This window comes from Python bivittatus, unplaced genomic scaffold, assembly GCF_059951505.1.
Source record: "Python bivittatus isolate LINGU-HERP-01145 unplaced genomic scaffold, Pbiv_v1 ctg000570_np1212, whole genome shotgun sequence".
NCBI lineage: Eukaryota > Metazoa > Chordata > Lepidosauria > Squamata > Pythonidae > Python > Python bivittatus.
In genome coordinates, this window is record NW_028277097.1 from 9,654,968 (window position 1) to 9,943,325 (window position 288,358).

The 288,358-nt window shown below is 39.6% G+C and overlaps 2 protein-coding genes and 2 long non-coding RNA genes across 12 annotated transcripts; 2 read left to right on the forward strand and 2 right to left on the reverse strand.

Moving 5' to 3' along the window:
• Nucleotides 1-2,785: 2,785 nt before the first annotated feature.
• Nucleotides 2,786-35,447, reverse strand: TARS1 (threonyl-tRNA synthetase 1). The gene is made up of 19 exons (XM_088152644.1): nucleotides 35,288-35,447; nucleotides 30,280-30,357; nucleotides 28,907-29,097; nucleotides 24,416-24,539; nucleotides 23,485-23,606; nucleotides 20,580-20,697; nucleotides 19,640-19,704; nucleotides 19,101-19,179; nucleotides 18,313-18,459; nucleotides 16,271-16,369; nucleotides 13,939-14,105; nucleotides 11,786-11,948; nucleotides 11,560-11,697; nucleotides 10,044-10,121; nucleotides 8,924-9,024; nucleotides 8,732-8,836; nucleotides 6,495-6,567; nucleotides 5,086-5,200; nucleotides 2,786-3,297 (listed from the first exon to the last, which is right to left on the reverse strand). Exons 1-19 carry the CDS (start codon nucleotides 35,306-35,308, stop codon nucleotides 3,149-3,151), a joined length of 2,133 nt encoding a protein of 710 aa, XP_088008770.1. The 5' UTR covers nucleotides 35,309-35,447; the 3' UTR covers nucleotides 2,786-3,148.
• A 46-nt stretch (nucleotides 35,448-35,493) lies between these two features.
• On the forward strand, nucleotides 35,494-61,296 carry LOC112540481 (uncharacterized). Of its 5 annotated transcripts, none has more exons than XR_003084566.2 (7): nucleotides 35,494-35,863; nucleotides 37,401-37,463; nucleotides 44,064-44,211; nucleotides 45,869-45,993; nucleotides 47,991-48,110; nucleotides 48,213-48,460; nucleotides 60,128-61,296. It is a non-coding gene; the product is annotated as an uncharacterized LOC112540481 (long non-coding RNA). The 5 variants fall into 5 exon arrangements; XR_003084565.2 differs by having other exon boundaries at nucleotides 60,206-61,296; XR_015798237.1 differs by lacking the exon at nucleotides 60,128-61,296 and adding an exon at nucleotides 55,669-58,376.
• Nucleotides 61,297-63,525: 2,229 nt separating this feature from the next.
• On the forward strand, nucleotides 63,526-190,686 carry NPR3 (natriuretic peptide receptor 3). 4 transcript variants are annotated; one of them, XM_088152645.1, is made up of 10 exons: nucleotides 63,526-64,750; nucleotides 78,618-78,740; nucleotides 84,814-84,980; nucleotides 113,602-113,737; nucleotides 116,788-116,882; nucleotides 121,213-121,345; nucleotides 122,397-122,484; nucleotides 154,700-154,794; nucleotides 178,110-178,226; nucleotides 190,643-190,686. In XM_088152645.1, the coding sequence occupies exons 1-10, from the start codon at nucleotides 64,009-64,011 to the stop codon at nucleotides 190,669-190,671; spliced, it is 1,725 nt and encodes a 574-aa protein (XP_088008771.1). In that variant the 5' UTR covers nucleotides 63,526-64,008; the 3' UTR covers nucleotides 190,672-190,686. The 4 variants fall into 4 exon arrangements, with proteins under 4 accessions (XP_088008771.1, XP_088008772.1, XP_088008774.1 ...); XM_088152646.1 differs by having other exon boundaries at nucleotides 122,400-122,484; XM_088152648.1 differs by lacking the exons at nucleotides 154,700-154,794; nucleotides 178,110-178,226; nucleotides 190,643-190,686 and adding an exon at nucleotides 126,001-134,160 and having other exon boundaries at nucleotides 63,532-64,750.
• A 3,493-nt stretch (nucleotides 190,687-194,179) lies between these two features.
• Nucleotides 194,180-234,118, reverse strand: LOC148214329 (uncharacterized). 2 transcript variants are annotated; one of them, XR_015798273.1, is made up of 3 exons: nucleotides 234,004-234,118; nucleotides 196,656-196,716; nucleotides 194,180-194,666 (listed from the first exon to the last, which is right to left on the reverse strand). It is a non-coding gene; the product is annotated as an uncharacterized LOC148214329 (long non-coding RNA). The 2 variants fall into 2 exon arrangements; XR_015798272.1 differs by lacking the exon at nucleotides 194,180-194,666 and adding an exon at nucleotides 195,598-196,070.
• Nucleotides 234,119-288,358: the final 54,240 nt, after the last annotated feature.

Sequence of the window (288,358 nt, forward strand, 5' to 3'; positions counted from 1 at the left end):
GATGCAGGTTCAAAGTATCTCCTTTTAGCATTCAGGGAGGCTAGTTGGGAAACCGATTGTGGTTCTTGCATCTTTTGTATTTCCTTGCAAGGGACTTACAGAGTCTTCTAGAGTTGTCCAACCATTGCTGTGTCAAAATAATAAGAGGACAAGCCTTATATCGCTTCAACCATAACTGGGTGTTGCTATCAGAATGCTTAAGTCACTAGTTTGGGGATAATTTTTTTGGTAGGTTCACCTTTTCTCCTTATTGCAGGAATTACCCTGCCATCTGTTGGCCAGAAAGGGCAGGGAAACTCCATTCTGGAAGAGACAATCTGAGCGTATTCTAAAGTGGTGTGAATGACCATGACGCCTTATTAGTAGCATCATGCATCACTTTCAAAAACCTTCCTTGGAATACGAGTGTAGCTCACTTCCTTCTGCTGAGCCTTAAAAAAAATGGCAGGTAAATTTCAAGTAAAGCAAATACAGAATTCCCAGCTGTTAAAGCAGTTGCGTTTGCTGATTTCAGAATGTAGCTAAATAAGCAGCATTTATTAACAGGCTGTATTTTCAGTAATATTGAATGTCAGTAGCAGGTAGTCCCCAGTTTAAGAACAACTTCCGTTCCCAAGGTCTGTCGTTAAGTCAAATTTGTATGTAAGCCAGAACAGTATTATTGTATAATATTGTGTAAGTAGTATTGTGTGATGAACTCGAACCATTGTGCATTTAACTCAAATCATTGTGTATTTCATCCGAATTTTGCTACAATAGACTCCGTTCTTAACTATGGGTCATCTGTAACCCGGGTGTTCTTAACCGGGGGACTACCTGTATCTAAAAGGCTTCCACGATAATCTATTGGATTATCTTTTAGATAAGTATATACTTAATTTTCTTGAACCGGGAAAGAATGTCAAGAGACCTGGCTTCCCCTCCTTTTTCTACCAATAAAATTGCAAAAACTTCCCATTTGAGATATTTCTTTCCAGCAAGGAAAACAGAGGACTTTCAATTATAAGAGAACTGCTATAAATGGGTCCTCAGAATTTCAGTGCAGCTTCTGCCAGGTAAACTGTTGTTTTGTTTTGTTTTTAAATTTGCAACTGAAAAATGGCTAAGACCTCAACCAGGAAATACTCACCATAACCAACAAGTTGTAATTTTCAGGATTTTGTCGAAAAGCCACGACAGTTCAATTTGCAGCCTAAAACGTAGAAGACGGGCTCATAAGTTGAATTGTGTTTACTGCTTTTCTTTGGGCTTGCATTAAATATATAACAAGGAAAAGCTGGTTTTTGCACACAATAACCTATAGCCCTATTCTAGCTTAAGAGGTGTTCAAACAAAGCTCTAATAGATGTAATTGCCAATGGCTACTTAGAATTCTGTTTCCCAGCACATAAAATACAATATTTTTCCTGCTTAATTAATGAAGTTCTTGCACTTACGAATGTTTACGTCAGGGCAGATACACTGCAGGTATTTTGCATGATCATGCAGCTCTGAAACAGTCATTCTGATGGGTGCATGTATTTCCTATCTATGTCTGAGGGAAATGTGGTTTCTGCTTTCTATCCTTCCCCTCCTTTTGTCTTCCAGCCTTTTTCTTCAAAACTCTACAGATGAAAGCAAACCAGACATGATTAGTATAATTCGTTTCCTAATGCAGATTATTTTTCCCTTTCTTGAATGCAGAAAAGCTTTTTTCTAAGCACTTGTTAGGAGAGTCAATGAAATTTCTGCCTTCTGACAGCGTGGAGCAAGCTGAGGGGAGAGTTATGAGTCAGTATAAAGTCCCCAAACAATATATCATGCCTGAATAAGCAGTGTTATCTGTGGGTGGTGATCTTGGCTCTCCTAAACACATGCTCCAAATTTCAGCTTTTACTTTGTACCAGAACTGGCACAGAAATGTGTAGTACTAGACTTTGGCAACTAAAGACTACATAATGTGTGTAGGATCCAGGAGTAAACCACATACGCACGCACACACATGCAAACTAACTGGATTCAAAAACTGAAGAATAAAATCTCTAATATCGAGTTTTTAAAAAGGGATTCCTTGAGAGACTCCCCTTGGCTCCACACAGTATCTGAAAAATTGATAATGGAGAAATGATGATGTATTTAAATGAGGAAGTGAGTTGTTACAGCAGTGGAACCAGGGTTATCTATGAGCACTGGGTGTTCATAGACAACCCTCGAATGTTAAGTTTGAACAACTTCTGGAAAAAATATGTGTTCATTGTAGAAGATGAAAAACTGAGCATCATATTCTCCTAGGTTGGATATCTGGAACTTGTTTACATCTCACTGGGTCCAACAGGACTGACTTCCTCCTGTGCTTTCAGAGTTCACATTTAAGGTGGAGCTTTGCATCCAAAGGAAGGACACTGATGGTCTTCACTCAACTGGTCAGTAGCAGAAAAGCTCAAGACATTTAGAATAGCATCTTAAGGGCCTTATCAGATTCAGCATCAGCTTTCTATCATTTTAAAAATAAGGACATTCGGTATTGCATAATATAATCTGTCATATACACAGGTGTAGGACAAATGGTAAATATGATTGATGTGTAAGAGGAGATATCATGTATTCAACTTTAAGCGGGATGTGACTCAATTTTAAATCTCAGAAGTATCTGTAATGAAACTTGAATGAAACTGGCTGGGGAATTCTGGCAGTTGAAGTCCACACATCTTAAAATTACCAGGTTTGAGAAACACTGTTGTAAATGAAACAGAAGAATTAACAGGAATTGCAAACTGTCAAAGAACACACTGACACAATCTCCTGCTGAAAATCAGAAGGCGTTTCTTAACCAAATTTATTCTGTGAAGAAAAACACTGAAGAGATTTGCTACTGTAGTATCTGAATCCCTGATTCATCTTTATATCGTCCCTTTGTTTTTGGGGTCTTATACATATCATTTCATAAGCTTTGATCCAGTTGCCAATCAAAATCATCTCCCTCATCATACAGAAACTTTCAACTTCATCTGTTTGAATTCTGAACATATAAACATGTTTGATTTATTTGACAAAAGTCCTATTTCAAATACAGGATAGTGCAAAATTGTTATCCCTCAAGACTAGGAGAAAAAACTTAGGAGAAAGAGAATGGTATCTCTAGCTGGAGGTGAAGAAGCAATGGATTTGGTTAAAACTCTTCTTCGGCATTTTTGCAGTGTGAGTGCTTCAGCTGCAGAAGTCTTTCGACTGTTTCAGCCACAGTACGTTCACCATGAATCTTGTTGTCTCTTGTGCGGATATTCACGGTCCCACAAGTCTTCTCTTTCTCACCAACAACTAAAAGGCAGAGAGAGAAAAGTGGAGAAAAACAAGTTAACATTATAAAAGTAGAACCAATATAGTATACTACAAAATACTCAAGAATTATGCTGCTACATGGGCAGAAAATCATCACTGTCGTGACCAGCATAATAATATGGAAAAACTATATGGTTTTCTACTACATATTTCTGAATATAGCATGTGGAAAAATGTGTTGCTTGGGCAACAAAAGCAGCTGTTTGGGGAGGATTCATGGGGAAAAGGGTAAGGAATCTAAGATGATGATTCATACAAAGGAGGACTAAGCAGTAAAATATTGACAATTGTCATTTTGAAAAAAAGCACTGAAAGTTAAAAGAACTGATTTATCTTAAATCAGTGTTTCTCAAACTTGGCAACGTTAAGACGTGTGGACTTCGACTCCCAGAATTCCCCAGCCAGAATTCTGGGAGTTGAAGTCCACACATCTGAATGTTGCCAAGTTTGAGAAACACTGTGTTAAATCATCTCATCAGCAGACTAGAAATACATTGTTTAAGGGGACAGTTAATACTTTCTGGGCATTTTTTCAGGAACAGCAAGGCAGGCTTATATCAGAAATATTTGGAATTGCTATTCCACTCTTTCTGTGCCCTCTGACTCTGTTCTTATCATGGCAACTGCAATTTAGGTATGTCACTCAAAAGAAATCAACAGAACAGCATGCACAGAAATCACTGGCTGCAATGCAGAGCTATTACAGAAATACAGCTGATTGGATTTTGTTCCCAATTTAGTAGCAGGAAATCAACAGCTGTTTATCGTGCATGTGAAGCAGGTTTTGCACGCTATTTGCATTTCAAGGTGTTTACACAAAAGTAATATAGGTGCAGATTCATGAAATAGGATTGGCCTATTTATACCCTCTCCCTCTCGCAAATAAAGGACAAGATATTGCACAGAAAGAATGTGATAAAATAGATTGGAAAAACCATATAGTGTGTAACAGTTGTGCAGTGTATGTATTTCAATATGAAAACAGCACAACATCTTTCGTAGTCATTTCATTAGAGAGAAGTGATTCTGATATAGCACAGCTCTCAGCATTTTATAGCATTCTGACAAGCCAGCAGAGAAGTTGACTGAGATTTGTGGCAAAGGTCTACAGGTAGTCCTCGCTTAATGACTGTTTAACAACGGTCTGAAGTTACAATGGCCTTGGAAAATGTGCTTTACGACGTGTACTCACACTTATAACTGTTGCAAACGTTGCACCCCTCTGTGCTCACACGATCGCGATTTGCGACCTTTCTTACGATGGTTGTTAAACGAATCACCATGGTTATTAAGCAAATCACGTGGTTGCTAAATGAATTCCAGCAAAAAGGTCCATTGGGGAAGCTGGATTTGCTTAATGACCAAGTGATTCACTTAACGACTGCAGTGATTCACTTAACAACCATCGTAAAAATAATTGTAAAATCAGGTCCGTCACAACCGCCCCACCTAACAACCAGTTTTCCAGTCCCTATTGTAGTTGTTAAGCAAGGACTACCTGTACTGCTACAAAGAAAGACCTGGGCCAGTTTAATAGTTATACAGGCCAGAAAGCTCAGATCTGTTCCAAAGCTGGCAGCAACCTAAAAGGAGAATTCATGCATCTAAATAAATGTGCTTCCCTTGCATGTCAGAATGCTGCTGGCAGAACAAGCAACTTTGTACATTAACAAGCAGGCAACTGCTAATTCGCTTCTGAATGTTGCTTTAAAATAGATATTGCTCAAATGGAGCTGAATACACCACACCGCACAGAGACACATTTACCTAAAATGAAGTTGTACTGGGCAAGCTGCGCGTTTCTTATCTTCTTATTCAGAGTGCAACCAGGGTCCACGTCAACATCTGTCATTAAGCCAGCATCGTGGAACTGCTGCTTCACCTTTGAGAGAACCAAAACTTAGATTATGCTTAAAGCAAGCACCTGGAGGGAAGAGCATCGGGTTTTGCCATCCCCCAAATCAAAATAAGTATTGCTCCATGCATGTGACATTTGAAAAGCCACAGAGTCTGTAATCAAATTAACATTTAGAAGTTAAGCCTTACGATAGTTATATAGTAAGTACAGTGGTACCTCGGGTCACGAACGCTTCTGTTCACGAACAATTCGGTTCACAAACAGCACCGTTCGCAAAATTTTGCTTCCGTTCGCGAACTCCGCATCGGGTGACGAACAGGATCCGCGACCATTTTCCCTCCTGTGACACATGGTCGTGGCTTCCTGTAGAGAGGGGGACTCTCCCTCCAAACAATAACCGCCTCCCCACCTGCCTTCCTGTCCTCCATGCCAGAAGTTGCCTCAAGCAAGGTTAGTGTTCTCTCTCTTCATACTGTACTGTACTGTACTTTGTTTCATATTTTTGTGGTTAAAAAAAAAATACATATGGTTCAGAACAGATTAACTGTATTTACATTGAACCTTATGGGAAAATTTGATTCAGTTGGCGACCAAAATCGGTTGGCAACCAAATTCGTAGGGGTCAGAACGGATTAACCGTATTTACACTGAACCTTATGGGAAAATTTGATTCAGGTCGTGACCAATTTGGGTCATGACCAGAGTCGCGGAACGAATTAAGTTCGTGACCCGAGGTACCACTGTATTTGGATAATGTGTTTTTCAAAGATATGCAGAGATGAAAGCAAATTATGACTATGGTCTAGAAATATTACTCAGGAACACAGCACCAAAGTTTTACCATTTGGGAACATTACACACACACAGAAACACACATATAACTGCACACTCCACTCCCATAAACCCCCAATCAGAACAGCCTTTAAATAAACAAATCTCCCCAAACATTCCTATCTATTGGACAACCAGTAATCCACATCTCAGTGCCCTTTTGACAGATGTTCACCTGCAAAACAGAATTGCAAATAAGGAGCTAAAACTCTGGCCGAAGTGTGAGATACCTACAACAAGTACCTTTGCAATGTGAGTGGTTGGCATCAGTACTTCCGTGGGTTTTGTTTACATGCCCTAAAAGGATTTCCACACCTTAGTCTCCGACACCATAGAATCCATCTATGCCACCCACGACAAGCGAGACTATACTGAAACCCAGAAGAATTCTCCAAGAAGCTTGCCATTCTCTTTTTGGATATGGATACACCTTTAGGTGCCCCTAAGGTGATTTTGCATACATGACAACATAAAATTAAACACCTACCTTTTGTGCATATTCATCACATGTTGGTCCAACTGGTATTACCAGTACTTGCTGAGGAGATAACCAGAGTGGCCTTGCCCAAAAAGAGAAGCAACAGAAGTCACTGCTATATGTTTGAAGACAACAGCAAATTTATGCTACCTTTAAGGGTGAAGCAACAGTGACCTCCTGCATTGCTATTACTTGTAAGAATTTCTTAGAAAATGTACACAGAATGGCTTCAAAACTGTGTATTTCCTACAGTATCCAAAAAATTGCTATACTTTGTAGCTCACAATAGGTCAGATCCTGATTTGATACCCTTGTTGGTAGACTAAGATTGAATTAATTTTCTGGTTCAAAGGTAACAGGTTTCTTGTATGGTTTTAATAAGATGATGTAAGTAGGAGATGAGCATTTCAGAGTAGGGAAGGGGAATTATGTAAAATCAAAGTCATTCTCAGCCTAATGCATTCTAGTTAATTAAGCCAAGATCATTTGGCTTTGAGTATTTCTCAAAGTTTGATATATTTACCGTGGCACAATAAACTAAGGTCTCTTTTGATGGGTAATGGTAGACCCACCAGATGTTTTGATAAACTTACATGATGACATTTTTATATAAACAATATCCGCATTTAGTCAAGCCTTCCAGGGATTCATTTCCTTTATTATTCGATTCTTCCTATTCCTACAAAAGCTACTACTCTATGGGAAACAAAGAACTCTATGGAAACATCATCAAATATATTTTAAATTGTGATATGAAAGAAAAAGGCACAATATGGACTAAAGCTGTTGATCTAAGCTTCATGATGAATGGAGAAGTGAAATTATCATAGTTATCATATATTCCCCCAAATAATGCTTGTGGTGAATTAGGTGTATCTTACATTCATTGACAACAATAAAAGAAGCTGCTGAAAACAAAGGAATTGTCAAGAGGTACAAATGATTGCAAGCCATCTTTGAGAAAATCCTGGACGCCTTTGAAGATTAACCTAAAGATTAGTCAAGAGTTGCATGCAGTAGCTGGGAATTTCATAGGAGTCTTGTCTGGTTTGTAATTTTTCTCCTTCCTACCCTTCCATACTTGGAGGGGGTCATCTTAAATTCAGAGTTGCCTCCCTTACAAGTAAATTTGGTACCACACATTTGCCGGGTAGGAGGCATTTTGACATATCAGCATAATCGTCATAACCCCAGGCTATGTACATAATAGGCCAGCTAGTGCTCAATTACTGCAACTGTAAGAAAATCTGAATAAAGAGAAAAGTTGCATTGAGCAGTTGAAAGACCACCTGTTCTCTAAATATTTATGGCTTCCAAAGAATAAAAATCCCCCACTGGGTGACAGAAAAGCTTACAGATTTACAGGCTGCTTTTAGACTCAAGCAAAACCAGATCTCACTCAATCCTCTTCTGCAGCCTGGCTGCATGACCATAAGCTTTTCCTTCTGTTTGAGAGCAGTTATAGTTAAGTCTGCAGTCTGGAAATGTGATTAATCTTAATCCTGGTAAACTGAAACAACTCATGGTTTGAAACTCACAAGCTTCCAATAAACCATAATTAAAATCAGTGTGTTGGTCAAGATGTGATCAATTAAAAGCCACAGCAAATGGCTGTGAATAGCTCTCCATGGCTGTACCAGAGAAATGGTAATGGAGGGATGGGACAAAGGGAATGGAGAATGTGCAAACCCAGGAGGAATGATAAATGTTAAATTTTGATTTATTGCAACGTCTAAATGCAGCCACCTCACTTAGGGTTGTTGTGGTGAAAATAGGAAGCAGGAGCATTATGTACATCACACTGAGTTGTACAAAGTAAAAATGGGATATAATAATAATAACAGTAATAATATGAAAAGAATAAAGTGTGGATAACTGATGTGACAATACCAGGGGATAATAGAATAGATGACAAAGAATTGGAGAAGACCACAAAGTATCAAGATCTGAAAATCTAAGCTGAAAGATTACACCATAAACTGGCTGTGGTGGTCCCAGTGGTTATCGGCACACTGGGTGCTATACCAAAAAACCTTGGACAGCACTTAGAAAATCTGCACATTGGTAAAATTTCCATCTGTCAATTACAAAAAAATCACACTGCTTGGATCCGCACATATACTACGCTGATACATTATGACATCCTAGGGTCTTGGGAAGAACTCAATGCAAATGAAGGCCAACACCAGCTAAAGAACTGGCAGCTGTGATTTCACATTGATGTGTATATAATAATAATACAATACCATTTGCCTCCATAGTTTTCAGTCAGGATAGCAATCATCCTCTCCACTGATCCCAAAATGGCACGATGTATAATAACTGGTCTTGTTTTGTCATTACCATCATGGCTAGAAGATAAAATTAGTGAAATTTTCAAAACTTAGTTAACTAGATGAGAATAATAAGATGCAAAATAAAGCACAGAATCTACTTACCTCATATATGTGAGATTAAATCTCAGAGGGAGCTGGAAATCCAACTGGATGGTAGCACACTGATGGTACCTCCCAATGGCGTCTTTGATCTGGATATCAATCTTTTAGGAGTGAGAAGGGAGAGGATGAGACAAATGTGAACAGAATTCTTTGAAACATTCTTTACAGCAAAGCCCTTTTAAAAATTATTTCTGAATTTGAGATGAGACAGCATCTCACCCTGATTGCTGTTGTATCCTACCAATGAACTGCTTTGAGGAAAAAGGATCTCTGGGTTATGTGGATCTCTGAGGACAAAGCAACTCTGGGTCTCGGCACACTTTCACATGCCCAGAGTTGCTTTGTGTGAGATGGGCGGCTATATATATGTGATATATAAATATAATAAATAAATAGCTGGCTTGTTTTATTGCATTTTATTTCACAGTTATTATAATGAGCAGCGTCTCCCCTAACAAAGCAAAAGATTTCCTAAGATATTTAATTATAGTATTTTTTTTACTACCTTGTTTTACAATCTAGTTCACCTCGGTTGAAACAGTGCAAAGAATTGGCTATCTCTTTAAATTACACAGAAATTGATGTGTTCCCTTCCTTTTCATCTTGTGAAGTGCATCATCGGTGCATCAACCATCTCTTTTGTTCCAAGCAGTATAATGATGCACAATTCTGTTTCGTTAATAGCCCAGCACTAGTTCATTCTTCAGACTATTCTCTTGATTTTGGATTCAGAGAACCAGCTTCAATGAGAATGAGAAAGAGAGAGAGAGATACAGATACTTGCAAGTTGGATAAGTAATGCTACACAAGCATTACTTATCCAACAGGCAAGGAGGAAGCATGAGAATAAGTAAGCTAGCTTTGTCACACACATACACCAACCTGTCCCCGTTTTTTTCCTCCTTACGTGCAGGAGTAAGTGGGGAGGTTTTCTCACCCACTTGCCTGAATATGCTGCTAAATAACCTGAGCCCTGAAGAGAATCACTGCATAATGGGAGTCAAGAACAACTAAACCGAGGGTATCAATACACAGCTTCTCTAACAAAACAAATTGCAAAACCAGCTTGTTGGAAAATAAAGCAGTGTTTTAAAATCGGCTCATGAGGCGATTTACTAACCTTCGGCCCATAGAAAGCTCCATCTCCAGGGTTCAGTTCCCATTTCTCGCCAAATTCATTCAGGCTATTTTCAAGTTGCTAAAGGAAGGTGATACACCAAGTGTTAACGGGTTTGCTTTCTAGGCGAAACAATTTGCTGTTTCTCTTCCTCACAACACATATGAAGATGTCTCTACCTCTTATCTGCATGAGTGTGTGTGTGTTTGCATCTTCAAGTCAGTGTTGACTCCTGGCCTTACTTCTGTTTTATTTTGTTAACTGCCTGAGACTCAAGAAGTAGGCAGTATAGAAAACTCTGTAAGAGCAAATCCAGTATTCACCTAGTTAGGCTGAAACATCGCAGTGCTATCCTATCACCTGGAACCTCTCTTCCTTCCAATCTCAGAACCCCTTAAGGTGGACTAACAATGTGCTGCACATCAGCTAGTTATATTCGTAATATGTGCCTTTAGACTAACTTCACTTATAAGTATGGTCCATTAAAATTATTTTGCCTGGCAATGGATTCTGCAGTGTGGATTTATCATGTAGGAGAGCCATTTAAGTCTATAGTAGCCCAAAGTCCATGGTAGCCTATGGTAGTCTATGACAGACAACGATCAGAAGGAGCCACCTCCATGCTACAGTTCACAAAATTGTATGCCTTTTAATAAAAGTTGTTAGTCCAAAAAGTTGTTGCCAGACTCCTCCAGTTCACAGAGGTCAGTCCCTTTAACTCTCTAAATATTGTCCCTCTAAATCCCATGCTAACAGCTCCCCCCTTTTCTGATGCCTCCGATCTATATGGAACGTGTGCATATACATACAGCATAGTATGTGTGAGAGAGATTAACAGTTTCTTTGTGTTTTGTTCACATATTGGTGAAATTATTTCAAACCCAGGAATCCACTGAGATGTGAATGAATGGAGATTACTAAAAGTGTTGGTGTGTTAAAATGCATTTGTTAAGTAATTAAATTGATTGACAGTTATATTATTGCAGAACTGCCTTCCCCCTCCACTTTATTATTTTTTATTTTAATGTGATCTTGCATCCTTTTGCAGCCAGGCCCCAAACATGCTGTTCAAAAGCTGGAGGGGCCCATGGCCAGCACAAGATGCCTCTCTCTCCCAGACAGAGAAGACAATTGCATGGAGTACAGTGATGGGATCTGGATCTACATGATAAATTGATTTTTACTGTGCTCTCATTGATGAAAATATGCAGAATTCAAAGCTTTACTTGTAACACAAATAACAGGCAACATCTGATGTCATGCAAAAGCATTTTCACATAAAGAACATGTCCTTTTTCATCCCCTCTGAGAAAGGTTACTTGAGGATATCAGGGGCTGCAGATTCAGTACAATTTAATCCCCAAACTACTAATTAGAAATTATATGTTAGGATACAGTGTCTTTAGACCAATTTATGTAGGTGCACATACTTCATTATTATAGGAAATAAATGAGTAAACCAGTCTATTTAGGACTCAAATTTATTCTAAGGTTTCCAGGCCAAGAGTGCCTCAGTTACCTTTTCAGCTTGATTCCACAATTCGATATCTCCAAGGAACTTTTCAGGACGGGTAGAGAGGTGGAGTTTGAAAGAAAAACCAAAGACACTATATACTGTGCGCAGGAACTCCAGGCAATTCTTGATCTCCCCTTCAATCTGTCCATGAAACAAAAAACCAACACAGTCAACACCCATTCGTTTTTATGAGATCATTTTCCTAAAATAACCGCAGATAGTCTCCCACCTGCTCCATAGCACAAAATATGTGAGCATCATCTTGCTGGAACCGCCTCACTCTGGTGAGACCAGTCAGCGCTCCAGACAGTTCATTACGGTGCAGAACTCCAAAGTCAGCCAGGCGCAGCGGCAGCTCCCTCCAAGATCTTGGCCGATGGTCAAACATAAGACTGAACAAAGTAAGAGAAATGGTTGACATCTGACTGGGACATTGCTATGAGAACAGCATTATGAAGGATCAAAAACAGTCTTGAAAAGCAGATGCTGACCATCCTACAAATCTAGCAGTTTTCCCCAACCTGAAGTTTTCCAGTCAGGTTAGGACTACAGCTTCAGGATTTCCAGCTCAGCAGAGAAGGACATTTCATTTCAGTATCCTTTCTAGCCACTATGTCTGGCCCAAAGACCACTTGCTTTTTGAGGTACACACTAGAGGACCACCCTCTAAAAACCTAGATAGGGTTGAGACAAAGCCTAAATCTGATGAACTTGAATTTCAATGTAATTCATTAAATACAATGAATACGGTTAGCTCCCATGGCTTTGATACTCTCCCTCTCCTATTATGTTAAAAATTTCAATTTTGTGGCAACTTCTTGAGAGGTTGTGAAGCTACACCAAAACTTTGTGGGAGGGGAAGGCTAGGAGACTTCAGGAGCAGGTTTTGCATCACTGCCTTAAGAGTCTCAAAGTTTCCTGAAATAGCAAATAAGCTGGCATTGTAACTGGAATTCAAATAAAGGATCACAACGTGATGAGAATCTTTGGAGAGCATCAGTATAATGTCATGACATGGTCTACAGGTATGCAGTGCTTTGGGGTGGGCTGAACACCCAGGCTGCGCTTGTCAGTGCCTCCTTAAAGAAATGGCATCACTTCCTAAGCTTGTACAGTAGCTGCATCATCCCAGGAAAATATAACTTGAATTAAGGACATGCCAGCAGGTGCTTAAATCAAGGTGCTTTGGAATGGGTGTGGACATGCTGTCAGCACCTCCTTAACTCAAGCACACATTTTCCTACTCTTCACACCCAGGAAATGTCTCAGATGTTTTAAAGAGATGTGAACAGGTGTGGCATACATGTCCATGACTGCTCTGAAGCACCTTTTCAGCTTTGGATTTGAATTGCGTATCCCTGTGGTGAATCTACAGTATACAAGTTATCACTGACAGATGTATTACTGTACATCACTCCTACCTCATGTAGAGATCAGACAAAGTAAGCAACTACAGGTAATCCTCGCTTAGCAACCACAAGTGGGACCAAAAATTCCATCACTAAGCCATAGGGTCGTTAAGTGAGACATCACATGACTGCGATGGACTTACAACCTCACTTCTGCCATTGTTAAGTGAGTCACCTGTGGTCATTAAGTGAGACAACATGTGACCGTGACTTGCAATTTTACTGCTGGGTTCTCCATTGACTCTGCTTGTCAGAAGCCAGCTGTGAACGTTGCAAATGGCAATCACATGACCGCAGGACACTGCAATGGTTGTAAACACCCGCTGGTTGCAAAGTGCCTGAATCTCGATCATGTGACCACAGGGACACTGCAATAGTCACAAGTGCAAGGACTGGTTGCAAAGTTACTTTTTCAGTGCCATCGTAATTCTGAACAGTCTCTAAGCAGAGCAGTCATTAAGTGAGGCCTACCTGTTGTTTATTTTAGTATCCAGAACAAAAACCTGACCTTTTTGAAAACATCCTCTCACTTCTTACCCACCCCAATTTTTTCCTCTTGAATCACTACTGTCCTCATGGATCTTACTAACAGATACTCAACATGTCAGCTTTGTCTTTCCCATCCAAAGTGTTTGTGGCAATCTATCTGAATATGAATCTTTAGATACAAAACTGGAATCTCCCCTTGTGCTGATGATTCTGTGTTTTCCAAAGGCAGCGGACGGAAGGGAAGTAGCTAGCCAAGCACAGCACCAGAGGCGGAGATACAGTAACCCACATGTCTACCTTATAGGGTTCTAAGGTTCATGTCAATTACTGAATTGATCACAGCTACAGTAATTAAGCATTGCCACATGAGCTTTAGTGGAAAACACCTGCAAGCATGTTTCAAGAATAGGTATTAAATTCTAGACAAAAATTGACTAGGAAGGAAAAAAGAATACTAATCTAAAAGTGGGCACAAATTCAATACCAATGTCCAGGACAGTTCATTGGCTTCAGGGCAAAGGTCTCTTTTTCCACCTCAAACGAAAACATGTTGTCACTATAATGCTGCCAGTGCCCAGAGGTTACCCAAAGCTTGCTATTGTAGATGTTTGGAGACACAACTTCCTGGAAGCCTCGTTTTCGATATTCACTCTGAAAAATCAAATCTAAGAGTCAGAGCCACATTTAAGCAGAGAGACTAAGAGAATCTGACCATATACTTAGTAAATTTTCTCCTAACCATTGCACACATACATTCTTTATTATGATCAATAATCCATAGTCATTAACATATAAAAGAATTGTGTATTCTTTTATTATGACTAATGATCCATATTCACTGACATATAAAATATAAAAACAAATATACAGGGAGTCCTCGCTTACCGACTGCCTCATTTAGCGACCATTTGAGTTATGACAAGTGTGAAAAAACCAGCTTTGCAGCCAATCCTCACATTTATGACCATTACAGCATCCCACCATCACGTAATTGCCATTTACGTGCTTCCCACTAGCTTACGACAAGCAGAGTTAATGGAGAACGCAGAACTATAATCATAAGTTGCGGTCATGTAATGTTTTGCTCAACAACCAAATGGGAAGTCACGTCATAATTCTGTTGCAGTCATGTGTTTTTCTGCTTAGTGACTGCAGTGCTTAGTGACAGAGTTGCTGGCCCCAATTGTGGTCGCTAAGTGAGGACTACCTGTATGGTAATCAGGGATGCATTATTTGATTACATGTCTTCACTGTTGCCACACAAAATTTGGCCACAGTATTAGTGATGTTGTTATTAGAATCAGAAAGTAGAAACTTTGTATACCAAAGATCTGTCTGTCTGGGATGTTGTTGCAAGATAAGTAGAATAAATGAGTTCCTTAGAACCCTATAAAAATTACAATACAACAGTAGATGAGTGATGGTTGCAACTTCTCCAGAACCACATGAACAGGCCTGTTCAAATAAGGAGTTCGTTGAATATCTACCCAACAAAAAAGTGGATGGCAGAGTTACTGACATTCAATTGGGCAGTTCAACAAACTGGCCCTGCTGCTTTTTCCCCACCAATATAATAGAGAAGAGAATCCATGGGCAGGCTAAAGAAAACGTGTATGGTTCAACCCAACAAAAGAAGTCTCAGTTACAGTATGATGTCACTTCATTCATGACCATCACCCACATTTAGGATGCCTCAGAACATGCACAAAATAGAAAAATGGTTTTGAACAGAGAACAAACTGTGGTGTTCTGAGAGTTCTGTCAAACGGTTTCAGATCAGCCATAGTCCAGCACAGGAACCCTGAAACATTTACGCTGCCCCAGATTTTGGATGAAACAAAATCCAGAGGGGGTGAGTAGGACAAGGCTGGTAGATGTTGCTGTTTCCTCCTCACAGTCACTGCTGATGTTCCAATGTAGCATATCCCACTAGCCCACCATCTATGTTCCCAACAGTGCCCCATCCTGTGTGGGGTGGGATGGGGTGGGAGGGGAGGGGAGGGGAGGGAAGACTGGGGGAAAGAGGACTGCTGTGCAGAGGAAGGATGCAACATGCACCAGTTCCCCTTTCTAGACTCTTTCTTACTTGCCACTGAGCTCCTTGGCTTATCCCCACCCTCACCCCAAACCACTTCTACCACACACATACTTTGGATCAGACATGGACCTCCTTGAAAACAGCTGTTCCACGCATGGAATAGTTCATGCATGGAATATTTTGCATATTCATAACAATCACATATTCTGACAGTTCAGCAAATATTACCAAGGACAATTAGAGATAATTACCAACTCTTTTCTATAGTCATTGGGGTAATAAAACCGTCTATGGATGGGCTAGACGTTTAATCAGCCCCTAAACAATAGAAATGCACTGAATAAATGAGTGAATTCTATTACTCACAGGCAGCCAACAGTCAAGAGCTGACTGTTGGAGCACCACGCCTGCTGTAGCATGTGGCTTTAGGACAAACTTGTACATTTTTGTGACCTATCAAGTCAAATGCCTTGTAGACTAGTTCAGGCTTATGAAATATCCCATGGAGAATTTTTTCTGCCTTTGGAAGGGAATAAATGAGGCACCTTATGTTATTCACCTGTTGAGTGAACTGTGGTATTAGTCACAAGCTGAACAGATCTATTCTATAAACGCATTGACCAGGCAGCACAATTAACAAAAGATCGCACATTGCACAGAAACTGTAATGCAGCCAGGGTTGTTTCTGCTGCAGCAAGAGGGCTTCCAAACTTCTATCTGAAGAAGAATTAAGCAGGAGGTGCTGCTGACACCATTAAAATGGATTGTTCTGACTTACCCTGATATATTCGATCAGTGAATTATAGATGTAAGCGCCCTTCGGTAGGAAGAAACAGCTACCAGGACTGAGTTCATGGAAGAAAAAGAGTTCTTGATCCTTTGGGATGGAAAAAAAAATCAGTCAGTTTTCCTATTTATTTCCTTCTCCATATCACAGTTGTATCACTCTTGGCAAACATTCAGATGAGCATTTACTTTCTAAGATCACATTTCTGATTGATAATCAAAGACTCTGGGTGTCTCACAAACCTTTAAAACCAAGTGCATCACAAATAACAAAATGTAATTAAAGAACACGTAAAACAACTACTCCCCCCCCGCTTAAACCAGAAATAAAGTTAGCAGCATCCCCAGTGCTAACACACTATGCCCTAAAAACAGTGGAAAATAACTCCCTTTACTGTCTTTCTAAAGGTTAAGAGAGAGAGAGATCATGTCCTCAAGGAGTGAGCTCTCTCACAAGGCTGTGCAGCCACCAAAAGGCCTGTTTCTGGACTCCCATCTCCCTAACATCCTGAAAGTGGAAATCCACAGCATATATTGTGTCAGGAGTCTTTTTGAGCATTATAAGAGCATTAGTAATTGTTGCCAAAGCCCCCAAAAGGCTGCAGATGGTACACCAACTGCAGCTGGGCAAAAGCTCTTCCAGCCACGACTTCTGTGTACAACTCAAACAAGACCTGTTAGTCCAGAAGAGCTGCTAAACTGCAAACCTGCTCCTTTGGGGGGAGTGTGGCCCCATCCAGACCCAATGTACCATACATGGAACCCAATGGTTTCTGGAGAAACAGCCATTCCATCTTGCTGGGATTCGACATGAGCCTAATTCATCCCATCTTGTCTTTCACAGCCCCCAAACACTGGGTAAGGACCTCTATTGCATCTCCTGTGTGGCCCAAGATGGAGATGTACAGCTGAGTATCATCCATGTACTGATAATTCCTTACCCCCAACCAACAGATAATTTCTCCCAGTTGTTAAATAGGATGGAGGAAAGAGCCAAGGCAAGGAGTGGCTAGGCTTTTGATCTATTATCCCTCACCATTACTAGCTGGAATCAGCTGTTCTGGAAGGAGTGGAAATTCTGCAGCACAGTATCCCCAATACCCAACTCCTAACCCGAACTCCCAGAAGGATACCATGGTTGAGAAATGCAATAGGACAAGAAAGGCTGCATTCCCCCCATCCAGGACCTGCCACAGCTCATCCACAAGAGTGGCCAGTGCAGTTTCCATCCTGTACTCTGGTCTGAAACCTAACTGAAAGGGATACAGATTAGCTGCTTCATGTATGATTTCCTGCAAGTCATAACCTCTCCCTATCTCCAAAAACTTCCCCAGAAAGGAGTGACTGGAGATCAGGTAGAAATTATCCAGCACAGCTAGACTGAGATGACTTCTTCAGATGGAAGTGCATCACGGTCTCCTTCAAAGCCGCAGGCACAACCTCCTCCCTTGAAAAAGCATTTCTCACTTCTCAACCCTCCTGGGCTACCTGAAGGGGCCAGTAGGAGCAAAGGTCCACCCCATGGGCTCATGTTGCTAAAAACCTTGTCCACTTCCTCAGAGTCTACAAGCTTAAAAGAATCTCAGATGGCTTTGCAAGAGGTCCCATTATGGGAGCCTGATGCCCAGATTTTCAAGTAAACGTGGCTTTCTGTCTGAGGACAGAAAATAAAAAGTAAGAACATCCAAGAAAAAAAAAGAAATAGAGCTCACCACAGTTATAAAGGATGGAACATACGTGCAAGAAAAAAAGCATTATATGCATCTTTTTTCCCTCTCTGCAATGATCATAATATGCACTCGAGCCACATAATGGTTTTATAGCATTTGCTTTCTTACGTTCTATTATTTTATGTAGCAAAGAATGAGAAATGGGTTTTTTAAAAAGTGTGTGCACTATCTGAGCAGAACACAGTTAAATACCACTGACTGAAAGCTCTTAACATATACAAAGACAGAGAGTCTCTTGCAAACTGATCCTATCCTTGGAGAAATTTCTCCTTGCATACCCAAATGAATGAGAAGCTGCTCTCACCCGTCCAATTTTCCTGTGATCACGGTTCTTTGCCTCTTCTTGGAACTTCTCCCATTCTTTCAGCATTTTTGCATCGGGGAAGGAGATGCCATAAACCCTCTGCAAGGTTTCCATATCAGACTTCCCTTCCCAATATGTAGAAGAATTCTGGAGTTATAGAAAAGATTCAATGACAATTGGTGTTATTATAGAACAACTTTGAGAAATCAGATTTCACAGGAAGCCAATGCTATATATTCAGTCTGCATTTAAACTTATGCATTTGTTACAATTCGGAAATAATTTAGGATATCTTATGACATACAAATCTAACTCTTAAACAGCCTTTTTATGGAAGGGAACATCAGGACATGTAAAGTAGTTGTAACAATAAACATAACTACCAATTCTGAAAGAACAGTGGGATGAGTTTGACAAATATTTTAAAATAGCCTAGTACTTTTTTTTACTAGAGCTGCAGAAGGCAAAGACGACAAAGGGGCTCAATTTATTTCCATGTAAGACCTGCTGATTTCAATGGAACCAAAGTATTCCAGGTGTTTTAACAGTTAAATTGCTCTTCTTCATTTGAATAAGGGAGCCGGAACTCTTAAAAACATTTTTGCACTGCAGCGGTTTCAAACTAAACACCAACGATTCTAGCAAGTCTAACCCAAGTCAATGCATCTTTCCATGGAAGTGGAGTTTTGACTGGATTTTAAAAGCCCAACTGAATAAATTCCCCAAAGCTCCTCTCATGAGAATCTAATCACATATGCTATAATTGTAGATGAAATTTAATTTCTTACCTTATGTATTTTTAAGGCTTTTATTTTCCCAGTATGTCTGACATGGGGCCCCCTACAAAGATCAATCAAAGGGCCACACCTAAAAGGTAAGGATAGGTTTCAGTTTCTTGAAATTGTGCCCTAAACACTGATAGGGCATCGATACTTCTTTTCTTGATTAAAAGGGAAGTGAACGTCTGCCTCCAGCATTATCAAGACAAAGACCCTACTGGCATTCTTATAAAATAAAACAGTAGCTTGCTGCAGATCAGGGCTTTCTTTGGAAATGGGCCCAGCTGCCCAGAAAACAGACAAAGGTAAGATGTAGTATCAGACAACATCTGGAGGGATTCGAGTGCGTGATGGAGAGAAATTGTTCCAATTGGCCCTGTTGTATATGATTGTATTGTGACTGGCCAGACACTCGGTGGTAGGTACTTTGTGAAAGGGCCTGTAACACACTCTCCAAATTCCAAGTGAGGCCATTTCCTCTAAGGCTGGGAACTCTACAGTAAGTAACAGTAAATTCAGGCTAGGTGGGTGTTTGCCTTTTGTTTTACCTGTAGACAGTAGTAGTTGGAGTGTTGACTTTTTCATTTAAGATCCGACACTTGAATTTATTGTACTGTTGAAAAAGACAATTTTAAAAAATCTAGAGTTAATGTTAAGTTAAAGATACAATTTCATGTGCCTGTAATTTGATGTTGAAACAAAATATTACTCCATGCATCCATAAGAAACATCTCTCTCTACTCTACAGCTTTGAAAGAGAGCCTAATGAAGCCTCACTCTTCACGCATCTGTGTTTTCCACAATGATACAAACCTTCCACTATAACTGTAATCTTCACGCTACTGATCCATTCCAAAAGCCTGGAATCCATTATGATTCTCACAACCAGAATCCTGCGAGACAACATTACACAGGACTCCTATCCAAGGAGTTGCAAGTATCAAATTAGGAAATTGTGAGCAAAAAATGGTTGTCCAAAGTTTTATACTGCAAGTCATTTCACAACTCTAGAAATGAAGTGGATGTGCACGAACACACTAGTGTATGACACAGAGGAGGTCCATTAAAGGGAAAGACTTAATTCTGACCGTATTTCCAGCTTAGATCTTTGCGGCTTTCTTGGAAAAAACAAGTCCTGTGTTTATGCTTAATTTCAAAGCATCAACCCATGCAAGTTCTGCAAGATGGGAATTCTATATTGGATGGGAAAGGCGGATCTACAGTCCAATCAAGGAAGGGCTATTTTGCAGACATGACATCCCACATTCAACATGAAGTATGTCTAGTTGAATAACTGAACTAAAATAGTTTCATAGTTTAAGCAGAGAAAAAGAATGGATTAAGCAATCAAGGTTACAAAAACTGAGGTGCTAAAGACATCAACCTAATCAGAAAAAGCAGTTGAAATATGTTGCATAATTAGAGAAGGAGTACCCAAATGCTCCTGTAGCAACTAAATTTGGCATGAAAGCATATTTTAGTGTCTACCTTAAACATTTCAAGTAAAGTTTCCTTCTTAACTTCCAGTCGCTCAAAAACTTGTTTCTCTTTCATGATTTTCTTGCACAAGGCCTCTACGGCAGGAAAGTCATTGCTAGAGACACCCCTGAAACAAATAAACAAAGATGTATCAATATCAGTTGTATTGATTGTTGTCTGAACTCTGCTTTTTTTCCTTCTTGTACGGTCATCACTAAAAGCAAACTGCCAGATCAAGAGGGTTGCCCTGCCCTGAACGAGGAAGTAGAAAGAAAATTCTACTAAAGAGCATTTGAGAACCTCCATCACCAAAACAACAGAGTAGAAGACAACCCATGAACCATTGGGTCATCGTTTCAGAGATATTTCCTTACCTAAACAGAGTTATCATGAAAATTAGGGGCCTTAATGCTTTTAATTACTCATTTATCATTATAAAGAATATGCTTAAATTATTAGCATTTTTTTTGTACCTTGCACTTTGGACGGATTTGACTTTTGTAAACTAAATGACAATTTGATTTTAAACTTCATACAGTATTTCAGCTTTGATTATAACTATCCCCTCTCCTGCTTTTTTGGATTATATCCAAAATATTTCTCATCCAGCTTTTGACTTGTCTTTTCTGCACATCTGATTTTCTCTTCTACTGTACATGCAGAGGTACAAAGTAGTAAGGGTGTATGATCTGAATTCATCGAGGCCTCACAATCCAGAATATTTGATCAGGCAAAACTTTATATATAATACTGAAGTGAAAGGAAGAGACTGAGACAGCAAGGGTGGACCCACACACAGACAGAAATATGTATGTTAAATTGTTTTTAAAATGTTACTTGTTTCATTCACTTGCATCAAAATTAAATGTATACATTAAAAAAAACCAGAAAGCTAAAGGTAGTAATTTATCTAATGTTTCTAATTAAATTCTATTGTAGAATTGAAACTTTTTTTAAAAAAAAATCCTGCTTTATTTCTCCAAAAGAGAGAGTTTTTGAGTGACTTATAAAATATTAGAAGCATATATAGTAACCAGTTCAATGAAGAAAAAATATATTAAATTTGCAGACTGGAATGTAGGATTTTGGGCACAGTATTAGTGACATATCTGAAAACTATGTTCATTATACTTAAAGTTTAAATCCTGAATAGCAGAAATAAACTGCTAGAATTCCTACAAACTGTTCCTACAAAGGCTGTCTGTATGATCGAATAAACCTGTAACCACTTTTCCATAAATTCCATCAAATTCAGTGAAATCCACTGCTGAATATTTATTTATCTTGCTTATTGAAAACATTTTTATCATACATGCTAATTTTTACAGAATTCCTGGAATGGCTTAATGCACACACCCCTTTTTAAAGAAAAATGCTTTGATTTCTGCCTTTTTCAGCTCCTCTGACTGAAAAAAAAACAGTTGCTCTTTACAGTAGAGCAATTGAAAAACATGAAGGCTAAAACATCAATTTTCCAGTTTTAATATTTCTGTTTTCTTAATTGTTGTTATAAATATGTAGTATATGCCCTTTCTCTCTGATGCACACACTCACTTGTGCTGTAAATTATATTTGTATTCTGCCCTTGAATTGGGCTTGGTGTGATGTGCCAATACTCTGCTGCGGGGGTGCCGTGGGGGAGGAAGTGGAGGGAGTCCCAGGTAAGGAGCGCAGGGGTGCGGGAGGCCCTGGCAGGCCGTGTGCAAGTTGGTGGAGGGGGTGCTGTGGTGCATGCAGGGAAGGAGGGCGCAGGGTCCATGCGAGCACAGGAAGGCCAGCAAGGAGGGTGCTGGGGGGTGCGTGTGAGTGTGTGAGCGCAGGGAGGCCTGGGAAGGAGGGCACTGGTGGGTGCATACGCATGTGTGGGAGTGCAGGAAAACTAGGGAAAGAGGGTACAGGGTGTGTGCGAGCACCTGGGAAGGAGGGTGTGAGGTGCATGCGTTTGTGCGAATGCATGGAGGCCCAGGAAGGAGGGTGCTGGTGGGTGCGTGTGTGTGTGGGAGCACAGGAAGGCCGGGGAAAGAGGATGCAGGGTGCGTGTGAGCACAAAGACCCAGAAAGGAGGGTACTAGTGGTTGTGTGCGTGTTTGTGAGCACAGGGAGGCCTGGGAAGGAGGGTGCAGGGTACGTGCATGTGTGTGTGTGTGTGTGGAAGGAGGCCCAGGAAAGGCACTGGAACCTTCCCTGCCAGCTTCCCCACTGACTTTCCTTGTGGGAAGCTGGCAGGGAGCATTGGAAATAACGGTCACATGACCGTGGCTGAGCACCATGGAGCGGCAGTGCAGCAGCGCTTAAGCAGCCACAACTTTGCCAAATTTCAATCCCACAGGAGTCATAGGTCCTGGATTTTGGACGCATTCTGTAAGTCAGCCCATTTGAGGTACCTTGGTTCAAAAACGGTTGCCCTATGAGGCACCCTTTCGCCCACCTGAAGACTACAAACAATCAGATATGAGAGTTTTAGTAGTATATAGATTTTAAATCTTCTGCAGGCAGCTTCCAAAGAAAAAACAGAAACAATCAACTTTACAGATAAAGTAAAGTTTATGTTTATTAATGAGCATTTGTAGGAACAGAAACCCCTCTCTAAACTTCCCACCCAGAAAAATACTAAAACTCATCAAACAGATGCAGAGATAAACTCACAACAGTACAAGAAAACCCCTTATAAGAAAGACACAGAAAACATATGAGTTGCTACATCTTTCTAAAGGTTTGCACCGGAGAATCCGAAGAATTCATGTTGGAAGCTGATTCCCGTACACGGGAGCAATACTACAAAATGCCTACAATTACATCCTGGCTTCATTCAGCCAGGAGGATGGGACTTACCTCTTCTTTTCCTCCTCCTACACACACACACACACACACACACACACACAAACACACACGCACACAAACACAAAAAGCTTACCCCTCTTCAAGGAACATATCGTAATAAAACCCATTCTCTATTGGTGGGCCATAACACAAGCAACCACCATATATTCTTTCCATGGCTTCGCCCATTATGTGAGCGCTAGAATGCCAGTACACCTAACAGGAGGGAAAAGAGAAAGAAATCAGGATCAGAACCGTATTCATACACTTTAATCAATGCTATGCTGCCAAATTTAAGTCTCACAGCATAATTTCCTACCATCCTGAGACATTCATAAAAACCAGAGTATAGTATAAACCAGTGTTCCTCAACCATGGCAATTTTAAGATGTGTGGACTTCACTTCCCAGAATTCCCCAGCCAGCATGACTTGGAGTTGAAGTCTATACATCTTAAAGTTCCCAAGGTTGAGAAACACTAGTATAAACCTTAACATGGGGTTAACCCACTTTATCCTCATTGACCAAAAAATGGCAGGAAAACATGAAAACCTCTGGCCAGCTGCAAGGCCTTGAGTGCTACTACCTGACAAGCACTTCCCTCTGAGAAATTCCCCTAATAAAACCAAAACGGGCAACATAAGCCACATTTTCACACAGAAGCAGGCAAAGATCAGTGGGATGCTCCTTATTTCTGATTTCAAGCTTTGTTTCCTCCAACAGTGAAGAATTACCGTGAAGAAAAACAGATGTGCTGTTTAAAATCTGGTTCCCTTAAAACGCTAGATCTCCTTTGAACTGAACTCAACTCCTGCTAATTTCATGGACAGTCCATAGAGGGGTCTTGGCAAGAGTAGAGAGGGGATTGCTACTGTTATCTTCCAAGATGTCCTTGACTTCCCAATGTAGCCTAAAGCACTAGTACATCCTGGAAGTTTCCCCACCCAAGCACTTACTAGGCCCAACTCTTCTTAGCTTCCCACCTGCTGAGGCTGTTCCTTCAATACAACTGAATTTATAACTTACCGCTTGAGCTTCATCATCATCAAACTTAAGTAATTCCAAGGTACAGTCTCTCTCCAGAGGACGATCAAGATCCCAAACCACTTTGTCCACTCGAGCTATTACAGTGTTGTCAGCCAAACCCTGACTAAAAGTACAAAACAATAGTCATGTAGGCTGTCAGTACCCATTTTGCACAATTATTGATTACTTAGCCTAACATTTGTTCCCAATGGACGCAGAAAAAATTCCCAAACTTATTATGGTTATTTAAATATTGTTTTACAGGGTATCACACCCTGATGTCAGGGAATTATTTGTGTGTGTGTATGTGTGCATGTCCCCTTCATGGATCACTGCCTTGTCGTGGCGAAGGGGCTTGCGTAACTCAGTGAAGCCATGAGCTATACCGTGCAGGGCCACCCAAGATGGACAGGTCATGACAGAGAGTTCTGACAAAATGTGGTCCACTGGAGAAGGAAATGGCAACCCACTCCAGTATCCTTGCCAAGAAAACCCCATGGACAATGTTAAAAGGCTAAAAGATATGATGCCGGAAGATGAGCCCCTCAGGTCGGAAGGTGTCCAATATGCTACTGGGGAAGAGCGGAGGGCAATTCCAAGTAGCTCCAGAAAGAGTGAAGCGGCTGGGCCAAAGCCGAAAGGACGTTCAGCTGTGGATGTATCTGGAAGCGAAAAGAAGGTCCGATGCTGCAAAGAACAATATTGTATAGGTACCTGGAATGTAAGATCTATGAACCAAGGCAAGCTGGATGTGGTCAAGCATGAGATGACAAGACTGAACATCGACATCTTGGGAATCAGCGAACTGAAATGGACGGGAATGGGTGAATTTAATTCGGGTGACCATTATATCTACTACTGTGGGCAAGAAACCCTTAGAAGAAATGGAGTTGCAATCATAGTCAATAAGAGAGTCGGAAAGGCAGTAATGGGGTACAACCTCAAAAACGACAGAATGATCTCAGTGCGTATCCAAGGCAAACCATTCAATATCACAGTCATCCAAGTCTATGCCCCAACCACTGATGCTGAAGAAGCTGAGGTTGACCGCTTCTATGAAGACCTACAACATCTTCTAGAACTAGCACCAAAAAGATGTCCTTTTCATCATAGGGGATTGGAATGCTAAAGTAGGAAGTCAAGGAGTAATCGGAATAACAGGCAAGTTTGGCCTTGGAGTACAAAATGAAGCAGGGCAAAGGCTAATAGAGTTCTGTCAAGAGAACAAGCTAGTCATAGCAAACACTCTTTTCCAACAACACAAGAGACGACTCTACACATGGACATCACCAGATGGTCAATACCGAAACCAGATTGATTACATACTTTGCAGCCAAAGATGGAGAAGCTCTATACAGACAGCAAAAACAAGACCAGGAGCTGACTGTGGCTCAGATCATGAGCTTCTTACTGCAAAATTTAGGCTTAAATTGAAGAATGTAGGGAAAACCACTAGACCACTCAGGTATGACTTAGATCATATTCCTTGTGAGTACACAGTGAAGGTGATGAATAGATTTAGAGGATTAGATTTGGTAGACAGAGTGCCTGAAGAACTATGGACGGAGGTCCGTAACATTGTACAGGAGGCAGCAACTAAAACCATCCCAAAGAAAAAGAAATGCAAGAAAGCAAAATGGCTGTCTGATGAGGCTTTACAAATAGCTGTGGAAAGAAGGAATGCGAAAAGCAAGGGTGAAAGGGAAAGACATAAGCAACTGAATGCAGATTTCCAGAGAATAGCAAGGAGAGATAAGAAAGCCTTCTTAAATGAACAATGCAAAGAAATTGAGGAAAACAATAGAATGGGGAAGACTAGAGATCTCTTCAAGAAAATTGGAGATATGAAAGGAACGTTTAGTGCAAAGATGGGCATGATAAAGGACAAAAAAGGCAGGGACCTAACAGAAGCAGAAGAGATTAAGAAGAGGTGGCAAGAATACACAGAAGAACTATACAAGAAAGATCTTAATGTCCCTGATGTCCACGCTGGTGTGATCGCTGACCTTGAGCCAGACATCCTAGAGAGTGAAGTCAAGTGGGCCTTAGGAAGCATTGCTAACAACAAAGCTAGTGGAGATGACAGTATTCCAGCTGAGTTATTTAAAATACTAAAAGACGATGGTGTTAAAGTGCTGCACTCAATATGCCAGCAAGTTTGGAAAACGCAACAGTGGCCACGGGATTGGAAAAGGTCAGTTTACGTTCCAATTCCAAAGAAGGGCAATGCCAAAGAATGCTCAAACTATCGCACAATTGCACTCATTTCACATGCTAGCAAGGTTATGCTCAAAATCCTACAAGCTAGGCTTCAGCAATACATGAACCGAGAACTACCGGATGTACAAGCTGGGTTTCGAAGAGGCAGAGGAACTAGAGATCAAATTGCCAACATTCGCTGGATCATGGAGAAAGCACGAGAGTTCCAGAAAAATATCTACTTCTGCTTCATTGACTATGCAAAAGCCTTTGATTGTGTGGATCACAACAAACTGTGGCAAATTCTTAAAGAGATGGGAGTACCAGACCACCTTACCTGTCTCCTGAGAAATCTGTATGCAGGCCAAGAAGCAACAGTTAGAACCAGTCACGGAACAACCGATTGGTTCAAAATAGGGAAAGGTGTACGACAAGGCTGTATACTGTCACCCTGCTTATTTAACCTATATGCAGAGTACATCATGAGAAATGCCAGGCTGGAAGAATCACAAGCCGGAATTAAGATTGCAGGGAGAATCATCAACAACCTCAGATATGCAGACGATACCACCCTAATGGCAGAAAGTGAAGAAGAACTAAAGAGCCTCTTGATGAGGGTGAAAGAGGAGAGTGCGAAAGCTGGTTTGAAACTCAACATTAAAAAAACTAAGATCATGGCATCTGGACCCATCAATTCCTGGCAAATAGAAGGGGTAGAAATGGAAGCAGTAACAGACTTCATTTATTTGGGCTCCAAGATCACCGCAGACGGAGACTGCAGCCATGAAATTAAAAGACGCTTGCTCCTTGGGAGGAAAGCTATGGCAAGCCTAGATAGCATATTAAAAAGCAGAGACGTCACCTTGCCGACAAAGATCCGCATAGTCAAAGCTATGGTTTTTCCAGTAGTAATGTATGGCTGTGAGAGCTGGACCATAAAGAAGGCGGAGCGCCGAAGAATTGATGCCTTTGAACTGTGGTGCTGGAGAAGACTCTTGAGAGTCCCCTGGACTGCTAGGAGGTCAAACCAGTCAATCTTAAAGGAAATCAACCCTGATTGCTCATTGGAAGGATCGATAATGAAGCTCAAGCTCAGATACTTTGGTCACCTAATGCGAAGAGAGGACTCTTTGGAAAAGACCCTGATGCTGGGAAAGATTGAAGGCAAAAGGAGAAGAGGACGGCAGAGGATGAGATGGTTAGATAGCATCACTGAAGCAATGAGCATGAAACTGAGCAAACTCAGGGAGGCAGTGAAGGACCGGAAGGCCTGGCGCAGTATGGTTCATGGGGTCACGGAGAGTCGGACACGACTTAACGACTAAACAACAACAAATGTGTGCATGTATCTTTTTCTAGTAAAAGGGCATTTTCAGAACATGCAATGAGACTAAGTTTGAATATTTATTCCAGAATATTATTATTCTAAATAATATTATTTAGAATTTATCAGAATAGGGTTACCCATCCCATCAGATGTCACAAACATGCGGAGTGATAGATGACCACAAGCCATCTATGAAAAACAGCTAATGCTGCCATGAAAAATACTGAGGGAATGCGTTGAATAAGAAAATTTTATAAAGCATTTCACAAAGTCCATGGAAATTTAGAGCATGTAGGAGTGTCCCTTTTGTGCTATTGCTCGGATTAACGATTTTAAGAGCTAAGCTGTTGACAGCTTTTTAAAAATCATAACATTTCCTAAAACACAAGTAACAACAAATAACCCTTAAAAAGTATAACTTAATAAGTAAATCCTACTGAGACTCCACACTAGCTATGTGTCTGATTTCAGATTAAATGTAGCAAGGGCAACAACTGATGCTGAAGCAGAAAATAAATTGTACGAAGACAGGGCAATGTCTGAACGATATATTCATTTTTTGGCAACATCTAATTCACAGACTGTTGTCACGCTTCCAACCTCTTCATAACTACAGTGTCAGAAATGTCCACATGGCCGCTATAATGTCAGAAAACAACACAGCTAGAATATATGTTTTTAAATTACAGAACTGTCTTATTTAAATCTTTCTTTTTTCCTCAAAATACTTTCCCTGAGCTGTACAAAGTAGCACAGAATACACAAATCTTGTATTATAATTGCATAGCTGAGTTACATTTAAATAAAAAAAAAATTAACACCTTACAGAAGTCCTTAAAATGTTCTCTAAACTATGGAAAAAAGGCTATAAAGAATGACTGAGGTTGGATAGCACATGATTAAAAATTAAATGCACACACCTACGAACTATAAGTGCAATATGAATTTTCTAAAAGTAAAGATACCTGATTCCACAGGCAATTTGGTATGGTGTAGTCTTCCAGGACTCAGCATCAATTTGCTTGCCATCAGGTAAGGTCACTTTAATGGGTCGGCTTTCTTTAGCAGCTCGTTCTGCCAGAAGAGCATCGTGTTCTGCTTTAAGTTTATGGTAGACTTCTAAACGTTGGTTAATATATTCAGGCCATGGACTAAGCTGCACGTGATCAAGAAAGGTAAAGAAAAATGAATCTCATGGAACCTACCTTTATTAAGTATCTTCAACTTCCCAATATCTTCTTTGCTCACGGCAGTCTAAACTTTTTGAGTGTAAAAAGTTTATATTCCCCTCCCCCACAAAAAAGAGAATTATCAGCAAGTCTGAAGGAAATCTTGAAGTTTATTATGCTGGTCTATGTCCGTAATAAAGATTTCTATTTCTATTCATCAAAGCAGCCATTCTTTCAGTGGAGAACACGTGCATCAGTTAGAAATCTTTGTTGTGCTAGGATCACACTTTGTGTTAGAATTAGCTGTCTTAACTAAATAGATCCTCCATACCTATAAGCACAAATTGCTAAGTAGCAAATACTGGGAGATGTCTTGAACCTGTGTGTACTACTTCTAAATTTCCCAAATGATGGAAACAAACGTTGGGATTCATTGTTCTGATCCAAGAAGGTTGTTTTCATGTTTTATCTAATAAATCCCCAAAGACTTATATCTAAAAGAAGAAAGGATCTGTGTATTTCCTTGCACTGTCTAGCACATTTCAACTAAACCCACCTTTCAAGGACACATTTATAGATATATACACATTTTTATGTAAATATTTAGATTACATGAATAAACCTGCAGACGTTGAGGCATTAAGAGCTAGTTATGTACAGGTAGTCCTCATTTACTGGCTGCCTCATTTAGGGATCATTCACAGTTACAATGGTGATGAAAAAGTAACTTTATGACCGATCCTCACAGTTACGACCTTCGCAGGTCTACAAAGTGAAGGAAAGCCGAAGTAAGAACATAAGCACAGTTGCAGTTTCACTTAGCAACCACTTCGCTTAACAACCAAGTTGCCAGTCCCAATTGTGGTTGCTAAACCAGGACTACTTGCACAGGTATCTTCCTGTAAGATTCTTAAGATAAGCAGAGGCATTTATCTTAGAAAATTGATTGGGGGAGGGAGGAAGAAAACTGAAGAAGAAATTAACTACTTGCTTGTTTTTTATTGTTTTGAATTTAGCTTAGGACAAAATCATGAGCAGAAAAGAGGATATCTGTAAGTATAATATTTAATGAATGCAGGACAATTGATTTCCTAATAAACATATTCAAGATCCAAATACAAATGACAGTAAAATATTTAATGCATGCATTAAATAAAGTTGAGACGAACCTCCGCGCGACTATCATCAGTTCCTTCCATGTTTTTCTTTTTTCCAGATATTTTCTTCTTCTCCTCCCCAACAAGAATCTAAAAGGATAAATGAAAGTGATCAAGCCATACAATTAAAAGTGTTTGCAAATAGTTACCTTGTTCGAAAACACTAAGAACTTCAGACAATTTTTTTTTACTAATGAAAGAATTATCAGTACAAATGCATGGTAACTAATGTTCCCATTAGCTAGGAACAGCTATCTTAATAAATCAAAAGAAAAGATAACCTTACATAAGGACATGCATTACAGATATGTATATATAGCTCCCACTTTTAAGAAGTCAAAATCCAGAAAGTGTCCAAGTTACTCTAATCATGGTATCAGCCAGAAACTCATGTAGAAAAATACTTTATACATTGGAGTAAATCTCAGTAATAAAACTGACATGCTTAGGGATTTGAGGGTTAAATGGTGTCCTGATTTTTTTTTATAACTTCATATAAAGATTATTAGGAAGGTACAGGTAGTCCGCAGTTTAAGAACGAGTTCCGTTCCCAAGGTCTGTCCTTAAGTTGAATTTGTATGTAAGCTGGAACAGTAATATTGTATAATACTGTATAAGTAGTATTGTGTAATGAACTCGAACTATTGTGTAATGAACCTGAACCATTGTGTATTTAACTCAAACCATTGTGTATTTAACTTGAATCACTGTGTATTTAACTCGAATTTTGCCACAATGTTCAAGTTGAATAAGAGTTAGTAGGTGCTCTAAAGTAAACCAGATTTAGTTTTAAGTTCTACAAAAGTGATAAGGTTCCACAAAATAAGTTTTTAAAACTTCTTCCTCAGAATTACATTGATCTAAAGTACATCCCAGCATAAGCCACCAAAACAAATTAACTGGCTATTTTTACACTTAGGCTCAGAGTTAAATTCATCTTAATCTCATTTATGTCACCTTAAATACTCAAAGGATTTCTAGGCCATCTCTGGATCTTCTTTCATGTATGTTAGAGCGAGGGGAAATTCAGATGCGGTAATTGAGACACTGATAGTCCCCAAGTTAAGAATACCCGGGTTACAGATGACCCATAGTTAAGAATGGGGCCTATTGCAGAAAAAACTGAGTTAAATACACAATGGTTCGAGTTCATTTCACAATACTACTTATATAGTATTATACAATAATACAGTGGTACCTCGGGATATGAACGCCTCTACTAACGAACTTTTCGGGTTACGACCCGCTCCGGCCGCAAAAATTTACCTCAATGTGCGAACTCCGCCTCGGGGTACGGTCATTTTTCCGCCCTGACACGTGGTCCGCGGCCATTTTTCCGCTGCGCCGCACGGCGCCTGGCCGTTTTTGCGCCGCGCTGCGCCCGGCTGTTGCTGCACCGCGCCCAGCCGTTTTCCCGCCCCTGACGTGTGGTCCGCGGACGCCAGAACGGATTAACGGTAATTACATTGAACCTTATGGGAAAATTTGCTTCGGGGTGCGACCAAATTCGGAGGGCGGAACGGATTAACCGGATTTACATTGAACCCTATGGGGAAATTTCCTTCGGGTTACGACCAACTCAGGATATGCCCAGAGTCACGGAACGGATTAAGTTCGTATCCCGAGGTACCACTGTACTGTTCTGCCTTAACATACACATTCGACTTAAGGACAGACCTTGGGAACGGAAGTCATTCTTAAACTGGGGACTACCTGTAATGTAAAATAATATATATATACATATACATATACACATACACATATACACATATATATATATGTGAAATAGCCCCAAACAGGAGAAAGGGGGAATAGACCAGTTATGATCTTGCAACTAGCTAGGCCTGGAGAGCAGGAGAACTGAAACTGACTAGCTGGAGGGCTATTCTTAATGTCTCTTACTTCACAGGGAGGGGAGAAGTTATTGAAACTGACAATAAAGGTTGGGTTGTAATTGTTTTGGAGATGAAATTCAGCTGATGAATTTTAGATAAAAATCAGCATAAATAGATGTTGCAACTGCTCAAAAGAACACAAGTGAGCAAGTCCAAAAACAACTATGGACACAATTAAAAATAAATTATATGACCCATTTGGCATGATGGCAGGAAACTGGCTCCATTTTTAACTGCATCTTTAGCATTTCTGGTATTAAAAGCTGCAAGGTACTTTTGGAAGATGTAGGGAACAAGGTGTAATTCTAATCCTAATTTACATGTCAAATGTATGCCCTGGAATAATCGCAGTTGAAAACTGACTGCAGTTAACTCCCACTTTTGGATGTCATTGGGACTTTAGATTATCCTATTGCCATTCATGTTTTTAAACCATCTGAGTTTAAAAACTCAGCAACATGAATCTGGATTGCCTAAAATTGCCATTAAAACATCTCTCAATTTCACAATTTGGTCCAGATGCTTTAGCAGCATCTAAAACTCCTGAATTAGTATAAAGAAAGTATTGGAATATGTTTCAGATTATACTAATCCAAACAAAGAAATAAAATATATATTGCATTAAGATATCATTCAGCCTAATTTTTAAACCCATCATTTGAGCTTGGACCACACAGAATAGTATTGTTCAGTGACAGAAAGCCAGCTCAAAAACCGAAACTGAACATATAGGGTTGACTCAAGATTGGAAATCTGCGGTCCCGCTTTTTTGAGACATTGAAGAATAATCTTCCTTGCCACCCGACATCCTTGATAAATCCATAATTCTTCACAGAGGAATATGTTCTAAGTTTTGATATCTGACTCAAAGCACAACCATATCTTTAGACATACAGACACTTATACTATTACATTAACAATGTTATGGATATTAAATGGAAACAAGGCAACAGACCAGTGAGCATCCCCTCACTCATTTTATGCTTTTAGCATAATGGATTTGATAAGCAGCATTTTCTGGGGTGTCCAATGAAATCTCTGGTTGAATCGGTTTCAACATAAGATCACAATAAACGTGCTTAATATTTCTTAAGACCCACAGCCCTGTAAATATGCAAAATTCCAATCCCTTATTCCAGAATTGTTGCAAATCCTGTAACTAATATCCACCTTAGCACTACTCTTTAATTGTTTGTAAGGACATACTGTGGAGCAGTATCTTATCACCTGGTGGATCCCAGGAAACGTGCCTTCTCCGCTACGGTACCTGCCCTACGGAAGAGGCTCTGCCCAAAGAAACCAACCGCCCAACCCTGCTGGCCTTCCAGAAGGCCATGGGGACCTGGCTTTCCCCCAGGGGCCGGGCTGGGATGTTCCTGAAGCCCTGGTGAGGGTGGGTGCAGCAGGCTGGGTGTAACTATCTGCCACCCGCTGATCCCAAATCCAGTAACTTTCCTTGCAACCAGTATTGATTCAAAAGAAAGTTCATTTATTGAGAACAAGTGTACAGTTCCAAAGCATTGCTAAGATTGAGCCTGAGCGCACCAAAAGTTGTTTTTCTTACTTTTCCCTCCTTCACCCCCCTTACCTCCTGGTCTCCTGATTCCCTTGTTGGTATGACCTTGAGCATGCCAGCGCCTGTGATAAGGAGCCATCTGCTTCTAACGGTTTCCCATTCCTTCTCCCCCCCCCCACCGCTTTACAATGGCAGAACTGTAGCATGTAAAAAGCAATAGCTAAATTAGCCAACATAACAATCTACTATTAAATCTTGCACGGATTCTGACACTGGGAATGAGATTTTGACTTGGTTCTTCTCTCTCAATTGATTTGGAGAATGCCTTACATCTTCATCTTTCTTTGCCATTTCACTGTTTAGAGGGGCAGCCTCGTAAAGCTGTTTAATAAATACACAAAATAAATAAAGTTATACAGTCATACCCTGCTGCTTCCTGGTAGTCAGTTATGCGTAAAGCCCCAGAATATCTCCTGAAAGCCTCCCTTCTCTGGGTTTGTGGACTCATGGAATCTCTTGTAGAAGGGCACAACAGAAGACCGCAAGAATAGTGCAATCCCAAAACATCTGGAGCACCACTTCAAGACCATCAGCATTGACAGAATCAGCACCCGTCAACAGCAAAAGGCAGTTGGAACAGCTCATATCCTGCGATGATACCTTTAACACCATCAAACAACATCTGCCTATCCCAGGTCCTTGGGAAGGACTCAATAGGTGAATAAAAATGCCAAATCCAGTCTAAACATCTGGCAGACTGTGCAACCAACCATAATAATAACAACAGAGAACCAGTTTAGTCTAGTGGTCAAGGCTCCAGGCTAGAAAGCAGGAGACGGTGAGTTCTAGTCCCGCCTTAGGCAGGAAAGCCGGCTGGGTGACTCTGGGCCAGTCCTTCCCTCTCTCCCTCAGCCCAACTCACCTCACAGGGTTGTTTTTGTGGGTAAAATAGGAGGAGGAAAGAGTATTAGGTATGTTCGCTACCTTGAACTATTTATAAATATAAGAAAGGCAGGATAAAATATATAGATACACACACACACACACACACAAGATTCTCTTCTATTGGTAACACACAAGATCCCGCTGAATCTCTCTGGTGTGACAGCTCAAACGAGGTTCAATCTCATGTATCACTCATAGATTGTTTGCCGATCACCATGGAGGTGTATACACAGTGTGTGGCCACATGCTCTTCCCGAAAAGCTCACCACCCATTGTCCAGGAAGAGAAAATGAAAGCAGGAATAAACTCAAAGGGAGAAAACCAATACAATAAAATAAAAATAACATTTCTTGCAATCGATCCCATTAAGGCGTTCATTTCAGCAGGCCAGTCTCTCCCCTCCGGGTCTCCCGACCTCCCCCATCTGCCTGCTCCCCGAGAAACCTTATGGGGGTCGTAGTCCAGCACGCTGCCAGGGCAGGAGCAAGGGGAGGCGGCACGAGGGGCGAGGGGGCAAAGCAATCCCGGAAAAGTCGCGCCGCCGGCCCGTTTCACCCCACCCGGCGGGGACGCCTTTTGGAGAGCCGGCGCGGCCCGGGAACCAAGCGAGGCCGCCCGCGGAGGAGCCGGGGAGGCCAAGGCGGGCGCGCGGAAGGAGGCTCACCTGCTGCTCGGGCGCCTCCATCCCTCCGCCGGCAGGCTGAGCCGCTTCCTCCGCGCCGCGGGACCACTCTCAGGCGTGCCGGGAAGCGGCGGCGGAAGCGCCGTGTGCGCGGCTGATGCAACGCGCCGTGCCGCGCCGCGCCACGACTGCGCACAGCCTCTCCGCCCCCGGCGCCCGAGAGGGGCGGCCCTGGGCGGGGCGTCGGGCTCTGCCGCGCCGGTGCCGGGCGGGTCCGGCTGGCAGCGCCTCGAGGCGCGCCTGGAGGGTCCCCGGGAGGCGCCGCGCCTTGCGCCAAGCGGCGCCCTCCGGAGGGTAGGACTGGCGCTCCCGGAGCCTCGGGCGCGCCGGCAGCGCTTTTCGGGGCTGCGCTTCTCGCTCCGCCGGCGGGCGCCGGGTTGGGACTTGTCCTTGCGGACGACTTGTCTTTGCTGAAGACTTCTGGCTGAGATCCGCCATCGTGCCAGCTGCGGGGAGCGAGTAGTGCTGCTCCCACCGAAGAAACTGCAGAGGCTGGAGCCCAGCCTGACTTGGCGCGTACAGCTTTACAGTACCTGGAGGTAAACTGTCCCGAATTCAGTGAGTAGACTTCCGCAGCGATTGCGCCCCTGACGTTTAACACCCCTCGGATTTATTTCTTGGATCGCCCCGCGTTGATTTCTAAACAGATGGGTAATGTTTTGCACAAAACGTTGGGGTGGATCGGGGAGGGCTGTTCGATCTCGCCTGCAAAAATCCAGGTAACAAGCTGCAGCAAGAGTTTGTTTCCTGTATCTTTGCTTCCAGCTTGTGGCTGTCTGGATTTTTGCAGTCCAAAGCTTATACTTACAGGATAAGCATTCCATAGATCAGTGTTTCTCAACCTTGGCCGCTTTAAGATGCGTGGACTTCAACTCCCAGAATTCCCCAGCCAGCCATGCTGGCTGGGGAATTCTGGGAGTTGAAGTCCACGCATCTTAAAGCGGCCAAGGTTGAGAAACATTGCCATAGACTATGGGTTTTAAATTATTCTATAGCTCCGTAAAGTAACAATGGATCTTTACCCACTGTTGGCTATCTGCTCAGAAAATAATGCTACCACTTCTTACCCTATCGCATTTCCTCTGATCGCTGCCAGATGCTGTTGCCGTGATTTGGAATGGGCCCTTCTCTATTTATTTATTTTTATTGACATATCAAATTTGCCACCGCCCATCTCGCTGAAACACCTTTCGTGACAAGGGGATTGGTTTCTCGGTGGGCTTTGCTGCTGTTCCTTTTCGGGCGTGGCCAGCGCACAGAAAATATCCACAAATGGAGCAATGGGTCAAGAATATGGTTGGATCCGGCTTTGGGACCTGCCTGGACTGTCTGGGCATCTCAAAGTCAAAAGAAATTAAGATCTAGAAGACGCCAGGCAGAAATTAGCCCCGGGGTGGGGGTCAGGGGGGGGGAAGACCCTGCCTTGATCTTGCAACTAGCTAGGCCCGTAGAGCGGGATCACTGAATCTGCAGGGCTAGTCTATAATGTCTCTGACTTTGGGGGTGAGGAGGAAGAAGCTATTGAAACTGACAAATAAAGGGAAACTGGCAAATAAGCTACAAAAGTCCAGTTTGTTATCCCTCATTATCTTCTGGACAAGAAAAAGTGGGGCTGCTTCATCTAAAAGTAAAGATTCCCACTGTTGCCGTTTAAAGCAGGCTACTGTCGTGGTGTTTAACCAGTATTCTATATAACCAGCCACCTCTGCAGGGGAGGTGTTTCAAAAGCTGCAAGATGGTGAGTACGTGCCACACCCCTTTTCACAAAGGAGGTGGGGCTTGGATCCCAATGCCGCCCCCACCCTTTTGCAGATTTTGAATCCTTACCCATCCCTGGATGCCCTTCTTCCTTTCCAAACAGAACAGAGGAATTCTGTGCTTTTTCCTCTACCTTGTGAGGAAGAGAAATTGCTTTCAAATATGGGTAGGGTTAGGGTGACAATCATGAAAAGGATTCAGAAAACCAAATACTAATGTTTGGGGGGCATGGCCAGAGGGGAGGGGGAGCTATGATGGAATAGTGTCAGCTTTCAGGGGAATGGGCTATTCCTATTTAGGTATACAGAGTGACCACTTAAGGTTGTTTCATTTACAGGCTGAAAAGCAGATGAAGACAATATTGTGCTGCTAAAGAGATGCCAGGGCATGCGGGTACTGTGTAAGTGGGAATAAGGCCTTTGCCTGTACAACTGGGCAGGGGGATGACGTGAGTGGGTACAGTAATTGGAATTACAATGCAAGTATGTGGGGAGAGGATTTGGCCTGATTTATTTTATTATGTGGCTTTCAGAAGATGTGCCTGAATTACAATTTCTGTAATATATGGACACAAATTATTATGTTGGGTGGAAGGACCAATGAGGATGCTCTGCCCCAGTTGCTAATGAATCAGGATGGATTCCAGAGGGCCTTTGGAGATTTCCCCAGCACTTGATAGGTGGTTTAGTTGTATGTCTGCTTGGTGTCTGGAACAGTTTGATGAGAACATGCCTGATCTGGTGCACTGATCCTGGGGGGCTCCTTGCTTTACTGAGGAGCTGAAGTGGCAGAAGAGATGCCTGGAGCCCCAGATGAGGGAGACCAGCAGTGAACTGGACCAGACATAAGTGAGAGATCATGTTCAAGCCTAAACTTTGGCCATAAAGACTCAGTTCTCCACTCTTATTACATCTGCAGTCTATGTCCCTGGAACCCTAGGTAGGGTAACACATTTCCTGGTGAAGGACAGGAGACAGGAAGAACTTTCTGAGGGCCTCCTTGAGATCTTTGGGTAACACTTCATGAATAAAATCACTCAGATTCATTCTGGCCTGGCCTCTGCATGCACAGGGTCAGATGAAGTGACAGTAATAGCAACTTGCAAGGTTATCTGGGACTTTTGTTGGCTTGTGCACTCTGAAAAGGGAGTCATCCTAGAGATCCCATAGGGAGATCTATGGGATGACCTTAGCTGCTTGTAGGCTGAGCACCTGCCCTTTCTGACTCCTTCAGATTCAGAAGCAATGTGAGCAGATGATCTAGGAGGCTGAAGGCACCTCTCTTAGGGAAGGGTTATGCCTATCACTTGGAAGAGGTGTTGCAGAATTCCTCTTTCCCTTATATGAAGCTACTGGGAAAGATCATCTGTTGGTTCAGTGTGTCATATCATTAGAATGCAGTAGATTACCACCATAGGACAGGCTGGGGTGATGGTAGAACTCCTAGCAACTTGGAGATTTGAGTGGGGAGAAACTGGAGGTGTTGTTTGTTCATACCTATAATGGTGTGTGACAAAGACCTTGAGAGATGGAGCGAAGAGATGCTGCTAGGGAATGGTCAATAAGAGAGGGCATATCCCACAGCTGCATAAGGGACAGAGTAGGAGGCTCAGAAGGGACCCTCCCTAGCTTCTTAGGCTATAAAGAAGACGGGAGATTTGTACTTTCAGATTTGCAAGATTCTGTTAATGTAGCCTTACAATAATGTAGAAGTAGCTCATCTGGCCGTGTTTCCTGTCGGGTCTACCTGGGAAGGCTGACGTCAATCTTGCAAGTCTCAAAATACATCTTGAGAAATTAGGGAGGGCCCCTTTTGAGCCTCTTGCTCCTCCCATTACATAGTTGCGGGCTGTGCTGTCTCTTATCTGACCATTCCCTAGGTAGCATCTCTTCACTCAGTCTCTTAAGGTCTTTCTCACGTACCATTAAGATACCCCATCTGGCACCTTGCTGCTAACTCCTGTGTGGAGGCACTGTTCCAGAAAGAGCAGGTCCGTTATGTGGAGATCTTCCTAGAGTCACGGCTACTACTATATAGGGAGATGGAGGTTGTGGGCAAATTGTTTGCTACAGGTCTGCAACGAGATAAGAGTGGAATTCAAGAATAAGCGTTTAGAAATTTTATAGCAGTTTGATATTACTGCAATATCCAAGTACTTGATGAGTGGACTTGTTATAGATCAGTTAGTGTTGTCAAACTCACAGGGTGAGTTACATGTGGCACAAGTTATGTACTAGTCATGTGCAGTAGGACCATATTACAACATGTGATATTTTAAGGTTAGTTTGTCAATTGTAACCCAAAAGCAAATAGCCATCAATCCAAAGTAGATTAGGTAAATTAACAAGCAGGAAGCAAGCTCATTTGTCACATTACAAACTTTAAATATTGAAATACAGAGTGTTCATTCGAAGTGTGCAAATAGGTACTTAATACTGGAAATTGCTATTTCATTCATAACATTGTTTAGTTATGATTGCGCAATGGCAAAAAATTATAAGCGTAGCAGTGATTCTCTAGATTAATCACCTATATACTATGCTCAATTTTAATGAACATGTGCATTTTTTGTAATTAATTTCTTTTTTCCTATGTTATGACTGTTCTAATTGTATTTATGAAAATGTAATTTTATATTTGTTGAATCTAATAATTAAAACATTGGGCTTGTATTTCCTTTGCCTTTGGTTTTTTTACTTTGTTTTTCTAATCATTCATTTTTATTTTATTTTGCAAAAATATTGGTCCGTGACAGATTAGAAATTAAAAAAAAAGAAAACTGGTCCTTCACCATAGATAGTTTGAGAAGCGCCACTATAGCTCACTGTTGCTGGATTTCTGAACATGTTAATGAGCAATAGCACCAAGCACGACAGTTTTTCATGAAGTTTTCTTCTTTTGAGAAAGCAACTTACAAATAATGAAACAAACACAAGAATAAATTAGTGAAATCCTCTCTTAAGTTAAAGTCTCTCTTTTCTGTCCAGATATGAGTCCTCATGCTCAGAGTCAAAAATATTTTTTCTTCCAGCACCTAGATAGGCTATAATTTCTTTCTGTGTTACAAGAAAAAAATGTTTTTTACTTGGACTAAGCATGGGATTCATATTTCTAAGATTTTTAATAAACATTAAATCAGTTCAGTGGATTTTGGAATGGGGTATAGTGTGAACAAATCTGACAGTGCCAGAATAGTGTTTAGCCAGGAGATGGCAGCAAACTTGTGTTTTAGAAGTACTGTAAGAGAGAGAGAGAGAGAGAGAGAGAGAGAGAGAGAGAGAGAGAGAGTGTGACCATGACTAATTGAGACCACCTTTTCTTTTTCCAGGGTGAGCTTGCTTGCTTCCCTCCCTCCCTCCCTTCCCTTCCCTTCCCTTCCCTTCCCTTCCCTTCCCTTCCCTTCCCTTCCCTTCCCTTCCCTTCCCTTCCCTTCCCTTCCCTTCTGCCTGCCTGCCTGCCTGCCTGCTTCCCACCTGCCTGCCTGCCTGCCTGCCTGCCTGCCTTCCTTTCCTGCCTCACCCCCCCCTCCTTCTCCTTCTTCCCCCTCCTCCTCCTCCTCCTCCAATTCAAAGTCCAGTGAGGCCTCCTTTGGTAACAAGGACAGCCAGTCAAAAACTTGAGTATCTCATAGGGCTACCAGATTTTTGTTGCATAAATCCAGGCAACCGCTAGATGGTAGTTGTTCAGAAAATGCAATTCCTTGCTGCCATCTAGCCATTGCTTTACACCAAGAACATTGTGCATGATTTAAATAGAAAGCAGGTACTGTTGCTTGGTTCTTCTCAGAAGTAGAAGGAAATTAAAGAGGCCCAGGACAGGCATTATTGGTGGTTCCTTCAGGGTACTATGAGCCCAGCAGCTATGGAACTAACACATATTGCAAAACTTCATCAAATCAAATTTATTAAACCTATAAGAAATCAATTCTAAGGTTATTTGTGTGATACTAAAGCAAAGAGCTGTGGGACACCATGTGAGACTGAGATCACAGGAGGCAAGGGCTGGAATTTCCTTTGATCCTGATAGAACCTCTCCGTCCCAAACCTACTTTTTCCATCTGGATCACAACCTAGTACAGGGACGGAGAATCTGGATCTCCAGATCATGATAAACTTCCATAATCCCTTATTATTTATCATGCCAGCTGAACTCTGAGAGTTGTAGCTTGGCCATATGTAAAGGGTTACTTCTGTCAGTCAATCCAATCTCACTCATGTTTTCTCAAAAACAAGTCTGAGTAATACAGGACTTTTCCTAGAATATTTAGGACTTTAGCCTATATTTCTATTCTAATTTATTTTCTTTGCTTTTTTATTGAACTGACAAAACATCAAGACCAAAACATTTAAAACGTAACTAGGTTAAAAAGAAATATATATTAGGGACTTAGCAGAAGCAGTTTAAAAAGAAAACGGAACTAGGGAGCTACCAAGATATGAACACATATGTAATTTTAAAGAGAAATACTGACATTTTAAATATTTGAATTGAATATCTCTTTCCTGAACAACATTTGTACAGATCAAAGTAAGCTATTAGGAGAGACATTCGCAATACAGCTAGTCCCCAGTTTAAGAACAAGGTCTGTTCCCAAGGTCTGTCCTTAAGTCGAATTTGTATGTAAGCCAGAACAGTATTACTGCATAATACTGTATAAGTAGTATTGCGTAATTAGCTCAAACCATTGTGTATTTCACTCAAATCATTGTGTATTTAACTCAAATTTTGCTACAATAGGCTCCGTTCTTAACTATGGGTCCTCCATAAACCGGGCGTTCTTAACCCAGGGACTACCTGTATCAGTGGTGACCAGATTTGAATAAATTTATCCTTCATTGGTAGTTTTTCTATGCTTTTTGTTGAGACACTTGTTTTTTTATTCAGAACAATTTTCCACATATTTAAATACCAATGATCTGATAACAAATGTATTTTAATTTTCCTTACAAAAATAAACCTGACAGATAGCATCAGGAACTGAATCACTTTCTGATACTCTATCAGTGTATATACCTTAGAAATTATGGGCAATCGACCATTATACTTTGACTATAAAGGATCACCTCAATGAGAAAAAACTATTATGTTGAGTGCATAGATGCTATTTATTTATATATGACAAAAATGATTTCTGTTTATTAATTTCTGAGACACACACAAGTATGCATTTGTGCCAGTTTCTATGCACAGCAGTGATATTTACACGATCCACCCAGTGTGTGGCACCAGGGAAGAAAAAAAATAGCCCAATTTGTCTAGGAGAAACCACAGCTTGCAAGCATAGAAGGAACAGCGTTTTGTATAGGTGAAACGTCTTGGGTCAAATCCTTGAGTACAGGCTGGCACAAGTACTGGACTGTATCTGTTTCTCCTACTTGGGGATCTGGTTTGTTTGGTCTCATGTTAAATTTACTTAAAAATTGTGGTTGGAAAGATTGACTGGAATTAGAATGTTATGGAGTTCAGATTCTTCTTAAAACCAGCTGAAAGAAAGCCAGCCATGAAAATACAATCCAAGGTAATTGCGGTGTGAAAAGCGGACATTACTGTGCCAGAGAAAGGCCAAGTGCTTGAAATGAGAGTAACAAGATGTGGAAAATGGAATAAAAGATCAGAAAATCAATATGGCATATAGAGTTTTGAAGACACCCCATCCCCCAAGGAATGGCAACTACTTTCAGTGTTAAATTTAATTTACACATCCTAGGAAAAAAAATCTTCCCTACCAAATGAAGCCCATTTTAATGTTTCCAATTGGTCTTTTCTTCTGCAGAATGTGGACATCATCAGGAAATTCAGAAATAGAACTCAATGCCAGATCGGCTTTTCAAACCCCAAAATTAGTTGGTACAACTGCAAGATGTTTAGCACAAGGAAATAAGTAACTTCCATATATGTAGTATTTCAACAATTTAATCTGAGATTTATAATTCCTTGGTTTGGAAGTATTAAAATTAAATGGGGCGGGGGGAAAAGGCTATAGAAAACCCATCAGAGAGTAGTCTGAAAAAATGGAGTGCATGTAGGCATTAGGAATCACTGTGGGTGTTTTGTTCTCAGGCTAAGCACAGCTTTCACTTACAGTCTTAGCTGCAGTGAAAAACAAAAAAAGTGGAATAAAGCTAAGAGCTTGTGGCATAGTGTGATATAGTGGTTAGAGTATCACACCAGAATGGAAGATATTTAGGTTTGAATCCCCCCACAGCCATGAAGTTCACTGGCTTATTTGGGGACAATCTGCATCTTCCCATCTAACCTACTGTATCTCAGAAGGCTGTTATGAGAATAAAATCTATTCAATAAATAACTAGGATGAAATGAACACTAGAAATTTTCCTCCTCCTCCTTACCTTCTATCACTTGTCCCCATCACCACCACCAAGAGACACCTATCAAGGAGATGTTCAAGAAGCAGAAGAATGAAGAGTTGAACGTACCACCTACGTCTCCAAACTATAAATATTTTCTGACTTCAAAGACCTAACATGGAGTTGCACTTTTCATCTTCAGTGCCACATTGGGCCTTTGAGTAGAATCAAAGGCAGGAAATCCAGAACAAAAATTAAACTTGATTTCATCTATATTTAATTAAAACTCAGATTAATTAATACATGTATTAATTAATACAATTAATATGATTACTCCTCTTGCATTTAATAATTTAGCACTTCTGGCATGTTAACAATTACAGATTGGTGTCATCTATTGTAGGACACTGGTGGCTGAAGCCAACTCTGTGTAAATGTATGATTGGAGTGCTTGCATGGTTCTCATAAATGTGCTTAACACTTTCACAGAAATTTTGCAAAATGAAAATACGAGCTTCTTTGGAAGCCAATGGGTGCACAGTTCTTAAAATTACCATTTGCTTACACAGTGATTTTGTGAAGTCTCCTTATGGCAGAAATTCCTATTTACCAAGATAGGCATTGATCTTACACCATATCTAGCTGGCGATATGTTTTGATTTGCGATAAATGCATTTTTTCTTGCTTTTTAGGTATGAGCACACATACTGTAGCGCCTCCCATCCCCGAATAAGCATTTCCTCTGAGATTCTTGAAATTGCAATTCCAATACATCTGGAGTTTGCCAAACTGAGGAAGGATGCTCTGCTTGAAGAGCTGTCTGTCCAAGTTGGGTTAAAGGTAAGAAGATAAGGCACGTACCATGAAGATGTCATCTATCAGCAACATATACAGGTCATTTAGTCATAAAAGAAAGACTCCCTCAAGCTAGGCTGAGCTCCTGGTAATTTTATGTCCGTGTCCATGTAAGTTTTCTGCAGCAGGAATTGCCTTCCCCTGGCATATTTTCTGTATTTCCAGTCTAGCTACAGCCCTGACGTTTCCTGGTAGTTTCCCATCCAAATGTTGAACAGCTTTTATGGAAACAGGTGTGTTCCCTCTATCTCCTTTTGGCTGATATGTCTCCGCTATTTTAGCTATGCGTAAGTATCCATCTCAATTGGCAATAGACCAAGGGCAAATACCTTTCTCTGTGCTTTTCAAAATGATTTTTTAAATTGGTAGCCTGAGGCCATGAGACCATGATCATGATGTGGTGATGTTGCTGAAAAGGGGTAGTAGATGTGCCTTCTTTATTATTGGAAGAGGCTTGGTATTAGCAATATATGTGTTGACCCTACTGAAGACAATGTACCTTTTTCCTTCCACTTCCTATTTCCATTTCCTAGCTGCTGAATATTAAACATACCATCTGGGATCTCGAGAGATTGCCCTCCATATTGCCCAAATTTACTAGAGAAATCTGGGATCTTTTGCACTGAAAGCAGGCTGGTCTTCCATCTTTGAACTGGGACAGAACCTGCTTGTTTCTGTATAACATTTTAAATAACCTTTTAAAACACTATTTATGAGAGTTATATCCCAACTTTTTTTCAGGAGCTCAAGGCAGTGTGTACATAGGATTCCTCCCTCCAATTTTCCCCCACAACAGCAACCCCAGAAGACAGGAAAAGTGACTGATCCAAGGTCAACCAGAGAGATGTTGTGTCCCTTCTTTGTGCCCCTTTTGGGATAGATTCAGACTTCTGCATATGCCATGCCTCATCTCTAGCTCTGCAAGGATCTGTAACCAGCTTCATAGCTTTGGACTCTTACCATCCTAGAAGCTGTGGCCCAACCCAGTTCCCAGATACCCCAAGTTCACAGGCCACATCATTTTGTTATGACTGTCCTCTGCATAAGTGCTATATATAGAAAAGAAGAAAAACTGGTTGCAGAGAAAGGCAGTATCCAACTTTCCCTGCTGTCATAGCTTAGAGATGAGAAGAGAGATGATTAAGGCCAAACTACATATTACACTACACAGCAATGCATGCCATGGGTTTATTTTCTAAATGAAAAGCAGCCTCAGAGGAATGCAATTTTAAGTACGTGTGTGTTTGGGGACAGATTTAATTCTTTCTGTCATGAACTGTTCTGCTGCTCAGAATGGTCCCTGAAATGTTTTCCCTTAGAGGATGTCAGGAGAGTGTTCACAAGCAAGATCCTGCATTTGGAACCCCCAAAGACAAAAATAGCTGGAAGGAAAATCACAGTGAAAAAATAGATGTGTAAATTCCACAGGCTGCTGGCCAGGTCTTTATTTATTTGTTTATTTAATTAAAAAAAAAACCCTGCTGAGGCTTCATTATACACATTTGTGCAACATGTAGTTTGGCTCTTTCTGTACATCCCTTGTTCTTCTCTAGCTGACCCCATTACTGGAGCTTCCAAGAATGGTTGAGGAATTCTGTCTTCTACCTCCCACGCTGATTGCAGCATGTCTTTTCCCTTTCAGCCTTCTTGTTTTCCTTCATTTTGGCTGAACCAGCTTCTGACAGGTCACTTCTAAACATCTTTCCCTCCTACAAGCGTTTCATCTCCCATCCCACCAGGACCAGAGACACTGAACTGCAATCTCAGGTAAGCTGCAGGGACCCAGAGCTCTGATAAGACTTTGTGCTGATACTTGCTTCAGGGCTCCTTTTACATCTCGGTGGGCCACCATTTCCTAATTTGTGTCTCTAATACAGGCTTGTATAGTGGCATTGTGGGAAATACCAGCTTCCCAGTTAAGGACTCAATGCTGCCGTTTTTCATAGGTAAACTCAGTGGAAATTTACCAATATGTCAATAGACCCAGGCTAATTTTGATGCCCCCCCCCAAAAAAAAAAACCTTCACTGCCCAACACCTCTACCAGCTGCACATACTGGAATCCACCTAAGAAATCCCCTCTGAGACTCTTCCCCATATATCTTTTGCAGCTGATAAGAACTTCTGGTGTTCTTGGGTTCCAAAACATAAATTGGTAATGGCAGTCATAACAGATGAGTTGGAATTAATCCCCTCTCAGGGTAACCAACTTCACAAGATGATTCTGAAGATCAAAGAGAAGAAGGTGGCTCTATGGCCATTTTAATCACTCTTGAAACAGAGCAGAATAAGGATCCTGTAGAATTCACAACTTGGTGAACTTCTGTCAACATGAGTTGTTCCAGTTAAAAGTCATAAATTTCCCCCCTGTGTAAGAACCCTCCGCAGTGTTTTTATAAGATGTACAACCTATATATTCTTCTCCTTCATCCTCTTCCATTTTAAAGTAGTACTTCATCTGTGCATTTTTGTTTTAATCTATTTATATTTCTGACTAAAAACCCTTAGGAACTCTTGTCTCTCCACCCTACCATCAAAAAAATACCAGCATTTTAAATTAACAAAGGAACAATAAAAGTAAAAGAAAGGGAAGAAAATATGTTTTTATTGGAAAACATCTGTTTGCCTTTAAAGTAATATAAAAATTTACAAGGCATCGCTAAGCAATACCTTCTGTATTTATAGTTCCACTTTATTTTCCATTCATATATATGACTTCAGGAATTCTATGACAAACACCACAACTGTGTTTGTAGATTAAGTTTTTTCACTCTGACCTAAATTTCAGCAAGAATTAGGAAACAAAGAAAACCATCTACAGAATGGCACATCTGTTGAGGCTGCCTGAGGACATTTGCATGATAAATGTCTACATTTTTTTGGACATGGGAACCCTGCAGCGAAGTGGGATGTCTACTATGACACTTTGCGTGCCAATGCCCAGCGTGTTTTCTTAACTCATAGCTGTTGGATTGTTGTCTCTAAATTCTGTGGATAAAGCAAAAAGTTCAGCCTTGTTTGTGCAGGGTGGCCACAGAATGTATCTCAACAGTTGAACCACTTTAAGAATTTCTTATGTGGTCACTCATATTGAGAATATTGCTGTGAGACAAGACATATGATTTCAAAATCTATTTTGCTGGGTTCTACCTAAAATTCAGATTTTGAGACATACAAAATGCCTAAAAGACAAGGAACAAGAAATCTGTTTGCAGGGTATATCTGTGTGTGTGTTCTTGCTTGAATTAGCAATATTTGATCCACCTTTGTTCCATTCTTATTTTCATTTACTTTTATCTTGGATGTGAATCTCTTTTTTATTTGCATGCTGCATATGTAATAGCCGCAGCAAATTAGAGGAAGATGCTACAGCTTTCTCTTTTCTTATTAAGGCCATAACCCAAGATATACTTGCTATGGAAAAGGTTCCAGTGAAACCAATGCTTGGGATTACACTGTGAACAAATAGGTGTTTGTGGTCTCATCTTGTGGTGCTGTCAGTAGAAAAGTTCAGATGAAATTCATATAATCCCTTTGAGTTCCACCAACTGGGACATTGTATGCATATTGCTATATTTCCAAGATGACATATTTATAGCTTTGGAGGAGTGGAGTTCTCCAATTAATGAAGGATCCCAGTTCTATTGCCAGGATAAATAGGAAACAGAGCTCACACTGTCCTATTGTAACACTGCATTATGTATCAGCAAGCTAAAAGCTTAAGACTGTTTGTTTGGTTTAACTCATTACTGTCTTCACATTCAGGTCCACCATCTTTGGTTACGAGCTTGATCCTGATCAGAAGTCACAGGTGGTTGGAGAGATCAAATGCTACATAGATACTTAATATAGATGTGCACAGCCTTCATGCTATTTCCTTTCAGGGTAATTATGTACAATGCATAAAGCCAAAGAAATTAAAGGCAAAAGTTAGGAAATCAACTGCATCCAGCCACAACTTTCTTCTTCTCTTTCCTCTTGATCCAGTCACCCAGTACATTCCTTGCAAGAGCTCTCTCCTTGCCACAAGAAAATTAGCCTCCATCGTACAGGCAGGCACCTGACCCAAGTCCTGTTGAACCCATCAGAGCCTAATCCCATCAAGACCTTGCCAAGGGCTGGTAGAAAAGCTTGCAGGGTTGAAGTCAAGACTATAAGACAAGACACCACAAAGATTTCATCAGACCAATCACCAAAGCCATGCTTCTTATAGTCAATGAAGAAAGATACGTTATGTAAGTAGGCCTTCTATTTGCTTACCTTAGCAAGTTGTGTACTGTTTACTATAGTGAGAATTGCAGTATAATGATATGCATGGTCAAATTTTCATGTTAGATGGTAGTAATATAAGTTATTCATGTTAAGTTGTAATCACCATGGCATACAATGTATATGAGATGGAATTCTTCAAATTCCAGATGGGGAGTGTTCTGCTCCAAGTCTCTTGTGCTATTCTGCACACCACTGCAGCTCTTTTAATCTATTTCCCAGGCCTAACATTGATTGCCCTATCCATTTTAATGGTTGTAACCATTCACTTAATAGCCACATAAATCCTAAAATCCTCTGGTGCTTAGCCAAGCCTGGGTGGAACCCAATCTAGAGAGATCCCAGAGTTTCCTACAAGGATGGGATGCCTGGGAATTTCATCATTAGAAGATGTGATCCCCAGGCATCAGCAGGCTGTTAAAGCAGTTAAAAATCACCATCCCTTTTATCTCAGCATTCCTTAGATTTCTTACTGCCTCACCAACACATCAATCTTTGAGATCAGCATCTGTATGAAACTGAAATATCTTTGTTTGCATTTCCAGTGTAGCTAGGGGCACTTGCAAGGGGGTAAATGATGGAAGAAGCATTGTAACGTTGTGGCACAAGCCTCCACCCCTTTTATATACACATTGTGTGATGTAACACATGGAGCAAAGTCTAAGGAGATAATGCTCCTTAGTGTTAACCATGATGGTTACTGACAGATAAACTAGATGGCCTGTAAAGGTTAAGATGGTGTGTGTGTGTTATGCGCCACTGAGTCCGTGTTGACTCCTGGCGACTGCCTGGACAAGTCCCTGCAGTTTTCTTGGCAGGATTTCGGAAGTGGTTTGCCATTGCCTGCTTCCTAGGGCCGAGAGAGAGTGACTGGCCAAGGTCACCCAGCTGGCTCCATGTCGAAGGCAGGACTAGAACTCACAGTCTCCTGGTTTGTCATAGTATTTTGTTTCTTTGATTAACTGATCGATTGATTTGGGTGCTCACTTCCAAATGACTCTGATATGATTTCAGAAGTATTAAAGTGATTCCCGTTTCAACACTGGGAGGAAACTTGGAATTTGCAGACCCCTCTAATTGTAGTGTGAGTCAATTCTTTTAGCTTGGCCTATAAACAAGGCCAATTTGACCATGCAGGTCATTCACTTATTTTGACAGAAGAGAATATATGTTGCTCAGGGCTGAACTATGAAGTCCTTGGTGCTCTCTGAGCTTGGCTGTTTGCTTGCAGACGTTTCATTACCCAGTGATGTTTATGATATTACTTAGTTGGGTAATGAAACGTCTGCAACCAAACAGCCAAGCACTAAGGACTCCACACTTATTTTGGGCTGTAAAAAATACCCGGAATAGTATGAGTTAAGCTGCCTGTTGAATGGATTTCAAGATGTATTTTCACCTCATGGAGCAGAACAGGACCAAATTCTAAGATCTGAAAAGACTAGTGCAACTCTGTTTTGCAGCATGGCAGCTAATATCCAGTAGGTTGATAATTGGCTTAGAGTTTACTTTTACAGACTTTTAAGACTTTTCAAAAGGCTTACCAGCTCAGTATTAATATATGGAGTCAGATTAAGCAGGAAAAAAAATCAAAGGCAAGCAAACTGTAATTAAGCAAGGTTGCAGGACCATATTCAGCTTCTCATCACAAACTCTTCATCGTGCAGAAATTAATCTTCTGTCTGGTTTTCAATATACATTTATAAATCTGGGGCCTGTTTTCTTGATTCAGAATAGATTATACACAAGAATAGATTCAGTTGTTGTGAATGTTTTTACTGAGGTGGGCCATAACAGAGAATCAATCACTGATCAGTAGTGTGAACAACAGAATAACAAAGAGGATGTTGGAACAGAGTAAAAATAATTATGTTACAAAGTGCCACAGATGTGTATGGAGTTACACTAATGGGTAGCATACCTGATGTTTTGGGAGAAATGTTAAAATATGACTTGCCATAAAGGAGGCGCCTCATTCCTCGTTGTCAAACATTCCTGGTTACTATGCTAAAATATTACACAATATGTAAAATATTGCTCCTTAGTGTAAACCATACTATAGTGCAGTGTTCCTCAGCCTTGGCAACTTTAAGATGTGTGTGGACTTCAACTCCCAGGATTCCCCAGCCAGCTTTGCTGGGTTAGGGTTAGGGTTAGGGTTAGGGTTTGCTGGCTGGGGAATCCTGGGAGTTGAAGTCCACACAACTTAAAGTTGCCAAGGTTGAGGAACACTGCTATAGTGGATACTAAGAAATGAACTAGATGGTTTGTATATGTTAAGAAGTCATGGTATGATTTCAGAGGTATTAATTATTGGTTCAAAAGAAGTAAAGTGTGGAGTGTGCTGAATTACACTTGCAAATCTTTGAGTGCAGGTTTTATATAACTGAGATTGGCTCCGTCCCTCTTAACATTCTGCAAGTCCTTCAAGACTTGGCTCTGTGATCAGGCCTGGGGGTCCCAGGGGACCGGGCAGATTTTGCGATGCCTCATTAATTTTATCCCCTCTTATTTTGTGTGCTTTAATAGTTTTTTATTTGTAATTGTTTTTATGTATTTATTCTTTTTAATGGTTGTACACCACCCAAGTCACTTTGTGTGAGATGGGTGGCTATATAAATACTATAAATAAACAAACAAACAAACAAACATATACATACATACAGTGGTACCTCGGGTTACGAACGCCTCTGTTAACGAACATTTCGGGTTACGACCAGCTCTGGCCGCAAAAATTTACCTCGGTTTGCGAACTCCGCCTCAGGTTACGAACTGGATCCACGGCCATTTTCCCTCCCGTGACACGGTCCACAGCCATTTTTCCGCCCCTGACACGTGGCCCGCGGCCATTTTCTGCCCCTGACACGTGGTCCGTGGCCATTTTCCGCCCCTGACACGTGGTCGTAGGGAGGGGGACTCTCCCTCCAAGCAATAGCCGCCTCCCTGTCCTCCACGCCAGAACAGATTAACGGTAATTACATTGAACCTTATAGGGAAATTTTCTTCGGGTTGCGACCAATTCGGGCTGCGACCAGAGTCACGGAACGAATTAAGTTCGTAACCCGAGGTACCACTGTACTTTGATTTTTTTTTATTTTCACATTTCATTTCCAGATGAACCTGTATTTTCTTCCAAAGCAAAATTCCCCTCCCCATTTTGATTATGGCATTCTGTTTTGGAATGTACATAGGCACACAGGCACAAACATATATGTGTTCGTGAACAGAGGGGAACTGTTCACACTTACGTATCTCTTCTGTTAAAAAAGAGATTAGAATTGCTTCTCCATGTGGCCTTCCTTTTCATCAGCCTGTAGGTGGAGCTGTTTTTCAGCAAACTCTTTTAAATGAGAAATTGAAAAGAAAAGAAATTTTCTTTTCAATGAAAAAAGAAATTTAACATCCCTTAGTGTGTAAGAATGCTACACATTCTAGGAATAAAATGACTGGACCTCATCACTTTAAAGCCAACATCTGTATTCCTTTCAGTTTTAAAACATCTGGACTATACTCACTAAGGACTAGAGTAAATATAGGCTATGTATAAAATCAGGGTGGGAGTTTGGTGTAGTGGTTCAGGCATCAGGCTTGAAAATGGGAGACCAGGAGTTCTAGTCCCGCCTTAGGCATAAAGCCAGCTGAATGACCTTGGGCCAGTCACTCTTGCTCAGCCCTCGGAAGGAGGCAATGGCAAACCACTTCTGAAAAACCTTGCCAAGAAAACTGCAGGGGCTTGGAGTCAAAAACAGACTCAAAGGCACAAAACTAATACTAAAATCAGGAGGAGTCTGGTAGCCCCTTTTCTGACTAACACATTTTGTTAAAAAGGAAGCTGCAGCTCCCTTCATCAGATGCATAAAATATGTATGTATCTGTGTTTCTCTCTCTCTGTCAATCACATACGAAGGCCTTAGCTATTCAGTTGTTCAATAAAGAACCAAACATTTAGATTACTGACTGAAACTGGTTGACATCCATTTACTACATATGGCATGCAATGTGCTTAACTGAGTCAGTTAAAGATCAAGCAGCTGCAGTCACAGAACATGCTAATCTTAGTGCTATTCTCAGTTACGTTTTTGGGGTTCATGGTGAAACATTTGGGTGCTGCTGTAGAGCATTTATGAAAAGCTTCATTCATGCTTTGAATGGATACTTATTCTTGAGAGGACTGGTGACAGCAGACAGCAGTATCTGCAAGAAATACCAGTTGCCTGCAAGCAAGACCTGGTGGGACCACAGAACAGACAAAGGAATAGAAAATGAAGAAGCTAAAGTGCTCTGGGACTTTAGAATTCAGACAGACAAGCACCTGCCACATAACATCCCAGACTTAACAATTGTTGATAGGAAAGACAAAAAAGTCTGGATAGTGGACATTGCAATACCTGGAAAAAGCAGAATAGAAGAGACAGAACTGGAGAAAATCACAAAATACAAACACTTGCAAATAGAAATAGAATGACTGTGGCAAAAGAAAGCAAAGATAGGACCAATAGTAATAGGCATCTCAGGTGCAATCCCAAAACATCTGGAGCACCAGTTGAACACCATCGGCATTGACAAAATCACCATCAGTCAATTGCAAAAGGCAGCTTTACTTGGAACAGCTTCCATCCTGCAACAATACCTTTAACAACATCAAACAACATCTCCCTATCCCAGGTCCATGGGATGGACTCAGTAAAAATGCCAAATTCAATCTAAACATCTGACTGACTGTACAATTAGTAGTAGTAGTAGTAGTAGTAGTAGTAATAATAATAATAATATTAATAATAATAATTTTTATTAGATTTTTATCCTGCCTTTTTAAAAAATATATATTTTAATCAACTCAAGGTGGTGAACATACCTAATACTCCTTCCTCCTCCTATTCTTCCCACAACAACAACCCTGTGAGGTGAGTTGGGCTGAGAGAGAGAGTGAATGGCCCAAAGTCACCCAGCCGGCTTTCCTGCCTAAGGGAGGCCTAGAACTCACAGTCTCCTGGTTTATAGGCCAGCACCTTCACCACTACACCATTTTCTGCCTTGGAATTCAAGATGGTACAGCTTAAGAACAATGTCATTGGGTCAATGTCATTTCTATTGGATTTTGCTTTCCACACCTGTTTCTCCTTCTGTGTTCATTTCTGTGTGCAGATTGATTGATTATGTGCCATCAAGTCATTTTTAACTCCTAGTGACCACATAGATCAGTGTTGTCCAAACTTGGCCACTTTAAGATGAGTGGACTTCAACTCCCAGAATGGCTGGGAATTCTGGGAGTTGAAGTCCACTCATCTTAAAGTGGCCAAGTTTGGACAACACTGACATAGATATTCTCCATGATGAATGTTCCTAACCTGGTCCTTCAAATTTTCCAACATTGCACCCATTTCCATTGTAATTGAGTCCACCCACTTTGCTGCTGGTCATCCTCTTCTCTTCCCTTCCACCTTTCCCAGCATTAGAGCCTTCTCCAGAGAGCTAAGTTTTCACATAATGTGTCCGAAGTAGGATAATTTGAGCCTAGTCATTTGTGCCTCAAGTGAGAACTCTGGATTGAATTTTTCAATGATCCATTTTCGTACAGGCTTTTCCCCATATATGGCATGTTGTTCACACTTTCCTGTAGTAACCACTTTTGTGTGATACATTTTAGTTGTAAACCACACTGCAGGATTCCAATGAGTGCGTATTTTGGCACGGGTGTACATTTTTGGTTAGGGTTAAGGTTGGATATTCAGGAAGTCTGACATCAGCAAATTTTTAGAAAAGTTCTGATTAGACAAATCCTTCTTCAGTTTCTCATTAGACGGGGTGCCCATGCTGTCTCATCCTGCAGCTGAATTTCTCATCCATTCCTAGTATAAATAACATTCCCTTATCATTTCTCATCCAGCCACTGAGCAGATTCCAAGATACTTAATGTTAGCAAGCTTGCCATACAGTATTACGTCCCTTCAAAGTTGCTGATGACCGAAGGGGCCCATTCAATCAAAGTAACACAAAAAAGGAAAATAGTAGGCAGAGATATTTATTTATTTATATTTATTTATTTATTTATTTCACATTTGTCACTGCCCATCTCACTACAGAGCGACTCTGGGTGGTTGATACCTCACTCCCAACTGATATAGCATTTAATACCCAATGCAGCAATTCCTAGAATGTTGATGTGGTAGACGGCGTACAAATGGAATAAAATAAGTCAAATAAATAAAATCACATACTCACAAGTGAAGACTCCATGCTTGAGGCTTAAGTCCTTTGAATCTTCCTCATTGTCATTAATGCAGAAAAGGGGAGAATGCAAATAAACATCTGGGGACAGTTTGCCTTATGAACAAAACCAAGGATGCATTCCAGATTTCTATGGACAAACTGGCCCCACCCCACCTTTGTTAATTAAGAGCGAGCTCATAGACTTATATTCCCCTTGACCTTGAAATCTCTCAGAGTTATGTTAAAAATGAAGAACAAAACAGCCACACACACAGATCCAAAAAAATTATTTTAGGTAACCAGAACAGGCAGCCTGGCCTAGGTTGAATCTAAATCTGCCTGAGGTTGCATAGGGATAGGAGATAATACCAGAATGGATAAGTAATATTTGCCCTTTGGCATATGTTCATGGGCGTGTGCCGAGAGGGGTCAAAACATCAAGATGGCAGCCACAACCAGGTGATTGAAGGCTCCCTCCCCCTTTTTATGTGTGGTGTTCCTCCCCACTAAAATATAAAGGCAATTACATTCTGATCTCTTTCCTACCATGAGTGGCATTCACAGGCCCTGGTAGGAAATTGTAAGGATATTACTAACTATGGATTCAGTGGCTTTTTTTTTTTAATGAATCAATACAACTACAAATGCCTTTTATTCTGATTAGTGAGGATTGGTCTAGTCCATTGGTTCTCAATGGGGGAGGTACCGCCCCCCAGGGGGCGGTGGGAGGATGCTGAGGGGCGGTGAACTTGTTTTGGGCGGTAGGGGTGCGGTGGGCATGTTTTGGGCGGTAGAAGGGCGATGAGCATGTTTTGGCATTCGAACTTAATTTTAAAACTCCCCCCAAAAATTATTAAATCGATTATCTGGTTTACACCATTTGTACCAGCAATAAAACGAACTTACGCGACGGCTGCCCTCACGCACTTCTAAGAATGGTGAGACGAATTTGTATTCTAGGTAGGCTGACCTTGAAGAACTCGACACTACGATTCTTCTCCGATCCCAACCAGCACAGCGCATGCGTCAGCTGTTTTCCCGCGCGATTAATCGCAGTGCGTGCGTTGAGCGTCCTTTCAATATGAATGTTTGATTTGACCCGTGTTTCTTGAGTTGCTTTTCGTTCGCTTCATTTCTGTTTTTTCCCCTCAGTTTCGATTTACTTTCATTGTTTATTTAGCCAGTCGGCTAGGTAAGTGTGCTTATTAGTTCTTTATCTTTATTTTTTTTGCATTAGTCATTTTAATTTTAATAAAAGGAATCCAATTACCTACCAGGGCAAAAGTATCGAGTTAAATCGAACAAATTTGGTGTGTAAGTCTACTGAAAAAAATTACTTAAAATTTTTGCCTTTTATAATTCAGTAACTCCCCCCCCCCCACCTCCCCATACCCTAAATTACAGGATTTTCACAAAGGATGGCGTTGAAAAATTTTCTGCTCCTTAGGGGGGTGGCAGCTTCAAAAAGGTTGAGAATCACTGGTCTAGTCATTCATGCTGCAGAAACAGTTGGCAACTTTGATGCATAAGGGATGGGAAAATGTGTCCATTCTGGTTTCCTTCCAGTTCTCATTTTGTTCATTTCATCCCATTTCCACATGAATTTGAATGTTTTTTTTTTAAGTTTCAGAAGAAAATGGTTTTATTCGTAATATGCCTGTTTTGGTACACACTCCTAACATGCACATTTTTGCAAACACTTTTCCATAGCATATATTGGAGAAACCAGTTCCCATACACTGCTTTTCCCAAAATGTGTATATTTGCACACCCATAAACATTCTGAGAACTGAACTCTGACACATCCAGCGTTTGAAATGCAACTGTATTTGAGTTCATATTAATTCAAATGTGTTAAATAGGTATGCTATAAAATATCTCTCACATGTGTGGTTATTGCTGTTGTCTCAATTTGCAGAATGTTTTTGATGACCTAATGCGTAGAATTCCAGGACCTTTAATTCTGCTCAGTCCATCTAGCCTATGATCAATAGGTGCCCTTTGAACACTTATGAAGAAATCTATTGCGTTTATTTTCTTTGGAAACATATTTAGAACTAAGAGGCTATAATTCTGCAGAATCAGGGTGGCTGAGCCTACAGTCCTAATGGATAGTGAATGAAACCAAATACACTTTGATCTCTTGATGTGTTTAACACTAAAGGATGAATTAATTGAACTTCAGTACTGCAGGGTTGAAGTAAGTCTTTGGGAAAACATAGCAAGTTTTTATCATTAGATAGCAGCTTTATTCCCATCCCAGTTAAACTGAAGTTCCTGATTTGCAATTTTTTCAGAGCACGTCCCACATGCTGCTTTAATCAAAGAGAGTAACAGAAAACATCTCACACTGAAAAGCTCCTTTGCTTGTTGCAAAGATTCAGAGTGATCATTGCTGGTCAGGTTACAGGCTAACATTTCACTGATTCATAAAATAAACCATTTGCTAATTCATTCAGGCCCTTAATTGCCCTGAAATAAACCCAGGTAATACCATTTTAATCTGATGTTTAGACTGTCAGATATGCATTCATATTAGGTAGTAAGTAGAAATGTTAGTTTTAACTTAGACTGGAACACTATCATTCTTTCAAGTGCCCTTTGAAGTGGGGGCTTATTTCCAAGTAATTAGATCAAAGTGCCCAGGAAATTGGTGTTTAGTTTTATAATTCTGTGTTTTACTTTATCACCCAAATGCATGAATTTAAAGTTACAGGATTTGTGATATTGTATAGAAAGCAGATTGGATTTTTCTTGCAAATTCCTTGTTTCTTTATAGAAGTATTTATGATCTGTTATTTCACTGAGACTTCATCATGTTTTACAAGGAAATAGTAGCATCTCCATTATTTAATTCAGAATGATTTTAAAAAAATCCTTTGGATCCAGCTCTGATTATTAGGCTAACCTACTTATTTTATAAGGAAGGAGGGCAGGCTACACATTACACTATAAGGTCAAAAGAGGAGAGAAGGAGGAAGGGAAGAAGGAGACCAAGTTAACTGAAGTTTACATTGAGGCAAAACTTTTATTAGGCCTGCTAAGTTTTAGAAAATGGTTGCAAGTGTTCCAATTTCTAAGAACTTTTCAAGCATGCAAGTGTGATAGTTAAAATGCGGGGGGGGGGGAGAAGCTATAAAGTTTTTAAGAGCAACTTATGTTCTTTGATGGAGGGATGCAGAGTCTTCAGACATACTAGTCCTGTTTTATTGGCTAAAGAAAGAAAGAACAGTTGCTGTTGTTTCTTGGAATTATATCCAGGTAATGTACTGTAATCAAATGGTTTGAAAACAAGAGAAATACCTTAAGGAGGTGGTGATTTATCTTATCTTTAAAAAGCTGTCATTATTTCTAACTTAAGCAATGACAGACTGGCTTTCCTGGTTGGGATGCTATGAAAAGGGATCAAAAAGATAGTTCTTGGCAGATATGGATCTTCTTAACCCATCTTTAGTTAATGTCCAGATTTAGGTCTGGAACTGCAATAGTTGTCCCAGTTAAGGTTCTATGAAGAGCTGAGCAATAGCATGATCCTGCACATCTGCAGAGACTTCTCAAAGATATTTGGTACAAAACATCAAATCTTTCTGGATCATCTGGGCTTGTAGAAAGTTGGGGACATTGTTTTACAAGAGTTATCCTTTGGGCCAGTTGTATGCCTATTACTTTATTCCTTGCTTTATTCCTATTGGGTGGGTGGGTGGGATTTCACAAAGTTCCCTCTTGTCCTTGTGCTTCTTAGTATCCATACAGCACTGCTTCAAGAGATCATTCTGCAGCATGGAATCATAATTACACCAATCAATATAAAGAACAAACAAAGCTCTCCATCAATCACCAGGAACAGTGGCCTAATAACAATGGGCTACTTCACAGTGGTGCAACCAATGGTCCACCATAGTCTTTCCCCACAAAATGCAAAACAATAACAGTTGATGTTATTTGCACTGGTAAGCCATAAAGTACATCCTAGTATCAGTTTAGCTAAATTCATGTTGAGTCTTCCAACATTTCTGCTCTAGTGACCTTCTACTTGTGTTTCATTGTGCTCAGCCCTTCAGAAAAGCAAATTGGTTGGAAAGAGGAAAGTATGATTAAGTACTAACAGCCTAAGTTGCTTCCTGTTCAAAGCACAAGCAGAGCTGCAGCAAAAGGTTCAGGGATTACAGTAGTAGAAAAACTATCCAGACCCCTTAGCAATCTATTTAGATCCATCAGCTTTGAGGGAATATAAGATGATTCCTAATATCTGGTTATGACAACAAAACGTATAATTGAATCCTAGCAGACTAATGAAGAGGATACTTGAAGTGGGGAAGCAGCAGTGATGAATGTATTTAACCCTTTCCCATTAATTGATTTCTCTATTTAAAACTAGCCCTCAAGCTGCTTTTTCTCATAAGATTCCCAACAGTATGACCTGCTGATCTGGTCACTCAGTAACTTGTAGCTGGGCATGAGATGACAGGAACCAGTTTGCTTCATACTTCTAAACCATCAGTTGATGTTTCAAACTCTGGTAAAATTCACACATCACATTCACTTATAACTTGGTTTGCTAGGTTGTGGCTCAGCATGTTGTGTGAACTCAGCTTGTGGTTTGTTCAATCAATGCCAGACCAACTGCAGTTTATGGAATAAACTACATCTGGTTTGGTTTATATAGCACACTAAACCCCAAAATATGATCACATTATTTATAATTAGATGTATATGTTGCCTTTTATTTTGTACAAATCAAGGTAGTATACATAATGCTTTTGCCTCTTATTTTCCCCATAACAACAATAACCCTGAGGTTGAATGATGAGTGAACCCAACCAAAATAAAATTAACATGATTGTGTGAACTTATTTAAAGCTGTACAGCCACTGTCTTCAAGCTGGTGTCCTCCAGATGTGCTGGGACTACAGCTCACTGCATTCCCAGCAGGCATGGCCCTTTGTTTCTCTTGATTTATAAGAGGAAATGGGGGAGGGAAACTGAATCACTAAAGCAGAAGGAGTTCATTATTCCATTTCTTGCACTTTGCCTTGTCAACACAAAGCGTTTTCAGAGTTAGTGCACTTCCAACTGACTTCAGTGTAACTGGGAAACAACTAAGCTGGTCTTGATGCTTCAGCCAACTTATAGGACACCAAATGATCCTATCATTGAAATGTTCACATTTTCACTTGCGAAGCATCACTTGTTACAGAACATTGTCAGGCACAAATGTTTGGGAATTCTGTGAGTGGCACACCTGATGCCTCTGGGCAAAGCTGCTCTACCAGTACAATCCTAGATTAGTTCATTCAGTTTCAGTGAACTCAGTCACAACTAAGTCTGTAGTCTGTTATGATCAAAAAGTGAAACAAATTATTCTGAAGTAAGGTTATGCAGATCTCGGAAGGATGCTTCACTTTGAGCACTTCCTTCTCTAGAAGCTGCTCCTCTGAGAAGCAACACACCCCTTCTAAGATTGAAGCAAAAGGTGAGCACTGCTTTGCTTTGCTTCTCAGCCCCTCTTCAACACAGTTTCTCCGGCAGCACTCAACAAACCTTGGTGAACAAGCATTGTGGGAGGCCACATCCACCCCTTCCAATCCTATAATTCTGTGATTTCTCTGGCATGCTGTCTCCAAGAAGCCTCTCCTGACCTTGGCAAGGGACCGAAAGGAGACAAGAAGCTCAGTGGCAACATGAACAACTTTGTCAGTGCAAATTGTGTTGTCTGTTTGCTTGACATCTCTTCAATGGGAATCCCTTCGTTAACACAAACTGAGACTGCCTTGTACAAACCTATTCTGGAGTCTCCGTCTTTTTCATCGATTCCTACTGAGGTTGGATACGGATGTAATACGCTAATATCCAACTGATGATGCAATTCCGAGTGTTTTCAATAGATTGGAATCTATTGAACAAGAGTATTCACAATGTTCCAGGTTTGGAATAGCCATTCTGATTCTTCGGAGCTTTATCCAAAACCCATAATACAATGGACATTCCATTTTATGTTGTTTTGAATGTTCTATGATTGGCTTGTTCCTTTTCTAAAAAAACCAACACCCAGCTATAGAAACTTAGAAAAGCACATTAGCCAATAAAACACTGGGCAAAAGGTTTATTCCTACTTCCATTAGCTGGAGCTACTCAAGGCATAAGGCAGTGAGGAAGAATAAAAGCACATGTTCAGAGACAGAGAATAAGTTATCTAAAATAAAGACTGTTTCCTGCTAGAGTACAAGTTTATTGCTGCATTAAAAATCTGTTAAGAGGAAGAATTCATGGGTTGGAATTGAATAGATTTATTCCATGGTTTGGGTGCATTACACTTCTGTCTGAATTACTCTCCATGTTTTTACCACATGGAACTTAATTACTTTGTAAGGCTCATAACTGCTCATAAATTTCTCTTAAACCCCACGTAGGTACTTCTATCGACGGAAATAAACCTTTCCTTTTCCTGAATTTTGTAGAATCTAGAATCATGCTCTTAGCCCTTAATGAGTATAATCTACAATATTTGTTACCCATCTGTGTTTACACAGATTTTATGTTGTGCATGATATGGTGTAATTTAGTTATTTAATTAAATAAAATATATGTGTGAAGGAGACCTTCACAGGATTCTAGCCTTCATCCACAGAGAAGATCAAAATGCACATTTCTCTACAGTGTCTATCAATCTTCAAAGCCACGCATTGCAATTCTTTATAATGATGACAATATTCCATTTTTCAAAGTATTTGTAGCCCTTAAGGCCAGATGGAAGGATCGTAGAATCAGTATTGAAAAGTACCTCAGAGGTACCAAATCCTGTCTGGTGCAGGAATTGGTAATATCTTTCAGACAGATGACTATCCAAGCCTCTGAAAACCTCCAGAGAAAGAAAACATATCACTTCTTGAGGCAACCTATTCCAGTTGTTGACAGCTCTCATTATATCCTTAGTATATGACTACAGACCTTGCTGCCTTTCCTAATTTGTAGCCTCACCTCTCTTACCCAAACAGGAAATATCCTGTTCTTTTAACTCTACTTCCTTTTTACAATTTTGCACTCAGTTTGATGCTAAGAGCTTATTCCACTGCTGGAATGCTAGATTTTATATTCCTTGTCTATTTATTAATCCCAGGCTGTTTATCATGTTTCTCCTTCAAATGTTTTAACCCTTTAATCTACCCAGAGAACTTTGATTGATGGGCAGATTAAAATGGTCATCATCATCATCAAAGAATTTAATCAGCCTGGACATTGTTTCCTATTGGAGAGGCACATGCATTCTTCTCCATGGCTCAGATCCATTCTCCCTTGTATGAATCAGAAGAAAACTGAACCAGAGTATGGGCCGACATATAAATAATGTGAAACAAATATAATTTGCTGTCCCAGTTGTTTCTATCCTCACTTTTCAGGCAAGAAAGGCTGCTGCACTGCCTCTCCCCACCCCACCCCCAGCTTCTCCATGTCCCCAGCTGGCAGTAAACCACCCAGTAACATCCCTGCTGTGACTGCCAATGACAGATGATTATATCACAGGTTTAGCCATCTGTCAGAACCCACCCTTCCAAGGGGAAGGAGGGGAGCCCATCAGATCACTAGGAATCGGTCTGAGTAGCCCAAACATCAGGTGACAGGGTGGGACATTGCAAGAGCACTCTCTCTCTCTTTGCTGCTGCACCATGCAATCCCCCCCCCCCAAACTAAAGCTGTTGTTTGGGCTACTTCTGAATGCAGGTTTAGTGCTTTTCTAGAAGAGTGCTAAAACCATGTACAAAAGCAGCCTGAACAACAGCAGGCAGATAGGGTTGGGGGGACTGTGCCTGCTCTCTCTCTCTCTCTCCACTGTCTAGCCCTCTCACCAGCACTATTGGTCAACTACTATTCACAATTGGACCCCCACTGCCCAAAGCAGAATGACCCTGGGTGCAGGGGGGAGGGGATGTGCCTGCACCAACCTAAAGGGGCCAGTAGGTGCCAGGCTGATCCACAGGGGTCACCTGGCACCATCCGTGAAAAGGCTGAAAGTGCATCAGACTGTACCCACAGTAAAACTGCTGTGGCTTGTTGGCTGCTTAAGGGGGAGACCTGGAAGAGCTAAGAGTGGCTTGAGCTGCCTGGGTGGAGGTAAAGGCCATGTCTTGGGGATATGGCAGATAAAAGTGATTTCTGGGCTCTGTTCTGTGGTGGTTATATGCAGGACCAAAGAGCACCCACGAGTTTGCATGGCCCAAAGTATTTATGCTTTTATCTTGTATTTTATTCTCTGTTAGTCGTATGTTTCAGATGGGCAGTCATATAAATCAATGGAGGAGCAAACTCTACTTTAAACCCTGAACTTTAATGGGAATTCTCTTCTTCCTCCTTCTGGTCCGTTCCACTATGTAGCCCTGGCTGCAAGAGGCAAAGCAGAATCTCTGCGAAAATTCGTCGTCGCTCGCACGGATCTCGGTCCCCGCACGGCTGGCGAACCTAAACCCGCCTCTACGCCGGGGCCAAGCCCCAGCATCTTGCCCCGCTTCCAAGGCACGACGCTCAGGATCTCAGCCTGGACCGGGACTCTCACGGGAGGACGAGGAGCGCCGCAACCCCCAAACAGGGGCGCGCGATTCCTGGGAAACAGCGCTCGGCGCCTGGCTTCCCCGTCCCCCTTCCCCCGCCTCCGCTCCAGCCTGCCAGAACAAAGTGGCGGAAAAACGAGAGGGCGAAAGGCGGCGTGTGAACGCGGGGCGGGGAGGAGCCGAAGCGGGAGGGCGGGGTCAGCCGGGCAGGGGACGCTAAGGAATGGCTCCTCCCCAGCCGCCTCCCCCGGAGCGCAAACCCGGCCTCGCCGCGCCGCGTGTGTGGCGACCGGGCGCGCGGGCTGCCGCCGCAGTATTTAAACAGGGGCTATGAGGCCAGGAGCAGCGAGGACGATCGACCAGGCTCGCTCGGGAGGCAGAGAGGCTGGGGACGCGGGCGGAGACGGCGGCGGAGGGGAGGAGGAGGAGGAGGAGGAGGCGGGCGAAGAAGATGAGGATGCTGGCGCCGCCGCCGCCGCCGCCGTCGCTCGTGCTGCTGCGGTTCCAAGCGGGACGAGGCGCGGGAAAGTTGTAGCGGGGGCGCAGAACATCCCTCCCCAGACCCGAGAGGCAAATCCATCCTCTCTCCCTGACTAGCATCCAGAGGCGAGAGGGAGCAGAGCCCCTTCCGATCGGATCCCTCCAAACTTTCCGGTGTTTGCCCGGGACTGCTCGCATTCTTGGGCGAGCGCCCGCGCTGCGGGCGCCCCCGTCCCGCTGCCCCTTCCAAAAAGCCATTAACGCCTGCCCGGCCTTCCAGCATGCCCTCCCTCCTCTGCCTGCGCTGCTGCTTCTGCAGTCTGACGGCTTGGCTGCTGCTGGCCACCCCCACCCCCGGCAGCAGCTCGCCGGGCGCGGGGAAGGAGGCGGCGGCGGCGGCGGCGCCCGCGGAGGAGAAGAACGCGCTGCGGGTGCTGGTGCTGCTGCCCAAGGACGACGCGTACCTGTTCTCGCTGGCGCGGGTCCGGCCGGCCATCGAGTACGCGGTGCGGAGCTTGGAGGCGAACGGCTCGCTCCTGCCAGCGGGGTACAAGTTCCGTCTCGTCTACAGCGACTCGGATTGCGGCAACAGGGCGCTGTTCAACCTGGTGGATATGATCGCCCTGCGGCGGGAGTGGCCCGACCTGCTGCTGGGGCCGGCGTGCGACTACGCCGCCGCGCCCGTGGCCCGGCTGGCCTCGCACTGGAACCTGCCCATGATCTCGGCCGGCGCGCTGGCCGTAGGCTTCAGCCCCAAGACGGGCGAGTACTCGCACCTGACCCGCGTCTCCCCGGGCTACGCCAAGATGGGCGAGATGTTCCTGGCGCTCTTCCGCCACCACAAGTGGAGCCGCGTCCTGCTGGTCTACCACGACGACAAGGAGCAGCGCAGCTGCTTCTTCGCCGCCGAGGGCGTCCACCTCGTCTTCCGCGAGGCGGGCTTGCACCTGGACGACTTCGCCTTCGAGGAGAGCGGCAAGTACGCGGACGACGTGGTGCGCGCCATCCAGGGCGGCGAGAGAGGTGAGGACGCGCGGGCCGGGCGGGCTCCCAGGGGGATCGCCCGCGGAGCCGGTGCCTCGAGGCAGGCTCCCTAGCGGGGCTTCTGGGCTGCAAAACTGAGTGCCGGTGAAGCAGCGCCCAAACCGGGACGGGACGGGTCCCGAAGCGCACCGCCACGCGCCGGAACCGTGGATAGGAAACGTGTGGACAGGACCTGAACCAAGGCGGGTACGGGATCGGCGCGCGGCGAAGCACATGGCTGTAATCCGAATGGGATCGGGAACCTCCTGCGCACCTGATGGTTTGGAGTAGAACTCCCGTTCCGATCACGAAGCATTCTCGGAGTTGTAGTCCAAAACATCTGGAGAGCATCGGGTTGCCTGCGGTTCATCTCCATTTTAAGCTTCGTGCTATATTCATCCTGGGAGGGTGCCATCTCTGGCCGTATTTGCAGAGCTCGTTGCAAATATTTACTCAGAAGTAACTCGGACTGAGTTCAGTAGGTCAGACTTATTCCCAGGTAAGCGGATACATGGCAGTCACAGCTTCTGTCCTTGCAAATTCTCCGTGGGGTAAGTCCTGCTCCTTTTGGTAGGAGGGAAAGGAAAGCTGGGGGAAAAAAGAAAGGAGTTACCCAGGGCTGAACTATGAACAGAGGTGCGTCTGGAACCCAGGCCCAAACATCTCGTTCAGATACATCTGAGAGCAACTCATGGGGTTCTCCTTCATCCTACATCTTTTGCTCTCTTTCTAGGGATACTATGCGTGATTTATTAGACTTCAACACAGGGTGGTGTAGTAACTGGCAAGTTCTGTTTCAAAAAGGGGGAAACATGGAATTTACGGAAGAGGAGGTCACTGCTTTATTCCATACTTAATGTAAAGGTGTCTTGGACCTTTACCAGGTAGGGAGCATCCAGTAGGACCATGGATGCAAAACAAAATCCATAAAACTTCTGCTAATGCAGTGTAGGTATTATGAGCATCACCATACGCGCTATCCAATAGGGGTGCTTGATGGCTTGGTGCCACAGGACATATAGCATGCCAGACTGTAGTAGAACTATATCCTATGACATCAAGCCATCAAGTCCTATGATGTCAAGCCATCAAGAACTCCTATTGGGTAGTGCATCTGACATCCCTAATGGGAATTCAGTGAATGTGAATTCAATGGGAAGTGCCTTGCTCAGGAGAAAGATGTAACTTTGCGCACTGTAGCAGCACTGTAACTATGATAAAGGATAGTTCCTATCCAGAGACTGCCACCATGATAAATATCGACTGATATTTGATTTACATTCCATTTGATATGTGAGAGGAAGTTAAGGACATGAAGAATGGCTTCAACAGGTAGAGATACATCATTTACATTAAGCTTTATTGTACCTATAATTTTCAGAATCCCAATCCAGCACATGTCTGCTTTGCTTACCTCCTCCATTTAATTTGTCTATGATAACGACTAGTTGCAATCTTTAATCAAATTCTCAAGGTGATCTACAAGAAAATGTGAAAACAAAAACATGCTGATTTTCACATGCTGTTGCTGTGCACCGTTTCTGTTTTCATGCTTACAAAATGAAGAGGGATCTCAAATAAGATTGGTTATTCGTTCACTCGCTTGAAATTAAGGGTGCAGGTAGATTTACTCATTTATTAATCATTTCAAAGTTTCATATGACTCTGGGCTACACAAAGCTGGAATTTGTTATCATCGTTCTATTTTATACTTTTTATAATGTGCCTTTATGTATAGAGCTGGTGCAATTTAGAGTCTGAACTACAAATCAGGAAGCTCAAAAACAGGTCACCCATGATCTCAGTAAGTAGTCTTAAGAAGCCCACGCTGGTTTAATTATATTTTTGTATGCAGGATGGAGATAATACTTTTGAGGTTTTGTAAGGAATTACAGTAAGATAATGTACATATGCAAGTCACTTGGCAGCTACTGTGTATTAATTCCTTTATATACTTTGTCCTTGATAGTGTATTTCCTCCTGTTTCTGTAGCTTGGGAAGTAATAGAATGGGAATTTTTGGAACTGATAATTTAGATAAGTGTTTTAAGGGGTTAAATTAGCTTCGTTTTAAACTACTGTTTATGAGCTGTGCATTTCCATGGCTGCTATGAGTTTGATTGCACATAAGCATTGTGCAAATGGGAAACTGGAAATCCTAATTTATGGAGTTCCATTCTGAATAAAATATGCTCAACATTCATTTGACTGCATTCTTACTATGACTAATGTTAGGAAAGCTTGCAGATAGTTATAATCCATTTCATAATTCTCCTGTTCATTTGTATCACTGCTCTTTTTTTTCATTTATTAGATACCAGCGTGCCTGTATGCTTACAAGTCTACTTAATAGCATCTAGATTGCGTGAGACAGGTGGTTAAACCCAAACAATTGCTAAGAATTGCTACTTACCACAGAGTTGGGGCAGGCTTTAAAACTCTCTGTGTGTGTGTGGTGTGTGTTTAACTTAAGATATACCCAGTGGCGTCAGATGCAAAATAGTTACATAGATCAGGCATAGATCTAGTACAATTAAGGAACAGAATGCATCTGAACAGGGATAGGCTAACTTGGTGTCATCTAGAAGTGTTGGACTTCTTTTTGTATCAGTTACAACCAGGCAACCAGAGATCAAGTTGCCCATCTCTGTCTCTAAGTTCAAACCAAATCCAGAGTTACTTCAGATAAAAAAACCAATTCTGCTTTCTTTCCAACTTTTGTTCATTTCAGCAGCTTACTTTAGAAGTGCATAGTTTTTTTCCCCCTCACTGCTTTCTTAAACAAGTGGAAACCAGAAATGCTTGCACATTTACTAGAAGTGCAATTGGATTATGACTGGTAAGACTCTTTGCTCCCAACTTTACAACACAATTGGTTGTTTGCAGATCCATATAACTACAATAGCAATTTCCTGGAGATGAAATTGGCCCTTATGAGACCACAAGATAATAAAGCAGTCCTATCTATCTCAGCATGACTCATCAAGAAGAAACCCCAAAGTCCTGAACAGAATCCAATTAGAAAAATGCTCTGGATGATCAGATAAGTCTGAGTGAACTTCAAAGTTACATTTCTTTCCTTCCTGTGTTACCACCTCAGAATTCCTGTTCCTCTCTTTGCTGTCCTCTCCTATTTCCATTTACTGTTTATTTATATTTGTCAATGAAGACATGAGCAGGATTTCCCTCCATTTTCTTCCTGTGCTTCCCTCAGCATCTGGGAGATACAGCAGACCGTCTTTCCCCAAAGCTTAGCTCACTGTGATGTTATTTACCTGCATACATGGATCAGTCTTGCCCAATCTGCTGGCCTTCAGATGTGTTGGAAGACATCTTTCGTGGAGCAGGGCCATGAAAGCCCGATCGACATGATGCGCAAGAAAGTTTTCTGAAAATTCTATTACTTGCCTCTGCTTCAAATATTTCTTTCACAATATCAGTAGAGCTTTTATCCACATCCCCCCCCCCCATGTTTCCTGTTTTTATTCAAAGTAGGAAGTTGTTCTCTGGCAGGTCAGACATGGATGACTTTTGGACTCCTTTAGTTCAGCAGGGGTAATAAGCAAGGAAATCAATGTTACAATAAATGGCTGATCCTGCTGGATTGTTTGTGGCGTGGACTTGTCAACCAATTGCCTGAAATAATAACTTTTTCCAGAACAGTAGCTCTGTTATTCTGCTGCAGCTGAAAACAAGAACAAATCTTGTGACACCTAAAGACTCAGACATGTATTAAGACATAAACAACTAATGAAGTAGATTGTAGTTCACAAAAGCGGTGCCGTGATAAATATGTTATTCTTTAAGCTGCCCTGGGACTCCTTGTGGTATTTATGGAATGGTGAGCATGTCGCAAGGGTTGAGTTCATAGCTGTCCTCGGATGTGTATGTATTAAACACACAGTGGCCCCTATGGAATTCTACTCCAAAAACCTGTAAGACCTGCATTGCAGAACAAGAGGAAGAGAAGAAGAAGGAGTAGTCCATAACTCTAAAAGGAATGCCCCAAACACAAGAATATAAGAAAGTTACAGCAGTATCTGTTATGTACCTTATGCTAACTGGATGTACCTCGGATAATCTATTTTCATAGCAGAAAATCTCAAGGAAGTCAGATCTTCCCACAAGTTTATTGTGGCATTCACATCCACTAAAATCTACGAAAGGTTTTGCAATATCTGGAACGGATTTAAATTAAGTACTTGGAATGGTAAACCAATCTGTTTTAGAATGGGCAGAAATGTTTTCTGTAATGTAATTAAATTACAAATGCACAATGAAGTGAAAATGTTGAGATAAAAAACATTTCTATACCACTTGCGCTTGTGTGGTGGGGGTAGGAAGATGTCATGAATAGACAAGAAAGTCCAAGAGAGGCTTTGTACCTTCATGCTTAAGTGTCTGGATGAAAGTTTTCCATTCCTGCACAGGTTTGAAGCTTTAATCATGGGGGAATTGGCTCATATTTGTCAACCCCCCTGCGAATGGGACAGGTCTTGGCAGAAACATGTGGATCCTCTACAGGAGGATCAAGGTGTTCGAATGACATCTTAATTTATCATAGAATTAAAACAGATCTCAGATATAATCTTGCCCGCCTTCTGTTTGGGGCTGGATCTGCTAAAGCATTTGGGCTACCCAGCCTCTTTGAACACCTCTGAGGAAGAGGAACACAACCACTTCATGAGGCAGCCAATTCCACTGGTTGACAAGTCTTACCATGAGAAAAGTCCCCCTGATGGCTATTTGGAATCCCTGTAGTTTCAACTCACTGTTTCTGCATGGCCTCTGGGGTCTCTTCATCCTCTGTATGACAACCTTTTAGATATCTGAATACTGCTATCCAATTGCCCCTCAGTCTACTCTTCTGCAGACTCAACATATCTAGTTCCTTTAACTGTTCCTTATAGCAGGGTTCCTCAACCTTGGCGACTTGAAGATGCGTGGACTTCAACTCCAAGAATTCCCCAGCCAGCCATGCTGGCTGGGGAATTCTTGGAGTTGAAGTCCACGCATCTTCAAGTCGCCAAGGTTGAGGAACCCTGCCTTATAGGACTTGGTTTCCAGACTCTTCATCATCTTGATAGCTCCCTCTGAATTTGCTGATTTGTTGATGTCCTTTTCAAACTGCAATGCCCAGAGGTAGGGACTGACCAAGGGAGTAGGACAATTACTTCCCATGTTGTGATTCTGGCTCCTGTTACTGCATCTCAAGATTGCATTTCCTTTTCAGCTATATCACACAGTTAGCTCATGTTCAACTTGTGATCTACAAAACACAACACCCAGATCTTTTTCACATGCATTATTGCTAAGCCAGGACTCCCCCTTCCTACGCTTGTGTATTTCATTTTTTTTTCTCCCCAGATGCAAGACTTCATGTTTCTCCCTGTTAAAGTTTAACTTGTTCATTTTGACCTAGTGTTCAAGTCTGTCTAGTGTTTTTTTTAATCTTTCTCTTCTAAAAAATTAGCCACTCTTCCTGTGTGATCTGCAAATCTAGTAAAAATCCCCTCAACTCCTCCATCCAGGTTCATAGCAACTTCATAGCACTTGGGACAGAACAGCATGACACTCCACTTGAGGCTATTCTGATCTTACATGGAGTACTCAGCGGGTGTGATCATTCAGTGAGTTAGGAATCCATCTAACAGTTGAATCATCTAGCCCAGGGTTCCTCAACCTTAGCAACTTTAAGATGGGTGGACTTCAACTCCCATGCTGGCTGGGGAATTCTGGCAGTTGAAGTCCACCCATCTTAAAGTTGCTAAGGTTGAGGAACCCTGATCTAGCCCATCTTTTGCCACTTTATTAATGGGAATATATATGATATTTTTTCAAATGCTTTGCTGAGATCCACTATATCCATAGCATTTCGTTAAGATAGTAACTCTTTCAAAAGAGAAGATAAGGTTAATCTGCCATGGCTTGTTGGTGACAAACCCATGCTGGCTTTTATAAATAGCCTTCCTACCCAAGCGTTCACAAATATGCTGTTTAATAATCTGCTTGAGGACCTTGCCCAGGACAGACATCAAACTGACAGGCCTGTAATTTCCTGAGCCCTCCTCCTTCCTTTTTCTGCAGACAGGGGCAGCATTTGTTCTCTTCCAGTCTTCTGGGATCTCACCAGTTCTCCAGAAGTTCTCAGAGATTAGTTAGTGGTTTTGCAATCATCTTGACTAGTTTCTTTGGTACCCTAGGATATAATTCATCTGGCCCTGGAGACTTGAATTAGTTTAAATTAGCTAAGTGTTCTTTTACGCTCTTTTGCCCACTACTTTTGTAAATAGCACAAAAATAAATACAGATAATACAGTGCCCTCCAATTAAAGCATATATTTTTATGTGAGCAGATAATTATACTTGATTTTTTAAAATGTCATTATTTACTGAATCAGACAGTGATTAAGGCTGATGCTGAGCAAACCTCATTCCCAGCTGAATCTGTACTTTAAAGTGTATTGTACATGTTTATGATTAGCTCATGGGAGTTCTGTCAGTTTGATAGGGGGATTTCTGGGTCAAATTCAAGGTGCTGATTATCACTTTTAAAGCCCTACATGGCACAGGACCAGGATATTTGTGGAACTGTATTTCCCTGAGGGTATCTGCCCATTCCACCAGATCAGATAGGGTAGGGATGCTCCAAGTTTCTTCTCTGAAATGTTGCCATCTTGTAGGATCTAGGAAGTGTATATTTTTTGTTGTAGCCCCTGCCTCATGAAGCACCCTTCCCCTTTTGATCTGGCAGGCCTCTACCCTTGTAACTTTCTGGAAAGCACTTAAGAGCTGGCTTTTCCCCCAAGCATTGGGATAGGGTGAGGTTGGAGATGGAGGCAAGTGTTGTAGGCTGCATTGGGGGCCCAGTTTTTCTGTTTTATTGTTTTCTGTTTTTATTGTTTATACATATTGTTTTATCCTTTAGTTGTGAGCCACCCGGACTTTGATTTTAAGATGGGCGGCCATATAAATGCTTTAACTAAATAAAATAAATAAATGGGCAAAATAGAAGTTGCAGAGATCCTTAACTTTCCCCTGCTCATAACCTGATTTTGTCGCCTCCCCTACCAGCGCTTAACATACATTTCCTTTGCATGAGGAGAAATATAGGCGTGGATGAGAGGATACAGAAGTAATTGTAATAAGCCATTACTGGCTTCTGAACCACTCTATATCTCTTCTTTGCACACAGATAACAAACAGATTTCCCACTGCATCTTTAGTTCCATCCTAAGACATTGCATTATATCGCGTGGAATAAGCTGGAGGAAGTAGATTTGTTCTTTTATCTTTTGTTCAAGCCAAGGATAGCTTCTTCTTGACTTAAACCCTTCCTATTGTTGATATACTTCCCCAGTGACATTCCTTAGGAATCAGCCTTCTTTTTAAAACCTTTAGTTCTAGGAATGTCAAAAATCCAGGCGCCTACCCAAAAGGAAATGTTGGATGGACAGCAAAAAATTTGATGCTTAACTTTTCATTCTTTTATAGTGGTGCTGCATGGGGTGAGTGTCTGATGGATGCTTCCTTTTGGCTCTTCTGAACAGAGAGTTCCTTCCCTCTCAGCCTGGAGGATCCTGCAACATTTTAATAAATAACAAAAGTATTTGGGGGGAAAGCAGCAACTGAATAGGGTGGGAGAACTCATTAATTCCTGACTCCTATTCAGTGGCATGGTGCACATTTAGAAAAACAAGCCAGCAAGAGAGAAAGAAGCAGCTTTTTACTACTTCAGATATAACAGAACAAAATATGTACACTGATATATTGAAGGTTAATTACAACATCTGCAGATCAAGCTACAGGTGTTGATAGCAGATCTATTACATTAAGCATGGGTCTGCCTCGGCCACTTGTATTTTTTTGTATATTTCTTTTACAGTATTTACAGTCTGCCCCAATCAAAATGGGACAGTGGATGGAGTACAACAATACAAAAACACGACATGACAACAAATTACAAACAAACCAATAAACAATCTAAAACAGGATCTCTGTTATTGACCAGGCTAGATGGGCAGAATTGGTTTTGGCAAGTCATCGCCCGATGTTTCCTGGTGCTGAACATCAAAGAGGCTCCAAGGTAATAACCATCACTTTCAGTTGGGCCTGGAAGCCTCTTAGCATCCAATGCAATGATTTCAAAATCAGGGCTGTTCTGGCTAGATGGCTTTGTCCCTGAAGAGTTTAGCCACTGCATTTTGTACCAGCTGTAGTTTCCAGGTTGCCTCCAAAGGCAGTCCCACATAGAGCACATCGCTGTAGTCCAACTAGGTGATAAAGAAGGCAAGAGCCACCATTATCAGGTAGGCTCCCCTGGCTGGGGCTTCTACTTGTTGGTTAAGCAGAAGCTGAGAGTCCAGGAGAAGCCCAAGTCACTAACCAGCTGTGAGTGGGGCCCTGTCCATAGTAACTATCAAAACCAATATTACTAGATCTCCCTGATGTCTGTTGACAACAAGCAACTTCGTTTTGGCTGCATTTAATCGGGTTGTTTTGCCTCATCCAGATTCTCATAGCCTTCAGACTCTGGTATTGCTCATCCTTCACCCTACTAGGCTGTGCAACCTAGAAGTTATCAAAGTCCTGATCTTTTCATCAAATAAATTATCATATAGTTAACTCTATGATAAGGGATAGCAACTGGGAGTCCTTGAGCTGACTTAAGCCCCCAAAAGTCGCTGCTCAGAAGAAAATGAGGCATAATGAGCTATTTGGAGACCTAACTCATCTTTCTCCATAACCTAGTTTTAACCATGGGTATAAAAACTGGACAAAATAGATTACAATAGTGTTAACATCTGTGTATCAAGGAGGTCATAGATTGCAATATATTAAAGATCTTAAAATAAAAGGATCTTCATAACTCATTTTTCTCTTTTCAACCTCCCTGAAAGAGAAATACAGTAGTGGGAAAATATTTCCTCTTCTGTTGCAAAAAAAAAAAAAAAAATGACCTTGAGTTTAAAAATTAGTCAGGAAGTCTCAGCAATATGCAGTAATGGTGATTGCATTTGTCCATAAATTGTCTCGATAAATACACATCTAGATATCAGAATAAAGAATTTTAGGGATGATTTGCCAATGAACTATTACACTTGATATACTACTGTGGGCTGTTATTTCATACATACCTTGGAGGTACATAGAAAAGCAACTGCTGACTATTAACTCATTATGATCCAGGAAGACTGGTGAATGAGTAAATGGAAACTTCATCTAAAGAAAATGAAAATATTCTTTGAGGCAAAACTGTAATTGCTAGTATGGAAAAAATGTGCTGAGCAAATTGTGAATGGCTTCACACTCTCCACTAAGAATTGCTCCCAAATACCTAGTTGGCAGCTATGGCCAAAAATGTTTTTGTCCACTTTAAGATAAGTAAATTTATGGGAAGAGTTTATGATAGTTTGGATCTGTTTTTCAAAAATGTCCATTTTTTTTTAAGTCTTTGCTTTTTCAGAGCTGGGAGGAACAACCTTTTTCTGTGTCTCTTAAAACTGGTGTAATCTGATACCAAAAGCATTTATACTCATTTTGTCTTCAGTCCATAATTTTTAACTCTGGAATGAGTTGGAAGTGCAGATTTCATGCTTTGAACACCTTACCTGAGTTTTTAACCTTCCTTCTTCTTTGTTTTTATTTCTGTCACATTTTGTCATGTTTTGGAGAACTTGAAACACATTATTTTGTGTTCCTTTGGTTTACCTGATACAGGTTTATATATTTGATGGATTTACAATATAGCCCACCTTTTGTTCAGGAACTTAAGCCAGCATATGTAATACTTGTTCTACTCATTTTTCCCCACAATCATCCTATGAGGTAAGTTAGGCTGAGAGAGAGGGCTGGCCCAAGTCATCCTGTAAGCTTCCATGGTTAAAGACAGACGACAACCTGGGTCATCCCAATGCCAATCCAAGAACTTCACCACCTCACTGGACTTGGTGAAAACATAGATCAGAGATCCCTAAGAAACTGTGTACCTGAAGACTAAATTGGAAATAAGAAATCCTGGAAGAAGGCTATAATTGTATGTGGGAATGACCTTGGGAGAATGGCCTAGCGAATGGCCAGATAAGAGAGGGCATAGTCCACAGCTGCATAATGGGTGGGACAAGAGGCTCAGAAGGGACCCTCCCTAGTTTCTCAGGCTATAAAAGAGACAGTGGGAGGATTGTAATTTCAGACTTGCAAGATTCTGTAAATGTAATCTTACAATAAAGTAAAATTAGCTGATCTAGTTGTGTTTTCTATCTGGTCTACCTGGTAAGGCTGCAAGGGCAGTGGAAGGGCATTTCTATACAGGTGTAAAAAAATCTACATACTTATGACAGGAGTCAAGCTGAATTTGACAGAGTCTTTATCTTGACTTTTCTAATAAGGTTATCATGCAGGAATAGATTTTAAATGCATTTTTATGTAAGGTAGTTGAACTTCTGACAGGATCTGAATATCCTAGAGGTTCTACGTTTGGATAAAAAAGTAGGATGCAGCATTGAATATAAACACGTGATAATAAAATAGCCATAATCTTATTGTGGAACACTGCCAGTGATAATTGGTTGCATGTAGGGCTGCGTGTTCAATTTGCACAACATGTTCGAAACAGGCTTCTCAAAGCATATTAACAGCCTCACCCTTTGGAAGGCTCATGCAGCTGCTTCAAAGGCTGTCCCCAGGTATCTGAGCATGCTATACATGTGTAGCCACTTGGCTTCACTGGCAGTCCTAGAGGAGGTCTGATCTCTGCATGGACACAGATGGTCCCACCAGATTTGGGATGCAAAACCTGAATGGCCACTAGAGGGCAGCAAAGAGACATGATAACTAACCCTTTGGTGCCATGTAGTGACCATCTAGAGTTTTGCAACCCAGATCTAATAGCGTACATGCAGACAACTGGGGGAAAGCTTTAAAGCAGCCCTATGAGTTTCCCAGAGGATGTGGCTGTTCTAATGCTTCAAGGAGATTTGCTCTGCTTGCACTAATGCATTTTGAGAAGCACCTCATTCAAATGATTTGCAGAGCTCTAGTTATAAATTAGGTGAGAAGATCTAAGTGCATTGATAATTGATAGTTAATATAGTTGTTGTTGTTATTATTATTATTATTATTATTATTATTTATTTGACTTGTCCCCGCCCATCTCCCCACAATGGGGGACTCTGGGCAGCTTACAACAAACTAAAATCGGCAATACATAATTAAAAGATTATAAAACCAAAGTACAAAGAGAAAGATAAAAAGGCTAAAAAATCCGATAGAGGCCACACCAGGCTGCTAAGGGGCCAGCCAACCCCATTTTTGATATCCTCCCTCCCCGCCCCAGGCCAGATGGCAGAGCCAGGTCTTTAAATCCCTCCAAAAGGCCTGGAGTGAGGGGGCCTGTCTCACCCCCGCGGGCAAGATGTTCCAAAGGGCGGGGGCTACAGCAGAGAAGGCCCGCCTTCTGGACCCTGCTAATCGAAGTTCTTTTACCGTGGGGATAGTTAACTCCTCTTTGGTTTTAGACATGCAAGTGAAGATACAGTCGTGTGAAAAAGTAAGTACACCCTCTGAGTTCTATGGTTTTACATATCAGGAGGTAAATACAACCTCAGATGAACAACAATACATGATATAATATACCATGGAATCATTTATTTTACAAAAAGAAAGCCAAAATGGAGCAGCCATGTGTGAAAAACTAAGGACACCCTTTCTGCTTCCATAGGTATGAAGAGGCTAAGTAGCAGCCAGGTGCTGCTAATCAAATCCCCTTGATCAATTAATCATCAGCAAGTGTGACTACCTCTATAAAAGCCGAAGTTTTAGGAGTTTGCTGGTCTTAAGCATTGAGGTGTGTGTTAACACAATGCCAAAGAGTAAAGACATCAGCAATGATGTTAGAGAAGCAATTGTTGCTGCCTTCTGGGAAGGGTTATAGGGTCATTTGCAAACAATTTAAAGTCCATCATTCTACAGTGAGGAAGATTATTCACAAGTGGAAAACATTCATGACAGTTGCCAATCTTCCCAGGAGTGGACGTCCCAGCAAATTCACCCCAAGGTCAGACTGTGCAATCCTCAGAGAAATTGCAAAAAATCCAAGAGTTACATCTCAGACTCTACAGGCCTGAGTTAGCATGTTAACATTAAAGTTCATGACAGTACCAGTAGAAAAAGACTGAAGAAGTATGCTTTGTTTGGAAGGGTTGCCAGGAGAAAGCCTCTTCTCTTTAAAAAGAACATGGCGGTACGGCTTAGGTTTGCAAAGTTGCATCTGAACAAATCACAAGACTTCTGGAACACTGTCCTTTGGACAGACAAGACCAAAGTGGAGATGTTTGGCCATAATGCACAGAGCCACATTTGGTGAAAACCAAACGCAGCATATCAGCACAAACATCTCATATCAACCGTCAAGCATGGTGGCGGAGGGGGTGATGATTTGGGCTTGTTTTGCAGCCACAGGACCTGGGCACCTTGCAGTCACTGAGTCGACCATGAACTCCTCTGTATACCAAAGTATTCTAGAGTCAAATGTGAGGCCATCTGTCCTACAGCTAAAGCTTGGCCTATGTTGCGTCATGCAAAAGGACAATGATCCCAAGCACACCAGCAAATCTACAACAGAATGGCTGAAAAAGAAAAGAATCAAGGTGTTGCAATGGCCCAGTCAAAGTCCAGACCTCAACCCAATTGAAATGCTGCAGCAGGACCTCAGGAGAGCTGTGCATAAATAAATGCCCACAAACCTCAATGAACTGAAGCAATATTGTAAAGAAGAGTGGGCCAAAATTCCTCCCCAATGATGTGAGAGACTGATAAAGTCATACCGAAAATGATTACTTCAAGTTATTGCTGCTAAAGGTGGTTCTACAAGCTGTTGAATCATAAGGTGTCCTTAGTTTTTCACACATGGCTTCTCCATTTTGGCGTTCTTTTTGTAAAATAAATGATGACATGGTGTAATATGTCATGTGTTGTTATTCATCTGAGGTTGTATTTACCTACTTTTGAGAACTACTAAGGACCAGATGATTTTTATTATGTCCTGATATGTAAAACCATAGAATTCAAAGAGGGTGTACTTACTTTTTCACATGACTGTAAGTTAAAAAAAAAAAAAGTAATGTCATAGCATGTATATGTGTGTGTGTGTGAGAGAGAGAGAGGGAGATGAAAACCAGTATGTGGTGGTTAAGGTGCTGAACTAGGACTTGTGTAATGGTATGTGGGTCTGTGTCCAGCTATGAGTCTTTGATCATTATAAGACTTCTGCTTTTCTGAGTATTGTTAAGCATTATCTAGCCTATGCTAAGCACTTTAAATGCTTTAAATAACTAGTCAGATCTGTGCTCAACTCCTCATAACTGTATGGACAAGTGACATCCATTTTGACCTGTCACTGATCAGCTCCTTCAAAGAGATTCCAGTGATATTCCTGGTTTTGTCCACCCACTTTATCCATTGCTTTTCCCTCTTCCTCTTACCCAACTTTGCCATATCATTTTTCTAGTCCATCATCTGCTCATATCACAGGTCCAAAGTATATGGATTTCTGGAACCGTTAGTCTTTATTAGTCTTTATTTTAGACGTCATGCTTACATTAAATCAAGTGCTTAACCTTGGTTGACTTAGGAATTGCCATCCTGTAAAAGTGTTGGTGAAACTTGTCCTTTCAGTGACTGTTTTTTCAGATATTCAGGACTGTTGAATATTCCCGTCTTGTTGATGTCCTTTGTATAGCCATGATTTAAAAACAAAATCACTAGAGGACCATCTATGTCATTGTCTCCAGCTGTTCAGAAACTTGACAGTCTGTTCCTGGTCTTTGAGGAATGGCTTCTTATCTGTGTTTTCCATTTATTTCCACCAGTTGTGATCATGTGTGCCAGCAGTGACGCAATACGGAACATCATGTTGGCTGCACATCGGCAAGGAATGACTAGTGGAGACCATGCTTTCTTCAATATTGAACTTTTCAACAGTTCATCATATGGTAATGTAATTTCTTTCTTCCAAAGGATTGCAAGATTTTTCTAAGCACACTAACATTTTAGTGATGGTGTCAACCTTTAAGCAGGCCATTGTAACTTCAAAAAAGCCGTCCCAGGATTTATTTGAATTATGACATTTGGGGGGGAAAAAAACAAGCAAGCAGACCCATGATTAATGCAGGTGAAGTTAATTTGGTTTGTTCATATTTGGTCCCCATGCTGTTTTCAGAAAATTGAGCAGTTCAATAAACAATTGTTTGTGAGCTCTGTAGCTGAGCCAGTGTGGTTTTGAATATGCATTGCTGTGATGCTAGTCACTGCATCATACTCTGACTCACTGAGGCATCATTTGGTCTTCTTGAACTATAAGATGTTATAAAAAGTAAAAGAGCCCATCAGATAAGCTTAAATCATAGTGATTACATGGGCACAATTTCCGCATTTGCTTGGTAGCAATATGCTAGTGATTTGTGATTGTCTTTCAACTTTTCAGTCTAGCCTATAGTCCTGGTATTTCATTATGGTCTCCTTCTACAGATGCTAACCAGGCCTGATCCTGCATAGATTCCAAGCCAAGAGAAAGCCAGGTGCTGTCACCTGCTGAGACCCAAATTAATACTGATTGGTTAATTAAGTGCTATCAAGTCAGTGTCGATTGTTAGCAACTGCATAGATTGAGTGTCTCCAGGATGATCTGCCCCATCCTAGCCCTTCAGGTCTTCCAATGGGCACCCATCACTGCTGTAATCAAGTTCATCCATTCTGCTGCTGGTTGTCCTCTTCATCTCTTTCCTTCCACTCTTCCCAGCATTATGGACTTCTCAAGGGAACTGGATCTTCTCATAGTGTGTCCAAACTACGTAGGTCTGAGCTTGGTCATTTGTGCCTCAAGGGGTAGTTCTGGATTAATTCCCCCCAATTTTCTCCTGCAATGGTTTGTGGGAATGACCTTGGGAGAAAGGAGGAAGAGATGATCAGATAAGAGGCAGCTGAGCCCACAGAAGGAATGGGGGAGTGGCAAACATCTCAGAAGGGACCCTCCCTAGTTTCTTGGACTGTAATGGTGAGAGGGTAAAGATGTACTTTCAGACTTTCAGTATTTTTTAATGTAACCTTGCAATAAAAGCTAGTACATCTGGGTAGGCTTCTTGTCTGGACTACCTTGCAAGGCTGGCATCTCAAGATGTGTTTCAATAAACTTCCCCTCATCTCAGCCAGCATGGCTAATGCCCAGAAATAATGGAAAACATAATCAAACACATCTGGAGGGCACTAAGTTGGGGAAGGCTGTATTTGTATGTAATGAAGCAACCTTTGAAAGTAACACTGGCTACTCATAAAAATCTTGACCAGAAAAGCACAATTTGTTCTCTCATATTTGCTGACTTCAGGCTGGGAATTTAACTGTTCTGCCATTCAGTTTCTTGTTTGGGTCATACTTCTTAACTTGTACCACAAGAAATTAGCTGAGTGTTCTGCGAAAAAATAGTTTAAAGGTTTTAGTTTTGTTTCATTTTTACTAGTTCCTTCTTTGGGTAGTAAGCTCCAGTGGTGTGACATCTGTGGTGCAGTTTGAGAAGAGACCTGGACACGTAACAAATAAAGCTTCAGTTGAAATAGTGGAGCTTCTTGCACAGGAATTCCCCAAGGTAGCATGTTTAGATGCAGGAAAAGCTTGCCATCTAAGCAAGTGTGTGTGCGGTTTGTGGCTCTTGCAAGTTTGTTTATTGGACAACGGCCAAGGTTTGGCTTTAGGGTTTGGCTTCATTGAAAGTTATTTCTAGGAAGCGAGTTTGCTTGCTTATTTATTTATTTATTTATTTATATCATATTTATAAACTACCCTTCATTGAAATACATCACAATAATGTGTGTGGGTGTGTGTGTATGCCCTTGCACATATATAAATAAATTGCCTAGCTACACCACACACAGAACTACATTGTAAAAATAATCATAAAATTAAGTGGCAATGAAAATACAGTTTGGTATCAACCTACCCTCTTAAAATGTCCAGGCAAATAATAACACATTGCTTAAAGCTGAAATGATTGCAAAGACTGCATGAGTCATGCTTCTGTAGGACAGGTGTTCTATAACACCGTCCCATAACCAAGAGCGCTCTCTTGCTAATGGTCACATAATATGTATAAGCTGAATCAGTTTGGTGTGGTGGTGAAGGCACCAGGCAAGGAACCAGGGAGACTGGGGGTTCTAGTCCTGCCTTAGGCACGAAGCCAGCCGGTGACCTTGGGCCAGTCCCTCTCTCTCAGCCCTAGGAAGGAGGCAAGGGCAAACCACTTCTGAAATCTTGCCAAGAAAACTGCAGGGACTAGTCCTGTCAGTCGCTAGGAGTCAAAAACTGACTCAAAGGCACCAAAAAGTAAAAAGTATAAACATCTTTAGCTTTCCCTACAGATTTTAAGAGATGGACAAAATAGTATATAAAACATGCCCTCTGTTCTTTGTCTCCTGATCCATATAGCGCTTTAGAGGTAAACATCCAGCACTTTGATTTGGGCTTTGGATCAGTGTAATATAATCCCATCCAGCTATACTTGTCAAAATTTCTGCAGCTGCACATTGACAGATAAGCTTTTTCAAGGCAGTTCTACGTGCCATATGTTACTGCAGTCCAGTCCAAAAGCTACGAGATCATTGGCCATACTGTTCCTATGGTCCTGGCCAAACAGCCGCGCTGGGGAAAAACCACTTAGTGCCACCAGGATAATCTGGCAATGCTGGATCCAGGAGTATTCCCAAATTATGCAGCTGATATTTTTCAACTTTTGCCTCTTTTGTCCCACCCAGCCAAGTGATTAAAATTGCTACTCTTTTTAAGCTTGTTTTTTTGACTGTACATAGACTGCATTTTTTAGTTTGCAGACATTTGTGGAAATAGTCTTGCAAGCTTTGGAGTCCGTGCTTTTTATTGAGTGACTGAATGGGCAGAACTTAATAGGAATAGTAGCAGAATGGCCGTTGCAATATGGTTAGCCATAAAAAGCTGAAGTGTCAGCATAGGTCTGTGATTCTGTAACTAGAAACAACCAATTTCATGAGTTTGGATGGCACACTGTTTCAGCAGTAGTGCATCTAACCATTCATTCATTCATTCATTCATTCATTCATTCATTCATTCATTCATTCAACATTTGTATATCTTCCTTCATAAGTAGTATCTCTTAGTCATTCACAATCATGGTCATTCACCAAAACAAACAAAAAATCCATGGAACACATCAAGACAAGAGTACATAATATGCTGGTAGTGAAATTATGCTTTCTGTATAGCTGTATATTTATTTCTCACATGGCTGGCAAGGTCTTCCATGTCTAGACTACAGCCGTGCATAATAAGCCAAGAAAAAGCATATACCTCTGCAGTACAAGGACCTATTGGTTGGTTGTGAGCTTTGCTGCCTGGTCCTCTGCCTTAATAGGAAATGGTCCAGATCAAAGAAACTATGCAATAACCGTACTGGCTCTGCCCATTTCTGGCAGTTGATGTAAGACAGAACCCTGTACCACATGACAGGTTTTGCTGGGGAGAATTACTTTAATTATGTATTTGATGGATTATAGGGCCACCCAACTCAAACAATGTGACACTGGGTGGTGTAGAGCAAAAAGCAAACAATAAACCAAAAAAATAACCACATAACTTTAAAAAACCTAGCTAAAATATAAAATGATGACCAAACATGATAATTAAGCAACCAAAAGGGGACTGCACTCAACCGGATCCAAACACCTGGAGAAAAAGCCAGGTCTTAACAGTTTTTCTAAAAGCAAACACAGTTGGGGCCTGTGATGTATCAGAGGCAAGATCATTCCAGAGCACAGGGACAGCCACTGAAAAGGCAAGGCACTAGGTGCCATGAGATGGCACAGTCTAAAAGAGGGATCCTGTAGCATGTCTTCTCTGTGGGAGCATGTGGGACAGGCAGATGTTCCTGGGAGAAGGAGATCCCACAAGTAACCTGGTCCTATGCCATGTAGTGTTTCTGGACCAGCTATAGCTTCTGGATGGTCTTCAGGGACAAAGAACCTGCCTCAGAGGAAGGAGGAGAACCACTGTAAAACAATGTCCTCCATTTCTAGTTCCCTCAGCCAGTCTAGAAAGATACCATGGTTGATGGTATCAAAGGCCACTGAGAGATCAAGGAGAGCCAGGATGGGCAGAGGCAGCGCTGCCTATAAAACATGGAGCACTGTACTTTGGAGGACCACTAAACTTTTTTGAACATGCCATTTCAAAGAATGTTGACATTCTGTCATGGCCAGTGGAAGTGGTGTGGTAAAATTTCAACATTCTTTGGTGGATGTATCAGAGACCCAACTTTCTTTTTCAGCTTGAGTGGGACAAAGAGAGGACAAAAAAGTTTAGTGGTCCTCAGAAGTACAGTGCACCTGTGAGGAAATATCTTAATTTTTTTCCCCAACTGTGTATTTGGAACTAGGAGGAAAGCAAAGGATTATCCCTGACTTCATAATAAAACAAATACTCCATCTCCCGGATACTTCTCTGTCTCCCTAGTCCTCACTTGACCTGGATGGGATAATACTTTGGCAACAGGAACAAATGAGTGTTTTTCATACCTGGCCTCCTGATTACAACCACAGTTGTTCATTCTGTTTTGACATTTGAATCTTTGTATTTTTAGGTGTGTCTGGAGGTTTATGTCCAAAAGTATTAAAGAGACAGTATGACCTTTACTCTTTGCTTTTTAATTTTTTTAAAAAAAGAACACTTCATCCCCATATTAAACTCAAAGTCTCTTTCCTGTTTGTTTTTGAATTCTTCTTTTTTTTTTTTTTTGGCAATGCATAGCCACCCACTGTCTTCAGATCAATCCTGTACTTTATTTTCCTTAATGTAGGACTTACACATGGATTTTCCACTAGATTGAAGATAGAAAGATGGATTCATTTCTTTCCTGTTTTCTTCTCTACTTTTTCTTGTGAATTAGAGCAATTTCAGAAGGTAAAAACCAGAGTTACAAGTCAGAAGCACAGAAGTTTTGTCCTGGAATTCTGACAGGGCCTATTATTACATGATACTATCATTTGTTGCTTTTGATAGAAGTACTTTTCTAGATCCAAAGGATATGTTCCTCTGCACTCTTTTTCTTTTCATCCTGAATTTCCTGCAAATAATTATCTTTCTCTTTTGTAATTTTGTAAATGTAATTCCTTTTTAGTATAACTCTTTATTTCAAGAACCCATATTAATTTATCATATGGGAGGCAACTACAGTTAAGGAACATGCAAAACCTTTGAATTGCATTGAGATGGACTGAAGATGCACCTACTCATGTTAATATAATTAAAATATGTTTAAATGTAGATAGATTGTGCTCCTAGAGCAAGAACAGGGAGTCTCTGGCCCACAGGCTGAAGTCCATACAACAGAGTTCCCCATCTAGGCACTTCTCTGTCCATCTTTGCTAAATCCTATCCCATTTACTAAAGCTAGAAAGGAAAAAAAAGTTCTTCTCTGTACAACTAACAGAACTGATAATATCCCCCCCCCCCCCCGGCTGGTCTGCAACACCTTTCCCACTGATGTCAGAAGAAAGGGTTTTAAAGACTAATTGTCAGGGGATGGGACATTTTCGAAGGCAAGAGAAGAGGTAATGGTTCAAACCCCTTGAAACATCACCCCTTCCTACATGCACACTGGAATCAGACTTTAAAATAGCCTCCATTGGTATCAGAAGGAGATTAAAAAAAAAAAAAAAAAGCTTAAATGCCACTGAGGAGGGGTATATTCTAGAATTTATTTGTGCAGAAGGGGTCTTTGTGAATGGATTCTCTGCGTGACTGCAGGGAAAGCTCTTTGGGGGCCCTGAAGTGGTCCCATCTACTTTGCAGCCTGCAAAGACTCACTTGGAGCAAAGTCAAGCCTTCATCTGAAATGAGTCTCCTAATGCTGTCCGAGATACATTGTGTTATCAAGTATTTTTTGTTTACCCAGCAACACATGGGAAAATACAGCAGTAGGAAAAGAGGAAAACAAGCTGTTTATAGTCCTTGGCTTGGAATTGTAAATATTTTTATTTCTTCCTTAGGAAATGGCTCATGGAGGAGAGGAGACAAATATGATCTTGAAGCGAAGCAAGCATACTCATCTCTCCAAACAGTCACACTACTGAGGACAGTGAAACCCGAGTTTGAAAAGTTTTCTATGGAAGTGAAAAGTTCTGTTCAGAAACAAGGAATCAACCATGACGATTATGTAAGTACCTGATTTTGAGCTTCAAGCTTTTAGCATCTCTAAAATACTCTTTAAATTAAATCAGAGGTGACAGTGTGGTCTTGTCTAAACTGAACCAACATGTCTTGAGCGTTCCCAGATGCTTCTACTAGTCTTCCCACATCCTTGCTACAGAAAATTGCTACTTGTTTGTTCACAGTCATTTTCAATAGAGTTGTCTTTGCTTTCATTTTCTTTCTAGACGTGGAACTTCTAGACGTGGAAGCCATGAAGGGATAGAGCCCATAACCCATAATGCTGTTCTAGTTCCATTTTGTTCTTTGTTTTCCTTTAACTCCAATGTTACCAAATTTACTTGGGACGTGTGTCTCCAAATGCATCTGCAAGCTCCTCAGTGGTCATGGAAAAACCTGTTCCAGAACATAAATGATAAGGGAGAAATTTACCTCAAATGTGCTAATGCTAAGGGAGATGTACTGTATGGGTGGTTTGCAGTGGTTGGCAGAGATTTATGACTTCCAGTGCTTTTTCAAAGAAGCAACAAAATGTCTCCTCGTCACTTATATTATCATCGTAATGTTTAAAAAAAAAAACTTGGGGTAACCAGGAATGGATTTTTGTGTAAATAGAACATGAGTTCCAATTAGTTTTGATCTCCAAAGCAAATTCCTGCACTCAGATTTAAAACAAAAACAAACAGAAACTTTGTGTGTGGCTTTAGCACCAGGCACCAATTGATGGATCTTAACATTGGGATAAAACAACAATAAAATAGATTCTATAAATGCACCTACCTAGTCGTAGGGTAGAACTGTTCTACTCTACAGGAAGACAATGGTGAATTCATGCATCATGCTAAGTTACAGTGTGATTTGCTTGTTTGTGTCTCAGTGTGTTCTATGAACCAAGACAGTTATGATGTATTCCCGTTGACCATGGTTAAACATGCCTTGACTTAATACAGTATGTGAGCCAGGTCAGTAGGAGTTGGCTATTGGGAACTCACATCAAAAGATTGGGAAGCCAAGTGCGTGGACTTAGAATCACTTAGTTAAGAATGCCATGCAGAGTATTCAGTGGAGCAATGGAAGGAAAGTTAGAGCTTTAAGAGAGTGATGACATATGAGGCAATTATAGACTTAAGTGGAAAAGAGATTCTTACAGAAGAGGAATGGGTCATTTCAGGTGAATAAGAATTAAGATATTAACAATAAGATATCTTATTGATATTCTTATTGACAATAAGAATAAGAATTAAGATATTAACAAATTAATATTAGAGTGTAATGTAATGTAATTTTGGTAGGTGGCATATAAAAATGCCATGTTCCTCATGGCACATTAGTGGACGAAGTGAAAAAGTGAAATCTCCTTCAAGCCAAGCTGAACTCCAGGTGATGTGATGGACACATCCATATAGTTTTCTTAGCAACAGTATAGAAGTTATTTGCCATTTCCTTCTTTGGGGATGTTTCTGCCAACTACTCAGCCTAGCTTACAACCCTAGGAGTACCTGGAGGTTTCCTATCCAAGTGCTAACCTTACCTGAGTATACTGGGGTTCTGAGCCCAAAGTCAACTAGATGCTCCCACCATTTAATAGTTTCTTCAGGTTCTATACATTGTTGAGGCTCCTCTTTTGTTCATGAAAATAGGACATTATATGTTGGGTAAATTACTGTTTGACTTGCTCTGTGAAGCCACATCTCTTCAGGTACATTTAGATTACAAAAAAACAACATTGTGTAAAGACATCTGTGAGAGGACTCAAAGAATATAAACGTAAGTGGAACTTTATTCTCTGGCAGCCTAGAGTTTTTACAAGTTAATTTTACAAGTCATTCAACAGGACTGAATCAAGTTATCAATTTGCTATTCATCCCAACTGCATTTTAAGTCAACAAGGTTGAATGATCCTACTTGGGCTGATGAATGATGTTGGGGAATATAAACTCCGTTGTGAATTCCTTCCACACCTGTTACCTGGAGCTGTGTTCAGTTCTCCATGTCCACCTTCAGCCATGGACCTCACTGGGTGACTTTGGATCTGACACTCTCTCACCAATATGAATGGGCAGGGCATTGGGTGTGCCAGTTCCTCCACCCAAATTTCTGTAGTACCACCACTCTGGCATTGCTCTCCCAGTAAATAAGACATCTTTTATAAAGCAACACGTGAATTCAGACACAGTCAGTTTTTCATGAGAAGAAAAATCCTGAACATAGCCAACTTGAGGGAGATCCTCTCTTAGGAGCATAGAGGTAACTGCAATAGCAGAGCTTTTTTGAGAGGGAGAAGAGACACCACTGTCCTTCGTCCTCTCAGATAATGAGCTTCTCTCTATTGGATTGTTCTCTTGCTCGTGTCCTTTGATAAAATGATTTCTTCCCAGAATCACGTTGTGCCTCAGGGTCACCATCATGCCAGTCCCAGAGATGCTAGGATGAACTCTTGCAGTTATTGAAATATATGTCTTTGGGGGGAAAGAAAGTGTCCCTCTATCTGTAGATATCCTTTCCTGGGAGATGAAATCCAGTTTTATACATAGGGGTATATTAGCTCTCATTCAGCTCAGCACTGAGGCAGTGATTTGTTCTTTGGCCTAAGCTCTGCTATCTAGTTCCTACTAAACTGTCTGTTTGCTGTCCAACCCTGCAAACCACTATAAAGCTGAGTGTGTAGGTACTTCACTGGCATAATCGTTAGCACGGGGCTTACTATTCCACAGGTTTCAGTGATGGATGGTACCTACTAGGCTCACAGAAGATGAATAGACCACACATCTGAGCATCAGACTGTGTGGATAATGCAGCAGAAAAAGATTACATCATAAATCCAGGATAGAGATTCAAAATGGCAAGCCCAGAACCAAGTAAATCATTAATATATTGTCACTTCCAATGGTATGGCTTTTTCTGCTAAAATCTTTAAAAACTTATTTGAAAATATGGAACTGAATTTTTTTTTTTAAATCATGTTATTCTCAAAGGAGAAATGAAATTTTGCTTATATATGAGAGAAACTGAATAGTGAATTAGATAGAGTTTCTTTCTAGTTACAGGTAGTCCTTGACTTACAACCATTCGTTTAACGACTGTTCAAAGTTATGACATTGTTGAAAAAGGTGACTTACGACCAGTCCTTGCACTTACAACCGTCGCAGTGTCCCCACAGTCACATGATTGGGTGCTTGGCAACCTGCATATATTTACAATGGTTGCAATGTCCTGGGATCACGCGATTGCCATTTGCAATCTTCCCGGGGGGCTTCCCACAAGCAAAGTCAATGGGGGAAGCTGGATTTGTTTAATGACTGCAGGATCCACTTAATGACTGCAGGATTCACGTAACGACCATGGCAAAATTCGTAAAATCGGGCACAACTCACTTAATGATCACTTTGCTTAGTGACAGAAGTTCCTGTCCCAATTGTGGTCATAAGTTGAGGACTACCTGTAATTTGAACTAATTTTATCTTGTAAAAATGTATACAAGCACTGTACAGAAAATTTAAAGACACTTATGCAGTTCTTTAACCATTGGTAGAAGCAGTTATATCATAGTAAAAAATTTGCAGCGAAACATTGCACTGAATAAGTTAGTAACCGTAGGACGGTTTCTTAGGTGCTTTATTTTAGCCTTTTCCAACATAATGCCTTCCAAATACATTGGACCAGCTCCCATAATTCTTAGCCCTTATGGTTTTCAGCTGTGCTGGCTGGGAATTATGCATCCTGATTAAAGACATCTTAAATTTAACAATACTAGAATGAGGATGGTAGGTTTATATGCATTTATTTATGGATTTAAATGTATTATTGTGATTACTGACTCAGTAATGAAGTGCCATAGAAATACAAGAAATGACATCCATGTATGATAAATATATTTTAGATAATCATTTAGTAAATACTAGATCAGTCACAGGGGCAATGGGTGCATCATCTGAAGATCTGAAGGACGAGGTTAGGGAGAGATTGTCCTGAAGAAACTCTATTAGTGTGGTTGCTAAGAGTCGACCCTGACTTGATGGCACATAATGAATGGTTTAAAGAACACTTCAATCAATAACAGATTTTGCAAGACAATTTTGTGTTGCAGTCAACATCGCTTTACCTTGGCTTTGTATTTTATCTCCCCAATGTGCTGTGGGACAGAGAAGGTAGTCAAGATTTTAAAACAACATTCGTATCAGAGTCTTTGCCTGTTCAAAGAGACTGAGACTAGTCTCTGTTATTTCACTTCCTTTCCCCCCATGAAAATAGTTTCATTGGAGTTTCTTCAGGCGTAAAGTTTTATGTCAGCCACGGGATGGCCTCCTTGAAAATTTACCCAGGCCTTGCATTTGCAGATAGTAGAAGAAATCACTTGGAAGTAAAAACCGTTTTATGTAGATCTACACAAAAGATGACTTGTACATCTAGCCATTTCTGATGCTCCTCAAATGCAAATCACTTTCAGTTGTAACCTTTGAAACCCCCTTTTTTTTTTTTTGCAACAGGACAATCTGGGTTTAAATTAGCATTGCATCAAAAGAGAATTTAAAGGCGACCTCAGGAACTGTGATTCTTTTTCCTGACTCTCTCTCAGCCCAAAAGAAAAACTGAGGTTTTTTTCCCTGCCTTTCAGCCAGAGACATAAATGTCTGTATAGAGACAGAACTGGCCACTTAGACGTGTTTCTTAAAAATAGTGCTTCCATTAGAACTTGTCTTCCTAGCTGCTATTCAGATCTAGTATATATAGCCAAACTGGTAGAAAAAAGGAACCTTGAAGGGAAGCTACCTATAATTTTTACAGAGAGAAAAAGATGGGACATTAGAATCCGGAAAGTAATAATTCAGATTAAAGCATTGCAGGCTATCTACAGTACAATGCTCTAGAATTATACGATAGCTCTGCTAGTATTAAAATTGTTTCTTTTGATTAGTATATTGCATTAGAAAGTGTCTTACAGTATTGGTTTTCATTGTGATGCTGGTTTATATTGTATATAATTTTGATTTCGGCTGTATTGGTGCTAACTTATAAATGCCCACCGAATAAAATAACTACTATTACTAAATTACTATTTACATCAGCGTTTCTCAATCTTGGCAAGTTTAAGATGGGTGGACTTCAACTCCCAGAATTCCCCAGCCAGCAAGTCCACCCATCTTAAACTTGCCAAGGTTGAGAAACACTGACCTACACGCATGTCAATAACTGTGCTAACACTTTAAATATCTGTACCGCAGCATTCCGCCACTTGAACTCTTCCAGGTGTGTGAGAATTGCAGTTTTACTTATTTATTTTATATTTCAAATTTGTCACCGTCCGTCTTACTACAGAGCAACTCTGGGCGGTTTACAGTAAAAACAGAATAAACCTTCATTAAAATAAAAATTAATTAATTAATTAATTAATTAAAATGCACTACCACAAACTTCTCAAAGAGGTTGATATTAATTAGGCATTAATAAACTCAGGGAGCGTCTTCAAAGCGCCAGCCATCTCCAGGGTTGGTTTATCTTTCCTTGCCCCATGCAAGTTGGCAGAGCCAGCTCTTCAATTCCTTCTGGAAAATTCGGAAGGTAGAGGCCCACCTCACTTCTGGGGGGAGAGTATTCCGTAGGGCGGGGCAACGGCAGAGAAGGCTCTTCTCCTAGGACCCGCCAGTCAACATTCTCTTGCTGACGGGGTCCGTAACATGCCTCCTCTGCTGGACCGGGTGGGACAGGTCGATGTAATGGGAACTTCCCAGAAATCCTAGCCAGGATGTGCTTTGGCTTTGCTGGGAGTTACAGTTCCAACACATCTGATGTAGCCCCAGGTTGAGGGATGCCAGAATGCAGTAGAAAGGCCCTGGGTTCTTGAGTTATAGCCTAAAGGCATATGAAACAAGAGATGAAAGTAATTAGGTCAAGGCAGGACACAGACAAATTACTATGGTAAGAACAAATAATGAACAAGCCTCACCTTGATTCTAAAAATGGTCTCCACAAACTGTGATTCAAATAAGTGTGATTAGAAGGCTTGGTGTCAGATTTAAACTGTTTGATTTGGAATACTCAGGTTAGTTTAACTGAGATGCCTAAGCGTGTATGCTTGCCAATTGCCACTGTGCTTTCTAAAGAAAAATCAAGGGTTTTTTTCCCCCCAAATATAGCCATTTGGCCAATACCTTATTATTACTCTTTCATCAGACCACAGATTGTGGGGTAGTCGAATCTTGACATTAGAATGTTTTTCTGACTGGCACAGCTTTCAGAACGCTCTTTGCTTGTATGCAGAATAGGAACACTGTTTTCCTGTGTTAAGCAAATGTAAAGATCATCTCAGCTGCAATTACAGTAGATACCTGTTTTTAGCTTCCTGTGAAGGCAGCTTCTTATATCGATCTCCTCATATTATCCCTGCTTTGTTAGTCAACTAACAAGGCAGTGGATGAATGTTGAACATTATTCATGTTATAAATATCAGCATACAAAATAAGATGGAGACCTTTATCTCAGTCCGGATCTCCAGAGTCTACTTCAGACAACCCCCCTCTCCCAAGGCCCATCCCATCTCCTCGTTCTACTCAAGGTTGTCAAAACTATTACCTTTATTTTGCTCTGTCTCCAACCTTTGTAGCAATGTGTATGAGTTTTCAGAACTTGAAGAAGGGGAATTCCTCAGCAACTATATTTAGTGGGGGATGGGGGGGGGATTGAACCAAGGTAAAAGTCAAATCTGGAAGTCCACTTATATTTGGCATTGGCCATAGACATTCTTGGCATTGGTCACAGCCACTCTTGGAATGCCTTGACACAGAGATAAGTAATTTGCACCTCTGGATGTTTTAGACTTCAACTCCCATGAGATACAGCCAGTAGCAAGGCATTATGGGAACTGTGGTCCAAAACACCTGAAGAGCACCTGTTTATCTACCTTTAAACTGGGATAATGGAGTGTTTTCCACTGAAAAGACTTCCCACCCCACTGTAACATTTTCGAAATATTTGTTGATATGTAATAGTAATATGTTCCAGATTGAATGATTGTTGGACTGGTAGTGATGAGGAAGATTTCATTTGTATTTCTAGGACAGATTAAAGCTGTTATTTGGCAAATATTGTGGCCCAGCTTTCAGTAGAAAAAAAGTGTATATTTGGAAAAGTTATGTTAACAGAGACATACATTAGGGAACTTTCCCCAACGTGGTGCCCTTGAGTTATATTAGACTTGTCCTTGCATCTCTCTTGCCAGTATACCTATAAATGTACATGCTGCAGAAAGTTGCAAACAAGAACGTGTCTTTTAGAAAAATTGCATACAGGTGTGCATCATAGAGTTGTGAAATTGACTGAATGTGTACAGAACTGAAATGGATCATACTAGACTAATTGTCGATGTCTATGAACTGATGACCCACTGGTTATCTAAGAATTGAAATCTAAACAGTCCTTATCTGAGCGTAGAGGGAGACAGGTGTCCTTCAGAAGTTTTAGATCCAAGCTCCCATACTTTCTTACCACTGGCCATGCTGTCTGAGTCTCATAGGCGTTTGAAGTCCAGAGCATCCGAAGATGCAAGGTTACGTATCTTTGCTTCGGTGTATTCCAAGAACAGTGTCAAAAATGAACAAGGTTTTTTGCTTTGGGATAGAATGTGATCGCAAGTGCCTCAGAATAAGTTACATTTCTGGGTATGATTTCCAAATCAGATAATTTCAAAACTGGAAAAATATTAAAGAGAAACACGGAGGTTGCTGCTGCATTTAGCAGTACTATATTTGTTGTTATCTCTTATGTCCTGAGAAAAGAGTCATGGGAAATTGATTTATGGCACTTCTTCATGTCTTGGTGCCTACATTTTTGGGCCCTTGACCCTAAAAAGTATAATCTTGGCCTTAAAAAGGAACTGTGCCCAGAAGGGTAGAGACATTTGACTTTAGCCCAAGGCATCTGCACAGTCTCTTTCAAATGTCATAATGAAAACAGCAGTTAATTCTCTGAGTTCACCGAGTAAAATATCTATCTAAGCTACTGCTATTTAATTGCAAAACTTGTGGCAGTAGAAATGACAGCATTAACAGCGCTTTTGACTTGGTTGATTCAACATGCCAAAACAGTAGGAAAATATCATAAATGAAATACAGACTTTCTGAATAAGACAGTACAGTATCCTTCCCCGATTTGGTGCCTTCGAAACTCTGATCACGGTTGCAGTCCAACAAACCCAAAGAGCACTAGGTTATTTCTTTGTGCAAGTACTGAACTAAATCATGTCTGTAATATGTAATTTTTCAGACATTCCAAAACTATAAGAAACAATATTACATAATATTTTTAAATTATCATTTTGAAGTTTTATGTCATGTTATTTGGATATGTACGATTCTTGCATTCAACCTGGACTTTCCAGATATGTGCGGCTAGAGCAGACAAGATACACAGCCCTGGTCAACAGCTGGGAAATAATTAGGGACACTTTTACTTTCAACTGAACACTGAGGAACGTCAGGTTCTTTTGGAACACACCAAGACACAATGAATTTAGTAGCAGCAAAACTTTACTGGTTACAATGTACATTTGCTCCTCTCTCTCTCTCTCTCACACACACACACACACACACACATCCCCACTTACTCACACCCTTCTCAACTAGGCTGCCAGGCACTAAGTAGAGCCCCCAAGTCTGGATCCAGGGCAACTCAAAGTGTGGGTAGGCTTCAGGACCCTTTTATCCCCAAAGGTCCTTGCTTGATTGATTCACAAGTCTGATAGCTACTCCTGCCTTGTTGACTCACAAGTCTGGTACCCAAGGACGGGGTTGGGGTATTTCCCATGTACTCAGGCCCAGCCTTCTTTGTCTGCCTTCAGACGACATTTCTCCTTTGACCCTAATCAACTTGTTTCCTTCTTATCTACTTCCCTGAAGGGATCTTTCTGAGAAGATTCCTGGCTTTTATCCTCTCTGCTTACATGCCTGCTTCACCTTTAAGTTTATGGCAGCTTCAGCCTAGTCTCACACATGCTTAAGATTTAGATAAAGATCTATAGGACATAAGCCAGGAATTATGGATGTCGAGATGTTGCTGATAAAGCTGATGCATCCCTGAGCATTGGCCATGCTAGAGAGTGCTGTTCACAAAACCATGGGGTGTGACACAGCCTTTGTTGTACTGGTGAATTGATGACCACATGACATGTGATAAGAAACTTAGGCTTTGTTTCATTCATGAGAAAGAATATGAAATTTCCTCATTCATTCCAGCTCAACCTTTCTGCAATGAAGTTAATTTTTGTATTTCTGTTGCTCAAGAACGACCACTAAGATTAGGGACAGTGTCCTAGAAAATTAGGTTCTAGGTATTGCCATTTCTAGAGCCAGATTTGTTCCAATGCTTTTACACTGTGATTGTGCACTGCGTTTACTTTAGAATGAAGTGTGTCACTGTCAGCAGATGATGGCATATATCATATTGGAAGCTGAACAGGTGTATGAATCCCTCATGTTCTGGATGATAATATTAGTTCCCATAACTGTGTTGTCAAGGTTTGCTTTCCTTTGCTTAATTTACTTTATCTTGGATTAAGAGCTTGTCTACTAGATGGTAGTAACTAGATCTACATTTTCATCAGTTAATAATGAACCATTGTTTTATCACTCTAATCTTCACTCCTAAAATTGCTGTCTATTGTAAAAAGTTAGCACCAAAAGTTATACATACTCGTAGCGCAAGGGTTAATTCCCAAGAAGGCAGTTTCATAATAGAGATTTCATTTATTTAAAGCTAATAGAATCTGGCCAGAGTTACATGACTTTTCTTCTGGATCGTTTTATTGTTTTGTTGAGGAATGGAACAATAACAAAAATAAATCTGGTTTCCTCCAGATTACTAGTACTGATTGTCCCATTACAGGATCTAAACATCTCTGAGAGGTTTTGAATCCTTGGATTCAAAGGGGTGTATGAATAGAAGATACAACAATGAGCAGATTTTGATTGAAATAGAAACACCCAACTATTTTTCTTCTTACATACAGGAGACGAAAGAGACATTGCAAATTTAGAAGGTCTAAGAGCAGCTGAACTTTTTGAATCAAGAGGCTTGCTTGCTTGCTTCTTGCTCTTTGCTTTGTTTTGGATGTTAGGAATGATGGATATATATATTCTGCTGGTAAAGTGCAGTTTCTTCTGCAAATAACATAAAGCATTAGGAAGATATTTGAATCTCCTCCAGATATTGGTTAGGTCCACACAGCATGATAACCTAGTGAGTTAAAGCTCGCTCAGTTGCATCTGCATAACGTGCTGGTGGAGTCTGGTAGAGTTTTAATATTATATGAACCCAGCCCATTTGGTAATCTGTGGCTCACTATGTTGCATGAACAAAGAAAATGGGTTAACTAGGTGAATTGAACATGTTGTATGAACCCAACCAATGAGTTACATTGTTGAGGAGAAAAGTTACCTCCCCAAAATTTGTTCTTCATGATGTAACACTATTGTTTAGGGGCTGGGGGCTATTAACAGATACGTATAAATACTGAAAAAGGGGTACCCTTTGAATTTAACACAATTCTTACACAACTAAGTTGTATATATTAACAAGGGTAGACAATCTTCTTTGGACTACGTGGAACTTTGAGAGGATGTTATGGGATCGGTCAGAAAATGGATACCTGGGGCAATAATTATTCACAAAATGATTGCCATAGTGGCCATGCCAAGTCTTATGACACCCATTATCCACAAAGTAAACTGGTGTGGCTACTTGCCACCTCCTCTTGCCCAGGAAGCTGCTTATCATTGGATTTACTAATAGTTTCTCTTCCTGGCAGAGAAAGTGCTGGCTGAAACCACTGGCCATTTATTGCTTTCTATGAGTGCCTGTGGGGCCAATACCGGATCCAGGAAAAGTATTGTAAATAAATTTGATGCAACCTGCCAGCTCTCCCTTTTGTAAAATTAGAAGTGTTTACTTTAGAATGAATGTACAAGAAGCCAGATAGGATCAGGAGCTTGATAAGTGCCAAGGGAACAGTCTATGGGGGACCTGTTGATTTTACAGTGAACAATGTATGTAAAAAGTAAGGTGGTCCCAGGGCAAAAAGAGATGCTGTCATATCTGATTGACCAAAATTGTTTTTCAGCTAAAGTTCAGGCACAGCCTGCTTTTTATTAAATAATTCTGAACTTTCGCAGAAATTGGCGTAGGCTTTGCTTTTCAAAGTTTTTAATGCTACCTCTGTTGGGTAGGGGTTGGACTTAATAAATGGTCCTTTTATTTCTGACTCAGTATTCTGAGCTGCGATGGTTTTATAACCTTGGCTATTTGGTCTTCTGAGGTTAGCAGGCAATCCATAGCTTGTTTTCCCTTCTCATTTAAAAGCTAATGGAATTAACTAATTTAACAATATTTTTTGGATGGAGGAATACGTCACTTCGTAAGATCAATTCTTATTCCTCAGTGCCAGAGATACTGAACAGCAGCCTTTTTATTATATTACTTTACTCTTCCAAATAGTGAGCCAAAATAATGACATTTTTACATTTGACGCTTACTTTTTGAAAATGAACCAAATATTCCTCCATGAGAGAGGAGAAAACTGGCACTTTTCTGAAGCAACACTTCAACCTTGGATTAACTGCCTAAAAAACCTGGATGAAAGGCCACCAACATAGCAAGTTTGTAGGCTGATCAGTGATTTTCAGGCCAACTCTCTGCTTCCTTTATCTTTTATTTTCCTCTCCATCTATCTCGCTCCTGTGTCCAGAAAGAAAGTTTCACATTATTTGTTAACTGGAGTTTGATTGGCCTAGAGATTGGAGCCGCAAAATAAGGGTGAAGTGTGTCTGTAAAATTGCTGAAAGAGGACTCTAAAACATAACGTGTTCAGTGGGGTGTGCTGTGCTAGCCTTTTCCCCAAACGTCTAAGTAGGATTCCTGACAGGCAGGCTTTTGTGTCCTCATTTGAATGCATCAGAAGTGAAAAGAAAGAAAATTTAAAAAGCACTGTTGCTAGGGAATAATTTGTCCAAGTGAATAGGTCCATTCAGTATCTGGAGTGTTTTTCTAATTGTCTTTGAGTGGGAGCAAGAGAAAGGGGAGGAAGCAAGTCACAGATGAGCGTTAAGCTCATGAAAAAAAGAAGATTTTTTCATGGTAGTTTATGTTTTGCTGAGTGAACCGATCTACTATTAATTATAAATTTGGGATTTGACCCTGCAGTCATTAAAATCAGGAGGTTTCTCATTGACATCTTTAGAACAATGAAGCCCGATATATCCCAAGTTTTTCAGCAGCGAAAATAATAATGTGGCTCTAGAATTTTTGTGTTCTGCTATAGAGCTCTTGGTGCTTCTTTGTCCTTTGATATTTTGGTTAGTTTAAAACAAAAAGCAGCTTATCCACACTAACCAGTTGCCCTCCCACCAGAACAGGCTGACAACTGTTTCTGGAGGACAGAAATAGGCAACGTCACTCTCTAGCAATTCCTCAGTCACTATCAAAGTGGCCTAGAAGTGTTTTTGTGCTCCATCTCCAAAATACACTTTCCCATGTTATGTTGCCTTGAGTGCGCCTGACTGCTTTGGAATGCATGTTCAGTTTGTTGCAGGCTAACCCCAGCAAGTCATTGGCTGCTCTGCAAGGGACAAAGACCCTTCAACTCAGTCAGTGCTGACCATAGCCTCTCATACTCTTCAGAGCGACCTTTACTATCTGTAAAGTGTAAAGTATAGTGGGTATAATACATGCCTTGCCTATAGAAGGTTGCTGGTTCAAACCTGGCAGGCATGTCTTTGCTTTTAATTACAAAGTTTCTTTCCTGTACTTAAAAAAGAAAAAAGGAGTGGTACCCCCTTTCATCATTTTTCCAGTGATTTGAGATAGAAAGGTATTATCCCTTCTCTGAAATTGTGAGTAAATTATTTTTAAAATTTAGTGGTAAAAAAAAAAAAAGTCACTGACATTTTAAAAATTAAACACGAGCATAATAAAGAGTACTCTCTGGTGTAAAAAGCGATGAGAAATGAAAAGCAGATGATTTAAAAAGTATCTTCCAAACCATGAGGATCAGCCTTCCTCAGCTTTGCATATTTCATATGTATTTGGTTTCTGTCGTCCATTAGATTGTATGGTTAATGACTTTGCTGTTTGATGGGTGATGGGAGTTGGTGCGACAAATCTGAGAGTAGCATATTCTGAAACTATATAGCCCCGTTGCAAGCCTCCTGTCGTATCCCCTAAATTACCTAGCAACTCCTTCATATCTGGAAGAAAATTATCAAATTCCCCACTGTCCTCTGGTCTCTATTGCAGCAATATTGCACCTAGAACATAATCCCTTGAAGCATTCTAAGAGTAAAGGACTTACTGCCTTCCCAGTTCTGACTCCAGCTACCTCAGGTTTCTCTCTGCAATGGCATTCTCCAATTCAGCAAGGGTCGTGTCTGTCACTGGTATAATCTCCAATTTGTCTTGTCCTGTCCTCACCAACTGCTTTTCAGACAGAAAAGTCAAGGAGTGTTTTGGGACAGAACTCCCATTGGGATCGATCCTCCCAGCTACTCTCTTAATCCTAGGCATAGTCAAAATGGAGACTCTTTAGCTGTTTTCAGATCGTCACAATTGTAGTTGATCACTTCATGCCCATGCTGCTTCTGATTAATTCATGCCATTGTGCTATTTTAGTCATATCATTGGTTTTCTTGATATCAATCCGCATGGTCCTGGAGTGGGTCAGACGTTTTGTAGAGCAGCATACAGATAGGGGCTGCCGTCCAACATCATAAAACAGGCCTCTGTTCCTAAAGAAATGCAACTTTTGGAAGGGCTATCCTTGTTACAGACCCATGTGCATATATCAGAGACCATGATAAAGAAGAATTGGCTACTAACCTGTAACTGCGGTTCTTTGAATGATCATCTATGAATTCACACAGCTTCTCCTCCTATTCATATGGCCTCAGTGATCTCATTGTTCCTTCAGATTTTAGAAACTGACAGGGCCTAATCATGCAAAAGGGGCAGGTACCTGCCAAGTAGTTTGTAAGCTCTACATGGCTCCAGATTGAGCTTTGCATAGACTCATAAACCATATTCATGAATTCAAAGATGACCACTCAGAGTTGTTCTGACAGCTTCAGTCAAATAGGAAGCTCTAGAATCTCTCAGAAGTTAGTCATAGAAGTGATAAAAAAGACCCGATTCCTGTTGCAATATTCTCCAATATCCTACAGCTTCCCTGTAAAATTGACTCAAGTTCTAACGCTTATCAAATGATTTTCAGTCAAGGTTGTATGGAACAAGAGGGATTTCATGGGAGGACACGTCCAAAACAGTTTTAGGACCGAGGAATAATGAAATCTGAAACATCTTTTTTTGAATAGGAGCCCTTTTATATAAAAGTTTGATGAAGATCCTAACCTGGAGGTTACAGAATCCATGTATTTACTGCCAACAATATCAATCTGTGGTTGTCCCCATCTAGTTAGTACTATAAAACGTGCCATTTCAGCATTGTGACCTTTCTCACACCTATTCTGCAGCATAATCTACCACTTATGGAAATGGAAAGATGTGCAATGTGATATAATGAAATTGTGCTTTTTGTAGTACTAGACATTATGTCTAATACTACAAAAAGGGGAGGGGAGAAGGAGGCGCAAGCTTGCTACTTTCCGTGGTAGTCATGCATATTGTTCCTGCAGTGTTTACTTCTGACCTAGTTGGACATTTGTAGTTAGCTCAGTGGTCCTGGATTTGCTTCTGTTCTTGGAAAAAAGCCCTGCAGTGAGATTTTCAGTATGAACTTTGCTCACAACCCACTGAAAAATGCTGTAATGAGTGAGAGGCAAAGGTTTGCCAGAATTGTTCCAACTGAAATTACGACAAGGCAAAAGGAAAAGATGGGTACAGTATGTTCATACACTCATACAATCTTAAAGTCCAGGGTTCTTATGATACATTTTCATATCTATGGGGTAGAAGGAGGATCTTTGTAATTCTTGAGAAACAGAATCAGAGATGATTTCACTAGTCTTAAAGCAAAGTTAAAAACAAATCAGGATGCACATAATAATTTGATAACGTTATTAGGACTGTACGGAGATCCAAATTTGATATACACGGGGGTGTGCGTGTAGCACCTGTACCTTCTTCTGGGCTTGCATGCCTCCTCTCTGGAGCTGGCATGTGATCCTCATAAAAGACATGGCATTTAAGGTGCATCTGGCAGGTAGGACAGGCTTGCCCACCCATGTGCTGAATCATCTTTTGTCCTTCAAACCCAGATCCCCGTCCCAGGAGTTACCCCTTCAATTCTCTGAACTTAAGGGAGAGATAGGGAACGGCTGTCACTGGAATAGAGAGGTGGAAAAAAACTTCCATACCTAGTCCTAAGACAAGCAATTTAAGATCCTTCAATATCTTGTCCTGGAATAAAATAGGGCTCTGGCATCAAATCGAATAGTTCTGTCAGGCTCCCTGGAGACTTGACTTTGCACAGCTTACCTTGGTGTGAACCTATCTGCAGGCTCTTTGACATACAACATGGCGCTGCTAGATAATAACCTTTATGGCATACAGGGATGAAACCAGGAGAACAAAGGTGCAAATTCCCTCTTATAACCCTGGCAGTTCAAACCCATTGCCATCTTCAGCAGATCCTTTCTGTGAACTCCCTGGCCTTGTAGCTGAGCAGCCATGGATTGTTTCTGTAACTGGATTCTCTGTCTTGGGAATAGCTGGCGTGGCTGCCACAGGTTCTGTAAATGTCCAAATCCAGGTATGCGCTCAACAGGATGCAGAGAATTCATTCGTGTATGGCCCTCTGTTTCTTTGAAAGTAGGCAGCCAATTAATGTGCTTAAAGGGACGAGAGACGCAAATATCAGTTCCCTTCACTAAATGGGTACAAGCAGGTCTAATCTAATTCATTTGGCAAACAGGGTTAGCTCCAAGCTCAGGAGGGTGCAGTGAATGGGAAAGAGCTGTCACCTCTTAAAAATCTATAGGTGTTGCAGTAGCATGAAAAAGGAAGTGAGGTGCATGGGGAGTAATGTCATTGGCCGTGGCAACAACTACATCCTTGGCTGTGCAGAGTGCCACTTTCACCACAGTTCTCTGGAAGAGTGGCTGGAATTACAGCTGGATCAGAACCTACATTTGTTGCTTTTGTGTTTGGAAAGCTAGGTCTGAAAAAGAACTATGATGTCCCCAATTCGCCCAGAGGTTTTGTACGTTTGTACGTTTCGTGGTCTTGTTGAATTGCTTATGTATGAAGTTAGTTGTTGTTGTTTTTACTAGAAATAGATGATCGTATGGCCAAATTATATTTTGCCTTCTGCCTTGCTCATTAAAATGTAGTACAAATGAAATAAAAATATTAAAAGCAGCAAGTGGAGTTCTGTTTGTATTATGATTTAGATGCAACTTGTCATGCTGAACAAATTGTACCTCCGATGAAGGAACCAATATTGGTATTTCATTCTGCAGCCATTCATTTTGTAATGAAATGTTGGGTTTTAAGCTAAACAAAGCTTTAGGCTGTAGCCTCATACCATTTTTTTTTAATCTAATAATTTGGTGCAGCCCCTATGTGGTCAAGAGGTGTTCTTGTAGATAAGATGATGCTAAAGATTTAGTTTAATTATTTTTAAACTAAATAATTTTAAAAGAAAGAAAGTTGGGGCAAAGAGTCTAGCAGACACCAAGAGACATCTAAACACCTCTATGGACACAGTCATTCCCCTGGGCACCACTGATGGATTATGAAACTATCATCCATTCAAAAATGTCTGGGATGTTACTGATAAGACTGCACTGAGATGCTGATTGTATATGGGGTTCAATGGCAGTAGACGAACAGGAATGGGGAAATGAATCCAACCTGGAGACCAGGTTCCTCCCCCTCCCCATAGACAAATATCTACAGGTAGGAAGAAGTAAGGAGGCCTGATGTGAAGGAAGAGAGTCATTGCTTCCATGTTCATCTTGTGTACAGAGAAGGGGCTGAATAGTATTGATAGAACTGGCACTGGGCTTTCCTTTGTCTCTTTATGATACCAGCTTTAGAGAGAAGCAGAATGTCTGATGGGGAGCCAAACAGTTTATTTCTCCTGGAGACCGAAAGATTCATCGTTGGTTTAAATGCGTGGAAAAACCTCTCGTTGACTTTGTAGCTGGTCCTAAATCTAATGAAGAGGCAATTCAGATTCCATCAGTAAGACAATACCAAGAATTTGGGGTGGAGGATTAAATTTATGGGTTGTTTGGTAAGTTGGCAGGGCAACTGTTGCCAGGATTTTACAGACATTTATGGTTGTCTAATCCCTTTGAGAAGAATGTGGCAATTTAAAAAAAAGGATACAATGGGAGGGGGCCCTAATAAGAACTTCTGTTTGTGCAGAAGGGAATTTGCATCCTTGTTTGTAAGCCATTTGTCTCTGTGATATATGCTCTACATTTATCCCACACAGTACTATTATTGATGAAAAGCAAGATAGATCTCTATTATCATGTGCCTGAGAAAGACAGCCAGGACTATACCAAAATTTGCCAGGTTCTGCCTACTGGAAATGCACAGAACCAGAGGCAATGACAAGCCAAGCGAGGCTTTGGGGAGGGGGGGTTTCCTGCCACCCCCTTTTCTGTCCCTCCCTTCTTCCTCTTCCCTGTCCGGAGTGAAGGGGGACAAAATAGATGCCTATACTGGACATTTGCAAAAAAAATTTGAAGTCAGAGTGGGGGTTGCATGAAACTGGGCATTTCTGCATGATGAATTTCAATCTGTGTTATTGAAGTTAAAACCTTCATGTCCCATCTTTCTATTTTAGATCAAATTGTTCCCAGCAGCTGACCATATTAAATTTTATTTATTTATTTATTAGTCGTGTGTGCTTTTTTATTTAGATCTACCATTTCTTCCCATTTGCAAATTCATCAAAAGGGATGCCAGTGCAGTTCATGAATTGCATCTGCTGAGATCAAGCAGCCGGTTTTAGACTTCCAGATCAGTCACTCAGGCAGCAAACCTATGCTCCTGGGGAAGACATTAAAAGAGCCACTCATTTGAATGGTCTTTGGAACTCCTTTTGGTATCTACAGCCCCAACACTCTCCTGGTCTCCATTGGCTCAACAAAGGGGGAAAGGCATATTAGCCAAGTGTTGCTATAAGTAATTTTCCCCTTGTTTGTTCCAGTGGGAGGGAAAGGTCAAAGAAAAGACATCCTGAACAGGGAACGAAAAAAGAAACTAGATACTGTCAGAATTTTCCATCTCACTGCAAGGCTGGTCTGTTAAAGTATCAACCAAGTAAGACTGTAGCCCAGTAGCAGAAGGACTCCTATTGGGTCCCTGGTGCCTCCATTAAAAAAAGTTAGGGAGCAGGTGATATGACCCTGAGTCATGACTGCTGTCCATCAGAACAGACACTTTGAGTTTGAAGGACAAATAATTTGATTTTGTATAAGGATTTTTTTTTAATGTGTAGTTGTTTGGTGAATGTACCTTAAGGACAAGTATTTACTTTCCTTGAACAGAATTTGGGAAGATTAGCTTATACCTATTAATGCTTATACCAGTCCTCCCTATCAGGTACCATCTGGTGAGCTGGGAGTGGTTGAATATTCTAGAAGTGGTCGTCCAATCTGATAGAGATCGTATGGGAAGCCTGGCTTTCACTTCTAATTAAATATTGTCAGAACTATTTGCCAATGCGTTTTCCTTCACAGTTGGTATTATGGATGACTGCCCCAGAAAAGAGCATCATTGGACAGAAATTGACTTTATCCATCTTCCCAAATGGGAGAAAGACTTTCTTTCAGTCTAAATTGTCTTTGAAATAGGGGACCATGTCTCAAATCTCTGGAATGTATTTATGTAAAAGATTGTTTATCCTGAAGTCTATTATTTGGAAACCACAGATTACGCAGCTTACATAAGGAACTCCATTTTATTCCTCAATAACTACCCAGTGTTACTGAGAGAAAATAACTGGTCCATAGTCAACCTGGTGAGCTTCTGTAGACTTCAACCTGGACTGTCCAGTTCTAGTCCAACACCTTAACCAGCATGTTATGTTGGCTTTCTTTTATCCTCTGTTGGTTAGATTTTGATATTTTATGCAGGGTGTTTTGATTATTTTGGTAAAAAAGCAGGGTTTGTTTAATAAGCTAAGCTACTCTTTCTATTTTTTAAAATGTTCATATCTATTCATTTGTTACATTATCTACTAAATAAAGTCCTTTTAAGGCTATATATTTATTTAATACTCATAAGGCAGCAGCAATGGGTTCTCCAGTCAGCTCCTATACAGGTGTTGACTGGGTCCAAACCTGCTTAGCTTCATCAGATGACTGCTTCCAGGACTTTAGGCATATGGAAAAAGTGCAGAGAGATGACTCGGAAATGATGTCATTACTAATTCATCAAGTGGAGAAAAAAACTTGCTACAGGTTATTGACAGTATGACCTGGCCCATAATGTGTTACTCCAAGGAAGAATGTTTATTATTGACAAATCAAGAAGTAAATAATGTCTGGCTTTGGAATGGGATGCCTCATGTCTCCCAAAAGCTACCATATGGCTCTCCATCCAAACTTTACATTTTACTGCACTCTCTCCATACACAATTGATAATCTATACTAAAATAGTTGATCTTGTGAATAGTTAATTGTTACTTGTTTAACTTCCCTCTATAACTAGCTGAACGTATTCAAAATTGGCATCATGAACATTTTCAGCTTTAACTGCCCTTAGTTGTTCTTGCTCTTTAAATATGTATTAGAGATTATAAATATTATAGAAATTATAAATATTGGGTGGGGTGAAATTAAAAACCCACCAACTACACATACAGTCGATATATGTGAAATTCTGGGTGCTTGCAACTGAATCTTCGTTGTTTTCCTATGAAAGGCATATCTCACATGCCTTTAAAATTAATACTGGAGTATTTGTACATACTACGGCCAGATTGTTGTACATACGATGGCCAGATAATATAAATATGCTGAGCTTAAAGGGATGTCAAGTTAGATATCACAGTGTTTCAATGATGTAGTTTACTTAAATTCATTAGTTGCTTTGGATTTTGTATAAATTATGGAGAATGCAAAAGACAAAAATGGGTTATACTGCGGTCATACTTGTACACTTGCTGAAATCGGATTGATTCTTTCAGCTTTTCATCCTAATCAGCAGTGTAAGAATGGGAACAGAGATAACCAAATGTTCTATCCAAAAAAATATCTTTCCTTTTGAGCAATTTTTGCTGAACATTTGCTGAATTATCATCCTCCCACTTTCTTGATTTCAATGTTACATTTGGACTTTATTCTTATGTTGTTTTATTTGTGTATAATGACTGCATCAATAACTGATGCAACTTTGGGTGGCAGAATTATCATATGCAGAAAAGAAATGGGCTCATCTAAGTCAGTAACTTGTCTTTTTAGGTTAGTGACACTTCTCTGACACGTCTTGGGCAATTTTATCTACCCATGCCAGTACATAAAAAACTGGGTACGGGGATTAGGTTTGCAAGCTTCCTCCTTGTTCCTGTAGATCAGTGTTTCTCAATCTTGGCAACTTTAAGATGTGTGGACTTCAACTCCCAGAACTGAAGAGGTCTGCACACTGGCCCATTGGTACTGCAAAAAGGTTAAAGCATACTTATTCCAGAAAAAAAGGAGCCACTTATTCGTACAAGGAGCCACTAAGCCAGTGTTTCTCAACCGTAGGAACTTGAAGATATGTGGACTTCAACTCCCAGAATTCCCCAGCCAGCCATGCAGGCTGGGGAATTCTGGGAGTTGAAGTCCACACATCTTCAAGTTGCCAGGGTTGAGAAACACTGCACTAAGCCATGCTTTGAAAAGGGGTCTGAAATCACACAGCTTCCCAAAAGCTTTTTTTCTCTCCCCACTTTCAAACTGTACATCTCGGGCAGCAGCTGGGTTTCAACCTGCTGAAGGCGTGAAGGACACATGCCTTGGCATTGATGTAAGAACATTCTTTAACTACTTAATAATCAGCAAATATTATTGCAGATCATCCCCCAACTCAGAACTTCAGAACTTCCCTTACAGTTAAGTCCCCAGTGTTAATTCCCTCTTTTGTACATACACATCCACAGCCAGCAAAGATAAGCGCAGACAACTTAATTTGAAATGGCCCACATTTCACATTAGACTTTGGCAGCTCCTTCAACTGAAAGTAATTATTCCAACTCACAGAGCCTTCATTAACAAGATTTATTGAGCTAGGAAGGAATAGGATTACAGGAATTTCATCAGCTAAAAGATTACTTACGCAGAATTTAATCTACCCCTGAAATATCTTATGGTGAAGACTTACTTGGGTTCTTCTTAACAACTTTCTTGTGAAATGATAAGGAAATAAATTTCTTTGTAAATAATGGAAAATCTTGCTGCTGTTTACTAAACTGCCTCTAGAACCTTTATCAACCTGTGAACTATCTTGTACAATTTACAGGTTTACTGTTTTACCCTCACCTTATAGTGAGAAGGTTTTTGCTGCCTCGCTACAAGTAATCTCTTGTTGGATGGGATAACACAACAGAATAAGGATCCTATGAAAAGGAAATGCAGATGTGTGTCCCTTTATCCCTTCTGTAATACCAGACTACTACAATTACACAACACCAGCAGCAGAATTCCATTTAACTTTACTTCTTATCTTCTTGTACCTGTTTTGTTACTATGTAGGAATTAAATAGGGAGGATTAGTAGCACATTATATATTGATTTATAATTCATATTTCTAAGGCCACCCAACTCCACGACAACTTCAACAGCCTTTATATCTGAATTGGTTTTGGTATAATAATTATATATGGCACATTCTATTTGGGTCTTGCCACTCTGCACTTGGAGATGATTCTGAATCACCATAGCTGATGATGATTGGCTGTATGCACACCTGTGCAAGAGGGATGCTAGTGTTACCTAGCACATGCTTTCAATATTTTTTCATAGGGCATCCTTTTGAAAAAGAAGAAATAAGCTGTGTTTTCCAAATGAGTAAACGTGGCACAGAAGTCAAGAGTACTGGACAGCTGTGAATCTTTTCTAAGTCTCATAGACCGACTATAATAATAGATTTATTTGGATAAAAATAAGATTAAGCGTTCTTTTTTTCTAAAGGGGGGGGAAGGAAGGAAGGAAGGAAGGAAGGAAGGAAGGAAGGAAGGAAGGAAGGAAAGGAAGGAAGGAAGGAAGGAAAAGGAAGAGAAAAGAAAAGAAAAGAAGAAAAGAAAAGAAGAAAAGAAAAGAAGAAAAGAAAAGAAAGTCTGCTGAAATCTTTCACTGCAGTTCTGTTTTTAATGTGAAATCATAAACAAATTACTTGTTTTACTCCTAGGGGAACAGTAATAGGGCCTGCACATTTTAGGTTCAAGCAATTTCCCCCCACATTCTCTTTCTCACATGCAATCTGCTCAGATCATTTTAGGTGAAGGAAAAAAAGTCAAAACATGTACACAAAGGATGAATCATGGAGTGCACATGATGTCTAGCTTGAATTAGTTACTAGAGTGGCTGACTTTGGAAGAAAATTGGAGGCAGTCGATACCAGCACAGGTCAAAAGTGTCTCAGAGTCCAGAGTATCACTCCATTGCGTTTGTTCTAGGAAACAGGACAAGGTCTCTTTCATAATCAGCACAATTCTCTGAGCTTTTCTTTTTCTTTTTTTTTACTTTTGCAACGAACGAATGCTTCAGATTCTTGACCATTGAGACATTTGATCAATCAAACACCAATCCTACTGAGGTTGCTAGAGGAATTCTGGATGGATAGCAGTGATGTCTTGGCAGATGATTTCTTTCCATCACTGTTGTTTTCCATGATCCTTGTTCAGATTTAGAATAGCTGGAAGGTTGACTCATTTATTTCTTTTATCCGAAAACGAAAAAAAAGACCACATCTTTACTTATTGAAATGCAGAGGTACTTGAAGAAAAGTTGTAACTGACTTGCATTTTTAGTAAAATGATGCAATAGCGTACAGCACAGAAGTACTGTATATCCTTGAATCTCAGGCAAAAGAACCCTTAATACTTGTATAGAAGAAAGAATTGCAGTGGACATAACTCTTATGCAAGCAACATTTGCTGAAATTCCATTTTTTCTAATACAGTTAAGAAAGGTGCAGGACCATGTCTCCTTTTTGCATTAGGTGTACCACTTTTTTCTACTGGAGCAGATAAAAAGTGCACTTATTTAAAGCTGAAAGTAGACATGACATTTGATGGGTATGTTTCTAAAAAGTAAACTGCATCAAGCAGATAATTAATCAGATTAAAATAATTTAATTCCTCTCATGCTGCATTCCTGAAGAAGTCCCTCTTCTGAATCTGATCCTTCCATTTGGCAGCCTCTTCTTGCTTGCTCCAGAGGACTTTAGCTGAAAATATTGTTTGCCAGTGATGAAAAGCTTGCTGTTCTTGTGGGGGGAAAAAATTGAACTCAAATTGCTCAGTCCTACTTACTCTGAAGGTCCTTGGAGGGTTCTACTGTCTCCTGTAGGGTGGATGAATGCTAGCCATTCTGCTTTTTATGTCTGCTCTGCCATCTGATTTGATTATGATAATATTTCCAAACCATATTTCATTATGATAATATTTCCAAATCATTTCCGCATTTTTCTTGGGATATTAAGTGGGCTATATTAATTAGAAATTTAAAACTATCTGCATTAAGAGACAAACCTTATTGGTGTGCAATGGGAATTTTCCTAGTAAATAGCCAGCTTCCTATTATGTGTTTTTTTGAGATTTGCAGCAGAAGAGGATAAATTCCCGGTACATTATTGCTTTGCTTGCTTGCTTGCTTTCTCTTCTCTTCTCTTCTCTTCTCTTCTCTTCTCTTCTCTTCTCTTCTCTTCTCTTCTCTTCTCTTCTCTTCTCTTCATTCCCCTTCTTCCAGCTTCTCCCCAGTTAATGGAATTTGCCTTTTTTAAAACATCACAATTTAATTTAGTCCTTAAAGATTAACCATGGAGCCCTTCTACATGAAGGCTGTATGCCAGATAGGAGCGGCATTAGAATTGAATATGTCCACAGTATCAACAGTGTTGTGAGAGTTCAAGCGATTTTTTTTTTTTTTTTTGGCTTAGCTGCAAAGCTGAAATCTCTGCAAGGCTACTTTTTCAAAATTAGTCTTTTTTTGTTGTTGTTGTTTTAGTCTATCACTCATTGGAAGGAACTTGCCAGACCCTCTTCTGCTTTTGAGCTTCAGGTACCATCAGGGAAATGCTGCTTTGATTGCAGGGACACCCTTCCACCCTGCAGTGGGAGCTTTGATCACCCTGTCACGGCCATCTCATCTTGTCTGACCTTACCTTGCAGACACCCTTGCTTGATTGCTTTGTATTCCCTGTTAGTTGTCCAGAGAAGAAAAGAGAAGTGTTAAACTGACCAGGATATTGTGAGTTTCCATCTTCTCTTCAGTACAAACATATTTCATGACACAGGGCCTGATTATTCGAGGTTCTGCCTAACTCTGAGGGTCTCTGCCCATCCCACCAGATCCAACAGGGAGGTTCCACTGCAGGCCTTTTCAGTTAATCCGTGTCATCTCTTGGGACCTGGGAAGTGGGCCTTCTCTGTCACAGTGCCTCCCCTCTGGAACAGCCTCTTAAGATACAGGTGGCTACCACCATGGAGGGTCTTCTGTAAATCCTTGAAAACTTGACTTTGCTTCAGGCCTAGGGGTAGAGTGAGTGCTGAGCCCCTGTCGGGTTTGGCGGGCATTGTGTAGTTCCAGACATTTGTCATCTTTTTCTTGTTTTACTGTTTGGGACTTTTAATACAGAAGCCACCCAGAGTTGTTTGAAATCAGGCAGGCTCTAGATAGAATTAGATGAATAAATGTCATTTTTCTGTCTTTCCCTTTTTGTGGCCACTGCTTGTTCTTAGCATTTCAAGATGGCAGAAGTTAAGGCCATCACCTTCCAACTGTTTCTGAAGATTTAGGTAATGGAAAAGGTAGCAGTATGGAAAAGCCCTAAAAATAGTCATTTATTGAAGATAAATGCATTGTTATACTTTCAGTGTACATTGTATACTTACATTCTAAGGCAGTGTTTCTCAACCTTGGTAACTTTAAGATTGAAGGCTAGCTGGGGAATTCTGGGAGTTGAAGTCCACACATCTTAAAGTTGCCATGGTTGAGAAACACTGCTCTATGCAGACTACAGAATCCTTTCAATTACCTCAGGATGGGTTAGTCAATTTCAGCGCTTCACATTCTGCAGGCCAGTGGGTAGACCAACCTGTTCCAGAAATTAAAAAGAGGAAATGGCTGAAAAATCTGGGGTTCCAGGGTCCCTTGCAGCTAAAACAGCTCTCCAGTACAGGCATTAAGCCCAGAAACCAGACAGAAGTCGGTAGTCCCACAGCAGATCTGCTGGGCCAATTGAATCTAATAGGATAGACCAGTGTTTCTCAGCCTTGGCAGCTTGAAGATGTGTGGACTTCAACTCCCAGAATTCCCCAGCCTGCATGGCTGGCTGGGGAATTCTGGGAGTTGAAGTCCACACATCTTCAAGTTGCCAAGGCTGAGAAACACTGGGATAGACACTTCTGATCAGTTGCCTCAAGCCTATTTCATGTGCCATGACTTGCTTAGATGGGAGGCCTTCTTCTGTTTTCCTGGGAAAATACTGCTTCCATGCCAGAACACCTTGGTCCATATTCTGTTGTAAGGAACCTCCACAAATGGTAAGCCTTTTTCACTGCAGTAAGCACACTGTGTAGATGAGGCCAAAATCTATTCCTGGTGTTTTAAAATCATGAACTGGTATTGCATTGGCTTAATAGAGTTTTGGACATTTCTACTGCTTAAGAAACCTTCCACCTTAATTTATAAATCACTTGTTAGATCATTGGTGCAACTTAGCTGCATCCATATTATACCAAACTCAGGAGAATAGCTTCTGGACTTAGTGTGGGTGAAATTATAAAGCTACTCTTAATGTGCTGCTTTGTTCACACAGCAATTCAGCTTTCTTTTGTGTTCCTCCTATTCAGATGTATGAACTACGCATGCATGCGTGCATTTATTTCTGTTGCTCAGGGAAATTAGTCTCATTAGCCTTTCGGCTTCTAATTGCCCAAAGAATACGGCAATTAGTTTTTTTAAAAATCCAACCTCCTTCTTCTGTTGGGGCTGCTCCAAAATGGACATGCATTTGAAAAGAGGGACAGGAAAGAATTCTGTTAAAAAGCAAGGTGAAGTGGAAAGGGTAACCATGAGTTTGGTATTGAAGACAGGCCTGTTAATCTAAACGGGCTGCTCCCATTCTCTCTGAATCTACAGATGGCCAGCGGACAGATCAAGCATTGCAACCCTGGGAGAGCAGCTACACAGCTGGATTCCTTGTAGCACAGCATTGCCAGTATTTCTTGAACGCACAAGCCTATTTATATGCTTTTCAGACTTGTATTGGAAAGGGACATTTCGTTTCGCTCGTGCCATTGACTGAAAGAGCCACAAAAGATGGAGACACATGCGCGCACACAGAGCAGTTCTGTAGAAAATAGGCTACAGGACAGAATTGTTCTGCTGTTCAAGGTCCTGCTGAGAGGGTGTCTGCTGAACGCCTTCTAGCATTTGTAGGAAGGTAGAGAACTGGGGGAGGCCAACAAAAACACTTCTCTTTTCTCTCCTTCCAGAAGCCTAAGAGTATTTTCATAAACCAGTTTAATAACTACTTGTTCTTTCTGAGTCATGAACAACGGCAGAGTGTTCCGCGAGCACCTTCTCAGATCCTAAAAGGAAAAAGGGAGTTAGCAAGTTAGTGGGTTATGTGTACACACTGAGTAATTATTGTACAACAAGAGAGAGGAAACACGTTAGGTTGTTCAGCATACCACCAAGAAGAAATGTCCTATCTGTTCTAGGGCAGATGAGAGATTCTGCCATTTTAAATTTTGTATGACCGTGCTGACAGAAGTATACGCTCCCGTTTAGTCTGAGTTGAGCTAAACTTTGGTTTATTGTTGCTGAGGACTGACAGAATAGTACTTTCCTTTACGGGCTGTGTTTGTCAGCCAGTATCTGCTGGTGGATTCAAACTGAAAGTGAAATTTTCCATCCCTGTCATATCACAAGAAACCACTGTATCATTCTAGAATCCAGATATATCTTATGGAATTCCAGAGACATGCAGTAAACCTCTATCCTATCAAAATATAAATCAGAGATTTGGATTTTTTCTCCGATACACATTTTTCAGGTATCTCCACAAAAGTTAGCACTTAACATTGCTGTAAGTGAAAATTATACTGAAATAACTATTTGAGGATTTCACCTGAACCCTATGTATCCTCAGTCCTTACATGTAAATGCAAAGCTTTAAAACTGCGTTATAAGAAATACGGGAATATTGTAATAAAAAGCACACTTTGTATATAAATCAAGCCATGCTATTAAGGGATTATGAAGTTCAACTCAAAACTAAGACATAGAAATTCAGTACTATAACAAAGACTCCTAAACACCAAGTAACATATGAGAAATGTTATTTACCTGAATTTATCTATCTTAATTCTATATGGTACTTAAACATATATTTTCCACTAAGAAAAGGACAATCCAGTTTTGTTTTACCACTTTCTGATATTTTTTTTCATCCACATGTTTTTCCCGGATGTGTTGATCTGTTGATTGTGACAGGAATTGACTGACCGGCTTGTTGCCCAAGCCTCACGTCATGGGCTGGGAGTGAGTGACTGGCCCAAGGTCACCCAGCCAGCTTTTGTGCCTAAGGCGGGACTAGAATTCCCAGTCTCCTGGTTTCTAACTTGGAGCCTTAACCACTAGACCAAACTGGCTGAAACTTTCTGAAACCATTTTCTGAAATGTACTTGTATCCAATCATATCTGCCTGCCCAGTACGTTCCAACAGAGCCAGCATGCTCCAGGCCCCCTCCATTAAATGTTGCCCTCTTGTGGGACCTAGGAAACGGGCCTCCTCTGTTGCGGCCCCTACCCTCTGGAACAGCTCCTAGAATTCCAGAAAACTTGAAAAACCTGGTTTTGGGGTTGATGTTCGTTATTTGTTTAATGGCCCCTGTTTTGTTTTGTGGATTTTGTTATTAGAGCATTTTAGTCCTGTTGATTTAATATTTTTAGCTGTTTTTGTGTCTTTTTTAGCTTTGCGTGCCACCCAGAGTCCGTTGGAGTCAGGCCGCCAAAACATTTAAATAAATAAATAAATAAATAAATAATGACATCATGCAAATGTTGTGACATCTGATACAAGTACATAGGTCACGCCATTTTCATGCTGATCTCATAATATGCATACAGGTAGTCCCCGGGTTAAGAATGCCCAGTTTACAGATGATCCATAGTTAAGAAGAGAGCCTATCATAGCAAAATTTGAGGTAAATATACAACGGTTCAAGTTAATTACAGAATATTATTTATACAGTATTCTACAATAATACTGTTCCAGCTTACATACAAATTCAACTTAAGGACAGACTTTGGAAACGGAACTTGTTCTTCAGCTGGGGACTACTGTATTATCATTTGCCCTACTTGCTTCCCCTAGGGACATCCATGAAGGTGCATAAAATTGTGACTTTGCTGATCATGTGGGTCAATACACCAATGAAATGTTGCTTTCCTTCTAGGTGAACATGTTTGTCGAAGGATTCCATGATGCTGTGGTTCTCTATGTTCTGGCTTTACGGGAAGTTCTGAAGAATGGCTTCTCTAAGAAAGATGGAGATAAGATTGTCCGTCAGACATGGAACAGGACATACGAAGGTAGGTCCAATCATATATTCCATGCAAATTTTTTATAGTTTTGTTTTGGCAAAAGCTTTCACTTTTTATCCTTGTTTTTTCATAGTAGAGATTATGATTCCTGGGTTTTGTTGGTCAACCTTTCTAGATAATTGAAATGAAAAGCCAATTGCTTCTGCCAATATGATAAAAGAAGATATTTGTGATTGATTGATTGATTTTGTTAGCCATTTATAAGACAGATATGTCATACAAAATCTTACCTTTGCAGCATAAAATACAGTATCAGCCCAGGAGTTAAAACAAACAGTTCAGGAGCTTCAAGTACCAACAAAGTCACAGGGATCAAAGAGAGAACAAAAGAGGTCAGATTGAAGTGGTTATCAGAGGAAAAATTCTAGATAACTTTAAGACAACAAAAGGTTTCCATGGAAGGAAGTTTCTGTGAGAAGAAAACACTTTGTAGGGTTTCACAGAGTGAAACCAACCCTTTGAATTGGGCCTGGAAACAGCTGAAACCCTGAGAGTTGAAATGGAGCATTTAGTTTTGTGATTCTTGAAACAAAAAAAGTGGTAACTTAAAAGAAGGAAGTATGAGGATCTCTGAGAAGTTTGTTTAAAACAGTGTTTTTCAAACTTGGCAACTTTAAGATGTGTGGACTTCAGCTTGCTGGCTGGGGAATTCTGGGCAACTCCAGAAGTCCACACATCTTAAAGTTGCCAAGTTTGAAAAACACTGATTTAAATCATCTTCACCCCTTAACCTTTTGCCTCTAGTATGCTACCTGAAAAGCTGTCTCCTGCATCTGACTGTGTAGTATACAAAAAAATAAGAGAGTGGGGCGTGTTGAGTGTAATCACAGTATGTCGACAACATCACACACAGTGCAGCTTCTAAACACAGTTTGCTTAGCTCTCTGTTGTACCCACGTTAACAGCACCAGTATCAAAAATCAGTCATTTTCAGCAAAAAGAAGTCCTTATAACAGTCATTTAGCAGTTCTTGGCGCCTTCTCTGTTTTCCAAGTCTGTGACTAACTTTTTTCATGTTCATTAATTAGCTTGCTTCATTACATTACTTCACTTATTTTTCACTTAGTTTTTTAAGCTTAAAAGCTAGGTTTGATAAAAATGCCCAGATGCCAATTCCCTATTACCTGTTTAATTTTCAGTGTTAGTGTTCAGTTTTTTTGTATACTATTTTAGGTTTCAAAAATTTCACTGTGCATTTGGAGAGCAAGGCTTCCATTTTTTTCTTTCAACTCTGGCGTTTGTGCCTGATTATTGAAACCTCTGCTCTCAGTCCTACAAGCCTTATAATGTATAAATTTATGCAAACCTGATATCCACATAGAACTAAACTCTAAAAAATAAGCAGGACATTCCTGGTAAGACCGGGAGCCCTTGTCAGATTCATTGGTCATTATGTACTGGGCAAAATTTCCAAGATTTTCAGTGGAAGTACTTAAAGAGACGGAAATGTTTCCTTTAGATAAGAACCCAACAATGAGTTCAGAAACTGGAATGGCTTTGAAAAACATAATCAGCCATTTTCTCAGCTGCGGTTACTTTTTTTTTTTTTTTAAGGAAGAAAGCATTAAAGGAAATGCTCTAGTAGAAGGGAAGTGTTAGATTAATGGTAGGGTTGCAGTGAAATATCATTTCATCTGGTATGCATTTTGAAATGAACTCCCTATTCCACATTTCCTCGATGAGCAATTATGTAGACTGCACTTCTCAAAATTGGATAATGGGCTTTTCAGGTCCCAAGATATGCAAAGAAGTATGTATTTTGGGAGAAATGGTATATGAAAAGGAATGTTTTTTTTTCTTTTTTTAACATGCAAAGAAGGGCAGAATGCATTTACAACTGAACACATAGCAGTTTGGCATAGCCTAATCTGTCTGTCTTTATCTGGAAGGGAAAAGAAAATACCCCCTCTAAATCTTTATTTTAGCCTTCTTCAATCTGGCATGTTCTGGATGCTGGAACCACAACTCTCATAATTCTCAGCAAGGAATTAAGAGACATTTTAGTATAATGATATCTGGAAAATATCAGGTTACATGTCAAGCCAAGAGCTTGTGTGTATTTTCTCCGTAAACATGCCCAAGTACTTCAGTGCCCCACATTTCAAAAATGATAGCACAGAGAAGGTCCATTGATTTCACTGAAAACAGCAACAGATGGACACTTCACTAGTATACACAACTTTAGGAGTTGGATATGCAGACAGCCAGTGGTGCAGTAGCTACTGTACAAGATTGGGATGTGGGAGGAACAGTTGGCTGTTTTGGCTGCTCTCTCTTTGTCTAGTTTTTTTGACAGAGTTTCTGCAAGGACAGAAGAGGGAAAGAACAATGCATTCACTATTTTAGTTCTACAGATTCTTTTTTTTTTATGGTGCCTTCAAGTCAGTGTTAATTCCTGGCAACTGGCTGAACTAGTCTCTGGTGTTTTCTTGGCAACGTTTTTCTAAAGTGGTTTGCCATTGCCTCCATCCTAGAGCTGAGAGAGAGTGACTGGCCCAAGGTCACCCAGCTGGCTTTGTGCCTATGGTGAAACTAGAATTCACAGGCTCCTGGTTTCCAGCCTGGTCATTAACCATTATGCCAAACTGGCTCTCTAATTCTACAGATAAGGATCCTTAAAATTCTTTTGACTTCAAATAAGCAACAGTGAGCATCCTCAGATTTTTCAGAGCAAGGTTTCTCCATGTAAATTAATTTCCAACATAATTTTTCTATTAGGAAGTGTCAAATTATTTTAATTAATAATAATTAATTATTATTAATTATTTTCCACATATCCCTGCTAATAAGCTGAGATAATTTATCTTTTTGAAGAGGAAATGTTACATATTTTAGGAATGTAGACACAATTACAGTCTCTTGGAATGCCAGCCAGAACCCTGGAAGACTGCTAGGATTCCTTACCATATCAGTCTGTAAAAATTCTGCCCTCTCTTTATTTTATTTTTCTTGGAAACGTTCAATATTTTCAACTGAAAGTACACACGTACATACACACACACACACAGATCTATATATATATATATATTGTTCTTCAGGCATTGCTGGGCCAGTATCTATAGATGCCTCTGGAGAAAGGTTTGGGGATTTTTCTGTGGTTGCCATGACTGATCCTGAATCTGGAACACAGCAGGTAAGTGTGCAAATGTTTCTAAATCAGCTTTGACCATCTTTATGCCCTTCAGATATGTTGAACAGGCTCCCACCATGGACAGCAAGATGGCCAGATCTGGGAGCTGAAGACCAACGCCTCTGGAGGACATCAACTTCAGAAACGCTGTTCTAAATTATACTTTAATGTATAAATTTACATAGATTTCATGGAAACAGGACAAGAATATACTTGTCCTGTTTCATTAAATCTTTGAATGGCCTCTAGATTCTAGAAACTCTAGGTATAACAACAACTACTCCTACTGAATAGGAATTTGAACTATTCCTTCCCTGGTCCCAAGTCCAGTACTCTAATCATGTCACAAAATTGCTTCAGTTTTATATTTGGCAACTCATAGAAATCTGGTGTGATTTAGAAAAAATTGAAAAGCAGCAAATAGGAAGCTGAAGAAGATTAAGGGAGTGAATTCATTTAGCTTTTATCCAGGACCCCCCCCATTATAATTAAATAAAGCATAATTCAAACTAAATAAATAAATACATAAATAATGATATATTAAACATATTCCACCCAACTCTCAACAACTCTGGGCAGCTCACAACAATCAAAGAAATTACAATTATAGCAATAAAACATAAAAAATTAAGGTAAGGCCAAGTGTGATAAAGCGAGGGGGCTCACTCTCCCTCATCAAAGGCCTGGGTCAAGAGCCAGGTCTTCATGGCTCTTCTAAATAACAGCAAAGTGAGAGCCATCTGGTTCTCAGGAGGAACCTCATTCTAGAGGGCAGGTGCTGCTGCAGAGAAGGCACACTTCCGGGGTCCTGAGAGATGACGTTATTTAATCGAAGGAACCCGGAGCACACCAAGCCTGCAGGATCAAATTGGCCAGGCAGATATTATGGGAGACGGGCGGTCCCTCAAATAACCAGGCCCTAGGGCTTTATAGGTAACAATCAGCACCTTGAATCACACCCAGAAACAAACTCGCAATCAGTGCAGCTTGTGAGGCAGAGGTGTTACATGGGCATATCAAGGCATACCCATCACTGCCCACACCACTGCATTCTGGACCAGTTGAAGCTTCCAAGTATTTCAAAGAAAATGGAATGGTTGTTGGAAATGGCCACAGATTTTTCTTTCTATTCATGAGCCTTTTACTCAGTAAGGAATCTGGCCAAATCACTTACATTTCTTATTTTATTGGCTTAGGTGAAATAATTGAATCCTGGACACAAAATATTCTTGACTTTAGAAGAGTCAGAATATAGTCTGTATCTTGCATTATCTATTTCTTTTAAACCAGTTAAATAAAGTGTTTAGATCGATCTAGTGTTATTTTAACTTATGCAAGTCTTATACATTTACAAAACAAATAAGGAACTTCTTAGCTCCCTAAAAAAACCTAATACATGTGGGTTGGAAGAAACTACTATTCACACATAGGCATACACAATGTACATTTCTGGATCTACAGAAACAAGTGACATAGTATGAAGAGTTCATATACTCTGACTCAACGCCATCTTGAAAAGGTTAGAAGAATAAGTTGGCATAGCCATGAGTGACACATTTTAAAACATAGGCACCAAACTAACCATAATGACTAGCTATTGTGGACATCAAAAACATGACCCCAACAAGAGTGTTTAAGTATTGGCATTTTAAAGCAATAGATCATAACAACTGCAAGGAGGAATACAGAATCCTTGTTTCGCAAATATTACATTCTATAAAAATAGACTGCTCTGCTTAGATAAGATTGCATGATAGAAAAGTGAAGTAAAATACATGCATGACATGTATTTCCCATAGAATTCCATGTTTTCCCTGTGCCATATAGCAAACTAAAAATTAATAATAATTGCGCATAGGAAGAAGATGAAGAATAGGGAAGACAATCTGCTAGCATCCTGATGCTTTGAATTATCCTCACAGTCTCTTGCAAGTGATGAGCAAACGAGCTATAATTTAAACTGGAACAAGGTGAGCAGACTTGCTCTCTTTTTCCCCCAAGGGGAAAGACTAGAACCAATTTACTAAGGTCAGCATTAGGAGAAGCTTCTGAATAGTAAGAGTGATTCAGCAGTGGGAACAGATTGCTTAGCAAGGGGGCAGGCACTCTTATGCTGGCAATCCTTCATCAGAAGCTGGAAGGCCACCTAAGAGGGGTGTTGTGCTTGCAAGATTCTTTTCAATACTATTACAATAAGTTTCTCCTGTCATACTCTGGCTTTAGAATTTGAGATTCTAAATTTGAGAAATGAAGATCTGCCTATAGATCAGTATCTGCCTATAGTCAAATATAGATTCCTGTTTCCTGTTAGTTTACTAACCAGGTTTTAAAACAAAGAATCTGCAGTTATAGAACCTGGCAAATTAGAACAAATCAGGTAACAGTTTCCTGTTTTCAACATAATGGGGAAATGTTATTTTCTTTAATCAGGACTGAAGCATTGAAGCCAGTGCTCTGAGAGAGGGGAAGTAAGTGCATTTCTGGGTTTATGACTCAGGCGTCATCGCATCCAAACTGTCAAGCTGTCTGACATTCTAGAAAAGATGCCATTCTGTTGAGCTTCTACTGGGGAAGTAGCTTCTATTAACAGAACGGAAGTAATTACTTTCAGATTATTATAATCTGCTGCTCAAGCTGTTAAAATTAGGGAAATGTAATGTCACCTTGTTGAACTGCAAGTTCAATGGGTTGGTTTGATTTGGCATGGATGAGGCTATTTGTGCTATTATCTTATTCATATAACCTTTTGACTGCGTTTATGATATTTTGATGTTTGATGCCATATACTGAAAATCTACCCTCTGACTTCCATAAAGTTTTCTTTTCTCTGCAGAAAAGATTTTGCTTTTGTATCTTGTTATCAGGGTGTTATAGAAGTATTTCTGATCTTACTTTATGGCTGCAAGGATTTTTTGTTAGGCATTTCTCTATCACCTTCCTGGCTACCCACATTTCCTAACTGGAAGAAATTCCAGATAAGAGTTCCTTCACTGATCTTTCCTCCAGGGCTTCATTGAAATGTGGGAAGTTAGAGAGTTTGCAAGCAGCTGGGGAAAGATGCTTGAACAGTAAAAGACAGAACATTCAGACCCTTCATTACTAACAAATATAAGAACCCTGCTCCAAATCCAAGAGAACTTCACCTCTGCTTTATAAAGAAAGTAGATCATTTCCATCAAGCTGAATGAGAAAGGTTAAAAAAGCAATTGAGTAATAAAATATTAAAATGGAAGATGTCAGAAGAGAACTACAAAGGCAATGAAAAGTCCAGAGGTCATCTGAGGAAAGACCAAAGGTTTCAGAAGCCAAAGCTTAGAAAAAGTGTTCATGAACAGAAAGGATCTTATTGACTCCATTCTCTGCAGATGCTCCTGTTCAGCTCTCATCTCAGGCAGGAACAACCATTGCAGGGTTAGCAACCATTTGTTAACTTTCCGTTTCCCTGTAGAAACATCTCTCTTTTCAAATTCTGATTACTTTCCCTTTTGAACAGGTTGACATCATTCATTTTGCTATGTTTGCCCCAGCTCTGATTTATAATATTCCCCTCTCTTTGATGATGCTGGTGACAGTGCTTGTTTACTTGGGAGATTTCTTCCCACCACTCATGAAAACTTTATTTCCTAAGTGGAACATAGCCAAAGTAACTTAGGTCTTTATCTGATCACTTGGTGTTTACAAGGAGGTTACTTTAGGCCCCAAAAAATGGCCAAGGCACATGATAGAAAACCCTGATAACTACAGATAAATAGCCAAAATGTCTCAGATTGTAATGACACCCTGATAGCTCCTCTGTTACAGCTACAGGAAGCAACTTTGTATGTGGATCCACAAACACAGATGGATTGCAAATGTTATTTACTCTCAAGGTCTGCATAATTTCAGTGACTTGGTTTTGCACCAAACAAATCTTAGTGTTTTGGACTAGGCTGGAATTGTTGTTGCTGTCATTACTATTACCATTATTAAGTTCTTCCACAAGCTGAATAAGATTTTTGATTTTCTGCTTTTTTTTGCCTGTCTTAAGATAGGGCAAAGAGAGTTACATGATTTACAAAGTCTGTCCCAAGTCAGTAAAACAGAATCATTAAGGTTCTTTGCTGGACTTCTGATGGAGATGTAAAAATAAAAAAGCAATGAGGATGGATGGATGGATGGATGGATGGATGGATGGATGGATGGATGGATGGATAATAAATGATAGATAGATAGATAGATAGATAGATAGATAGATAGATAGATAGATAGATAGATAGATAGATAGATGGTAGACCTTTCTACCTTTTCCTAGCAGTATGTTGTTACCATTTTGCTGTATATTTTTTATATTCAGGTGATTGGAAACTATTATGGAAAACAGGGGCGCCTTGAAATGTTTTCAAGTGTAAAGTACCCCTGGGAACACAGACTGAAAACAGATGATAGCCGAGGACTGGAGCATACGAGCAATGCAGCCTGCAAATCATGTAAGTTTAGTGAGGTTAATTTATGGGTTTCTATAATCCACCAGGCTGATAGTCTGTGCTTGTACTGTTGTATTTTACTAGCAGCATTATTCTGTCCAATGTTTGGGTCATGTCCTGTGTCCTGAAAAAGGACCTACATCCTTTCTTTCTCCTGCTAAGGCCAAGCAGCTGATACTGAGACATGGGTGATGAGCTGTGGTTTTTTAATGTATCCCCAAGAAACATTTTCCCCAGGCTGTGGTCCCCAGACATCCTAGTGTCACAGTTGCTACACCAGGAAACAAAATGTGCAGAAGGCAAATGACCACAAAGGAATATTAGTCCTTTTTTTTTTTTTTCCTGGTATTTCAGTAACTGGAAGTCAGACCGTCAAAAATAAAGCAAGTAGTGCGACAGAACAAGAAGGCAAGGCTATTCCTGTTCCGAGTCCAGGTCAAGTCCTGACTTTATCAGAGAGAACCGCATCTTGTCTGTTTCAGGTTGTGTTCACTAAGGGACAGCTAACAGGATGGACCTGGATGGACCTGCCATTTATCATTTAGGCAAGCAGGCCCTTCCTTTCAGACAGGCATAGCAGGAATAAGAGGAGATCTCCCTAAATTGCTGATCTTCTTTTCATAAATTTAGCTAGGTTATCTGTTTCGTTTAATAAGTGTATGGGTGAACTAGTGGAAACATGTACAAGAAGATATTCTGTGGGTACAAAAAATGATTGCAAGTCATCTTAAAATAATTCAGTGAGAATGATAAATCTACAGGTCTTTGAGACATACTACATATTTCAGAATAGGAAAAATGCTTACCTTCTGTTAAAACAAGGCATTTCTCTGTTAGAGTGGTCAGGGAGTTTCACTGATTTGGGAAGGAGATTGTGTGTCAACAACAATTCCAAAATAAACATAAATCATAAAAGAAAAGAGTAAAACTAAAGAAAAAAGAACATTTTAACCTCAACTAAAAACTAAGCTTCAAACAAATCTGTACATAATTCAGTAGTTCTGCAAGATTTTGTTGTTGTTATTGGATTCCTTTTGTTCACTTATTTTTCAAGCAGGTGGCCTAGGAGAATCAGCAGTTACCGGAATAGTCGTAGGTGCCTTGCTAGGGGCAGGATTGTTGATGGCCTTCTACATTTTCAGGTTGGTTTAATTTTAACAACCATTATCTTCAAATGTCTGTCATTTCTTCTCCCAAAGAATGCAATAGGAGAAAGTCTGCAGACAGGCACATTGGGTTCTATCCGATGGAGAGGGATTATGAATTGATCCAAGCGCCCTCTAAGGTTGCTGTAATTGAAAGGAAATTTCCTGAAAGTCAGCCTTGTTATAAGATCCCGCAACAGCTGGAAACCAGAAGTGAAATCAACAAGGCAGCCTTTATATTAATCGAGCTGAACATAATTTAAGGTACCATATTAGGTAAAAAGAGTACATAGCTGCCAGATCACAGAGAATTAAGAAAAATATTTTCAGGTATAGCACCATTTGTTTATTTTAGTAGATTATTATGAAAGAGAAGAAGAGGCCCTAGGGAGGGGGGAAATGGGAAAGGGGGTTTCCTCTTCCCTATGTTATTTTCCTTTCAAATTTTTCTTTCTCACTTTTTTTCATTCTTCTATACACCCCCCCCCCATTTTTCTCAGGTTCCTTTTTTGTTAATTAATATATATATTAATTAAGAATTTCAATTATAATAGTAAAATCTAATACTATATAAACTAAACTTAAAGAAAAGAGAACAGAAAGGTGTAAAAAGTAAAAGAAGAAAGAAAGAGAAGAAAGAGAAAAGAAGGAATATAATAAGGAAAGAGAAAAGAAATATATAAAGAAGTTACTTCCAACCTTTATCGCAACAAGTATAAACAAATTTTGTGACTCTTCACCCCCTCTAAGGTTACAAACATTTATCTCTTCATCCCATATCCCATCTTTTATCTATAAACAAATCCATAAAACATAATCTTTTCAATTCTGGTGTCAGCAGAAAGTCCATAAAGGGTTGTCAGAGGTAACAACATATCTTATTTTAACCTTGATCAAATAAGCCAACTTTATATACCTTCCTTTTACTTCTAACAGTCTCAGTCTTTAGTTCATTCAAATATTGTCTTAGGATTTGATTTCTCTTCATTTCTTCTTTGTCCCATCACAGAATTCTTCAAGACTTTAACAAGCCTTTTTGTAAATCCAGTAGGAGAAAATTATCCTCTTGGTTTGTCATTTGTATTCCCTTTTTAATTTTAAAGCCTCAGCCTCAATGAGACATCCTTTTCTAAGTCATTCTCTTGACCTGTAAGTTAGAAATCCACTTTTGATACCATCTCTGTCTTGTCAGCTAAAATTTGTTCTACATCTGTCATTTCTTCAATAGCATATTTTGGACATAGTCTATCCATAGAAGCAGACATAATTACTGATATTTTTGATATTATAGCTACTATTTTATGATTCCATTCTTCAAAAGTCTCCTTCAGTATTTTCATTGTTAGAACATTTTGCAACATATTGCAGGTTTGTAAATCTTTCTTCTACCTAAAAAATTTAGTCCCCTCTAGTGTCCAGTTTTTGAAATCGTTCCAAAATCTTATTGTAAAAGTTTAAATATTCCAATTTTATCTGAACCCTTAGTCCATTTATAACTTTCTAAGATCAAAATCTTATTTAGCTTTTTGCTATTTATTTCAGATTCTTTAAATGCTTAAGCTTATGATTAAAATTTTCCTTCTTTCACCTAGCATTTTCAGATTTGTTAATCTGAAGGTCTCTAATAGCTTAGAAGTAGTTAATGAGCAATTTCTGAAAGTGATTAGAAAGTCAGGTTTGCAAACTTAGTGTCCTTTAAAAGTCTCTTCTGCAGTTGAAAGCAAGATGGCTAATCCCTTCATCTCCTGGTGCTCAAACCCATGGAAAACTGCTGCCCTGCAGTCTTCTCATGAGGAACAGCTGTATGGAGCACATGTGGGTGATCTCCTGTTCTCTCCTTATCTGGAGAGGTTCCAAGGAACCAGTCTACTCCCCAGTTCCTTAGTCTTTCCCACGGTTGTCAGCTCCACTTTCGTGGAGGCATCTTCAGTTCGCCATACCTCCCCTAGAAGTCCCAAGTTCTTTTTTTCTTTACTCTTTGCTCTTTTACAAACCTTTACTCTTTGCCCTGTAGCACCTGCTCTTTTCATGGCTAATTGCTCCTTCCAAGCAGTTGCTGTAGATACCTGTCATCTAAGTTACATTTATGGGTTTATTTTACAGCATCCAAGAACTGATTTTTGTGAGGTGAACAATTCAGGCTCAATAAACATAAAAGAACTTTTCATTAGTTATTACTATTAAAATTAGACTCTGGGAAAATTGATTGCTGCATATGAATGACAAGTTTATAAGCTTAGAACAGAACAGTGTTTCTATAGACTGAGAGGAAATTTTAAAGGACATTTTATGTGGGAGGTTTTTATACTGAGCGTTGTTCACTGGCATATCCAGAGCTTTTACACCTGGTATTTGTACTAATCCAACATTGTTTCCTTTTTCTGAATGCAGAAGTCCCGTCGTATAAAACATTAACACAGTTGTTCCTACCTTTAATATCCAGGACCAATTTCTTCTTCTTTAATAATTGGGATAGGATGTTAATCTCTGTTAAAATTAACCAGAGTCCCATTTTGACCCAGGATAGATTTTTACCTTGCTTATAGGATTATACTATTTTTTTTAAAAAAAATTGAATGGCAGCACATTAAAATAAAGTGCTATATGGAACTCTGTAGAAGTAACAACGGTTGTCCAAGTGAAAACATCCACCCACCATCACCAGCTGGGCGCCCTCCAGATGTACCTAAGACAACAGCTCCCACCCACAGGAGATCTAGGAATTCTGCTCCCATTACATCTGGAGGCACTTGTTGCTGAAGAGCAGTGCAGTTCTTAGCAAAAATAGATTCTACATCAGCATGCAGCTCCTGCGTGCTGCAAAATAATATTTAAATCATCATTGGACAATCTTAAAACAAGTGAGATCTACTACAAATTTTTGCAATGTTCTTGTTTAGAATATCTACCAGCCATGCCTTCTTTCATTCCAGCTTCCCTAGTCCCCTACTTTCCATCCCATTCCAAATAATTAACGTTCTGTGGCAATTTAGCAAACAGTGTTCTCATTTTGCTTGCTTCATGACAGGCTCGCCATGTTAGGATTTCTTTTTTTAAAAAGGTTTTTTTCTGCTTCAGCATACTGCTGCCCCCCCCCCCCCTTCTTAGCAGGATCATTCTGGTGACTGAATTTGAGTTTCCTGTAAAAACATGTCAACAACAAGAAACAGGTTTGCACAATGCATCGATTTCATTAGCAAATGGACGAATATTTAGATTTAACTGGCTTGCAGATAGGTTTTTAATTCTACTGGACAGAGAGAATCCACTTGTCTTTGTGGTCACTTTGTTTCATATTTGTAAAAGAAGCTTATCTGAGATCTTTAAACGTGCCTTAGTTTTTAGATGAGACCAAAATGCTGCAAGGCATATCCCTTTAACCTTTTGGCAGTGATATTCATGTAACCGATTCTGCGAAACCCAGATGTTCTTTTGTAGTGGGAGTTTTATTACCTACCTCAAATTGCTGGAGAAATATTTCTTACTTTCTGCCACCCAATTCCTTCTATGCAGAAAAAAATACAAAATAACCATTGAAAGAAGAAATCAGTTGGAAGAATACAACATCGGCAAGCACCGACAGTTACGGGAAGACTCCATCAGGTCTCACTTTTCTGCTGCATGAAATAGAAACAAATTGCTTTTGTGGGGGAAATCTATAGACAAATGGACACTACCAAAGACTGCCACAGGAAAAGAAGTTCATTAAGGACTCCACCTTTTAAAAGTAGAGTCACTTGTCTTAATTTTTTTTCAGAAACTCAGGAATGATTTATTAGCCACACTATGCCACATGGCCTTTTTTATCTCATGGAAAGATAAATGACAAAAAAATACTGTTTTTCTCATAACAAGACATTATTAATACTTTGTGGATATCTCAAGGCAGGTTGCTCTGGTCAATGATTTGAGGTCTTGGTGATGTAAATGTTCCTTCATGATGCCTTGTTGTGAACATCAGATGGTTCTTCACTGAAACACACACCAGATCATAAATTGCTTTCATAGACACAGGGGCAGGTTCATACAAGGAACAAAAATATGTTCAGGGTTGAATTGTGGAGACAAGACGGGAAGGAAGAGCATGTAGCTAGTTCAGTGCAATATAGTTTTGGAAAAAGAACAATCATGCATTTCATTTATGGGACAGAAGAAACCTCAAGGCGGAAGAAAAGGAGGATTTGATTCTGAGTGCCAATTTACATCTCACATTTGTTCTGAAATGGTTCCATAGTGATTCCTAAGAAAATTCTCTCACAACTCTATTATTAATATAAGGAAGAGACCTATATCCATGGGAAAAGAAAATTCGTTTTCAGATCAATTCCATTTTACACTGAATTTTTATTGCAAGGAAGTTTCCCCCTCCATATTATCTTCACATCCAGGGGGAAATGCCTCCTGATTTTAGATCCATCTCCTCCAACTTGGTGCCCTCTAGATGTGCTGAGGCTATAACTCCCTAAATTTTCAGCACTGCTGTTAGGAATCTGAGAATTGTAATCATACTTTGAGAGTCAATGAAGAACCGGTTTAGACACGGACTAGGATCTTGAAGGCCCCAGTTCAGGTCCACACTTACCCCTGGAACCTCTTTGAATGACTTTGCACCACTTTGTCTCAATCCAACCTACCCCATGAAGATTTTGCCATGTGGATAAAATAGAGGAATCAATATTACGTGTCACTGAGATCTGACTAATAAATGCATGATCTGTCCGGACAGCACTACACAGGTGAAGGCTTTCTTAGAAATTTGGTATAAGGTTAATACAAAAGGGTTTTGGAGAAAAGAGATGCAGTTTTAGGCCAGGTGTGTACATAAAGTGGTAGGATCCTGAAGTGAGGGTTTTCTACTTCAGAGTGCAAGTATCCTTCTGAATATTTTCCTATATATGAAAAAAAGTTAAAGTTTTTTGAAGTGTTTCAGAGAAGATGGTTCTAGCTAATCCTCTCAGTGGTATGCTAGTTTCTATGAAGCATTTAAAGATTGCTAAAACTTTAGCAATTAAAGATTGCTAAAGAGTCTAGTCGGTTCTACCAACTGGATTTCTATCTTACACACTTGATATGTAAATCAGATTTTACAACTGCCAATGACATGAAACAAAATCTCTGCCTCTAATCAAAGCACATGCTGCTCTCTCTACAGGCATCCATGATATGCATGGATGCACAAACGCACACACACCCCATTGGAATTCAGGTGAAGTTCTCTGGATGGGGCCCTGCTAGACCTTAAGTCTGTAACTGCTATTGCTGAAATTTAAACTAATGAGATGTTTGGCCCCCACAGTTGTGTGCGCTGCAGCTGTGAGAGTCCTGGTGTCTCCCCCTCCCCCATAGGGTTTGAAACCTGGCTTTTTGAAAACCAGGCTGTTACTCAACAGTATGTTCCACTGAAACCTGTGGTACTTACTTATGAGTAAAGGAGTGTAGAATCAGGCTGCAATACAGCACCCCTGCTCTGCATTCTTCATAGGAAGCAAATACCCCACTGCCAACTTGGAGCCTTGGGTGTGGCCCAAACTTTGTAAATATCAAATGGCAGAATGGTTTTGTACAGCAATGGAAGTCACAAGTATTTTGTATTAAAAAAAGATATTCTGGTTTAACATTTTATTTTTAGGTATTCCTGTATTTTTCTATTAGAAAAATGGTTATCTATTTGGGATAACTGTTTCTCTTTGAAAAAGATATCTGTTTGGGATATCTGTTTTATGTTAGAAAATCAAATGAAGAGCATATTTGAAAAACGATTTTTTTTTCTTTTTAAGCCTGAATAATCATGAGCAGAGAACTTCTTAGATTCAATAAAAGTTGAATCTTTTATATCAGCATGGTCGTAGGCTGGCCGTTCTCCCTTTCCCTTCTTTCGATCAACAGTGGCAACATGTAAGAGTTGAAAGTTGATGCTCCTATTCCCAAGGTCATGATAGCACAAGAACAGCCAATCTTTTTGCAGCCAGCAGCTATCCCCTTTTTTCCAGGAGGTTTTGGACCCCCAAGGCCACACAGTGGTGATGCCATGAAGCCCAGGGATGGGGGTGGGCATTAATGACAAAATAAGCATGTTGGTGCATTTATTTTTGCCTTTATTTACAAAAAAACATACACATAGAAACAATAAACTCTCTGTTGTTTTTTGGACTAGGTGTTCTGTCTTCTGCCCCAACATTTCAATCTTTATAAACCAAGAAAGTTCTCATGAACTTCCAAACAAGTCTAGCTAGTAGCACCCAGAGAGGTAGTGTGCATGCTACACACCATTCACAGCAAACACCCACTAGCAATGTCAGCCACCAGTATTTTTCCATGTCTCATGCTGGCAAAGGAGTCAGATGTTCCTCTTGCCCATCTATCAGAAGTGGACTCATCTTTCTTCCATACTGGTTTCTGAACTGGGCATATTGCAGAAAATTTGGGGGCATACTCTAGGGCTGCTAGATGTAGGCTGCAAAAATCCAGGTATCCACTAGATGGCAACAACATCTCCTTTTCACGTCTAGAGGTCATCTGGATTTTCACAGCCCAGGTCGGGTAGCCCCAGCATCTACATTCAATTCATGCAGGTTACAGGCCATAGTTTCACTGCTACCTTATAGTGGGTGATAAAAGGGAGCCCCCAGGTTAAGAATGCCCTGGTTAGAGATGACCCATAATTAAGAACAGAGCCTATTGTAGCAAAGTTCAAGTTAAATAGACAATGGTTCCAGTTCATTACTACTTACACAGTTTTATACAATAATACTGTTCTGGCTTACATACAAATTTGACTTAAGGACAGACCTTGGGAACGGAACTCGTTCTTAAATTGGGGGACTACCTGTATTAGATCCACAACATCCTCAGCCTTATCCCGGTGCTGGCCATTACAGGGAACCAGCTTAGTTTCAGGGAACTCTATATTTGCTGGTTTTATTGATTTTCTAGCACAGATACTACTTTTAGCTTTCAAAGTGTTTGAGGCAATAATTAAAAAAAGAGAAAGTAGCACCAAAACCTCCATAACTAAAATAGATCATGAATAGAAAAGAAGGCCAGGCTTGTACAGGGTTCGTTGTGCTTCAGTTCAACTGAACACTGAGGGAAATTCTTTATCCAGCTGAAATTAAAGCAATCCTAAATATGCATTACACTGTAGTCTGAACATACATACAGTGCTCAGACAGGTATGCTGAAATTTAATTTAAGAACTGCACAAGAATCTAATACTTGCCTGATTCAGTTGAAAAATAGACAGTAAATCACATTTGGTGCACATTTTACTGAACCAGTAGCTTTTGGTGAAAAGGATCAAGTGTTCCAGTTTCATGCAAAGTTTCAGAATATTCAGTCACTTTTGCCAGCAGACACTGGACTAATCAAATGAATCAATTTCTTTATCTTATATCCTTTAATTTAAAGATACAAAACATGTTCACCATCCAAACTCAGAGTACAGCCCCCAGACCCTTTCTAAAATTTGCTACCAACATGTAATTTTTAATGTGACGTTAATTAAAAAGCATTAAATACACATGAATAATTAGGTTAATTGGATTTAATTATAATTACATTTAAATTGAATCAGATTTGGGGGGGTCCCTTCTGGGCCTACCCGTTTTTAAGAGTACTGTATGACCCACATTGGTATACCACTTAATACTAAGTGTAACCCTTGGACCAAAAAATTTTCCACCTTCAGAGCCTTACCATAATTTTGAAGGCTTGTAAAAAACCCTATAGAGAAATTTACCTTACTAATTTTGGCAATAAAATACATTTAAGTACATTCAGTCAGTTATTAAAAATATCTCCAGTTAGTGTTCTGAATTCAATCACTGGAAAAAAAAAAATTGAGCACTTCCATTTCATGTTCTAATCCTAGAAGAAAACTTGCAAGTCAGCCCATGAGCTTTACTTTTGTTTGTTTTTAAAATATTTGGTAAACTGAAGCTGGTATCCTAGTTGACGAAAGTTGACCATCTTTGGAGGGGGTCCATCTCAGGGTGGGAAAAATCTAACATCCATGACACGGCTGCAGTGGTACAAATACCTTTTGGTCTTGAGTTCTGTCTCCCAGTTTGCAGGCTGTTCTCACATGGGCTAGAATCGCCTTTGTAATTATGAATACAATTACCATATCCCTTGACTTTTTGGTTAATTACTAGAAGGGATCTTGGTGAGAGGATTTTAAAAACCGCTAGTGGTTTGGGGGTTCTGTTGTTATTGTTTGACTGTGACTCCATTTAGAGTTCATCATTCATTCATTTCCTTGCATCAATGACATAAAGAGATGGATTTTGGAGAACGACTCTAAAGTTAGGATCCTAAGAAATCTATAAACCAAATTTAATTAATTCCCCATCTTAATTTTATACCAAAAATTGGTAAACTTATCTAAGACCACACAAATTCTCAGTCCATCCAGGAGCTCAACTAAAATCAGCAAAATTACATATATGTGTCTGTATGAGAGATAAGTGCCGTGTTCTTAGTCATTTGGACTAGAGAAGAGGACTTCCAGCTATTCTTCATAGATTCTCAGTCATTGAGAATGTATGACTTGGGAACATTTGGGGTATATGATTGAATATAGTATACAAGGTGAACAATGATTTCACTATGTACCATATTTGGTATCACTGAGACACATTGTCCTTAATGGCTTTAGCCTTTAAAAAATGCCAACACTCAAGCAGGGAAACTTTCAACATTACACCCATAGAGCACTTAGACAGGAAACAAGTAGGAAACTTCATAGCTGTATAGGCAGAGACCTCTTTTAGAATGATTTCACAGACATAAGTGTGGACAGAGCTGCAATTTTAACTTCTGAAGAGAGCTATCATAAATCCCTAAAAGAACTCTTACCAAACTTAAGAAAATGTATTTCTGAGGAAACATGCATTGGACTGCACTGTTAAAGATATGTTATTTTCCCCTTTGATATTCCTTAGAACCAGCTCTGAGAAATGAAATTCAAAGGGTTTCTCCCCAAAGCAATGAGTTGGAGTGTTTCTGTTTTCAAATCAGGGCCTACATACTTTGCCAATAATGCTCAATCCAAGATTAAGTTTGCAAATGGTTTAATTATATCATGGCATGCAAAAAGAATTTTTTAGCGGTGTAGTTTTTGAGGATAATACCAAAAGTACTGTGGTAAATTTCACTACAGAAATAAAATTCTTCTGCTTTGAAAAAAATGTTTGCATTTAATAATGATAAAATTCAGGTATATATTCCTACTTGTTGAGTTGGATCCCAATATAGTCAGTGGGGCTTTAGTCATATCTAACTGAAGTCTCCCTGATTGCATGGGCCTGTTTTAAATATGACTTAATCGTGTCTTGAGATCCAGTCTTCAATAAACACCAACAAGAAGGCAAGATGATATGAAAGGCTGTGGGAGAAAGACATTTGAAAATATTAATATACCACAATTACTGTAATGTCTATAAATATTAACCCTTGTAAGCAATGTTCAACCTGGAATGAGGATGTAATAAGAAGACCTGTGGATTTAGCTCTAAAGAGCAAGAATGATAAACATACGTTTTCTGTTAAGGACTCACTGCAGCTTCTTTAGAAAATAGTCGACATGAGGCTTTCTAAAACCAGTAACTTAGTTTTCTAACAGAACATTCAATTAGTCCTATTTAATTGGTGCATGCATTTTAGAGCATTATGAATGATATTTAAAGCTGTTCCTTGCACATTTTACATTAACCACTAATGTTAATGCTCTTCGCCAAAGATAAAATTTCTAAACCAGCAAGAGACCTTGATACTTGGTTGTATAGTATGTTTACTAAACAAATACGTACACAAAACCTCCTCACGGTTTTGATACTGCTCAGAGTCACATATTAATCCACAGTACTTGTACCAGGAGATTCACTTAGTACCAGAATATGTTATATGAATAAAATGGTTGCTTGGTGTGTGTTTACTGTGCAGTTTTTCTTAACACATACTTAAGCATGTTTTTAAAAAATGAACCCAGTAAGATTCTTTTTTTTAGAAAAGCTGTTTTAATTTAAAAAAAAAAAACTAAACCAACATAGACATAGAATTATATTAAGGCATATGCAATGTCAACCCATGTATTTTTAACTAAAAGTTCTTACTATATGACTCTGACATGGAATTCAACTACAGTATTAAATGTTTATTGTAGTGTTTCTCAACCTTGGCTACTTTAAGATGTGTGGACTTCAACTCCCAGAATTCCCCAGCCAGCATGGCTGGCTGGGGAATTCTGGGAGTTGAAGTCCACACATCTTAAAGTTGCCAAGGTTGAGAAACACTGGTTTATTGTATCAAGAGGTAACTAGTATATGCCAGAACAGCTTTCTCCAAACTGATACCCTCCAGAGACATTGGATTAAAATGGGCATCTGTTCATACATCTGAAGGAAACCTGTTCAGGGAAGACTAAAGTAGTTAATTACACCATCTGAAGTGTTTTTACCAAATTACAAAGCTCTCAATTATTTATTCCTGAACAATTTGCATAGCTAGTAGGAGTTATTCCAGAATAAACTCTTTAAGGATTGCACAATATGACTGCAAACTCAAAAACAAATTTGAGGCCCCAGTAACTCCATCTCAAAAGGAGAACCAAGGCCTTACAAACTGGAGCTTCCATGGTCCAGCCTATGTTATATTAGAGGAAAACACTCCATTTTCACTTCTCCTTCAGTGGCAACAAATAGGGAAATCAGAGGAGAAAACATACTTGGAGTGAGGTGGCATCTTTCTTGATATGGTTAAGTATAGTTATTTTTCTAGGAAACATCTGAACATTTCTGAGTCAAACCGGAAAGCCTCATTCATTATCTAGTTGGGTGCAGCTTCTCACAGTGGCTTAATCATAAGCTGACAAGTGCAAAATCTGTTCTCAAGTTTCTGTTGCACTTGAAAGAGCATTTCTATAAAAATGCTGGGGCAGCCCTCAGAATGCAATCTATAAGCTACTTAAACTTTTGTTTATCATTACAATTGACATAGGAAGACAATGAAACATACAAGCCGAGTCTTAAATGTTTTATAATCCCACTATACATCAAGTAAGACCAACTACAACCTATGCAACATTTATCCTCACAACAGATCTCTCTTGGGTCTTACTGTGTGTTCTCCAAAAGGGAATATGAACTATGAACAGCTTTTGTTGTTTGTTAGATTAGAAAACACCTGAACGTTAGGCATAAAGTGGGTTTGGTTGATCCATAGTACAAATTATGCAATTTATCACAAATTAGGTTTTGTGATAAATTGCATAATTTGAAATATGCAATTCAAAATAGAGACTGTGGAGATTTCTCTTTGCCCATATTATGATTGTAAAAATATATATACTGGATAATCTAAAATTGTAATATTGGGGTGGTTAAAAAAAGAAAAAAAAGGAAAGCTGCATAGTATGTTGTACTGATGTAAGTAGAACTATTTGCATATGATGTGATTTTATTTATTGCATTTCTGTAGAAACAGAATTTACAACTGTGGATATAACCTCTTTGTTATGTGTTTTATTTGTTTTACAAATTGCTCATTTAAAATATTATTGATGTCCACTGACTATTAAATATGTTCATTTTCTTGTAAACATTTCAGGTAGGTCAGATTGTCGTATTCTCACATTATAACAAAAGACTTCCATTAAAGAAACAAATTATACATTCATCATTTGATATGTTCTCATGATGTTCACAGAATTCTTGCTGTGTGAAACAGATGTATGTGCTTTTAGTTGACATTTTACACTGAAATTTGAAGGGGCATGGAATTCTTACAGCTAAAAGAAGGAGACTTCACTCAAGAAATCTGCATCTTAGTCAGGAGATGACCCCAGGCCATGATTTCAAATATGCTGTTCAGTAGAGTAATGCTGTCCGTAACTGCTTAATGACATCAGCTATTCATGATTGTAAACATAACATGAAAGATGAGGTATAAATAGGTAAGTGTTATGTGGATAGAAATATTTCCCCAGAATATTCATATTTCCCTGGAATTCTGCAGTACAGGTAGCTCGTGATTGGTGCAGTTAATGAATCCCACAAAATGGTCATATTCAAATTTTCATTATTCAAAGTGATATTTCTATGATAAAATATGGTAGTTGGTTCCAGCTTGACAGAAATAGGCAATGAAATTTTTTAAACATAAATTTTTATATGTATATTAAAGAATTATTAACCATAAATGATAAAAAGAATATACTGTAAATTTATGGTTAACGAAGTCACAGAGTAGTTGTAGAAAGCAAAATAAAAACAAAAAAATTCTACCATAGATTCAGGCCTTCCAACATCTCATCCTATTTTGCCATTGTTATGACCACATTCATGTCGTTCAATTACACCACATTTTTGCTCTAATGTAATAATGAGCCTCTTCTTTTTTAAACTGTTTTTTCTTTCTGATGGAATCATCCTTTTCTCCATTTTGCACACACCAGGATGAGCAGTGCATAAAATCCCAAGTGGAACTCTGCATGGCTAGCCTCAACTGCACACATGCTAGCCTCACATTAATTGAATTTTGGGTTGCATTAAACACGACCTGGTGTCAATTTACAATTCACACTAAATCAAATATTGCATTATTCAAACTTGCACTAATCACAACCTACCTGTATGCTATAGACCACAATAGCATCTTGACATATCTAGCAAAACTCAATCTATAGTCTTACGTGATTTCCACATATATGCCTAGACCATCTTTTGTAGGATAATTATAGGACAATGTACTTCAGTGGCTCTGATTCAGGCCTTTCCTAGAGAGTCAGTTATAAAAGGCAGTAGGCCTCAAGAACCCAGAAATAAGTCGTGTGGAGTCTGGTTCAGATAGAAGAAAGATGACCAAATCATCCAGAGGCAGGAATTGTGGTCACCGCCAGAACTGAAAGTTTCAAATCAAGAAGACAAAAAAAAGGCTAGTTAAATAGGCTGGGGATCAAAAAGAGAGAGATTCAAGATGAAACATAAGGCAAGGAAATAATAGCAAGGAAAAGGTTAATGGTTAATATTTCTCTATTTGATTTTTTCATTGATACCCCAACTTTCTACTCAAGGTGGCTAATAACATTTTTTTAAATGTACAAAATGTTTGGAATATATAATAAAAACAGTATTAAAATTAGTAAATATAAGCCTGATGAAACTGATGTGCTTTTGTGGATTTTTTTAAAAGCTGAAAGAAGCAGGCTCCACTTTGGAGGAACTGCATCCCAAAGCTTAGGAGTAACACAGGAGAAAGTCCTCTCCTACATGCTGGAACACAAGCTTCTGACAGACGGGGCATCTTCAGAAGATTATTATTATTAGCATAATTATATATGCTAATTATATATAATTAGCTAATTATATATAATTAATGATGTATTAGATTTAGATACCACCCAGTACAGAATGGCTCTGAGTGGCTTACAGTATCAGATAGAAAACAAGAGTAAAAGCAGAATATAAATAAAGTGGTATCCAACCACTCAGTACAAACATATACAAAAACTCATCCAGCAAGTGGGCCATCCACCCTAATCTAGGGCTTGGGAGAACAGCCAGGTCTTCAAGGCTTTCCAGAATGCCATCAGGGTGGGAGCTGTATGGATCTCGGGGGATCTCAGAAGAGCTTCTACTGCAGGTCTTAATAGCCAGACAGTTCATAACAGGAGAGGCAAACCCACAGACATTCAGATCTAAGCCATTTAGGGCTTTAATTGCCTTAAAATTGTGCCTAGTAAGCAGCTGGCAGTCAGTATAGATCTTTCAGTGAAAGCAACTCTGGGTCTTGTATTGTCTAATTTTGCAGATGTGTTCCTTGCCATACTCTCCACTTGCAAATCTAGTGACAGTTAATCAAGGAGCACTCCCAGATTATGGATCTGCTCTTTTAGGAGTATCCATTCAAAACAGACTGAACATCTATCATGAATCCTATTTCCTACTGACCAGCAATACTACTTGTCTAGGATTAATTTCAACTAGTTCTCCCTCATAAATCTTATTCCTGAGTTTAGGCAATATTGAAGGATACTAATTGCTTCTTTAGATGGCAAGGAGCAATTGAGCTGAGTAGGATTCTGATGGGACTCTACCCGAAAACTCCAAATAACCTCCTCCAGCAGTTTCTTGTAGATGTTGAATGGCATAAGGGAACAGCATGCTTATATCGAATGTCCTGTGCAACACTATGATTCATTACAGGTCACCAAAGGCCTAAGAGATGCACAGCAGACATCCGTAATGCTCCAGCATCTACTGGACATGGCCAAATAGGAAGGGTCAAAGCCACTGTAAAATTATGCTTCCAATAAACCCATCAAACAATCAGAAGAATATCACAGCTGATACTACCAAAAGTTCCAAGAGATCTAAAAAAAAACTGGCAAAGCTAAAAGCCTTCCACAAAAGCTGTTTCAGTACCAAAAGCCCAACTGAAATAAGTCCAAATAATAAATGATGTTGAGATCCTGGTCCAAATTCAGAGCTGTATATGGCTTTTTTTTATTTCTGGTAAAGCAAGTTTGGAGTTAAGTTTCCTGAACTCCTCTAATGCTTCATACTGTATACACCTTCCAGACCTTGCTAAATTGTTGTCTGGGTCCCAAAGATTGAAGCATATTGTTTTTGATATTTAAAGTGCTAAATCAGAGGTGTGTAACCCAAAGCCTACCAGATGTTGAAAAACTACATCTTGAAGCATAAAGGGGGGTCCTGGGGTTAAGAACACCTGGTTTAAGGATGTTCCATAGTTAAGAGCAGAGCCTATTGTAGCAAAATTTGAGTTAAATACACAATGATTCATGTTAAATACACAATGGTTCGAGTTCATTACACAATACTACTTACACAGCATTATACAATAATACTGTTCCTGCTTACACACAGTCAACTTAAGGACAGACCTTGGGAACAGAACTTGTTCTTAAACTGGGGACTCCCTGTATCTTATTACTGGCCGTGCTCACTGAACTTGCTGATAATTGTAGTTAGCAATATCTGAAAGGCCATCTGTATTAAATGACTTGGGATCCAGTTAACTCAAGAAACTCCTTCTCCCACATGAAATTATCTGCCATTCAAGATCAGCTTCAAAGACATATTTTTTTATTCATGTCCTTGAATAGTCTTATACGTTGGACTTTTTTAAAACAACTGTACACTTTACAAATGCCCACTTTGCAAATGCAGAGATAAGTGGAATATTTGAAAACCTAGTCAACATTATAGTCAAAAGGCATTGAGAAAATGCCACACTTCTTATGAGGCAGAAATTTATCTTGATATAATTATCCTGGATCTCAGTAGGTGGTAGCACTGAACCAATCTTGTGTATGCTGAAAAGTTAAGCAAGATCAGGCTTCCTGAATTGGATGGGAGATCTCCAGGGAATCCTAAAGCTGTAGGTTAGATTGGGAAGCTGAAGATACATCCCAGAAGAATTCCATATTGCTGCCAAGAAAACTAATGGATGTGTTGATGAAGTCACATGGAGCTGAACTTTACTTGTAGGAACTTTTAATTACCCATACAAAAAGAAAAAAGAAAAGAAAAGAATTAGTAGCAGCTGAGATACATATCTACAAGCTCTAAATCTTGACTGCATAGGAATCTCCATTGATTCTCCTTGCAAATTAGGATTTTTTTTTTTCCAGGCAATAGATAGCAACTTCGTATTCTGACTTTCATCCCTGGCATCTCCAGCTGAATCAGAGAACAGAGAACAAGTGTTGGGAAAGAAAACACTTCTGCTTAAATGAGCCATACAGAGTCTAATGGAGATTGGGACATAAAAGATAACATTCTGCCAATGGCCAAGCAAAAGAGAAAAGGGAAAGTGGGTCAAGAGTTACAGACTGGTTGGAGATAATGAAAATTGTAGTGTTACCCATTTGGAGACTGATCTGAGTGGAACCCAAAGATAAGCTGTTTTGCAATCTGGACCAAAGGGATATATCTCACAAGATCAATGGAGCCTGTTAATGGTCTGACTAGGTGTCCTTATTTCAGGGGAAACAAAATATTTAAAGGTTGATCATTAGCACTCTGTTCCATAACTAAAGTGTAGCAAACCCCAAAACAAGAGGGTGAGTGGAGAATTCTCCTGACTTCCTTTGAGAAAATAACATTGCTGCAGTATTAAAGTAAATTAAAACAAAAGGTCGAAAACCAAAAGAAACAAACAAAGAAAATCCTGACTGCATAGGTACACATCATGCTTTTTTGGGATATTAATGGCAATAGTGACCGTCTATTAACTTGCAATTAAAATTCATCCAGCACTTTCTGAATGAGAAAGGATTTTAGCAAAATGAGAAGAGAAGAAGACGAGACAACAAAAAAAGCAGCTCTCCAATTTACTTGTGAAAATATTTGTATCGTGTTTTGAAACAAAAATGGAACACTTGGGCATACCTAATTAATCATACTGAGCTGGAATAGAAGTGATTCGGCTTTTCTGTTAAATATGCCGTGAATAAATATTTTGTTCTCACTATAAAATAGCAGGACTGTCAATTTAAGGCTTAATTATATACCAGTGCTAACATTCTTTCTAGTTCCCCATTCCATTCATTCTTGTTTAGCAGTGAAGTTCATCATTTCAAAGCTAGTGGGGTAGTTTATTCAAATTTCATACCCATTTTTTATGTAATATAAAGATCAGCTCTAGAAATAAATTGGGGTGGGTGAGCTTACAGTCCATCATTACTACCAGACCAAGAGAAAACAAACCAAATCTTGGCCATGGACCTTGAGCTTTATTTTCTCCTCTGATTAACAACGGTTTCTAGGACACTTTGATTTGAGCAGATCTCCTTCCCTATCATAACAGAATTCTGGAGGATATTACCACAGCCAGAGGTTTACAATGTCCAATGTTTAAATCACACACATTCATAACAATCTATAAACTCTAGGGTGGGGAGCTAAACTTCAAAGATTCTCCCTTGTGACATTAATTACATAATACAAATTAACTGTCTATATGCAAAGGCCTGTCAAACAATCTGCACCAGTAACTGAATTCCTTATTCAAGTTCTAATGCCTCTAATAGCAACCTTCTAAAATATTAGACGTGGGTCCTCTGCAGTCAAACTTGATGTAAGGCAAAGGCAGAAAAGGAAGGAGGCAGATGGAAAAAAAATCTCCCAACAGAAATCATTAATCAGGGAACTTGTGGGTGTGTGACTCTATATACATTTGTTCATAAAATTAGCCCCATCACTCAACTATGGGATTATTGCAACACTCTTCAACTGATGTTTCAACTGATGCAGAATGCTGGTGCTGTTTTTTTCAGCACATGTGACACCACTGCTCTGCAAACTGCATTGGCTTCCAGTGTGCTTCCAAGTGCAATTCAAGGTGCTGGTAATCCACCTTTAAACCCTTCATGGCTTGAGGCTGAGTTACTTATGGGACCATTTCTACCTGTCCTACCTGGTCCAACAGGAGAGGCATGCTCTAGGTGCTGTCAGCTAAGGAGTGTCAGCTGGTGAGGCCCAGGAGAAGGGCCTTTTCAGCCACAGTGCCCATCCTATGAAACATCATTCCATCTGAGATTAGGTTTGCCCCAACCTTGCTGGCCTTTCACAAAGCCCTAAAACCTTAGGAACCTGGAAGTGTGATAGAACCCATCTCTTGACATTTATTTTATGATGTTCAGCTGCCATGTGTCTTATTTTATAACATGTATTTTATTTGTTTTTTATCTATTTTATTGTAAGCTGCCCAGAATCAGAGATGGTCGGCTGTATAAAATAAATAAAATAAATAAATAAATGAATGAATGAATAGAAATACGCTACAACTCTATGGTGATCCTAATTACTGCTTTCTGCTATCAAAGAGTCAAGGAACATTTCCTTGAAATTGATTCACTTTCAGGTTACTATTGTAGAAGCTATAGAATAAACATATAAACACTGACTTTATATTAGAACTTATATTTACAGGCTTCCAGAATTTAGCATAAAATCTAGTGTTTACAGCCAGTTCTAGTATCCAACTGTATCTGTTCAGTCTCATCAGATACACAGCTAAAGAATTTAAATTGGACGTTTCTCAACTACAAAGGCCATCAATGAAGTAAAAGAACCCAGATCAATAGTGCTAGACTGGTACTATGAGTAATAAATGAGGAAAAATACTTGTTGTCACCTATAGTTCCAGCTAAAATTACTCACAGTATCATTTTCTCTCCTGTGGGTGCTGTGTGGTGGACACACGCTTACAGCCAGCCATTAAACAGCTCCCATTTAACAACAGAACACAACCATTCATTAGTTCCAACAAGATTATGAGCAACATGATCATAAAATTCAGTAGAGACACTTACAACATTAGGGATTTATGTATTGTAAATGCTATTATCTATCAGAAGTACCTCTCTGAAGCTGTTGTGAATCCCTCCACTTTTTCTGTTGGAAATATTGATCACAACAGGATAATCTGTCACTGACTTCAAGGAGGCTATCCTTGAGCAAATAAATTACTAAAGCCAGTCTCTAATGAGAAACAGCTAAAATAGAATTCATTGGGGAATATTCTCATTGATTAAACAGAGTTTAAGGTTTCAATCTTCTTATTATACTAATCTCATAAGTACAAGAATGTGTGTCTAAGGCAGTGTTTCTCATCCTTGGCAACTTTAAGATGTCTGGTCTTCAACTCCCAGAATTCCCCAACCAGAACTCCAGACATCTTAAAGTTGCCAAGGTTGAGAAACACTGGTCTAAGGTAACTCCCATTGTTTCTTACTTCTATTCTACCCTCTATTTGGAGAATCCCTTTTTGATTTTCCTTCTTTCCATCTCCCCCAACAGCTAATTTAATATACACAAATCACACTTATTTTAGAGCTATGCTCTACATCTAGGAGGCAGTGGAGCATAAAACCTTACACAACAATTGTGTTATTAAAAGGCCACAAATCTGTTTGTTAACTTTGCTATGACAGGCTACCTTCTTAGAAATCTCTAAATACATAAAAGATCATCCATGTTGCCCTGATGCTGTCTATCTATCTAGCACTGGATAAATTTCAGGGCTCACCCCAGCAATACAAAGACAGGTTTCAAGTGACCAATGTTTTCCTTCCCCTCTCCCTTCATTTCTGCAGACAGAAGAAACTCTAAGTATAAATCGAAGTCCCTATGACAGAAGAGGATTGTTTTAACTTTCATTAGAAAGCCCAATGTATAAAAATGGGAAAATCACCTTAGAAATGTACTCGAGATTCAAGCAATCATGTTGTGCACAATTGGCTAGCATTCTACTTCTTCATTTCAAAAATTGGCAGGGCCTCAAACTTATTTTATATACTATATGCAGTGGAAATATTAAAATCATCCTTAAATCTTCTTTATAACTGCATAATCAACTGGTAATTCCAGGAAGTGCCGTAGGAGGGGCAGCTAATTTGCAAAAAGTATGGTTACTATATCTGGGCTGCATAAATCTGGATGATCCCTAGAAGGAAAGAGGGAGGGAGGGAGGGGGAGAGGGAGAGGGAGGGGGAGAGAGAGAGAGAGAGAGAACTCTCTCTGGCCCCATTTAGAGTCTAGAGGGAGATAGGCAGCATAAAAATTTTGATCATCTAGTCATCATCTGGATTTTCCAGCCCAGATAGAGTTGCCCTACCAAAGAGGGCCAGCCTGATATAAGTGTGTGAGGAGAGCTTTGCTTCATATAATGAAGAAAGTGCAAGCCAATACAGTGTGGATGGCCCACAATAAAGCTAAATTAACCAGACCTTTGGTCACTGAGCTCATTTTCTGAATCTAAGTGGCATTTGGGATCTGTAGTTTCAGCTGCAAGAGTTTTGGGAAGCATGAGAAGAATACAGTTGACCTGTCCTCCGTGGCAATGAGATTAGGAATAATAAGAGAGAGAGAAATATTGTCACAAGTCTAGACTTAATCCAGTTTAGACCATGCTTGAGTGGTTATGGCCTTAGCAGCAGAACCTTATCACCCCAGAGGGAAGAAGGCAGCTGTAGACAAGCAAACATAGACTGCAGTCAGTGGAATTCTTACTATTTTTTGGCTAAAATTATGCTATCACACCCTAATTGTTGCATTATTAGTTGAAATGATCTTTAAAGCACATTGCAAGCTGTGTGTTGATGGAATGTACTGTTTACTTGCAGAATTTTTTTTTAGCTTCATAGATCACTTTTATTTATATTATAGGTTCTGTATGCATGAAAGTTTTACATATTTCTCCTACTTTTAAGCTTGTATTTTTATAAGAAACCCTAGATAATCATTTAAACTGCCCTGGTAATGTTTTATAAAAGAAGCACTTCATATAAATATTTAAAGTAAACATGTGAACAGGCCTGAACAACAACATAAAAATGCTCTTAACACTTGAGATTAAAAACCAGATGGGGATGCAGGAAAGATTGCTATCAGAAGGTTCTTTGTGGTGGAGAAATGTCACTTCAACTGCTGCTCATGTTCTGCAGATCTATGTATTTAGGAAAGTTTCATAGCTAAAAAGCCATCTAAACTGAGATTTAGAACAACTTGTATATCAGTGCAGTTTTTCTCAGCAAGCTTCCATGTCTTCACTTGCTTTTTGCTTTGGTTCATAGGAAAATTCATCTTCTGAGTACTTTAGATCTCATGTAACGTACGCTAGTGCAGACTTTAAATTAAACAAAGCAGCAGCCGGAGCAGTGGCACAAAATGTATGGAGATCTTCTCTTAGATCTCTAGACCTTAGACAGATAGATCTTAGATCTTAGATCTAGGATATATCTTAGATCAATCTTACACATCCTTTAATGAGAGGCACTTTTTAGAAGTGTTCTATTCATTTAATTCAACAGCAAGTTGTATGGAATGGAGTTTTCACAAAATCCACAGATTTTTGGATAAAATGCAAAGTTCATAGAAATGACCCCTTCATCAAGACATTTTATGAAATGGTTGCAAACTTTTGAATATACAAGAACAGTAACAGGACAGGTAGTTAGAAGCTAGAAAAAAATGTTTGTCTGTGAGAAAGAAAGAGAGAGAGAAAGCTTGAACCATGGCTGTAGTAGATTATGTTTTTTTTATAGAGTGAGGCCTTAGTGTAGAAAAATTCAGCAGTGGAAAAGAACATATAATTAGTACAATCTTGAGCAATAGTTCTCCTAATGCCGTGCAAACAACATGCTTCATCCAAACAAAATATTCAAATATACACAATCCTAGAATCAGTAAAAATAAAACAAAACTGATGTTTCTACGTATGTCTTTTAAAGATGTCACTGATCCCAGCAGAATGACTTGAAATATAGGTTGAGACAGTTGATATTCTCCTATCATTGACTGAGTTTGCTTCCAAGGATGTATGTTACAGAATAGAGAGGAAATGTTGAAAGGAATCACATTCATAAAATGAACACACTCAGAATTAAACTACCAAGGACAAACAAACCAGCCATGTCTTGTGCTGCTGCTGTTGCCGCTCAGGTCTTCGTCTTTGGATTTTCTGCAGCTGTTCTGGATGAAAAAACGCTTCTGTTGCCAGTGGGAATTCCTTGTTGAACGTTTCGACAAACAATGCTTATGAACAAGACTTTGCTTCATTTTTCTTTTGTTTTTCTCCCATGAGCTAATTAGTACAATGAGAACTTTGAGTATTTTAAAACAATAAGGCCACTTACTCTTTATTGACTGATATTTTCATTGGCAACAGATGGATAAATGTCCAGTTGTGGTGCCTTGATCTGACATGTGGATCCTTGTTTAAGAGTCATAGGAGAGATTTGATCAAGACACCACTGCTGTCCATTCAAGGTAAACTGGAGCTGATAGAAGAGGAAAAAAATAAGTACAGTCCCAATTAATTCTTTTTTGATAGTCTCCAGATCCACTTTGAAGCATTCTTAGTTGAGCATTTTTCCTTGTTGCAAATAGCCCCCAGCATCCTTTTTGCCCCCTGAGCCCACAAGAATAGGTGGGACTCTTTTTTGTATTTGTTTTCACATTTGGGGGACGTAAGAGAGCAAAGTGGGCACTGCAAGCCTTGCAGAAATTTGAAGTACCCATTCACCCCTTGAAACAATGACACAAAAATGACACAATGACACCCAATGACACAAAAGGATCATTGACTTTTAGACCCTCAACAAGTCACACCAAATTGTTGTAGTCCTCAGCCCAATAGGAGTCCTGTACACCTGTCCTGGATAATGAAATATCTTCAAGTGCATCAGTTTCATTATGCACATATCCAAAGCAACTGGGTAGGAAGTCCTTGGCAGGAGGGGAGGGGGGAGAGGAGAGGAGAGGAGAGGAGAGGAGAGGAGAGGAGAGGAGAGGAGAGGAGAGGAGAGGCCACAGTGTAGCACTTGGTAGAACAGCCATGAAGGCTTTGGAAAAAATATTCAGATGCTCTGATGGGTCTAAACCTACAAAGATCAGATTAATACAAGGCAAGGTATTCCCTGTGACACTCTATGGAATGAAAGTTGGACCCTAAAGAAGCAGGATAGAAAAAGTATTGATGCTGTTGAACTTTGGTGTTGGAGAAGACTCCTGAGAATATTATGGATGGATAAGAAAACAAAAAACTGGATTCTATAACAAATCAATCCAGAAATTTTTATTATTTATTATTATGTACACTGCCCAGTGTCACTACGTGAGATGGACAGCTATATAAATGTGACAGATAAATAAATAGCCATGACTAACTGCTCCGATTAGGACAAGCAGCCTTATATAGGCTTGGTTCTTACAAATATTTTGCAATCTGTAATTTCAGGAAATCGAAAGAGCATAAAGTATTAATTTTTGCATAATGGAGAAAAGAGGGAAAAAAATCAAAGTTTCATTTGCACTCAATTTTACTCATGTACATAGGAAGTTTACTTACACTGAGTCAGATTTTATGTTCATTTTACCCACACTTTGAGATGCTTTTAGAATTCAGGAAATCTGACCCCAGGAGTTCATTTTAAGATTGCAAAATAATCCCCTCTTAATTACCCAGTTTTCTTGATTTCAGCAATATAATAGGAGTGGGTGGAACATTTCATATACTGTGATTATTAAATGTATAGGAATCAGAAAACTTTGACAATCGACTACTAAGCATCCCCAAATCTAAGCCAGACATAGCATCTGCTCTTTTTGTTCTGAGTCTCTTTTGACTGGCCATGATTCTACAGCATCTCAAAGACCCCTCTTTCCCAACTGGTGTTCTCCAGATGTTGGAACTTCAATTCCCAGAATCATACTGGCCATGCTGGCTGGAGATTAGGGGAGCACTGGGCAGGGATCATCACACCTAGCTCAAAAAAAGATAGGTGAACAAATAGGGCTGGAAAAAAAGGAGTAAATGAGAGAGGGAGAGATGTTTACTTAGGTATGTGGCTAGGTTTTTCCTTGGCAATAATATGGGAAAAGTTGCCATTGCATTCTTCCAGGATGTTTTTTTAATTTCTCAGAGCTGGGATTCACTGATATATTGAAAGTAGTATTTTAGTTTATCCATGATTTTGTTGGAAGTAGATTTGCTATTTTCTTATTTTTTCATAGAATTAATTTTTAAAAAAGGAAAAGAAACAGGGAGAGAGAGAGAGAGAGAGAGAGAGAGAGAGAGAGAGAGAATTTTTAGTTAATTTTAATAATTAAAATAATTTTAATAGTTAATTTTTACTCCAGGAAAAACCACAGTCTGTATAGGGAAAGCAGATTGCAAACACTGTCAAAGCTAATCTGTTAGAAGTAAAATTGTATGTAACTATGGCATAATGCCATGTTTCTTTTGATGAGGAAGATTAAATCTGGGATACATTCTGAAAACAGGAAAGCATAGCAAAAATTTTCTTTCAATTAAATAGTTCCCATATAAACACAGGAATTCCACTGCCATCAACCTCAGGAATCTCAGACTGGCAAACGAGCTGGGTAATAAGATTTGTTTTGAACAAGCAAAACATAAACATGAACCCCACACACATCCTTACAACCTCCTTTTACATTGTTCAGATCTTCTGCTTTCTCTGCTCAGTAACAGATTAATACCTTTAATACTATAATGCGTATGGTGCTGGTTTCAACTTGACTGATGGTATCAAAACAACAGGATATTATAGGCACAATGATATGGGTTTCTTATTAAACTGGATGAATGAAATGTTGTTAATACAATTCAGAATATCATAAATGAGTTTTTGGAAGTGTATAGCCAATGAGCTGAGTTGGATTGGGACTCTGACCGGGGATGGGGCATTTGGACCCCATTGTGTCCCCCCACACATACACACACACTGCTGTCCTAATTTGGATCAGTTACCCTCAAATTCAAAAGCATGCACAGGGCGCTACATAAATGCAATAATACTATCTTTACTATAGCTTTAATTCTCAAGACACGTTAGTAATCAAAATTGCTTCCACTGAAAGGAGAGATCTTCTGGTTCCAGGAAGTTATTCACATCATTGAGACTGAGCAGATATGAAATCAATTCAGAACTTCTCCAAAGCATGCTGAATTTGAATCTGTAAACTTTGCTAGAGATTTGGGAGGACATAAAACACCAGGAGCTTTTTTCTCCCCGTTGTTCTTTTTTTACTCACAAAATTTCACAAAAAGCTTAAACAACAGTGTCTTCCACTTTTAAGCTTTCTGTATTTCCACTTCTACCATTGTTTCCAGGGGGAAAAAAAGGTCTATTAAGGAGGGAAGGATGGAATAGCTAGCCTCTGTCCATCAAAAAGTACTAGAGCCAGTATGCAAAAATTTATCAGTTTCTCCCCATGCTTCCTATATAAGGAAAATACTACATTGGGAAGAGGGAGGAAGGAGAGATAGACTATAGTTTTGTGCTTCACAGATTTAGCTTCTAATCACTGTAAATGGTTTCTACAGAGCTGTGGGAAGTCTGTAGAACTAATACAGCTCAGGACAATATTTGCATCTCTTCCTTGTTGCTAGTCTCTGCCAGGTGCAGGCCACATACACCTCTATTGATGGAGGTTGTAGAACAGTGATGGTGAACCTCTTGGGCTCAGCATGTCAAAAATTCGGAAAATGCCTAACTTGAGTCTGCTGGCATGTCACCCACCCCTGGATAAAAGAGAAACAATTCTTTACATATTCATTTATTTTTAAAAAATACAGTCCAATCATGTGTCACAAAATGAAATACGAGTAGAACAAACACAGTTTCTTTGGTAACTCAAACAGGGAGAATAGTTGTTATCGGGTGTTGGTGAACACTGGGGTGTCACCCAAACATGTGTGTCATAGGTTCTCCATCACTGTTGTAGAACTTCAGTGATTGTTGCACTGCAGGTAGGCTTGGAAGAAAACTCCATTTCCAGGTCTCTCAGCCATAGTATGTTCTTCCATATTTACTATATCCTTGAGCCCAGACCGAGAAAATAGCTTGAGAAAACTTCCCATACAAGCCCCTCCCTAGTTCACATGAAGATAAAAGAAGAGAGGGGGAAACACATTTAGATTCTGTTATTGTAGCTGTTACAATAAAAGTAGCCCTGACCTGTATGACATTGGTTTCTTAGTCTGGCTTACCTTGTGGGGCTCACATACATACACACAAGGCCTTTAAATTATTTTTCATTCCCCACAGCATCTCAGGTTCTGAATATATCCTTCTGAAAATGTTAAAGTTTCTTGCCCAAGTCTATGACACATTCCACTTTAACGCTAATTGCGGGTGGAGAGGATGTGATTGGGAAACAATTCACTCTGTTTCCAGATTTGAAGATTACCCTTCTACAAATATGCTTCTTTCTAAAATTTTGCAAATTTTGCGGGATTGTCAAATATATGGCATTACAACTGCCCATAAAGTTCTCTATTATTTTCTTAACAACTTTTCACAAAAAACCCCACAGGGAGATAAATGAATCCTTTTTTCATCCCTCAGAACCACCCATTAAGCATGGGTGGAGAACAAAAATAGGCCCAGATGAAGTAATTTGGAAAAGCATAATCCCTTTATAAGGGGCTACTAAGTAGATACATTTCATTCCAATCTATTCTGTTTAAGACCAAAAAAAAAATCCCATCTATTGGTTTCAGTGATAATCAGTCAAATGTATGAAGCCCTCTAGAGACACTCAGCCTCTGAATTTATTTAAGCCAAATTGGTTTCAAATGATTGAATTAGGAATTGAGCCAAATCTTTTGATCATTCACAACCTTTGTAATGAGTGTGTTCAGGTTCCAGACACTTCATCTGAGAGTTAAAAAGAAGAAGGAATTGCAGATAATGCTAAATTTGACAGTGATGCCAATCTACAGAAGAAGCCCTACCACAGCTAAGAAGAACCTTGTGGTTGCTCACAGTTGCTAACATTGTCCTGATTCTAAACATTTGCTTTTAGAAGCAGGAGCTGAAAGAACTGCAGATGGTCTTCAGAACTGGTTCATAGTAATATCAACCCATAGGAGCAGCTCTTCTGAAGTCTTCACTCTGCCCAGGGGGTGATTTACATTTTCAACAGGACTCAAGACAAAACAGAATAATGCAGCACCCATGTTCCATATTGACTGCATGTGGCTTGTTGAAGGGGAGGAAGGAACACAATCATCTGAATTAAATAGTGACAAATTAGATTTGCAATGTTAGGAATATCCCCCAAACAACAGTTAAGCAAAGGAACTGTCCATGTTCCTTTATAAACAGTGTTGGAAAGGGATTATGCATGATTGATTTTCTGAAATGACTTCCTCTGCCTCATCTCTGATGTCATGAAATGTTTAAGAACCAGCCTTTCCCTTTGCAGAATAAACAAACATAACATTCACATCAAGGTAATTTGCGTCAATGAATCCTTGTGGACTTATTAATTTTTTTGTAATGTGAAAATGTGATGCTAGCACTAAGGAGCTGACATATCTTCAACGTCACATTTTGCATGGAACATCACATTTTGGAAGAATATGTAAATAAAAACCATTTGTAAATAGATGGTATCACTAGACTGCCTGTCTAATGGAATAAAAAAATAACTTGTCCCAAAGACACACCTCTCTCTATATGGTATACAAGTTCACTGGATCCTTCTAAATATCTTGATTTAAACTTTCCATCTCTCTCAGCCAGCACAGCTAACAGTGATGGGGAGTGATGCCTATTGCTAATTAACCTCTGTAGGTGACTGAGTGATTCTTCCTGCTGAGCAAGCAGAGACTGCTTCAGACACTATAGGTGGAAAATGAGGCAGCCAATTTCCTGGAAGTGAGCTCAGTGAGGAGGCAAACAGGCAGAGTTAGCAAGAGTTTGTCAGTGAAATTCATCAGGAAGAAGAGAAAAGAAAAAGAGGAAAGAGTGATCAAAAAGGTCTGTTTGCTTTGAAAAAGTGAGTCCTCCACAAGAATTGTTGATTCCTGACAGTTGTAGGTGTACTGTGTCCAGTCTGGACAACACACTTTAAGAAGCATTCATACCATCTGGAACAGATTCAGAGAAGGGCAATAAGGATGATCAGGGAATTAGAAACAAAGGTCTTTGAAAAAAAATTGAAAGATCTGTTTAGTCTTGGAAACAGAAGACTGAGAGAAAATATAATAGCATTCTTCAAATATTTAAAAAGATGTCACACAGAAAACAGCCAAGATCTGTACTCCATCATCCTAGACACCAGGTTCCAGACTATTGGATTTAAATTAGAGGAAATCATATTTTGTTTGAAAGTGAGGATGGAAAATCCTAATAATAAGAGCATTTGACAGTGGAATCAATTTCCAAGGGAGGTGGTGTGCCCAATCATTGTTCAGTGACTGGATAGATATCTGTCAGGGATACTTTGATCTGGGTTCCAGCACAAAGTAGGGGATTGAACTTAATAGCCTACGTGACTTCTTCCAAAACTACAATTTTATTATTTAATGATTCTATGATGCCAGAGCAGCAGTTGGCAGCACTAGAAGGCACAAGATTGAGAAAGCTTGCCTTCGATGAATTGCAGTACAAGTATTTTATATATGCATGTGTGTTTCCAAATTTCCAAATGCTGGTATCATATTGATGCAATTGTATTTGTGCTACACTGCAAGAAAAAATGATAATGCTTCTGGAGGCTGTATTCAAACCATGAATATCAATATTGTTGGCATGTAGGTCCCTAAGCTAGCTTACACTGTATTTGATCAGGAATAGACATACTGATGTCTTCTAGCTATGTACACTGCACTATCATTTTCATAGGTCACAGCTTGTCAAGGCTTGTGAGGGTTGTAATCCAAAATATTTAAATCTAGCTCCCTGCTCAGTGCAGGAACTCAAGTTAAAACATGCCCAAGAGATGGATCTTCAGCTCTCCTTGAACATATGGACAGAAAGGAAGGCCATCATATCTCAGTAACTGGTATTGCTACCAAACTAAGCCATTCTTAAATTTGTAAAATGTTAAAAGCAGTTTGACAGTGATACCAGTTTTTTCAGTTTTTCTTTTCTCAGTGATGTTAGATATCTTTACAAATACAAAACAGAGGTTCCGTTTGTTGCCATTTTGTTCTGGTTCAACATTTATAAGTATAAAACAAATACCAGATACGTTGCATTCCCTATTTGTGATCACCTCTCTGTTGAGTCATCATTCACAATTGATGCCAGTGGCAGCACAGTTAGGTATTTCATTGAATCAACGCTTGAAGTCGACATAGGAAGCTATACATGTCATAGATTTTATATTTATTTCCTTTCTCAAAATCATAGTGTGCTATTTCTCTTAGCAAATTCATGCATTTTGTAGGTCAGGCAATTACCAAAGACCTCACACAGATTGGGAGTAGAAACATGCCACCCACGTGGTCCTGAGGTTATGACCAGGTCAATGGTAATAACCTTTGTTCATACATAAGGTCATGGGAAACGCCGGCAGATCAAGTTCCTAGACTTGCGGAAGCAATGACAGAAGACACGATCACTACTGTTTCTTTGTTAATCAATTACTCCCTTTCAATAGCACCAACTGGGATGCAGGAATTCCCAATTATCTTCATTATTTTTACTATTCTCTCTATGAGTTCCATCACCTCCTCTGGAGCTGGGCTTCTGTTCCTCACCATAATGTTCATTCCATCGAATTAATTGTTGTCCCCTTTGGTATTTCAACTGTTTATTAAGCTAGCCTGAAACCAGCAATGCAAAGTGGGTAGTAATATTCAGAACTTTAGGCACAGTGAGGGCTCATCAACATCAGTGGAATCACCTAAGATGAATCAAGACAGGAACTGATTTGAGAAATGTAAGTGGCAAATACCAACAACTCTGTGAGGTTCTAAGAACATCATACTTAATGAAAATAGTTTACCGTCTGAGCTACAGTATCTCTTGAGAAGAAGAGTCTGTATTCTGAAGCGAGCTTAACAGGCCAGATGGCTGAGTTATTCCTGCAATCGGAGAATTGTAGTTTGAGATCTGCTTGTCCAACAGCAGGAATGGATGATGGAATCCAAATACTTAGATCAACAGTAATTGGGAATATAATGTTTGAACTCTGGAGTCCCTGGGGTTCTCTGAGCTTGGTTGTTTTCTTGCAAATGTTTCATTACCCGGCTAGGTAACATCTTCAGAGCACTGAAGCTGTTACCTATCTGGGTAATGAAATGTTTGCAAGAAAACAACCAAGCTCAGAGAACCCCAGGGACTCCACAGTTTAACCCTGAGCTACCCATATTCTCTTCTAATGTTTGAACTAATATAGGTACTTGTGTATGCACGCATATTACATAAATACATACATAACACATAACCATCTCACTATTTCCTTTGGAGTTAAGCAATATTATGCAAAAGCAGAAAAGGAGTACAAAGTATTAAGCCAAAGAACATGTTAAAATGTACCATACACTTTCTCATTGTCATACATTTCAATGTCTTCCTCAAAAACAAAAATCTGGGCTGTACAACCCCAGACCTGTCTGGCATAAAACCTCACTGGACTTCCCAAATTTTGCTTATTGTCACTTCTTGTACTTTTCTAACCATAATTCTGCCAAACCCCTTCCCAGGCACCCAAAAAATTAATGTTCCCTATAGTTTATGGTTGCATTCCCTCTTGCTACTTTCCCTTTTATAGGGGAAAAATAACAGTATTCTTCCCATAATCAGGTGCAGATGGTGCCTTCACAGACTCATAAAACAAGTTATATGGCCAGTCCATAAGGAAACAACATCAATATTTGAATATTTCTCCAGTTACCCTTTCTACACCTGCATCATTACCATTTTTCAATGTTCTCACAGCATTTATGATTTACTTTGATTTACAGCATTTGCTTGAATTTCAGTCTTCAACATATCACTAGCATTCTCAATAAAAATCTCTAAAATACCTCTTCCAGCATTCCCTCACTTCAGTTTCCTCACAAATAATTTCCTCACTTTTCTTTTTAATTATATTTACTTTGCTGGAAGCTCCCTGTTTAGTCCTCTTCACCTACTTCCAAAATAATGTTTTCTTTCCATTTATATCATTCTGCATTTTCACTGCCTCTTTTAATCTTAACTGTTTCTTACTCCCCTTAACTACATTATTTGCAGCTATCTTTTTCTCACTATACATGTATACAATACCTTTCTCTCATCCTGGTTTTTAGCAGTCATTCTCTTTTTTTCCCCTCATCCACAGCCTCTTTCATTTCATTTTTCCATCAAACATCCTTTTTACTTGCCATTAGCATACTTCCACCCAATTATGTGGCATTTCATAACACAATGTCTTTCACTTGGTTCCAAACCATTTTGTCATCCTTTTTCCTTATATGCAATTTCTGTTCATTCTGTCAAGAAATCAGTCTAACTTCTAACACTTCTATATACAAGACTCATACCTTTTCTTCCTGAATTCTTCTTCCTTTTGCTCTATTTCATTTCATTTCATTCCTTTTCTTCTATGTCCATTTCCCCTCAAGATTCACTCTTGGCGCTATCAGATCAATCTGTCTCATATTCAGAATCTCTCAAGACCCTTGTACCTTTCATGAATTCTCTTGGGCATTCATTATAATCAGTCAAATAAAATGTACTTTTAAATATACATTCACTGTTTTGCCATGTGGATACATGAATAGACCTATGCTTAAACACCATATTCAAGCAGACTTTTTTCTAAGCAGATATTCATCAGGTTGCCATTTTCATGTATTCTTGGGATTCCAAATGGCCCACTCACTTTTTCTGTACTCTCTGTTCACATTGCCACCCATCCATTCATGTTGCCTAAAGGAATAGGTTTTCTCCTGGATCACATCATTTCAGAATGTTGCTTAATTTTTCCTGAAATTTAGATCTGGTTGTTCCATTAACATTATTCATTTATTTTACCAACCTCTGCATTTCTACCTTTATGCACACCCATAACAACCTAGATGACACCAATTCATACTTTCTGACATACATTTTAGCCCTTTCATTCTTAACAAAACCAGTACTTTCACTTCTCAGCATGGATTCCTCCACTCTACTGCATAAGATCAGATCATCTTAATTTAAATTTGTTATAACTTCCTCCTTCTCTTAGTTTCAGTCACACAACATACCTATTTTTCTTTCATTCATTTCATCCATTAATTCACATTGTTTATTATTTACAGTATTCCTTTTCCATTCAAAATCTCAATCTTCTACATGTCATGGTCACCATCAGAGGAGCCTATAGCTCCTTGACCACCACCGCCCATCAGGGCTAGGGTCAACTGAGGCTTTTGTATAATGCTTTTTGTAAGGTATAGATATAGGCTAAATTTCCTGCTAATGGTAGTGGTACTGCTGAGTTTGGGCATTTTTTGCCCAACTTGCCACAACTGCCACCAAAACCCAGTTTTACCTGCAGCACACTTCTGTGCAAGCTAGGAACTCTAATCAAACCAACATACTGTTGCAAACACACATCAGTTAAAAGATATATGTACTGACACATATTCAGGATGCATACAGTCATAAATGCATGCTGTTTATGAATGTCTGTGGCTGGCAACTACCTTACAATGGGGGGGGGGGGGAGCATAGAAATGGTTTACCTGAGGAGAGAGATTGAGTGGGAGAACACTATATTATGGTTACTTGTTGCTTAGGGAATGACAAATTCCACTTCAAGGTTTTTCATACAGATACCTTTCTTACAATGGGAATAATTCCAAAATATTCCAGCAGCTGCAGTGTCTGCAACACCTCACCCAAATGCTTCTTTAGCTCCTATTTAACTGATTATGACCTTTATGTCCCTAGCCACTGGCACCACCTACTGATTTGCACGGGCACCTGCAAGGAGAGCAAGAGGACAAGGGACATCCCAAGTCTCATGACATCATTGCACAAATTAGGTAACTTGCATCATCTGTGTGTTGCCATGACATGAGTGGCATGGATGTGGCTACTGGATGCCTGTGCTAATCTGCCTACCAGAGAAGCAGGCAACTTCTTTGAGGTTCAAAGTCAACCTTTTTTAAGATGATTTTTTAATCACCAGGAGTGACAGGATGCATAAGGATGTTGTAAGAGGTTGCAAAATGGCATTTTTGTCTTTGCTTTTATTAACATGTTTTTTGTCATTTTTAAAAATAATAATTATGTTGAGTCTCTTGGAAACTTAGTACACCTCTTACCGAACATTTCCTGTTAAAAACTGGGGAAAACATGAACCGTGCCCTTCATTTTGCTGCCAGAGTTGCAGGGTCCTCAGGACTCTGTGACTCCCTTCCTGATCTACAATCTTCTCTCAAGGAATTCTCAGCTTCATATAAACTGTCTGCAATAATAAATGAACAGCGTCAGCTGAATTGGTTTCACTGGCCTCAGACTGCATCAACACAGAAATACAAACACACCTATTTGAGTCACAAACGAAACATCAGGAGGGGATCACATCCTCCAGATCACAAATCCCGCTGAGTGATCAACAAGAATGTGCTCCACTATTTGGAAGCCAAAAGAAAGAGAAGCACCATATTAGAGCATTCATCCCTGTCATGCTACAGCATTTTGTTCAGTACAGTAATCCCATTTCTCATTTACTATGATATACAGTGAGATTTAATTGCTGGGCAGTACCTTCACAAAAGTAATTTGGAGCAAAAACAAAGAATGTGAACGCTATATGAGAACATAGAGTACTTAATCCTGGACAACAGATTTCTTTTAGCTCCAGATGTGTTTTTTATTTCAGTGAAAACTAAGCAAAGCAAAGACAAAAAAAACATTTTCCCCCTAATAGGCATCTCTCTAAATACCCCTTTTTTTCAACATTCAAAAATCTTACTCCAATTAATTCAAACATTTGCCTCCATTGCCATTATTCTAAACATTTCTCAGCTGTACTGATAGATAGCTGGATTGTGAGAGAGTGTAAAAAGGCTTCAGGAGTCAATTTAAGACAGTGAGGAGTTGACTCAACAGCTAAATTTAAGAGGACATGTGCCAGAATCATACAGACCAAATAATTTTCTGCACATAGAAGAAGAATGGGGTATGAGGGTCAGTGCAATCTCAGATAGAGTTGTTGTACTAAAAAATGAACAGATAACTTAATTCAGTCTTGTGCAGCTATAAAGGAGGACAGCCAAATAGAAACTGTTTTGTAAACAAATTTTGGGCTGATGATGGGTATCATCAATTCTAATAAGTTGGTCCTACCACACTCTGCAGTATGTCTGCTTGGCTATAACTGAAAATTACCTGCAAAGATCAGGATAGTGCAGACCATAATATTCCCTGTGACACTCTATGGAAGTGAAAGTTGGGCTTTGAAGAAGCAGGATAGAAAGAGTATTGATGCTTTTGAACTTTGGTTTTGGAGAAGACTCCTGAGAATACCGTGGACAGCCAAGAAAACAAGCAAATGGATCATCGAACAAATCAATCTAGGGTTCTCACTCAAGGCACAAATAACCAGGCTCAAATTATCAATTGTAGACACTATGTGAAGACCCAGCTCTCTGGAGAATGCTCTAATTCTGGGAAAGGTGGAAGGAAAGAGAAGAAAAGAATGACTAGCATCAAGGTGGATAGACTCAGTTATAGTGGTGATGGGTCAGATCATAATGGACAAAATCTATGTGGTCACTAAGAGTCAGTACATAATGGCACATAATTTGATGGAATATAATCCATCAGTCAATAATTGAAAGATATTCTGATGGACAATGTTCATAGATGTGACAGACTTCTCTCACACATACCTGTAGAGGGTCTCCCTGAGATTTTACAGTCCTGATTTTCCCAGATTCTAAATTCTTGTGAAAAATCTTCACGGATGGGAAGGGATTCCTTGTCCACAGTCACTTTTTACAAGTCAGTAGCCATGAGAATGACAAAGGAAAGATGGTGTTAAGATGCTCATCTCAACTTTCCCTTCTCACATATAAACCTTTCACTCAAGAAAAACAACTGAACAGGGCTATAATGAATGTACTAGTTTTCTTTAAAAGCTGCTCGCTTTTATTTTGTAAACTTTTTGAAGTGATAATTCTAAATCTGCAATAAGAAAGTACTGGATGTTTAACTGGAATTATTACATTTTCTACAGGAAATCTTTTCTCTTTAAGTAAACTCTGGGCCTAATAGTTTCTTTTCAGTGCAAAGTTTAGATTCAAGTGTTACAGGGACCTACAGTCTGATTCATTATTAAGACTATTATTCCAAGCAAACCAAACCCACCCTTCAAAATGTCTCTGTTTTGGAAGTCTTGTATCTTCAATAGAAAAATGTAGAAACAGGTCCAACTCTGACTTTTTTTGGATTGATTTATTCCACAAGATCCAGTTAAAAATTACACATGACATATTCCATATGTGGTGGTTCCAAAAAATTAGCAAATTCTTCCAAATATGGGGGCTTGGGGAGTGCCTGTGGTTTCCATCAGGAAATGGATACAAAAACTGTTTTGAATCATAAGAACATATCAGTGTTGGATTAGATCAAAGGCTATCTGGTCCAACATTCTGTTCCACAGTGGACATCCAAATGTCTTTGGGAAATCCACAAACAAGACATCAGTGCAACAGTGGCTTTCCACTTGTGCTATCAGTTACTGGTCCTAAAAGATATTCCACCTTTAACATGGAGATAATCTATAGTTATCACAATTAGTAGTAGCAATAGTGTAATTCTCCATGAATAAAACTAATTCCTTTGTAAAGCTGTACAGAACAGTCATCCCAACTTTGATTGTAAAATTATGTGCTAGCTGGAGAAGCATTATCTTTGGTATGTTCTGATTCTCCCACTATTCAGTTTCATCCTTCCATAGAGTCATCAGCTTTGTCCCACAATTATAAGTACCAGTTCTGCCCTACTGTAGTGGCTTCGCACTGTGGATCTACTCATCTGGTCTGATCATTGAGAGAAGGCATGTTAAGTGTCGCTCCCCACCACTAGCATGCAAGGTACATGGAACATGGTCTAGGTGACACAGCCAAAAAAAAGAGAAGAAGATGTTGCCCGGGCATGGTTATACAAAGGTTAGATGGAAGTTGGGACATGGCTTCACTCTGCTATTTAATTGTTGACAGCTGGTCACTGTCTGTGTATATATAATTGTTTGGCTTCTGGTTCAGCTTGTTTTAATCTTCCGATTGTTGTAACTGTTGTTTTCCTATTATTAGCTATTTGAGGATCTAATCATTTGAAAGGAAGACTAGAAGGTGGGATCCAGGAAGAGAGCCCTTTCTGTCATGACATCTACTCTTTGGAACATCACCCCCTGGAGATCAGATTAGCTATTAGCCTTTTGTAAGGCCTTGAAGATTTGGCTCTCACTGGGAATGATGGTTAGGATGTACAGCAGAGCCCATGGGATGGTTGTGGTGGTTTCTTATCACGGTCTCTGATTATACTTATTGTGACATTGTGATACTGTGTTTTTAACTGTTGCTAGCTGCCCAATGCCATAATATTGAGATGAGTGGCCATATAAATTGAAATGAATCAATAATAGATTATTTTATTTAAAAATGAGGCTGAAGTAGCAAAGAAAGGAGGCCATCTTTGGAGATATATTCAGGCCATTTCCAAAAAGGATTGACTGTTGCCTGAAGTGATGATCCAAAGTGAAGCAGGTTATTACTGACTCTTTGGAACTGTTTTAAAGTTTGGAGAATGGATAAATTAGTATTTATGTAATCCCAACATTGATATAATTTGAAACTCCCACAGGCCTTATTTTAACAAACGGAGAAAGTGTCTGATACCTCTAGATTCCAACCTGAGAAAGATTTTCCAGGGTCCCTCAATCACATTGATTTTAGGGAGTACACTGAAGCAACATGTCAGAAATTATTTTAAGTTTTCCATACCGTACTCTTTGCAAGTTGGCTTTGCACAACTGAACCTCACAACTTTTTCTGGATTTTCTAGAAGCACGTTTTCACTATATACCGTATTCATACAAATTTCCAACAAAGCCACAGACGAAGTAAAGCTTAAAAAAACACCTTGAAAAACTCATCTCTATTTGTCTGAAAGTTGCCATGCCTCATCCCTCAAAAGGGACTGTTATACCTGCAGGTTTCATATAATTATGTCAAAAAAAGAAGGAAAGTAAATTTTATAGCCATTTTTGATCTACTCTTTAAAATAAATGAAAATTGTACCCAAGGCTTTGGGAAATAAACCCAGGCAAGATTCTGCTCTCAGTCTGAACCAAAGCTGTTGTCACTGAACTGAAAGGAAAAGAGCAAACTTTTTAATGTGCATATATTTTAGAAACTCTCATAAAAATGAAGACAAGGTAACAAGAACTATACAGGTAGTCCTCATTTACCAACCACTCGTTCAGTGACTGTTCAAAGTTACCACAGCACTGAAAAAAAGACTTACAACCGGTCCTGGAAGTTGCAACCATCACAGCATCCCTGTGGTTACATGATCGCAATTTGAGCTCTTGGTAACCACTGCACATTATCAACAGTCATGGCGTCCCGCAGTCATGGGATCGCCATTTGCAACCTTCACAGCTGGCTTCTGAAGCAAAGTCAATGGGGAAGCCGGCAGGAAGTTGCAAGTCACAGTCACATGATGTTGTGCTTAACAACTGCAGGTGATCCACTTCAAGACTGCAGCCAAACTGACATCATAAGTCGGTGCAGTCACATGATCTTGTGCTTAATTACTGCATCGCTTAGCAACAGAGTTGACGGTCCCTATTGCAGTCAGTAAGTGAGGACTACTTGTACCCTGCTTTTCTGCCACTAAAGAGTGGTTGCAAAAAACTGGAAATACTGCCATAGTCATTTTTTAAAGACTAAATCTTTTTTTACAGTTTTCCCTGAAAAGAAATCAACTACAGTGTTCCCAGAAGGCCTAAAGAATGGGCTAAAAACAAGAATTTTGTTTTCCTCCTGTTCATATAAGACACACTGCTTGTTTGCTAAGTATCATATTAACTGAATAATATAGAGTCATTCTTAGCTAGAAAATAAATGGTAAAAATGTGTGCATCCTTTGAAAAGGAAGTATTTGAAAATTCAGAACAGATGGTTTGCAGAAGTTGCCTTGATGCTGCAGACAAGAGTTGGGACTTTTATTGAGATAACTAAAAGAAAGGCTAAACATTGTAATCCAGTGATATAGCTTGGGCCTGCAGATAATTAACTACAAGCCTGTGAAATTGGATTTTCTTGTTAGCATTCATAGATCAAAAAGTAATTCCAAAGACCTCGATTAACAGAAACAATACTAGGCGACATGTGCTACTCTGTAATTGTGTCCAATAATAAGCTGCTTTATTTATCTTTATATACTATTAGAGAGAAGAAATAGAATGGAATATGTGCAACAAGTTAGCTAACATTAAAAATAAAGAGTAAATGCCTTGCTTTTAGCCCGCATACATCTTCTCTTAAAACAGTCAGAAGGCAATATTTGAGCTGCAATCCCACTTCTATTGTGATGGAACGGGATTCTTCAGAGTTCACTCTCTGAGGTCAGGCACTGGCTCCAGCCACAAAGGAGAACATGTGATATCAGATTCCCTGTCCTGTTTTTTCTCACTTGCCTCCATGTCTATTTTTTCTTAATGTTTAGAACTCCAGTGTTGGGAAGGTTGAGAAGGCTGGTTATAGTGTGCTGACAGGAGTGAGTCAACACTGGGCTCAGCCACATGCCCAGGGACAATGAATGCTGCTTAAATATTTTCTTCCAACTGCTAACAATAAACAACAAACAAAACATGTTCAGGAAAGGGATGGAGAAAAATTGGAATGAGCAGATTCAAGAAGTAACTTTATTTTGGTTGATACTTCATAGCAATCTCTTTTTCTGTGAACTAAAAAGCTGAAAGTTTGGTTCAGAAAATGCAAGGGTCAACTGCTAAAATGTTCTTAACATGAACCTGTCCTTAAAAAACTGTTTGAAAGATGTACCTAGAGTAATATCACATCCTTCTTCCTAATAGTGGGTCAGCAACATTATATAAATCATATACCATGTTAGTTGCATTGGATTTCTATATATTGGAAGTTAACTCAAGGTGTTGCATGTTATGTCTACAACCAAGCATATGGACCCATTTTTGTTTCCCATTTAATTCTGCCTAGGAGGTAAAAGTACAGGGTACAAGATATACTATAACTAGAGTAGTCCCACTGTGCAACTACTTGAGCCTCCCATCTCTATTCTCAAAGCCTGAAAGGGAATCTCAGATAACCTCTCCCACCCAAGTCTAGACTACATGGGGAGGCAAGGTTAATGTAAGTCAGCTAGTTTAGTGTGAAGTTGGGGAACTTTTCTAGAACTCACCCCTGATTCTTCCATTACCACTCTTAATGGGAGTATAGCATGAAACCAGCTATGAGTTCCTACTTTCATATGTACCCACAGCAATCTAGATGATCCTTTGTGACATACGTTTAGCTCTTTCACTTATATAAAATTGACAGCTTCACTTCCCTGTATGTATTCATCACCTCCACCCCACAAGATCAACCAACCTTCATCAGATCTCTTACGAATTTCCTCTTTCTCTTAGTCTCACAGACATACAATGCATCTATTTTTTTCCTATCATTTCATTCATTCATTCATTCATTCATTCATTCATTCATTCATTCACTCATTCTCTTTACCATTCACTGTTTTTACATTCCAAATCAAAATATTCCATATCCCATATCTCATGATTGTCGCCAGATTGGGCCTATTGTTCAGATCAAATCAAGTCAAATGTATTATTACAAATCAAAGATCAGATGGGCCCATTGATATTGACTTCAGTTGTCCATCATGATTTTTGTACATCAAGGTAGTATAATGCTTTTGTAGTAATGTTTATCTTGGTTTTATTATTTCATAATTGCTTGCCCAACCCTCTGGTGATTATTTGCATGAGATGGTATAAATAAACAAGCAAACAAACAAACAGCAAGAAAGTTCACATCCAACACTACAAGGAACCAAAAGTAATTTCTTTCAAGTAATAATTTCCAGAAACACAGCTGTACTGATGAGTTACTGCAAGGATAGGGAACTAGGTCCCCTCCAGATGCTTTGGCTTTCAAATCCCAACATTTTCAACCACCATAGGCTATGGCAAAAAGTTCTTGACTTTTTGGACATTTGGAACTGACTTGCCTATCCTCATGATACAGCAAATACATCAAAGAGTTCACAACATCTAAAAAACAAAAGGTTTGACTAGAACAACCTTTCCCAAAGCTAGTATTTCTAGAATCTGTGGCCCCACAGCACCAGGTTGAGGAAGGCTGCTCAGTTGTATGAGTAAGACATAACAAATCTCTGGTGCCAGTGTGCTTTTTTCAAAGTTCAATAACAATTTTCCTGCGAGTAATGTAAATGAAATGCCATTATACTAAATCTACATCTCAGAAATCAGAAGGTTAATACTAACCAGACTGCAAAGATATGCAGGACTCTGCTTTTTATAAACAGGGACTTCCCCTCTCTCTTTTTTCATTAAAAATTGTGCTGGGTGCTTCTAATTGCAGTAATGTTTATGGACCAGTTGACCCTTATGTTTTCAGAGAGCTGCCATGAAATGAAAAATCCTCCTGAAAAATGTATAGGAAAAATAAAGGGGGCACAATTAAACAAGCTTAATGGAAGACAGGGCCAGTTCACAGATGGCCCAGGCATTTTGATTCTACATGCAACAAGCTGTGGAGGTGAACCTGAGGCCCATTCATTCATAGACCCCTTAATGACAGCCATATGCACAGAACTGCCTACTCAGCAGCTATGTGCTGCTTAAAAAGCCCAAGGATGTGACAGTAAATACATGCAAGCTACAAGCTAGAGAGAATCAGGCCTGTTCATATGAACAGAGCAGAGTGAGTACCTAGTTGCTAAAGGTCAATGTGTACCCACTTTCCATCTGTACCCTTGTAGCTCTTGGAGCAAGTGACTCCAAGCTGTCTGCCATTTTCAAGGTCCTACAGTGGCCTGAAATCATCTTTGTTCATTTGTCATTAAGTTATATAGATAGTTCATCTATGTTTATTGCATGAACTATGATTGATTGGGTTTGCCCAACATGCTAAGCAGGGGTGTGAGAGGTTTTGGGTGAAACTCTCAGAGCCCTTCCAAAACTTGCCACTGAACCATAATTCTTAATGTAAGCTAAGGTCAGATGATCAAATACATGAGGAATAATCCTGTTTACTAAGAACATTTAATGCAAACCAGTAAGGATGTTTGCTTGGCCTTCTTTAGTTCTTTATCCTTACCCTCCTTTTTCATGCATGGGTGCAAGTGCCATCATGTGTGTCATGGTGTGATTGTGTAAATGCCATGATGTACAATATGTAACTTGCATGAGTTGCATCACACATCATTTGCACGATAACATCGTAAGATACCTGGGTGAGCGTGCCATTCAACAATTAAGTCAGCTCCCCTGCACTAAACTGTAAACCATGGTTTATATATCATAGTAGGTGGGTTCATACAACATACTACGCCAAAACCAAGAGATACATAGTTTGTGACAATGTCTGAATTCAGCCAACCATGTCATTCCAGGATGCTCAAGGAAATGTTTAAAGGTAGGTTGTTTACAGTTGATTGCTACGGATCATAGTGATGCCATTATCACCCGGATGGTAATCTCACCAATGCTTAGGATCCTGTGTCAAAGACTATCTTGAAGGCACTGTCAACCCAGCAAGTGTCTTGAAGCAATCTGTCCTTTAACTGAAAGGGAAGCGGAAGTGGAGCTAATTTCATACCTTAATTTTAAAATAGAGAGAAAGGAGGGATATTTGGAAAGTTCCCCCACCCCCAATACTTAGGGGCAAGAGAACAGAGAAGGCAGGGAGCTTTGTGCCCAGAACACTGGAACCATGACTGGCAGCTAGCCAATGTGTGTGAAGAGCTGGATATTCAACTTGCAAGGAGCTAAGAATCTGTTTGGAGATCTGACCCAAAGATACTAGGATAGAGGGAGAAAAGCAAATGAGATTGAGGACCTGACCTGTAAAGGCAGCAGCCAGCCACAGCTGGGAGGACCTCAAACCATTGGGCCATGAGTAATCCCTGAGGCAGGCAAATGAGTTCCCTGAGAGGCCACCAAGGAGAAGGGGCCAGAAATGGCTACTGATCCTCATCTAGCTGTGTTTCTGTCCTTCCGCCATTTGCAGTAGAAGGAGGACAGTGTGAGAAAGGAAATTTAGGAGTTAAGCAAGCCATAAGAGTGGAGACTAGTCAGGTGGCCAAGGGAGGAGGCAAGCATGGAAGCCCAAGGGCTTTGTGAGTCTCCCCTACCAAAGCATTACCAGCCATGATTTATCATACTAAATGCATCTGCATCTTTGTGAATTGCCACTTGCTTTTGTTTCTCCAAAAATATAAATGTAGAACTAACTCCATAGTTCTGCAAACTAGCGTGCTCCAGATGTGAGTTGGGCTGGTGATCTCCAGATAGACCTCACTCCCTGGGGACTGAATCCTTTATGTTGTCATTTTATTTCGGCACTGTGGAAGTGACAGGGCACATTTCTCCTTCGGTAGCATGTTCCATTTCTCTGCAGGGCCTCAAGCAATGGAATATCAGAACTAAAAGGTCACTAATTGGTATATTTACATCTGTGCAACCCCACAGAGTGCGTAGGAGTAGAGCAATAACAAGGATATTTTCATCCTTTCTTCAAAGGTATGTGCAGTCTATCTAACATGGACCTTCCCTTTACACAAAACTCATGCTTTGGATTCTTTTCCCCCATTGTTTTCCATCACACAATCAACCCTAACCACAAATATTAATAATCTGGAGAAACCATCAGAAGCATTGTAGCATTCTTCTACTTTTTTAATGTAAGACAATTTACATTGTAGAAGTGGAATATTTGCTTTATTTAATCATTTTGCCTTGGGAAGAATAAATAAATTGCAGACATAAATTCATGAAATATAATCCAAAACTTCAAATGAGAATGTGAATTTCATGTACACTGTACAGCCTGTATAATGCATGCTCATTAATTCAAGACTCAAAAGGTCAGTCCCATGTATCATTTGCCCTATATTAAATCCAAAGTCTTCTGTTGGAGAACCATTCACTTTACTATTATCATTAATTTAATTTAATTTAATTTAATTTAATTTAATTTAATTAATTCAGACACTACCCAACTCCAAACAACTCAGGGCGGCTCACAATATAATAAAGATAATAAAATACAACACAATCCAGAAACATAACCAGCAAAAAACAAATAAGTTAAAACAGATAAAAATAACAGAGTGAATCTGGCCAACAACAGAACTTACAGGGGCTCCAGCAACTTAGCCCAAGGCCTGGGAGAAGAGCCAGGTGTTTAAGGCCTTCAGAGTGCTATCAGGGTGGGAACCACCCAAGTTCATTCCAGAGGGCAGGCATCACAATAGAAAAGGAGGAGGAGGAGGAGGAACCTGAAAGATTACACTGTTTGGTTGTAGAGACCTGAAGTGTGCCAACCCTATTGGTTCATATCAGCTGGGCAGACACCATGGGAAATAGATGGTCCTTCAAATAACCAGCACCTTGAATCGCACCTGAAAGCAGATGGGCAACCAAGGTGTGCCCATCACTGCCTGTGCCGCTGCATTCTGGACCACTTGAAGCTTCATGTAAAGTGCATTGGAATGCTTCAGCTTTGAGGTAACTAGAGAACGAGTGACTACCTGAAGGGCCTCCTGATCCAGGAAAGGTGCAACTGGCACACCAGATAAAGCTATGCAAAGGCTTTCTTGGCCACAGTTGCCACCGCGAGTCTGCACACCATCCCTGAGTGGGGAAATTCAACCATCCAAGGTCAAAGTTGGAATGTATGTCTAGGGGGTACTACCAACCATGTCCATTCAGACTTGGTAGGATTGAGCTGAAGATGGTTTCTCCCCATCCAGACCTGCACAGCCTCCAGGCACTGAGAAAGGACTTCAACAGCCTCACTTGGCTAGCCTGGGGTTGAAAGATATAATTGGATATCATCAGCATACTGATGATATTGCACCCCAAACTGGCAGATGACCTCATCTAGATGTTGAATAGGAGGGGAGAGAGCTCTGAGCCTTGAGGCACCCCACAAAGGAGAGTCTTAGGGAGTGTACTCCCTTCCTCTGCCTCCAACCAATACTGGCTGGAATCAGCCCCAAAGGAAGGAAGAGAACCACCACAAAAGAGTGCCTCCAGTGCCCAGCCCCCAGAGTTGATGTAGACAGATACCATAGTCAACAATATTGAAAGCCATTAAGGGATCAAGGAGCACAAGGATGGATGTACCACCTTTATCAAGCTTTGCCAAAAGTCATCAACAAGTGCAACCAAGGCTCTCTCCTTACTGAAACTTAATTGAAATGGGTCAAGATAATCAGCTTCCTCCAGAGTCCTCAGTAGCTGCAGTCCAACCACCTTCTCAATCACCTTCTCTAAAAAGGGAAGGAGACAGGATGATAATTACCCAGAACCATTGGGTCCAAGGATGACCTCCTGAGAAGGGGGTGTACCACTGCCTCTTTCAAGGATGGAGGCGCCATCCCCATCCTTCACGGGTGGCCGAGCTCACAGCTCAGAGAACCCGGTCCACTTTCTCAGGAATCCTCAGTTTGAACTCATCCCAGATCATACCACAAGACAGAATAAGACAAAGGCAATAAGACAAAAGATACAGTAAGAGGGGAAGATGGAGTAAAAACTCAGGTGTAGAATCAGATTCATAATTATCCAGGTTCAAAGTACAGAAATTAGGTAGTGTGAAAATTACCTGTCATAGACATCTGCAGAAAGGGCAAGGGGAGGGGGGTGGCAAATGATGACATGTGTCATGTCATCATCACACACATGACATGACTTATGTACATGTATCAAACATATCACGCATCATTGGGTATTTTGTGCAATTATGTCAAGCTACATATGTCATCATTTTGATGTCACCATGGCTTGTTGTGGATGCCAATGAACAGTGTAAATTAACCATAGCTAATTCTATTCAAGAAGTCAATAATGCAGATGTAGACAATGAAAGTAACTTTGCCTGGATTAATTGTAGCAAGTAGTGAGATGTTTAAATTGTACCTTGCTTGAGAATATATACTGGAACAAGTGACCTCCATAATCCAGAACTAAGACAATGTCCTCATTACAGGGAGTAATTCTGGAAGTAGAAACTCTAAAACATTGAAAATAATATCATCTGTAATCATAACTGCTGGAGTAAGTGATGCCCCCAAAATCCATTTGAATCTGGTAGCTTTGAAGCGGTGAACTATGTTTCATAGTAGGATGCCAGAAGCATTCAGTGTGATGAGGACTTACTGATTCCGCAGACTGATCCTGCCTGTCCCTGTCAGGAATATAACCCCACTATATCCTGTGATCTGAAGGAAGAAGATGTACATCACAGTCCTATTTCAAGAATCCTCCTCAGTCAAGGAAGAAGTCCAGAAGAATGAGGAAGAGGTTTCCCAAAAGCCATATGCAGTCTTTCCAGGATCCAGCAATTATACTAAGCCACAGACACCACTGTCTCTGTCCTGGATCCAGAAGACATTGACCTAGACCTGGAGCCTCCTCTATCCAGCTCTTGAGAACACCATTGCTTGAGGGTAGGTCCACAAAGGATGGAGAAATGTAAGGGTGTTTGGCTATACTAAGATACAACTAAATCAAACTGAACTACTTGGAGATAACTTAGTGAGGGAAACCAGACCTGATCAGGGACAGCTGTGCTCAGGCTTCTGGCACTTAGGGAGCACACTGGGTATGGCAAATTCCCTGGAATAAGTTTGATCCTTGAGGATCTGCCTTGACTTCCAGTTTGTCAACTTCTTTGTTATGAAAAAATTCCTCTGGCATTTGGCTTTAGTTCATCACCTGATTTTTCCATTTATTTACTCCATAGGACTCTGTTTCTCAGTAAGCTTGCTTCTAACATTCTGAGCTTACATTGAATTTATAACCACAAAATTACTTCAATGGATTCAGTTCAATAATAACTAGATAAATAATTGCCATTCATTTATAAAGACAATGTGGCTCTAGCAAAGAAGATCTCACTTGGGGCTACCATATTTGGTCTGCAAAAATCCAGATAACCACCAGATGGAAGCAAAGAGATACAAGTAACTAAACTAAACTAAACTAAAGTTCATGAGGTTGTCAGACACAAAGGTGGGCTATCTAGAATCTCAACTGACTTTAGAGGTTCCTGAATTGAAGAGCTCTAGACTGATAGCTGAATTGTCCAGTCAGATTTGGAGCCCCTAGTAACTACTGTAACTTACAAATAAAAATATTAGGCAAATTCTCCTACATATCATGAAGTTTGGCCCAGTCATTCTTCCATCAGTTAGATCCTTGGAGATTTCAATTTTCATTCTTTTTCTTTTCAGGTATATCCAGGACCTTCCTTTTTCAGATCATAGCTCTTTCTCTCAAGTGACTGCAACTCATTCTAACTTTAAACACATAGTAATATTTCATACCTAACATGAAGAAGGACAAGCAGAAATTTAATCTCTTATTATATCTTCTTAAATATGGAATTGTGCCCAGATGCAATTCATCTAAGTGTCTCTGTAGGGCTTCAGTGACCACTGATTTATTCCTTGAACTATAATGCATTATTTTTTTTTCCCACAGACTGAACAGTAATACGTCAAGGAAAAGTAAAACTGTTGTAGGGTTTTGGACACCAGAGAAAGTGCTACCAGTTTTCAAAGTAAGAGAATCCAAACAACAAAATAATAATGCCAAGAACATTCTACATTTGCTGGTAGCTAAGTTATTGGAGTTTCAAGCCTTTCCATTTAGAGCACTTTCAGATGTCAGTGCCAAAGTTTTAAAATTAATTATACCAGGTTTATGGTTAGGTTCATATCAATGCAAAGCAATTCATTACTAACTGCAAAAGGGAAAAATGAGTGTATTCTGGTATTCTGTCTAGAAAAAGAAAATCATTAAAAAGGGCCAAATATTTGCTGTAATTATCAAAGGCTCCATAGAGACCATGATGTTGGCTAAGTCCATATAAGCTAAGCCCAAACCAAGCAAACTACGACATGGTTTAATGTTTTTGGCAGACTAAGCCATGATAATTTACAAACCAACATTTATGGCTTAAAATGATATTTGAACCCAGCTGATTGTGATTTGTACAGTAAATTATACTGTCACACAGTATGGAGAATCATGCCCCCTCTAATCAACTTCCTAGGCCACATTATAATTCAAGAATATGAAATATGAAGATATTCCTGCTGTGCATGGTGTAAACATTTTAACTTTATGATTAGCCAGCCCAGAGTTATGTTTCTTTGATTAATCTATCTAGAATGCTTTTTGCCCTTGGCAAATGTCTGGGCACTTCTGCCCACGTCAAAGTGTGTCTAGCTGTGTCAGAATAGCCCACAGTGTAAGAATTAATACAAGATTCAATCTTAACATTTGGGGGCAAGAAAAATGCTTACATTTTTCAAAGCTCTTCAGTTGATATTTCTAATCAGGCTTCTTTTATTAATGATCCTATATTTTGCTCTAATATGGTTGCCTGATGAGTTCTAAATAAAGACTTTGCAGCCTGATCTCTGTGTTCAGTGTCAAAGAGATTATATTCTACATCAGTGGATTGTTAGAAAAGATAGCTCTCTGCCCATCTCAAATTCTCATAACATGATCTTTTCTTCTTTCCCCCAATCCATAGATTAAAAGGTAAGGAAATTAATCATAGTTGGATGAAGGGCAAGGAGTTAAATTGCCTGATAGCACATGGGTGAACCCTGGCATTAATTTAATTCCATATTTACTGGGGTAATTTCAGCTGCTGTGAGAAGTGGTCCTTATGAAAAATATGCCATGGAATAGGGGAAAATTCGCAAGGCATCCATTACAGATCTACTGGTCAGAGAGAAGGCATCGCTGTAGTCCACAAGGATGTTATCTCCATTGCTGAAATTTCTTCTCTGGGAGTTTGCTAATTTCAAGGCATGGAGTTTCTTTTGAACAGTCAGGTGAAGATCTGGATTTTGTTAGTGTACTGACTGCCCCACTGTCTTCTGAAATCCTTCCAACGCATATGACCTCAGCAATGATGTAGGAGAGCCTTTGATCTAGAAAGACTTCAAAATTAATACCAAAACTTTCATGGCCTCCTGGAGGATAGTGATCTGAATATGGAAGTAAAAAAGGGGTGTCTTTGTCTTGCACAGATCACTTCTTTTTAATACTGGAAGGCTTGGAACAGTCGTAATTCAGGACTGTTATATTTCATACCTAAATGTCACATCACCTTAGTTTGCATGTGACAGATACTTCAGTAAATATTTATAAAGTTGAAGAACAGTGATTAAAATTATGAACATTGCTCTCTGGGGAAAAATTCTCCTTGTTTGAACCTCAGGGCATTATGAATGAATCAACCAAAATAGAAACAGGGAAAAATTCCAACACCAAGTCTTTGACCTTCATGAATATTATCATCTGACAGCTCTGCAAAACTAGGAAAGAGACTTTCCAACTTCAAAACGAAAACAAAAACTGCCTAGTTTTTCCTGCCACTTGTAACTAAGTACAGCTGTAATTAAACCAGGATTGCTAAAAGTATGCATTCAAGTGGGCTATTTCTTTCTTCCAAAAATGGTTATTGTAATATATTTGGTAGCTCTTTTCAAACGACTATGCAGTCTTGTTGGGGGGGGGGGAGCAGCCGGGGTTGAAGAAGACATTGGTTGCAAAGAGAGGTCAGAGCCATACATACTCCTTTTGCACAGCATACACACCCAATACAACGCACACACATTTCACCTTCCATTCACCTTGGGACTATTCAAGGAGGAAGGTGTTTTAATTTCATTCGATCCTTCAGCTCTGATACCCAGCCTTCCATCTCAGCACCTGAGTCTCCCATGCTCAGGGTCATGGTTCTAGACCTCACTGGGAAGTTGAAAAATATCCCCAAAGGCATCACATGACAAGCCACTTCCATATTGGTGTCAGTAATGCTGCTACATGGGTGCCAGGCCCAGCCTAAGAACAACGATGAAACAGTCCAGTCTAATACAGTTCCTTTATTTGCTTACACCTGATAGACAGAATCTTGCCAAACTAAACCTATACTACAGCAACTAGTAGATATACCCCATGAGATTCTAGGGAGTGGCTATCCTGAATCTCTTCACTTCCCACACCCCCCTTGAGGACTGTGTTGTCTCTTGTCTCCTTTCCCCTGCTGGAATGCACCCCCTCCTTCCTGATAGCCTTGATCTCCCACATCACTCTCCTCCTCGTAGATACATTCCATCACAATGGGTGTATCCATGTAGTCACTAGCTGAGCACATTTCTACAATGACTTTAGGTATATTGATTTTTTAAAATCCTGTTCAATATTCAGACTAACTTTTGTTTCACCCTGATTTTTTTATTTTATTTTTTTTTTGGTAAACAGTGAAGCAGATGGCCATTTACTAACTCTTCACTTTTACTACCAGTTTGGTGCCATCCACAGTGTCAGTAAGATGTATGTCATGCAGGGACAAAAATAAGAGACCCTTCTAGTGTTCCCTCCACTTCTTAATGTCATAACTGCAGAGAACCATTCACACCTTTGCCCCAACTCTAACTAGCTGATACTATCTATTGCTCTTCACCACTGGCAAAGTTGGATGGCCAACGGTAGCAAGGTGGCTTTCCTGTCCCAGCTGCAGGGCAAGGGTGACTGCCAGAGTGTGGAACAGGAGGGGTGCAGGTGTTCTGTGCATGCTTGTTTGTGGGGTTTATGGAGGTGCTGGAAGCAAGCACACATCGGAAATATGCTTATATGGAGGATTGCCAGCAAGGAGATGAGGAGCTAGGCATGCGGAAGGCAAGCAGAGAGGCAGGGTGGAGACAGAACAGCAAGGTGAAAGAGAATGGAGTTGTGGGGAAGGATGGTGTGGGAATGGGAACAGAGTCAAGCACTCTCTGGTCCAATATTGGACCAACGTTTTTGAATTGCCAAGGAAAAAACCAGAGTCGTAGTCAGGACCAAGTCAGAGTCACCAACACTGCAGGAGTCACAAACACGAGGCACAAACCATGGAGCAAAGAAGTTGCTTCCAATAACTTGGGAGAGCCCGGGCATTGTTTCAATCCCCTCCTGGTGGGGCAGGCACAGCTGCAGCTCCTTTTGCACAGCTATCCAGGAGAGGCTTGCCACTTGCTCAATAGGTACTCTCTTTTGTGAGATCCAGGACCTTCATGCCAAGGTCTGCCCTGCTGCCTGGCACCCATGCTGATAAGGGCCTCTTGAGGGCTGGCAGAAAAGCAGCCTGCCTCTGCTGGGCCTCAAGCACACTGATCCACCCACATCTCACATTCTGCTTCTTGGTCCATTACAACGTCTGTCACAAACCCACAATGTTTTTGTTTGTTTGCTGCATCTTGGATAGATGGGCAGCCACATAGATGGGATAAATAAACAAACAAACAAATAAATAAATTTCAATATGTACAATAATACACTAGAACTTCTTTTCCCCCTGGCCCATTAAGTGATTCTAAATGTTAGTAATTGATAGAAATAGAAACCAGGTATCTTTCCATGATTGCTTGGCTGGGCAATTTACTAAATATATTCCAATAAAATTGTTATTCTTTGTTGTATATCATCTCTCCATCTCAGTTCTGCTCATCAGTTCTTTCTATGTCATACACATCCATAACAGTCTTAATTTTTTTCCTCTTTGCCCATTTTTTCACATTGCAAAGAAAATCTGGAATAGAGATAGTACAACTCAGAAAACTAATTCTCACTTATCTTGTTTCAGAATGTAAATGGGAGTATGTTTAATTCACAAGGTGCAGGCAGCGTATTTAATGAGGTTGTGCTTTGAAACATGCAGGACTGTGAATGTAGCACCTGTTTGCAACTCTTCAAAGCAGCTACATCTTTTCCTGGGATTGTATGGGTGCTCTCTACAAAAAAAAAAAATGCAGCTGTTTTTAAACAAATCTGCAGACAAGTGTTATTCCAAAACATCATTTTGGAATCAAATCTGAAGCATTGCTCAGCCCTACTATTTAAGTTAATCCAGAGAGGACCTAGATACAAACTTTGAGTCCTAATGACACAATGTGAGTAAGTTCATTAATTCCTTGGAAAGCTTGGAATAGGCTTTGCTGGGTTGACTCTCGGCCAACAAAGGGCACGTCCAATATGGAAACCAAAGTTGCAGCTAGTTACTCCTTTGCTGGCAGTGCTCCTACAAAAGTAGTATTCTGAGACCAGGAAAGGGGTGGGATGGAGGTAACCTTGGAGTTGCTGAATCCAGTGCCTCTCATTTGCTGGAGAAGCTCCAGGATTAATCTCTTTCCTGTGTCAGCCTGGACCTGGTGGAACTTATCATAACCATGGGAACTAATGAAAGGAGAAATTACAGAAAAGTGGGGGGAGGGGAGTGAAAAATTGCTCCCCACTCACACACAGAAATACATATCTTGGCTCAGCCTTGGTGAATAACAGAGTTTTGGAAATGGCAGACAATCCAGTGTTTCACACACTCCACCCTACTTAGGATTGCACTACTATTTATACATAAATAGAAACCAGCAAGCAGAGTTTGGCAAGCCCCATGATAAAGTAAAAAAAGCTGTAACTACTGAAAGAGAAGGAGGAGGAGGAGGAAGAGATGGAGGAGGAGGAGGAATGGATAGCTATGTTGTTGCTTATAATCCTATGGCTGCTGGAACAGTGGCCCAAAATTAGTCAGATAGGCTGGACCAGATTTTCTACTCTTAAAGTTTTTTCAGTTGCATTGCCTGAATTGATATGCAGAGTTGGGAGCTGACATTGCACCATCTAGTCTCTTGGCTTGTGACTGTGTTACAGGGCCTTATTGCCAGAAGATCATGATTTTAAATTAGAGGTTCTTTCGAAGGCATGAGTACCTCCATACCATTACTGTCCCCCCTTGACACTCTCTTATAAACAATATGAAGCCAACCTGCCATTGTCCTGATTCTGGTGAGCTCTAAACACCGAACACACGTATTATGAGGCAGTCAACGTTTCCTCCAGATGGCCAATAGGGAAACATAAGGAATAACATTCAGTCAATGCTCTTCCCCAACCTGTCACCCATCTTAAAGCAACAAAAATCCCCTCACCTAACTCCCCCTCCCACGTTCAATACCTGTTTGCTTGTTTGTTTCTTTGTTCAAATGTCTTCCCTTTCCTGGAGGTTGACAATCATTGAATTTCCACTGTGTTCTCTTTGATTCATGGTTGTCTATGGGATAGCAAGAGGTGGTAAAGTCCTTATCTCTTCCACATTCTATGGCACTGACCAAATCATGTTGGTTCATCTACCTTCAGGTGTGTTTTCTCTGGAGAGCCAAAGCAAAAATAAGACTTTCCAGATGAACAATTACAAAGCGAGAAGCAAATTGACTCAATTTCTCAAACCTCCTGACTTGTGAGATCAGACAGTCCAGAGATGATTCTGAACAGCTGCAAAGCCCTCCTGTAGAAGTTCCCTAAGATGCACCTTCCAAGTCCTGTGAGAAGAAAATATCATTGAGCACGATGTGTTGTTGGACTAGTTGCCCTTGGTGACAACTGGTGCTCTCTTTCTCTGATTGCACAATCCTAATTGCATTAATCGGTTTTATTTAAAATCCATGATCTAATCTTCTTTCCCTGCTCTTCCCAAAGATTAGGACATGATTTTATTTGTTTACTGAAGAATTAGTTTAAAAAAACATAATAAGGCCCAAGTTTTGCTATCTCCTTTGCTCCTCTCTGCAATGAAAACATAGATGTGAAAGATGAAAATAAACTGTTCTTTAACAAATTAAAGAGTTGAATATTTCAACTAATTATCATAGATTTCTGACTTTTAAAAAATTTAAATATATTGCTGAGATCCAGATTTTCTGTTCTTTGTACTTGTAAAGCTGTGTGGTCTTGTTTTATCTGCAGCTGGAGGAAATACAGATTATTCTGGGTATCCAAAGTTTCAGACATAGTAGATGCTTGTTCATTTGTCTTGCTTATTGAATAAAGAAAATATGTTTTCATTTTAGCAGAGTACATAACAGTGTTACCCCCCTCCTGCTCAATTCCATCTTTAAGAAGAAACTGCATCTCAAATAAATTCAATATGGATAGTATCTCATGGATCTATATACGGAAGATGCATGTTAATGGCTGCAAGACTTTATAAAAGGCCTTTGATATCTAAGTACACTTTCTAGCAAACCTGTCAATGGGCATATATGTCTATCTGAATAATGTATGAGACTGCATTGGAACAGCCTTGTCAATGCTGGGCTGTCAAAATACAAAAAGTACACCATTCAGTCAGTCAGTCAGTCAGTCAGTCAGTCAGTCAGTCAGTCAGTCAGTCAGTCAGTCAGTTAGTGAACAGACTAACCTAGCACAGAAAGTGATTTAACAAACAGCTCACTAAAACCTTCATGTTTTGCTAAAATGTATGTTATGCACCTATGAGGATAAGATCACTATATTATACATAAAGGAATTAGTAAATGAGGAAGAAAGAACGGAACAATTAGGAATTGTACTTTGTCTATAGCTACGTGTATGAGTTTCCTTTCAATCATGAAAGCATTGTCTGCTTGAGAGCCCTAAAATTTGGTCTCTTGTGCTATTATGACGAAGATGGTTATGTCTCTTAGCCTTTCTCTTAGTTTCAAATTCAAGGGCCTTTCCCCATTGCTAAAATGAAGTGTCAACCACTCATTCTTGAGTCAGCAGAACCAGGAGTGGATGTGACTACAAAGAAGGCAAATGTAATTCTAAGCTATATCAACAGAAGTATAATTGCCAAACCATTGGAAGTAGTAATTTTGCTCAAAACCCACCTTGGATACTGTGTCCACTTCTGGGCACCACACTTTAAGAAAGATTCAGGCAAATTGGAAAAGATTTAGAGAAAGGCAATAAGAATTATCAGGGGAGTAGAAATGAAGTCTTATGAAGATGAAGTACATTTAGTCTTAAGAAAAGCTGACTGAGAGAAGATAGGGTAGCCTTCTTCAAATACCTGAAAGGATGTTACTTAGAAAAGATGTCAACTTTATTCTTTCTCATTCTAGAATATGGGTTACAGAGTAATGGATTTAATTTAAAGAAAGGCAGATACCAATCGAATATTTTAAAAAAAACTTTTCATAACTCTAAGAGCATTTTGACAGAACAAATTACTCAGAGAAATTGTGTATTTTCCTTTATTGTTTAAGTGGTGCCTAGACAGCTATCTGTCTAGAATGTTTCTATTTATTTATTTATTTATTTATTTATTTATTTTCAAATTTGTATGCCACCCATCTCCCCCAATGGGTGACTCTGGGCGGCTCACAATAATAAAAAAGAAGAAAAAACACAGGACTCTCCAGACATGGACATAATCTATAAATAGTTTAAAAACTCATATTAAAAATGGCCTAAAAACCTCCTATAATTTGGCCCTAAAAGACCTGTAAGATGCTGGGGGGGGGACAACCCTCACCCCACCAGCCATCTCCACAGGTGCAGGCCCCCCTCTGGCCCCCAGGCCTTCTGGCAGAGCCAGGATTTGATCTCTTTCCTGAAGGCCATGAGGGAGGGGGCACACCGCACCTCAGGCGGCAAGATGTTCCATAGGGCGGGCGCTACAGCAGAAAAGGCTCTCTGCCTAGACCCCACCAATCGAAATTCCTTGACGGGTGGGGTCTGTAACCTGCCCCTTCTGCTGGACCGAGTGGGGCGGGCTGAGATGACCGGGGCGAGGCAGTTCCTCAGATAACCTGGTCCCATGCCATGAAGGACTTTAAAGGTGATGACCAACACCTTGAATTGGACCCGGAAACAAACTGGCAACCAATGCAGCTCATACAACAGGGGTGTTATGCATGCCCTCCTAGGGGCATTAAGAACTGTCCGTGCCGCTGCATTCTGTACCAGCTGTAGCTTCTGGATACTCTTCAAGGGTAGCCTCATGTAGAGCGCATTACAGTAGTCCAACCCGGAGGTGACCAGGGCATGAGTGACCGTGCAGAGGCCCTCCTGATCCAGGAAGGGGCGTAACTGCCACACAACACGAAGTCGTGCAAAGGCCCTCCTAGCCACGACTGCCACCTGCTCTTCGAGCAGGAGTCGTGAGTCCAGGAGAACCCCCTGGACTCCTGCACTGAAAAAGGGGTTGGTTTCAAGGGCCTTAATAGCCCCTCTGGCTCTATTGGGATGCCACAGGATATGGCAAAAAAGTCAAGATGGTGGCCATGATGGTGTGATTGAAGTTCCACTTGTTTTTGATGTGTGTTGCATGTGTGATGTACATTTAAAAAAAATGGCAGTTTGATCACGCTGTCATGGCTCCTATCCTGGCTTTTTTGACCTACCACTTCCATGTCAAAAACTGAAAATGAAGGATTACCCCAGGTTTTCTGCTTAAAAATGTATTTCCCTTTCTCCCTGACAAAAAGTGGAGATAGAAGATGATGCAAAATTGGTTGGCATCTTTGAAGGTGCCTCACCAGCAAGAATTATAATGCTGAAAGAATGAAAGTCATAATTCAATCAGCCATGGAAATGCAGGTAGTCCTCAACTTACGACCACATTAGGGACCGGAAAATTCATCATTAAGCAATTTTACAACCCTTTTTGCCGCGGTTGTTAAGTGAGACATCACATGACTGCGACTTACAACCTTCCCTGTTGGCTTCCCCAATGACTTTGTCAGAAGCTGGCTGGGAAGTTTGCAAATGGTGATCACTTGATCACAGGATGCTGCAACCATCATAAATGTGAGACAGTTGTCAAGCACCCAAATCACAATCACATGACCGTGGGGACACTGTGATGGTTGTAAGTGCAAGAATTGGTTGTAAGTCACTTTTTTCAGTGCTGTGGTAACTTTGAACGGTTGCTAAACAAAGGGTCATAAGTCGAGAACTGCCTGTAGCAACCAACTGCCTGAAAGGGCATTTTCTTCATCCCTGTGACTTTTTAAAATCTAGACTTAATATCCTCTGAGATTATCTTCCATTTTTAAAACTGTTATCTGATTCCAATGCAATGAATATTCTGAGCATGAACTGAATGCCTCTGGAAGAAAGTACTTTAAAAAAATCTGTGTTAAGTGCAGAAAGCATATTTTAAAACTACAGAGTCCTTTCCTCAAGATACGTCTTTTCACTTCTTTTGTTTTATAATGTGTTTCTTCTCAGAACAAGCAATCATGAGTACCATGAAAATAAATTCAGCCCGCCTGCAACTGATGGTATCTTCTCCTGTTTGTGCTACCATTAGAGAAGAAAATGTGGATTGGGCAAATACAATTCTAGGTAGGTGGTCATCCTAGTTAGCAGACAATAGCCTTCTCAGCCAAGATTTAATTGACAGTCATAAATATGTATTTATGAAGCAAGTACTTCTGAAGAAAATGAAATTTCTTTCTGAATGTAGGTTCACGGGGTTGCACTGAAGTCGTAAGATATGGGAATTAGATTTGGATTAGAAAGGCCACCAGACCAAATTAGGTGTGGTGGCAATATTATTATTATTACTAAAAACATTTCAGCGAATGAAGGAGGGGAGTGGTGGAGGGGAGGGACCTAAAATCTTTCTCTGCAATTTCTTGCTTACATCTACTCGTTCCACCCGCTTTTCCCCATCCCTCATTTCCTCCTTCTGTTGCTTGAATCCATAATCTCACAGAAGAGATGCCATGAATGGAAAACACAGGTATATCACGTGAAACTGAATTTCATTCCTATAGTGGAAAAGCTCTGAAGAAGAGTAAAGAAGTCATTTAATAATTCAGATGATGCTATTACTTAGCTGAGAATGATATTTACACTTCACTAAACGGTTTTCTAATTTCTGTGGTTTAGAATTAACTCCCAAACTCAGCGTGTCAACTTTTCTAATGGCTGCTTGAAATTACAGCTTGTGCAATGTCACTTTTTCCCCTTTCAGACACATCTGGAAGCAGCACACAATGTTGAAACATTCCAGAAATACCTTTTTTCCCAGCACTTCTATTCATGCACAAGGAAAGGGTGCTTTTTAAATAATAACAACTTTTCTGAAAAATGCTATTTCCATTCCATTCTTTGTGGTTTCACACAAGTCTTTCAGATGTAAAGACAGGCTATCAAAGTTAAAAGATGCTTTATATTCGCTAAAAACATTGCTCAGAAAAAGTATCTTACAAATCCATCCTTTTTCCCCCATTCTTCATTCTATTGCTGTATTTATACACAGTATATGTCTCCTCTAAACTGAGATCCGTTGATTTCAACTGATAAAAGTAAGTATAGTACTGCAGTCCAAGGAGGCATTCTTATTCCACCACCACCATCACCCTGCCCCAATCCCTTGCATATTCCCCAAGAACATGGGGTAGATCAATTTTCCCCCTCCAAGGTTGAAAATTATAATTCAGTCCTGAAAAGGGGAAATCTGTCTTGCTTCCCTACCCATTCTTTTTTGTTGTTGTTCTTGGCAACTGCCTGGCCAAATCCCTGCAGTTTTCTTGGCAAGATTTCAGAAGTGCTTTGCCCTTGCCTCCTTCCTAGGGCTGAGAGAGAATGACTAGCCCAAGGTCACTCAGCTGGCTTTGTGCCTAAGGAGGGACTAGAATTCACAGTCTCCTGGTTTCTTAATCACTATAGTCTTAACCACTGCACCAAACCAGCCTTAACCACTACACCAAACTGGCTCTCTTACTTATTCTTTACTTCCTGATTAAAAATGTGCAATCATTATTCAGTGGTTTACTGCAAAACTTCAACAAGCAGTCTCAAGAACTCCAAAAACTGGGGTGGGAGTGGGAAGTGGAATGGAATGTCCAACTGATGCCTGTGAGCCAGTTTTCCAAGACTTGGTCTATTCCATTTTCTCCTCCTTAGAAGATTCTCAATGGCAAGAAAAAAAGACGTCCTCTGCTATAAAAAACAAGAATAATGGGAAGAGGAAGAGGAAGCTCATACTTCTTTAGACTCCCCATTAAATTATTTTGTGGCAAGATGATTATAGAAGACCTTCATCTGGAATTGCAGAAGGAGACTCACAACCATAGTAGCATATTTCAGTACAGCTCATTACAAATAGAAGTACAACTGATAAAGGAAGCAAACAAACCAAAATACCATTTTTCAACTTACTGGGCCAAAAGGCCTGGCCAAGATAATCTTTGTAAAAGTAAACAAGCAAAAATTACTACTACTATCATGGTTAAATATATGACCTCTAAGAATGGATGCAGCTTAGCTTGCTTTCATTGATGAAATTAAGAACAAGTAAGAAGAGAGTCAAAGCATTCCTTAGCTACAGCTATTACCTGAGTAGTCAGAACCAAAATTAGACCCAGTCGCTGTCTAATCTTGGCATGATAAGCTCATTTTCTCTTCTTAGGTTCACTGTCCTATCAACCTCCATTTAGTCAGTAGGTATTAACTTCCCAAAAGCTTCCTTAAAAAGTTTGGGATCCGAGAGTCTACCATTATGTTCCAAATCCCTGTACAGCTTCTTCCAGTAGAGAGAAGTTTCATAAATGTGTTAAACGGTCTAAGGCAAGGGACGGGTCATTGTGAAATATTGAAGACCAACTATATTTTATGATGTAGATTGTCCATCAAGGACAACAGATTCCTCACATCCAGACAGTGTGATTCCATGTTTAATTGATACCAAAGCTTAATGAGAGGTTCTTATACCTATAAGAAACATGCCCTTGATCTACAGTATTTCTTGCAGTAGATAATTCACCCAATGAAGCTGAGTCAAACCTAGTCCTTTGTACTTATTTCCTGATTAAAGTTTTACTGTTCCAAATTTATTTATACCCTGGAAGGAGAGATTTGCTAAGAAAATATTTCATTTGAGAAAACATGCATGCAAAGAACTAAACATGTCTTTCTTTGTTTTTCCTTTCCTACCAGAATTGGTTTTTCCTACTTAAAAGGCTATGCCATGTTCCTTTTATAAGAATTTACATGAATATAGTCCTAAGCTAAGTTTTGCCTAAAAAACAAAGGCCAGCAATGGACAGCCCACAATCTTTTATGAAGGTTAATTTCTTCTCTTTTGTAGTTTTAATATAGCATAAGGCAGTTCTTTGATAAAGAAAACCTAATTAATTATGAGTTTGGGTTAAATCTGAACAACTGAATTTGAATATTTTAAGAAAACGTGGAAGCATTGCAACAGGCATAGTCTCAGAAAAGCATTCCTACCTGTAGGAGACAGGTGATTTCTTATAAAATAATGCTTATTGTCCACTAAAATCTTTTTAAAAAAATACAGCCTGGTTAACTAAGGAACTTTTTAAAACTCTCAAGGGTATTTATACCTATTCATGAAATCACACTGATTTGAAAGCCTAATTACAAATGAGTGTTACTTCACTGTAGTTTTTAATTAGATATTAAAAATGGTCTTTCCCATTTTTCCAGACTTCTTTTATACTAGCCCCTCTAAACAGACCACTTGTATATGAAATAGAAATTCTCAGGGGCTAGAATTCTGGGAATTCTTGGCTTCTGAATCTACACGTTAGAATGAACATCTGGGGATCAACAAAGAAGAATTATTTTAGCAGCATGAACTGTACTGCTCTCCCCAATAGCTGTCAAACTTGATTAACCTAACGATGCATTTCATTCTTTGGCTTGAATTTCGTAAAGGGCTGCTATCTCAAATATTGCATGATTTTTTTTCCTTTGTATTTTTCTTTTCCTTTACTTGATGACCCTGTTATCGAGGCAAAAGCCTTGAGTGAGAGAAGAGAATTCCCAAGGTCAGCTTCTTCAGAGCCCAGCTCATGTCTGGATTTTCTCATTTCCTCTCCTGCCAAACAATCAGCCCCAAAGCGAGAAGCAGAAGAACTTCAGTCCAGCAGACAGGATCCAGCTGCTGTAAAGTTCTTGGAGAAACCAATCTGTTTGTTTTTGGGGGGGAGGGTGCCATTTAACTGAGGAAAAGGCAAAGCAGGAGAGCTATGGGGAAGCTGAATTGCCTTGCTTGGGGCCAAAAGTCAGTATTCTCCAGGAAGTGCATCAAAGTAACTCCCCACAGGTTCTTTTCTAAAATATATCTCAAGAAGTTCTGGAATTGGGTTAAAAAGAGCACACGTCTGCATGCAGCATGCAAAGGGCATGGATTGGGAATTGTGTGCCAAACAAGTTATCAGTGTTGTCACTTCTTAAGGTGATTTTGAGAGGCTGAGGAGCTTCATTTCAAATTGTCTTCAGTCAGGAATTCCATCAGCCACATTCATTGTCTTTTGCCACAAAGATGGATTTCTGAAGTGAAGGCATTCTCTATTCATTTCTATTATCATCAGAACACTGCCAGAATTAAAATAAGCATGTCTTGCAATATGCTGGGTGACAGCACATACACATCCTTGACTCATCTGGAAAATCTGAGTCATACCTGGGTAGGAGATCACCAGAGTTTGTAAGGTAGCCTCAGAAATCAAACTTTCAGGAAGAAGGCAATGGCAAATCATTTCTGTAATGTTGCCAAGGAAACTATACAGAAGCACTCATGAAGTCATCAGGAGCCAAGTTTAATTGGAGGAGACTTTATTACTGCCCCCAGTATAAAACAGTGTCGTATGATTACCTCAGCAGCTAATTATAGAGGTTAGGTCTAGCAGCTCAAGTATTGGAAGAATACAAAAGCTGACTTTTACCATGGCGCAAGGAAGCCATCTTGTTTTTCTCTCAGGCAGTAAAGCATCTTGAGTCGGCCTTGATATAATGAATACTTGTATTGTGATGGGTTTCTAGTAATATCAGATAAACAAGGAGTGATCAAGGTATTACACCACCAGGAGAAAGGGATTGAATCACTTTGGTGGACTATGTTGAAATTGTGTTTTCAAGACTAGGCTGGCCACTTGTATTATTTTGCAGAGGACATCTTCTGGAGCAGCATTCCCCTGCTCTGGAGATATCTAATAAATCTTTGAAAATCTGGTTGTTTCCCCAGGCCTTGGGTTAGGGTGGGTGACAAGCCCCTTATGGGATTTTATGTTAGTTTTAATGTTTTCTCTTCTGGATGTACATTGTTCTTTCCTTTATTTTATTGCCCCTACTGTTTTTAAGTGGTGCACTGCCCAAAGTCTTAATGGAGTTGGAGTAGCCCTCTAAATTTGACAAATAAATTAACTGCGTTTGTCCCAGCCTGGATAATTGACAACTGCTGGTCTAGTTTTGATGATGGTTGAACTTCACCAGGTTAACTGGGAGATATAGGGATGGTGTTTGGAGAGATGAGCCTGGCCATCTGCTGATTGAATCTGGATTCTTGTTTATCCTATCTGTAGTTTTTACTGGGCAGCTGAATGGGAACTGGAGTGTGGTTGGATAACAGAAGTTTTAATTATTGATATAGAAGACATAGGGAATGGCCTCGAGGGGCAGGAAGAAGAACTGCTTTCAAGGCAATGGTCAGATAAAAGGGGCCTGTGCCCAGGCCAAGAAGGTAAGATGAGTAAATGTCACAGATAGGCCCCTCCTTAGTTCACACAAAGATGAAGGGAGGGAGTGGGGAGCGCATTCAGACTTGCAAGATTCTGTCACTACAGCTATTATGATAAAAGTAGCACTGACTTACATGGTATTGGTTTCTGTTCTACCTTGAAGGGCTGACAGTTGCCAAGAGTAGACTATACCCTTACAAGTGTTGAGGGTTTTTTGGGGGGGGAGGGGAGTTGGAGGAGAGAAATTATACAAATTTCTTAGCTATCAAACATGGTCTTAAATATAATCCAGCCATGAGCCATGAAGGACTTTAGAGGTAACGTTCAGCACCTTGAATTGCCCCCAGAAGTTGACTGTCCATATCAAAGTATCATATACAAATGCTTTATTAATCTAGGAGGAATCTGCTGATGGGCCACATGAGACAATTCGTCAGGCAAAAATTGTGTTTTCAAGACTAGGCAGCCCACTTGTGTTATTTTGCAGAGGACATCTTGTATTTTAATTATCCTTTTGAAGGGCAGCCCAAGGTTCTTGTTCCTTTTTTGCTTGCCAAACAGATTTTGCCTGCCAGTGAATTTTGCATACCAATCGGTTAGGTCTGCTTATTTCGACTGACTCACATTCCCCCCATCCCCAATAGATTAAGGTTATGGTAAGGATTATTGATCAGTGGTTGACAGTTTCCTCTTCAAATTTTTGTACTCAGGCCATAATCGCAACAAAGGTATCACACCAATTAATTATGTCCTCTGCAGGCAAAAACTTTTCAGACATGAGATTTTTAACACTAGTGGTGGCTAAGAAAGGAATAAGAGACCCAGTCTAGTCTAAATCTGATTTCAATATATATTACACTGTTAAAAGGGGATATAGCCAATCAACATCTGGTGTCTGAAAAGCCACAGAGAGGTTGCTGTTCATAGTCTTGCCAACTATACTAAGTTACAACGTATTTTTACAAAATTTGAGTGATACTATATTGGCCCAGCTAGATGGCAGCATCTAGCCAACTGGTTGATTGACTGATTGATTGATTTTGAGCTATCAAGTTATTTTTGACTCCTAGCGACCACATAGATAAGTTATCTCCATGATTATCTGTCCCTAACCTGGTCTTTCAGGTCTTCCCATGGTGCACTCATCACCACTGTAACTGAGTCCATCCACCTTGCTGGTCGTCCTCCTCTTCTTCATCTTGGGCTGATACCAAAAAGCTAAATGGTTTTGATCTGGGTAGATAGGCCTTAGAGTTCCTAGGAAATATTGGAGCTGCAGACCAGACTGGAAAGTCTATTCTTCCCTCTCGTGGTCTCTCAGTCTCATTTCTGCCCCTCCAAAACACATGAATATATTATTTTCTTGTTCCCAATGCTTTCTTCCCCTCTATGTTCAACCCCTGCTTGCCCCTCTTGTTCTCTTTACTCTCTGTCTGTGACGTTCTCTCTCTTTGCTGTTTCATGATAGGCATGACTACAATTGTCTTGACTTGCTATTGCTCCCCAGAAACTAGAGACTTGCTGCTTCTAATTCAAGAGAGAGTATAGCCACCATAAGTAAGGAACTGTTACTATCCTACCCACTATGACTTTTATCTAATTCCCCTTTTAATTAAAAGTGGATTTCAGATTACCTAATTTAACAATGAACTGTATGAAGAATTATTTCCTTTTGTCTTCTTTGAAATATCCCCCATTCATTAGATGGTCCCAAGGAGCAATACTATTTAAGAGGAAGAATATCTCTTTCAATCTAGTTTTTCCATATCATGTCTAATATTTTAAATCTCTCTGTGATATTTCCCCTTCCTCAGCACTTTCAAAACTAAAAACTAGACATCATTATTTAGGTGAAATAATTATTTTTCCACCTAGGGGAGTTTACTCATTTTTGTTTCTTTTTTTCTGAATTTTTTCCAACTCTACATTACCCTTTTTGAGATGTGGCAGCTGGAGCAATACAAAAGAATCCAAGTAAACTTCTAGTACCATTATATTGGCAGGTTATTTTCAATTTTCTGCCAAATAATCCCTAAAATGGAGCTTGCCTCTTTCTCTTCATGATATTTTTATTTAATTGATCCCAAGATCCACTTCCTAGTCAGTCACTGACAACCAAGACCAGGATTCACTTAGTGTGTTGAATCTCCAAGTCAAAAGCCAGCAGGCAAAACATGGAAGATTTAGAAGGAACAAGTAGTGAGTTTACAAGGCTTAATGGAAGTTAAGAATTTGCCAGTACAGTGTTTGTAGTGAAGTAAGTCATACTTAACTAATACTTAATTAATATTTGTACTAGAAAGCCATTGTCACTATCCTCCAATTTTGGCCACTTATTTCAGAGTAGTTTTCTCATCTTTAAATATTTGGATCTATTTATTTTGTTACAGAGAAAAGGAAGAAATCACAGGCTAACAAAGCTAAATGAGCAAATAAGTGTGCTTTTTTCCTTCGTACATTTCTGTGTATTAGAATTTTAACATCAGAATGTGCATCTCACAGCTGCCTTGATGGTTTTCTGTCTTCTCTTCCCAAATGCCACTTCTCTTCCATAAATTATCCCCACCTCAGTTATCCCCACCTCAATTTTCTATTTGTGAACAGATTTCTGCCCTCCAGACCAACCATTCTCTGTAGCCTAATACACTAAAAACAAATTTGCAATTAAAAAAAAAAGTTTTTTTTCCTGGGCACCTAGTGATTTAAAATACTTTTTTTTTTGGTCCTATCTCTCTCAAAGCTACTTGAAACACCAGAATATTGATATTCTAACCATGAAAGAACTTATCAAGGTTCTGGTTTGTTGTCTCCCCCCCATATACCCACACACACATTGGTTCAAACATTTCTGCAAATATTATAGCCTGTTGGGTGTCTTCCTTTCCTTCTTCGTTCTGTGGAAAGTAAATTTTATTTTCCAATGCATATATAACTTTGTGTATATTTTATACTTTGTACATAAAACCAGGCCTCACTCTTTGCAAATATATAACGTCCCTTTCACCGCAATTTACTTAAAATCATGAGGATTAATGACCCTGAGCTCTGTAGGCTAAATTCCGACCTCAAATACATACGAATGACGTCAATGGAGTTATTTGAAGTAACTGAGGGCAACATGTGGCCCCAACTCATATTCTCTCTTTAAAACGATTACAGAGGTCGCTATTCTCTTATCACCTACAGGCCAGCAAACAAGCATAATGAGGAATTTGTGGCTCCTTCAAAATTTAGAAATTTAGGAGTCATTGCACAAGAGAAGAAGAGAAAATGTCACTTAATTATAGCAGAGTGGTTTGTGATGGAAAGCTCCCTCATCTGTTCAGTGACTTTCTTTTTTTCTTCTCTTTTTTTAAAAAAAAGGAAAATAATTCTTGGAACATAATATGGCCCCTGAGAAATATGAACATCCATATGCAAGTATGAAAGAGACTTATAGACAATATTATTTTGTCCCAAAGAAAACAACATAATTTTATATCACGCACAAAAAAATTGATTAATCAGTTTAGACTGGACAGAAAACACAGACTTTCTGACAATTGACATTCCTACACAGCTTGAGTTGGGCAATAAAAACCGGGGTTACAAAAAAGTCTTAAAGAAACAACTCCTAGTTTCAGAGTGTATAATCCTGCGTTTCTCCCCAATTAAAATTCCTCTGTGGAACAAAAGCTTACCAGTTCCCCAAATAAAGTAACTATGTGAAGTGTTTCATGTACTATTATTAAAACAAGTGTATCTTGCATTTTGTGGGAAGCATAAAAAAACTTTCAGTTGATTGAACTGCAAAATATTATTGAAGATAAAATAAAAATTTGCTTTCTGCTCACATCATCTGAGTCAACCTTTTTTAATTCCTTTAAGGGTGAATTGAATGAGGCGTTGCAGAGACAAGTACAGGTTAAAAGGAGGGGCCCTTTATGCCAGAGCCATTACATCCATGGGCATTTGCTTTTACATTTTATTTTCCCTTTTCATGTCACAATAACAACTTCACAAAGTAGAAAACAATACAGTATCTGAACGGATGAATAAAACAAAATCATAATACAAAATTAGTGCTTTCTCCAGGATATTACAGAACCTGAGAACACACAGAAAAAGGCATTTTCTAGGAGAAAAGACTGTAATATATGAGGGATTTTTAGTTTAACAAATAGATTTTTCCTCTTTGATAACACCTGAACCATTTTATTTATTTATTCATTCCTTTATTTATTGCTGTCATGGCACAAAGGCCAGAAGTTATATAGAAGTTGTGGGATAAACTGGTGCAGGTTGCAGAGGTTGTGAGGTCCTGACAGGGGAGACATGGGGGGGGTCAAATAAATCAAGATGGCAGCCACAACCATTTGACTGAAACCCCGCCTGTTGTGATACACATAAAAAATGTGGGGAAAGTGGCCACCATCTTGATTTTTTTTACCCTCTCTCTGGGGACACTCCTGGGTCCTGAGGAAGATTCAGATCTTTGGGCTCCCTTTGAGTAGCAAGTCAGAACAGCAAGGTTTGTGGTGGCCATGAGAGTTCATGGGGAGTGAAGTCTCTGGAGAGCCCTCTAGGTGGTAACCCATGTTCAATCTAGTCCAGTGATAGATTGGGCTGCACAGCCACCTGGACCATGGGGTGAGCCAGCTGGAGTGCAGCAGCGGCTAAAGACCTCTGACTGGCTGTTGGTGGGAAGGTTGGGCTGCAGGACCCAATACTTAACTGACCAAGGCGCTACAGCACTGGGCTGACAGTTGTTATGGCGGCAATGGTGGTGGCATGGCTGGCTTGCCCTGCTTCTTCATCTCTTTCAGAACAGCAGAACAGCCAACCTCGTCATGCCCACCCTCGGAGTCCATGAGCATTAGGGTAACAGTGCCAAGCAGTAGTAGGAGCAGACTGGTTGATCATCTGGAGGGCTGTGTTGTGCTCTGTGGCTGACTTGAGGTCTGCCCCATTCGCAGTGGCCATTTTACCTCTTTTGTGCTTCACTGGGATTTGTTTGTTTCATCTGTCAGCAGCTCTAGAGTTGCCATCTTCTGGTTCCAAAAACTGGCTGAGGGAAGATTAGAACTAGTAAACTTTGATGAGAGAGGCCTGGTTGAGGAGCTGGTATTGGTGGGAGTGCAGATGTCTACTATGCCACCAGGTAAGAAGTGGAGGTTTCATCCCCCAATTGTTCCAGCTTTGTAGAGTTTGTGGGGGCAGTGCAGGCATCTAGTTACCTCAGATGAGAATAGGAAGAACAAGGAGAGTGGTGTGGTGTGGTGTGGGTATAGGTAATTGAGGGGTTGGCTGACTGCCCAGAACAGGGATGCCCAAAGAACAAGTTGGCCAGCCAGTTGGATATCTATGGTATTGGGATGTGAGAAGGGGCCCTTTGATTCAGGGATCAAGGGGCTGTTATATTTGGGAAGGGGCAGGCAATAACATCACAGTCATGATGGGCAAGGGGAAATATTGTGGGTAGCAGGAGGGGCATTCTTGGGGAAGGCAGCCTCTCTGTGTTACCTTTATTCTTGTGCTTGGCCCCAGTGGCCAATCAGCTGACCCTCAGTGGCCGGGCTACTGAATGCCAGGTTGGCCTGTAATAACACATGGCCCCAATCCTGCTGGCCTCCCATAAGGCCTTTAAAAACCTGGATTATTTTTTTCCCTGGGCATTGAGCTAAGATATTGGATAAGCCTGTCTGGTAATTTTATTTATTATTAATAGAATGTGTTGTTTTGGCCTTAGTTTATGTTGTTTCAGATTGTGTTGTGCTTTTTAAAAATATGATAATTGTCTAAACACAAAAGAGTGTTTTAATACCATGTCAGCCACCCAGAGTTGCAATTTGCAACCTGGGAGGTCAAATAAATAAATAAATAAACAAACAAACAAACAAACATTATCTAGCAATGCAAAATGGAGGAAGTTTATATAGCACATACAGATAGATCTTGCTTAACAACTGCCTTGTTTAGTGACCTTTCGAAGTTACAACAGCACAGAAAAAGTAGCTTTACAACCAGTCATCACATTTACGACTGTTGCAGCGTTCCCACGATCACACAATTAAAATTTAGGCACTTCACAAACAGTGGGTGTTTACAACCATCATTGTGTCCTACAATCTCGTGATTTCCATTCGCACATTTCACAGCCAGCTTCTGACAAGCAGAGTCAATGGAGAAGCCAGCAATAAAATTGGAAGTAGTGGTCACGTGATGTCTCGCTTAATAACTGTGTCTGAGTTGCTTAATGACCGCAGTGGAAGTGAAGTCATAAGCCTGTCATGGTAACATGATGTTTCATTTAATGACCACATTGCTTAGCAACAGAGTTGCTGGTCCCAATTGTGATCATTAAGTGAGGACTGCCAGTACTTAAATGGTAAAATGCATTGAACATGAGACGCTTAGCTCACATCTGGTAACGACCCACAGCATAACCAGTATGCTGCTTTAGGTGCCATGAGACCGCACTGTCACATAGTCTCTTCCTCCATTTTTGTGTGCTGTGGGCCACTTGGTTCACTTCTATGAGGTTGAACCTCATCAGTAGATCTTCTTCCACATGCTTCAACCAAGCTTTCTCTGGAGCTGACTGCTGTCCTTTCCAACCCGTGGGGAAAGATTTCCAGGGCAATGAATAAGGAAGTCGGCATGCAGCAGATATGTCCAAACCAGCACATTCAGCTACCACAGACTGGTTGCAGCACCTCTGGGAATGTGAAATGCATCCATATAAGACATAATGAAATAAAGATGTCCTTAAGTTGAGGCCAGTTCTTGGGACTTGTACAGAACCATGCCATTTTCTTGGCAATAATATAAACATGGTTTACTATTGCCTTTTTCTAGGTGTTTTTTTTTTTGTTTACTTCCCAGTAAAACTCTAAAACTCTGACATTCCTTACTGATCTTCCATTCAAATACTAATCAACTCTCAGCCTACTTGGTTTTTGAATTCATACAAGGTCAGCTATGTACATTTGCTTAGTCTTCAACTTGGATGGCATGAAAAAAGATGAAACAAATTGATGGGTGGCTTTAAAAAGCAAAAAGAATAACATTTATGGCTATCAATAGTTCATAATTATGATTGCTACAGCTTATCTCCAGTATGCTATTTGCTGGGAAATACAAGTGGGATGGTGCTATTATATTCAGATCTTCCTTCCAGGCTCCCAGACACATTTCTTTCCACTATGGAAAAAAAATGCTGGGGGAAATGGACTTTTGTTTGGATCTAACAAGACTGTTTCTATGTCTTGGAAAATCCCACTGCAGGTACTGTCCATCCAGAAAGAATTGTGTAATTATTAAACACTGATGACAAGATTTGGTTGAAAGCCCAATAGAGGACTTCAGAGACAGCCTGCTTCAATTTGGACTGAATTACAGGCTGACCACGTTGACTTCAGACATGAGTTTTGGCTAGATTTATGCCTCCCACTGGCTAACCTAGGAAAAACAAAAGACTTGAAGTAATATATAGGAAGAAATGGACAATTATGAAGAAAAGAATCCAGTGATTGTAGAGTGGGAAAAGCCCATTTAAACCATCAAGTCCAACCTGTGCTCAGGGTAAGAATTCAATTATCTCTTACAGATGGCGGTCTAGTGTCTGCTTGAAGGCACCCAATGAAAAATAACTCATCATGTCCCTCCATAATTGGTTCATTAATGAACTGTTCCATTACAGAGTTTTCCCTAACATTCAACCTATTCTTCCAACCTGTAACTTAAGACTATTATTCTGGGTCTTGCATTCTGTGATGGCTGAGGACAGTTCTTGAGTTTCTTCCAGGTGACACCCATTCTGGTACTTGAGACATACTATTAGATTCCCGCTTAGGTGTCTTTAATCTTCAAATGAATACACATCTTTTAGGGATGGCTCCCATTCCCAGTCATGTTCTACTGAAACTTGGGTGTCCTCTATAAGGGATTTGGGTGTCTTCTGTTTGTGCTTCATTATTAGCCTATCTGCTATCACTTGAAGCTATCTCATAACTGTTTCAGGATCTAGTGCTTCAGAAACACTGATGAGAGAAGGCAAGCTGGTGACAGATTGTAGCTGAGGAATACAGGAACAGCATGAGAGAGAGGACACTTCTATTGCCAAGCTTACAAGTATTTTTGTTTGTTGTTGTTTGTTTCTGGGTTGTAATCACACCTTTCAGGATGGCAGCTCTCCAAAATGGCTTCCAAACAATATAAACCATTTTAAATAAAAAGACATCATAAATATTTTAAAATGAAGAAGTGTCTAGGGTCTTTCTACAGGCAGTTGATGCCAATGATTGAAGGGGTCAGTGGAAAAGTCCAGCTGAGCAGGATTTCATGCCTTCTACCCTCCTTCACCTCCTTGCAGGGACTCTCCCAGAAAACAGTTGGAGGTAATGGCTGAGAAATGCTGATTTGCTGATTCCAAGATAGAAGTCTTTCCATGGGATCAGATTTCTTTGTTAGCGTAGATCAGTGTTTCTCAACCTTGGCATTCTGGCTGGGGAATTCTGGGAGTGGAAGTCCACACATCTTAAGCTGCCAAGGTTGAGAAACACTGGTGTAGATAGCTAAATTGGTAGAGAGTAACTACATTGTTTTCTCAGAATGTGGTTACTATACTGAAAATATGAATTTAATTGTCATTTGTAGGCTGAAAATTGCTAGTAAGCAACATTTCTGGGCTACTACACTTTCTGAGATTTGTTGGCACAACCTAGAATGGGACTCTAAGTGTTTTAAAATGCCGCACCATAAAATGTAATTTCTTCTAGTGTTGAACAGTTTTGAGCCTGGACTTGCTGATCTTTTTCCTTTTCATCTTTGCGTAGAATCACAAAATAGCAGAGCTTGGAACCTGAGAAGTGGAACTTGCCTCCAGATAGAAATAAGGGCTTTCATGCTTCCTGGTCAATCTATTCTACAGCAGAATAGGTGATCGTCCCTTGCCTTCCTTAAATTAAGTTGATGTCATGACAATGACCATTTATTCTGACACCAGTGATATAGTTGGGATTAGGGCATTAAACTCCTAGGAGTATAATTTTTTTTCCCCCAAAAACTACCATTTCTGGATCTGCTTTGCTTCTGGTTATTGCAATAATTCTGTCTCTCCCCTCTTTTCTCACCAGTCTCTCTCTTATTTTCCCCCATCACATTATGGGTGTGTAATAAAATGCCTCTTTTCTCTTAGCACCATATCCATGCATCTGATCTATGAAAGCTTATGAGATAATACATTCGTTATTTTTTAAGATGCCAGAAGTCTCTTTTCTGCATTCCTAACTGGGTGGATTGAGGACTGCGAACTCAGCAGGGTGCCATTCTCTCAACATTTTCATAACCATCAAGTTGTGCAGAAGGACATTTAATTTGAGATACTAAATAAATAGGTAATAAAAATGTCACCTAACGTTTACTTGTTTTTTTAAAGCTGCCACTAAAAGGATTTATGGAAAGAACAAAATGTAAAAGGTAAATATTGTTTTAGGTAAAACCTTCCATAAATGTAAAATCTTTGCATTTTCTATATTGGAGAGAAGGTTTTGCAAAATGACTATTCATTTAGAACAGTTTGGCTCCAAGGAGAAAAGTTCAGGTGACGTCAAGTGATTCTAAGAGAAAGCCTATGTGTTTAAGAGCTCAGAATTCATTCTGGAAAATAATTCATCAGATCAGAGGTGAACATCAAATGCATCTCTTCCCACAAAGTCTTAGTTCAGCATTTTCTAGAGTTAGTTCAAGTCACTACATTATATTTAAGGCTAAGCTACATGTTATATGAAATACCAGACAATTTCTCTCCAGTGTTTTAAAATGAAAAAAGAGCTAGGCTCTAGTTCAGTGTTTCTCAGCCTTGGCAACTTTAAAATGAGTGGACTTCAACTCCCAAAATTCCCCAGCCAGCATATTTTCAGTACAGTAACAGCATTCTGAGAAAACAATGTAGTTCCTCTCTACCAATTTAGCTACCACCATCAGTGTTGGTGGCTGGGGAATTCTGGGAGTTGAAGTCCACACATCTTAAAGTTGCCATGGTTGAGAAACACTGCTCTAGTTAATCACATAGGAAAGAAAAATGAGGAACATCCTAGGTCTGGTTTTTTGTTTGTTTGTTTTTTGCCCAATATGTTTTTCTCTAAGTTCTTCCACCCATGTTAATTGTTTTGGTGGTAAGGGCCATAGTGGATTAGGCTCTAATGCAAAGTGAATGGAGCCAACCAAAAGTTATCTTTGTTTTTTAATTGCTGTTTGGAGCTTACTCTACAGGTTTTAGCTGTTTCCTACTGCACTGTGGTGGAACACCGCAATACCCATTTTTGGCAGGTATGCCACACAATTCAACAGCATCATCAAAAGGTCCTCTGGAAGCTCCAGAAAAGGACTTGGGGCTCTGGACTGTCCACCTTAATAGTGAAATCAGACTCTCTGTTTGAGGTGGCACCGCATATATCAAGAACAGACATTCAAGGCTATTGTGAACACCTAAAGCAAATATTTGCATATTTAATCAGTTCTATAAAACAAGGTATTTTAAAAGTTCTAGTCCTCTAGTCCTTTCTAATTTCCCCTATTATCCCACCCATACTTTTTGTAATAGTGAAAGCCAGGATGGAAATAGAGAAAGAAGTAGGAACATGAGGCTAATTTAGAGGAAAGGTGTAGGTTTCTTTTCAGCCCCATAATAACCAGCCTTTCCTGTCACCCTGTTAAGAAACATAATTATCAGAATGAAGATTTTATTATATCCCGGTTCTCTTTAATTTTCTTTAGCAGCATATGTGGAAATGCAGGATATGTCGTTGTGTTACAAATAAATACAAAATATTCTTTTAAAAAATATCAAAGGAATATTATTGATAGTTCAGGTGTACAAATCAATGCTTTTCTTTGATAACAGCTTGAGCTCCTTCTCCAAAAATTATGTGGCCATTGGATTGGTGAACTACGAAGCGAGACTACCAGCAGGAGTTGGAAATCAATGGCCAATTTTGTGGGTAGGAACAGACTGCTGTGAAAAGAAATGGCAGCTAGCTAATTGATTTGAAGTCATTGTAGAGTTGCAATGCAAGTTATATGATCTTAGAGCATCACCGTTTGGAAAACAATTGCTTCTCAGGCCTGGGGGTCAGATCACAAGCCCATCCAAGTGATTCTTCTTCCTATCACTGACTTGTGTTTCAATGTGATGCTTCAGCACCAATGTTCAATGCTTAAGAAATCCCTGGTACTTCTCCCTCTACTGGTGCGTTCTCTCCTTGCTGTTTTAGGAGTCCAGTGATAAATTCCTTTGTCTGGGACTGAGCTGGAAATAATATAGAAATATAGAGAAGTCAGGGAGATTTGTGGAACATCCTGGAACAACTTGGCAGTATCCTGCTCCGTTTCCTGCTACTGTATATTAACAGAACAGACCGTGTACTTGATGCAGAGTGATAAAAGACCTCGTTGACCAAGTCTCCTGGAATACACGGGCTTGTGCAGACAGTAAATCACCAATAGTAAAGTTCTAAATAAAACTTACCAATACATTAAAATTAAAACTATTTTTCTTATATATTTTAAACAAATTCGTGCTTTTAGAAGAAAATACTTTAACGATGTTTATTAATAAGCTACAAGCTTGAAAATATAAAGTTTAGGCTTCTCAATTCTGTTTATGTTTACAAATATTTTTATTACTGTTGCTCTGGGTCATAATTTTTCAGAAGTTCATACAAAATAATAATAAAAATAATAAACACTGTAGATATGGCATGAAACCTTATCTTGACAAAAATGGTGGGGGGAATAGTTTTGTTTCATTTTGCTGTTGCATAAACTACAACACCCAGGAGACTAAATCAAGAAAGAAATGGTTCCAACAGGTGAGATTATTTGGAAATGCTATTTCATGTTTTAGGAAAATACATTCATACATTTGTCACAGCCTTGTTAGGAACTATTCTATTGATTAGATTTGAATAATTAGTACATTAGCAGGCCCTAGAGAATGAGTATTTACACTACTCAGATCAACTTGCAATCAGACACAGCTTAGAACCATAAAGCCAACAGATTAATTACAGCAAGGCATAAATCACATACACCAAATAATTGATTAAACTCCAGGATTGTGTTAAAAATTGTTTCAGAAATGTAACTAATGAAGAAATCAGATGCACAGTATATCTTTATGCAAAGTATTTCATGTAGGATCCCTGTTTTTTCCAACAAATCAGACAAATCAAGTTCTAGTCTAGCCTTTTGCAAACGGGTGCCATCCAGATGTTCTATCTAGCTGGAGTGATGTTCTAACTGGTGGAGGGAAATACATACAGAAGGAGATGTTCCCTAAAATTACCATCTAACTGCTATAACTTTCAAAGTCCTGATTAGGGCTGCCAAATCTCTAGCATCCAGGCTCCAACTATGAGGTGACTATTATGGCCTCTAGTTTCTTTAAACTTGTGGTAAGTCACTGCTGGTGGCAAGCAGACCCTGTGATTTTTTATTTTATTTTTTTGCATTTTCCAGAAGTGGCATGAATCCAGGCATAATGTACTGTTTTTATACATCTCTCTTTCCCAACCTGGTATCCTCCGGATGTGTTGGTCTCCTACTCTCATTGTCCTCCAGACACCATGACCACTGGCCTTAATGGTAGCCTCGTGCTTTGGTTTGTGCCAAGAAACTTGTGGTCTTCCTGCAAGCTAAGAGCTATTATTTCCTGAAGAAAAGCACAGCTTCATCAGTATAAAAGAAACAGAGGAAGTCATATGAATCATACCTGGTCTGTGTTAAAGCAATGTCCTTATTAGGCTCAAAGGTTATAAAAACATGTAAAACTTTGATATCATTTTCTATCCCGATTTGAGGATAAAAACTGAATAATCTTGGTGGATGATTCATGGAAACGTAGTCATCCTAGTGGACATTTATAGAAAGAGCAAAATCAGGGAGTTAATTCATGAGTTCTGCTGGAATTTCAGCAACTTTTGTTACTTGGGTTATCATTCTCTCATATGACTTGAGAATGATCGGTAAGACTGATAAAAATGGGGGGTACCATGATATTTACTGATTTTATTCCTATGCACAAGGTGGGTTTCAGAAAACAATAATGATGAAATACGTCATTAATCTGTCGGATCCTTGGATTTCTGGAGGGTTTTTTTTTGGGGGGGGGGAATATGCTATTTACACCTATATGAAATCAAGTGGAATTTCCCTAAAGATTTGGAATGAATTGTCAGCAATCATCAGAACTTTACTGGATGACTTTAGCCAGTCACTCCCTCTTAGCACAACCTACCTCAGAGGATTATTGTGAATAGAAAATGAAGGGAGATCCTCATGGACAACACCTTGAACTTCTGGAAAGAAAGCAGAATATTTTTATTTTATTTTATTTTATTTTTATTTATTTATTATTAAATTTGTATGCTGCCCATCTCCCCCAACAGGTGACTCCGTGTGGCTCACAATTAAAAATCAAAAGCCCAGAAACAATTAAAATACCCTATAAATAATTAAATTACTTATTCCATTAAAATCCACTATAAAAACAAACCCTATACATAAATACTAAAGACATTCAAGATGATGGGGGGGGGGATAAAATCAATTACCCCACAAGCCACTTCCACTGATGCAAGCCCCCATCCGGCCCCCAGGCCTTCTGTCATACACAGGATTTCACACCTTTCCTAAAGGCCATGAGAGTGGGGGCACACTGGACCTCGGGAGGCAGGTTGTTCCATAGGCCGGGGACCACAGCAGAAAAGGCCCTCTTCCTAGATACCACCAGTCGAAATGCCTTGACTGGTGGGGTCTGCAACATGCCCCTTCTGCCAGACCAAGTGGGGTGGGGTGGGCTGAGATAATAGGGGCGAGATGGCTCCTCAGATAACAAATATTTTTTTTCCATTTATGGCCACAGAAGAAGGATAGATTTTGAATTAGTGTGGAATAAGTGATGGACTAGATATGAATGAATGCATTGAAAATTAGTTCAAACAAGAAGGAACTGCTACTCATCATTATAAATACAACTTGTTCAAAGCTTGGGGATGTTCAGGATGTGACTTTGCTCATAGAAGATTTGATGGGAATCTGGCCATATCCGTCATTTTCAAATCACATCAGTGTTGACTCCAGAACTAGAAATGGCTGTTGATATGGAACACAGCTGCCCATCTTACTGCAGACCCCATTATGTTTTATCATTGTGCTTTCCAGCCTTACCTGGAAATACTACCTCTTAAGGACTCATAGCTTCCAAGCAGGATGTGGCTTGCCTTTGCTGGACTACTTAGACTCAAAGGAACACTCAGAGTGCATTTCCCACTACTTTTGCATTGTAAGAGCCTCAAGAATTGGTCTTTTGAAAGCATTGTTCCTCAGAGATGGAGGAGCCAATAGCAGGACCTAGACTAGCCAGCCTTCTTAGGGGCTCAGAAGTTCTTTGTGCTGAGGCAATTGCTCCAACCAGCATTTTCTATAATGCTCTGTCCAGGGTCCTGATGTGAGTTTGCCCTGTGATAAATGCCTCACTTAGCTTCCCCTCAGCTTTGAGTTGTGATGGGACAGGATGTTACCTGTATTGTTACTCAAACTGCAGTGGTTTCTGATTAGTTGCTGACCCTTATTCAATACCCATATGGTTAGAGTAAAGGGTACTTTACAAGTTTTCTTTTCTCTTCTTTTTGTCTTCTTGAATTTCCTCATTGACTGTGGTCATTCAATTAAACTTTGCTTTGGAACTTGCCACTGTCAAGTACATGGCTAACCCAAGATAAGATCTGATCCAGAAACATGATCTGAAGTTTAGTGATGTTTCTAGGTGGGTTTCATTGGACTCAGATTTGATGTCCTTCTGTGAACCCCAAAGAAAACAGTGGCAGGAATATCATCTCTGCATTTGGAAGGCAATATTAAGCTGCTGGATGGAGAATTGGCTAAACTTGTCATCTGCCTTTGATCAGAAAGTGGTATCTTCACCCTGTTGCTATTCAGGCTTCAGCTCTATAAATAGCACTCCATCTATAGATTCAGGCTTGGTTTCAAATTACCTTGAATGAGGACACCTACTTCAGACCACATGATTTAGTAATACAACTCTTTTTGTGATAATGCAAAAAGTCTATTCTATTCAAAACAGTCTATTCTATTCAAATGTTTAGTAATCATGGCAACCATGTTTATTTCTGAAAAACCAATAATACTCATAGAAAAGAATAACAATTTTAATTTGAAATGAAATATGTGATCTTCTATATCAACCTTCCTCAACTTGGTCCCCTCTATATGTGCTAGTCTTCAAAGCCCATAATCCTACCCCTTCTAGACTATCAGGGGACCAAGCTGTTCTATATGTGCTCTACCCCTGACCTATGACTCTTTCTACTGATGATATATATTCATCAGAAAATTGAAGGAAGCAGGATTTCTCTAATTTTATCAAAAAGCCTATAATGAATAGCTTGACTGTGTCCAAAATAGGCAGATGGTGGAACAGGTCTGACCCTTCTGATCTTACAATTCCATATGATTCCTTCTTAGAGGTTAGCAGCAACCTGCATTGCCCTGCCAGAGCAAACAAAGTCAGAGAGGAGATACTGTAATCATCTTGGAATGCAGTACTTAATATTCCCCTAATACGTGAAAATTGCAGTTCTCTATCTGAAGGAAATACAGAGTGAAATCCAAATATACTAGACTAGTTAATGAATGGTCAGCCTGAGATCAAAATGAAAAGTGTATACAATGGGATATCATGGGCTGAATGCAGGAATGTTATCAGTGTGAGCCAGTTAACACATTGCATTGTTGTTAATCAACCCCAATCTGGCTGGAGTTAAAATAACAGTGTTGATGTAAGATGGCATTCTATAAACTGGGATTAACTAGAAGGATATCATTTATTTATGACTTTAAAGCAGACTTGTTTAGTGATTAATCAGTAGCTGCCTTATTTTTCAAATTATGGAGCATCCTCCACTGTGATAATGTCAAGTTTCAGCAATTCTTAGAAGCAAAGAAGGAGGTATATACTAGGTTCCATTTCTGTAATTCAGGATTGTCACTATAAATTTGGGAAGTGTCATTGAATTAAATACAATCTTAGGGCAAAGCTAAACATGATTGCTATTTTTGTGTTTTTGCACAAATTACAGCCAAAGAGACACCTAACAGGCTGGGGTTTCTTTCCCTCCAAACACTGACAAATCACAAAGTATTCCAGCTGAAGCCAACACTTGTGAAAAATGCCCACAGCTAATTTTGGAGTGTTCCCCTACATCTTCATCCTCCATATCACATTTAGTTTCTTTCAGTACAGTCCCCTAATCCACAGGAGCATGTTGCAAATTATCTAGCCTAGATGGAAGTAGAGTTTGCAATTATCTAGTCTAACTGAAGTAGATTTTGCCATTTTAGTAGTTTACTGTCATCTGATGACCATATGGACAAATGCCATTTTGACCTTTTTCCAGTAGTAGCTCTTCCAAGAAAGTTCTAGACCAGGAAACCTTGCTCATAGTCACTCATGTCCTGGTCACTTCCCAGCTGGATTACTGCAATGTGCTGTGCTTGGGGCTGTCCTTGAAGATCATCCAGAAATTGTAGCTGGTCCAGAGTGCACCAATATGTGCAGTTCTGGGTGCTCCATGTTTGTACCATATGACACCACTGCACTGGCTTCCAGTTGTTTTCCAGGTCCAATTCTTTTAAAAACTTGAATGGCAAAGGGCCAGGTTATTTGTGGGACCACCTCTCCCTAAGGCTGTCCACCGTTTCCACCGGGTCAGATAGGGTTGGTGTACTTTAGGTTCCTTCCCTTAAATGTTGCTCTCTAGTGGGACCCAGGAAAACTTTACTTAGAATTTATCTGATGGGCTGATGTAGATTTCTTACACCTTTAAAAGTTCATTTTCCCCACCTACCGCTCAGAAATGGTTAGTTGATTGGGCCAGAGACCAGAGAATAGATGTAACTTCCCTCAGTCCTAGGCAGCAACATATCTCAGTTGAAACCAATACCCCCCAGTCCTTCTATTACAGATCTTTACACCAGTGTTTCTCAACCTTGGGCAACTTTAAGATGTGTGGATTACAACTCCCATCTACACTATAAGCATGATTCAGTAAGGCAGCAAAGCCTGAAATAAACTATCCATAACTGCCTAACAATGGATGAATCAAACTATTTTCTGGCTGAGAATTAAGGAAGTTTCACATCTGAAAGATCTCAGGTTAGGAGATGTTGATCTAATTCCCTAAGCAGGAATAATATGCTTTACATGGGGCTGCCCTTAAAAGCCACACGACTCCAGAAAAAGTGCTGCAGAAGTGTTTTATGAAGCCAACCATCAAATTACATCTGGATACTATTGTAAGTTGCTACATTGTTTTCAGGATCAATTTTTGTCACTGGTTGTGATTTATGAAGCCCTAAAAGGCCATAAATCCTAACATAAGGATGTTAGGAACCAACTAAACAGTGTTAAAGCCATTGAAGGGGATTTGATTCCTGGAGATCTCCTAAAGTCAAATTCTAAATGATGGGTTTCTATATTAGCATCTCCTCTCACTGTTATTGACCATTTCTTGCTGATGTCCTAAGAATGAAGCTGATCTTCATTTTGAAAAGTTGATTAGTCTAACCCATCTTACTACCAGCTGTGATGAGATGCACATCTGATTTTTAAAATTTCATATTAACCAAATGTGTTTTTTCCACCAGAATTGGTTAAAGAACTGCTTGTATCTTTCTCCTGAGTTCTTCTACTTTTAAACTTTTTTCTTGGTTTCCTTTATTTCAGGTTCTACTATTTCTTTTAAAAACTGAAAGTTGCCTTCAGTAAATTCTGGTCTGCAAAAATGGGATTTAGAAAATTGGTGTAGTGGTCTCCTGAAGGACCCCTGTCTTTTTCCAGTCTTTTATCTCTCTGTTTTACACATGCTACTTTCAATGTCATTTTAAAAAAATGTTTATCTTGTTTTATTCTGCATCTGATGAAAATATTCATTGTTGAAGAAGGCACACACATTCTTAAAACAAAACAAAATAAACATATTTATGTTTATAAGTATAAATAACATCTTTTGGGAAGAAACTGGAATGAGCAATGATGTTCCTATTCCTGATATTCCTGGATGAAGCAGATTGTCTAAATCAGTGTTTTTCAAACTTGGCAACTTTAAGATGTGTGGACTTCAACTCCCAGATTTTCCCAGCCAGTTGGAAGTGAAAGTCTTCTAACATGACCAAACAGCCTTCTACTGCAAACCAGAGGTAGTCTACGTGAGGATGTGCCTTGAAGATATCCTGTATTTCAATTCCCATCAACCCCCACAGAAACTGTAAGCATTATAACGCAAACATCTGGAATGCATCAGTTTGTCTATCCCTATTCTGGATATATCCATAGTTGGAACTGTGACAATAGAGGCATCCAGCTTGAGGCAAATATTAGCAATTTTATCCTGGAGTGTTTAGGTACTATCCCACCACTGACATTCAAGAGTTTCATTCCCTTATGGAAGGAGAAAGAGAAGGAGAAGGAGAAGGAGAAGGAGAAGGAGAAGGAGAAGGAGAAGGAGAAGGAGAAGGAGAAGGAGAAGGAGAAGGAATAATAATAATAATAATAATAATAATAATAAAAATAAAAATAAAAATAAAAATAAAAATAAAAATAATAATATGCAAATGAATTACCTGGAAAGGCTCCATTGGTGTTAATGTATGGACAGCCACCTTAACAGGTCTATGTCCACATGGAGGGAGGTATGCAGTGCTCCCAGTACTCTTCAACATCTTCATAAATAACTTAGATGAGGGAATAAAAGGGACCCTCATAAAATTTGCAGATGACACAAAACTGGAAGGGGAGAATGCTGCCCCCCCCCCCGAGAAGACAGCCTCAAGTTCGAAAGCCTATCAAAGCCTATCTAGATAGACTTGAACGCTGAGCTCCATCCAACACTCTACGCTGCACTGGTCAGAAGACACTTGGAATACTGTGTCCAGTTCTGGTTGCCACAATACAAAAAGGACACTGAGGAACTGGAAAGAGTGTAGAGAACAGTAACAAAGATGGTATGGGGCTTGGAAGCTAAATCCTATGAGGAATGGTTACAGGAACTTGATAGGTTTAGTCTAAAGAAGAGAAGACTAAGGGGAGACATGATAGCAGTCTTCTGATACATGAAAGGATTTATTCTCCGCAGCACTTGGATAAATAAGAACCAACCGGTGGAAGCTTAACAGAGAGAGATCCAGACTTCAAATAAAGAGGTGTTTCCTGACTGTGAGAGGCATTAAGCCCGCATCCTGAAGTCATGGATGCTTCATCACTGGATGTCTTCAAGAAAAGTTTGGATAGCCATTTATCTAGGGTGGTATGAAGATTCCTGCACTAGATAGGGGGTTGGGCTGAATGACCTCCAAAGTGCCTTCCAACCTTATGATTCTATGATTCTGACATTCAAGATTTTGGGCATATGCTTTTTTTCCCCTCTCCTAGTCCAACATACATACATAATCAAGTTATTTTAAAAGCTGTATTTTATTATGTTTTCATGGAAAAAAAATGTAGAACCTCTCTATGACACATTCCCTTGTCAGTTTTGCATCTGCAGCTGCTCCTCTCTCAGATTATATAAACTGGACTGACGCCACTTGGTCATCTCTGAAAGCAACAACATGGCTTCTCTGTCATGTAGCTCTGCAATCTGGTAAACAGAACGCCCCTGCCCACCCGCAGCAAGAGATGAACAATGGAAAACTAAGCAACTGTCAGCTGCCGCAGAAGTTACGTATACAAGCCAACCTTTTCCTTCTAGCATTTTCTAAGGGAAGCAAATAGGCCCTCCAGGCAGAAGAGAGTAATCTTACTCTCTCTAAGGGTAGACCAAACATTTGCGATTATAATTCCCCAAATTCCATACCACTGACTGTGCTGATAGGGTTTATAGTGGTTGCATTTCAAAACATCTGGAGGGCATCAAGTTCAAATTTCAACCTCTCTAGAACCTGGTCAACACATTTCCAGCAGCTTAAAAAAAAGTATGGAAAATACAGGAATTTAGGCGATGGGACAGTCACAGTTACTCATACACTGAATTCTGAGATGGCACAGACTTCTTTCTTTTTTTACACTTCAAAAAATCAGCCAGGACTTGTTTATGCATTCAGCTGGCTACTGTCCATTTGAAACTGGAACCTGAAATGGCCTTGGGAATAAAGCCACACGATGATGCAGCAGCATTCCCAGGGGCGTTCTTGGTTCCAGCTTCAAAGAGGTCAGTGGCCAGGCAAAGCATTTTTTTTTAAAAAAGGGGGGGAAACAGTCTTTTTTACCTTGGAATAACTTCCCTTGACACCTAAAGAAGGTCATCCAGTTCTTTTTCCTTCACCTTCTACACCAGTATTGTCCAAACTTGGCCACTTTAAGATGAGTGGACTTCAACTCCCAGAATTCCCCAGCCAGCATGGCTGGCTGAGGAATTCTGGGAGTTGAAGTCCACTCATCTTAAAGTGGCCAAGTTTGGACAACACTGTTGTACACAAACTAATATTCCAGCAAAGATGGCAGTGGAGAATAATGCCCTGATAGAACAGTGGCATCTCCAGCCCTTTCTGATCAAACATAATCAAATGGCCTGAAGCAGAGTATCAAGATAGCCCAGTGAAACCCACTAAAGGATAGGGGTTTCCTCTTTGAGAGAAGTGGAAAGTAAAGGCAGGGTGAGCAGGGACAGAGAACAAGCAAATGTTTCATCCAGTGGGTGAAGAACCATTGTTTCTCCATAGCCAGTGCAGAAATCAACAGGCTAGTGGACTGGGAGCAGTCAATCAGTATTAACCCCTCCCTTTGCTCCAGCTCAGCTATTTCCTAATCAACTGAGCAGAAGGAGATTGCACCAGGGGGAGGTTTAAAACTCTCACATTTCACCACCTCTCAACTGGGAAACAATGGAGTGTTGTTAAAGGGAGAACTCATCTCTCAGGAATCTCTCTAAAGGCACGGATACCCAATGGAACGAGCTTTCGCCACCTTTCATCCAGTCCTACTGGAGTAAGAGTTTCAGAAAGGGAACCTTAATGAACCAGATGGTAAGTTTCACTAGCCAGAAACTGCCCTGAGCTAACAATTGAGCCACCCAGAGTCACTTAGGTGAGTTAGGTGGCTATACAAATCAAATCAATTTTTTAAAAAAATCTCCATTTCTGAACTGCTGCAAAATAAGTTGGGTTTCAGTATAATGCATCACAGTGGTGATAGCTCCAATTCAACCCTGACTGATTTGAAAGAGGTAAGTAGGGTTGGATCCAGTCAGCACTTGGATTACCAATAAGTTCCGGGATGGTAAACTGGTGTGAGACTAGGCTGACTCTGCCATAACCTAAAGATGAAGCAGGCACGTAAGCAGAGAGGACAAAAGCCAGGAATCTTATCTATGAGATCCCTTCAGGGAGGTAGATAAGAAGGAAGCAAGTCGTTAAGGAAAAAACAAAGGACCTGAACCAGAAAGAGGAAGTTGGGCCTGAGCACATGGAAGCCCTCACCCCAATCCCATCAACTTGTACTTTTGGGGATAAAAGGGGTCCCAAAGCCCGTCCACTCTGAGTCGTCTTGGTCATCTGAGTCCCAGACTTGGCGGCTTCCATCCCTCTAGCTAGTGCCTGGCAGCCTAGTTGGGAAGGACATGGGTAAGTGCGTGTGTGTGTATGAGGAAGAGCAAATGTACCTTGCAACCAGTAAAGTGTTGCTGTTACTTTAAATTCACTGGGTCTCCGTGTATGACAAAGAACCTCTTGTGCCTCAGTGTTCAGTTGGAAGTGATTTGTGTGTATCCCTATTATTTCCCGGCTGTTGACCAGGGCTATGTGTCTGTCTTCTCCAGCCGCACCTATCTGGAAACCCAGGTAGAAAGCAAGGGGGGCTGACAAGATCTGTGTGCCTCAACAGGCTGTGAGTGTGTGAGTGAGTGACCATAAGCCGAACCTGGGAGCAGCGTGTGTAACACTGGTCTGAAAAAAATAAAAAAAGGGAAAAGGAAAACAGAAAAAGGCAAGAACAAGCTTATACTGTTGCCAAGAAGAGAACATGGATGTCTTCAGGTAATCAAGGGAGTTGGAGGGAAATTATTTTTCCATTATAAATTAGCCAGTTCTATAACTTCACTCTTTTTCTTCCTAAAAACTGCCTTCCCCACCCCCCCAAAGAAAAAAATCTTAGTGATCTGATTAGGAACATTTCAGAAAACTGTGAAAAACTCAGGTTCCTCTTTATCCCATACAAGCCATTCTTCAAGATGGTGCTTTGCAAGATATTTGCAGCTGTAGGCTACAATAAAGAAACACATTATAGCAGAATCCTTAAAAAGGTGGTTTTTATTTTATGTTTTTTTTTCGTTTTCCCTGACTGCCCAGGTGCTGTGGCAGAGAAATTAGTTATGGCTTTGGCTGAGATGACCCATCCAACAGTTAATACTCCTATGGGTTTTCCTTTGAAGTAATCAGAAGTCTTAGTGTTGCCTGTGAAATGATGATGTTTGCAACTACAGATTACTCATTAATAAGCAAATTGTGAATGAGTGGGTGAGTACAGTTCCAGGAACTGTTCTGCTGTTAGCAAAGCCTGGGGATGTGTGGAAATAGAATATCCTACGGAAACTGTCAATTAAGCTTTCCCAGATTTGAAGTTTTGTTGTATCATGTATATTTTCTTTGGAAAATGACTAATTAGAAGCCACCAGAGAAAAACATAACCATTTCTTAATGTGACTCTGAAAACAGCCTAAAACAAAAGCACTAGGAGAAGGCAGCTAAAAAGGAAATGTGAAAAACTTTTTACCAATTCTCAGCAGATATCATCAATTATTAAATTCTAAGCTTCATTATGACATCACTAGGGAGCATGACTTAGGTCAAGAACTTGGCAGGAGAGTTTGGCAACTGCTAAATCAACAGCAATCAGAACTGGAAAACCAACCTGTTTGCCACCATAAAATTTAAGGGAGCTCATTGTGCCTCAAACAGAGCAACAGGTTTAATAGAAAAGTAGGCATGTTTACAATCTAGATTTACAGCATGGCTTACAAACACCTTATTACTTAGAATCCAGTCTGCTGCCCTAGAAACTAGGACTGTCACTTTGTTGAGAAGATGGATTTGTTGACCTAAATGCCTTGATGAAGTTTGCCATTGTGGTTGACCAAAATGCATTTACTACTGACAAAGCAAATACAAGCTTTGTAGTTATTGTACAGTGCAGGAAAGTTCAAATGTAACCAAGCTTAATGTTATGAGATAAACATGATTAATATATATGACATGGTAAAGAATTCTTTGCTAGGTTGAACATTAAGCCACAGGTGAGTCCAGCTAAATGGGAATATGTTTTCTAAGGTTTAAGGAAATCAGGAAGCTTTCATGGGATGATCACACTCATTCATAGGCATCCTTTGCAAGGATGAAAAACAAGGAAATGTGCATTGTTATGTCATGACAGAGACCCTGCATTTTCACACTGAAGTAAATAAACCATGAGTCTGTCTCATGTCAACAAGATGCATATTTTCCCTGCAGACACCAACACATCCATTCTTTCCAAATCTGCTTCACTTCTCTCTGGATCACTTCAACAACCAGTTACAATACTGTCAATGCCATTAGTATTGGTATCAAGAGATGTCAGCAATAATGTACCAAGACCAAACTGCAAACCTTCTCCCAAAGATTTTGAGAGAAAGAAGAGAGTTGTGATCAATATCCCAGGGCGGTAGACTAGATTGGGAAGTAGAAGTAGACCAACAGCAAATCAGTTCTGCACTGTTGCTAAGTGAGTAACCTGGGCTTGTCCTGTGATTACTATGAGTTGAACTTGACTCAAGGGAGACATTACCTTCCTTTAAAGAGAAGCCATGTAAACAGTGTAAGAATGAGTCACAATGAAGCCATCTTAGGTTCACATGCTTCCTCCTTCTCAACATATATGGCTTTGAAGAAGTGCTAGAAATAATTATATATATTTATATAATTTATAAATATATATATTTGCAAGCAATTAACTGGAGTTAATGTAGCATCTATGATGGTGGGAAGATATACATGAGTTAATAGCTTTCAATGACCCTAATTTTCTTGACTGTATTCATCCAGTTAAAAAAAATTATGTACATTTTCCATGTTGGATGCAAAATTTCTTCTCTTCATCTCTCTCTTACATGTGGAGAAGAGGACATTCAAAAATGTGATCCATGTATCAAAACCTTTTTCTGGACATAGTTCATCCTTACTGGATAAGATGCTTAAATGTTAAAATATTGAGTCAAAATAGAGGACTTTATTCTCATAGTTAAATAGCAGTTTAAATACAACTGGTATCTTCACAGAAAAGGAAGAAGGAAGAGGAAGAGAGGGGAGGTATATATAGATTATTAAAGCTTGCTATGGATGCTAAAGAGAATATAAATAATTATCTGCTTGTAAGTAGAGAAGGATGTTGACGTCCCTACTGTATAGAGTTTCAGTATATTCCTTCCATCTCTGTTTGATCTTCTTGGAATCAGTTACTATCTGTCCATTTGTGTCCTTTAGCATCCACGTTCAAGGTTGGAATCTCCTTCTGAGTTTGGAGATCATTTGGAAGACTTTCCTTGTTTTTCTGCATCTGTTTCCATCTTTGCTTCAGATGTCATTGTAATACCACTTCTTGTCTCTTCTAACAGCTCTCTGAAATTCTTTGTTAAGTTCCTTCCTGAGATTTTTGTCTTTCTTGGCTTTGGCTTCTCTTCTGTTCTTGGCAATTTCCACCATATATTCTGACATCCAGTTTGGTTTCTTCTGCTTCTTGATCTTTGGCAATATCTTTTTACATTCATCCTTATCAATTCCTTTGATTTCTTTCCATAGTTCCTCTGGTTCCCTATCAAGCAGTTCCCCTGGTTCCCTATCAATCTCTTCACTTTTTAACAAGATGGGCGATGACAAATTTGATATATAAATAAATAAAATGAGGTTCAGGACTTCAAAGTGATTCCTGCTGTTCTCCTTGAAAATGGTGGGTGTATGGTCAAGATCTTATCATGGAAACTGGTTAGCTTTCTTCTTCTACTTTAGCTTAACTTGGAGCTGGCATATGAGGAGTTCATGAACTATTCCACAGTTAGCCCTGGCCATGTCTTTGCTGTTATAACTGACTTCTTCCACTTCCTTGTACCAATAATATAGTGAATTTGATTTCTGTGTGCTCTGTCTGGTGATGTCCATTTATATAGGTGTTGTTTGATTGTTTGAAGAATGTACAGTATTAACACAAAGAAATAATTGGATTAGTGGAAACTGATAAAGTTGTTATCCTGCTTCATTTCTGTTTTCTCAGCCACACAGCCCAACTATGTTTTCCTTTATACTATTTCCAACCTTGGCATTCCAATCTCCAACCACAAGCAGCACAACTTGTTTGCATGTTCTGTCAATTTTGGATTGAACTTGACCATAAAACTGGATAACTTCCTCTTCTTCTGCATCAGTGGTTGGACCATAAACTTGGATAACCAGCATATTAAAGGGTTGTCCATGAAGTCTAATTGATATTATTTGGTCACTGACTGCAATGTACCCAAGTACAGTCTTTGCTATATCCTTCCTGACTGCGTAAACACCATTCCTTCTTTGTTTTTTATAACCTGAGTAGTAAACAGTATGATCTTCTGACTGAAAGTGTCCAATTCCAGCCCATTTCAATTCACCGATGCCTATGATCTTAATGTATAGTCCATTCATTTCATCTTTCACTGTGTTGAGCTTTCCCAGATTCATTTTTGTTTTTTGTTTTTTGGTTGTTGTTGTTTTTGTTCCATATTCCCACTATAATCCTGTATTTGCAACTTTGGATTTTCTTTTCCTGCTTCGCAACATCAGCAACTAGATGTCCTGAAAGCTTTAACCTAGCCACATCATAAATATAATTACTACTCTGAAAGATCCACAGTTCTTCAGTAACAAGTTGAGTGCCATCCGACATGAGGGGCCCATCATCCAGCACTAAATTGCCAATCATTTTATGTTTTCTATCCATGTGGTTTTCTTGGTAAAAATACAGGAGTAGTTTACCATTGCCTTTTTCCATCCAGTATGAATAGATGCATTTGCCATTGTCACTAAAGTGATTGTCTGCCTCCCGCATCTTCCAATATCACTGTTGCCCTCTTGCTTTAACTGGGCATCTGGGAATACTTTCATGTTTTAAGGGACCCTGCTGGGAGTATATACTCTTGGCATACACTCCTGGTGTTCTTACTCATCTCTTCTAAGAACATCCCCCGTCATGATGAGGCAGCATAGCAGGGCTTGGGGGAGAATCCTTCACACACTTGATCATTTCACCTTTAAAACACTTTTCACCTAGTTAACCTGGGCAAAGATTAAGGTTCAATAGCCTGTAATTTCTTGGATTCTTTTGAAAAACTGGTTCTTTTACACTTCTGAAGCTGGAACAAAGGAACATTTGTCTTATCAATGTATTATATATATTTATTTAAATCAATAATTTCACATCTGAAAGTTTGAACCATCTATTCTATTTTGAAACTTACTTTTGTCATGACTGCCAGAAACAGATCACTAACAGCAAGACAGTTTGTAAGGCATTCACTTCTATAGCCTTTTTTAAAAAATCCTTTCTTAAGATTCACATGTGAGGTCCTAGTTATCTTTTCACATGTGTTTGTTTTCAGGGAAAGTCTGCTTTACAGGGCTATGACAGAAGGGAGAAAGAACCAAACAGAGTTTAAGGAAGTCACAATTTATGCAGCTGCCCTGGGCCCAGAAAGTAGAAACAACTTATTCAGAGCAGCAGCAGAAGAAGGGGTTCCACTGGGCAAGCAATCCAATAAAGCTACAACTATCTGACCCCATTGCTGTGGCCCTGAGAGGGCACCTCATGTTCACTCTCGGCCAATGGAGTCTTCAGGCAGACAAGTCTACCCATAGGTCTTGCTGTTAGTGATCTGTTTCTGACAGTCATGACAAAAGTAAGTTTCAAAATAGAATAGATGGTTCAAACTTTCAGATGTGAAATTATTGATTTAAATAAATATATATAATACATTGATAAGGTGAACACACTTCCATTTTAACCAACGCATATTTTGGTTGATGGGCTCAATCTCCTAAACTTGCATGGTGAGAGTTGCCATTCGTGTTTCAGATGCTGACAGTGGAAAGTACCTTGTCCTCTAAAGCACATTGTCTCCCCTCCTCCTCCTCTATCCCATTTTACAGGAATCCACCTGCAATATTAAAGTAGGGCTGTGTGTAGAGCAGACCACCAAACTTGAGATTACCTTGGGGCCCTAATCCCTTAAACTGGCCCTGGAACAGAGAAGGGGGGTACTTTTCTTCATCTGCTCTCCTTGCCAAATACCAGGTACTTTTTAAAACAGTTTTCAAATACAGATTTGAAGGGAAGAAAATTATTGCAGACAATTTGGAGCAGAAACTTGTAAGGAGGAAGAGGGCTGGTATCCTGATTCACACTCCACTTCTGTCTTGTAAATCAACCCTCTTGTGGTAGCATTTGTGGATCACAATCCATGATTAGATACAGCTGCTGAAATAGACAGTGGTATACCTGTGCAGACCTCAAAACCTAAAGGACCTTGATGAAAGTCTTTTTCTATCACCTTGAAAAAAAGATACCGTTGCTTTAGAATTGCTTTAATGAGTAGAGTCCTTAAGGAAGTACTGACCACAGTATCTTTTTTCAGGTTTGTATAGAGGTCTGAAAAAACAAGTGGCTTTAATGAGTAGCAGAGAGATGCTGCACTCAAGCTAGTTCCCAAGCATTTCTTCCAGATCATTTTTTAAGCATTCATGGTCCTACATAGATCCACAAAAATATATTAGATAATAATTGTAGTAACTTTATGGTGCTACAATGCTGTTTCTTATATTTGTTCGAAAACACTAATACATCTACCCTTCTGGAAACAATGAGTGATTTGTTACATACAAAAGATTGTACATAAAAGATTGTACATAATCTTTCTTAAGATACAGTTGACTAGGATTTTATTATATGACAATATGTGATCATTCCTTTATGATAACTTGAACTCCGTCTGCAAACAAATACAAATCAGGTATTGCAGCTGGAAAAAAATCCAGAAATTCTATAATTACTGTTCTAGAATGCTACCAGTAGAGGTCTCTGAACTAGCTCAACCAGCCGGTTCCAGTTAGTTTAATTGTATATTTGCAAAATGGAACTTGAAAGACCAAATACCTCTTGTAACCTCTTCAGATTAGAAGTGTTTTGATGGAATCCCAATGTAGGGCAGGCAAGCTTCTAGTTAAGGGAGAAAAGGTTAAACTCTTTTAGCATGATATATCTACCATTTTCTTCTTCTTTTGCTTCATAACGCTTGAGAACTTCCTTCTATAGATCCTGTGCTTAACACTGTCACTGTTACAGGCTGAATTGGCTTGCTGTGAAACTAACACACTTGGAGCTTGGGGGGAAGACAGGAGATCTGGAACCTTGCATTTTGAAAATGAAAACAATTTCACCTCATGTCCAATTTGATTTAGATCACATGGAGGAGAAAAGTTCCTACTGCACAAATTCCATTCTTCCAAAAAAGGCAGGCTGCTAGAATTATTTTGTCTAGAAGAGATTTACACTTCATTTCATAGAACTTATAGAAGAGAAATGGGGCTTCTCCATCTGGGGGACTTCCTTTCAACTATAGATGTTTGCAACCTCCCACATTCTTACAAGATCAGTGAAGCTGGAGAGATACCATAGTAAGCAATTGTTTTGGTTTTCAGTAATTCTTCACTATGAAAAGATGCTGAAAATTAAAAGACACTTTGGGGGGTTTACCATCTAAGCACAGTTGAGAAAACAGTATGCAGTGAACTAAAAACTATATAGAAGGGGCCTAAACTAAAGAGTCATCTAAATTAGAATGTGCAAGCCAGAAAGGAAGGACCAGAAAAGATACTAGGAGTCAAGTGTTATTGGTGGGAAAAGCTTCTGAAAAAGTAGAGGCAATCTAATTAATTTAAAAGCCAGCCTAAACAAAACATCAAAAATATGTTTCTCAGAAAGTTCTGAATGAAAAATATATGAGCAAAATCATTGTGGAAAATAGTCTATCCATAACTATTTGATCAGGAAAACCTATATTTCTGTGAATGATTAAACCATTGGCACTTGCAAGGTTTATCTATTTTAAAATCAAAGATCCAATGAAGAGAAATATGAAAAATATTCTGTTAAACCACCCCTTTCATAGGATACTTTATAGTAAAACACTTTGCTGAGTAGTATTTTGTTGTTGTTCATTCGTTAAGTCGTGTCCGACTCTTCGTGACCCCATGAACCATATCGCGCCAGGCCTTCCTGTCCTTCACTGCCTCCCTGAGTTTGCTCAGTTTCATGCTCATTGCTTCAGTGATGCTATCTAACCATCTCATCCTCTGCCGTCCCCTCCTCCTTTTGCCTTCAATCTTTCCCAACTTCAGGGTCTTTTCCAAAGAGTCCTCTCTTCGCACTAGGTGGCCAAAGTATCTGAGCTTGAGCTTCATTATCAACCCTTCCAATGAGCAGTCAGGGTTGATTTCCTTTAAGATTGAGCTGAGTAGTATATGCTACACTAATTCTAGCCCTAACTAAGGTAATAATATTATACTAGAAATGTTGCTCATTCCAGCCAGGTGGTAACTACTGTGGGTAGAGTAGGACTGGAAAGCTTGATAGGAGTTGAGTTGAATGGGAAGGTTCTTCACTGATAGGCTGTTCACTATATGGAATATATATGTGACTGCCCCATCTGTTTCCAAAATTGCTCATATCTATAAAGTCAGTCTGCCACATCCATATGGGCAGATTCGTCAGAGATTGTATGTTCCCTAAACACCAACCTGCACTGAAAAGGAATGCAAAATAAAGATCTTGTCTTGAATATAAAGCCTTGTTAGAATCTATATACTTTAGAAAACAAAGTCATTTCTCCAGAAATAGACCCATTACAATCTGGTCCCAGGCCTTGAAACTCCCTTGGTCACGCTGTAAGATGACCTTTGTGAAGAGAAAAAGTCAACAGCCCAATGTCCTCTACAAACTAAATACACACACATTCACATCCCCAACTAGCACACCTTTAATGTCACCACACTTGTCCATAAATGCATTGAACAGCTAAAGGAGTATCGCACAACCTTGCCTTATTCCATATTCCATGCTCAATTTGCTATGCATTCCATTTATTCTCATGCATGATCTACTTCCATTATATCTTACTAAAAAGTGTCAAGTGAAATATTCTGCAATAATATCTTGATACTAAATGGATTGTATTCTCATATCTTTTCTCCTTCCTTTTGGCATATACATATATAGCACAAAAATGTAAAGCTTGCTGACCTGGGTATGTTATCAAAGGAAACAGTTTTACTTAAAATCTTGTTTTTGCCAACATATTTTCAAAGTATTTGGACTGAAGTCAAACCACAGTGGTTCTCAGCTGTGTTTCCTCTTACTACTTCTCCAGGTGAGTTCCCCAGCACTCTGTAACAGAATATTCTTTTAGGGAATTTAAAAAGAAGACGAGGAATTCAGAAGACAGTTTATAGCTGTAAAAATCACTCCTAGGGGTATTAAGCCATGAATGTAACAGCTCTCAACTGCCATTCCTAAATTTCCAGTGATTGCAAGCTGTTCCCAGAAGCAGAACAAAAAAACCTACATGAAATACAATCAATCACAAAATATTTAAAACATTATTACAAGATGTGGTTTTTTATCTAATTTCTCTCTTTAGCCAGGATTTCACTCAAGTGCATTTTAGTTTACTCTGCATCAGTGCCCATTTGGCAACATTTCAAAAGCTGAAACATTTCCAATTTTGTAATCCTAAATATGAAACCCCCACCCCCCAAAATCAAAACCAAATTTGATCACATCGCAAGATGAATTAGAGGGCTTTATTTACCACCAACATCTCCATCATCATCTGTTTATTTGCGCTATGCAGCTGCAAGCTTTTATAATGGGGGTTTGTCACTCCCTGAATACATTACTTTATTTTGAAATTTGGTTAATACCCTCAACCTCTGTTTAATCTTGCCAGTATGACCTCTCAAAAACACATTTCCCATTTTGAATATTAAAATTGTAAGCATATGAACACCATTGCTTTGGCACTGGAAGTGTTGAATTGCTTCCTTCATTGTTTGTAAAAAAAAATCCCCATTAAAGATTCTGGGGAGAAGGCTTAATATGAAATTTGGAATGCGGAACAAATCTCTTCTTGGATTTAGTAGGGATGTATTGTAGCCCTTCTTAGCGTTCAACTATTCATTACTGAACTCTTGTAGTATAATAAAAAGTAAGTTGACCATGCTCCAATAAACAACATGAAATGTTGACAGCATGGCTTTTTATAATAAAAAGACAAAAGTTTCTGGACCTATACAACGTTTCTCTATCCCATATTGGCACAGCACCTGGTTATATCAGGCAACACATTGCCAAAATAAAATCTTCACATTCAAGTAGGACATTTAGGAAAGATCTGTGGAGAGTCAGAACACCTGTTGGGCATCTGTGTAATCCCCAGTAAGTTTTGAAATTCACATCTCTGCTTTCAGCTGTTTATTTTTCTAATTAATTTTTTAAAAAATAAAACTAGGTAGAATAAGGAACCTGTTGAGCACTGAAAAAGGTGCATAGAGTTATATAGATGTCCATGGGCATTCTTGTGCTTATTCTAAATACGACTTCACCAGAACTGATGAAAATAGCATTGGTTCCATAATGACATAATATATGTCATGATGTCATCATGCAAATGACATGAATTATGTGATTGGCAACAGTCATGTGATACACACACACACCATAGACACCCATTATAGATCTGAAATCTCATATATTTGCAAGACCTCTGCCTGAGGGTATCTACCTGTCCTATCCAGTTGGATAAATGGACTATAACGGTATGTGGGAAAGACCTTGGGAAACAGGGCGAAGAGATGCTGCCTAGGGAATGGTCAGATAAGAGACAGCATAGCCCACAGCTGCAGTGGGCAGAGCAAGAGGCTCAGAAGGGACCGTTCCCTAAGTTGTCGGGCTGTAAAGGAGACAGCAGGAGAATTGTATTTTCAGACTTGCAAGATTCTGTCAAGGTAGCTTTACAATAAAGTAGAATTAGTTTATCTGGTCAAGTTTCCTGTCTGGTCTACCTGGTAAGGCTGACATGAACACACTCCAGATATCTTTTCTTACATATAGTCATCTAGTGGGACCTAGGAAGTATACTTTCACCATAGTGGTCCCTGCCCTTTGGAACACCCTTCCCCCTGGGATCCCTCCTAGTCTTCTGAAAGGCCTTCCCACAAGTGCTGGGGTACAGTGAGACTAAACCCAGAAAAGTGGGATGCTAATGTGTGGGGGAGTGCTACTTTTGAGGCACCGGGAGTTTTGATTATGGTTTTATGTTTTTATCATTTCTTTGTGGGCTGCCAAGGATTATAGTACATAAGATGAGTGGCCGTTTAAGTTTTTTGAATAAATTAATATTGTTTTGATTATGACAGTCTTCTTCCCCACAAACCTTCTTTCACCAATATTTCTGGCATCCTCCTTCCCTATCCATACAAAGGCTCCGCTCTATTACCTGTAATAAATAAAATAAAGTAATAAACGTGGAATATTTATTTATTCCATCCATGCATTTATTTATTACATGTCTAAAGCATCCAGCAGCTTTTGTTCAACCATTCTGTGTGTAAATGTCTCTGATTTCTAGGAGAGAGTTTTCAAATCTGCAGATGAGTCTTAGGCTATGACTCTTTACCCCCACCCCCTCCCCAAATTAGTAGTTGATGCACAACCTAGTTTGGCATTTCAGGAATGAACTCCCAGTAACATTTTTCTTCCCATGGGAGAATTAGAATCTGGGGGGGATGGGGAGAGATATAGGAAACATATACTGTACAATCTTCTATTTTTAAAATAAGTGTTAAACTGTAAAAATATCCTGTGCACTTACAATAGCATGGGGATCATGGTAGAGAAGCTTCTTGTTTCTCCAGCATTTCCTGGAAAGACCAGGAATTACTGATGCCACAGTCAGTTCAAGAAGCGCTAAAGAAACAGAAGCCTCTCTACCAAAAACATGTGGTACGCGGGCCATTTTTTACAATTGGAAAACAGGATGGAAGATCCTCAGTCATCTTATACATTAACAGCAACAACAAAAGTTAATCCAACCCCTAAATGGCTAAACTTCCCCATTCCAAAAATCTGCTCCAAAAATATACAATGTTATCTTTAGATGCTTCTCCCTGTCTGTCTGTCTGTCTGTCTGTCTATCTTTGTTCCTTAATATCTCTGCATTTTCTCTCATCAAATTTTTCTATCATTAAGACAGGAAATATAAGTTAGTGACCCTTACTTATGTTTAGTTTTGGGGGGAAAGAGATTGGGTTCTAAAGTAAATAAAAAATGTAAAGTATTTCAAATAAACTTAGAGTACATCTACCATTAACCACCCACAGCTGAGTTCATTTCTAAGATGAAATCATGGTCTGTTAAAAACATGTTAAAAGAATTAAGCATAACACACCCACAAAAAGGAATGTTCTGACTTTTACCAACTATTCCAAAAAGCAAAGTGTTAGGATATGCTGACTTAAATGGAATAATTGTCATCTCCAGATAAAGTTTGTATGTATATATTCAGTAGCTAAATAAAACATTTAAAGTCACATCCATCTAAGATAATTAATTGTGCTATCATGTTGGAATATTTTTGAGAAATAAATTCAGGGTACTTTCCATTTCCCATAATTCCTTTGGAAGTGTACTCAACTAATAGATGTTTCCATATTTCTTGTAAAATAAAAAGCATGCCCTTCTGGAGGCTTCAAAGAGGCCTAGTCTTCCAAGGCTCCTGGATGAGTGCCATTCCTTATTCTGATGGCAATTCAGGCCTTGTTGAAGCCACAGCTTGTGGGCAAAGGCATGTCATTCTTTGGGATTCCTTTCTGAATAGCTGCTTTTGCATTCACTGAAAGTCCTGTGATGAATACTGCTGCAGGTAAAGTAATTTTGGATGGAAGGATATGCAGAAGGAGCAGATGGGAAGTAGCACAGAGTGGCAGGAAACAGATGGAGCCTCCAAAATACAAGCTGCTCTTTGACCTAATTCCAACAGGGCTTTCCCAGCATTGGTTTTTCCATGGTCCAATTCCATGCATTTCTGGTAAACATGGCATTATTATGCAGTTCTTGTATGGTAGTTATTGTATTGTTATTCCACTTCCGTAAGTTGCTCTAGAAGTACCAGGATCATTTGGAGAGGAGACAGAGGACTGTAATCTGGAGATTCCTACTGAGGTCCTTGGCCAGCAGTCAACACACAGGACAAAGTGTCCCCGTATTCCTCATTTCTCTTGAGAGAGAGACCTCCCTTCAACATCTTTAGGTAATGACTGAAGTCATTCCAATTATAGGAAATACCTGGGAAAGGAGCTTCATGATTTATCTTTAACCCCTTTTTGTTTTTCCCCACAGGCAAATGATGCTTAACTAACTATTGTTTCAGACCTTTCATTTCTGCTTTCCTTTTCTGCTCATTCCCAGCTCTCCTGATGAATATTAACTATTTTTTCTTTTTTATTATTAATATTCCAGGCTCCCCTTCTAGGTTTACCAAGTTTCTATAATGTGACAATGACCGTTTTCAAATTTTGGCTTTGCCTCTTCTAATGTTACTTGAAGGTAGATAGTAAATGAAATGGGGGTGAGAGGGGTCTGTAACATAATGTTTGGGAGATTACGTTACAGATATTCTTTCTTCCCTGCTCCTACAACAACAGATGCTCAAGATTCTGTAACTATTGAGTAAGCAGAGTCCTTCTTGAAATGTTTTTCAAGAAGGGGGTGGGGGATTGCTTTCTTACTGTTTTGGCTTTCCTGCAAAGTTGGGGCTCCCCAAGTCCCAGTGCTCCTGGTTGACCTTGGTGCTGTTTGTGCTCTACAGCTATTTGAAGGGATTTTGATTAAAACCAGATGCTCTGTTCTTGGGGTAGGCATGAGAATGGCAAACCTACACTTGCCATCCAGAGTCTAATTCAAATGGGGTACCCTCAGTGAGGAGAATACAGACTAGTATTCAGTAGATCAAACAAGAACAAAGACAAATTAGTCCAAGTCCTACTTCAGATATTAGAGGGTGAGAACAAAAGGAAGTTGGGTTCCAACAAGCAAAGGATTAATAGGCAGGTCTATCAGCCAATCAAAATGCAAGGGAAGCCATAACAGAATCTCACAAGCAGCAAACGTTGTTTCCAGAAATGAGCTGCTCTCCAATAGAGAGTTGTATACTGAAGGTTGTAAATATCTTCCTTTACCTCATCTGTGACTCCTATGTCTCATGTGGTTGCTTTTAAACTTCAAGGAAGTGGTAGAAAATCTTTAATTAATCTTCTATATGCTGTCCGCTTTGGTCTCTAAGTGCATGTAGAACTGATACACACCAGTCGCACACTTGACAGTATTTCCATAAGTGAAAATATGTAATAATCCACCCCACCCCACCCCACCTCAGATCATAGTCTCCATATTTGGAGTACAGATGTATGGAGCATGGTTGGCTTGTTTTAAGTCCCTAAGATACTGGAGAGGTATAATCACTCAGCTTATCAATACTGGCCATACTGGATTAGATTGGTCATTGTTCCAGAGTACAAGACATGGAATAATAGATGGACATTCCCAAAAGCAGATTCCATCTGAATGTTAGGAAAAACTTCCGAACGTTAAGGCAGTTCGACAGTGAGACCAATTTGAGGCACTCTGTTTTAGTTGATATGTACAAGAGGGGTTAGGCAGCTGTTGGGGTCTTTTCATTTGGATTCCCGTGCTGAGCAAGGGTGGCCTCATTTGCATAAATGGCCCCTCCTAATTCTATTATTTGAATGTGATTCAGTCACAGCTGCTTGCATAGGTATGCAGATGTGTGTGAAATGAAGAGAGAGGGGCAAGAATTTATTTGAAACCTACATTTTTAGAAAAATTTATTCTTTTATATTAATGATGTCCCTCCCCCAAGATTATTATGTTATTGCTTAGTAATTTGCCAAATGTTATTCCATGCTTCAACCAAATTATCTAATCACAATATTATTTTATTTATCTAACAGCTAAAGCAACATAATCGCAATTTCAGCACAGTTAAATGAAATATCTACATGTGTCTGCAACCCTATTCCAGTCTTTCTTTCTAATTTTTCTCTTTCCATTCCCATCTATATTTACTAAATATTTATCCTAGGAAGGTAAAAAGAGAGTTTCCACTTTGTAACCATTCCAAAAGTCTTGCAATCCCACAGCTGGAATGAATGGAATCCCCTGATCAGAAATGTTTTGAAAAACAGACTGCTGAATTCTTTTAGCAGAATGTTATATGGAGCTTTGTATGATTGCAGAGTGAATGATAAAATAATTAAAAACACTATTGACCCAGTAACTCAAATTACTAAGAAAATAGCACATTCCTGCTGATCAGAACAGTGGAGAATGTGTTGGCGAAGATCTGTTTGACATGAGCTTGTCTGGGGTGTTTTCAAACCATCTATTTTAAGGCATTGTGTTCCAGAATTTCATTCATAGCAGTGGTTTAATATGAGGATGGGAACTCCATGGATTCATGTTTCTAGTCAAATACCAGTGGTAAGCTGAAAATGTATCTACCTTAATAGATAATTATGGGTGACACTGAGAACCAGTGTGGTGTAGTGGTTAAAAATCAGGAGACTGTGAGTTCTAGTCTTGCCTGGGTGACTTTGAGCCAGTCACTTTCAGCCCTAGGAAGAAGGCAGTGGCAAGTCACTTCCAAAAACGTTGCCAAGAAATGGCACATATGGGCTTGTCCAGGCAATTGCCGGGAGTCAAGTCTGACTTCAAGGGACACCCCTCAAAAAAAGGGGGGTGACTACAATCCAACCTTGAGCGTGTGGGCTGGTACTACTTCCCCAGAAATGTAGTGACCTCATCTCTGTTTCTACCATATAGCGAAATTCACAGCAAATCGGACAAATGTGCAGTGTACTCAGATCCTATTCAAATTCTGAAGTCATGAATTCCCTTATGATTTCAGCATCCTTTATTTTATCCTTTAGGAGGTCAAGCAATCCTTTCCCGTTCTTCATATTCGTTATCTAGTTTACAAGAGGTGGACAAAAACAGAAGGAAGGGCAACTTATTTTCTAAAATTAAATCACATTTATTATGCTATGACATATGTAGTTGACATAATGTATTCATAAATTTGCTTTTTCATCTTAGGTCTAGTTAGTAGCAGGACATAATTCCAGAGATAGTATGGAATCTTGAAGCTGTAAATTAGGATTCCAAAGGCATTCTCGGGAATCAAGTTAGCACTGGAGGCCAGAGCTTTATTTTACATCACGGCAGTTTCCCATTTTACTTTAAAACATTAAAAATAAAAACTAGGCATTAAGGAATCTGCTTGCACAGAGGCACTTGGTTTCTTATTCTTGCCTGAGAGGATGCAACCCTTGCATTTAAACAGGCTCCTGATCCTGCTTTAGCCAATGGAATTGCCCAACTTATCTTTATAGTTCTGAAAGTGAGCTGAAGGCAACAAAGCATTTTTTTTTTTTTTTTGAAGGGACCTTCCTTTTGCTTTTTTTCTCTGTTTCCTTTCTGGGGACAGATAGATAGGAGAACTCATGTGATGTATAAAATTACTGTTTGTTTGTTTTTTTAATATAGATGAATGCTTTATCCTTTCTTAGAAAAGATCGATGTGTGGACAAGACAGAAATTATAACAGTGAGGTCAAAAGAATGTGAAATGATCCGTGATAATTACCTTAAGGTTTCTCATGCCAGATCTTTAGAAGTGAGCATTGCCAAGAAATCCCACTAGGTAGCTCCACTTTGTAAAAACAACCCTATCCTTTGTTATTAAAAACTAAGCTAAAACAACATGCCGTTTTAAGAAGCCAAGGAATTAAACCACCTGAGTTGTTCTTGCAGGACAGATAGATTTTAACATTACTTCTACACTTGTAAGAAACACATGTGGCTTGTAAAATGTTGCTAATAAACTCCAAGGCCATCAGTTTAGTACTGGAAAAAAAAGTACCTTCCTGTCTTGCAAGATCATTTAGGACAGAGGTATATATAAGAGGAAGTCGTCTAGCACAATAAGAAGCCCAGACATATAAAAGAGATCAACTCCTTATCACTGGTGCCAAAGACAACTGTTAGTTTAAGCAGAAATATGTCAAGCGCTTCACTTCACTCCATTCTAGGGCCAGGTATGAGGCCCAGAATCTTTGGGTCTGGGTGGGGTGGGGGGAGCACAGCCCACACCTAATCACGAACAGATTTTTTTAAAAGCCAATGTTCCATTTGTACAATATCTAAAAGCTAACAGGACTGCGATATTTCAGAAACATTTCATTTTATATATTTCCTCAACAGGCACATTCATTGTCAGGAAATAGCTATTATTCAGCATTTAAAAAAATCATCTGTCTCTGTCTGTCTCCTTTTCCTCTTCTTTCAGGTTAGAATGATTATCCAGAATAAGAGGGAGTGTGAAAAGGAAGCCGGGAGCCAAAAGTCCTCAAAGTTGGCAGTTATGTAAACACTCAAGAGCCACTCAGCTTCAAGGCCTCAAGTGCTGGACAAAGAATCCATTAATTCAGGGGAAGAGGAGGAAGAATAAGCCATAGGTCTGAATCACTATTGGTATAACAGGCACTTGAAGGTCCACAATGGCAATGGGCAATCAGTTGCTTCAGTTGGCTTCACTCCTGTTTGTGGTGATGATTTTGATCTAGACAAGCCATCCTGTGAGGCCAAGGACTAGCCTAAGAATTCAGTGAAGCCACAGAAGGTCAGCAGGTCTGTGCTTTACATACAAATCCTGGTCAAAAGACCCTGACCGAGCGAGCCCTCAAAAGCCATTGGATCATAATGTCTAGGTTAACAATTCCATCAGAGGAGTCCTAAAAGTGATCAGAAAGGTCAAGATGGTGGCCATAACTGCACAATTGAACTCTCCTCCTTTTTTAAGGGCATTGTACCCCAAAAGAGGGGCAAAATAGTATGGTCGTGACTAAAATCTGGAGGTTTTTTTATGCCCTCCCCATGCAGATACCCCTGAATAATATTAATGGAAAACCATTTCCAGCACCATGTATGAGTGAGCAAACATTGAAATTATATATAAATCATGAAATATAAATCAGTCATTTTATTTCTTCCCTGGAATCATTGTCTTGTTTGGATCAGTTCATCAGCAAGTGCAGCGTGCTGTATGCAAACAGAGGAGCCGTTAACTGAATCTCCCTTAGCACTTCTCCCATTTTTCAACATGTTAATGAACAACAATGTGTTAATTGGGTCTTTCTTTTCAAATTGTTCCCAGGGCAGGGTTGAAGATAGGTAATAAAGTTAACTGACTAGAATTAATTGGCTCGAGTTCATATACTGGAGTTGTAGTGTGTCTGACAAAAACTGAAACACAGAGTTAAAACTCCTGGATGGCTGAGTATTTCCACCTCATGTGAAATATCCTTCACACATTGCATGGCTACTAGCTTTTGGGGAATAGGCATTAATCTGGTGAGATATCACCCTCAAATCTCAAAGCTTGTGTCTGTAATTTTATTAATAGCCCATCCTCAGCCATGGAAATCCATCAAGCGGCCATTCACTCTCTCCCAGGTCACCCAACCCCACAAGGGTTGCTGAAATGAAGGGAGATTCTCATGCAAGTCACCTGAGCTCCCAGACAAAAACTGGAATATAAATCTAATAACAAATTATTTATTTGTATTGGTGGCTTAGGCCAAATTGTGCCCCGCTATCTTCAATGGGAGCTTAATATCTGCCTCCCATCCAAGTTTTAAAACACAATCATCCTAAGATATTAAAAAAAAGTTCTTTCAATTTATCTACTATTGAGGTACTTACATAATTTGTTTTCAGAAATGGTCAATATCTTTCCTACATTTCCTATTGGTATTAATAATTTTGGAAATTCTGTGCCTGAATGTTTTATAGTCAGCTGGTTTTTGTTCCTATACAAGGTTGCAAATGGTATTTTCTGGAAGAGGAGGAGGAGGAGGAGGTATACAGCTAAATTTGTTCTTCATGATTTCCATATCTTTAAAAGTTTTCCACTCCCCTCCCAAAAAATGATGATCCAACTCTCCCAAATAGAGAAAAAGTGTGTGTCTATCAAAATCTAAGCAACATAATTTCTTATTACTGGAAGCAATTGCTTTTTTTTAATGTACCGTAATATTTTTTTTATTTGGGAAAACTGAAATCACCTTCTTGTGAGTATCTGTGTAAATATCGTGTTTTTTTCTTATATGCAGCTATTTATTCTCTGCATTAAACAAGTCCAGCATTTATGCCTTTAATTGGAATAATAACCAGAAGACCCTGAAAAATTAAAAACAAATTTAGGGAGGATCGCATTTTAATTAGCTATAATGTGGTCAAATATTTCCAATAGCAAAATTCATATTTTGTTTGTCTAATGGGAAGAACGTAACTTTAGTTCCTTTGTGATTCTTATTCTGATATATTTTAAATTGGTGATTTCATATTTAGTCCTGACATTTCTTGGAACATTTTCTTGTAATACTGTTCAAACAGATCAACTGTGACTTGTAGTACTTTAATTTTAAGCCAGCTCTTTCTCAAAAATTACGTGGACCATTCTTCAAATTGGCAATAACTTTAGAAAGAGATGATTACATCAATAGAATATAATGTGCAAATAAATGTTTTAAGTGAGTATGCCCATACTAAATCCTTACATGACTGAGTCTATCTAAACTGCTATAGAGACTACATCAGTTACAATAGCAAACAGAATTAAAAGTATATTTGATTAATTAAATTAATAACATAATTTTCAAAAACTTAACTAAGACTCTTTATAGGGAAAAAATAATATTAACATATCAAATACTTTGAAAGTCTCCAGTGACAGCAATCCACTGGTCTTTTAATAAAGATTATGTAGAATTATATTTCTAATATGTATAATTAATAGATGGAGGGATGGAGGGATAGATGATAGATAGATAGATAGATAGATAGATAGATAGATAGATAGATAGATAGATAGATAGAAAGATAATGTGCCATTAAGTTGTTGTTGACTCTCAATGATCACATAGATTTTCTCCAGAATGTTCAGATTCCAACCTGGCCCTTCAGGGTCTTCCATTGCTGCTGTAACTGAGTCCATCCACCTTGCTGTTGGTCATCCTCTTCTTCTCTTTCCTTTTACCTTTCCCTGGATGATAAACTTCTCAAGAGAGCTAGGTCTTCACATAATGTTTCCAAAATATAATTTGAGCCTGGCCATTTGTGCCTTGAGTGAAAATGCTTGGTTGGTTTGTTCAGTGATCTATTTGTTTGTTTTCCTGGCTATTCGTGGTACTTAAGTATGTCCAATATGTCTAACAGAGTCTGCTATTTGGCAATGAGGTCTGTTTGATCTGCAGAAAATAGAGTCAGGGCATTTCCCTTGGATCCATTCTGAGATTAATTACATCAATATCTTTCTCTGCAATACAGTGTTGATTAAATACTATATTTTAATACAGTATTTAACCAGCAATCTCTATGGTTCATAATAGCTGTAGTTTTATAAATCTATGATACATAAGAGCTGACTGTTTTTTCCTGTACTAATTTTCTGCTGCAATTTGAGATCTCATCAAAGTTCATAGCATTTATCACTTCTCAATTTCATGAAATTTCCTCTTTTTTTTTGCACGCAGTGCTGAGAGCTTTAGCCAATATTTCATTGTCTTTTCTCAACTGTGCTTGAGTTCTTTCTTTCTGATGTCCAGTCTTTGTTGATGTTCTTTGATGTCTTTGACAGATCCCAAGCAAATTTGAGTTATCTCTTTTCTTTCCAGATCTCTCAAGGGAACCATGAGGTGCTTGTGAGAAGTAAGATCAGAGCTTTTTGTCTTGATTTAGGGCTTCTTTTTTGCTGCATTTCCCCCTTCAAACAATTGATTTATCACTGGTTGAAAATTCTATAAGCATCAGCATTTGCTTTAGAAGTGCAAAAGGTCAGCTGTCAAATTAAGCCACGATCTTGCCTGACTGCCAACTATGTCTTTCATAGTTTTCTATGGGCTTCCCATGCCCATAAGGTGAGCATATGTATGCATACACAAACACACACACCACACACTCAACTCTGGGGGGGGATGACACTTTCAAATAAGTCAACAAACAACTTTATGGAGGAAATTGTTAGAACAGATTCATGTATGAATCTATGTCCCTATTGTCTCCTTTAATTAATATATCCATATGAGAAATGAGGACAAAAGTCTTATATGGAGACCATATTTCCCAAAAGGAAGAATGTTAGTAGCTTAGAATACCTACATTTGGAATATGAAATTACAATTCTGCCCAAGGAAGAGTAGCCATCTAATATTTTTGATCAAAAATACACTGTGTCTTTGGTGAGTTACTCATGACCTGCTTCCTTGGCTTGCGGGGGAGGGGGGTGTCTCTGCAGCCTTCCTCCTCTGTTTCCTGCCTCCCTTCCCCCTTCTAATTTATCATGTTTTGGTTGCCTCTGATGATTTTCTGGAAGAGCCTGCTCCTGTAAGTTCCAACTACAATAAAGTCCTCTTAAGGAAGAAGAAAAATGTCAGGCAATGGCTCTGTGACCATTGAGTTTGCAAGGAACATGACTGTCAAGTAAACTGAACTTGTTCTGTGTAGTATGTGCACACATGTATGCTTAGTTTCCAATTTCTCAGGGCTGAAAAGGTTGTCTAGCCCAACCAGCTTTCTCCAATATGTAGTCCTCTAGATAGCAGATTGGTGGAAGGAGTAGATAAAACAATTTTATGTAAGGTACAAACACAGCAATACATGTGTGAATTGCCTTTCATAATAATATTGGGACAGAAGATGTTGCATCCCTAGAAATGGGGGGAAATCCTCTTTTAGAATATAATCACCTTATGCTTATCTTCTAAAGTCTAATTATTATTTTTACTGTTAAATGATTTTCTTGGTAGCACCTTGGCATGCCCACATCAGTAAGGAATGATGCTATAAATACATCCTATCCTGAGTTAATCTGCTGAGCCATTTCGTGGAGCAGTTCTCCAAGTATTTTTAGGTTGAGAGGCACCATTTTCCAAAAATCCAGCACTGAGTAATACCAGTGTGAGAAGTTCATTGTTTTCATGTTGTCCTGCTGATAAGTGACGTCTGCATGCCAAGTTGGTGGTCTAAAAGCCTCTGATCCAGCAGAGTTGTATGTAAGTTCTTGGGGCTCACAGGATACACTTTATCATTGAATTATAGGAGATTTTCTTCAAATTAATAAAAAAAGAGGAGGAAGAAAAGAAGAGGAAGAAAGCAAGTGAAAAGGATGGAGAAAATTTTGCAATTCTGTGCAGATGCCAGGATCAGAGGCCACTAAAACAAATCACATTTGTACATAGATCAGATTGATTGAGTCAAAGCTTTATATTTTCCAAAACCAATCATAGTACCTCTCATCTGTAAATAATCTAGAAGTAGTCTTGGTAATGACATCCATCCTGAATAGCTGCTGCTAGTCAAAGGAAACTGGGGTACAGAAACCAACAACTCAGCAGCTGGTTTGCTTAGGAAACCACAGATATTTTTCTCCATTTTTGTTTCTGCATTAATTCTAACCCAGACTGAACCAGGTACAACCGGGAGAATCCCTAGATGGCCCAAGTGACTCAGCACTCTGGAAACCGTTCAGGTCTTTTTTGCTAAAAAATACTGTGTTTTTAAAGTATTTGAAACATTTGTTTTTGGAAACGTTATGTCTCCAAATTTCAAAGTGGGTGTTCTCTGCCCACATGTCTATGGATGAAATTTCTTCCTCTTCCAATCCATACACATAGACTTCCTCCCAACTGCACAATATGAGGCAAGATTCTTGCTGGCTTGATTTATATCAGACGTATCATGTCAGGAACATGGGACTAGACCTGGATATTGTTGACAAAGTGCAGGTTAGCACAAATGTATAGACACAGATTCTTTCAAATTCATAGTCTCAATCCAAAATTCCTTTTAAAATGCAATGGAATGAATTAATACACACTTCTGCAAATAAGAATGCTTGGTTTTTCACAGTTTGCTATCCTTCCCTTCTTTTCACAAAGGCATCTGTGACCTATCAATCATGTGTTCAGATAAGGACATATACATGCACCCATGCAGATAATCAATGCTATCAAATTTAATGACAGGCGTATTTATCTCAGGATTTAGAGGAAATCAAATATAGTGGTCAAAGAAACTCTCTCAGTATTCAGAATGGTCCATCCATTCAAAAATGAAGCAAATGTTTATTGACAGAGGCATATGTTCCTTAACCTTCTAGGATCTTGCATAAATTCCATTGTGTAGAATACTCATGAAAGAAAAACCATCACAAGGAAGAATCAAAAACTTGGGGCTGAATCCTTAAATCTTCACTGTTCAGCTTCCTCCACCATTACTGCAGTTTTAAATGGCTAAGTTTCATGCACAACACTCAAAATACACTTTTCCTTTTCCGTGTTTGTGGTCTAAATATCAACCCCGCATAACTCAAAATATGAATTTACCACTTTCTAGTCTTTGTGTACTCATGCTCATTTTCACACATAAATGATGTTCAGAGATGTTATTTTATATATCAGTGCCTTAAAGCTGCATTTCTAAGCATGCTCACTTAAATTTAAGTCTTACTGTACTCAATTTCATAGCAAGTGCTTCTGGTTAATGCTGACCCCAATCACAAGCACGTGCAGGATTCCTTTCCATTATATTATTTACAATAAGTTGTATTGCGAACTGCTGTCCTAAAGAAATTGATCAACAAATAGTGCTGATTTCTTCTGGGGCTTCTAGTCTTTCCTACAAATTCCCAGTGAGATGTATGTCAACAATAATGAAATTCACCACTCACACCCTGAGCAAAAATGGAGATAAAGCTGGGAGGATTCAATTGCATTCATTCTTAAGATGGAGTACTTGTACAAAAGGCTGTGGAATAGCATTTAAACTGCATGATTTACAAATGTAGTGATTTCTATCATCTTCCATCCCTTTGCACAAATGTAGAGCTTTTTTGGCCTGACCAGTTTCTTCCTAACTGCCTGGGTGACCCAACCCAAGGTTGATTTCAAGAAGACTGAAATCAAGTTTAAAAACAATTTAAATAGGCTGTAGATCGGATTTAAGAATACTTTATGTCTGGGAGTAACGTGGCAAACTTTGTAAATTCCCATTTGCCAACAGTGTGGTTTCATCTTTGGAAATTATGCTGGGGAAAGCGGTTCCTGGAATAATAGCTATGAACCTGGCAATAATCACTGGAACTGATTGCATCTACTTAGAATCTGTTCACTCCTATTTACAGATCAGAAAAAATGCATAGAAGGAATTCATGCTTATTCCATACATGGTGTAGTGTTGACTTCATGTGTTTAATTAACACCATGATACTCTGGCTGAGTCTCATTGTTCATAAGCAGAATTCCTCTGAATACGAGATGCTGGTAATAAACAAAGGGGTTTAATGGCCCTGAACTACATGAACTTTGAGGATATTCCTGTGCTGCTATTGCTTGCAGTTAGGGGGGAAAAAACTGGTCTGCCCCAGCACAGCAATATTTAGTTTCTTGTGCTTATTATCCATTAGAAACTGGTTTACTTAGCATATATATTTCCATTTCCATTCTTGAAATCAATCGTACCCCATAAGAAAACTTAGAAACTTCCTCTGAAACAACTATTCAGAAGACTCCACAGGAGGGAAGGGAGTCAAAAAAGTGAAAAATGGCAGCTTCAAGCACATGATCACAGCCACCATCTTGACTTTTTTTCATCCCTCTGCAGATGCCCTTGCAACTGTCAGAAGCATTTTTAATGACTAGTTGACTAATGATTAATGACCTTCCCATCTTCATTCTGCATTTTTGTCTACCATTGTATTTTTTCTCTTGTATTTAATATTTTTTATCTGTGGTCTCCCAGAGTCATTGGGAGTTGGGCAACGTAGACATGTAATAAATAATAAGAATAATAGCATTGCATTACATTTAGTAACCCAATCATCTTGGCAGTCACCTGTAAGCTTAGGTGGCATTATCTCTGTATTAGTGATGGGAACAGGAAGCTAAGATAATAATGGCATGCATAAGGTGATCTAGAATAGTTTTCCCAAGCCTGGGAGAGGATTTGGGGAGTTGTAGTCCCAAACAAATAGAGGCTGTAGGCAGGGAAAGACTGTTCTGAAGCCATTTTAGTAATGAGTGGGTTTGATTTTGCTGCTCAGTGGAAATCTCAGATATCCATGCCAGTGGCCATAACCCTGAATACTTGACAAGAGAAGGCTCAAGTGTTCTACGTTCAAAGATACAATTTACCACACAAGCAGCTTTTATGAGTCTCAACCCCACTACATGTTCAGCATTCAAACCCAACTTGGCTTTGATGCCAAGACCTACCGTGTTTTCTGTGTTGATTTATGCTGTGGTCAAAAGCAGAGAAAAGCATCTACATTTTCATACCAATCGTGTATTTGCAGATGCTCCACTTTCTCGTCCTTCCAAGTAAGTTATCAGTGAGAGATGTTTTGAGGATTGTCATAGAGGCCCCTTGCACTTTACTGTTTAGAAATGTCTTCACCAAAATGAAGGACTGAAGAGACTAACAGGAATCCTGGGATCTGTCTGTGTCACATCAAGCTCTACCAAGGCATCATGCTGCTAACTTCTGACTCTTTTTCCTTAATTGATTTTTTTTTTCTGGTGAGAAAAATGATGGAAAGCACAGCAGTGGGAAAACACAAAAGCATTATGAGTGGGGGTAAATCACTGTCTCTAACAGGCTGTTTGTTTATTTGCAGTTTTTGTATACTAATTGATTGATTGATTGATTGATTGATTATGTGCCATCAAGTCGTTGCTGATTCTTAGCGACCACATAGATAGATTTTCTCTGTGATTTTGTATGCTACTACTCTCCAAAGACTCTGCACTTTAACAGCTAGCCTCAATTTAGAATTGATTAAAAGATTTGCACAAAGCGTATAGCACATGATTTTGAAAACATAGGATGGCAAAGAGCAGGCTCATTCCAATATTTTGTGGGCTCTGAGCAATGGACCTTGAACTTCAACTCTGATATATTGAGGACAACTGTGTAAGAGACAGGATTCAATTCAGTCATGGATTCTCCTTTACTTCATCCAGTATAAATATAAATAAATACAATATGGGACTCTTTCCTGATATCCATAATTTGCTGCCATTCTGCCAAATGATGGGACCAACCCTGCCAAAGAGGAAGGCCTCTTAGATCCTAGTTTTCCTCTACCTTTCTGTTGGCTTTATGTAGCCATTCTTTTCAGGCAGACTGATCACAGAGGGAGCTGTTGTTAATTGGCACTGTGAACAGTAACAAATCAGAGAGAAACCCCACTTTTTATTTTATCATGCAGAATCAAAATTCACAGTTCAACAGTCTCAGTCTAACAACGAAAGATACTAAAGAAAAAGAGGTTCAGGTGTGCCTGCTACACAATCCATATTTCAGACTAGGACCTGATTATTGTTCTTGCTGGACATTGTCCTAGAGTTACTCAGAAGTTTACTGGTCAAATAGGAGGCAGCAGGAAATGCCATCAGGATGGCTCCTTCTGTTTTGACCTCAGTGGCCTTCCGTATCCAGAGACAGACTAGTAAACAGAAAAATTTTCTAAGCAAACTTTCTCATGCTAGGAGAACCCTTCACAATAATCTGACGTAAAGTCCAGATCGGACTCAAGCGTGTTCTGCTGTGTGCTACAACAAGAAAGCCAACGTATGCTTTTATTTATGGGTTTAAGAAGTCATAAGAAAGAAAAGGAGACCAGCCACCTGCACAGATGTATCTTCATATGTAAGACCAATAGAGGAAAACTGTACACACCTACATCAGAAAAACCCTGGATTTTCCTTACAAGATTAAGCAGCTGGACTGATTATTCTGCCTCCACCAGTACAGTTCTTTTGGCTTCCAAAGAAAATGAACCTTCAATGTGCATGGACAACTATGCCAATGATTAAGTGGGGAAACTAAACTCCCCCATAAACCCAGTGGAATCTGCTGATTCCTAAAAATTAAAACCTAAAACATTAATTGTTGTTGTTTTTCAAGTATGCTGGCCCATAAAACTAATAATGCCGGCCAATGCTTAAAGGTTACCTTGTTTATATTAAAATGGGAACTGCAAAACCCTTTTCTTTTTTCCCTTGATTACACGGGCATAACTAGGGTTCAGGTTTGAAAAGGTACTGTGGGGGCCATGCCATATATTCATGTAGTCCTCAGCGAGAAGAATGGGATTCCACTTTGGTAGTACAAAGGATTCCATCGACATTTAAAACAAAGGAAATGTTCTAAATACATTTCCTCTTTGAAACATATATAATAATATCTGTCATTCTAGTCACTGAATTGTTTCATTTTAATTGTTTAGAGAAGAAAAGCAAAGCTAGTCTATCACTTCTGCTAAGTCACCCACTGCTTTTTTTCTTTCTTCAACAGTCATCTAGCAAGAGCCATTATACAGGATTACCTAACCCCTGGCAATCTAGCGGACACCTCAAAATGATTACAAAACCAAAAACAAATGTCCCCTGGCCTGTAAAAATGTTGCCTGGCCAGCCACCTGGTCATGATTGTACTTGTTGGGCAAAGGCTGTTTAAAATGAAAGAATTTCCCAAAATATGAGGAGCAGGCAGCTGAATCAAGCCAGACAGGGCCAGATTCAGAAAAGCAGTGGAGCAACAATGCGCCAATCTTGTGCCCTTGTCACTCATGTGCCTCTGAAGATGTTCCCTGATTAATTCCGTTTCCTGCTACTCACACCCGAGGACAGCCTTTTGTTCAAAATGATATGTAGCATGGCTGCTGTAGCTTTGCTTGATAGGCTACCATGTGCTCTTACTTCATCTGCTTGCTGACAGTTATGTGGGAAGGACAAGAACGTGAGGAGGTGGCAGACCAGCAGTTTGGTGGAGTAGAAACTATTTATTTATTCATTCAATCATTCATTCAATTTATATGGCTGCCCACTCACCAATCAACTCTTGCTGTTGTTGCAGTGAAAACATAAAACCCTGATGGCAGACAGTCAAAATAATGAGGAGAACAACCTGAAGAAGAAACCCTCAGGAAGCACTTTCTCCAGAGTCTCTTCAAATCTGTTGGTGCTGATATTTAAAACATTTCTTTGATTTTTTTTAAGAATGGAAGCTTGTGCTTGGTTTTTTCCCATCTCTCTCCGTTCTTCTTCATGTTCTTTTCTAGATTTGTTTGGCATTTCACCTTGCAAACACTTTCTGAAAAATCCAGTTTCTTCCTCTCATTTCTCCTGACCCTGATAATAAGATTGGCTATGCCCCTTCAGACTCTACAGCACAGTGTCAGAAATAACTTTTGGGCCTATGAGCATATTTGAAAAGTTGTCAATCTCTGGGGTCCATTAGCAAAATGGTCATGATGTAGCACTCCTTTCCCAGAAGACAGTCTTAGTAAAACTTAAGGTATAGTATCCAAAACCACAGATTTAGCTCCCAGTGATCAGAGAAGCTGGTGCTATTGAGAAGAACAGGTCATCCCTATCAATTTAAATATTCCTTTGCTTGGGGTCCACCAATATTCCTGAGTTTACCAAAAACAACATTAATGCACCTTTGTTATCTCCAAATTATCTGTCAATATGGATTAGCCACCTCCTCAGATCACTGGGCTGTCAAACCAAGGAATGTTCTGCTTCTATATGGAATCAGTTTTTTGTCCAACTAAGAAAGATTCAGCTTCAGTTCTATGCTTAGTCCAGGAGCATCTGCAGAGAGGATCAACAACATTAAGATGGCCACGACCGTGCAACTGAGGGTGAGCCCCAGACTTTTTTTACATGCATCACATGTGCAATGCATGAGAAACGGGGGGGGGGCGTTCAATTGCATGGTCATGGCCACCATATTGATGGTTTTTAACACACCCCTTCCCCCATGGCCATTTCTGGCTTAAGCAGGTCAAAACATAAATTAGAATGCCAAAGGGCAGAGGGGAAAATCGATTATTCTAACCCAGGAATTGAAATTATTGTCAATTACTATTCACAGAAACAATTATCCCTAGCAAGAATCAGATTCTTAAACTGCTTCTCTTTTTAACCCCTCTTCTACCCACATTGTATTCTTTATTTCATCAGACTGATGTTAATGCTGGTATAGAGAGGCGTTAACTTCTGCTTTTGTTTAGGTCCAGCACTTGAAAAATAGCAGGAAATGTTTGCCATCCAAATAATCAATATTCACACCCTGTACCCTTGGGTTGGATTATTGAGTCAGCACTAACTACTATAAACAACATTAAAACAAAAAAAAACAAAAAAAAGACCAACAGAGCTTTGGGGTGGCTCTCTTATTGTGTGGGAACCCCAGGCAAATTTCCTTCTGAAAGGTGTCTGGTGCTCACCGTACCTTTTCTACTCCTATATTCTCACCTCCAGACTTTTCCTTCTCCTCCAGGGCCTTGAAGTCTTCATTCTCCGAATTCTGCAACAGAATTACCTGCCAAAAGTCTCCAATCTCTCAGAGAACAAATTGTGCCATCTGGGGCTCAGCCAATTCTCACGCCTTCTGGAGGGAAGGGTGGAGACTGTAGTAACTATGTCTTGACTTACTTCCCTCCTTCTCCCTTGGGGCTGTAGTGAAATGCTGTGGTTGCAGAACGGGGGCCATTCTGCTTCAGCCTGTGAGTCGGCAAACCAAAAGACATCTTGAGCGCTATCTCGAGTGTCAGCTCTTAATCTAAGAGTGAATATCAGCCCCTCTGTGTGTAGGGGGTAGAATTACTGAAATCTTGCTTTCACAAGGCATGGTTTTCACATATGACTTAAGTGTGTATCAAGTGGGATGGAGAAATAGATGAAAGGGTTCTGCAGTTATATATTACAGCATTATTTCTGTGTCTCACTGTGTTAGGGTTGAATTTCTTCTTGCTGGACTAGAGTTTGGAGTTGGGTGTTGAACCAGAAGTCCCAGACGGAAGCATCTCTTGGGTTTCCACAACATGAAGGCAGAACAACAGGCTAGTGCTACATTAACCACAGTTTAAAACTTACATTATAATTTGGAATTGAAAAACATGTCTATGCATCTATAAGATCAGTAAAACAAGGCAATCCCTAACTATAGGCATTACAAAAGAGAATTTACAAAAGAGAAGGAAAAAGGAATGGAGGGAAAGTGAAAGCCTGCAGATTCATGCAAATTCTTAATCATTAGACATTCTTATAAATGGGCAGCTAAAATTGAAAGAAATGGGAAAAGGGCCTGATTAAGCTATTATCTCAGCAGAGATGGGGGAATGACCCTGTTCCAAGTGTCTTATCAAATGTCTATTTATTTCCAAGTACTTCTAAACAAGTCAAAGCAGCTTACAAAAGCAATACACCATAGATAATTATACAAAAAAGGCATACAAATATCAATAATTTAAAAGGAGGAGGAGGAGGAACCATCAAGAGGGTCCACACATATCTCAGATATATACATCATGAGTTTCTCAATCTCCTGAAGGCATCTTGATGCCCTCAGACTCTTTATCCACATAAGTGGAGCTCAAGATCAAAACTTGCCAGGGAATTCAGAAATTAAGAAATGAGATCAGCAGTGATCCAGTCTGTAATAGCACCCAGAACAATCACAGGTTGTGCATAACTTAACTGAAAGATAATAAAGGAAGGAACTATTTTAGAGGTGCACTGTAGTCTCCCCCTCCCCTGCAACAAAAAAAGTTCAAAAATAAAATTAAAAATAGTAAGGCCAAAAATTTAGAATTGACAGTGAAGAAGGGATGGATAGCTTCTGCCTTTTAGGATCAACCATCAACAGTAAAAGAACAAGCAGTCAGGAAATAAGCTTCAGATTATATATATATTGGTATAGCAATCAGGAAGACCTTGGAAAAGATATGCAAATGCCTTGATGTGTCTATACCTACAAAGATCAGAAGTGTGCAAGCTATGTATTCCCTGTAACACTCTATGGAAGCGAAAGTTAGACTTTAAAGAAACAGGACAGGAAGAGTATTGACACCTTTGAACTTTGAGGTTGGAGAAGACTCCTGAGAATACTGTGGTCAGCCAAGAAAACAAACTAACGGATCATTGAACAAATCAACTCAGAGTTCTCACTCAAGGCACAAATGACCATGCTCAAATTATCATATTTTGGACACATTATGCAAAGACCCAGCTCTGTGAAGAAAGCTCTAATGCTGGGAAAGGTAGAAGGAAAGAGAAGAAGAGGACAACCAGCAGCAAGGTGGATAGACTCAGTTACAGTGGCAATGGGTGCACCATTGGAAGAGTTGAAGAACCAGATTAGGGACAGATCATCATGGAGAAAATCTATCTATGCAGTATCTAATAGTTAACAATGACCTGATGGCACGTAATCAATCAATCAAAAAGCCAAAAATGGGAAATAAGTACAATAGCTATGCTTTGATTCTCTAGCCAGCAAATCCCACATTAGTTTCACATTTATATTAAATAAGGTTTAATATAATATAATATAATATAATATAATATAATATAATATAATATAATATAATGATTATTTCTTACATTGTACAACATATAGTCAGGAATCCAGTGCTTAAATTGCTTTCCAGAAACAAGAAAAATTAATTCAGTCAATTGTTCAGAGGCCAAAATTCTCATAAAAGAGCCAGACATAACAAACAGGTGGAGTCCCTTTGTTTCCATTTAATTTTAAAATTCTTCTGTCTAAATTTGCAAAGATTCCAAGAAGAAACCATTCAAAACACAAACTTCCTAAGATCATAAGAGAAAAAGCAAACAGCTACAAATGGTTTCATTCTGCCTATTGCATATTTTCTTTGATATTCAGCCCTTTTAGTAAATCCAGATGATGTATGTTCTAGAAAGCTAAACTTCAAAAGCAAAATACTTTCAGGCATCTTTGCTGTCTATTTATGTTCAGACAATTCTGAAGATATTCCTTCTGCCTCTGAAGATGATGCTTTATAGACCTTTCCAGGCCAATGGGGAAAAAATAGGAAAATATTGTCCAGGTTGCATTTTAGGGGCTTCATAAAGCCCCAACATTCTGTAGACCTAGGGCCCCCAATAACAGATCAGAAAGCAAAATCAGAGTTCAGTGAAGTGGTCAAGCAGGTCAAATAAGAGCATTTCTTCTAATTTCTCAGCTCAACTTTTTCTAGTTCCTCAATGTGAACCTCATCATTTCCATAGGATGGCCTTCTCTAGCCTCGTGTTTTCCAGTTTTGTGAGACTACAATATCATTCCCATCTAACATGATCCATTGGGGATGCAAGTTAGAAAGATATTGTAATCCAACACATTTGGGAAGTGCAATTAAGGACAGACAATCCTAAAAGGTGTTGCTTCCTTTCTTTCTCCAGATGACAGTTGTGCTTCCAGTCATTTACCTTTCTTCTAAGAACCAACTGTATTTGCACCAGAGGTGTAAAAGGGCTTACCAATAGTCAGTTGGATAAGAGAATTGGGCTAATAAACTAAACTATCTCATTGTTTTCTTTGTTAAATTTTATTTTAAATCTACACATTCTCTGTGTGTGACAACTGCATCTAAAATAGCTCCCACCAGACTGAACTCCCACTTTTTAAATTAACAATAGGTAACAAGTTGTTCTTGCATTCCTATGTAGGTCCATAGAACCTTTGTAATAAGAAAAAACTGATCAGCTTCACAGAAATGAAGTAGCAATATTCCCTCAAGGGAAGGGAAGGGAAGGGAAGGGAAGGGAAGGGAAGGGAAGGGAAGGGAAGGGAAGGGAAGGGAAGGGAAGGGAAGGGAAGGGAAGGGAAGGGAAGGGAAGGGAAGGGAAGGGAAGGGAAGGGAAGGGAAGGGAAGGGAAGTTTGCAATACTATAGGCAGGGTGTGGAAAGCAAGGGGAACATGCTTTCCCCAGCCTGGACAGAACGCCAAAGGATGCCCCCACAAGGATGGAAGGGTTAAATGGAATATGAAGGTTGAGGCTAGTTCATCAATCTCAACAGCTGACCCATCAGCCTGGCAGCCCAAGACAAAAATGGCTGTAGAGGCATCCACCAGCTCTTGGAGGGGAGGGTGTGTGCCAGGCATGCAGCTCATCAGAGCACTGGAGACCATCCATTTTGAAGAGCTTAAGCTTTAAAGTATAAATTTTACTTTATACTTTACAGATTTTAAGGGTTCAAGACACGTTGGAAAGCAGCCGTTGTGAACCATAGCTGGAAAACGCAGGTGTGAGATATATTTGCAATGACCTGGGGGGAGGAGGAGGAGGATGTCATCATCTGTCCCTGCACTCAGGAAGTGGTAAGTGATCCATTCAGGTGATAAGCCAAGCAGAAAGAGCAGATCTGCCCATATTTAACAGAAAAAGGATTCTACACTTTTATCTCCTTTCCTTCTCTAACAGCCTTGCTTTCCACGTCTATTGGTTTGACTAACAATCCCAGGGATGTTCTCCCTTCCTTCTCTCCCCATTCTTCTGAGTCTCATCTGAGAACTCCGGTTCTCCCCATCTTGTCCCCTCCATTGTGGAGGTGAACCTAGTACAGATTCTTGTATGATGTTCTATAGTTTGCAGAAATCATATTACAGTTCAGTCAGCAACTCCACTACAATCTTTTCATAAGACAGAGCTTTCCAGAATACTTTTCATACCCATTTGTGGCTGCTATTAAGCTGGGTTGGTGCTGAAGTTGTGTCTGTGATGGCTGTTTTGTTGTTCCATTGAGCTATGTTATTGATTATTGTTTTACTCTTGAATCTTATCATATTTTGTTTTCCTTTTTTCCTTTGTTTTTTTCCCCCTTTTTGTGATGAGTCAATTGATTATGGTAGTCTGTAAATACAACAAATAGTAAATATGGAATTATTAGAGTAAACAAAAGCTTTCCTTCTCCCCAATCAATACTTACCTGAGTGCCTACTCTAAATATTCATCTTTTTTCATTTTCTTTTTACCTTATCTTTTAATTTAAAAAAAAAGATTGCCACTAATAACAGTTTGGGCATTCTTATACCATTTGTAAAGCAAATTTTTCAAACCATATCTCTTATGTCTTGCAAATTTTGCCAAACCATACAAAATTAACATCTGAGTCAATGTTCTAAAAATCCCTTTGCACAACTGGCAATAATCGTGTAATTCAACTGCCATAGGACAAAGTTTAGTAAGCTAGATCCACAATGATGCTTTTTAAAAAACTACACCAACATTACTTTTTTTCATCATTTAAACCATTTATTTATTTATTTTAGGCATATGCAATTAACAAAACAATATTTAATCTTAAAGCGCTGTTTTCTAAAAAAATTAAAAACAAAAATACAAACTAAGAAAGAAAGAAGAAAAAAAACCTTACATTTTACACTTATCAATACACTTATCACCGGTTTACTAATGAATTCACTACTATAATATGAATACTTCACTAAAATGTATGTTTCAGTTAATGTGCCCTTTTCTGTAGGATTTCCACGCACGATCCCCACTTATATTTTAGTAAAAGGATTATTCATGGAGAAGAACCCCCCAAAGATACGTTTATCTTCCTTTCAAAATTGGAATGACGATAGCACTGACGTGGATCAGGGCTTTGGGGTTGGAAAGCAGCTGTTTGCGAGACAAATGAAATCTATGCATGTTGTTTCAAAAGTCCCGCAGCCCACATTCATTTCCTCCAGTGACAGCAAAGCGGGATGGAACCTGTTTTCAGCTTGCAGGAGAATAACATTTGTGGATGTGACATCGCATTAAGAGGAGAAGGAAAGAAAAACAGACAGGCTTTGTACTTATGGAGGCTAGATAAGGATGTGACATTTGTATGCATGATGCTGTGAACCAGAAAGGAAAAAAATGATAATTTTTAATCTCTCTTGCTACTACCATTAGAACAGGAGGAGAAGAACAACAAAAACCCTCTCGCATCAGAATAGCTATGCCGGGAGAGAGAGCAGAATCGTCCTCTCAAGTATACAATTCTGCCCAGACTTAAACAGCTTTATTCCCAGTAAGATTGAAGAACTTACATGGAAAACTGCAGCGCAAAGATCATGTTAATATTATATTAATTACATGCACTCTATCCTTTTTTGTTTCAAAACTTGATTATTCAGATTTTGCAAATTTTCAAAAATCTTAATTGCAATGCAAGCCATAGGATTTACACACTGATATCTTACAGGAGGACACAAGTTTGAAAAGCAGGGGTTTGTGTCATGACATCATCATGCACGTTTCCTTGTTTTTTCATCACTGTATTTTGTCCCAGACATCTACGATAGTATTGTTACTTCCTCAAAAATTAAAGCACCCAATACATTTCGGGCCTTATGTTTCTATGAATATTAATGAAGAAGCATGGAAATTGACAGCTGCCTACATAATTCTGGAATTATCCATTTAGTCAGTTTGTACCATCAAGTTGCCCAAAGTTCACTCATAATCTATAATAATAAAGTCTTCCTTAAGTTAAGATTGTATCTTACATGGACACATCCATGTTGCTTTCTTGGCAACAAACAGGTTCTCCATTGCCTGTTTCCAGAATGCTCTTTTACATACCCAGACTAGACTTCAGCCCTGGCATATTCTAGTGGTCTCCCATCTCAGTATTTACCAGGTCTGATTCTGCTTAGCTTTTTCAAGGTCAACCCAGTTCAACCAGATGCTACCACCTCTTTGTGTGTGCATGCCTGAGTCCATCTTGACTCCTAATGACTACCTGGACAATACCAGGCAGTTTTCTTAGCAACATTTTTGGAAGTGGCTTGCCAGTGCCTCCTTCCTAGAGCAAAGAGGGAGGGACTGGCCTAAGGTCACCAGCTGGCTTCATACCTAAGGCATGACTAGAACTCATGGTCTCCCCATTTGTAGCCTTATGCCTTAACCACTACACCAAACCAGCTCCTGTGTTGCAGCTTTCTGTCTACAATGCCTTCAATTAAATGCAGGGTTCAGCCTAACATTAGTTATAATTCTAAAGGAATGCATTAAAACTCCTGTCCCAATACGCAAAAAATAATCAAACTAGTACCAGTTCCCTTTGAACGTCCACTAAACATAAAGGTGGGGGCGGAAGAGCCCAAAAGGAAAAACATTCTTTCCTATAAACATTAAGCTTTATAATACCAATTGCTTTCTGTCCTGGAATTAAACTGGAGCCCACATTTCAAATGTTATGTTTTTAAATGGTCTGCAATAATAATACCTCCACAGTTTTTGAGAAAAACATACAGAAGATAAAACATAAGTAGAACTGAACTGTTTGTTTTTGTTTTAACATGACAATAATCCACCCTGAAAAATAAGAATATTTGACTTGCAGAGTTCAAACGATAGCTAACATTTCTGAAAGGACTGAATGTACCTTTGTTTGTGGTAACACTGATCATGCTTCCAGATGGAGCGACCCAAATGCAAACAGTTTTCAGCAGCTACTCCATTTCCCCTCCTCCTTCCTAATGGAACCTAAGGGGGTACAATCCAGAACTGTCTTGTCCAAAAAGCACTGAGAAAATAGTTTATTCCCAGTAAGAAATTCTGATGGAATTGATTGGATGACTGAATGCCATCGATTTGGGACAAAGGAGACCTTTGGAAGGTTTGGCACCAGTATGATATGTCTTTCCCATCTGATTCTGGAAGGTTGTGAATATCCTATACAATTACCTGAAATCAATGAAGGACTAGATGTGGGCTAAAATATTTTAGCTTAATCAGACAAGATAGAGATGTTATTGAGCACTGATCAAGGATTTAGAGAGAGTCCAGCCCATTCTGGATGGTTTGAACTTCTGCTTGAAGATGAGGTCTCGGGCTTGATAATGTTCCTGGATTCAGTATTCTCACTACAGTGTGTCTTTCCTACATGCCTACCCACCATCACGACCTTTACCATCTCCGCTTTCCATTGCCTATTTCAAGACAAGAGGGCAGCCTTCCAAATAACCCTGGAATGCAGCTACCTGGCATTTTTGGTTTTCCAAAAATTGTCTGCGAGGTCCTGCTCATTGTTCCAGTCCTCTGCAAGTTTTGATACCATCAAGCAAGATTTCTCTCTCTGGACTGTCTGACATCACGGAGCCTTGAAAGCACTGATTAATCCTTATGTTCACACTGAGTCCAGAAGGCAGTCCTAGCAGATATGCCCACAACAGAAGAGCCAAGGAATTCAGAATGGTGGTGCAACAGCAAATCAGAGCCTTGCCTGTGTCAGAAGCCTCTCAATCAACCTATCCTGCTAGCTTGCTTGCTTCGTTTCTGCCATTACAAGAGAAGGGGGGGGGGGGAGAGAGATGAAGAGGCGCAGATGGACTGTTATCAGTTTCCCAGGAATGCCCAAGGTCGTGCCAACGTGAGACCAGGAGAAACCCAGGGGCATGCCCAAGAACGGTTATGGGACATTAAGGGGGAAGGTGGAAGGAAAAGGGGGTAAAACTAAGTTTGGCGCGTGTGGGCTCTTTAGTCTCAGCAATGCTTACAACTGTACACTAGTCTCTCAATAAATGAATTCTTCTTTGAACCTTAAATGGTTTCAGTGGGAATTGCTTTCATTGGGGTCTGAGTCTTGCAGTTGCTTACATATTGCTGAGACTCCTCTTTCGGATTTTACCCGGAGTGAAAGTTCATCAAGGAAAATCCATCAGATCGCCTTGACTGGTTGCGAGGAGTTGGCTGACGAAATCATTGAGGTCGAGGCCGGAGCGGTTGGCGGCATCAAGGATTCGGCAGGCAGGCTGGACGGGGCAGTGTCAAAGGCAATGGAGAAAGTGGTGAAGAAGAGAGATTGGAAGCCGGCCATGTGTGGGGCCCAAAGTCAAGACACCCGGGTCCTGGAGGAGGGCGCGACTGCCAAGCCCTCAAGAGAATTCTTGGTGACTAGGTGATTGATGGGCTTCAGAGAGGTCCAAGCTGGCACCGGAGTGATGGAGGGTCGTGTGGATAAGCTGGAAACGCAGCTGACTTTGGTGGCAGACAATGTGTGGTCATTGAAGACCTTGCTCAAGAAGGCGCTGTGAGCCAGGACCAGAACAGGCAGCTTCAGCAACTTCAGACTGGAGGACCCCCACCTTCATCAGGGCCCAGAGAGGCAGCAAGTGAGGGGTTATCATTCAGTGAGGATGAGGAGAAGGTCCCCCCTAGAAGGAGCGCGCGAGAGAAGAATCTACTATAGCAGCGGGTCTGAAGGTGACATTCGGGGGGGACCCCAACCAGTTGGCGTACTTCCTAATGCAGGTGCGACTTTACCTGGACAGATGTGGCCACCTGTTCCAGGATGATTTGGAGAGAGTAGCCTATGTGTCAGGCTATCTCAAGAGTAAAGTGGCTGATTGGGTCGTCCAGATGCATGAAGCGGGGGCCCAGAACTGAGAAATTTGGATGAGTTCATAACCGCTCTGCATAGACACCTTGAAGACCTGTTTGCCATCATCAAAGCAAAGAGGGCCATCAAGCAACTCAAACATAGGAGTCGAACGGACTCCAAATATGCTCTAGAATACAAGGAGCTAGCCGGGAAACTCCAGACCTGGTCCGAAGACTTAAAAATCGAATATTTTCAAAAGGGGCTGCAGCCGGAACTTCTGGACCATGTGTTGGCCAGAGATAACCCCGAGTCCCTAGAGGAGTGGATCATCCTCACAGGGAAATTGGAGGCCGATGAGATGTCAGTTAGCAGGAGAGGCCATCGCACCTTTCTTTGGGGTCTGAGTCTTGCAGTTTCTTGCAGCCTGTTTGTATGTGCATATATTATTGACACACATAGAAAAGGATGAGGTTTCAATCGATGCGTATATTTGCCATTTTGGTCCCCTTGCCACTCCTCCCCCCCCGACACCTCTGAGTGCTAGGGCAGTACCACTTGACACTTAGACCCTTGACCTATTATGTCCCAAGTATTCATCTTGTATCCCCCACTCCTTCACATTCATGGAAACTACTTGGGGGAGATCATCCAGAGCTTTGAAGTGAGGTGCCATGATTATGCTGATGGCACCCAAATCTCCTGCTCCTTACTCCATGGAAGCAATGTTTGGCTAAATGCTGTTTAAGGTCAATAATGGATGATAGAAAACAAGCTGAAATGAAATTGAGACAAGACAGGGAACCTGTTGGTAAATAGGAAACTGGGCTTAGAAGTGAAGATCCAGCTTGTTTTGAGGTGAGTTGTGTTCTCTCTGGAAGGACAGGTCCAAAATATGGAAACGTTCCTTCCTTGTGCATCATGATTGTTCATCCTTCTGTGTATATGTGTGGGCACATATAACACTACATAGAATTAAATAGTGCTGCATTGGAATAAGTAAAAAATCACAGCTAGAAGTCTGAAGAAGCTGTTCTCCAAACTAGAGAAACAATGGTGCAACTTATTTGCCTCCATGGAGGGAGCCCAGTAATCAATGGGCCTTTTGTAGCTTGAAGTCCAACAACCTTAAATTAATTTTTTCATTAGGAGACTGTCTTGATATTTAAATCCTTTTGGCTTGTATTTCCAGTCTTGGTTGCAAAGGACATTCCATTCCTCCTCGGCCTGCCTGCCCCCAGCCCCATTGTGATGTGATGATATTACCAGCATAATATCCATATAAGACTCGTGGGCAGGTTCCATCTTGCTGTGCTGTGTGGTATTGTCTGTGTATACCAACTCAACCTCTTTTTATACAACATATCCAGTACTGAGATTTATGCTGACCTATATGAGAGTTTGAAGGAATGCTTTATATTTTGGGAGATTGACTGAAGCTGATGCAGGCACCAGCATGAACCAGGGACAAAGTCAAGGAATGGGGCAACGTGGCTCATGGATTGCCAATTACAGCTGTGCTTTTTGCCTTCTTCCCAGATAAGTTTGTACTTCTCCTGGTCCAAAGGCTTCACTTGACTTTTCAGTGGTGGTCAGTGTGAGGGCAGGATACTCCAAAATGGGCAGAGCTAGGGCAAAAACAAAATGTGGTTTAGTCTGGATAAAAGTAAAGTTAATGGGATCATTTCCCAAATATTTAAAAGTTTTCTTCTCCCTTCCATGACATAAAAAGGTATACTTTGTTAGAAACATTTGAAGCATCTCTGAAGCTAAATGCAAGGCATGACACATATCAATTTACAGACTTCTGGGATAAAAACACACTTTTCATTTGGCTAGGCTCATGCACCTGCCTTTAATCTATGACTTTAGCAAAATTTGGTAGCCATGGAGATCCCACATCCTGGTTTAATGGGCCATCTTTTCTGCAATAAAGGAAACTTGTATTATGTCAATTAGTGTTTCTCAACCTTGGCAACTTTAAGATGCTGGCTGGGGAATTCTGGGAGTTGAAGTCCACCCATCTCACAGTTGCCAAGGTTGAGAAATACTGATGCAAGTGATTGTTCCCCAGTCCAGAGCTATGCTGGGCCTTTAATAAATGCATTGGTTTTGCAGCTTAGGAAACAGCCTTGCGGAATTTTATTCATTAGCCTCAGTCTTGATTTTTTTCTGTATTTCCAAACAAGTGTAGAAAGGGCTAGTTTGTATGAACAAGTAGCCTAGCCCACAAGCACAGAAATGTAATCAGCAAGTTCTCTTCTCTCAAGAAATAATGTTTTTAACAAGAAAACCACATGCGTTAACAAAAGTGATAAAATGAAATGAAAATGCAGACTCCATCTAAACTTGCATCTGAAACAATCACCTTCTCCTGTTCTTCCTTATTAGAAGAGGAAATTAATCTCACTTTGGTGGTGATACTGTTCTTGCACTTCTGCCTCATACAACTAATGGTGGACTAATCGGTACAGCTATGACCAAAGAACCAAGACCTGAATCTCCCACATCTACTTTTTCTTAATTAATAACTGAGTTAGGGGGTTCACAGTTTTAACTCTTGGAATTGACCAGTTTATTTCTTCTCACAGAAAATCAATAAATATATTGTTCCACAAAATATATTGTCACAAATATAAGGATTTTTTATTCTGAACAAAAGTTCACTTCCACTTTCTATTTACAGTCTAGTGGAGTGAACCACTATGTTTATATTCACCTTGATACCAGCAAAGGGGACATGTAAATTTGGCAGACATAGACTTGGAGCTTAGTTATCCAAATATTAGAGCAATATTCACTGAAAACCATCATAGTGACCTCTGGCTCAGGCACTTTATGGGTAGCTAGCAATTAATTTTTGAGGTGCGTAATGGACGTGTCTTCAGGCAATGAGAATGAATTATGGCATTCATAATCAGCCAATAGATTGTGACATTCTAGATTTAAAAAATATTTTCCCCAAAAAAATCCACATTGGACTTCTGTAAACAGAAGGTGACTGTGACCTATTTTTCTCAGACAAATATTCCAAACTCTCCCTCACCCCTAGAAATTCAGGAAAAGGACTGAACTGAAGAACACGAATAAGAGAAACCAGGAGTCTGTGAGCTCCAGTTCTCCCTTAGGTCTGAAAGCCAGCTGGGTGACTTTGCGCCAGTCCCTCTCTCAGCCCATCCATCTCACAGGTCTTTTGTGGTGGGGAAACTAAGAGGCAGGAGCATTATATGTGCCACCTTGAGTTGTAGAAAATATAGGTGAGATATAAATTTAATAAGTAAGTAAATAAGTATCTCCACTCCCTTTCCTTCTTGGCAGATTCAGCAATGCCATCAGAACTTGAAAAGTTAAACTGGGTTAAGCTAGCAGTCTCTCTGTTAAAGGGCCCCTGAGATTTAACAGGGTACAAGGACAGAAAGTTAATGTAATTTTGTTCTCCCACATCTCATGTACTAATTGAAACAAAGATCTCCATCTTCCAAGAAATGCATTGGCATCTTCCATAAAATGCACAGATATGAAAAAAGGTCTCCCCCACCCCCCCCCAAAACCAGGATCAATAGCAAATCCAGCATCTTCTATACCAGTCATGCTTCTTGGGTCTTTTCTTTCAATCTTTCTCTCTGCCTGCTATATGAAATCAATAAGTTAGAAGGGACCATTGAGTCTAACTACATGCTCCCTAACCTAATTAAAGCACGCAGTCAGTCCAGTCTCTGACTGAACACATCCAGTATTAGGAATGCATTTATGTATCTACCCTTCAAAGAACTATAAAAGCGAACCCATCCAATAACCATATTCCAAGCTAATTTGGACTCTGTAGAAGAAGCATAAAATTCAGGCCCAGTTCATACACCTTTGTGTAATAACACAGTTGCTACTGAAATTTATTTCCCCATATTCTAAGTTCCAGATGCCTGGAAGTCCATGACTCTAATTCTGCTATGAACCAGTCATCCCATAAAGGAAGTGAATTTGAGCATTCTTCAGTGACACGGAACTCTTACAGCAAGGAAGTTATTTTTGGCAGCAACTAAGTCATCGTAGTTGAATTGGGACTAAAGGTCCCCGCTTGGCATCCTTGTTCTATTTTGAATTCCTTAACTCCAGTGAGTATTACTGCTTTCAATTATTTTCCCCAATTCCCAAGCTATTCTGGAGAACATGGAGGAAGAGAAAGAGAGGAGTACCTACAAGATGTGGGCTTGGAAGCTGATGGTTTAAAATATCCTTAATCTGCTATTCTACCAAAATAACCTCTTTGAATGCTATTTAATGTGTCTCACTGCTTAAATATATAAAAAAGGTCAATTTTCAGAAACATCTGCCAAGCTAGCAATGTTAGTAAGATTAGCTAGGTACAAAGGCTCCAATGAATATTTAATGTCTGGATTGATAGTTAGCGTCTAATAGATTTGTACTGATCTAACAATAGAGTCTCAATCTTTCTCTGTTGCTGAAGAGTGACAGTTCACTAAGAGTGAACAGAATTTCTCCAAACATCTCCTCCTACCCATTCTAGAACCATCTGTACCAAACAAAACACTAACATGTCCACATTAAAAACAGAAGATGGTCATTAAAATCCAACATCGTTAAGGAGATTATTTTTCATACATGCAGAGAAAAGTCATGCCATAGCATCTGCCATAGACAGAACATGTAGGCTTAAGCTGATCGGTTGAAGAACTAATAACTATGTTCATACAAAGTGGGAAGCTTGGTTAGTTTTTCCGTGGCTTAGCAGGTGTAGGAACCCAGGCTGTTTGATTAGTTGATGATCCTATGTTGTGTGCAACCTTGAAAATGGGTTAACTGAGTTAAGGGTGTTATGTAAACCAACCCAACAAAAGCAATCCTCCACCTGGTACCCAACATGCCTGTTGGGACTGCAAAGATATCTTAACATTCTGACAGTCGCAATGCCAACATACCCAGAAGGTTCCAGGTTGGGCAAGGCAGCTCTAGAGTGACTGTTATGAATGACACAACATGAGACAGTAGATAGTCCTAAATAATGTGGTCAGTATGGAAAGCATGACCTTTGAGGGAAGAATTTTCAAAGCCATTCCTTCCTACTTTGGGTTCATATATCTATGATGATGCAAGAGACCCCACAATAACCTTCCCACAAGTCCTCTATGACCTACAAGAGGAACTCTGTCAGGTTTCTTCTGTTGCACTCCACTCTGGAGCCAAGAAGCTTCTGATAGCTCCAAAGCTCAAAGGTAGAAGAGATCATCTCCTCTGTCCTCTCACCCCGAGAAAGGACAAGAGAAGTGGTCTATTGTTTAGTGTGAGTTTAGGAACCAGCAGAAACAGCATATGTGAGTTCCTTTTTCCTAGCTTCTCCAAAACTCAGTGCAGTAGGACAGTTCTATTCATCCCAAATCTTCAGAATGCAGAGACGAATTAGGGGATTAAAGCAAAACAGGAGTATCCACAGGGTGGATATTTTATATGCACATACATAAAAAAACAACTTCAATTATACTGTCATGGCCACTATCTTGATTTTTTTGACCAAACCCTGCAGACACCCCTGAAGCAAAATGTATGTCATACCCTTGTCCTCCTTTCCCAGAAAGGAAATTCCTGAAATCAGCCATTCCACTTGGCATTGGCTGGGGATAATGAAGGCCCCCTATTATCAAGGTAACAACTGTTACTGACCACCTCCTCCTCCAAAGAGAGCTCATTGTTTTATGAACTGAAAATGAATTCTTCCAATTTGCTTTGTTTCTTCAGCCATTCTGTCAGAGAACCAGCAGAGGAATTTGCAATAAATACATCATAAAGAGATCTAACATTTATTGGATGATTAATTCTCAAAACATACTGATTAATTTAATGACCGTGAAGAATAACAGTTCTCAGCATCTGAAGTTACACTGTGGAGTAGTATTTAAACAGCATTGTAACTTTATGGCCCTACAGTATCTCTGTCATCTGAAGAGAAACTACCTTTGTTCTCTCCTTCTCTTTCTTAGAGAGGAAAGGGGGATAAGAGACAAAACTAGGAGAAGGTTCCTCAACCTGATGCCCTCCAGATTTGCATCTTCTGTTTTTCACAGCTAGTCTAGTTAGCTATCTTGGCCAGGATAATGGACCTGTTATCCACCTGACCCCAAAAGCACCAGCTTAAGAAAAGTCATTCTAAACTGCAATGTCAACTATCTTCTTAAAGATGGCAGCATTTTAGTGTAACCATTTTTCACATACCCAAATAAAATTCCTTAACCGATATCTCAACTGAATTGAGATACAATAAAATAAAGGGCCACACTGTAACAGAGGATCCTTTTTCTCCTGCTCCTACAAAGATCCTTTGAGCCACAAAAGCGTGCCAGTTTGCAGGGGGTTTAAAAAACAAAAACAAACCTTGTTCACTGGTTCACTTCTGGCTCTTCCGATAGATTTTTAAATTTTAAAATCCCAAGGTGACAAGAAACTGCTCAATTGTCTCCTTTCAAAAGGGCTCACCTGATCTCTTTCTTCATTCTCACCCAATGTGAATTTTCCTCCGATAAGGTGGTAGCCAGGCTTTTGAGAATTTGCTTTCTCGTTCATTCTCTGAAACGTGGATTAAAAATCCAATAGAAAACAATTCTGCCTGGGTTTTACAGTTATTCAGCCACAAACTCAGATTTTTAAATTTCCTTTTCAAGCTATTGTTTTGTCCCAACCCATCATTTACATTATCCACTTTGAATTTGGTCCAGTCCAGTGTCCTGGTGGGACTTAGCTAACTTCCTAGAATAAGATGTCATTTTTAAGGAAACAGACCTGGTTAAAATGTTGTTGGACAGCCATATCTTGGGATCCAAATCTGTCAAGACCAGGATCTCAGCAAATAGTCAGAAAGATGAGCAGAATTCTTTTTTTTTTTTTTTCCTGTTCAAAGGAGCAGCTGCTGAAGATTTGTGGCTGGGGTGCTCTGCTGAGAGGCAAATAGGAGGCAGATGGGAAGAATGCAAACATCAAAGCTACTATGAAGGAGGAATTTGACCGTCTTAAAAATATAATGTAGACAACCAATAACAGTGCAGTTTTCAATGAGGGAGAAACCCATTCAAAGTTGTGGTGGGAAAACCTGATTCTTAGCCCATAAAAAGGCATTAAAGGTTGCCTTATCTTGAGGATAAAAGACGTCAGAAGTCTGGTAAACATAGGAAGAGATGTGCTTCAGAGTCTTTCTAAATCTTTTTGAATGTGTAAATGACAGATAAAAGTGAGTTTTATTGTACCTGGCACAGTGCCTGAGATCATAACACACTGCTCCCCTGTTAAATATCCTTTTTCCCCCTCAACCACAAATACATGTTTCAGATCCCTCCAAAAACCCAATAGGAAAGATAAACTGGGATGTCCATTAAAGAGAAGGCAAATCATTCATAATGAAGACTTGGCAAACTCGCACACTTTACAAATAGCTAAAAAAAACAAAACCAGTATTGTTATCTAAAAGGGTTCATAATAATAACCCAGGCCCAACTATAGCTGTCCTATAGTTAGAGGACCAGCAAAGTTGGGGTGTCCTCCTTTGTCAAGATGATGCCTGCAACTGTACAAAGTCCCATCCTCCAGACCTCCAGTTATTCTGATTTAGAATATTTATTTTCTCTTATTAAAGATAATGAAATGAGAGCTAGCCACAGATATGTTTTCCATTGTTTGATCACACTTGTGGAACAAGGAAGTGTATGTATGTGTCTGTGTGTGAGATCGTTGTTTGACAAAATGATGCTCAGAGCAGTTCCCATTTATTTCCATGGGATTTGCACCAGAAATTTTTGCCATGGACTGTACCCTGTTTTTCAACATAATTATAGTCTCATATTCTGTTATTCCTGTAAATAGAATCTTGTGGCAAAAATCCTTCTAACCCAATTAAGAAGACATAAAATGACATCAATGGAGAAATGAATGGAAAGTTATTAATGTTTGTCAGGGGGATGTTAATAAAAAGGCAAACATTTGAACACTTGCTTGGGGCTGAATAAATATGTAAGCCACAGTGCAAGCAAGCTAAGACTGAATCTATGTCTTTATAAATTCTAAACTGTCTTTCCTTTGCTGAAATTCTGAAATAAGATTTTTAGTGGCTTTTTATTAAAATATTCCATCGAACTAAGATGAAGGAAGAAGTTACTCTTGGTATTTCCTGAAATTAAGCCTGTAATACATTTGAATCACTTATTCCCCTAGATGTATCTTAAGATGGCTGTGTTGTGCTACACAGCCAGGGAAGGGATAACATGTTTCGGGAAATTGGTTGAACATTCAGGAAATTGTGGAGGAACTCTGGACTGGTTCATATAGACCAGTGTTTCTCAACCTTGGCCTCTTGAAGATGTGTGGATTTCAACTCTTGCTGGCTGGGGAATTCTGGGAGTTGAAGTCTACACATCTTCAAGAGGCCAAGGTTGAGAAACACTGCTATATAGTATAGATACATAAAGAGTTGAATGGGTAAATGTGAAATTCTCAAAAGCTAGGATTACTATAAACTCTTCTTGGTCTTGAGAAAACATTAAGATTTGGTGCCTGAACTATTCTTGTGTTCTTTTTCCTCCTGATCTATCTTTCCTCCTGTGTCATACAGTATCTTCTTAGATTGTAAGCCTGAAGGCAAAAGCTCTCTGGTTTTTATTATTATATAAGTTTTTCTGGCTGAAGAATAGGATATAAACACTTTAAATAAATATAGAAGTAAACAAATAAACCTGCCAGCATGCAAGTGGTCAAAGGATGTGTATTAATAGGAATTTAAGATGTTGCTGTCTTAGCATAATTAATATTTTGCTTTTGTTCTTGCTCTTGCAGGAATAGAATCCTAGGGACTGAACAGCAGTCACATAATAATGAAACAATAAACAACTAAACAATTAAAAATGTCTTCAGAAAGAAGAGGGAGAGTACATGTGGAATTTAAGTAAAATATTGCAGTTAGGTTTAAATACAAAAGCCCATCTGAACTAAATCCCTTTCAACTTGTGGAAGAGTTTAAAAGAGGGCCAAAAATAACCTCCCATAGAAGAAAACTTGGCAACTAGAAATGACTTTTCCATGTGTCCTTGCTAACCCCCTACCTGCTGACTTCAGGGTTCAAAAAAGGATCTCTCCTTCAGAAATCAGGGTTTAGTCAGTCTGATAATCAAGCATTTATAGCTTTAGTAATAATAACTGGTACTTTGAATGATGCACAGAAGCAGGATCCAATGATAGGGAAGGAAGACTTACTTTATTGAGTCCCCGAAATCCAGTGGTGGGGGCATGATCCAAGCCACATTCCCATCAACAAATAGGAAAAGAAATGAGGCTAAATGATGAATTATTTTTGAGGATGTTTGTGGAAACTGAAGTGGTATTTCAAAGAGACTGGCTGATCAAAAAATGTCTACCTAACAAGACCAGGTAAATTCCTGAGTCATCAGTGGAGAGAGGGGCCCTCCACAAGTGATTTTGCTCAGAGCCCTTTCTGAATAGAAAGGGTGAAGCATCTGAGAAGGCAAAGATAGAACTTCTCATCCCTCTGCTGTCCAGCTGGCATAATTTACATGCAAACACATCCATTGCTGCTTCCATCCCAAAAGCAAATTTGAAATAAGGCTGGAATAGAACCAGATAAACAGCATCATTCAGCACTAACTAAAGATGAGAGGCTGCCATACATTTCAATATGTCAAAAAACCCAACAGATCTGGCTCTCGATTGTAATTGTTAAAATAAATACTTAGACCTAAATAACAGTTCTTCCAGTTCTTAAAGAATGGTTTCACCACATTTTTCCTCAAGGAGGCATTAATCACTTCCAAGGTTCAAACAACTAGTCCTCCCAAGACAGGCAAAGATCCAGAGAACAAGTGATTCAGTCCTCCTTGTTCCCATCTTCCAACTGCATACGGTAAAAGCATCCATTATAATGTGACTACATGATATACTGATTCCACTATCTTTAACTCAGTGGAAATGAAATTTAAGTTGACAAGATGCAAACAACTTCATCAGTAAGCTATTTAGCCAATTAATCATAGTTGCCTTCAAGGCTAGTGTTCTTAAGCAATGGCATAAGACCTCCTAAACTGTTTGTAGCCAAGATTTAGATATTCATTCATTCATTCATTCATTCATTCATCTGATAGTTTTTCCTTCCGGAGATTAAGGTGGGGTATGTAGAACTCTATCCCTCAATTTCCTACAATTCTCTGAAGAAGTTGGGCTGAGAGATAAAAGCCATCTAGTGAGCTTACATGGCTCAGGGCTTACAGGGACTTGGATCTGCCTGGCCCAGTTCAATACCTTAACTGCCATTCCATTCTAATTTAGAAAGATTTTACTATTTCGCTTTTGCTAAAATCCAATATTTTAGAAATGTTGAACTGCTATTCATGATACATTTAGGTTTGTTGTGTTTTTTTATTGCTTCTAATATTTTGAAGAATTTTTACAATCCATGCTGGTCCTATAGAAGAGAGTGAGACAGTAACATAAATACATGAATACATTTTAAAGAGAACTAGGAAATTCTGTGTTGGAGATGGTTATGAGGGTACCTCTAAAGATACATAACTAAAGGCATGGTTCTTTTTGTATGCTGAACATTAGACCAGTCAACTTAAAAGGGGCTGAGTTTTGCTTGTTTGAAATGGAATGCATCTGTGGTTTAGCAGAATTCAGATTTGGCCAGTTTTATGACACAATGCTAGCTGTCTCTGACTTTTCATGGATCTGCAGTAACATCTGGGTGGTCATTTTAGCTCAAACAGCATGATCAAATATTTTTAGTGGTAAAAGTTTTCTTGTGGCCATGTAAACATTCCGGTTACTTTCACACATCTGCGAAGAGAATACTTTCGTTTGTCACAACCAACTTAAGAATAACATATCATCATTTATGGATGATGGAGGAAGTAAATATTGGGTGGCTACTTACAGAGGGAATTCCTCTCTTTGAAGTGCTGACCAATCTAAGCTTAATTTGGACAACAACCTTTATTATAGTCAAAGAATAAAAAGAAATAAAATTACAAACAAAGAAGGAAAGTTTGTTTTCAAAGTAAGGAGCCTTGATGTTGCCCATCAACCTTTTATACTTAAGCAGCAGATGATGCAGACAAAGAAATTATCTTGTGATAGACTTCCCTACTCTAGTGAAGTCTGCTGCATTTTTATATACAGTACATCTGCTTAGGCAAGCATTAAGCAAATCCTTGTTCTCTTTTATTGATGTATTTCTTCCTGCGGGGTGATGTGTGACAAGCCACTTCATGGGATAATGATTTGGATTTTGGGGCTCTGAGTTAAGTGATGAAGTTCTCCCATACAGCTTTCTCAATCCCAATTTACAAATCTAAATTTACTACTAATTTGTGGTGTCAAACCCAGACACTAAGGGCCAAGCTGAGTTTCCATAACTTGTTTCTTTGCAAAATAGAAACCTTTTTTTTTACTTTTTATTATCCTTTATCCTTTTTATTATCCTTTATTTTAAAAACAAAAGTGTATTTATTTCGAAAGCATAAAGGTATTTTAACATCTTCCATACTATCACCATTTCAGTCCCCAAAACAGCAGAAGCAATCTGAAGATGATCAGTGACTTCCTTCATTTCTGCTAACCTGAAACTTTCAGAACAAGGAATGAAAATCACTGCTTAATCTTGAGCTGCTGTAGATGCTGTAACAAAGGTCCCCCTCGCTTTTTTCCAGAAGAGAGAAAAAGGAAGAAAGGAAATTCTACAATGGGGCTACTTATTTATTTTACAATATTTATAACCCATCCTGATCCAGACAGATTCTAGGTGGGGTACAGCAATATCAGAAACAGATATTAAAAATTATACAGTATATAAATTTAAAAAATAAATGGTCATTTAGTTGGACCACAAAAAAGAACAGCAAAATCATCAAAATAGGATTCCCCTTTCAGGACTTTAAATAAAGGACCAGGAAGATGGTGAGCATCTGCTCTTCCATTAAGTTACAAACCTTCCCTAAGAAGCATGGAAAGACCCTCTACTCAGTATCTCTCTCTGCAGCAGCCAGTGTGTGGAAATGCAAGATGCATAGCAAGATGACATCAAGCCATTTCTTATTTAGTATTAGACATTATAAATGAAAAGATTCAAAGGGATGCAGCAACAAGTGGGACAGGGATTACTGAAACTTTCTCATCCTCACTTGACAGGGATCCCAGTTTTGGAGTTCAGCCAAAAGGAAAGGAAATAGACATCCGGTTGTTTGATTGATTGATTGATTGATTGATTGATTATGTGCCATCAAGTCATTGTCGACTCTTAGCAACCACATAGATAGATTTTGGTGATGTGGCTTGACATGATCCTGATCTTAGTAGGTCTAATCACATCACTGCATTTACATCTACATCCCCACATTTTTCGACTTTTAAGAGCAACCATGAGCCAGGCGACATCATTTCCGCCAAATCACCAGCAAATTTTTTAACAGATTAACAAATGTTATGCTTTTTTCCACCTTCTTAAAAGAGTTGGGTGTTTCTAGCCAATCAATAAACTCTTGTTTAGAAAATGCACATAACAACCTCCCTTGGCTTTAGAGCATTAAAAACATTTTGTGCAACAAAATCACTGGCTTGAGAAATGGAAGGGTTGGTAACAGTTTTGCACAATCATCCCTTATTCCATCCAGCCAGGTGGTGCAACATGCTTTCTTTGAAAAGCCGCCTGTTAGATCAGGTGTCTGGCAGCTGTTTCCTCACTGTGATTCACAGCAGCCGTAAAAAACTCTTCTCCACAAAGCACACATCTAAAGCCACAGAGAGTTACATCGGTGCGAGAGATCTCTTCCTAAAATTTACCACAGTTGCAACAACCGTTCTCCACTGGGTGGGTCTTAGCAGAGTTTTTTTTTAAAAAAAAGAAAAAATCCTTGGCCTTTACCACCAGCCACTAATGAACGCTGAAAAATGAGCCAGTCTTCCTGAGGTTGTTCTGAAATTGCCGTTAAGCTATGTCCCTCCCAACTTGTGGAGATATTTTACCGTCAGTCATGAGAAAAGTTCATAAAATGTAATTTAAATGATTAGCAGCTCTTTCAATTCATGTAAGTTAAATATTGCAATGTCTGCTAATTAAAATTTAAGTGAAATGTCAGACTGATTCAGAAGAAATGCTTTTAAAAAACACAGTGAATTGACATTTGCAACTGGAAAAGAAAAATAATGCCATAGGGATTTCTTTTTCTTAAGCCCATAGAAGGAAACTCTTGGATTCACATTCATTCAGTTTCAAACTCAGTCTGCAGTATTGTAAAACTATATTATATTTGTGGCATACTGGTTTCAAAATAATTTACTATGTTGAATTTGGGGAAGCCAGTTGAAGATTAAAACTGATAGATTTAATCTGTACTTAAACATTTTAAAATAGTTAATTAGTTCAGTACCTGGTAAATTCCCATATGTGTCCAGAGCTGATAATCATAAGGGTAGAAAACAACTTTGCTGAAAGCCACTAACAAATAACAGCTGGCAGTCTTTGCTGATAAACAGCAGCACAGAGAGAGATAGAAAAATAGAATTCCTGCATTTTATCAGCTATCATCGGACACTCTGTGGAAGCAAAAGCTGAACTCTGTAGAAGCAGAAGAGAAAGAATATTGAAGCTTTAGAACTTTGGTGTTGGAGAAGACTCCTGGAAATACCGTGGATAGGCAAGGAAACCAATAAATGGATCATCAAACAAATCAACCCAGAGTTCTTAATCAATGCACAAATGATCAGGCTGAAATTATTGTATTTTGGACATATGTGAAGACCTTGCTCTGTTGAACAGGCTATTATACCGGAGAAGGTAGAAGGAAAGAGAAGAAGAGGATAACAAGCAGCAAGATGGATGGACTTGACAACAGTGATGGGTACACTATTGGAAGACCAAAGGGTCAGGCTGGGGACAGATCATCCTGGAGAAGTTCTAGCTATGTGGCTGCTAAGAGTTGACACCAATATGATGACACATAATCAATCAGCTACCAACATGTGGTAAAGGTAGGGGACCAGAGATTTAAAAGTTGAGGATGCTGAGATGATGAACATCATAGCCTGCCACAGAAGTCAGTATTTACAGTCATAATCCTGTAAAAGACCATCAATCAAAAGCAAATATTATCACTTTTGCTCTCATCTGCCATTCATTCTAACGTCTAAGTTTGTGCTACCTCCTTGTTGACCCAACTACTCCTTATATCAAGTAGAAGTTGGCTTCAAAATCCTTTATGCTGGTACGTGAATTCAAGAGTATTTGATAGTTTGCATGAACTCTGCACACCATCACTGACCATGTCTTCTCTTTCCCTTGACAACCAAAAGTTCTCCTAAGTGGAGTTGCCTGAGATCTCTGCAAGAGTTGAGCCGGGCTCCCACAGAGGACCCGTACTTGAACTTGAACAATCAATGATGCCTTTGCAATTTCCTACCCCACCCCCAACACCCCATCCTCTAACATCAGCATCATGGGGCAGTTCCCAGTGGTGAAATGATTTGCATTTGAAGGCATCTTGTTCTTTTAACGGAAAAAGCACTCACATTGCAAGAAAAGGTATTATGGCTCAACTTGCCTAATAAATCAGAACAAGAATAGATCACCATGTTCCCAACATTATCACTTAAAGGCAATAAACACAATATGGAAAGAATCTGTCCAGAACAGTCACAGAGGTTATCATGATTGCTTCCTGGTGGGAAACTGGAATAAACAAACAGATTCCGAAGCCAATTAAAAAAAAATAGCTGTGAAGCTTTTTTCCTCCTTGTTGCTGTAGGTACAAAAATAAGAAGTAAACAATTTAGAAAAGTACTGGAAATCACAGCAAGGAAGTACAATTTCCTTTCAGTGCACTTGTTAGATCAGCTATTCTTTTTTTTTCTTTCTCCCATTAGAGCAGTATTTCTCAGCCTTAGGAACTCTAAGATGTGTGGACTTTGACTCCCAGAATTCCCTGGCCAACATGCTGGCTGGGGAATTCTGGGAGTTGAAGTCCACACATCTTAAAGTTCCTAAGGTTGAGAAACACTGCATTAGAGAGTCTTTTAGAAACATTGGACACCCACAATTCCCTACATGGCCCCTGCTAGCTGAGAATTCTGGGATTTGTGTGGTCTGACACATCTGGAGGCCACTGAGTTAGGGAAGGCTTTCTTTGATTTCCAACTCTCTCAGAAGCCTACAAAGTCTCCAGCAGATGTGTGTTTGCAAAAAGAAGGCATGGGTTCTATTCTATTTATTTCATTTAAGAACTAAAACAATCTCTTAGAGTTATAAGACTTAGATAAAACTGCAGTGCTATACTGTATATCTTTTCCCAGAAAGTAAATCTTCCTGAACAGAAGATGACTTAATTCTGAGTAGAAATATAAATTGCACTAAAATGTAAGAGAATCATTTCATGAAACTGTCTTCTGTCCCTATTTATAATAGCAAGCATGGGGATTGCAGTAAGTGGTGTGAATGTGTAGGTGAGATTTTCTCTTTGCATGCATGGAAAAGTGTGTGAGAGGGGACTCTTTTCCACCTGCACCCAACCTTGGCAGACAGCTGACCTGGCAGCCTCTTTTTTCAGCTGTGTCCCCATAATATTGCCTTCACCTCATCCCCAGCCCATGACTACAGGTGTTAAAGCAGTACTTTTTCACTTACAACTCAAAATCTGTTACGCTTTGTCATCCATTCTTATGGGGGCTCACAGTGACTAAGAACAAGATAAAAGAAGCAGGATAGGAATCAGCAAAGGGAAGAGCCAATTTCATGCCAGTATAGATATCTGTTGACTCAGAGAGAGGTACAAACACTTTCTTCAGCAGTGAGGAAAGGCCCAAAGTGTTGTGACTTGTCAGAGCCTTGTGTAAGGTGTTGCTCGTTTTGCAGTGCAATCCCTAACAGGCTGTTTAAGAGAGCACACTGCTCTTTATTTTAAGTATACTTGTGCTCCTGCCATAAATGAAGAGCATTTTCACAGCCTTTCATCACTGAAATGTGAACACTGACAAAGGATTAAAAAGCAGAACAGACGTTGCTTTTTAAATCAAATGACTTGACTAGGCAATGAAGAGAAAGGTGAACCTCGAAAACCATGTTAAAACTTGTGTGGAAATTCTACACTTACTTTCTTCATAAGCCAAGATATTTTGGAGGTACTGAGGGTAGCAATCATAGAATCTCTAAAATGAAGGGGACTGATATTTGCACAAAATTCACGTGCATTTCTTTATATCTGGCTACATCTCCAGGTTAGGAAGCTTAGCTGTCTGAGGAGGGCTCAGGAGTTCAACGAACCACACGTTCTCTCCCTTCAGGGACAGCTCTCAGCATCACTGCCTATTTTTTCCAAAGTGGAATCAAAATCTCTTTTCTCAGACGCTATAAAAATGTGTCCAACCTGCTCCTGTCTTTCATCCAGGAAATTATAAGAATTGCAATGGAACGTTTCAGCATCCAACAGGGTATCCAGCCTTCCTAAGGCCTCAGTTGCTGGCAATCTTTGCTGGAAATACTTCTCTTCCTGTAAAGAAATGTCCCTGCTCTATCCTGCCTAAGGTCCTGACAACTTCTCTTTTGAAGTCCTGTCCTTACTGGATATAGCCAGAATTCTTCCAGCATATCTATGGTGATGACGGAGGCCACTTCCTCTGGGCTTCTAAGGCAAAAAGTACAGGTGTACACATGCAGAAACAATCACATTTAAGAAGAAACATGACACCTCTCACCATAGCAGGGAAGATTGTGAACAGATGACCTCAGTGCTTGGTGGTGGTGGCAATAGTGCAACTTAGTCTCTCAAGTTTAGTGGAGTGGACATCTGGCCACCTGGACTCTGTGCTGTCCAATCATTTATATGCCAGCTCTATCCAAGATACAAGGCAACTTACAGCCCAATAAAACAATAAGTACAATAGTCGAAACAACTATAAAATCACAACATAAAATCTCAGGAGGAAACATACCTTTTGCCATCAGCCTACAGGAAAACTAATATAAAGCCAGACACTCCATGGAAAGCTATCCCTGAATACTTGGCACCTTATACCATGAGAGCTCTGTAAAAAAAGAAGAAGAATCAACTTGAGGGTCTTTCAGAATGTCAATAGCAGCTCATTCCTACAGGACAGGCAGATTCCTCTTGAAGATGGTCTTGAATATAACCAAGACCCAAGTCACAAAGGCCTTTGTGACTAATAACCAGTACTTTAAATTGGTCCCAGAAGCTAAGTGGCAACCAGTGCAACTCCAGCAATATAGGTGTTATCCTACTATTATGGCTGTCACCCATCAGCAGGCATGCAGCTGCATTTTGCATCAAGTGAAGCTTCTGAGTTGTCTTCAAGGGCAGCCCTATGTATAGTGAATTGCAGTCGTCTAGATGGGCATGCATATTGCCAGAACAACATATGTCAAGTAAGAAGCCACAGAGTTTACTACTTCGGCTCTCCAACTTTATTGTCTTTTAACTGACAGAGGCTAACAGTCAGTTCCATGACTTTCGAGTTGCTATGGCTTTTCCCATACATTCTATTGAAACAAATCTGCCACTGTGTATGTCTTGGTCCACACATCATGCTAAGTCATCATGTGATTTGTTTAGCTTTGGCTTACCTTGACTTGTGAATTCAGCTATTATGGTTCATAAATCATGATTATTTTAGATGAGTGTCATGGATGAACCCAGCCAACTGAAGCTGAATCAACAAACCACAGTTAAAGAAACCATAGTTTAATGCAAGGTGTGTATGTGTGTGTGTGTGTGTGTAGTTTTAAAGACATTACCTTTGTGGGTATCTGTATCCATATGCATATTTGCAGGGCACAGTTTGCAAATAAGATTGCTGTATCACAATCTACATAAGGACATGGTAGTCAGTCACGTTAGAAGGAGTTCCTTCTTCTTACTCATTTGCTGGCATATTCAGACTTCTGAAATGATGGAAAGTTAGGAAATAAAATTGGGCCTTATGAGTCTACATTTAAACTGGAGAACAATCATGAATATAAAACTCAACAGATTTTTAAGAGGTGCAATGCTGACACTGCTGGACTGGCATGGGAAGACTCAGATTCACGCCCATCCTCAGCCACAGAAGCTCACTGACTGATCTTGGGCCAGTTAGCTCTCTCTGCCCATCTAATCCACAGAGTTGTTGTTGTGGGGAAAACTGGAAAGAGGAGGCATGAAACAATATACTATGCTGCCTTGAGCTCCTGAAGGAATGGCAGGATATAAACTTGACAAGTGAATAAATAATACTGAGCCTTTCCTCACCACCCTTAGCTTCATTGACATAATGTCTTGCCTAGACAGTGACTTGATGGAGAAGATGTGTTGCTTTCCTGGCTGGGTAAAAATATGCATTGTCTTCACTGGTGGGAGGAGAATATTGTGAATTCCCCCCACCCCTGCTAAACTGTGGGCATCTCCCCTGGGAATCTTCCAGTGAGCAATTAAGGCCAGTTTGGGATCTGAACCCATCACCCAGAAATGAGTAAAAGTACAATAAAATTGTACTTAGCTCAGTATTGTACTAAGCAAAAAAAGCTGGTTATTTTATTCCATCAAGCTGGAATGGGAAGGATCAGCAGAAGATTGCTTAGAATATGGGCCAGGAATGAGATAAAACTAGCATCATAAGATCTGGAAAGAGCCCTGGGGTTACCAGTACAGTCTGGTGTTAATGTAAACTGCAGGTGAGGAAAGGCCTTAAAAGATATTTTAAAATTAGAGGAACTGAAGACTTAAACTCTTTGCTCCAGTTCAGATATACCAAGTGATCTGGATTCGATCTAGAGTAGTGCCATTTATGCAAATAAGGCAAAATAAACCGTTCTTGGGTGTTTTATTATTCTATACAGCCATTTGTCTTACAGTAGAGGCATGAATAGCTACATCCTCATTACTTACTTATTAAGTGGAATGGCAGTCTGATGTGTTATTTGGTATTTGAAAGTTTACCATCATTATTACGTTGATTCGTAATACAGTGATGTGGCAGGGAGGATTCTGAAATATTTCTTGTGGGTTGAACTATAAGATTCTCTATTGTCAAATCAAATCAAATCAAAGTTTATTGATTAGCCCTAAGGCTTTATCAAAATAACAGTTAAACAGTAAACATTAATAAAACTCTTTACAAAAGTAAAGTAATATAACAAACAGATTAAATGAAATGTGAATAAAAATAGAGTAATCCAGTATAAGTAGGTATACATATAGGTGAAAATACAAATCATATTTCCATGTCACCCCAGCAGTTCACTCCATTCGACCCCACATATGTAGATCTCAAGCGTATTGATTTGCTTAAAAACAAAGCTGTGTTATATGTTATTTTGGGGTTTTGACCACAGATAAAATATGTTGTTCTAATATGTGAATCCCAGTGGGTTGTTCATTTAACCTATAGGCCAAGATGCAAGTCTCTCACCGTCTTATACAAGTTACAGTTGAATAGTATGTATGCTATATCCTCAATTTCAGGTGCTCTGCACATACAAATGCGTTCATTATAAGGGATCCTGTTAAATCTCCCATATCTGACCATAGTATCAAGTTGATCAAATCTAGCTCAGGTGAATGCCTCCCTAAGTTGTTTTGGCATTTGTATTTTTAAATAATTATCTGTTTGAAATGTGTGTTTATTACAGCTCAGCCATTTCAAATTGCCAGTCTTATTAATGGTGGCTATATCTTTTTCCTCTTCAATATCCAAAATTCTTTGTACAGCACTCTTTTTAGCTTGATCTCCAGGAGCATTGGAGACTGGGAGACCACAATTCCTTATGTAATTTGTCAATTGTGTGATCTTAAATGCAATATGTATTTAGGACTTTAGGTATATGTACTGCGGGGTCCTTCATTACTCCTGGCAGTTGTTGATATATAAACTAAATAACTATTGTCAATAAATGTTGGGTTCTTACAAGCAGCTTGAGACTCGCTTAACAACCCACGATTCTCACAAAACAACAGCAATGGTGAGTGCCAGGATGGCCGTCACTAAGTAATGCAGTTATGTGGCATTGCACTTTACGACCACATCACTTAGCAATGGAAATTCTGGTTCCAATAACTATCGTTAAGCAAGGACTACCTGAAATATAGTTGAGTGGTCAGGCTGGGCCATTACTTCTGTGAAAGAAGTAATAAATGAGTTGGTTTTATGTTATGTATGAACAGCAGATCTAATTTATATAATGGTCATTTTCAGGCTTTTTGTATTTCTTTACATAATCACAGTATATAGTACAAAATAAGCCTAATTTTCAAAGTCAAATCAAAAGGTGGCATTATATGGCTAATAATGTTATGCAACAGTCTTCTAATACATGGCTACATTTGCCCTGAAGGTCTGAAAATCCAGTGCTCATCATTCTAAAATTCTTACAGCATTCCTTTTCAAGAAAATATACCTTGGGCTTATAACTCCCAGCCAAACAGAAAGGTAGGGAATGTGTCACAGTAAACTTCTAAATTTGTGAGTACAGTGTGAGCTTGAATCACTGGTTCTTCATAGCATGAACAGCAACACAAATCTGTAACTCTAGCCCAGTCACTAATTCTTATTCTTTCATAAAGACCAGTTAAAAGATGTGCTACCACTTAGGGCCACTCAGCCATGGAAAATACTTTGGTAGTATGGAAGATAGATAGATAGATAGATAGATAGATAGATAGATAGATAGATAGATAGATAGATAGATAGATAGATTATGTGCCATCTAGTGGTTTTTGACTTCCAGCGACCACAGTCTAATAAATTAATAAAGATTAAAATAATAAAGATCAGACACAGCCCGTGATATATTGCATGACTATTCCTGTTATGTTCCCAACAGTGATCCAAATCCTGTTTGACTAACTCTGACATGGAGACACAGAGGTTATATTCACCCGGCCGGCTGGTCTACATTAAAATAGGATTCAGTTGTTTGTAGTTCAGCATGTTGTAGGAACCCATACATTCTCTTAGTATATTATGTAATGGTTTATTTGTTTAGGCATAGCAGGTTGTATCAATTGCATTTTGTTAACCCAGGTTTAAGGTTTAGCTTCTTGTGTAAACACAGCCAGGGTGTTAGAATATAAACTTTCTAGACCAGTATGAAGTGATAGTAGACAAGACCACCTTTACCATTAGGAAGAGTGAGATGACCACATCAGATAACTAATTAAGGGTGTAATGAAAGAACAGCCTACTGTTATTTATTTAATTTAGTATTCTAGTTTTACTGCCAGGTGCGGGGAGAAGTGCTTGTGAGAACTTTTGTGTCTGATGTCAAGCAGACTTGGCTGGCTTTGGCAGGGCATACGGAAGAAGGCCAAGATGCTGTCTGCAACCATGCAATTGAAGCCCCGCCTCTGTTTATGCACATTAAAAAAGGCCAGGGCCTCAGTTGTACAGTCATAAATGTCATCTTGATATTTTTGACATCCCCCTGCAAACACACCAGGCCTTAATATAGATGTCCCTTGACCAAGGTCACCTGGAATTTGCTAAGATAACAAGAACATCTTGGGCTTGCCCTGATGGTAACTCTCTAAGGTCCAATGTGGAGCTCTTAATCAGCTTTGCTTTCCAAGGCCTTTTTAGCAAGAAACAGCAGTTTTTTAAAAAAACAACTTGTAATTGTTCTCAATTTCTGCAAGAGCTATTGGTCATAAATGGGAAAGTGGGACCAGTCAGAATGCTGACTGACTGAAAGCTGTCAGCAGTAAGAAAATAAAACACAGCCCCATTTTATGTTCTTTTTTTAGTCCCTGTTATGAAAGGAAGAAATAAAAACTTGGGGGAAATCTCAAAAACAGTGCAGGGCTTGTAGCCACATTTTCCAAAATGGGAGAATCTGTCCTTTGTGTTGAAAACACAAAGACAGTATTTACTTCTGTTCTCCAGTTCCAACTGCATTTGCCAATAAAAGAGAAAGATGAATAATTAGCAATGTCTACATCTAAGTAGACTTCACTTTGGAAGACATCATGACAAGTTTATAATGAAGAGAGTCCCTGTTGGTTATGAAACAAAAGCAACTATTAATGAATGTGGCCAAGATTTATGCAGCCACAAACCTTGACCTCTATGTATCAGAAATGAGAATTCCATAACGTCCTTTAATTAAAGATTTTGTTCTTCACAGAAAACATTAAAACTTTAACATTAAACTATTTTGCACACAAAGGTGGTTGCGTGCACATGCTTTTTATTTTTGTCAGAAAGAAAACTATTTAATCTACAAATCTATTTAATGTGTTATATATCTACCACCACTCCTTCCATCTGGAAGAGGGGCCCCACAGAAGGCACTGTTTTGTAAAATAAAATATTTGGTGGGTTAAGAGAAGAGGAAAATACAGCACAGGCTACTTAATTATCTCCCTGATGTGATACCAAAAAAAGCCCATCAGCGTTCCAGTTTTAAGGATCAAAGACAACTTGTGAACGTGTATTGAAATTGTCTTTCAAAGATGGTTCCAGGTTTGTACCCTTATGTTTTCATGTTCTTTAGAATTTATTTATTTATTTATCATATTTATATACCCACCCATCTCGCACAAGGTGACTCTGGGCAGCGTACAACAATTAAAAAAATAAATACATAAAAACAATTTACACATAAAAAATTGTAAAAACACACAAAATAGGTGGGGATAAAATTAATAAGGGGGCCATTGTAAAATCTCCCCGGTCCCCCGAGGCCAAGCACTAAGAGGATATTGATATCTGTTAACTTTGTAGGTCTAGGTACTGATAGACACAGAAGTAGGATGTGGTCTTAAAAAGTTAGCAAACCTAAACACATTTTCTTTAGGATAGAATTTAATGCCAGTTCCTACATCAGATGAAACATGTAGCTGAGGTACCGTCCTTAAAAATAGAAGAGGTCCAATGCTATGTTGCACCAGTAAAATCAAGAGAGGGCAAAAGATGGGAACTAAGTTGCTGGATAATGTACTAAGGACACTGAGTTATTCGCTAGTATCTGAAAAAGCAACATTCAGTATCCAGTTGGAGCAGAAGCTCCATGATGTTCAGTTTGAGGAAGTGAAGCCAAAACAGAGTAATTTCTGTAGTCACTGAACCGGTCAGTGAACACTGACCAGATCTAAACGCTAAAAAAGCGCTTTAATTGAAGTGAGTTGTGCATCAATCTACAGATGGGCAAATATGTCAAGTTTTTCATGTTCTGTCTCTCTCTCTCTGTCTCTGTCTCTGTGAAGCAGTACAGTGTTGGAAAATAACAAGAACCTCTTACTGGAAATATAAGAGAAAAGCAAATGAGGCTTGGCTCTTGGAAGGGCCAATTTTCGACTTGAACTCCAGCGCTTTGCTCTGTGCAAGTAATTGACAAGTTTTCTTTTGCCCCTCCTGAGTTCTCTTGAGAGATAGGCAGAGCTGAATAACCATCTTTCTTTCTGACTTTTCAGTTTGGCCCATTGTGTTTTTTTTTGTTGTTCCTGGGGTGTTCCAGAAGGAATGTTCTGCTCCATTGGTTATAAACTGAGAAGAAGGGAAAAAGAAAAAATGGAAAATGGAAAATATCCTCTAACATGCAGAGCATGTCTCTTGCGCACCTGACATGCGTGGGCTCCTCTTAGTGAATCTTTGCACATTAAATGCATTTTCCTGATCAGACGTCCCTCGAAGACAAAAGGGCGGTGCCCTTTTAATTAACTGCAGATTTTAAAAAGGGTGAAGTGGCAGGGTGGCTGAGTTTAAGCCTGGGAAATCTGGCTAGGAAGCTTAATGGGTGGTTTGAGCACACAGTTCTTTCTCTGTCTTTCAGCCAAATCTACCTTATAGGGCTGTTGTCAGACCTGAATGCCACCTGCAACCTCTCCCAGAAAAGTGAGATGGAGCCATAAAAGTAAAGCAGAAAATGAAGACCGTGATCACCTGTTAGAGTGGATTGCTTTCTGTTCGGAGGATTATACGCCTTTCAAGAGGATGTGTATGAAAAGAACCTAAGAAGTTACGTCTCAAGAAAAGTTGATGATGCTGCCTGCAGGAATTCCTCAGACTGCCCATCTGTGTTTATTGTGCACAATTCTTCCCACTGCTTATAAAGATAGACTAGAAGAAAGGATGGGCAATTTGGTTTAGTCAAAGGTTGCATTTCCTTACATGGCGTCTGTTGGAGACTGTATCGTGGGTGGAGGTGAAGAAAGTAGTGGGTATGGTCAGAATAAAAAATGGGTGGGGATATGCACCCGTGTATCTTTTTGATACTTTCTCTCTCTCTCTCTCTCTCTCTCTCAAACAACAGAGAAATGAAAGCTTTCGATAATTTAAACTGGCCTTTTATGTTCAAAGTTTCGGAAGATAAGAATTTTGGAGAGAACTTTATACAAGGAGTGAAATCGACTTATACATCACAGAAAGCGCAAATGATTGCAAATGGAGACTTAACCAAATTATGTGAGATACAAAAGGGAATGAGACAAGGTTGTCCACTGTCTCCCCATTGTTTATTTTAGTTCTGGAAGTTTTGAATAGAGATATAAGGAGAGATGAGAAGATAAAGGTCATAAAAACTAAGAAAGACATATAAATTGAGAGCCTCTGCGAATGATTTGGTGTTGGTGCTGGAGGATTGCTTGAAGGGGATCAAAGTTTTAATGAAAAAAATTGAAAGAATGTGGTGTTTTGGCTGGTTTTAAAATTAATAAACAAAAGACTAACATGTTAATGAAAATATGAGGATTCAAGAACAAGAAGAATTGATGAATAAAATGGGTTTTAAGATTGGAAAAAAGGTTAAATATTTAGGGGTGAATTTGACAAATAGTAATTGCATGTTGTTTCAAAATAATTGTGTTAAGACTTGGAATGAAATTTAAAAAGATATGTTAAGATGGAAAAACTACAATTGTCATTGTTGGGAAGAATTTCTGTAATTAAGGTGAATGTTCTACCTAGAATGTTATTTTTGTTTCAAACAGTACCTGATGTTCCATTTAAACAATGGCATAAAGACATATCTAAATCTGTGTGGCAAGGCAAAAACATGAATTAAGTACAAAGTTTTACAAGATGCTAAAGAAAGGGGAAGTTTAGGTCTCCTGAATTTGAAGGTGTGCTTTGAGCTTGTTGTTTGGTTTGGATGAAAGAGTGGGTGACTTTGAGAAATAGGAGGTTATTGGAACCTGAGGGGCATGACCTAAGATTTGGGTGGCACGGCTATTTATGGAATGATAAAGTTAAAATTAATGTAGATTTTAAAAATCATTTTATTAGACGTGCCATATTGAGAATATGGAACAGATATAAATCTAGGTTGTCTCCAAAGGCTCCTTTATGGTTGTCACCCCAAGAAGCTTTTTATAGAAGAGAAATGATAACTAAACATAAATGGTTAACTTATGGTGACATATTGGGATTTTCTCAAAGGGACTTTCAATTAAAGATAAGAGAGGAATTGATATCAGAAGGCTACATGCGTCAATGATTTTCCTATGTACAATTACAAGAAAGATTTAAAATAGATAAAAGGACTTAGGGTTTTGAATATGGTAAGACTGAATTTGAAGTAGAATTATGTACTAATGATGAACATGTCATTGTAAAGATGTATAAACTTTTGTTGAAACTAGAGACAGAATATGAACAAGTTAAGGACTGTATGATAAAATGGACTAAAAACTTAGGCTACAACATACAGATGGAACAATAGGAAAATATGTAGCAGAAAGGACTGAAATTCACATTGTGTTACAGTCTTAAAGAGAACTTTTATAAAATGATGTATTGTTGGTAATTGTCACCATAAAAATTATCTAAAATGTACAAAGGTACTTCAAATGTATGTTGGAAATGTGAACAACAAGAAGGGACATTTTATCATCTCTGGTGGACTTGTAAAAAAAGCAAAATAAAAAAAAATTGGAATGATACATATTTTCATACAGAAGATTTTAAAGATTAATAATCAAAACCAGAGACTTTGCTTTTGTGCTTGATGGATAAACAGTTGGAAAACACTTATGGAACTTTGTTCTTATATATGATAACAGCAGCAAGACATTTATATGCACAGAGGTGGAAAGATAAGATGCTACCTATAATGGAAGAATGGATGGTGAACCTGAGGCGAAATTGACAGCTGAAATGGAGAAACTGATGGCTTTGATTCGAGATAAGATATTGTGTAATTTTAATGCTAACTGGAAACCTTTTTTGGACTTTTTGCAGGCGATAGAAAAAAATGAAATTCTGTTGGATGGATTTGATTATTAGAAATAATATGGGTTAATAGAAATAATGGAAGTTATGTTGTAAAGTTATGTTGAAAGGAGAGTCAGAAATCAATTCTTTTTTTTTCTTTTGCCTCTTCTCTTCTTCTTTTCTGCACTCTTGATCTTTACTATCCCTTTTTTCTAATCTCTATTTTCTTTTTCTTAATATTAGTCGTTGTTAGTTTTTACTGTTCTTCTTTCAAAATTTAACAAAGTGGTTATAAAAAAAGAGTATAGCCTTGAGCAAAAAGGGATAGCTGACAAAAATCATCAGGAAAACTCTCCAAATGATAGTGATTAAAATAAAATTTAACATGAAAGTATTATAGCCAGTGGTGCCATCTAGCTGCTTCACAAGCAATTGTAATATTCTAATTATTAGACATAGAACTCTGTACTGTAATGTAGCAGGGGTGTATGCAATGTTGACAGTAGTTGTAAAGCTTGGGGCAATCACTCTGTGTGGTCCTGTTCCCACAGCATGCTTAAACCGGTCAGTTGCAACTTCAATTGAATGTTCTTATTGATGGTTCTGGCAGCACACAATTATACTAACTGGATCACAAAATCACAGTTTGCCAGTTTTCCCAATGTCTCCAGCAAGTGTCTAATATTCCATAAATCTTTGCACTAGGAGAGTATTAGTAAGGTTTCATTTAATCACTAACCTCTTTTTAGGGATCAAACAGGCAGAAATAGATATTGTTTGGCCACTGGAGCCATCCTTGTTGTGGGGAGTGATGGAGGATGTTCTGCTCTTGGTAGCAATTCTGTAATGAAGAGGCTTCCAAGCTGCTCTTTCTTGAATTTCTTGGTGGAATATATATGCAAAATGGGTCAATTGACTGGTTCGTGTATTTCTACAACACAGCTGACTGGATAGAGTTTAACCATGCCCATGACTCTTCTGGAGGAAATGTAAACCTCTGGGGAAGTGTTTCTCAACCTTGGCTACTTTAAGGTGTGTGGACTTCAACTCTCAGAATTCCCCAGCCAGGTTTTCCTTAAAGTGCCCAAGGTTGAGAAACACTCCTCTGGGGATTAACTGATGGCTCAGTTTTGGTGTCCCCACAGCAAACGTATCCATAATTGCTGCAGAAGTGTACAGTGGGACAAAGCCACTGTCCTGTGTGTTGACAAACATTCTCCAGGAAAGAAACTCAGAGTAATAAGCTTATTACAGACTTCAAAGGAGATTTTAGAAAAACATGGAAGAGAATGAGATAGGAATCTGATTCTGAAAATGCCAGTTGAAAGAATGCATCATCTTGGAAGGAAGTATGGGGACAGGAGTCTTGTACTAGCAGAGAAGCTGGCCAAGGATTAGTCTGATGACAGCAGGCAAAGAACTGTAAAAAGCAGGAGAAAATGTGATGGGAATATATACTTGAAAAAAGGTGAAATCTAGGAGAATGGAGTGCTGTTAGCCAAACTGAAGTGGACAGCTATAAATACAGAATATTGGGGATTATGTCAAGGAATTAAAGGGAAATAGGTTAACTGATGCTTTAAGTGATGTATCCTTCATGAAGCAATGTAGCCTCCTGCTTTGAAATGCAATAAAACTGGGTTGTTCAGCTTCAGGTCCCTTCAGTTGTTTCTTCTGTCTTATCCAGCAGAGCTTCACCACATTTATTCATTCATTCATTCATTGGGCTTACTTACACCCAGCCACAATCAAATAATGGATGTGTAGAAGCCAACCACAATTACTGGGCATGTCAGGGGAGGCAACCAGGTTGTCCCCTCTGCATCTCAATGAGACAATTAGTGTGGTCTCAGTAGCACAAAATGTCTTCCATGATACAGTGTAGCTACCTAGTTCCATTAAATGTAGTTTCTGTTATCATTATCATGAATTTCTGACTGGGCAATCATCGGAAGGAAATGAGAACAGAAAAGCTGGAATATCCACATGTCCAACATAACAAGTGATATCATGCTGATTTCCGTATGGTCAATGATCATTGACTAATCCAGCCTTTTCCTAAAATGAGGTTCATTAACTGGATTCACTTTAATTCCCAGAATTCCCAACCAGCTTGGCCAAAGTGAAGGCAAGAATAATTTATACATACTGGGTCTCATAATGGGCAACCAAATGCTTTCAGGAAAATCATAAGCCCAGCAGTCCCCAATCTCCTTTAAAGCCATGTAATCTGAGGGCCATCACCATATTTATTTTTTTTTGGTTTTTTGTCCTTGTTCATCTGTCCTTCAGCCAACATAACAAGAGGGAATGTCTTTGGAAACCACACCCCCAGGTGGTGGATACAGTAGAAATATGATAAATATTTATCATATTACAGCACAGGATATGCCCAGGTAGACCACGCAGCTGGACTCAGTGGGTGGAACATGAGCATAGGAATGTCTGAACATTGCAGGCATTCCTGACATTCATCTCCTTCTCTCTCTTTAGCAGCAGGATGCCCAAGTACCATTTAGCAAATGTGTCCAAAAAAAGGGAAATGAGGAGCATTTTACTTAGGATTTATTTGGGGAATTCATCATGGAGGAGGCGTTTCAGCCTCACAAGAACAATGATTCCAGGAGGAACAGCTAAGGAGAGGTTACGAGAAGCACGCTAGCAAAGAGAAAGGTGTGGTGTTTTTCTTCATCTTTAAAGTAGTATTTATGTTTCCTAGTTAGTGCTTGTTTGTTTTGTTTAACCTGGAGCCTGACAGAAACAAAACAGAAGCTGTTTTTGTTTTTTTTAAAGAAAAGGTGGTAAGAACATATTGAACCAGACAGTGGCATTGGAATAGGGACGGGGAAAAGATCTGAATAAATGGCAAAACAGAAAAGGCCCTAAGTCAGAAAGGCAGAGCATAATTTAAAAAAAAAAAAAAAGCAGGCAGCTTTTTTTGTTCAGTAGAAATAGCTACCGAGGAGCAATAAATGGCTTGACTTCCTTCCTTGTGGCAGAGTCAGAAATGGATTTCAAAGCTGCATAAAAAGAAAAAAGTCAAAGCAGAGGAAGTGACAGAAAACAAGTTATAATCAGGCTGAACTCTGGGTTTGCTTTTGGCATTCAAAGCCCTGGGGCTTCTCCAAAACCTACTTGAAGTAGACAAATTTCCTGGATTTATAAAACTGGGCAGAACGTTTTATGGGAGCAAGATTCCACATTTCTAGCATTTCCTCTCCTCATTAGCAGACAACCACAAGGCCATCTGTCTTAGTGCCACCCGCATCTAAAATCCGGAGAGAGCAAAGGTATCATTACTGCAGACACAGGTAGTTTTTAAATCATTATGGCTTTGATCCAAGGCACATTTGCATTGGCTGCCCTTTGCATGCTATTTGGCCAATAGGAGACTCTTCCAGGACTGGATTTTTATTATGGAATTGCATAGTATCCAGCAGGAAGATAGGAACTGAATACAATGAATGTAATACGTAGGCTAATCTTGTCTCCTGAGCTATATGACACTTTGTCATGAAAATTCAGAACTTAAAGAATAAACAACGTAGAAGTATATCTTATCTATGACTTAGCAAGGGGAGCCAATGAATCTAAATGTCATGATAGACTTCCCACCACCATCAACAATCTGGATCTCACATTTTCCTCCACGACAGCTATTTGCTAACCATTCCATGGCTGTTAAAAGATGCTTATTTTAATAGCTTTGGCAGGAAAGTAGGGGGAGTATGGAGAGGGAGTATCCATGCCTCCTTTTAAACTGTCTGATTCAGTATTTTGAGCATTCTCACTCCACCCCACCCCCCCCCACATGCTCCTGGCCCTAAACAGACAGCAGTGAAGGTCCTGTGGCTGTTCTATCATGATGCAAGTGTTGGGTTGTGATAAGGGCTTCAAATTCTTTTCTCTCTCCCCATTCTGACTTGTGCTCCTGCCCTTCATATGGTTGCAATGTTATTGGTGGTTATTCTCTGTTGATAGGTAACATTTCTCTGGTGCAGCTTTGTTTGAAGCATCCCTGGCTGTTTTTCCTGAACGGATCCCCTCATTCTGTTGCATTTTGGAAGGGTCTGTGACTTCCTCACCAAGCCGAAGGTGCACCAGATGGCATTCCAAGAGCTCTTGACAATGGCCCTTGTTCCCTATGCTCTCAATTGTAGTCTCGGGCAGAAAGCTTTGACACAGGCAAGTGTGAAGGCAGCCCCACACACCTGGACAAGATCAAGACCCCAAGAGTTACACAGATTTCAGGAAGATCTCATTAAGGCTAGTCTTGGGATAAACAGAAAACCTTGGAAACTGCAAGAAGGATTTCCTGCCCTCATTTATTGTCAGCTCATTAAGGCAGGGTGTCTGAATGATTGGAAATGCTTCTACCCAGCTTTCTTACCACCTGGGCTAAGTTGCCCTTCATAAGATGAGCTACCAATAGACTCAGGCACCTTCAGTCCATCTTCCATTACTTTCCCAGCCTCCCCACAAACTTTTACAATAGGAATAGTCAAGAGAACAAACAAACTTCATGTTGGGGTAGCTTTCTGCTACCCCAAGGAAGGGTTGACAGCCCCTGAACAGAACAGTGGGGAAAGGCCTTTACCCTGGTTCGCTGAAACTCTAACTACTGATTGAACCCTGCTCTTGAGATTATTACTGTCAGCACATAGTACAGTAAAATATGATGTGGTTTGCTTAATGGTGGTGTGTTGCCACTGCAGTTTATCATACAATTTATAAATAGGCCACCTGTTGAACAAATCATAGTTAAAATAAACCTCTGTGTGATCCCTCATCTCCCATCAGAATCTGATTCTGCTGGCCTTCTGCATTACTACCTTGATGCCTGGTTGGCTTGTTACGTAGACAGAAAGTAGTTATATTTTGGAGCTAGTTATCTGCTTTTTGCTTGCCTGCTTGTCTTGTATATTTGTGAATAGCTATGTAGCGCCAAATAATGCCCCAATGACACATAAAGTAATAACCATCAGAAAGAAAACCCTCATTGTTTGTTATTGCCTGGTGTGTAAGGTATTTTTGATGGAGTAAAACAGCCCCCTAATAGGGGGCAATAACAAACCACTTCCATATTATTGCCAAGAAAACTTCTTGGATGTGTTTGTGAAAACTCTAGGGGTCGAGGTTGATTTAAGGGGCCTTTATTTCAAAACACAAAAAGTGGGTTTTGAACACTGAACTCCTAAGTTCATATTGCTGTTTGGTAACTGAAGGCATTTACTCAATGTGTTTAGCAGGGTCATTGTTAAATCCAGCATATTGTGTGAACCCAGAAGCCTGGTCAGTTCAGGGTCAGAAAGGGGACAGCGTAGCTCCAAAAAACCCTGAGTCAATTGTTAGTGAATCCTCTTTCTCCAGTTAAGGCATATTGTGTGAATCCAGTAATCCACTTGGGGGTTGTAGCTGTACCACAGCTAAATAGTTCTGCCAGGAGATGACACAGAAGTGTTGTGTGGCTGAAATGCAGATTATATCTCAGTAATAGGCAGCAGATGATGAGAGAGACTTTGGTTTGACAGATTCTGAAGAACAGCAGCTTTTCAGATTGGTTAAAAACAGGCTAGAAAACTAGTACTCCAATCTGTCATAGGATTTTGCCACTTTTTGGGTTGACCATATTGTTTATTCACTGCCAATCTCTACACCAGACATTGGCTTGATTCACTAAACTTTAATGTAATTTGTTGATTTTAGCTTCCAGACTGTTTTTTGAATCTAATTAATTGGGTTTATTCTATAAGTGATGATTAAGCCAATCATGGCTTAGGGCATAATGTACATCTAGTCATTATCAACTTCACAATGTAAACAAATATTAAATACAACAAATTCCCATGCAATACTGGGAACATTGATCTGAATCTCTTCTTAATTAGAGGTTCCTGATGGGTAATAATGAGTAATCCAGATTAATTATCTGGATCTCTTCTTCAATAGCACTGTAGATATTAAACTAGGATCCACTCTGAACAATTAATTAAACATTACCTTTAAAAAATATATATATTGCTTTGATAACTGACACAGCAGCAAAAGCTATTTCGGCTTTTGCTGCTGCTGCTGCTGTCTTTGAAGAAATTCCTCACTTTAAAATATTCATAAATCCGAAACCAGCAATTATTCTTTGAAAGGTTACCCTCATCAAGAGGTCTTAGTACAGGTTCAAAGCTCTTTAGAGATTAAAGAAGAGGGTGAGTTGGGGGGGAGGAGAGAGGCAGCTCAGCCTGGTCTTCATTCCAAGCCTGTCTCTCCTGGTTTCAGTCTGTCTTTTGGAAGCGGTAGATATGTCCCAGGCTATCTTGTCACGATGGGTTGATTGTCTGGGTTTGCCCTTTGAAACAGGCCCATCAGCCTCATGTATTTTTCATTGGCTTGTATTCTCAAAAACACATTTCACATCAGAGTTTTTGAAAAGCTGTTCTGGCCTTTTCATTGTGGCCTCATCTTCAGGGTGCTGTCAGCAGAACTAAAGATGTTTAACTCCCCTGTTGTGAAGCATCCATTAAACTCAGGCAGCACCGATCAGCTAAAGAATAGCTCTGCCAGATGAACCATGTTGCATTTACCATGGAGTGCTGGCAGGTCCACCACAGGGGCTGCAGCAGAGAATGACTCACTGGGCCTAAAAGTGTACTCAATAAATACCAATTCCAGCCACCCCAGGTTCCACACAAAAAAGAAATTACTAATCACTCCAGCATCAAATTAAATTAGAACTGTTGACTGTCCTGAACTGACTCCAAAAAAAACTTCCAGGGGGGTAGGGGCATCTACATGGGGTGGGATCAAAAAAGTCAGGATGGAGGCTGCATCTGTGTGAGCACAGTCCTGCCCAATACACTTTCCTTGGCAATGACCAGCTTCTCTGCCCGATAAGAGATTATAAAGAAACATGACTCTTTTTAATGAGACATTGGTTGATTAAAGATGCTGCAAAGCTCTTCAGTTTCAAAACTCCTCCAGGTTTTTTTTTTTAAATAAAGCACATTATAGTACATATATTTAAGGGAATGGGTGAAAGCAGAGCAACTATATATGCAAGTTAAAAAGGAGTATTAAAATATTTTTGCCATGACTCAATTGTGCTGGTCTTATCAGTGATATTACTATTGGATCATAAGCCCTCAGACACAATTTGGACCAAACCCATTGAAAATGCTCTTGCAAGGCTGCAGAGGAATTTTCTCCAAATGGCCTTTTAATTAGTTTAAATTAGTGGACACCTATGAAGATGTGCATGAATCATTTATTGATGCTATTATTTCATTTGGTATTACTAGGTTTATTTTACGACTTGAATTTGTTATCTGCCTTGAGTCCAGCAAGATTGGGACAGGCTGTGAATTTTATAAAACAAATAAATAAATAAATGGGGTCAAATTTATTAGCCAGGGGCAGATAACCTATGGCCTTTGGGTCTCTTTTTGCAACACTGGAGCCGCCTCATTGCATTTCAGTAGGGCAATTGCTGAAAATGAGTTTGTTTTGATGGTCCTTGAGTTGGAAAACACACAAAAAGGGTAGTGTAACCTCTAGGTGACTGTCATCTAACCAACTTTGGTTGATTTCTAAAAGCTAAACAGGGTCAGACTTGGTTACTACTTGGATGGGAGACCGTTAGGAAATTTCAGGGCTATAAGCTAGATTGGAAAGCTGCAAAAATGTTCCAGAGGAGGCAATGACAAAGTGCTTCTGTATTGGTGCCAAAAAGATATATAATATATGGAAGTGTCCATGTATTTACCAGGAGACAAGCTTCACTGAAGAGCATGTTTACAATTTTTGTTTAAAAAAACTCTCTAAATTGGCTTAATGTAGTTGAAAAAAACTAAGAATCCCTCTCAAAGTGGAAAATTTCAATCCCATTCTTGTTTATGATGTAGTCTCACTCATAGCACTACCTAGCTTATTTTCAGCCTGAAAAAAAAAATCGCTGTGATTCTTGGCCACCATAAAGTTGCTCATACTTTGTTGTATCTACAAGAGTATCCTGATATTAGATAATAGGACTGTATGTGCTTCAAAAATTATTTGGAAGAAGTGTTTGCACAGCACCTCTTTAAAGTAGCTATGTCATTTTTCACACATGCTTTAAGGAGGTGTTGAACTCACATTCCTGCTCCTTCTGAAGCACCTCTTCTGCATAATTTTCCAGGTAAGCATAGCCCAAGAGTAGCAGAACTACCTTCCAGAACTGCAACATTTCCTTTACCTTGCAGCTCTAACCCCATTCAGTCATGAAGAAAAGTGACTGACAATTTGGAAGACACTGAGCCACTTATTAATTAATTGGTATGAATGTTGCAAGTACCACAAAGCCTGGCAGGGAACTGAAGGCTCTTGGAGCCTCAGCATTTTTGGGAATGGTCATGCAAGAGGAAACAAGTCAAGCCAAACCTCAGGAGTGACACCAGACCAGCAGGAACCAGAGGTTTGCCGCACCTCAAATATTATACCAGCGTCCACAGAGACACTTGCTCAAAGCACATCAGCCCCAAAAGGATATGTTAAATTTACACATGATGTGGTGGGTTAGCAGTAAAGGTTAGATGCCAGTAGGAAGCCAAATGCTAGCAACTTCTGGCTTTCAGGTTTTACCCTGTCCAAAGCTGTTACAATGATTGAAAAACTTAGCATATTATGTTAAGTGGACACCTCAGAAGGACTCTATAATGAAATAATTCCGTATTCCTTCTGATGAAAACCAAACTATGATTTAAATTATCTCTCTTCTTCTCTCTTTGTATGTCAGAATAATTGAAAGTTACTAGATAGCAAAAGGTGGTATTTCCATAGCTGGTCTTCGTCTTGACCCCTCGACATCTGGACAACCCCATCTGGTTTTCTTGGCAATGTTTTATTTTGGAAGTGGTTTCCCTTGCTGCCTTATTCCTAGGGCTGAGAAGGAATGATTGGTCCAAAATCTCCCAGCTGGTTTTGCACCAAAGGCAGAACTAGAACACACAGACTGTTGGTTTCTAGCCTGGTGCCTTTAACCACTACACCAAACTGGTTATTAAAGCTGTAGGCGCTTGGGGATTTTTTATTTCTCTATACCAGTGTTTCTCAACCTTGGGAACTTTAAGATGTGTGGACTTCAACTCCCAGAATTCCCTAGCCGTGCTCTATACTGTAGGAGTAATAACAGATTATTTCAGGGACAGAAGCACCCTGGAAGAATAGATAAAAAGCAGACTTTACCCCCCCAAGAATAAAGGAGTAAGCTTCTACAAATAAACCTATTGTCTCTTACCTTACTTGAATTGATTTCAGAGGTCCAACTTGTCATATGTGGAATTCAGGAAGGCCACAGTAAGTCACCTAATGTAAGTTGAGAGCATGGAATGCACTGGGCACTTCTTAGCATAATATTGACCTACCAAAAAGGTTTTATCAACTGTTTATACAACACACAGGGCTGAAAGTATTACAGTAGCTATTGCACCTTGATGTGCAAAATGTGTCTGCATTTATTTTGTCTATTCAATTTAGAGGCCGCTTAACTCCAGATGACCTGAGTGGCTTATATTTTAAAAGTAGGAACAATTTTAAAAAGAAACAGTTCATAAGTACCCAAAGGCAGACTGAATTCTGGGAGTTGAAGTCTTCGTGTCTGAAAGTTGCCAAGGTTGAGAAACACTGAGCTATATCCTGTTCCTTCATGATTCTGTGATCACTTGTCCACCAATCAGGGAGGAATAGAATATCAATATAAAACCTCTTACCTGTGGATGCTATTTTATTCTCCTTTCTATTATCTAATTGTAAAACAAGATCTGACAGGGTTTCTTCCTAATTTTTGCAACAAGCATGACCAGCATCTTTGAAGCTATGCGTGACGACTTAACAAAAGTTCATTTTGATAGTTGTTCAGTTCTCCCTAAGTGAGATTTTTCTGGACAGCAACTGACAGGTGAAAGGGATTTCAAATAAATGCATTTTGAAGAGTATGTTAAGGTCCTTCAGGAGGAAAATTCTGCCTGAATTGTGTAAATTGTAACAGGAAGATTAAATTAAACAATGAAATCCATGCCAACCACCAACTTAGAAATGTATTGCTAGAAACCTGAAAGCTGAGCTTAATATGGTTTAACTTTGCTGAATTCATTTCTTTTTCACAAATAGCTAGGATGGGTAGAATATAGATCAGCACTCTGACTTGGGGGGTGTCCTTTAAACCTTTCCTTCAGAGAATTTCTTCTCAAAACTCCTTCATGGTTGCTATTACCATGGGAGAAAACTCTTTCATTCCATCTCTATCACGTCATGGCCTCATCCCAATTCAGAGGATGGCACACTGATTAGTTTTTGCTCCTAATGTGCAATGTCACCATTGTCAATTACATACATTATCCATTTTCCCAGATATTGACCTGAATCCTAATTGCCAGCTACTATATAATTGGAAAGAAAAAGCAGCATAGACTTTTTCATTTTTAAATTCATGTTTAATATACAGAAAGACAAACAGAAACACCCCCCCAAAAGACAAAATGTTATTATAAAATATTTTAAAAGCAGCTGAATTTTTTAGCATAGCATTCAACTTTGAAACACAAAGCAATATCACTGCTCACTGTCACTCATGCCCTCATGACCTCCCATTTGGACTACTGCATGTGCTCTACACCTTGGGGCTGCCCTTGAAGAGCATTCAGAAGCTTCAGCTGGTACAGAATGCAACTGCGCAGGTTGTAAACAGTGTCGGCTATTTGGCACATGTAACATCACTGCTTCAGGGGCAACATTGGTTGCCAGTGGGTTTCCAGGTCCAATTCAAGGTGGACTTTGAAGCCCTTCATGGCTGGGGACCAAGTTATCTGAGGGACCATCTTCTCCCAGTTGCTTCTACCCATCTAATCCAGTCCGGCAGGATAGGCATGCATCGGGTCCCATCAGCCAAGGAATAATTCTTTTTTATATTGTGTTTTAACTGTTTAATTGTTTTTATGATCGTTTACCAGCCAGAGTCACTGGTTTGAGATAGGCAACCGTACAAATTGAATGAATGTATGTATGAATGAATTAATGAATGAATGAATAAATAAATAAATATTGATCAGTCTTTCTGTTATGTCAACAGACAGCTAATTCACAAGCAGAAATAAACATACACCATTGGTCTAAGATTGTAAACCAAGGTTGGCTTCTATTATGAAATGGTCACCTTACTTGTTATAACCAGTGCTTGTTAAATCCATTCTTCTTCATATAACAATACATTCCAAATTTGGGATATAAAATTCAAAATCACATTCACATCTGGGAACCAATCACTCTTCTCAAAACCATATTAACATCCTTACAGATATTAAACCAAAATGAAACAACTGTGGCACAAGCTCATATCATATGCTTAAGTGTCCCCTTTATCACTTTACACTTCCAACTAAATGAATTTGACAGCCAACTATTTTTAACTATACTCTGAGGTGTCCAATAAATATAGAAAAAAATTATTTAATTTCATCCTATAATCATAAGAAAGATACTTAACCTGGACCATTGTTTTGTTAATAAGGGTACACCACTATTTATTCCAAAATTCTTGCAAATAATGAATGTCCACCTTAACTATACATTTTACTGCCTGTAAAAAGTACTATAAATTTGAGATTGTCTAAAACACATTTCAGATTGTAATTTTGGTAGTTTTAGGTGTTGTCAGCATGGCTAAACTATGAAATCAAAAGATGTTTTAATTGAATACCTGTACTGCTATTCTTCAGTTGTAGTCAACCCAAATTCTTTTGCAATAACTCACATGGTTGAAAAAGTTGGTTGTCAATTAGCTGAAGGATAGACTTTAAAAAATATTTCATACCAAAGGTAGTAGGATAGACTGTTGCTGTTGCATTATGCATCTTCGTGGCTCCAGGCTAATCCAACATAATTCTCTGTTTCTTATGGTATTTAACAGCCACCAACCTGTTCAACCTAAAACAATGATGGCACTGAAGAAAAGTGTACAGGAAGCTAAGTCACCTCTTAAAGCCGACACCATGTGTTTCCAATCCCCCATATCTCCATCATTTTGCTGACCTTTATGTAAGAATTTGTAAAGAGCCAAAGATAAATATTTGCTTAGTCTGTGCAAGATGTATCCGGAGCCTCCATACCCCAATACTTGGCATTCTTTCCTAACGGTGAGAAATGGTTGTGTCAATGGTATTTCAAAGGCCTGTATTAATTCCCTAGTGTTTTTAATGTAACACTCAGGCAAAAAAATAAGTTTATTATTATATCTTGCATTCTGATAAGGAAGTATATCAAGCTGTCATTATAGGTAGGAATTTGGCAGGAATGATTGAAAAAAAATCTCCTCTTATCTTCTGATGCAAATTCCCTTGATCTACAGCTTCCCAACTGATGTATAGATCATATTGTAATCTTTCTATAGATTTTGCAGTCGTTCAAATTTTATGAGAAACCTCTTGGCTGAAAAACATGAGACCATATGGGTTTAAAAAGATGTATATTTCAACAAAATACACATACAAGTATATACTTTTGAGATAAAATATGTATTTACGTTATTGTGTATCACAAGGAAATATGGTATCTCTTTAATATATTCACATGACTTTAAAAATAATTGCAAATGAAGCAGAAATATGAATTAATAGATTTACGAGTGAATATCTGTGATACTGGCCCAGTGTGGAATGGGGCTGAATTCCTTTTCTAGGAATCACTTCATTTCCCGCTATTATTAAACAGTTATCCATTAAAAACCTTCTAAATTGCCTAACTGAGTAATATAAAGATATGATGAAAATACCAGTGGAAACCTAACACCCATCATTTGGGTTAAAACAAAGAAGGCAGAAATGCAATACAATGGAGAAACCCAACAGAGTAAAATACTAGAACGAGCAAAAACAATTGCAGCAAACAATACCAACTACATTTTTATGGGAAGAATACTTGAAGAAGAGTCTTATTTAATAAACCAGAAAAACAACTCTACAGATATTTGGTTCTCAGTTATTAAGGTTTTAGAAGTATGCAGCAAAAGTAAGGGTGCAGGAGATGATAAATTAACAGCAGGTGCAGCACCTCAAGAATTGGTGTACTCTCCTGCCACGTAGCTCAGTCGTAACACATTCTGCTAAAATTTTCAAGGGAAACTTCAAGTACGGCCCATTACAATAATCCAGACAAGAGGCAACATTATCCGTAGGTTCCTACAATATTATGTGGAAGTGTCACTATCTAGAAAGGCTCATGGTTGTAAAAGCAGCCAAAGACACCCTTAATCACTACGCCACATAAGCCTCGAGGGATTATGCTGCATAAAAGAGTACCATGTACATGATAGGAAGAATGAGAACATGAATGGCGCTGTATTAATATGGGTAAGTCCTCCAAGGAAGCTGGAATATTTCACACCAAACACTCATAAGACTAGCGGCGTCGCTTAAAAAGCGCAGCGGCACCAAAATGACTGTTATGTGTTCAGTGATGTGGCCACCTTTTGGACAGCTTTTTAAAACTCTTCTCCCAACTCATATTTTTTTATCATTTCTTCGTTTGAGTGATTTGGAAGGATAATACCGTCTGCTGTTTGATTATGAGTTGAGACATAATATGAATTTGATGCGGTTCCTTAGGAGGCTATCCATATCAGCAATTGATAGCATAGTTCAGCCATTTCTATGGAGATATATCACTCATAAGGATTGATACTGTCATGGTGAGGGTGGATAATGCTATACATTGCTATTATGGAGCTGCCCTCAAGAGGAGGGCAGTAAAAAAAAAAAAAAAATGATCCCAGGGTTGTATCGTCACAGGACTGAACTATGAAAGCAGCACATGGCAAAGTTAATGGGAAAATATGGGATTGTTTGTTAGTTTTGGCCATGAATATGAGGAAACCTTATTTTACCCATCTCTGATAAAACAGATTTCACAAGCAAGGGCCAGACTTTCTGCTGCAGTTTACATAATTCCGTAACAACCTTATTATTATGCAACTATTCCATTTACATCAATTCCTGTCTTTGGTATAATGACATAAATCCTTACAATATCCTACTCTCCCATTTTTAAGACTTTCCTTAATAATATAACCCCCTCCCTTCAATTAGTCCATTAAAACTAGCTTTCACTGTAATGGGAACCCAGCCCCTGTGACTTATAAACCGTTGATTATGGCTTTCCATGTTGTATGAACTCAGTCAGTTGTGAATTATTTAATAAACTATGGCTAAACCACAATGGCTTGATGTGATCTGCAAACCCAGTCATAATTTCTATCTGCCACTTCTTGGTTGTTGCAGCATAACAGACACATGTATTCGCTGTGGGCTATCCCTTTCAGAAGGAGAATCACCATATCCAACGTCAACTATCTTTTTCACCAAGGACCCTTCAGAAGATGAAAGTAGCAATTAAGAATGGAATGCACTGAATATTGTACTCCCAGAGTGTTTTATTCATTGCCATTGTTGTTGTTTTTTAATTTGTACCACTGACTTTAGATCTTTACACATGGTCTTCAGATCAACCTCTCCCTGTGCTGTTTTATGTACTGTATATATGAAGAATTATGATTCATTTTGCTTGAGTCCCAGAATTATTTGGAGGCCTCCTCCCGTTTGTTATGCCTTTTACTGCACTCACTGCTTAATCAAGGCTAAAATGATCCTCAACTTGGCATCCACTAAAGCTATAAATCACTGCTGCTGCATATCCTCTCCAGACTGAATTGTTAGAGACCTCCTGAGAACTTAAGCAGAGCAGGAAATGTGTATTCAGATAAGAGATTGTGCAAGAAGGAAGATATGATTCATGTGGGATTTTAATCTCTCCTATAGCAAATTGGATAACAAGTGTACCGTCAGAAGAACAGAGTATGTAGTTCATTATTGCCAGATCTCATATTTTGACTTACTCCCCATAGCGTGGTTTTGCATATGTGCTTAATAAGAATTGATAGCACAACTTCTTTTAACAGCAGCCCCTTTGGTCAGTTTGGGCTGTCGCTTCCCACAGCAAGGCTGACCGTAGGACATGACCTGACTCCATTTGTAGTTGCACATATTGACTGACAAGCATTGTCAGCCTTTCTGATCATAAAGCCCTCCAGGTATTGTGGTACAACTTCCAGAATGGCCAGAGAGACTGCCTTTTGCCTCTCAATAACATCAGCTGATGAAATAGTTATTTTAGGACATGCGAGAGAAGATGCCTTCCTACAAGGAGGATATCTATTATGAGCATGGCTGGGGGGTAAGGGGCTAGGAAAGGAAAGGGCATAGACCCAACTCCTTGTCCACTTCATAAAGTCAGTAAAGTAAGCTTCCCTCTCTAGTATCCCTCTCATGATTGAAAAACCAATTGCCATTTACTCATGGCTAAAATTTATAACACAGATCAGCTAGGAGAGAAATTCCTACATTCACTCCCAGGAAACTACAGGTTCAAATCTGGTTCAAGGAGTAGATTGTCCTCTCTCACATATATGCACACAGAACGGACCCAAAGAGCTGGAGTGGTGGGGCTTCGAGGGGGAGAATCCTTCTCTCCAAACTTCCTTTTTCCTGAACTAATTCACACCACTGGGCTGTGTTTCTCCCCTCAGAGAGAAGGAGCTGGCAACGTCCCTTCCTGTTTTGCTGGAGAGGAAAGCAGGCATCTTTCAGCACTTGTGTGCTCTCTAGTTTGAAGCCTAGAAGTGGGAGGGGGCCTTTTGAGAGGCTTGGGAAGCAGCAGCAGCAGCAGCAGCAGCTGGCAGGTCAGAGAACCTCCATAGCCCAATATAAAGATGATCCACTGCTGGAAAATCCAGCAGTAAATAGCTCCAAAGAGAGCATTTTGCAGTCTCATTTTGATTTCTCAATTAAAACAAGAGAAGAAAAAGAAATATTACTATTGCCTGTCTTGGGAATTTCTCAAGCACATCATTAATAACCTAGTTAAGGATTTGGAAAGAAGGGCTGGCTGTCTTAAACATAAGCCGATTTAATAAAATCCTGATCTCTGAACTTAATCTGGCAGCAGACATTTCTCAAAGCCAAAGCCATGTTCTCCTGTCCACTAATGTGCTTCAGTTAGAAGATGCCACATGTTTATAAACTGTTGGTAAAAGATCACCAGGATTCATATACAGAAGTTAACAGCGGTGCCCTATCCATAATATCCAAGTTGAAGGCAGGCTTGAGAGGCCCAGGGAATCGGGCTCCCTCTGATCCTCTGCTCTGATGGGAGGTTGGATAGGCAGAAAATCAATAGCTGAAGTTTGTTCGAACTTCAGTTTCAAGGGACAACTAGCAGGGCCAACTTGAACTTGAATTAGATGCATCTCCACTGGAGAAAAAACACCTTTACAGGCTACAGAGTTCATGTTGAAAGACTATCGCTAAATTAAGGAGCATGTGAATCGTGGCAAATGCACCAATATTTGATTTCTGCAATGAAGTGATCGGCTGACAAAGGAAGCGTCCAAGTTTTCAATTTAGGCTCAGCAAAGCTGCACTCAGACTTAAAAGGATTGTGAGGATATCAAAATTTAGACTCAGTAGCAACAGAGTCCAGAACATCCAACAGGGGAATAAAAGATCTGCAAAGTGGGTAGACAAGGTTTAACATGCAGGTGTTCCACACACCAAACTAGTCACATGCAGTGAGTGATTTTTGGCAGGGTGGGGGGAGACCATGAGGCAGACTACAGCTGCAGACATGGATCGCGCTTCCCTGCACGTATGCCGGAAAGGGAGAGCCTTTTAACATAATGGATTTAAAAATGGGCTCTAAGGGATGTGAACTCCCTCATCCCTCCTACTGCTCTGCCAGAAGTCTGATATTATAGCTCCGTAGCCTGCACTCCTGGGTGCAGCTGATCTTGACTATGGGCAACTAGATGGACATATCCATACAGGATTGTTCTCTTGATAGCAATCTAGAACTGATTTGCCATTCCCTTCTTCTGCATTGTCTTTAACTAGTTGAGTCTAGCACCCAAGAAGTGACTGATTGTCTCCCATTCAAGTCCTAACCAGCTCTGGCCCTGCTTAGCTCTATGGTCACCTAGATTAACTCCTCCCTGGAGCTAAGTGGAACCTGTGGTACCTCCATGGTCCAACCTTATCAGAGCCATGACATTTTCCAGTAACCTGGAAAAGAGCACCTTTGGCTTCAGTGAGTTCTCACATGCTTCCCAATGAGCCGTTTAGAGTACAATTTGCCTGCATCTGTCATAACATTTCACAGAGAGTCCACTCCTTGCCATTTTCCATTTGCACCATTCATTGCTTTCCATTGCTTCTTTCAGCCTTTCTCCTGCCATCAAAAATCTGTTCATGAAAAAAAGGTAGAATAGCAGTGGTATAGCTCATTTTAATTGGCTATATTAGAAGTCATCTCATTGGAAGCTCCATTGCTTCTGCATAGAAATATATAGCATTAAACCGTATGTGTAGGTATCTTAGATTTCAGAAATTGAAGTAGAAACTAGCCTGGGAAAGGGGCTACCAGGTCTGGACTGCAAAAATCCAGATGACCAGTAAACAGGAGCAAAGACATTAGCATTTTTGTATCTCTAATGATTATCTGGATTTTTGCAACCCAGTTCCAATAGCTGTAATACAATACAGTAAAGTGGTGAAATTGAAACAGTTAATGCTATACCATGGGATTATACATACAATGAGGGTAAACTGAGATATGGTTCATGATAGCAAAGCAGAGGCAATGCTGTTTGGATCGGGGTAGAAAGTTTAGAGCTTAAAGATGCTATTGGATTCCCACTCTGGATGGGTCTGATGAGATTCTGAAACCAATAATATCTCCATTCATGATCTATGACACTTCCCACTTTGTAGATTTATTCATAACCTTTCTGGCAAACTGAAGATGTTTGTTTCCAACCTCTTTTTACTGAATTCTTCAGATGAACAAAGAGCCCTTGGGTTGGTTCAGCACATCTGCAAAGTACACCTCCCTGACATATAAGTTGGAGAATGTTTCAGATATGGAGGGAACATGGAGTTCACTTTAAGCATATACTTAAGTAGGATGATTGCTATAAATACACAGCACATACATTGAGTGCTGAAGCTTTAATCTCTGCAAGAGTAAGGTCTCCAGATATTGTGACCTATAACTTCCAGAATCCCTCACCACTGACCATACTAATTGTGGCAAAATCTGGAATTTCAGTGAAATTATTTGTTACAAGTTTTTCAGAGCCTTAAAGTGAATATGATAGGGCCAGTGTGACCTTAACACATACTGCGGTCCTTGTTTGACCAAAGTGGATGGATTGAATCTTGTGTTTCTTTATACCGGGGGGGGGGGCAGAGGGGAGCTGCTACACCCTGCAAATGTATGAGTTAGGAATTGTGCCATTCAATTGTCACCACCACCACCACCAAGTCATACCTGTTTCACTATACATAGAAGGTGCCTTACCAGAAGATGATCCTCAGCAACATATCTGTTTAATAGAGATAGAATGGCCCCATGTGTCCTTAATAACCCTTCATTATGGTTTAGCATGTTAACACCCATTTTAATTTATTTTGGTGTCTCCAGGTGCCAGTTGTCCATCATTCTAAAGAGTTTGTTATTACAACAGAGCAGACTTACAGAGAGTTATGTGGGAAGGGGAAATAAATGAACCCTTTCTTTCCCACCTGCCTTCTAATAGGCAGAAAATCTCTGCTTGATCTTGGAGACGTTTATGCAGAGAAAGTGCCCTCCAAATCTGTCACATATAAACCCCAGATCATCACGTAGAACTCTGCTCCTATCAGGCAACTTTCAATAATGTATATGTAGTGTTTCCCTAAGAAATCTGTACATGTATAGAATGGGTTTGGTCATTCCACTAAGCCATAATATGGTTTGTTTGATGTTAGCTTAGAGTGTTGTATGAATTAAATTGCAAAACAGAACATGTTACAATATTTAGGATGTACTTTCATCCCATCTCTTATATTTTATTACAAACTAGTACAAGACTGATTCATATATTATGCTAAACCATAAGGTACACTGATTTGATTTCAGATGAATGCATTGCAGGAAATCAGCCATTGTGGCCTATAAACCATGATTTAAAGCATCGTGTCTTCTGTGAATACAGCCAGCTGTAGCTTATTCAACAGATAAAGGTATGGAAAGCGGCCTCTGTCAACTGGCACCAATCTGACTCAAGTTTCAGCCTGAATCTCTGAGGAGAAAACTTTTTTCCAAGGTAGTTTCTCTGCAAACCTTGTTCACTCTTGTAGTTGCAGCTGTGTCTGCTGATTTTCAGAGTGATGGAAAAGCATAATG

Excerpts from the sequence above, each read along its gene's own strand:
- TARS1 (XM_088152644.1), bottom strand. The coding sequence starts at position 35,308 with ATGGAGGCGCCCGAGCAGCAG. Across the intron at positions 11,949-13,938 it reads ATGAACTGTCCTGGACATTG|TCTTATGTTTGACCATCGGC; the intron begins GTATTGAATTTG and ends TACTTTGTTCAG. Across the intron at positions 3,298-5,085 it reads CCAGTACAACTTCATTTTAG|TTGTTGGTGAGAAAGAGAAG; the intron begins GTAAATGTGTCT and ends TCTGCCTTTTAG.
- NPR3 (XM_088152645.1), top strand. The coding sequence starts at position 64,009 with ATGCCCTCCCTCCTCTGCCTGCGCTGCTGCTTCTGCAGTCTGACGGCT. Across the intron at positions 116,883-121,212 it reads CTGAATCTGGAACACAGCAG|GTGATTGGAAACTATTATGG; the intron begins GTAAGTGTGCAA and ends TTTTATATTCAG. Across the intron at positions 178,227-190,642 it reads TTGGGCAAATACAATTCTAG|GTACTGTCCATCCAGAAAGA; the intron begins GTAGGTGGTCAT and ends ATCCCACTGCAG.